This window comes from Pongo pygmaeus, chromosome 15 (genome assembly GCF_028885625.2).
Source record: "Pongo pygmaeus isolate AG05252 chromosome 15, NHGRI_mPonPyg2-v2.0_pri, whole genome shotgun sequence".
Lineage (NCBI taxonomy): Eukaryota > Metazoa > Chordata > Mammalia > Primates > Hominidae > Pongo > Pongo pygmaeus.
This window is the reverse complement of record NC_072388.2, coordinates 16368738-16657095: the sequence shown is the minus strand read 5'-3', so window position 1 is coordinate 16657095 and position 288358 is coordinate 16368738. Positions and strand designations below refer to the sequence as shown.

The following is a 288358-nucleotide window of genomic DNA, read 5'->3' as shown; positions in this document are numbered from 1 at the left end:
ATGCGCACTCCAAAACCTTATTGAACAGAACAATTACAAAAAGCACAAATAAGACGTTTCAGTTTTGTAAAGGGTAAAATGAAACTGCCCTTCAAGAAGAATCAGAAGACCGACGAGGGAGAGAGGAGCGATCGTGAAATCTAAGTGGGCTGCCCCCGGGTCTTCCAGGGTTTTATACCTCATGAAGGCCTCATGAAGGCGTGGCTTGGCCTGAGTTGATGTGCCCGTATTTTTAAACAGCCAAGTGCCCTGAGAGACAGCCTTTGCTATGGTACCTGCTAGAATTTGAAAGTGTGATTAGCTATTACTTACATTGAGTGGGGCAGACTGAGAGACAGCAGCAGTGAAGGATGCACTTTGGGAGGAAGACGTCGAGGCGCTGAGGCCAAAGGGTCCGCAAGGAAAGAGCGCGCAGCCCGCGCCCCTTGGCCTGCGGAAGGGAGGGCAAGGAGGGTCTTACGGTTCCTGGGAGGACGCGAAGAGCCAAGAGCTCTGACAGCTGGCGCCGGGGAAAAGGCCCCGAGGCGGGGTCCCCATCCCTGGAAAGGCAGCGTCCACACTTCTGCGAGGCACGGGGCGCCCAGGGCTCCGACGCTCAAAGCCCGCCGGCTCCTGCAGCTTCTGGGAGCCAAGAGTGTCAGCCGGGAGGATCCCGCACAGGGCGCTTAGTTCTGGAACTGGATACCCAGGGGAGGATGCGGGATCCCGAAGCCCGGGTGTGGGTCCCCATGGTCTTCGTGTTGGGGGTAGCTGCGGAACGCTAAGCCTGGGCCTATTGGGAGCCATAGTCTTCTTGATGGCTGGTGCTTATTGGGCTTTTTTCAGTCGAATTTCAAAATGCAGTTGAATTTCTTACTTTGGAAACAATAACAGAAATGGCTGATCTAAGATTTTCATGATTATATTTTGCGTTTTCCAGTGTATGTGCAGTTTCTGTAGTGTAGTGGTTATCATGTTTGCCTCACATGTGAAAGGCCTTTGGCTCGAGACTGGAGGGAAATGTGGTTTTTTGGTTTTTCTTTTTGTCCCTTAATTTAGTGAGTTTAATCGAGGTTGGGAAACAAACAGAAAAGTAGTTGAACCTGTGGCTACATTTTAGAACTCCTCGATCTAGACAGATTGTTGACCAGGCTACAATTTCCACTGGTCTGCCAGCAAGAGGCCTGCTTAATATTAGCTTTGCTTCCAGAAATTCCTTAAGGTTCTCTTCATTCTCTTCTATCGCCTGGAAGTGTCCTGCTTGGCTTCGCTTTACTCTGATAAGTTGCAGATCTGGCTGATTTGCGAGACAACAAAAACAAAATATTTTTTAAAAAGGTTCTAAATCTGCATCTGGAACTCATAGAGTCAATATTCTGAAACCACATGAATTATCTATCTACAAAAGATTTTGAATGCATACCCCTTCCCCAAATAATCCTCAGAAAACCGGTTAAGTTTTAGCATCTGTGACTCTGAGATTCATATGAGGCCTTTGTAAATTTAGAAGTTGAGAGTAGAAAGTACAGGTTTGTATTTTAGAAGGAGATTTGGGAATAAATGTAGCTCTGGTTGATATAGATCATACGTTAAGGTTTGTTGGCCAGAGCTGGTGTGTGTCTTGGGTGTTGGGTAAAGAACAGAGAACAGCCAAAGCTCTGCGAGGTCAATGTGAAGGGTAATTTCCTTGGTGGGCTCAAGTTTATGACTCAGCCTGGACCTAGCTTGGCTTCTCAGCTAGGGAAGAAGCATGATTCCATGTCACAGCTCCTGTCTTTGAAAAAGTCATAATGACTCCCAGACCCAACATGTGGGGAAAACTCTGGATTTGTCTCTTCAGTTGAATGTCTCCATTGAAAATTGAGGAAAGAAATCTCTTTACTATTTGAACTTCATCAAAAGACTAATATGTTAATATTTTGACCGTCAATATTTCCTTAAACTAGTCTACTCCTTTCATAGCTAATACATCAAAGCATATGTTTAGGATTCTCCCAAACAATGAAACATTGACAGCAAGGGTTCTTCATCTTTTCATATCACATTTCCTTCAAATGCTTTATACATCTTCCAGCAGACAAATAATAGTATTATAATGATTACGAGACTGATCATTACTGTTTTGCCAAAAAAACCAGTGACAAAAGACTAACTTAGTGGACCAACCTTTGTTTCTTCATTATCTGTACATTGATTCTGTCCTTTTATTTCCTCTTTCTTCTAATTCTGCTTCTGCTTCTTATTTATTCCCTGGATTTGAACTTTACTTACCTAAACCACCAGTTAGGTTACCTTCTCAGAACCTCTAAGGCAGCAGTTTGAGATTGACAATGGAAGATTTAGGATTAGAAAAAAGAAACATGAATGAATTTCTGATGTTTTATTATAGGGGTTTATAATGCAGGTAGAAAGACCTTTTTCAGAGTTAGGAGTTTGATCCGCCAAATGAGCTATTTTGATATTTATAACTTTGTCTAGTAAAAGTTTCCTATAAAAACATTTGGTTCAGATGTCTTTGTTAGCTTTTAGTCGACACTTGAAAAAGGCACTTGGAAGTTTGTAAGTCTTTCTGGATACTCTTTTCTATTATCCTCCAGAGGGTTGCTAAGGAGAGATTGGTGGTTCAGTGGTAGAATTCTCGCCTCCCACGCGGGAGACCCGGGTTCAATTCCCGGCCAATGCAAGAGGGTCTTTTTCACTTCATTATGGCTCTTTACCGTCTTTTACGCTGCAAAATTATACTGCATAACCTAATAGTGCATTTAGGGGCTTGGCCACCACAAGGTAAAGTGACAACAGTTACCAGAGTAGTGGCAAGAGACATTCAGGACACTAACCCAGGACCCATGCAATTGTTGGACTGCAACAGCTTAGCAAAGTGGGAAGCGTGAAGTGTTTCCGGTGAGTCACTGCAGTTTTGATATTGGTACCTGTTACTTTCATCTATTCACGGGGCGGATCCCTGCAAACCCGAAGAATCATCAGGTTCCTGATTCGCGTGCTGGACCTTAGGCTTACCGCTGAGCCACTGTGGAGAGGATCAAGAAAGGACGCTCTTGGAAGGAGAGAAGCTGAGGGCAGGACAGTCACCTCAGAGGTCCAAGAGGCTTCAGCGGCCCAAAGAAACGGAAGGTGTGTGGGGAAGAATCTGCGTGGAGATGAGGGGAGCGGCGGAGACTGGTCCTTGCGCAGAGGTGGCCAGTGGACCCTCAGGGCTGTACCCCAGACACCGTGAAGCGAATTTGCTAACGTCGTCAGCCAGGGCAGCCTCCGCGTGTTTTGTGGGCCCATCGGTGTTCTGCGAGGGATTCCGTGTGTCTGGCAATGTGTGTCGACAGGTGTTGGCCTGAAATTTGGCCGGGCACGTTGGCTCACGCCTGTAATCCCAGCACTTTGTGAGGCCGAGGCGGATGGATCGCTTGAGGTCAAGAGTTCAAGACCAGCCTGTCTGACATGGAAAAATCCCGTCTCTACTAAAAACACAAAAATTAGCCGAATGTGGTGGCATGCACCTGCTATTCCAGCTACTTGGGAGGCTGAGACAGGAGAATCTCTTGAACCCAGGAGGCAGAGGTTGCAGTGATCCGAGATTGCACCACCGCACTCCACCTGGACGACAGAGCGAGACTCCGTTAAAAAAAAAAAAAAAGAAAAAAGAAAAAAAGCAGCGAAAGAAGGCAGAGATGTCAATGGGACAAAGAGACCTCCCAGGAGGCTTGTTGTAGAGGCAGTGGCCGGATCCTGAGAGATGAGATTTTTTTTTTTTTTTTTTAAATTATGCAGCAGAATGGGGAGAGAAACGGAGAAGCGCATGAAAGAGAGAAAAGCACGAAAATCTGCGGAGGTCCAAGAATAAAGCAGATAAAAAAGTGTGAGTGTTTTTACATTAAAAAAATATAAGAAGTGCAATGGTTGTCAGCAGGCTTTGTGGTCGTGTAGTGGTTAATACTTGTAGCTGTGCTTGCCGCAACCTGGGTTCTAATGTGAGTCACAGCAGTGTTTTCTATCCTGCAATTGTGGCTAATAGACCCGTCGTTTGCTTTGCCTTTAATCCCAGCAGCCTCCAGAGAGCAGAGTAAACTTCTGGCCCGGAAGGGCACCAGCTTCTGGAGTTTAGCCCACAGTGCAGAAACTATGGGGCGGCCTGGCCAAAAGGAAAACCTGGACATGCTCTTTGTCTCACAATTGAGCAGAAAAAATTCCCATAGGTGAAGATGCCGCCTCTCAAGGGTCCTTTGTCTGTAGCTTCTACTGATGAAATAATGAGGTTATAGTTTTCTGGTAGAGAAAACGGCTGTATCAGTGGGATTTTTTAAGAACACAAAACGAGAACGAGTTTTTAATGAGTTTACAATGAAATCTAAACTAGTTGTCATGGTCTGCACTGGCTTGCCTCCATTCCCCATCCACTAATTTTTAGGAGAACAGTAAATTATTACTATTATTACTATTTTTGAGATGTAGTCTTGTTCTGTCACCCAGGCTGGAGTGCCATGGCTCAATCTCGGCTCACTGCAACCTGTGTCTCCCAGGTTCAAGCAATGAGAACAGTAAATAAACTACAGTTCACATAAAGTGCCCAGATCTTTAGTGCAATTTCTTTAGTTTTGATCAATGTTATCACCACCTAGCTCAAGTTATAGAAAATTGCCATGATCTGAAAAAGGCCTGTTAGAGGCCCTGTCCAGGGGATTCCCACCCTGTGTCCTCTTAGTTAATCACTATTCTGATGTCTATTCCCATAGGTTACAATTGCGTGTTCTTAAAGTTCACACAAGTGAATATATCTGGCCTTTTTTCTGCAGTTACGTTCATTATACCCATGAGATATATCCACGTAGTTTCATAGATCACTTCTCAATTTTGGGGTTATTGAATTCTTGTGATGAATATTCTTATAACAGTCTTTGTGTGCACTTGAGATTCATGGAAGTCCTTCAATTGCTGGGTCATGACCTGAGTATAAGTTTAACCTTAGTATAAATTGCCAGTCTTCTAGAATGCTTTTTTCACCAGTGATGACAGTTGAAGTGGCACCAAATTCTTGTCAGCATTTGGTGTACTAACTTTGTTAAATGTAGCTATGCTCTCAGACCAGTCTGGCCAACATGGCAAAACCCTGTCTGTACTCAAAATACAAAAATTAGCTGGGCATGGTGGCAGGCACCTGTAGTCCCAGCTACTCAGGAGTGGGAGGTTGCAGTGAGTCAAGATCGCACCATTGCACTCCAGCTTGGGTGACAGAATGAGACCCTGTCTCAGGGAAAAAAAAAAAAAAAAAAAAAAAAAAAGTAGCCATACACTGGTGAGTGGTTAGTGATATCTCAGTGTGGAATTAATTTGTACTTGCCTAATGAGCAATACTGTGAAGCATATTTTCTTATGTCTTCCAGCATATAAGAAATTCTTCTTTGCAAAAGCCTATTCAAATATTTTGCCCTATTTTATTTGGCTTAGCCCTATATTACTGATTTACAAAAGTTCTCTTATATATTCAGGAATTGAGTCTTTTTTTGACTTTTTTTATTATACTTTAAGTTTTAGGGTACATGTGCACAATGTGCAGGTTTGTTACATATGTATACATGTGCAATGTTTGTGTGCTGCACCCATTAACTCGTCATTTACATTAGATATATCTCCTAATGCTATCCCTCCCCCCTCCCCCCACCCCACAACAGGCCCCGGTGTGTGATGTTCCTCTTCCTATGTCCAAGTGTTCTCATTGTTCAATTCCCATCTATGAGTGAGAACGTGCGGTGTTTGGTTTTTTGTCCTTGCGATAGTTTGCTGAGAATGATGGTTTCCAGCTTCATCCATGTCCCTAGAAAGGACAGGAGCTCATCATTTTTTATGGCTGCATAGTATTCCATGGTGTATATGTGCCATATTTTCTTAATCTAGTCTATCATTGTTGGACATTTGGATAAGTTCTAAGTCTTTGCTATTGTGAATAGTGCCGCAATAAACATACGTGTGCATGTGTCTTTATAGCAGCATGATTTATAATCCTTTGGGTATATACCCAGTAATGGGATTCCTGGGTCAAATTGTATTTGTAGTTCTAGATCCCTGAGAAATCACCACACTGACTTCCACAATGGTTGAACTAGTTTACAGTCCCACCAACAGTGTAAAAGTGTTCCTATTTTTCCACATCCTCTCCAGCACCTGTTGTTTCCTGACTTTTTAATGATCATTATTCTAACTGGTGTGAGATGTTTTCTCATTGTGGTTTTGATTTGCATTTCTCTGATGGCCACTGATGATGAGCATTTTTTCATGTGTCTTTTGGCTGCATAAATGTCTTCTTTTGAGAAGTGTCTGTTCATATCCTTCACCCACTTGTTGATGGGGTTGTTTGTTTTTTTCTTGTAAATTTGTTTGAGTTCTTCATAGATTCTGGATATTAGCCCTTTGTCAGATGAGTAGATTGCAAAAATTTTCTCCCATTCTGTAGGTTGCCTGTTCACTCTGATGGTAGTTTCTTTTCCTGTGCAGAAGCTCTTTAGTTTAATTAGATCCCATTTGTCAATTTTGGCTTTTGTTGCCATTGCTTTTGGTGTTTTAGACATGAAGTCCTTGCCCATGCCTGTGTCCTGAACGGTATTGCCTAGGTTTTCTTCTAGGGTTTTTATGGTTTTAGGTCTCACATTTAAGTCTTTAATCCATCTTGAATTAGTTTTTGTATAAGGTGTAAGGAAGTGATCCATTTTCAGCTTTCTCCATATGGCTAGCCAGTTTTCCCAGCACCATTTATTAAATAGGGAATCCTTTCCCCGTTTCTTGTTTTTCTCAGGTTTGTCAAAGATCAGATAGTTGTAGATGTGTGGCATTATTTCTGAAGGCTCTGTTCTACTCCATTTGTCTATATCTCTGTTTTGGTACCAGTACCGTGCTCTTTTGGTTACTGTAGCCTTGTAGTATAGTTTGAAGTCAGGTAACGTGATGTCTCCAGCTTTGTTCTTTTGGGTTAGGATTGACTTGGCAATGCAGACTCTTTTTTGGTTCCATATGAACTTTAAAGTAGTTTTTTCCAATTCTGTGAAGAAAGTCATTGGTATCTTGATGGGGATGGCATTGAATCTATAAATTACCTTGGGCAGTATGGCCATTTTCATGATATTGATTCTTCCTACCCATGAGCGTGGAATGTTTCTTCCATTTATTTGTATCCTCTTTTATTTTGTTGAGCAGTGGTTTGTTGTTCTCCTTGAAGAGGTCCTTCACATCCATTGTAAGTTGAATTCCTAGGTAATTTGTTCTCTTTGAAGCAATTGTGAATGGCAGTTCACTCATGATTTGGCTCTCTGTTTGTCTGTTATTGGTGTATAAGAATGCTTGTGATTTTTGCACATTGATTTTGTATCCTGAGGAGTCATTTTTAAAATAAATATATTGCAAATGACTTTTCCCAGTCAGTGAAAAGTCTGACTGAAAGCTGTCAACTGAAAAATCACACAATTTATAAATTTAGAAGGGAAATTTTATTTTTTATAAAGGGTTATAGCCTGCAAGGTGGCCATTCCCACGGACTGGAAGGCATACCCTCCTGCTGAAACCCGAAAAGTAGGTTTTCAGGAAGGGAAGGGGGGAACAGGGATTTATGTTGATCTGGTGGGCCACATATGCGTATTCAACAGGGAATAGGAGGAGCTCTGAATATTCATGAAGGAATCCTGCTGCATGCATGCTGAGTAAACATGCCTGTTACATGGTACCCATGTTCACTTTGGGGTGGAGACAACATTTAAATACATTATAATTAGGCCCTATGCTTCAAAAGGTGAAGCAGGGACACAAAGGCAATCAAGCGCACAGCCTCTGTAAACTGTCCAGAACCAGTCCACAGCCAGTGGTCTCTTATTAAGAGAAAGTTACTGAAATCAGTCTCTTGTCCAATCAAAGCTGTAGTTATGGCTTGTGTAGGGAGGGCTCAGTCAGTTTATGGCAATGGGTGAGCTGCAAGTGCTTCAGCATTGCTTATCTCAAGGCCAGTGCTTGTTTAGCTAGAGAAAAAAAGGAAGAAGAAAAAAACCTGTGGCAATTAGAACATAGTTTATTCTTTAAGTTGAGGGGTGCATGACTTAACCTTGCCTGGCGTGGCCTTAGGTCTTGTTTATAATATGGCATCTTACTACTATAAGGAGTCTGTTCTGTCATTCTTGTGGTCTCTATTTTAACAATAATGCTGGTCAGTTGTGTCTAAACCACAAGAGGGAGAGAGTATAAGGAGAGGTGTCTGAGCTTCCAAATACTGGGCAGGAACTCAGTATTTAAGACTTCTCTGGGGTCTCCTTGGCCAAGAAGCAGTTTGTCCAGTTGGTTGGGTGGCTTCAGATTCTAACTTTAGTTCTGAAAGCATTTAATTTGATGAAATTTTGCCATATTTTTTCTTTATTTTTAAAGCCTGTTATGTTCTATAAGAAATCTTTCTACTCAGGATAGTGAATGTATTCTCTTAATTTTATCTCTCTATGAGTTCCAGAGTTTTAGTTTTAATTTTTAAATTGATGACATCTAAAATTCTACTAACCAAAACATTCTTGGGGGTTACCAAGGACAACTCCAAAAATCTTCCATAAATTGTCCTTAAAGAACTTTCTGGGATCCTGCGCTGCAGGGCACAGTGGCTTTGGTGCACCTCTGCTCTTAAGACTGTTCAGAAATTGTCTTTGTGAACCCATCAGGCTGTTTCAAAATCAGCAATTTAGGGCTTGCTTGCAACATGCAGTTATGCAGCAGCTGTTTTTTGGATCTCGTGAATGCCTGCACGCATACTTCCCCGGGAATTTTCTACATTTGAATTCTCATGGTATTTCAAGTGACCTAGTTGTCTCTTTCTATTGCCTACTGCCACACACATACCACCAAACCGTGCACTCCAAGCTTCTCCTTCTGCACCCTGAACTCCCAACCTCCAGTTAGACAATCCACATCTTCCCACACTTGCCTCAGGCTCCATCAGGCCACTGTGCCTCCCACAGCAACCAGGCCGGGGGGAATCTGGATTCCTATTACACTTCTGAGGAAGGTGGTCAGGGGGCATGGAGGATGTGGGTGGGAGGGGGTGAGGTTGAGGGCAGGAGTACACTGAGGTCTTCTGCCTTCTACCTCATTGGCCCAGGTGCTGCTCTCCCTCTGGTTGTCTGCTTTCAGCCCTGGGTGGGAAATCAGGTCTGCGCCCTGATCTTCCTGACTCTCATTTTGTGAGGAACCTGAACGGATGAGCCATCGCTCTTGTCCCACACGTTCTGTCCAAAAGGTGCCCTCCTCTCTGCTTGCTTGGGGGCCTGCCCTCTGAGCTCTGACACTCAGGCTGGGATGCTGCCCAGTATAGAGGCTCTGCAGCCCTGCAGGGGTCTGACTGTTCCACACCAGCAGGATAAAGGCCACAGGGCATGCTGTGGTGGAAAAGCATTCAGAGGTGTGATCTGAAGGCCTCTCTTTCCACAGTCCCTTTGAAGACCCCATGGAAGTAGGCACCCCTTTGAAGAACAAGGTGGCCCAAGGCCTGGCTTCATATGCAGGCTCTTGGGTCCCAGCAGGTCCTCTCTGTGCCTGGTATAGCCAACTGCTTCCTGCATCTTAGCTGGTTTCCTCTCCTCCACCACCCAAGCTCCTCCTCGACCCCCTTGCTCAGCTGTTCTCAGGACAGCAAGATCCCCAGCCCTTGGAAAAGCCCATCTCCAGTGCTTGGGGAGGGAGCTGCGTTCAGGTGGTCTAACCACAGAAGAACAGAGAACCTGAGGCAGGAGGAAATCCCTTCTCTTACTGGGTCTCTTGGTACAGCCCATCCAGTGGTCTGGGTCGAGGTCCAGGTATCCTCTATCCTCCTTGAGGACCTGGGTTTTCAGGCCCCTGGGGTTGGTCAACGTGGAGTCTTTCCTACTGTTCATCTGGGAACTGAAGGAGTATCCCGTGGGGCCCTCTCTTACTCATTAGAGACACCCAGAAAATACTCCAGTAGAAACTAGGTGCAGTGTACCAGACCACTATAATTATAATTGCAGGGTGTGGAGGTCAGATACGTTTTGTGGCTATTTTCTCTCTGTCTGTGGCTTGCTTGTCTTTTCACTTTCTTAGTGGTATCTTTTGATGAGAAGGTGTGGCTAATGTTGATGAAGTCTCATTTATCATGTCTTTCTTATATATATATTTTTTCTGTGTCCTGCTTGTTGGTAGGCTAATCTTTGCCTACCAACAAGTCACAAAGTATTCTTGAAATGCTTTATATCTTTGCCTTTTAAGTTTTGGTGTATAATGCACCTGAAATTACTTTTGTGTGTAGTGTGAGGGAGAATAACATTGTTGGTCTCCCCACTTCCATATAAAAGTCCATTAATTGAAATGATTTATTTTCTTTTATTGAACTGCTTTTATTGAAAACCCATTTATTGACTGTATAGCTGTGGATCAGTTTCAAGTCTCTTAACTCAGTCTGTTTATTTGTCACTCCTGATGCCTTGTCTATAATAGCTTGTAGTAAGCCTTAAAGTCAGATAGAACAAGTCCTTGTTCTTTTATATACATTGCAATAAATTTTGAAATAGGTAATAACTCATAAAACCATCACACACATCAGGATATGCTGTCACTTCATCCGTTTCTGATATGGTTTGGCCGTGCCCTCACCCAAATCTCAATTTGAATTGTATCTCCCAGAATTCCCATGTGTTGTGGGAGGGACCTAGGAGGAGGTAATTGAATCATAGGGGTGGGTCTTTCTTGTGCTATTTTCCTGAGAGTGAATAGGTCTCACTATCTGACGGGTTTATCAGGGGTTTCTGCTTTTGCTTCTTCCTCATTTTCTCTTGCTGCCGCCATGTAAGAAGTGCCTTTTGCCTCCTGCCATGATTCTGAGGCCTCCCCAGTCATATGGAAATGTAAGTCCAATTAAATCTCTTTTTCATCCCGGCCTCTGTTATGTATTTCTCAGCAGCGTGAAAACGGACTAATACACTCTCATTTCTGAGTGGGACACATGCTCTCACTCACATATGCTGGTTGCTGACTTGTGACGGAAGATTCTCTATTGCACCCTCTGGAGACAATACATCTCCAGTTGTCTGCGGAGAGGATGAACATGCAAAAAATCCACAACACTCAGCACAGTCTCTGGATTTAGCCCCATTAGTCTGAATGGGACTAATGCCCTTATAAAAGGGACCTCTCTCTTCTGCCTACCCAACAGGACAGGACTCACCGCCTTTCTTTCCCGGCAGAAAGAGGTCCCTTGTGGACAGGACCAAAGTGAGCAGCTGGTTTCCCCTACGTGTCCTTCCGGGACTGGGTGTCTCGGGAGCTCAGGCTGACCCGAGACCTAACTCCCGGCGAGTGGGACCAGCAGGAGCCTGGAAGAGCGCGCGCACAGTGATGGAGTTTGGGCGCCGGGGGTCGAGAACCACAGTCAAACTCTTCTTCCCGGGGCACTGCGCACCTGCCCCCGGGGATGCCGAAGGAAGTGGCCCATAAAGCTTCTCTGCAACCAAAAGAGGCCTGAAGCTCCAGGAGGGCCGAGAGGAGCCTCGTTGAGCGAACCCAGCCCTCTGCTTGGATGGCCCTGGTCGACAGGCTCGGAAGAGTCCGATTTGGAGGACAGAATGGAAGAAAAGACCTAAAGGTTTCGAATCTCATGATGTGGAGATGTTAAAAGCCTCCAATCCCAAGGTCCGACTGTGTGGGAGACCGAGGGGTCTCAAGCTGGATCGACCCGCGAGCCTTCATCTGGAGAGTCCTCTGCACAAGCTCAGAGCAGGACAACGCGCATCAGTCGTTCTCAAGAGGGGGCAACTTCGCCCTTACACGCCTCTCCCATCCCCGCTGGGACACTAGGTCACGACTAGGGGAAGCAGGGAGGGAGAATGTTAACCCCTTGGCATCTATCTAGTCAGCGGAGGCGACGGATGCTGCTAAACACCTTGCAATCCACCGGCCCTCCCCTACCCCAAAGTAGCCATTCCGCAGAGGTGGAGAGACTCGCGTGTAAATCAATGCTCACGCACTTAGCCGATGGGAAATCATGAATTGATGACCAGTTGGATCTTGGATCTGAGGAAAAAAGTCCAGCGTCAGAGGAAACTCTGGAAGTTTTGCCCGGAGCAAACGGAAGGGTGGCGTTGCCGTCGCCTAAGATGGGAAAATGGCAGGTGTCACGGCTGCAGGGGAAGGTCGGAGACCAGTTGAGGGTCCCGGAGCCTTCCAGGAAAGAGTTTCCCATCCAGCTGGTCTCGGTTTCCGCATCCGTCTGAATCCTTATGATGTTGAGGGTGCTGGCGTCTGGGTCCTTTAGGATGCAGAGGATGCCCCTGTCTTACCCCGCTCCCGCCTCCTCCTGGCAACCTGGTGCGCGGCTCCGGACCTGGCGACCCACGACCTGCTGGTCACTTGCTGCCGCCTCGCAAAGGCGCATCTCTAGTTCAGTGGTGAGCTGCGGCCGGGTCGCTGCAACTCGCTCCAGGACTCGGGACTCGAGGCCTCGGTGTCCCTCGCGGAGCCCTCGGTGTGTCGCTTGCAGGCTCTTTTTTTGAAGAAAGCAGGGAGGGAATGGCCTTGTGAGAGACTCCAGGAGCAAAGAGCGACCCTCACAAGGCCCAAGTCCTCCCAGAGCTCAGGGAAACTGTCGCTTCTGACGGAAGAAGAGAGAGAAGACATCCTCCCTGGTGGTCTAGTGGCTAGGATTCGGCGCTTTCACCGCCGCGGCCCGGGTTCGATTCCCGGTCAGGGAGTTGTTTTGCACTGCCGCCCTCCCGCAGGAATCTTCCTTCACTATGGCTGTCAGCCGGCCTGCTGCAAGGGCCAGAGGCAGAACAGTCTCCGCAGCGAGGGGCAAAGCCGGGCGAAGGAGGGCAAGTCCTGGTGGACCATCTCTCACGACACAGCGCTCCTATTTATCTCCGTGTCCCTCATCCGCGGAAGCAGCTTTAGAGAGCGACTGAGCGTCTCGCTCAGGTGTACACAGCCGTGCAGAGATGCCAGCCCCCGGGGGAGCTGCACCCAATAAGCCCACCCTCTTTCCCGTCGCCGCCCCGGAGGCGCCTATCGCACTGAGCTGCGAATAACTAAGAGAGAGGCCAAGCCGAGTCGTGGCGTTTGTGGCAGCCCCGGACACGGGCACCAGCCAGTCAGCGGAGCCTCCTCACCTCCCTTGGCAGCTAACGCGCTCGTTAGGCCTTCGGAAGAGGCGACCGGAGGCGAAGCCCGCGAATTTGTTAGGGGGGTGAGCGGCGGGTGAGGTCCTCGAGGGCGGTCCCGTTTGCTGATTGAACGGTAGAGGGAGGTGATGTTCGCTGAGGCAACAAGGACAGCAGGTGGAGTAGGCACAGATGGAAAACTGCTGCCGGTACCCTAAGCAGAAGGCAGGTGTAAAAATCAGCACTAGGACGTGGAAGCGATGGTACCACAGTCAAATCCCACGATGTCTATACTCCACCAAGCACTTGCACACGCTTCCCCTTTTCCATTCAGTACTCCCAAGAGGGGTTGGGAAGAACCCCGCGTGCACTGTAAGCTCGGGGGAGAGCGGGAGCCAGGGGGGTGCAGTGCACAGGCTCGGCAGAGGCGGCGGGCAGAACTGCGGGGGTGAGAGGGCGCGGTGGCTGCGGGGCGGGAGCCGCTGCTGAGAGGCGGCCTGGGTTGTCTTGTGGGGTGACTGTCGGTGGAATCTTTGGTGGAGAGTGGTTTGGAAGAATGGCAAGGGGCGGCAGTGGGGAGGGTGGTGACCCTGAGCGACCGGCCAGGGCGAGGAGGCTGCGCTGTCCCTGCAGGCCGTGTGCTCATTTCCACTTACCTGGCAGGGGACAGACCGTGGTCACGAAGGGGGTTCGCCCAGAGTGAAGCTTCTTCATCGCACTCTAGAGTTGCTGATCCCTTTGATTTCCTCAATGTGGGAAACGGTGTTTGTGCTAGAAGAGGCTGCGCTCTTTACCTGACATAACGGGGTTCAAGACTGACATCGCCTCAAGCCCACCCGAAAACGTTTACATGGCTCCCTCGTCTCTTTTTTTTTTCTGTCCTAAAGTCGCCTCATCTTCACATCCCCTCTGTTTTTTCTTCCACACTCTCTCTCTCATTAAAAGTTCCACCAAATATTTGAAGTATCTCAACCAGAAAGACTGCAATAAATACATTATTTCATTCGTGGAAGCTACAGACCAGCTAGATTGAGAGTTGCTTGATATTTTCTGCTAAACGGTGAGGCATAGAGCACTTGGAAGGTTTCTCTTTGGGCCGCTGTTTGTGTACTCTTGGGTTTCCTTCTTTTCCCCAGACAGTATGGTGCTATGGGACCAGCGGTAAACCCTGCTTTCTGGCTTTCTGGCTGCAGATAAAGGCCGCAGCTGGTGCAGGAATCAAAAGCAAACCAAAAGACACGTGGGTTCGCCCCAGTGGGTCTAAGATAGAGTCTGACTGTACCAGGATTCGGATTAGAACAGAGGTTGCTGCAGGCACAACGCAGACTACAAACCACTACAGAATCCCAACACGCCCCACACCTACTGCCCGTCGTTTGCTTCCCCACCCCTCTTTTATTTATTTGTATATTTTTTTGAGAGACAGAATTTTGCTTTGTCGCCCAGGCTGGAGGGCAGTGGCACGATTTCGGCTCACTGCTACCTCCGCCTCTCAGGTCCAAGCGATTCTCCTGCCTCAGCCTCCCAAGTAGCTGAGACTGCAAGCGTGCGCCACCACGCCCAGCTAATTTTTGTATTTGTAGTAGAGACCGGCTTTCCCCATGTTGGCCCAGCTGGTCTCGAACTCCTGACTTCAACTGATTGATCCACCCACCTCGGCCTGGCAAAGTGCTGGGATTACAGGCGTGAGCCACCGCGCCTGGTCCCCCGATTTTATTTTTATTAATGTAAAAACATTATGCAATTTTTACTTCTTTATTCTTGGGCAGCTACAGGTTCTTCTGATTTTCTCTCACGTCTTCTCCCCTTTTCCCCCTCTCCATTCTGATACATGTCCCATCTTCTCTGCATCCAGCCGGTGCCCACTGCACCGGCGTCCTGGGCTGTCCCATTGTCTCGTCCTGGTCTCCCCTGCTTCTCCCTCCTCCTTTACACGTTTTCCCTTTTGACTCCCCTGCCTCTTTCCCGCTCCCGCCCCAGGGACCCCATCTACTGAAGCCAAGTTGAGTGAGGGGAGAGCAAGCGCAGCAGATGATTGCCTGAAGGTGGCGCAAAAAAACAGAAAGAGCTACCATGAGAGCCGTCGGGGAGTTTAGCTTCCCTTGGGCCCTACTTGGCTCAGACTGGGGTCGCAGATCCAGGCATTTCCAGAGGCACTGGCTTCTGAAGCAGGCAACGGTCAACGCAGGGTGAAGGCCATTCGGCCGCCCTTCTGGCTTCAGAGTCACACGATGCACGCGTTTCTAACGTGCAACAGCACGGTTAGTCCACTCAGCCTCTCCGGTTTTCCAAAGCTTTGTAGTCTGCACAGTTGTCCTGCAGAAAGCGAATGGTAACCCCTAGAGTTTAGTGATTGCTTAATCTACATGGAGATGAAAGCAAGCAATTGAGGTTGTCTCTGTGGCGCAATTGGTTAGCGCGTTCGGCTGTTAACTGGAAGGTTGGTGGTTCAAACCCACCCAGGGACGTGATTTTAAATGGTGGTGGTTGTGGCCAGGTGCAGTGCCTCATGCCTATTAATCCCAACACTTTGAGAGGCCGACGTAGGGGAAGCCTCCACTGAGCTCGGAAGTTCAAGACCAGTGAGAATCCCATCTCATAAAAAAAAAAAAAAAAAAAAAAAATTGCAGTTGTTTCTCCTCAGGCCTATCACTGTATTGAAAAGTGAAAGACTGTTCCCTTGTGTCTTGTGCATCCCAGGAGAACACACAGCAGAAGGTCCCCCTCTGAGCCTCCTAGAAAATATGATCTCTGCAGAACAAACTAGCTTGTATGTACGGGAAACTGAAAGTATTTGAAGAAACAAACTTCAAAAATTCTGCCTTGCTTTCCACAAAAATTAACCCATCACAGTCTGCCTTCAAGTGGTATCATACCTCTTCACATAACTCCTCTCCCTGCCTTTATGCTATTGTCACGCATTTTACTTTACACGTGATATAAACCTTACAATCCATCTCTATTTTGTTTCAAGAGTCAGATGTGTTTTTGCTTGTTTGTTTTTGTTTTTTTGTTGTTGGTGGTGGTGTTTTTAAGACGAGTCTTACTCTATCGGACAGGCTGGAGTGCAGTGGCACAGTCTTGGCTTAATGCAACCTCTGCTTTCCGGGTTTGAGCGATTCTCCTGACTCAGACTCCTGAGTAGCAGAGATTACAGGCATGGGCTACCACATCTGACTAATTTTTGAATTTTTAGTAGAGAGGAAGTTTTACCATATTGGCCAGGCTGGTCTCAAACTCCGGACCTCAAGTGATCCACCTTCCTCGGCCTCCCAAAATGCTGGGATTCCAGGTGTGCGCCATCGTGCCTGGCTAAACAGTCAGATGTTAAAATTATATATTTGCCTATATAGATGTCATTTCTAGTGTCTTTTTTTTTTTTCATCCAGATTTTCATCTGGTGTCAGTTTCTTTCTGCCTGGAGGACTCCTTTAACTTGACTATTAGGTGTCTTAAACTTGCAGTATCATTTACTGATGCTCTGTTCATTAAAAAAAAGAAAAAAATTGTTGCCCGGGCACGGTGGCTCACGCCTGTAATCCCAACACTTTGGGAGGCCGAGGTGGGCAGATCACGTAGTCAGGAGATCGAGACCATCCTGGCTAACATGGTGAAGCCCCGTCTCTACTATAAATACAAAAAAAAAAAAATTAGCCGGGCGTGGTGGTGGTTGCCTGTAGTCTCAGCTACTTTGGAGGCTAAGGCAGGAGAATGGTGTGAACCCAGGAGGGTGGAGCTTGCAGTTAGCTGAGATCATGCCAATGCACCCAGCCTGGGCAGCAGAGCGAGACTCCGTCTTAAAAAAAAAAAAAAAACTGATCACAAGTATTGTATATTTCTCACTGCATCTTGTGGTCAGAAAAGTTTGAGAAACTGCTCTCCATAGGCAAATTCCAGGTTCAGTCTCTCCATCTACCTCTTTATCTCTTCTCCACTTTACATACTATGCTAACAAGACCATGGAGAGAGGAAGGCAGATTCCATCAATGGGTGGTGTTAAGTCTTTTCTATGAGGTAGCTGCACATTTGGGACACTTCAATGCTGGTGACTTGAGATTCTAGTAGACAGATTGTCCTTTTCATCTCTAGCCACATGGTAAAATCACTTGGGAGCTTTTTAAGACTACTAATGGCTTCCACCCACCTGGAAGCATTTAAATCAGAATCTCTATGTGTAGAGTCCAGGCACTTGTGTTAGTTAAAACCTCACCAGGCTTTATAATATGACAGAATGGTTTAAAGCTACTGAATAGGCGCACCCTATTTCCCACCATTCTCTTTGTTTCTCTTTCACCATCAGCTTCTTTCCCAGAGAAAGTAAAGATTTTAGTCTCTGTTTTCACAGTCTCAAGTAATTCACTCTCTTTCTCAACTGGACTTCCAAGGCAAAGATTTCTTCCTGTTTTATCTATCTGCATTTTTACAAAGTTGGCCTCTGGATTCCTTTTCCCAAAGCTAATTCACCGCAAAAGTTGCCCCTCAAGTCAAGGAGCTGGGCTTTCATACATGTGAACCTGTCACTCATGGGTAAATATTTTGCAGGCAGGGTTGCTGGGTGCTGTGGGATTGACATAAACTCCCAGGTGTTGCCAGCTCTGAGCCTCAGGCGAGCTTGTGACTAAGTGACTCCAGTAGTCTGAGGACAGTCCTTACTCAGAAGGGCCTTTGGAAGCAAAAGCAAACATAGGCATGAGAGGGTAAAAAAAAAAAAAAAAAAAAAAAACAAAAAAACTCATGTCATCTTGGCTTATACCTAACAGAACTTGTGCAAGAATGGATATTAAGGTGGGTATTGTACACAGCAGAACTTTGTAAATACCAAGTCTGGAGTTTAAGGGATAGGCTGAAGAGATTTTGCAGGTTTGTAAACATTTTTGCCAACTTGAACACACTTTTGTTTGGGTTTGGTTTTTCTCCTCAGTGGTAAGAGCTGCACACAATAGGGTAGCTAGGATATTACAATTTGAATTAGTACATTTGTATTTTCCCAAGGACCAAGAAGAACTATGATGATTTCAATTTTTTAGTACTTTATTTTCATCAGTTTGAAAAGTAGGACTTTTGCTCCTTTTTTTGGCTTCTGGCACCTTTTTGCTTTTCACACTTCCTCAAAGACCAGTTACTTGGAATCTAAATTGTGATTGCTTATTCTTTCAGTATTCTAGGGGAAAGTTGATTTAATCTTGACAAAATGTATTCAATTAAAATAATTGTTCTCTTAAATCTTTTCTTTCTTTCTTTTTTCTTTTTTTTTTTTTTTTTTTGAGATGGATTCTTCCTCTGTCACCCAGGCTAGAGTGCAGTGGCACAATCTTGGCTCACTGCAACCTCTGCCTTCTGGGTTTAAATGATTCTCCTGCCTCAGGCTCCCAAGTAGCTGGGCCTATAGGTGCATGTCATCAGGCCCGGCTAATTTTTGTATTTTTATTAGAGATGTGGTTTCACCATGTTGTTCTCTTAATCTTTTCACCTTTTAAGTTTGTCCTTCTTTTCTCCAATTTGCAATAGTGAGTGTGGCTTACAGCTAAATAGTATATTTCTCAGAGCTACTTATTCCTGGAGCTTGGCTGTCTGCAGGCCTGGAGGGGGAGCATCTAGAAAGCAGCCCTCTATAAGTTGAGAATAACTACGAGAATTGTGGGTTATAAGGCTTTGAGCAGCTCTGGCCTCCCTGTACTCTTTTGTTTCTACTGTGGAGTGTGACAAGAGAAGGGACTCATCTGAGAGTGACTTCATATTGTGGCCTTTCACCGTTTACCTCTAGAAATTTGATTCAGGCAAGCTCGGGAGATTCTTCTTCTCTGAGAAGAAGAATTCATTATACAGCTGGACAATGGAATCTGTGATCTGCCTGTAGAGGTTAGAGGTGCATCCTGTTCCAGGAAATAATTACAATTTAGGCAAGTTATACATGTTTGCTTAAGAGAATGCTTTCTGCACATTTCATGTTCTTCCTTTCTATCTTAGCCTAGGGAGAAAACCGTGGGGACTCAGGGCTGGAACTTTAGTGTGATGGGGCAGAAGCTTAATTTTCACATGATTCTCAACAAATGGCAGCACATCACACGTATTATCATGTCCAATGGCTGCAACATGAAGGAAGCTTTTCCGAAATGGTTGCCGCTTTGGTATGGGAAGGGATCTGGTTACTGTTCTTCTGGCCCAGCACAATGCTAGGAAATGATGGCCTCTGTGTGAGAACAATCTGAGAGGAGAGGGGTTGGAGAGAAACACCTTGCGGTGGTAGAATGAAGAGTAAACAAGACATAAGGGAAGCTGATGAGGATGGCAGCAGAGGAGACTCTCATTCTGCTACATGAGGTGCTCAGAACCTGCATTCTACTGAATGCCAATCACATAAAAAGCAGAGAGACAGCAGGCAGCGTACAGCCGCAGACAGAAGACAGCAGACAGCCGAGGAATCACAAGAATGATTTTAGAGATAGATACCTCCTCTAGGATGGAGGCAAATCTTTCAGCCTATAGATTAGATTTGTTAAAATACCTAGTCATACAAATACCTAATGCATGTGGGGCTTAAAACATAGATGACGCGTTGAAATCTGCAGCAAACCACCATGGCACATGTATACCTATGTAACAAACCTGCACATTCTGCACATGTATCCCAGAACTTAAAGTAAAAAAAAAAAAAAAACCAGCAAGCAAACAAACAAACAAAAACCCTAGTCATAGAACTGCCCTTGCTTTCTGACAGCGTCCAACTGGAGCAAACTACCACTTCCTTAGACCCTCCCCGAAATCACCCAACATAGCACAAATCCTAAAATAGGTTCTTTCTAACATCTTCATACTGAGACATCCCAGAGTTTCCCCATGAAATATGTTATCCCTTGCTATGCTGAGTGATAAACACAACTTGTTCATCAGGTATTCCTGAGATCTTTGACTCTAATCCCATGATTTTAGGATGATAGACTCTAATCCCATTATTTTAGGATGATAGACTCTAATCCCATCCAGGTTGCTGCGAATGCTATTAATTCATTCCTTTTTCTGGCTGAGTAGTATTCCATCATATATATACACCACATTTTTTTTATCCACTCGTTGCTTGATGGGCATTTGGGCTGGTTCCACATTTTTGAAATTGCGAATTGTGCTGCTATAAGCATGCATGTGCAAGTAGCTTTTCCGTATAATGACTTCTTTTCCTCTAGGTAGATACCCAGTAGTGGGATTGTTGGGTCAAACGGTAGTTCTATTTTTAGTTCTTTAAGTAATCTCCACACCATTTTCTGTGTGGTTGTACTAGTTTAAATTCCCACCAGCAGTGTAGAAGTGTTCCCATTTTACTGCATGCATGCCAACATCTATTATTTTTTGAATTTTTGATTATGACCATTCTTGTGGGAGTCAGGTGGTATTGCATTGTGGTTTTGAGTTGCATCTCCCTGATCATTAATGATGTTGAGCATTTTCTCATGTGTTTGTTGGCCATTTGGATATCTTCTTTTGAGAATTGTCTATTCATGGCCTTAGCCCACTTTTTGATGGGATTATTTTTTTTCTTGCTGATTTGTTTGAGTTTGTTTTCGATTCTGGATATTAGTCCTTTGTTGGATGTATAGATTGTGAAGATTTTCTTCCACTCTGTGTGTTGTCTGTTTACTCTGCTGACTTTTCCTTTTGCTGTGCAAAAGCTCTTTAGTTTAATTAAGTCCCATCTATTTGTTTGTACTGCATTTGCTTTTGGGTTCCTGGTCATGAAATCCTTGCCTAAGCCAATGTCTAGAAGGGCTTTTCTGATGTTATTTTCTAGAATTTTTATGGTTTTAGGTATTAGATTTAAGTCCTTGATCCATCTTGAGTTGATTTTGTATAAGGAGAGAGATGAGGATCCAGTTTCATTCTCCTACATGTGGCTAGCCAATTATACCAGCACCATTTGTTGAATAGGGTGTCTTTTCCCTACCTTATGTTTTTGTTGGCTTTGTCAAAGATCAGTTGGCTGTGAATATTTAGGTTTATTTCTGGGTTACCTATTCTGTCCCATTGGTCTATGTGCCTATTTTTATACCAGTGCCAAGCTGTTTTGGTGACTATGGCCTTATAGTGTAGTTTGAAATCAGGTAATGTGATGCCTCCAGGTTCTTCTTTTTGCTTAGTCTTGCTTTGGCTATGCAGGCTCTTTTTTGGTTTCATATGAATTTTGGGTTTTTTTTTTCTAGTTCTGTGAAGAATGTTGGTGGTATTTTGGTGGGAATTGCATTGACTTTGTAGAATGCTTTTGGCAGTATGATCATTTTCACAATATTGATTCTACTCATTCATTAACATGGAATGTGTTTCCATTTGTTTATGTCGTCTATGATTTCTTTCAGCAGTGTTTTGTAGTTTTTCTTGTAGAGGAATTCTGCTTTGTTTTCTACCTCCTTGGTTAGGTATATTCCTAAGTAGTGTGTGTGTGTGTGTGTGTGTGTGTGCGCAGCCATTGTAAAAGGGGTTGAGTTCTTGATTTGATTCTCGGCTTGGTCACAGTTTGTGTGTAGCAGGGCTACTGATCTGTGTACATTGATTTTGTATCCTGAAACTTTGCTGAATTCATTGATCAGTTCTAGGTGCTTTTTAGAGGAGTCTTTAGGGTTTCCAGGTATACAATCATATCATCAACAAAGAGTGGTTGACTTCCTCTTTAATGATTTGGATGCCCTTTACTTCTTTCTCTTGTCTGATTGCTCTGGCTAGGACTTCCAGTACTATGTTGAATAAAGTGGTGACAACGGGCATTCTTGTCTTGTTCCAGTTCTCAGAGGGAATGCTTTCAACTTTTCCCCATTCAGTATTATGTTGGCAGTGGGTTTGTCATAAATGGGTTTTACTACATTGAGGTATATCCCTTGTATGCTGATTTTGCTGAAAGTTTTGATCATAAAGGGATGCTGGATTTTTGTTGAATACTTTTTCTGAATCTATTGAGATGATCATGTGATTTTTGTTTTTAATTCTGTTTATGCGGTGTATCACATTTATTGACTTGTATATGTGAAATCATCCCTATATCCCTGGTATGAAACCTGCTTGAATGTGGTAGAATATCTTCTCGATATGCTGTTGTTTTCAGTTAGCTAGTTTTTTGTTAAGGATTTTTGCATCTATGTTCATCAGGGATGTTGATCTGCAGTTCTATTTTTTTGTTATGTCCTTTCCTGTTTTTGGTATTAGGGCAATACCCAGAATAGGTGAATACAGAGAGACAGAAAGTGAATTAGTGGTTTCCAGGGAGCGACTGCTAATGGGTTTGGAATATTTTTTGGTGGTAGGGAAAGTGGGGTTGTGAAATTATCCTAAAGTTTATTGTGGTAGTAGTTGCACAACTATGTAAATGAACTAAAAACACTGAATTGTACACTTTAAAAGGGTGAAGTGTATGGTATATGAATTATATTTCAATCAAACTGTTACTGAACAAGAAAGATTAAAAAAGTTTACTTCCATTACAGAATTGTGATCTCCCTGAGGGAAGGAAGGAAATTTTGATAATCTGGGATAATCCAAAAGCTAGTACAATGCAGAGATAGTTTTTCTCAGAAACATTTTAAAGGAATGACTGCATAAGTTGCCATACAAAATTTTCTTCATATTCTCAATCCTTTTTACTATGTGTAATCTTCCAAATATAAGTATGTAAAGAACATTCAGAAGAGACACCTATTTTGGGTACAACATTTTTTAAATTATACTTTAAGTTCTAGGGTACATGTGCAAAACGCGCAGGTTTGATACATAGGTATACATGTGCCATGTTGGTTTGCTGCACCCATCAACTCATCATTTACATTAGGAATTTCTCTTAATGCTATCCCTCCCCCAGCCGCCCATCCCCTGACAGGCCCCAGGGTGTGATGTTCCCCACCCTATGTCCAAGTGTTCTCATTGTTCAATTCCCACCTATGAGTGAGAACATGCGGTGTTTGGTTTTCTGTCTTTGCGATAGTTTGCTGAGAATGATGGTTTCCAGCTTCATCCATTTCCCTACAAAGGACAGGAACTCATCATTTTTATGGCTGCATAGTATTCCATGCTATATATGTGCCACATTTTCTTAATCCAGTCTATCATTGTTGGACATTTAGGTTGGTTCCAAATCTTTGCTATTGTGAATAGTGCTGCAATAAACATACGTGTGCATGTGTCTTTATAGCAGCATGATTTATAATCCTTTGGGTATATACCCAGTAATGGGATGGCTGGGTCAGATGGCATTCCTAGTTCTAGATCCCTGAGGAATTGCCACACCGACTTCCACAACGGTTGAACTAGCTTACAGTGCCACCAACAGTGTAAAAGTGTTCCTATTTCTCCACATCCTCTCCAACACCTGTTGTTCCCTGACTTTTTAATGATCACCATTCTAACTGGTGTGAGATGGTAGCTCATTGTGGTTTTGATTTGCACTTCTGTGATAGCCAGTGATAATGAGCATTTTTTCATGTGTCTTTTGGCTACATAAATGTCTTCTTTTGAGAAGTGTCTGTTCATATCCTTTGCCCACTTGTTGATGGGGTTGTTTGTTTTCTTGTAAATTTGTTGGAGTTCATTATAAATTCTGGATATTAGCCCTTTGTCAGATGAGTAGATTGCAAAAATTTTCTCCCATTCTGTAGGTTGTCTGTTCACTCTGATGGTAATTTCTTTTGCTGTTCAGAAGCTCTTTAGTTTAATTAGATCCCATTTGTCAATTTTGGCTTTTGTTGCCATTGCTTTTGGTGTTTTAGACATGAAGTCCTTGCCCATGCCTATGTCCAGAATGGAATTGCCTAGGTTTTCTTCTAGGATTTTTATGGTTTTAGGTCTAACATGTAAGTCTTTAATCCATCTTGAATTAATTTTTGTATAAGGTGTAAGAAAGGGATCCAGTTTCAGCTTTCTCCATATGGCTGGTCAGTTTTCCCAGCACCATTTATTAAATAGGGAATCATTTCCCCATTCCCTGTTTTTGTCAGGTTTGTCAAAGATCAGATAGTTGTAGATATGTGGCATTATTTCTGAGGGCTCTGTTCTGTTTCATTGGTCAATATCTCTGTTTTGGTACCAGCACCATGCTCTTTTGGTTACTGTAGCCTTGTAGCATAGTTTGAAGTCAGGTAGCATGATGCCTCCAGCTTTGTTCTTTTGGGTTAGGATTGACTTGGCATTGTGGGCTCTTATTTGGTTCCATGTGAACTTTAAAGTAGTTTTTTAAAACTCTGTGAAGAAAGTCATTGGTAGCTTGATGGGGATGGCATTGAATCCATAAATTACCTTGGGCAGTGTGGCCATTTTCACGATATTGATTCTTCCTACCCATGAGCATGGAATGTTCTTCCATTTGTTTGTATCCTATTTTATTTCTTTGAGCAGTGGTTTCTAGTTCTCCATGAAGAGGTCCTTCACATCCCTTGTGAGTTGGATTCCTAGGTATTTTATTCTCTTTGAAGCAATTGTGAATGGGAGCTCACTCATGATTTGGCTCTCTTTGTCTGTTATTGGTGTATAAAAATGCTTGTGATTTTTGCACATTGATCTTGTATCCTGAGACTTTGCTGAAGTTGCTTATCAGCTTAAGGTGATTTTGGGCTGAGACAATGGGGTTTTCTAGATATACAGTCATATCATCTGCAAATAGGGACAATATCCTTGTTAACTTTTTGTCTCATTGATCTGTCTAATGTTGACAGTGGGGTGCTAAAGTCTCCCGTTATTATTTTGTGGGAGTCTAAGTCTGTTTGTAGGTCTCTAAGGACTTGCTTTATGAATCTGGGTGCTCCTGTATTGGTTGCATATATATTTAGGATAGTTAGCTCTTCTTGTTGAATTGATCCCTTTACCATTATGTAATGGCCTTCTTTGTCTCTTTTGATCTTTGTTGGTTTAAAGTCTGTTTTATCAGAGACTACGATTGAAACCCCTGCCTTTTTTTGTTTTCCATTTGCTTGGTAGATCTTCCTCCATCCTTTTATTTTGAGCCTATGTGTGTCTCTGCACGTGAGATGGTTTTCCTGAATACAGCACACTGATGGGTCTTGATTCTTTATCCAATTTGCCAGTCTGTATCTTTTAATTGGAGCATTTAGCCCATTTACATTTAAGGTTAATATGGTTATGTGTGAATTTGATCCTGTCATTATGATGTTAGCTGGTTATTTTGCTCTTTAGTTGATGCAGTTTCTTCCTAGCCTCAATGCTCTTTACTATTTGGCATGTTTTTGAAGTGACTGGCACAGATTGCTCCTTTCATGTTTAGTGCTTCCTTCAGGAGCTCTTTTAGGGCAGGCCTGGTGGTGACAAAATCTCTCAGCATTTGCTTGTCTGTAAAGTATTTTATTTCTCCTGCACTTATGAAGTTTAGTTTGGCTGGATATGAAATTCTGGGTTGAAAATTCTTTTCTTTAAGAATGTTGAATATTGGCCCCCACTCTCTTCTGGCTTGTAGAGTTTCTGCCGAGAGATCCACTGTTAGTCTGATGGGCTTCCCTTTGTGGGTAACCTGACCTTTCTCTCTGGCTGCCCTTAACATTTTTTCCTTCATTTCAGCTTTGGTGAATCTAACAATTATGTGTGTTGGAGTTGCTCTTCTTGAGGAGTATCTTTGTGGCGTTCTCTGTATTTCTGGAATTTGAATGTTGGCCTGCCTTGCTAGATTGGGGAAGTTCTCCTGGATAATATCCTGCAGAGTGTTTTCCAACTTGCTTCCATTCTCCCTGACGCTTTCAGGTACACCAATCAGATGTAGATTTGGTCTTCTCACACAGTCCCATATTTCTTGGAGGTTTTGTTCATTTCTTTTTATTCTTTTTTCTCTAAACTTCTCTTCTTGATTCATTTCATTCATTTGATCTTCCATCACTGATAACCTTTCTTCCAGTTGATCGAATCGGCTACTGAAGCTTGTGTATTCATCACATAGTTCTCGTGCCATGGTTTTCAGCTCCATCAGGTCCTTTAAAGACTTCTCTGCATTGATTATTCTAGTTAGCCATTCATCTAATCTTTTTTCAAGATTTTTAACTTCTTTGCCGTGGGTTTGGACTTCCTCCTTTAACTCGGAGAAGTTTGATCATCTGAAGCTTTCTTCTCCCAACTCATCAAAGTCATTCCCCATCCAGCTTTGTTCCATTGCTTGTGAGGAGCTGCATTCCTTTGAAGGAGGAGAGGTGCTCTGATTTGTAGAATTTTCAGTTTTTCTGCTCTGTTTTTTCCCCATCTTTGTGGTTTTATCTACCTTTGGTCTTTGATGATGGTGACATACTGATGGGGTTTTGGTGTGGATGTCCTTTCTGTTTGTTAGTTTTCCTTCTAACAGTCAGGACCCTCAGCTGCAGGTCTGTTGGAATTTGTAGGAGGTCTACTCCAGACCCTGTTTGCCTGGCTTTCAGCAGTGGAGGCTGCAGAACAGTGGATATTGGTGAACAGCAAATGTTGCTGCCTGATCATTCCTCTGGAAATTTTGTCTCAGAGGGGTACCCAGCCATGTGAGATGTCAGTCTGCCCCTACTGGCAGATGCCTCCCAGTTAGGCTACTCAGGGGTCTGGGACCCACTTGAGGAGGCAGACTGTCTGTTCTCAGATCTCAAACTGCATGCTGGGAGAACCACTACTGTTTTCCAAGCTGTCAGAGAGGGACATTTAAGTCTGCAGAGATTTCTGCTGCCTTTTGTTTGGCTATGCCCTGTCCCCAGAGGTGGAGTCTACAGAGGCAGGCAGGACTCCTTGAGCTGCAGTGGGCTCCACCCAGTTCAAGCTTCCCGGCCCCTTTGTTTACCTACTCAAGCCTCAGCAATGGTGGGCGCCCCTCCCCCAGCCTCGCTGCCACCTTGCAGTTTGATCTCAGACTGCTGTGCTAGCAATGAGCGAGGTTCTGTGGGTGTGGGACCCTGTGAGCCAGGTGCGGGATATAATCTCTTGTGTGCCATTTGCTAAGACCATCAGAAAAGCACAGTATTAGGGTGGGAGTGACCCAATTCTCCAGGTGCCATCTGTCACCCCTTTCCTTGGCTAGGATAGGGAATTCCCTGACCCCTTGTGCTTCCTGGGTGGGGTGATGCCCTGCCTGCTTTGGCTCACACTTGGTGCACTGCACCCACTCTCCTGCACCCACTGTCTGACAATCCCCAGTGAGATGAACCTGGTACCTCAGTTGGAAATGCAGAAACCATTCGTCTTATGTGTCACTCATGCTGGGAGCTGTAGACTGGAGCTGTTCCTATTAGGCCATCTTGGAACTGCCCCAATCCAGTCCTCAGACCCTGCCTTCTAAAAAGCTCTCCAGTGACACCCAGCTGATGATCAAAGACCACACTTTCAGTAGCAAGGATTGTGGGACATATTTTAAAATATACAGGCGTGGAAGCATGGTTAGTAAGAAGAAAATGAAATAATGCAACTGACATCAGACAAAGGGATTGAGGAGGGGAAGGAAGGAGATGATTTCTTAGACATTCACTTTCATCTGGTAAAACTTTTCCATTGATTCGATTATCAGGTAATAGCTCGTCCTACCAGTCAAAGTTGACCTCATGTTCTTATATGAAAGTTCTTTTCATTTCATGTATAAAACATATAAAATATAGATTGTTACAGAGTTTGTGTGGTTTCTTTAGATATTGTCCTGACCATGAAAAATGATAGAAACTAATAAGGAAATATGAAGTAATATATTTATTTTATTTAAATTAATATTATTGACATATATGCTAGGTACCGTGTTGGGTTCTGGAATTAACAGAAATTAATAAAGCATAGTTCCTGCTCTCAAGGAACTTAAAATCTAATAAAGATGGGAGGCATGTGAAGACACATTTGTAAATAGCTGAGCATAATACAAGAAAGAATGAAAGACATGTTAAATAGAAGTGTAAGTAATGTGCTGTAGAAGAGGCAATTAATTCTGCCTGGGGAAAGGATTCATTGATAACATGGCATTTAGGATTTTGAAATGTCTCCTTTGAAAAGTTCACATCTACTTGCCAGTTTCTCAGCTCTTCACTGCTAGGGGGCTCACAGTCTGAACTTACTTGGGAATAACTCACTAACATCAGAGACCAATTTTAGGAGCCTCCTAGAACTTTCTTCAAGGCATCCTTCATTTCTTTATTCTGGAGGCTGTAGATCATGGGGTTGAACAAAGGGGTCAAAACTGAGTAGAACAAAGTTGTGAACTTCTGCATGCTTTCTGCTCGTCCTGACCCTGGGCTCACATATGTCATCATGACTGAGCTATAAAATAAAAACATGACAGCCAGGTGTGAGGAGCAGGTGGAGAAGGCCTTCTTCCGGCCAGCAGCAGAGGGTATCTGCATCACAGACCTCAGCACCAGGGTATAGGAGCCAATAATGTAGAAAATGGTCGCAAAGATGAGGAGTGAATTCATGGTGCCACATATGAGAACAGTCGCTGGGATTGGGACACAGGCTGATGCCAGGGCCAGCAGGGGACTGAGGTCACATAGAAAGTCATCAATCATGTTTCAGTCACAAAATCGCAGCTGGGTAATGTGTATAACTGGGACTAGAAACCAGAGGAAACCATAGATGCAGAAAAAGATGATCAGGCTGCTACAAAACTTAATAGTCATGACAGTAGGATAGTGTAGGGGGCAACAGATTGCCAGGAACCAGTCATAGGACATGACGGAGAGAAATAAGCATTCAGTTATGCCCAGTGAGAAGAAGAAGTATAACTGGAGGAGACATCGAGCTAAGGAAATGCTTTTGTTTTTGGAAAGGAAGTTTGCTAGCATGTTGGGCACATCAGAGTTGACATAACATATCTCCAGGAAGGAGAAGTTGGCCAGCAGAATGCACATGGTGGTGTGGAACCTGTGGTCCAAGCGCACTGCACACATGATAACCATGTTTCCAAGGAGAGTCAGTATGTAAGTCACAAAGAATGTGAAAAAGAGGAAGACCTGTATTTCCCAGAGGCAAGAGAAGCCCAAGAGGATTAAGTCTCTCACAGTGTCGGAGATATTTCTGGCCTCTGAGGTCATTTTCTGCCATCCTGTGAGGATTAGAGCACAAATTACATATCCAGAGGGAATTATTCCTCCCAATTCCTCCCCAGGAGAGCAAGCACACTTTCCTGGTCATAGGGAAGGGGGTATAGACTAGACCAGTGGTTTCTACTCCTTTATTGATCAGACTCCCCAACAATACAGTTATTGACTATACCCTTCTATATAAGACTATTCACTATAAATTATATATAAACTACTGTCCATCAACATAGTAAAAATTGGTAACGCTTTGAAAAAGTTTTATTGGAATCAAAATAAAAATATAAATTCAAAATTTCCTTTCTGCATTCTCATTGGGTTGCCTGGTGCAGCCAGCTTTGGAGAACATGATGGAAAATACATATAGGTGGCTGGCTAAAGCTAAACTGAGAGGTCAGTGTTGGTATGGGTAACTCACATAAAAAAATTAAAATTAACAGATTTACTAAATGAAACAGTAATATTATTCAAGCAGATTATAGGAGAGAACATGAGACTTAAGAAGCCAGATATGAAAATAACTGCATAGTGACAAAGTGATTTTAAGCAAGTTACAACTTAGCTACGTTAAGTGACCATTTCTAGGCCATTATCGTTATTTACTTTCTATCTGTAAGATGGTGTAGTCATGGGCGCTGGACTTTGTTATTATAATAATCATATGAAGAAGGCTTTGGAATGTATACAGTTCTGGGATCCAGATGGGGTTTGTACTCCACCAGTGTGTCTCAGCACGGGCTTTGGAGACATAACAGATCTGGACTTAAATCCTTGCTCTGTCACATAGTAAGCAGTGTTTCTTCAGCAAAGGGCTTAATCTCTGAGCTTACATTACTTTCTCTGTGAAATGTGAATAATAATACATACATACCAAGCTGACATGAGAATTGCATGAAACAATATGTATATGCAAAAGTAGTTTACAGATTATAAAATGCTACAGAAATATGAGCTATTATAAACTGTTCAGGTATTATTATGTTGGATATTACAGTCCCTTGTTAATCTTATGAATTAAAGTGGTTTCAAAATGCAAAAGAATGTTTTTTTGCCTATGAAATTTTAGCCTTTTGACAGGTTAAGTACAAGTGTGTAAGTCTTTCTCTCTCTCTGTGTGTGTGTGTGTGTATGATTAGGAGAGTGCTTTCCAGGCCCTTTAGACCACACCAAAGATGTAACTCCCTCATGATAAGGTTTCTTTTTAAGACTTTTTTTTTAAGAAATGGAAAGATTTAGGTAAAAAAAAAAAATACAAAATAGCAAATATGTAGGCTGAACAAGCCAAAAGATCTCATGTACAACATGAAGACAATTGTTCATATTAGTGTATTGTATTTAGGATATTTGCCAAATGAGTAGATTATAAGTATGCTTGCCACAAGTGGTGGGGGAATGGGCTCTGGACTTCATTATTATAAGACTGCTTTGTAACCTTGTGAGATGATGGGTGTATTAATTTCTTCCACTATAGTAATCATTTTCTTTATATATGTATCTGGTAACATCATGTTGTATACCTTAAATATACATAATACATTTTATTTTTTAAAAAACTTTTTTTTGTGCCAACCAGACACACCTGAATTCTCATTTTTTTCCTGATAGGCTATCTTCCCTGGCAGGGATATCACTGTAGCCTTAAACGATAGGATCCTTTCTTGATGGCTACACTGTGGTTTGTATTAAGGCTACTTAGGTTGCAATCTGAAAAACTTCCTGGTTGATCTCTTCCCACACTGCCCCCTCCTCACCCTGCTCTCTGGGGGACTCCTGTGGAAGTGAGGATCAGACTACACTCATAACCATAACAGAACAGCACTAAAAACCATCATCTCAAACCAGGCATCCTTGTGGAAGTCCAGTTTGCATGCAACCTATTTACTCTCTGGTATTTTTTGAATTAGTGTTTTATTAATCCCTGGAGAAACCTGGCTATGTTTTTTGAACATAGGGAAATAGAAATCTTTCCAATTTTTAGGCTTTGATTTAGGCCAAATTTAGCCTAGAAGTTTGGAATATGGACCTCTCATCCCTGCTTCACCTGTCTTTTTCCTTCTACATGCCTTCCAGTCTAGAAGCCCAGAGCTCAATGCTCTGTCCACATTTTCTTAACCACATCAGTTCTTTAGAAAAAAAAATCCAGTAAACTCCTGCATAAATGTAACCCCCAAGATGTGAGCAGTTTTTTGTCTTCTTTGAAGCCCCTAATTTATCATTACTTTCATTATTTCTAATGTTTTCATCAATTAGATATATTTTCCCCTTTCTCCCACTACCTCCTTGTGCCCCTGTTTTCTACTTGTTTTTATTGCATGAGGGACAACCGATTCAAGGTGTTATGTCCTAGGGACCCACTTAAGGAAATGGAACATTGTACCTTGTTCACCCATTTTCTCCTGTGTTCTGAAGGAAATACAGTCAAGTTTGTCCTTCTATTTTTTGGAATAATGTATTGCTCGCATTCACTGGCCTCAGATAAATTATGGATTAGAATGGAACCTTAAAGATCCCATTTTCTCCTTGATCTAAACTCACTGAATCTTGGAGCTGGAAGAGACTTTAAGGGTTCTCCAGCCTCACTTCCACCAGCTCTAAGAGTCCCTCTCTTTTACCTTCTTGTTAGTTGATTATCTAGCTTCTGCTGGAATAACCAATGACAAAGAGCTCATTACAAAGGAAGGTAGGGCATCTCTTTCAGAGAAGCTTTCAGTTTTAGAAGTTGCAATAAATTTTCTTGTTCTCTCTTGTATTCCTGAGTCACTTTCCCATTTTGATTTATTGTTTTGGTCTCACTTCTGCCTCAGAAAGGGGAAACTAACACTTATAACAAGCCCATCCTATGCACATACTCCTTTAGGATTTTGAACATGCATTACCCTTCTTCCTCTTCCAATAATTATGGCAGTAATAATTGAGCCATAGGAGGGCTGAGTAACCAGCCCAGATGCGCAGACAGTGAGTGGCAGCACTAGGCATAACTTGTTCTTTCTGCTATATCGTGCTCAGAATAAGTCTATAAAGCAGCATTGAAAAATATTTGAGGAAAGCACCCACGTCCTCTTTGAGTCTTTTCTATTTAGACCGAGCACTCTTGGTTTCTTCAATTGAATATGGTGTGATTTCCAGATGCTCATCATCCTGGTAGCCTTCGTTTGATTGATCATGTTTTTCTGAAAATATGATGTACTACAACTGAACATAATACCCCTTATACTGTGTGATTGACACAGAGCACAGAGGTGCTATAACATTTTTTGCTGTAGAAACTCATGCAGACTTAAGTGAACATTAGTTTTTGTGGTCAGTTACTTTATACTTTTGATTTTTATTGAGGTTTTTCATTTTACTAAAGCACTTAGAGTTTGCCTACAAGATAAACAGATTGATTTAAAATCAGATTGGCCCTGACACTTGTGTTGTTGAGTTTTTGAAGTGAGGGAGGTTAATGATTGAATTGCACCAACTGCTTCAGTCTATTAAGATATTTTTGGCTTTGCATTGACTTTCAAAGCATTAGCTTTCTTTTCTATTTTATTTTATTTGAGAAACATTTCTTGTATGTTTCATGTAAGTCTGATTAAAATATGTAGGACATGAAAAAACGCCTTTTCAGGTTAACATTTATTGTTAGCAGCAATTGTATACAGACAGCTAGGCTAAAAATAGATAAATGGTACAAAGATGTTGAAAATGACATTGTAGCTTTTCAGCCAGAACTGCCGTCTTCCAGTACTTCGCCAAAATGACGAACACAAAGGGAAAGAGGAGTGGCACCCGATATATGTTCTCTAGGCCTTTTGGAAGACATGGAATTGTTCCTTTGGCCACGTATATGCAAATCTATAAGAAAGGTGATATTGCAGACATCAAGGGAATGTGTACTGTTCAAAAAGGAGTGCCCCACAAGTGTCACCATGGTGAAACTGGAAGAGTCTACAGTGTCCCCCAGCATGCTGTTGGCATTGTTGTAAACAAACTAAGGGCAAGACTCTTGCCAAGAGAATTAATGTGCATATGGAACACATTAAGCACTCTAAGAGCCAAGATAGCTTCCTGAAACGCGAAAATGATCAGAAAAAAAAGAAGCCAAAGACAAAGGTACCTGGGTTCAACTCGCCACCCTGCACCACCCAGAAAAGCACACTTTGTGAGAACCAATGGGAAGGAGCCTGAGCTGCTGGAACCTATTCCCTATGAATTCATGGCATATTAGATGTTAAAAAAAAAATAAAAGACCTCTAGACTGTAAGAAAAAAAAGAAAATGACATTGTATCTCTGGAAAACATTCTGGCATACAGTATTAAATAGATTGTTTATAAAAAAGTTTTACAAGCAGCTTTTGTACTTTATGGCATTAAAAAACTTTTGCTCAATTTCAGTTTTTAAAAATTTTCTTCCATTCTCCAGGTTTCTTTAAGAAAACCAATAATGGCTTTGAAATCACTTCTGAAAATTCTCTCAGCACACTTAGATTTAATTTGCCTGTGTTTGGGGGAACTTACACTATTTAAAACAATTGAGATTTGCTGGATTTTCATGTCAATTGTCTTTGACACTTTTGTTCTTCTTTCTCTGGTATGGAGATAATCCTTTGGAATGTTCGTATTCTAGTTTATGATGGGTCCAGCACCTCTCTCTTCTGAGGGCAAGAGATGGCCCATTCTTTTTTGTTCACCTTTGTACATCTCATAAACCTTGCAAGCAGGAAGACCCTTTCACCACAATGCTCTCAGCTGAAGTTTGGAAGATCTTTTTGTTTAGGTCTTAGTCCAGGGACAATATCACCAAATTTCTTAGAGAAGGCCATTCTTTCTTTCTAACCACTTTATTTCACCATTCACTCTCTCTCTGTCTGTGTTTCTATCTCTGTCTCTCTCCAAATTTTTTTCCCCTTAGGGTTACTTCAAAGACGACATGATGACTTGGGTTTTCTGTTATTGGATAATTTAAGAACTGGCTGCATTATCGTTCATCTTATATAATTTCAGCAGTTGTATAATTAAAGAACAATATTTCTTAACATATTTTCAGTAAAATTGCTTTAAATAACAGCATTAACTTTTTGATTACTGTTCCATCATGAATTTTAGTTCATTTTAGGTAAAATGTCACCTTGTTACCATTTATTGAGCAGACATGTGATAGATACAATCTTTTCATGCTTGTCTTCTAAATTTTATTCCACTTTATAGCTGATTACTGGCCTAAACCACTTCAAAAACTCAACAAAAGTTTACTAAGTGAGTACTATGTTTTTATATGCTTTTCAATGCAATGGATATTTTGGAACATATATTTATATACCTGCATGCTGAAATGCCTTTAAAATTGGAAATAGCATTCTTTTCAATAAAATTAAGGGGCATTTAAAAATGTGAATATAAAATTTCAGTGTATATTGTGAGAGCTAAGTCAATAACTTTCACATTGCTAGATGAAGGTTGTTAATTTAAATATGAGATATATAATTTTGCTTTTGCAAAGATGAATAATTATAACACCAGTGTTGGTGGAGGTGCAATAAAAAGATGCTCAGAAAAACTACTGGAGGGATTATAAACTTGTAAACAAATTTTCTTGTGGGCCACTTAAAAATACTCAGAGCTTTTAAACATTTATACCCATTAAATAGAAATTGGAGATGTGGAAAAAATTAATAATAAAGAAGTTAATCATAGAAGTGCAGAAACATTTCCTGAGGAGCTTGTTAAAATGTAGATTCTGACTCAAAAGAAATGAATGGGGTTTGGGATTCCAAATTTCTAATAAGCAATAAGGTAATACTGACTTTGAGTAGCTAAGGTTTATATAGCTTCTTCTTATGCAATCTTTACAGAGTTCTTTGCATAGTGAGTTTATATAGTCTTTAAATACATTTTTGTAGAAAAAGTAAATAACACAGAAGAACAGAAAAATTCCTCTAAAGAAATAAAACTTAAAATTAATAGGGGCAAGTATTACAAGGTCAAATGACAGGTTCTGTAATTTTCTTCTTTATGCATACAGGTCTATGTTTCTCAAAATTCCTATGAGCAACATATATTACTTTTATAAGCTGAGAAAAACAGTCACTATAAAATATTGTTTTTGAAGGTACTCACTCTTCTGGATCTTGTACCTTCCCTAGGCAATTTTTGTGATCTTTGCTGTTCCTAGAGTATTCCCAGGTGCTAGTAAGTGCCCTGTTGTGCCATTTGACTTACCATGTAGGTTGTCGGATATCATCTTTCTTTCATTTGCTACTTGGATTTAAAGCCAATGAAGTCAGCCTCTGTGTCAGCCAGGGTTGAGGAGAAAGAAAATTCCCAACAGGGCATCCTAAAAGCTGTATTTTGCTTTTAGATGAATGATACCATTTCATAAACCTAGGCAGCGATTAGAAGTTAAGTTTAAAAAAAGAATGCAATGTTATGAGGAATAACTGTCAGCTTCTGGAAAAGACCTACACTGTTATTCTTCTCTCATTGGAAGAAGTCATATCTTCATTCTTAGTTTTTTTCTTAAAAGAAACAATAAAAAAATGGCATTGGTTTGCATTTTGAGTTTTACTTTAGTAAATTTTATTTAAAGGAGAATGCTGCAGTTTTGAGTAAAGATAAAAAATCATGATAATAGTAGAAAGGATTAAATGATGGCAACATAATTGTCTTTTAATTTTTCTTTTGCCTTTCCAGTTGATATCATTTGAAAGTAATGTTTGTGTTTTGTTTTTTTTTAAGCTAGAAATGGTAAGGTAGAAAGGTAGTTTCTTAAACTTGCATCTCCATACTCAAAATTCCTGTTTCTCTGTCCATATTAATGAAATATGAGCACCTGCCTTTGTTAAACGAGTGAATTCAGACACTGATTTGGAATAGGGAACAATGCAGATAAGCCTTTTCCCTGCTCTTCACTTCCCCTGGAGCTCAGAGTTCTGTCCCTTGTGCTTACACTTTGAGTGCATTTGGGGATTTTCTTTTTAAGTTAGAGAAAACATGACTTATTGCTTCTCAGCCTTTTGGCTAAGGTCAAATATGGAGAAAACAAAACTTCCTCCCCACTCCACCCCCTTGCACCCCCAGCAGTAATAAGAATGAATGCTGGGATTCCTCTGTCCCTGGTGAAACTATTTTGATGCCAAAACCAGCCCCTCTAAAGGGGAATCTTTTTGCTGAGATTCCTCACCTAGTTTAACATTACTCCAAAGACCCATCCTTCGAAGAGTTTATTTCAAACATCAGATACTCTTTTAAACAGTGTTAAACAGATGTAACACTTTTCCCATTTGGCATGTAATTCTGAGACCCTTTCTCTGTTTAAAGGGAAATCTATTTTGTTTACTCATTTTTGAATTCATTACATGGACCTAAAAGTCTAGCCACACCTGCAGTTGACCTTTCACTTTGCCATACAAATGTTATCAGTTAATATTTATTGAAGTTTGTTATATTTCAGGCACTGAGATAACTTTTATGAATAAGCTCATCTAATTCTCATAATAATACAATATGTTAGATATTAATATTATATTTATTTTATAGGTGAGATCATTGAAGCTTAGAAAAATAATTTGTTCAAGGTCTTACTTTGAAATAAATAAGAAATCCAATCTCTGAGTTCAATTCTCTCTGAGAAAAGAACTGGAGTTCTTAAATATTAAACTATTTGCCCTAAATCTTGACATGGCAGGGAAGGAAAACAATAATTATTGATAACTCTTCTCATGCCAGGCACTGTGACAAATTCTTATGTGTATATCATTTTGTTTAATTCTTGCCAGGTACCACTGTTGCAAATTTTCAAAATTGGGTTTTTTATTCTGATTATCAAAGCAATATATGTTTAAACAGGTAAACATTTAGAAGATTAAGAAAAGTGAAATGCGGTGAAACCCTGTCTCTACTAAAAATACAAAAAATTAGCCCGGCGTAGTGGCGGGCGCCTGTAGTCCCAGCTACTCGGGAGGCTGAGGCAGGAGAATGGCGTGAACCCGGGAGGCGGAGCTTGCAGTGAGCCGAGATCGCGCCACTGCACTCCAGCCTGGGCTACAGAGCCAGACTCCGTCTCAAAAAAAAAAAAAAAAAAAAAAAAAAAAAAAAGAAAAGTGAAATGAAACAAAAATTACCAGCAATTTTGCCAAGCAAACATAAGTTCAGGTAAAAACTTGGCGTATTTCCTTTTTTTTGTTGTTGTAACCATTTTTCTTCACATATACAAAATCATACATTTACATTTTAGTGTCCTGTTTACATAAGCATTTTTTCATGCAATTAAAACTCAAATATTTTTAAAGCTACAAAATGATGAATCTTACTTTCATTACATTCTCCTGATGTATGTAGGCTATTTTCAATGTTTTAATCTTAAAATAATGCAACAAAAATTTTGGGGTTAATTAATATTAGAATATTTCCCTAGAGTAGATTACTTCAAATTCTCAGGTAAAAAGGCATGTACAATTTAATATCCTCAATACATACTGCTAAATTCCTTTCCCTCCTTCCTTCCTTCCTTCTTCCCTACCTCCCTCCCTCCCTCCTTCCTTCTCAGAGTCTTGCTCTGTCACCAAGGCTGGAGTGCAGTGGTGGGTTTAAGCAATTCTTGTGCTGCAGCCTCCCAAGTAGCTGGGACTGCAGGTACAAGCCACCACGCCTTGCTAATTTTAGTATTTTTAGTAGAGGAAGGGCTTCACCATGTTGTCCAGGCTGATCTTGAACTCCTGTTCTCAGGGGATCTGCCTGCCTTGGCCTCCCAAAGTGCTGGGATTACAGGAGTGAGCCACCATGCCCAGCCTCATATTGCTAAATTTATTTTTAAAAGATATGGTTATTATTATTATTAATTATTATTAGTAGTAGTAGTAGTATTTTGAGACAGAGTTTTGCCCTGTCACCCAGACTTGAATGCAGTGGCACAATCAGCTCACTGCAAATTCTGCCTCCCAGTTCTAGGAATTCTCCTGCCTCAGCCTTCTGAGTAGCTGGGATTACAGGTGCAAGCCATCACGCCCAGCTAATTTTTGTATTTTTAGTAGAGATGGCATTTCATCATGTTGGCCAGGCTGGTCTCAAACTCCTGACCTCAGGTGATCCTCCCGCCTCAGTCTCCCAAAGTGCTGGGATTACAGGCATGAGCCACTATGCCTGGCCTCAAAATATATTCTTAATATATGTGTTGATGAGGATGCATCTTACAGTATTTGAAAACTTTATCTGTATATTCTATAAGAAAAACATTCATATCTCACTTTTAAGGTTGCGTTTTCTGGTCCCTAATTATATATATCTTTTATTTATTAGCCATTCATATTTCTTCTTTTTTTTAAGAGGTGAGGTCTTTCCATCTGAATAGGCCTATATCTATTAAAGAAATTGAGCCACAATTATTAATAACCTTCCAAAACAGAAAGGATCAGGCCCAGATGGATTCACTGGTGAGTTTTACCAAAAACTTAAGGGAGAGATTATACCAATTTTCTATACTCTCAGAGAATAGAAGCACAGGAAATACATCTAAGTCATTATGGGAAAAGGATTACCCTAACACTGAAACCAAATGAAGACATCATGAGAAAAGAAAACTCAGGCAAACATCTCTCCTGAACATGGATGTAAAAATCCTTAACCAAATATTAGCAAATCAAATTCAACAATATATAAAAAAGAATTATACAGCATGAGCATGTGGGATTTGTCTCAGGTATGCAAACCTAGTGTGATAAATGAAAATTAATGTAATCCACCACATAAATAGGCTAAAAAAGAAAAATCACATGATCATGTCAATAGATGCAGAAACGACACTTGAAAAACACTCATTCATGATAAAAACTCTCAGCAAATTAGGAATAGGCTAGAACATCCATAACTTGATAAAGAATAGCTACAAAAACCTGTAGCTAACATAATACTTGTATTAGTCCATTCTCACACTGTTGATAAAGATATACCCAAGACTGGGTAATTCATAAAGGAAAGAGGTTTAATTGACTCACAGGTCAGCATGGCTGGGGAGGCCTCAGGAAACTTACAATCATGGCAGAAGGGGAAGCACATGGCATCAGCAAGGAGAAGTGCAGAGCAAAAGGGGGAAAAGCCCCTTATAAAATCATCAGATCTCTTGAGAACTCACTCCCTATCATGAGAACAGCATGAGGGTAACCATCCCCATGATTAAATCACCTCCCACTTGGAACCTCCCATCATACATGGGGATTATGGGAACTACAATTCAAGATGAGATTTGGGTAGAGACACAGACAAACCATATAATTCCACCCCTGGCTCCTCTCAAATCTCATGTCCTCATATTTCAAACCATAATCATGCCTTCCATGATTCTTAACTCATTCCAGCTTTAACTAAAAAGTCCAAGTCCAAAGTCTCATCTGAGATGAGGCAAATCCCTTGCACCTATGAGCCTGTAAAATCACATGCAAGTTAGTTACTGTCTAGATACAATGGGAGTACAGGTATTGGGTAAATATACCAGTTCCAAATGGGTGAAATTGGCCCAAACAAAGGGGCTACAGGCCCCATGCAAGGACAATAAAGTAGTCATTAAACCTTAAAGTTCCAAAATGATCTCCTATGACTCCATGTCTCATGTCCAGGACAGACTGATGCAAGATGTGGGCTCCCATGGCCTTGGGCAGCTTGGCTCTGTGGCTTTGCAGGGTATAGCCCACCTCCCAGCTGCCTTCAGGGGCTGGAGTTGAGTGCCTGTAGCTTTTGCAGATGCAAGATGGAAGCCATTGGTGGATCTATCATTCTGGGATCTTAAGGATGGTGACCCTTTTCTCACAGGTCCACTAAGGGAGCTCTCTGAAAACTCCTGACCTCAGGTGATCCACCCAGAGTGTCCCACTGGGGACTCTTTGTGGAGGTTCTGACCCCACATTTCCCTTCTGCACTGCCCTAACACAGATTCTCTGTGAAGGCTCTGCCCCTGAAGCAAACTTCTGCCTGGACATCCAGGCATTTTCATACATCCTCTGAAATCTAGATGGAAGTTCTCAAACCTCAGTTCTTGACTTCTGTTCACCCACAGGCTCAACAACATGTGGAAGCCATCAAGGCTTGAAGCTTGTACCCTCTAAAGCAATGGTCTGAGCTGTACCTTTGTCCCTTTTAGCCACCACTGGAGTGGCTGGGATGCAGGGCACAAAGTTCTGAGGCTGAAAGGGGGCCCTAGGCCCATCCCAGGAAATCAATTTTCCCTCCTAGGCCTCTGGGACTGTGATGAGAGCAGCTGATGTGAAGGTTTCTGACATGCCCTGGAGACATTTTCCCTCTTGTCTTCATGATTGGAATTTGGCTCCTTGTTAGTTATGCAAATTTCTGCCACTTGAATTGCTCCCCAGAAAATGGGTTTTTCTTTTCTACTGCATCATCATCAGGCTGCACATTTTCCAAACTTTTATGCTCTGTCACTTCTTCTTAAGGGCAGCCAGAGAGAAAGGTCGGGTTACTCACAAAGGGAAGCCCATCAGACTAACAGCGGATCTCTCAGCAGAAACTCTACAAGCCAGAAGAGAATGGAGGCCAATATTCAACATTCTTAAAGAAAAGAATTTTCAACCCAGAATTTCATATCCAGCCAAACTAAGCTTCATAAGTGAAGGAGAAATACAATCCTTTACAGAGAAGCAAATGCTGAGAGATTTGGTCACCACCAGGCCTGCCTTACAAGAGCTCCTGAGGGAAGCACTAAACATGGAAAGGAATAACTGGTACCAGCCACTGCAAAAACATTCCAAATTGTAAAGACCATCAATGCTATGAAGAAACTGCATCAATTAATGGGCAAAATAACCAGCTAACATCATAATGACAGGATCAAATTCCCACATAACAATATTAACCTTAAATGTAAATGGGTTAAATCCTCCAACTAAAAGACACAGAATGGCAAATTGGATAAAGAGTCAAGACCCATTGTTGTGCTGTATTCAGGAGACCCATCTCACATGCAGAGACACACATAGGCTCAAAATAAAGGGATGGAGGAAGATCTACCAAGCAAATGGAAAACAAAAAAAAGTAGGGGTTGCAATCCTAGTCTCTGATAAAACAGACTTTAAACCAACAAAGATCAAAAGAGACAAAGAAGGCCATTACATAATGGTAAAGGGGATCAATTCAACAAAAAGAGCTAACTAACTATCCTAAATATATATGCACCCAATACAGGAGCACCCAGATTCATAAAGCAAGTCCTTAGAGACCTACAAACAGACTTAGGCTCCCACACAATAATAATGGGAGACTTTAACACCCCACTGTCAATATTAGACAGATCAATGAGACAGAAAGTTAACAAGGATATCCAGGACTTGAACTCAGCTCTGCACCAAGCATCCCTAATAGACATCTTTAGAACTCTCCACCCCAAATCAACAGAATATACATTCTTCTCAGCACCACATCACACTTATTCTAAAATTGACCATGTAATTGGAAGCAAAACACTCCTCAGCAAATGTAAAAGAACAGAAATCACAACAAACTGTCTTCACACCACAGTGCAATCAAACTAGAACTCAGGATTAAGAAACTCACTCAAAATTGCACAACTACATGGAAACTGAACAACCTGCTCCTTAATGACTACTGGGTAAATGATTAAATGAAGGCAGAAATAAAGATGTTCTTTGACTAAAATAATGGGAACAGCCCCAGTGGCATCATGTTTATTCTGCACTGACAATCAACAACTACATGACTGCCACCAAAAAACTGGGAAAAGGAAGAAAGAAGGAGGGGTGCCAGTTATAGAATATGTGAACCCTTTCTTTGTTTTTATCTTTATTACTTATCTGCTGTGGTAATTTAAAAGGCAATTACTTTGATGTTTGTGATACAAAGAGGGATACTGATCTGGCCAAATCACATCTGTTCTCATCTGAAAAAGTAGTTCTCAAAGAAGCATTCACAATGGACCCAGAAACTGTGCATCCAAGCTGCCTCTTTCTCACAACTCATTAAAAAAAAAAATCTGTTTGCCGTAGAGGGCAGTCAGAATGTCTCCCAGTGTTCCTTTTGCCAGAACCTTGGGAGAAAGCAAACACATTAAAGGAAAGGGAGTAACTATGACAAAGAAGATGTATTTTTCTTAAACAGTAAATACATCAAAGCCAGAAGTGAGTGAATGCTAGAAATTTATGATGTTTCCTGCAGTCAGGATCCTTGGATTCAGCTGGAGGTTGGCTATATCTCAGCAGGGTTAGTGTGAATGAGTCCCCCTCCCCCAATTTTAGTCTACCTTTCACACAATAGATGACAAATATATGCGTGTTGAATGAATGAGAAGTTTTCAGGTAATCACTTAAGAGCATTTCACCCTGCTTGGTATATTATCTGTGACAGGCCCAGTGAGTTTACTCTTTGATAAAATTACTGCAAGAATAGACAGTATTCTCTGAAAAGATCCTGACATACAAGGAAACCTATCTTGGCAAAAATCTTCACATGTCTCAAACTTTAGGTCTTATTCTCTCCTAATTTTTTTTTTTTTTTTTTTTTTTGAGACAAAGTCTTGCTCTGTCACACAGGCTGGAGTGCAGTGGTGTGATCTCGGCTCACTGCAAGCTCCACCTCCCAGGTTTATGTCATTCTTCTGCCTCAGCCTCCCGAGTATCTGGGACTACAGGTGCCTGCCACCATGCTGGGCTAATTTTTTTATTTTTAGTACAGACAGGGTTTCACCATGTTAGCCAGGATGGTCTCGATCTCCTGACCTCATGATCCACCTGCCTCAGCCTCCCAAAGTACTGGGATTACAGGCATCAGCCACGGCACCCGGCCCTCTCCTAAAAATTTTTAAGTGAGTTGTTAGTCATTTGCAGTATGAAAAACCCAGGCTTCATTGACATGTTACATAATTTTAATATCTCCTTTGGTCACATAATAGTTTTTCCAGTAACAGAACTTCCATATGGTAACTTTCTGTTTCATAGTTACCTTCCACAGTCACTTCAAATTGTTCCTTGCTCACTTCAATTCACCTTTCTGTTTTTATTTATAATCACACCTGGGCCACAATCATCTCAGGGATCAAGGTCTCATGTTGTGTGGTGCCATATCCTGTTTATTGTCAACTTTTCTTAAAGTGTGCTCATTCAGGTAATGTTGAAAAAGGTGCTAAGATGAAGGTAGGGGGTGGGAGGTGAGGAGCATGTTCCATGTTACTAACTGTTATTCATTTTAGGTTGGAAAGGAAGGGAAGACTTAAGAGGGAATGGCAATAGTATTCTATGGGAGGCAAAGCAGGGGACAGACTTCCGGAAAATTATTACTGCATCAAGCCCTCTCTACACTTCTTCAGTTAGCAATTTATTTGGATTAGATTGATTATAAACTTTGGAATCATGTAGACCTAGGTTCAAATCCTGGCTCTTCCATTTACCATTCTGTGACATGGGAAGATATGCTAAAGCATGGCATTCCAACAGCTTATTTGAAGCCTTTCTCTGAGTAAAAGAGGTGTTGCTAACTCAGACTGAAAGGACACAACCTCACCTCTACCATCCCAGCTTTAACATATGCAAGGCAGTGGAGAAGAGAACTGTGCCTGGAGTCCCAAGTTTTCATTAAAATTGATTTTTTTTTTTACAGAAAGGATTTTTCTATTGCAGTTAATTAAAACTGCACCCCCCACCCCCAAAAAGTCTAGGTAAAAAAATCTGTAGCTGTAACATTTTGTGGAAAGGACTGAAGAAAGCCAGCAATTTAGAAATTAGAGAAAGAGGAAAGTGATATAGAGTAATATTAAAAGGGACTTGGCTTAGAGATTAAAGAATAGTTAATGTAATTTCAATGATCAAATTAAGTCTCTGCAGGTTATTTGGGAATTTATATATAATGTTTTTTGTATTGAAATTTATTCTGAGTTCTATTCCATGCAATTTTAGAATATTTTCAGCTGTACGTTAGGATTCTTAATCTAAAAATCCATGAAAAGTGCATTAAACTCCTACCAATCATGAGATTGACTACCGAAATCTAAGAATGTGTCTGGAAGCTGAATATGCTCCCTTTGGGTTCAAACAAATAGTTTTTTGGGAATAACTAGATCATATTTTGCTTATGTTAATTATGGTGATAAAACTAGTAGATATGCACTAAGTATTTATGCTGAGTACTGTGCTAGGTGCTTTAAAAACATGATCATATTTAATGCTTCATTAACTTCACAGGTGGGTATTATTGTTACCTTGATTTGGAAGGTAGAGAAACTGAAACTGAGAGAGAGAGGGTCACTTGTCTCAGGTTATATAGCTGATATTTAACAGAGCTAAAATTTAATTCTAGCTCTCTGTGAATTCTTTTTGTGTGTGTGTGTGGGAGATCAGAATTTTATTATTACTGAAATCAGTCTCCCTGAGCATTCAGGGAGCAGAGTTTTTAAGGATAACTTGGTGAGTGGTGGGGAAGCCAGTGAGACAGGAGTGCTGATTGTTCAGAGATGAAATTACAGGGAGTCAGAGCTGTCTTTTTGTGCTGAGTTATTTCCTGGGTGGGGGCCACAAGATCAGATGAGTCAGTTTATTGATCTGGGTGGTGCCAGCTGATCCATCAAGTGCAGGGTCTGTAAAATATCTCAAGCACTGAACTTAGGAGCAGTTTAAGGAAGGTCAGAATCTTGTAGCCTCCAGCTGCATGACTCCTAAACCATAATTTCTAATCTTGTGGCTAATGTTAGTCCTACAAAGGCAATCTAGACCCCAGGCAAGAAGGAGGTCGGCTTTGGGAAAGGGCTGTTAACTATAAACTAAGTTTCTCCCAAAGTTAGTCCAGCCTACGCCCAGGAATGAACAAGGGCACCTTTAATTGGCTTTGATGGAACTGTGTTTCACAAGGAATCTCAGACAAGACTTTTTAAAATCTGAGCCCAGCCATGGGTCTGTACCCTCGATTACCTATGAGTTGGGTAAATTTCTCTCCTTTTGAGGTTCCAAGATGACTTGGGGCTCCTGGACCTGTTAGAAAGTGACATTCTTTACTTATCACAGGTCAGAAACCTTGTACAGGGACTCTGTGTGGACAAGGTATGAGGCCAGATTCCCCAAGAGGCTTTAATTGGCTCTGTAAGTCAACTTTGATTCTTTAAAACAAGCATGCCATTCCAGTCAAAGCCTTGGTAAAATAACCAATTTCTCCAGTTGTGTCCTGTTACAAAAGAAAACACATTCTTATTGCACTTATGCAATTAACTATACTGCCATAAATTGAGAATACTCATAGTTTCCGAATTCTGGAGAAATCAGGTAGAGAGAAACAAATATGCTCCAAAAATTTTTTTCACGGGAGTATATTTTACTCACTTGTTATGAGTTGCAAATAGCTCTAAAGAAATGTTATCTTGACTCTGAAAACAAAAGGATTAGCAATGTTTAACACATTAGCTCTCCATGAGAGTCCTAGAAGTTTTGTTTCTTCTCAATTCCAATAGCACAATTTTTAAAGTTGCTTGAGACCTATATTCAGAGTCCTATATCTGAGCATAAACTGCCTTCTGAAAAGGACAAAAGCAAGACAAAATATCTATGGATGACAAAAGTCTATGGCCACTATTAAAGCTACAATTGACTAGGAATTTTGGTTACTTCTTTGGCATATAATTTTACATAATAATTATAATTATTAATAATGTACACTAAATTATATCAGAATTATAGAAATTTCCCATAAGTTTTTGAACACATACTAACAACATATTTATACGTATATGGTCTAAAGAAAACCAAACGCCATTCACCCTTCTATTTGAAAGCTTTTCCTCTACTCTAATGTCACAATCTCTAGAGTTATTAATCAGAATCCTGCATTTAAGAACACCTGTTACATTTTATATCTCATTATAAAACTATCTTTTAAAGAGGACCAAAACCAGACAACAATTGTCTGTGGATGACAAAAGCATTTTAGGGCAGCCACAGTTAAAGACATGATTGACCAAGGAAATTTGTTTCCTCTGTGCCACACAGTTAGTCAACATAATAATTATAATTATTACTGATAACGTATACTAAGTCATATTAGAATTATAGGAGTTTTACATAATTTCAGAACATATGCCAATAATACATTTACACAAATACAGCCCAAAGAAAGCCAAACACCATTTCGTATCTGAAAATGTTTCCTGTATGATTTTTATATGAAAAAATCAAATGTCATTTTTGGACTTTAGAGGACCTAATATCTAAAAGATTGGGCTAGAAAGATACATAATTTATAATTTGATTTTGAAAAGTTTATCAAATATCAAAGGTTTAAAACACTGGATATCACAAAATAGGATCCCAAGTCACTGTAAGTCATTCATTTGGCCAAAATGATAACTTCAAAAATTTTAAAAAAGAACCTTTACTCTGATAGAGGAAATTTGGCTTTCTAAACAAGACCCAGTATAGATAGGATAAGGCTAACTGAATTTGTCTCTTCTCTCTCCTCCCTTTTTCCCCCTGCCATTTACCCAAAGGAGAAAACAAAACCCTTTCATTATCTTTTAACATCACATAAAAATTGTATTCAAAGGAGACAATCAAATTTCATGTTTGCATTAGTGCATCTTTAATATGGCTAGTTTTTAAAAAATAAAATTTTATATCTCTATCCAGTTTTAATTAGTTTGACCGTAAGGTAAGAGTTTCATAAACTTTTTTGAACCCTTTACAATTTTCTATCAAACAGCAGATCAATTTTCTAAGAAAACCTTGTTATTCGGACACCTGAGCCCAGATTCTGGCCCCACAGAAGTATGATTTTAATGTTTTAAACTATGGAAAAAACCTAAATAATTTCTTTTAAATATTAGTCACATTGTTTATACCCACATAATTTTTAAAAAATAAGATTAACCCTTTGCAAACCCTTTTTACTTTGTTTAAATCTTCAGTTTTGTCCTGTTACTCTTTTAGGTTAAGACAATCTTTAAAACCCTCTGAACTAGACAAAATTACATTTCCTTTAACAAAAGCCATATTCCTATGCCTTCTTATAATCTTTTACCAAAAACACATTTCCTACACACCTTGTGTGTAAAACTGTTTCTCCAGTAATCTCAATTTCATGTTACAATGTTAACTCTTAGCAACTTTTTTTTTTAAGTGTAAAACGTGGTAAGAGATTTTAATTACGTACCAGGGGTGGAGCCTAGAACATTAGACAGAAGTGAAGATAAGGTCTGACTGTTTTCAGCATAGCTATGGGCATGGCTCTCCACATGTCTCCAGGCCTCATCTATAATCTAATGCTCCAAAGTAGGTAAACTGAGCAATTTTCAAAAGTCAAGGATACAGTTTGACCTTAAAGCATTTAGCAAATCTGATATCTGACCTTAATTTAGACAAAATGTCTACGTTTTCAAGACATTTTATTTTACCAATAATTTTTAAACTCTTTATTTCCAAAAGATTACTAAAGTCGTGAACAAAAAGGCATTACAGTTTCTATTTTTCTGACAAAATATTTGATTTAAGTGCTTATTTTTCTAAGCCAATTAATCAGAGCTCTTTTATATATAAACATCACTCATACACACAGCACTTATAAACACAGAGAGACAGATGATTCAGCACTTGTAAGATTTTTCATCTGCTAGTTTCTTAACTGGATTACTGGCTCATCCAGGATTGCCCTTGTGGATACCTGCCCATGGATCAGTGGCCCCCCTTCAGCAATGGATCCAGAAGCCAGCCCAAGTGGCCGCCTAGTTCTCTTGAACTGGAGGCTGACTCTGGTACTCTCTCTACTGGCAGAGCACTGTGACCAATTGTGCATGGATTTAATTGCAATGGAGAAATAGTCACAGGGAGATGTCCCTTAACTGCAGCCCTATCACAGGGTGTCTGTCTGTAGCACCATTGTGGAGTGTCTGGGTTGGTGAGTATCCTAGGTGCCAATGCCTCCTTCCTTCTCCCAACTGATTCTGTAGCCCTATGGTGTGGTGTTGTATCCCCATTGTGGGGTGTCTGTTTGGCTCCTAGAGGGGATCAGTTGGCTCTTTCTAACTATTAGGAAGAATCTTGGTTTGGGAGTCTTCTCATTCAGGAAGATTTTGAGGAGGTTTCTCAGATGGAGAATAGGAGTACAGTTTGGAAGGGATACTCTTGGAGTTCTTGGTTAGAGATATGATTTGGAATGCCTTCTGTCTGTCTTGTCTTTGTGTGTGTTTGTATATGCAGAAGGGACCTCAGAAGGGGTTGTTGATGGAAGTTCAGCAGGCCTAACTCAGAGAACCCTCCTTATTTGTCTGGTCACATTCGATGAGCCCTAAAGAAGGCTCAACAGGCCTGTCTCTCGGGGTGACTATCTGCTCTTCACTTTGCCCAGAGACCCCATTGTGAATTACCATTCAGAGGTCATCCCTCCCGACCTGTAGTAGATCAAAGACAACAGAGACCAATGAGAACAAGTTGGAGCTTTGCCAGGTTGATATTGAGTGCTGAACGAGTTGACTAATGTTTGCTTTGTTATGTGTATTTTGCTATTGAGTTGTAATGACTCTTCATTCTTAAAAAGTCACTTTGGCCGGGTGCAGTGGCTCACACCTATAATCCCAACACTTTGGGTGGCTGAGGCGGGTGGATCACGAGGTCAGGAGATCGAGACCGTCCTGGCTAACATGATGAAACCCCGTCTCTACTAAAAATACAAAAAAAATATTAGCTGGATGTGGTGGTGGGCGCCTGTAGTCCCAGCTACTCGGGAGACTGAGTTAGGAGAATGGCATGTACCCGGGAGGCAGAGCTTGCAGTGAGCCAAGATCATGCCACTGCACTCCAGCCTGGGCAACAAGAGCGAGACTCCCTCTCAAAAAAAAAATGTCACTTTGACTTTCCACTCAGAAATCATTAAGATGTCAAGCCCTCTGTTTTTTTTCACTAAGATCTATATGTTTAATTAATAAAAATTGAGGGGTATTTAAAATAATGTAAAATACTTAGAAAAAAATAGATGAGTGAAGAACCTGTTCTAACAAATAAAGTAGGTGATATAATTCTGAAAATAGTAAACTGGCAAATTTTGCAAATAGGACTAAACGGCTGAGTGAATGTGAACAAATAAATTTCTAAACATATTTCTAATGCACATGCTACATTTCCCAAATTAGGCTGTGAATTGATGAATTGATGTCCAGTTAGTTATTAGCTGTCTTTTATTTTATAGACTTATGCTTCTAATTCAATAATATAGCCTGCATATTTCAATAATGAATAAACATTATTGTTGATTTAAAGCTTCTGAAACAACCATCATTGTGTTCAAACTTCTCTGTCATCCATACAGCATAACAGTAATTCTCTAATGCCAGGAGTTGTCTTTCTTACCAGAATCATCTGGGGGTGTGAGTTTTTAATGGAGATTGATTAATTTATGGATTAACTGATATAATTAGAAAGGTGCATTATTATTGTGACTGACCTAGTAATTGTCTATACTGATGTAGCTAAATAGGGAGAATTTATTGACCTTGTGATTCAGACTCAAATGATAATGTAGGTAATGAAACATTTCAAGCCCACCTCAAGGACAGAAATACCTTTCTCAAGCTTATTAGCTGTACTCAAGTTAAATAAAGATGGTCAGTTAAGGTGTGATAATGAATTAGGTCTCTTTTATTTTTCAGGCTGAAATAGAAAAAAAAATTACTCAGGAGGAAATGTTTAAAATAAAATGCCCAACACCAATGATGTTTTCCTGTTTGCCTTCCAATTGTGCTATTTTGATAAACATTTTCTATGTTGACTAAGTATTAACATTCAATTTTATTTTCTACTTACAATACCAACTACTTCCAATTAAAATAGGAGACTTAATATGTAGTTCTGATTATGTCTATACATATCACAGGTTAGAGAGAAATGCATACTTCACATATTAGTAATGTCACTGCTACTATTCATGAATTCATCCTCCTGGGTTTCCTGTATAGCCAAGAAGTAGGAATTCCCCTTTGTGTTTTGTTCTCCATCATCTACAACTTGGCTTTTTTGGGCAATGGTGCTATTATCTTTGCTGTGTGGTGGGACCAGCACCTCCATATCCATGTATACCTTATGTGCTAACTTCCCTTTCCTGGAGATCTGCTCCATCAATTCTAATGTGCCAAACATGTTGTTCAATTTCCTCTGCAAGACCAAGACCATCTCCTATAATGGCTGCATCTTACAGTTCTACATCTTCCTCTCCATTTGTGCCACAGATTTCTTTTTCCTGGCCCTCGTGGCATTTGATAGATATGTCACCATCTGTCGTCCACTACACTATCCCACTATAACGACTAGGAAAGTCTGCAGAACTCTTGTGTCTGCCTGCTGGTTGGGGGTTTCCTCTGGCTACCCTTGTCGCTCAAGTTCCATTTGGTGGTTGAAATGTCATTGATCATTTCCTGTGTGAACTAGGGGCAATGCTGGCCATATCATGTGTCCGTGTCCCCAAGACAACCCTGACTTGTAGCACTTTCAGTGCTGTGATGCTCCTCATCACTTTGCTCTACATCATTGCATCCTACTCCCTGGTTCTTCAAGCTGTGTTTCATGCTCCCAAAGGTTCAGGTAGGAAAAAGGCTTTTCCACATTTGCCTCCTACCTGGTGGTGGTGTCCCTATTCTAAGTCTCAGTCATGGTTGTGAATGTCATCCCAGGGGCAGCCAATCAGCCTGGGCTTCAGAAATTTGTGACCATGTTCTACTCAATTGTGACACCACTTTTAAACCCTCTGATTTATAGCCTCAGAAATAAGGAGATGAAAGTTGACCCGAGGAAAGTTATGTGTACAGTTTAACATCTATACATGAATGGGAGACATCTTGGTGGGATAAATTTTCTTTTAAGTCCTGTTGTAAAGAATAAATTAAAAAAATGCTTAAAAGAAAAGATACACCTGAAATGTGTCTCTTGCAGACAGCAGAAGGATGAGTCTTGTTTATTTATTTTTAAGTGTGAAGTAATCACAGAAAGGAGAATTTAATTTTCCCTGGAATCAGAGCAAAGTAATTGTAACTAACATTTGTATTGGGCTCTCAAATTTATGAAAACTGATGTTACACAAGGAGGAGCATATAGAACCATCCTAATGTATGACGGAGTGTAGAGTGAATGCGGGAATCCTGAAAGGAGATGAAGTTAGAAATGCAGGAACTTAAATAAGCTAAATAGGATGACCTTGACCTCATAGGTGAGAAATAATATTTAAAGATTGAATCCATGGAAGTGACATGATAAGATTTTCATTTTTGAAAATTTGCCATTTTTCACATGTATGTTCATTGCAGCACTATTCACAATAGCAAAGACATGGAATCAACCTAAATGTCCATCAGTGATAGACTGGATAAAGAAAATGTGGCACATATATACCATGGAATACTAGGTAGCCATACAAAAAGAATGAGATCATGTCCTTTGCAGGGACAGGGATGAAGCTGGAGGCCATCATCCTTAGCAAACTAACAAAGGAACAGAAAACAAAATACCACATGTTCTCACCTATAAGCGGGAGCTAAATGATGAGACATGGACACAAAGATGGAAACAATGCACTCTGGGGTCTTTCAGAGGGTGAAGAATGGGAGGAGGGAGAGGATCAGGAAAATTAGCTAATACTAGGCTTAATACCTGAGTCATGAAACAATATGTACAACAAACCCTCATGACACAAGTTTACCTATGTGACAAACCTCACTTGTACCCCTGAACTTCACATAAAAGTTAAAAAAAAGAAAATTTGGCATTTTAAAGTTGAGATTCTGTGCTGTTTCATTGTTTGAGATCACGATTTAGCTCCTTCTCAACTGTGTTGTAAGCTATCCAATTAACTTTAAGGAGAAGGTGAATTCAAATTAATCCCATTGTTGAAATCTTTTGAGAATTTCACAACTCCCCCTTGAAACCATTGCCAACATCTCAAAGTATGAAAAAATCATGGTGAGAAATCTGTTTACATTAATGTGGTCAGAATTTAAATTGATTAATGGCTTGGTATTTCAGTTGGGTAGGCATTCAATTAAAATCATATCATTTCTAATTGTGCATGCTCAAACTAACATTTTAGAACTTTAATTCACCTTAGAACCAAACAGAAGAATAATCCCTGAGGTCTCTGTCACATATTTGGCATCTGAACATTAGGGGTACTATAGTTAATAATGGGGTACTATAGTTAATAATAAGGTACTAAATATTTCAAAATAGCTAGGAGAGAGGATTTTGAATGTTCTCACAGCAAAAATTATAAATGTTTGAGGTGATGGATACGCTAATTACCTTGATTTGATCATTACACAATGTATACACGTACTGAAGCATCATATTTTATCCGATAAATATGTATAATTAGTATGTCAATTAAAATTAAAAAAAATAATGATAGCAACAACTACTACTCCCTTATATTACACTACTACAAGCGCTTTGTTTATAGCTTGTATCCTTGGGAACCTTTTTTCTATTGCATATAGAATGTATGATACAGTCTGTGCTAAATGTCATAGAGCTTTTACAAGCCAGATAAAATTTGAGTGTACAGTTAAGAGGTCAAAAAGCCATCTGCCGCAATGTAGAGCCCATCTCAAGAAATTAGGACATAAAAATTCTCCAGCAAATGATTTGTAAGAAGTCATGAGTTTTATGGGGAATAACGGGTTAACCTGGCAACAGATCTAATGAGTTCTGAAGAATCATGTATCCATCTATGCCCATATTGAAATAGTGGCAGTGCTAGGTTTGTTCTATAATGGATTGTGGGTAGTTGGTGCAGCCTTCTCCTACTCCATATCTTTATTTCATGTGGTCATTAACCTTATATTATTAAGTGTGTACAATATAGATTTAAAGGGTAGACATTGGGTCACCTTTGATGAAAGAGTCTTACTTCAAGAATATGTACCATATTCTCTCAACTGACAGTAATTAATGTCACTGATGTGGACAGTATTCATATCACCATAATGAAGCCATAAAACATTGTGGCTAAAATAATTTGTGAAGCTCATTTTGAAGAACTTGTGAAAAGCTAGGCCTTGGTGCCAAGGTTAGAGAGAAAAGCAATAGTAATGAGGAAAGCACTGACACCTCTTTGGAGGGAAATGCGGCCATATTGACCAAAATTTAAAGTGTGCACACTTAGGCCAGGTGCGGTGGCTCATGCCTATAATCCCCACACTTTGGGAGGCCGAGGAGGATGGATCACTTGAGGTCAGGAGTTTGAGGCCAGCCTGGCCAACATGGTGAAATCTCTTCTCAACTAAAAACACAAAAATGAGCTGGGTGTGATGGCAGGTGCCTGTAGTCCCAGCTATTCAGGAGACTGAGGCAGGAGAATCGCTTGAACCTGGGGGGTGGAGGTTGCAGTGAGCCGAGATCGCACCACTGTACTCCAGCCTGGGCGACAGAGAGAGACTCCATTTAAAAAAAAAAAGTGCACACTTTATGACTCAGCATTTTCACTTTCCAGAATATTTCTTTAAGATATTGTATATTTTGCAAATTTCTACACATATTAATAAGCTTTCAGCATTGTTTGTCATAGCTGAATCCTGGAAACAAATACATGTCTATTAATAGGTGACTGAATCAATAAATCATGTTACATTTAGAGAATGAAAAACTACGCAGCCATTAAGAATTCAGATACAAGTATACATTTTGATGAGAAGCAATATGTCCAAGAAGTAGTTCTAAGTGAAATAATTAAAGTACAGAAAAGTGTGATTAGTACACTATAATTTATTTAAAAACATGTGCTTACAAAGTAATGATAAATGATTGAGGTGACAGATATCCCAATTACCTAGATTTGGTCATTACATAATATATACCTGTATCAAAATAACACATGTACCTTGTAAATATGTAAAACTATTGCATGTTAATATTATACATTATGTAAATTAAAAATTAAATGCCCAAAACAATGTGTTTATACATATATTTGTAAATGCGCTGATTATCTATATGTGACTTAGGAACAGCAGTTTTCTTTCAGAAGAACTGAGGGTGTTGGGTGGGAGAGCTATCTTATTGTCTAACAATACTATTCAATATTTATTTATTTATTTTTTCTATGTGGATGGATTACTTAAGTAAAAGAAAGCTTTGGAGGCAAAGCTAGTGTACTGTGTTTCACTTAGGACATCACTTAAGACAAACCAGTAGTATGACGCAGGAAGATTGTTATTGATGATTGGAACATACTAAAGTGAAAGAATCTGTCCTCACATTCTTTTCATTTCTTCCTAAAACAATAAAAGAGATTCTTACCCTTTTGTTCAAATTGAAATCTCCCCCTTCACATTCTGTATTCCATCCTCCACCACAGTTACAGGGAGCAAGTACCTTTGCTTACCACCTTTCTCTCCTTTTCCTGCTCAACCTTACCTTACAAAACAAAACAAAATTCTTCCTTGATCTAACATCCCCCTTCAGTTTTCATTTCTCTCCTCTCCTTTAGCCAAGCCCCATGTCTACACCGGTTCTCTCTGTCTCTCATTGTCACTTCATTCCTCAGCCTACAGCAATCTGGCTTCCTTCTCCACAATGTCTCTGAAATTTTGCCAAAGTCGTCAGTGATTTTTATGTACCTAAATCAAACGGTCACTTGTAAGTTCGTGAATCATTTGACTTTTTAGCAGTGTTTGACCAGACTGACTGCTCTCTAAAGGAAAATTCAAAGAAAATCCAATTTTCTTTGCTTATTTTCTTCTGTTTTTTCCCCCCCTCTACTTACTCTTCCTGTTTCTTTTTTGGTATTTTGCTTCTCCACCTATCCACTATATATTTTTTTGTGCTTATTATGGCATTACTGGTGGCTTGACATTAGACTCTCTGCTCTTTTCTCATGAATATTTCTTAGGCAGTATTTCTTAGGAAGTATATACCCACTTCAGGTCCAAATGCCCTTTCTGCACTAACAGCTTCTAATGTCTAATATATATATTACCCTCTCCTGAGCTTGAGACTTTTCTGTCCAATCGCTGACTGGTTGTCTTTACTTGGATATCTCAGTGACACATAGTTGACCATGTGTACAAGTGAACTCATCGTGTTACCTCAAATTTTCCCTTCTGGGGTTTGCTATGTCACAAATTAATTACCTTTTGGAGGCAGATTTCCTTACTATGATATCAAGAGTGAGTGAAAAAAGTGTCTGGTGAATAGTAGTTATTTCACAAATATTTATTGACTCAAGGATTGAATCAATTAATGATATCATGTATGATAAATATCATCAAATGTATAGTACAGAGCATTTTGAAACATTAAGATATTGAAAGACAAGATACTGAAAGTGCAGATTATCCTAATGTGGTAAAATTATGCTACCTCTCTAAGGATGACTATGAATAACAAGAAAAAAGAGTTAATCAAGCATTAATTCCCTGTTAAATTTCTTTCTGCTTAAAATATTTGGAGTTGTTTTTCTATCCTGTACTGAACTCTGATATGTATAGCAATGTATGTGTGAAATGCTGTGATTCAAGGGTAGAAACTAAATAAAAAAAGGGAAGAATCAAAATTTAACAAACTAGCTAATAAATCTTTCTGAGGGCAAGTTGTCAAAATTTTGGCAATGGTGTTGAGTGTATGCATGACCAATATCCAGAAAGGGGTATCCTGGAAGAGGTTGTATATAGTACTCATCTTCACTCAGTGAATTTTTGACTGAAGGAAAATTTTTAAAAAATTTATTATATACAAAGTAAGAACCCATGGTCCTGAGGGCTTTCTAAGGTAAAAAGACAAAAGGCAAGAAAAGACCTTTGCATCAAAGAGCTTAAAGTATTATAGTCAATTTAAACATATAGTTGTTTTACATCCTTTTAATAAAGGTTTAATTATATGCTTACATGAAGAACAAAGGAAGCTTAAATGTTGTGGTGGTTGTTACTGTGTTCACCAATATTTTGTTTTTCCTCCTGAGTGCATGATAGGATTGTACCTCCCTGACACTTGGAAATTAGGTGTGACCAAAAGACTACCCTGATTTGCCTATCGATTTCTGAATAGATGTAATCGCATGCAATTTTCAGAATGAAGTTTTAAGAGCTAGTGTGTGATTTGCCTAAGAAGGATGGTGACATTTTACTGCAGAGATAGAAAGTGAGGGCGTATGGGCAGAAAGACCAGCATTAGCAAACCCATGGGAGACAGGAATTGAATTTATAGACATAGAGATACCTGAAACAGGGCAGCAAAATAATATTTTCAAGAACATGTTATCAATATTTCTAATTTAATTTTATAGCATCTAAGAAAGTGATATACCACTCACATAAAGTCTTAAACCCTCTACATTTTAATTAAACTTTAATTATAACTTTTAATTTTCATGGCTGGCTTTAAATAAAATTTAATTCTACTTACCAGGATTTTAAGAGCTTCTGAATTTGTCCTATCCTCAACTTTCTGCAACTGGGTTTACAGCTGTATTTTCTCACTACTGTTAATTGAACGCTGATGGTATGGATAGTTCTTACTATTTTTTTCCCCCTGTAACTATGTTCACTTAATTCAAGGTCCTCAGGTCTCTGTAAACCTTTGCATTCAAAAAACTGAAAAACTCCACACTGCTTCCTACTGCTTAAGGTGTTTCTTATTTCTGCACCACAGGTTTTGGCTTAAACTAAAGGAAGGATTGTGCTTGCTGTGAATGTAGATAGGCACAAGATCATATATTTCAAAGGAAATCATATTCAAATTCAAATACAACCTAATGGTGATCTTGTAGTAAATGTATTCACTAACACTCACTTTCTATTCCTTCCTAGTAATTGTTCAGTCTCCAAAAATTATTTCCTTAATTTATTCCTGTTATTTCAGAATTGAATCTTTGAAAGGAATAAGCCCCTGAATTATATGTTGATACAGCCATTCACAAATTCTTTTTTTAATACATTCTTCAAAATGTAAAAATATTGGTTTCAATTGGTCAAGTCCTTCTCCAAACAATTTTTTTAAAAGTGGATCAAACATGAAATAAGTTTATTTCTTTATTTATTTTTTGAGATGGAGTCTCGCTGTCACCCAGGTTGGAGTGCAGTGGTGCAATCTTGGCTCACCGCAACCTCTACCTCCTGGGTCCAAGTGATTCTCCTGCCTTGGCCTCCCAAGTAGATGGGATTACAGGTGTGTGCCACCACACCCAGCTAATTTTTGTATTTTTTAGTAGAGACAGGGTTTTGCCATGTTGGCCAGGCTGGTCTCGAACTCCTGACCTTAAGTGATCCACACACCTAGGCCTCACAGAGTGCTGGGATTACAGGCATGAGCCAAAAGAAGTTTATTGCTCACTTAAAAACCGAATGGGTGCTCCTGATTGGCAGGTTCTTCAAGTGCTGATTCTGAAATTCAGGACTTCTCTTTGACTTCATCATCTTCATAAATGTCTTTCAATGTCATTGTGCTCAACGGTATCAAAAATCATCAAGGTCCTTGTATGGGTAGGGCCTGAAGTGTTGCATAGCAGTTTTAATTGTTTTCTATGAACTAGAACTCAGTCACATGACCACACCTAACTCTAAAGGAGACTTAGAAATATGATCTACACTTGAAAAAGAGGAAATGGATTTGTCTTTTTCACCCAATTGATGTCTTAACTTCTGGGTTAACTGACATCTATCTTGTTCGATCTATATGTGAAGAAAAAGAGTTTATAAGAAATAAAGATGGGTAGCTCTGTGGATTTCTGGGAATAAGATCCTTCTGGATTTAGTGGGCAAGATCTTCAAACTGCCAATTGGGCAACGTGGATGAAAAATTGTGGGTCTTGTGAATAATTTAAAAAGCAAAGAAAAAAAAAGAAACTTTACATTTTGGAGACAAACCTGTGTGAGTTTTTTATTGGTACAAACATATTTAACACTAGGGGTTTTGTACAATTTTTTGCCTTTTCTACTAGAAAACAATGTAAAGTGATTTCACAATGTGAAGAGAAAAAAAAAATTGCCGCTATGACCAAACGCACAGTCTGTTCTGCAGCAACAACGGGCTTCGATCAACTCAGTCATGATTCAGCCGTAGAAATGCTTTTCCTTCACCTTGTTTGAGCTTTTCCTTTCTTTCCTGTTTTGATTTGCAAAAGAAAATGTCTTTTTTGTGTGAACTTGTGTTGTACTCTGTAGAAAATTATGGATTTTACTTTAATGGTTTAAGAAAAAAGGCAAGAAGAGCCCTCGTCACTTTTCTTACCTCATCACAGAGTTCATGTAGTGAATTTAAAAAGAAAAAAAAAATTGTTACAAATTTGGAGCAAGGGAGTATGTTTTTCAAAGGAACCTCCTTCCTTTTTTGGTGTGTTTTTCTTTTTGTCCCAATGGGGAACCTAAATCTGTTTTAATTGCAGAGACACATGGACAAAATGTCATTTTTTATCTGCCAAGTGTGGTACCTTCATTTGTTTATTTGTTATTAAACTGTTTGAGAAGAAAAAAAAATTCTGGGTCTAGTTTCTGAGATTAACAAAATTTGAAGGTAATGGTGCCTCTCATGGCAGAAAAAGTTTGTTGGCACAAAGATAATTTATTAAGATTAGGAGAGGAAACTCTGGAAGGAATACTGCTATGTTAACAGCCTGATCTGTGTGTGTGTAAGTGTGTGCGTGACTGCACGTGAGCCTGTATGCATATTATGTAGTTTTTGTCTACTATATGATTATCTCTGAAGATGAAACATACTCAAGCCTGTATAATGCACGTTAATTGCCCCCACTAGTCCCAGGATTGAGATCTCCAGAGACAGAGCCTCAGAGTCTGGAAGGGATAAGTAATGAGGAATGGGGAGATTTGTGGCATGTTCTACATCTGAGTAAAGCCTGAAAGGGGCCTTTGTAAAGAAAAGAATCAAAAGGTGCTTTGCTTAGAGGCTGTTTGACTCCTGGGCTACATTTAGGATACGGAATTATAGGCAGGTGGAGCAGTAACTTTTCTGTATCTCGAAGTCCACTTTGTTTTAGATGTTGGTATAAAAAGGAGCATAAATTTTCATAACTATTTTCCTTCACAAACAGCTTTCTTATTATTAGGCTTATTAGACATGGAATTAAGAATTTTTTTTGTCAAATTGTAATTTTGTCTTTGCAGATTATCTTCAAAAGGATTATATTCTTAGAAGACAGGAAAATCGGAGTCATTGCTGCTGGTCTAACTAGTTTAGGCTTAATTTGCTAGTCAATGAAAAACAAGATGTACTAGAAGAATGAAATGTTCAAAGCTTTATGGAAACAGCATTTTGCAAGACCATTTGGTGCAGGTTTGGGCAATAATTTGGACTAACTCTCTTGTTTATTGTTCTCTTTCACACAGATACAGCATAGCATATCTTCACTCATTGTGTGTGACTTGGAGAGAAAACTTTGTAAGTGGTAGCTAATTTATTTCATGAAATGTAACATTCTGATTCAAAAGAGTCAAAAGAAAAAAGGACTGGGGAATCTAAGAGATATCCAACATGACCCTTCAGTAGGCTAATCTTTTGGAACAGAAAGGTCCTCAGTGCACAACTACTGTGTTGGAAGTGGCTCTCGCCTGTGAGATACCCCATGCAGAGGACTATCTGTGGCAAATGGAAAGTGAAACCTTGCTTTTTTTTTTTTTTCTTGTTCTCATCCTCTGCCTCTTGGGCAGGATTTAATTACCTCTGTCCCTTCCCTGGTATTTGTTTGTATGTACATTGCCCCAGGTCAAACTTTTTATACTTTTTCCTTGGGCTATTGAAATAATTACCAATTTTTTTTGCTAATTTTATTAACCTGCACCAAATGGTCTTGGAAAATGTTGTTTTCATAAAGCTTCAATTATTTCATTCTTCTACTAGTACATCTTGTTTTTCTTTGACTAGCAAATTAAACTTGAACTAGTTAGACTGGCAGCAAGTCCTCTGCCATGTGATTACCATATATTTATACCTTATATCTCACAACTTTTTTGCAAGTACACTTGTACTATTTTAGACTCTTCTCTGGTTGTAATTTTTTATATCCAAATCTTTTGACATTTCTATTATATGCAAATAATATTCTCCCTCCATCATTATGGAAAATTCTATATTTTCTCAAGGTTCGTTTTCTTCTCAAAAGCCTTTTGTTATTATTTCCAAATGAATATTGTCTGTGTGTCTCAGACAACCATGAAAAGTTTTGTTTTTGTCACATTCTATTGCTACCGTGTCAATGGCAGCATTTTGATATAGGTGGAGGGATGCTCACATCAACCCCATAATTTGTATCAGCTTCTCCTGAAGTTATCAGAAGCATACAATTGAAGTAAAAAGAGTATCTTTGCTATGCAAATTATGTTCCCAGGTAAATCTCCTCAGATCTCTTCCAGTACATGTATGCTCCAAGGCCTGCTCTATATAGAACTTTTGGAGCCATCAACGTACTGCTTGAAGTTGCTTTGAACAACAGGTATTTGGCATAAGCTCTATAACAGGGACTCTTTTTATTTTATTCATTGTTATTTATCTTCTAGAACAATAATTTGCAAAATGACTACTTATTGGATAAACTAGGATGGGAGATGAAAAGGAAAGAACAGCTTATCCTTCCAAGGGGAAGACAGCAGTGTCACAAACCCAAATTGAAGAGAATAAATATGTATCTATTCACCAGAAGAAGAGATAGAAGAGAGACAGGGCAGAATTTCTGTGGTTCTTACTATCTCTGTCACCTCTACAGGCCAGACCAATGAGGACCTTGGAGACCACTAATATCTCCGGATTTGTGAATGAGATCATCCTCTTGGGCTTCCCCTGCCGCAGGGAGATGCAGATCCTCCTTTTTGTGGTCTTCTCTCTCATCTACCTTCTGACCCTCCTGGGTAACACATCCATCATCTGTGCTGTGTGTTCAAGCCAGAAACTCCACACACCTATGTGTATCCTACTGGCCAATTTCTCCTTCCTGGAGATCTGCTATGTCAGTTCTGATGTGCCCATAATGGTGACCAATCTCATCTCCCAGACACAGAGCATCTCCTATGCTGGCTGCCTGCTCCAGTTCTACTTCTTCTTCTCCATGTGTGCTGCAGAGTGCTTATTTCTGTCAGTGATGTCTTTTGATAGATTTCTTGCCATTTGTAGCCCTTTGCACTATCCCACCTTAATGACCTATCATGTTTGGGCTCATTTTGTGATCTTCTGCTGGGTGGGTGGCTGTCTCTGGTTATTGACCCCTTTGACATTAATATCTCAGACGCCCTTTTGTGGTCCAAACACTATCGACCATTTTTTCTGTGATCTGGCACCTTTGCTGGTGCTGTCTTGTGCTCCAATACCTGGAATTACCTGACTTGTGGTATCATTAGCTCTCTCATCATCTTTCCTACCTTCTTGTATACCCTTGGGACTTATTTCTGTGTCCTAAGCACAGTGCTACAGGAGCCTTCAGATTTAGGAAGGCATAAGGCTTTCTCAACTTGTGGCTCTCACCTTGCTGTAGTGTCTCTCTTCTATGGTTGCCTTATGGTGATGTATGTTAGCCCAGGTTCTGGGGACTATCATGGGATACAGAAGTTTGTGACCTTGTTCTATGCTTTGGCGACTCCATTCTTTAATTCCCTGATCTACAGTTTCCAGAACAAGGATATGAAAGAGGCACTAAAGAAATTTCTGAGGAATCAGTACACTGTTGGTTAAACCAGTGTGGCGATTCCTCAGGGATCTAGAACTAGAAGTACCATTTGACCCAGGAATCCCATTACTGGGTATATATCCAAAGGATTATAAATCATGCTGCTATAAAGACATATGCACACGTATGTTTATTGTGGCACTATTCACAATAGCAAAGACCTGGAACCAACCCAAATGTCCAACAATGATAGACTGGATTAAGAAAATGTGGCACATATACACCATGGAATACTATGCAGCCATAAAAACTGATGAGTCCATGTCCTTTGTAGGGACATGGAAGAAGCTGGAAACCATCATTCTCAGCAAACTATCGCAAGGACAAAAACCAAACATCACATGTTCTCACTCATAGGTGAGAATTGAACATTGGGAATACTTGGACACAGGAAGGGGGACATCACACACTGGGGCCTTGTTGTGGGGTGGGGGGAGGGGGAGGGATAGCAAAAAAAATGAAATTTCTGTGTGTGTTATAGTAGGAAATTTCTAAAGGATCCAAGAGTCAAATTTAATACAATGCATCATTAATGTTTAGGAGGATGAAAGATCATAAGACCAATGAGATCATGCTTTTTTTCATTTTATTCTACTTTTATATATTGGGAAGATAATTTGAAAGAATTAATTGGACCCATGGTTGCAGTCTTAGGAAGTTATTACTATTATGGTCCAGATATGTTTGTACCTTAAATAGATTTTTTAATTTTGCAATTCTACATAATAATATTTTCATCTATTTCTCTAAAACTGAGCTCTGCTTACTCTTTTGGTTTTCAATACATACTGCTTGGTACGTTTCAACATCCTGAGATTCTGCCTTCATTGAAGCAAATTTTTTTTTTTTTTGAGAGCATAGCAATGATTGAATGTATTGCAACTATACAAATAGTTTTCCACCGATCCTTCAAATTACCAGATTAAAACACACACACACACAGACACACACACCCGAAACTCTCAACAATTCAGGGACAATTTTAAGCTCTGCCTTTGTATTCTTTATAATTTGAAGTATAACTTCTGGGACCAACAAGGGCTTTCAATAATATTATGTTGACTTCATTGACACCTCACATTTTGCCAATGCTAACACTTTAGCATAGGTAGACACAAAAAGGTCAGTTAATGCCCAGTGCAAACCGAAGTGCTATAGAATCTGTGAGATTGCTGACAATCTAGGCCTATTAAGCACATTTTTTTTGTGTGGTTCTTCATAAAACTCTGGAAAAGTGTTCCTCAGGGGTAATTTCTACCCTCTAATTTCTTTCTTTTTTTTGAGTAGCAATTTATTAATAATTTGCAGTACTACCCTCCATGAGGAAATCTTGTGCTAAATCTTGATTCTAGGGTAACTCCAGCACTGACTTTACTACCAAAGTATTGTTAAATATTTGCAGCATCCTGCTGGATATTTTCAAATTCAAATGTCTAATCCTAAATTTGTTAATCTCCTTTTAAATTAGCTCTAGCCATCCTTATTTTCTAATGGATCTATTGATTTATAGCGTGAACTTGAAATCTTGACAATAGAATTCCTTACCATCTCATTCCCACTTCTAATCTGTCATTAAACAGATTAGGCATCTTTCCTGGGATCATTTGTCATCTTTATGCTCATCTTTTTTGTGCAGGTTCCGAGCACTCCATATCTGTGATGGCATAATCACTTCATAAATGGTCTGTCTCTGTTATCTCCCTTGTCAAATTCCAGAATTATATTCTTAAACCTCCATCAGTCACTTATTTTCTCTCTACCTAAACACAGGAAAAATCCCAAATTCTTTAGCTTGTATAAGTTTTTAGGTTCTCAATTTCTTCTTAAACTTTATTTTTACCTTAATATATGTCTCATCACTCCCATTTGACTCACTCCATCTAATTTACAGGGTATAATCTTAGTTTTACAACCTGAGCTTAAGATTGTTCTATTCACACCTTGCCCATGTTTAGATACCTCTTACAAAACTTTCCTTGCCCACTGCAGCATATCATAATGTTATTTTCTAAATTCATTGCCTTTTGAGTTTTGCCAAATATTTACTCAAAATTAGTCTGCCTTTTGGGTATCTATTACAGCATTGTTTGTGCTATTTTTTTAACTTTCCTACCAGTTAGAATATAAGTTTCTTTAGGGCAGGAAATATGAGTTATACTCTCTTTTTACTGCTCCTGAATGGCTTCTGCAATAGTAATAACTCAATTATTGAGTTAGTTAACAAGGTTATTCAACAAACATTTATTGAGCTCCTATGATGTATTAGGCATTATTTGAGCACTGAAGCTATAGCAGTGATATCTATTCTCATGCAGTTTATATTACAGTATGGGAAGACAGGGATCAAGAAATAGAGAAATAAATATGTCAGATACAATATTCCCTGTAGGGATACATTCTTTGAAGACGGGCAAAGCAGATGATGGGAATAGATACTAGTGAGAGTGGGGATGCTCTTTTAAATAGAATAGTCTGGGAAGGCTTCATTTAAGCTAAGTTTTGAGGAGACCTGCAGGAAGTGCGGGAGTTCTGTCCTTCCATTTCAAGTTTAAGGTGAGCAAGAAAGCAAGGCAATCATCAAAATGAGTGTGGAAATGCTCTAACCAGTGCACTTAGAGATCCAAATCCAAATGGTGGCTATTAAGAAAGGTGAGAAGATTCGTTTAAAAATGTGCCTGAAGATGCACCATTGAAAAATGCGCCAGATTCAAGACTGGTTTGAATCTCCATGGGCTGTTTGGGTGGAAGATGTCTGATATCCCAGAATTCTTATACATGAATGTTGACAGGATTAAAGACATAACCTGGGGAAGGACAAGCCCAGAGAGCACTTTGGGAATCTCAGGAAGTGTGTCCTTGGAACAAAAATTATTTTTCTCAGCTTTAAGAAGAAGGTAAAAAGAACAAATTTAATATCTCAAAAAATAACTAACCTTAAGTAATTATTGCCTACTGACTTTTTGTTAAAATATGGAAATGTCTATTATAATTTTAAAATTATATGTACTATATTTAAATTCATTTTATACACAAAGTTAGATTTGGTTAGCAGTATCCAAGTTTTCAATTAAGGTGGTTGTTTCCACTTGGAAAAGGGAAAAGAATGAAAATGTAAGTACTTATATATGTAGTTATATAAATATTATCAGGTTACATAAATATACTAGGGTAATCTACTTTGTCTAATGACAGAACAAGACTAACCCATACTTGAACTATGCACATTAGCCAGGGTTTGTCATCCTATGCCAAGATCATGGCTGAAGCAGGTACACTGAAATAAAGGATAGGAAGTACATTTAGAAACTAATAAACATCAAAGTGGAAATTTAAGTAGGCAATTGGATATGCAAGTCTTGAGGTATGATACAAGATTGGGAGTGGAGATAAAAACTCGAGACTTGTCAACATAGTAATGGTATTTAGAGCTATTGAAATCTTTGAGATCAGTCCAAATCAGCGCTGTTCAATAAAAATATAATGTGACCCACATAAATCATTTTAAATATTCTAGAAGCCACATTAATAAAGGTAAAGAAAAACTGGTTAAATTTATTTCATTATTAATTAATTAATTAATTAGAGACGGAGTCTCACTCTGTCGCCCAGGCTGGAGTGCAGTGGCGTGATCTAGGCTCACTGCAAGCTCCGCCTCCCGGGTTCACGCCATTCTCCTGCCTCAGCCTCCTGAGTAGCTGGGACTACAGGCGCCCGCCACCACGCCCGGCTAATTTTTTTGTATTTTTAGTAGAGATGGGGTTTCATCATATTGGCCAGCCTGATCTCGAACTCCTGACGTTGTGATCCGCCTGCCTCGGCCTCCCAAAGTGCTAGGATTACAGGCTTGAGCCACCGTGCCCGGCCGAAATTTATTTTTTATTTTTTGGTAGGAAATGTCTTTATTATTGGCCTTGATTGAGTCATCACGTATTGTCTGAGGTAGATTACGTGTCCTGAGGATCTGCCTGGCATATGCTAGCAACTCCTGCCTGCTGGAGCGGCCCTCCGGTCTAGACGCCAGGCCTTTGTCCATCATGCCAGGGAAGCCAACCCCACCGTCCCACAAGTTCATGCCTGAGGTGCTGAGGGACAAGGCTGTCCCAGGATTGGACCCTCCATCCCTTACCTCCATCCTGGCCAGGATCCTGGGGAGGAGGAGGCTGAGGCCTGGATGATCAGTCTTTTTTTGGTTTCATGATCATTTAAAAAACAGAAAAGACAAACATTTCACAGTCATTAAAAAATAGAAGTCTGAGGAGAGAAGCCAGGGTCCTGAGTCCCGGGAGGCCCCTGGAGGCCTCAGCATTCCCTGTCCCTTGAGGTCCGTCTGCAGGCCCGGCCACAGCGCACGCGGCCCCGTCGTGGTCACCGGCCCGAAATGTGGGCCAGTTGAAGGTACTCCCTGACAGCAGCATGTCTGGCGTCTGGATGGGCGTCTTCCCCAACAGGCGTTGAAGAACAGCTGGGAGATGAGGGAGCCAGGGACCACACATAGGGCGGGGAGCCGCAGCAGCTGGCGCCCGAAGCCCTGGGGCTGGGACCGGTACTGCGCCCGCACGTACTCGGTGAGAGCCACCTGCGCCTTCTCCTGCAGGTTCTCCACGTGGGCCACAGGCGTCGCCCGTGAAGAGCGCGAAGGCCTTGAGGCAGCCATACTCGGCCGAGTCGACCTGCAGAGGCCCAGCTTGTCTATCTGCTCCTGAAAGGCGCGCACCTGGTCCATGAAGGCCAGGGCGTGCTCAGCGGCCATGGGCTCTGCGTGGAGGCTGCGGCGGCCAGCAGCGGCGCAGTGTGCAGGGACAATGCCCCCTAACCCGCGTTCAGAGCGAAGCGCTCGCTCCAGTTCAGGCGCAGCAGCGCCACCTGGCCGGCTACCGGCAGCTCAGGGAAGAAGGGCGCGCTGTGCGCCCACTCCGCCTTGCTGAAGAGCAGCCGTGAAATTTTTAATAATATTTTTATTTAAGCCAACTCACCCAAAATAGTATTGCAACATGTAATTAGTATAAACACTATTAATGAGATGTTTACATTCTTTCATCCCACCAAGTGTTCAAAACTGGTATTTGATTTTATACTTGGAGCACATCTTAATTAGGACTAGTCACATTGCAGGTGCTCAGTAACCACATGTGGGTCGTGGCTATTGTATTGGACAGTACTGTCTAATTGTATTGGACAGTACAGGTTAAAAAGAGGTCTAACGACTAAATACAGACCTCAAATAATATTGAGGTTAAACAAATAGTGAATTGACTTTATTTTTCAGAGTAAAGTTTCTTTGCCTGGAGAGAACAAGCATGCTCTTATTTCACGTATTTTCCTAATTGAAATCCTGATTTTGGCAGGGGAAAGAACCCACTGAGTGTGCTACATGGTGGAACTAGTGGCCTTACACATCCATGCTCCATCTCCTGGGAAAGTCTTTCCTGAAGAATTGTATCTTCAGCTTCTTTGTCCTGATTTGTCCCAAACTGACAGAAGTACCTGCAGAGCTGGCTAGAATTTCCCTTTCAGACACTGCTGTTTAGGTGAGAGTACAGAGTGGTTGGGAGGGTCAATCAGTTGTAGAACAATACTTAGGTATAATCCAATTTATATACCCACTCAAAACCCAGAGATTTTGCTTTTATATGTACAGAAAGAGGACTTAGAAATACATCCACCAAACTAAACACATTGCTGAGGAGGCAAGTGTGTGTGTAGAGGTGTGGAGATGTGAAAATTTTCATTATTTTGTCGTTTTCTTCTTTACAATGACTATTTACTATAAAATATATGATTTGTATAATTAAAAAGTAGACAAAATGGAATACAATTCATTTCAGTGTAGCTAAGCAAGCCCCAGTTATTAAAACTTTTATGCTTTTATGTACACATTTAGACTAAAACAAAACATACTTTAATTTAAAATATTTCAATTTTATATATGAACATCTTTTTCAAGCACAATGAGAGCTTAGATACAAGTGAGGATTTTAGTTATTCAGTTAATTATGGTTCAGTGGCCCCCTCCCCCAAGTCTAAGAATTTTTGGCTTAAAGAGAAACAGTAAGTGAAGAATCCTCTATATCCATTCTTCACTAGTTCTAAGAAGGATGAAAGGCAAGTGCACAACACTAAATTTCACTGCAGCTTACAGAGATTTTCCAGATGATAATTTATTTACCTCTAGCTTAACTTTTTCTCTCAGAACTCCAGATAATGCAGTAGTAACTTATAAGCAGCACAGTATCTTCTAACAGCATTCATGATGAGATAGACAAGTCCTCAACTACCCAAGACAGTGTTTTACCGCTTACTCATCCTGCTCCCATTTCACTGCTGTTGCATAGGTGGATAATTTAACTCCCACCCTGTGTAACCTCTAGAGGAAACATAGCTCAGAGATATGGGATAGTCAAAATGAATGGATTGTTTGAGTTGATATTTTCTCTCTCTCTCTCTCTCTCTCTCTCTGTGTGTGTGTGTGTGTGTGTTTGCTGTCCAGTATCTCCATCCCTTTTTATGTTTGAGGTAATCCCAATATTATCAGGCTTGGAGCTTCTATTTATGTAATTGTTGTTTATATTGCCAGATATTAGCTCTCCCAGCTTCCCTTACACTTGAAGGTGTAGGAATGTACTCTTGGCTCCACCAGATACAGGTATACCAGGCTTTGAATCAAGAAGCAGAAGCAGGAAGAGCAACAATGTTGAAATATTGGCATAAGAAATGACAATAAAGAGGACGGGCGTGGTGGCTCGTGCCTGTAACCCCAGCACTTTGGGAGGCCGAGGTGGGCAGATCACGAAGTCAGGAGATCAAGACCGTTCTGGCTAACACGGTGAAACCCCGTCTCTACTAAAAATACAAAAAAAAATCAGCCATCCTGGTGGCAGGTGACTGTAGTCCCAGCTACTCAGGAGGCTGAGGCAGGAGAACGGCGTGAACTGGGAGGCGGAGCTTGCAGTGAGCCAAGATCGCACTGCTGCACTCCAGCCTGAGAGGGAGCAAGACTCCGTTTCAATTAAAAAAAAAAAAAAAAAAAATGAAGAAGGTAGCACACTTATTGCAGAAAAGACAAGTTGCCAGAACAGAATGACAGTGGTGCTCATGTAGCATTTTGGTGGCCGATAGCACAGCCATGGCTGCAGTCATGTTGATTTTTCATCTTCAGTTCTGCACGATGGTTTGCATATGTATCTTTGAATTTGAGCCTCAACTCTGGCTTCAGCTTTCATTGGTTCTGTGAGATTCCTACTACTCCATCAATAAATCCTTTTTCATTTACATAATCAACTACAGTTAGCTTTTATTGGCTGTAAGTAAGAACACTGGCAGAATTATACTCTAATAGGGTTATCTCGGGCAAAGTCTCTACAATCTGCAGAGGGCAAGAAGAACTAACGCTTTGGGATTGCAGGTTGCTCTGAATTCTCCCTTAGCTCCACAGTGGTCTATGAAGCTTTATCCCTTAACATATTTTATTGTAGAAAATATTCCAAAAGTCAAAATAACTTGGAAGAGGATTTTAAGATGTCTGTGTGTGTCTGGCTTTTTTTAACTCAGCATAATGTTCTACAGGTTCATCCACATTGTCACTAACGGCAGAATTTCTCTATTTTTTAAGGGCCAAATAGTATTCCACTGTGTGTATATATCACATTTTGTGTATCTACCCATCTCATGACAAATACCTAGGTTGCTTCCATGTCTTGGTTATTGAGAATAATGCTGCAATGAATTTAGGAGTACTGATATCTCTTTGACATGCTCATTTCAATTTCTTTGGATATGTGCCCAGAAGTGAAATTGCTTAATCATATGGTAGTTCTATTTTTGTGTTTTGTGGAACTTCTATACTGTTTTCCATGGTTATATTAATTTACATTTCCACCAACAGTGCACAAATGTTTACTTTTCTCTGCACCCTCAGCAATACTTATCTTTCATCTTTTTGATGATAGCCATTCTACAGATATGAGGTGATACCTCATTCAGTTGAACTCTTAGAAGTAGAGAGTAGAATGGTGGTTAACTAAGGCTGGATGGAAGAGGTGGCTGAGGGGAGGAGAGATGTCGATCAAAGGATCAACATCTAACAATTCAGTTAGATGGAAGGAATAAGATTTAGTGATCTCTTTCATAGAATGGTGACTATAATAAATAATAATGCACCATATATTTAGAAACTACTAAAAGAGTGGATTTCAAATGTTTTAACCACAAAAAATAAGTACAGGAGATGATGAATTTATTAATTAGCTTGATTTAATCATTTCACAATGTAAATGATTATCAAAACATCACATTGTATCCCATAAATATATAATTATCATGTGTTCATTAGAAATAAAATTTAACAAATAAAATAATAAAAGAGGTATATGTTCACAGGAAAAACTTGAATATGAAGTCTAACCTAGACTGGATGTTTTTAGTCAAATCATTAACTTTCTCTTCAACGTATTGGAGACAACATCACAAACACCTCTCTTTCCTTTCCCCCTAATTTTTGTGCCTTAGTTAAAAATATGAGAATTTCAGAGTGTTGGCAGATGATCAGGTTAAGTAAAGAAGTTTATGTTAAGTGGTGACTGCTTTTTTTATTTTTTATTTATAAATAAATAAAGTTCTAGGGTACATGTGCACAATGTGCAGGTTTGTTACATATGTATACATGTGCCATGTTGGTGTGCTGCACCCATTAACTCGTCATTTACATTAGGTATATCTCCTAATGCTATTCCTCCCCCCTCCCCCAACCCCACAACTGTCCCCGGTGTGTGATGTGCCCCTTCCTGTGTCCATGTGTTCTCATTGTTCAATTCCCACCTATGAGTGAGACCATGCGGTGTTTGGTTTTTTGTCCTTGCAATAGTTTGCTGAGAATGATGGTTTCCAGTTTCATCCATGTCCCTACAAAGGACATGAACTCATCATTTTTTATGGCTGCATAGTATTCCATGGTGTATATGTACCACACTTTCTTAATCCAGTCTATCATTGTTGGACATTTAGGTTGGTTTCAAGTCTTTGCTATTGTGAATAGTGCCGCAATAAACATACATATGCATGTGTCTTTATAGCAGCATGAGTTATAATCCTTTGGGTATATACCCAGTAATGGGATGGCTGGATCAAATAGTATTTCTAGTTCTAGATCCCTGAGGAATCGCCACACTGACTTCCACAATGGTTGAACTAGTTTACAGTCACCAACAGTGTAAAAGTGTTCCTATTTCTCCACATCCTCTCCAGCACCTGTTGTTTCCTGACTTTTTAATGATCGCCATTCTAACTGGTGTGAGATGGTATCTAATTGTGGTTTTGATTTTCATTTCTCTGATGGCCAGTGATGATGAGCATTTTTTCATGTGTTTTTTGGCTGCATAAATGTCTTCTTTTGAGAAGTGTCTGTTCATATCCTTCACCCACTTTTTAATGAGGTTGGTTGTTTTTTTCTTGTAAATTCTTTGAGTTCATTGTAGATTCTTGGTATTAGCCCTTTTTCAAATGAGCAGATTGCAAAAATTTTCTCCCATTTTGTAGGTTGCCTGTTCACTCTGATGGTAGTTTCTTTTGCTGTGCAGAAGCTCTTGAGTTTAATTAGTTCCCATTTGTCAATTTTGGCTTTTGTCGCCATTGCTTTTGGTGTTTTAGACATGAAGTCCTTGCCCATGCCTAAGTCCTGAATGGTACTGCCTAGGTTTTCATTGATTCTTTGTCACTTTGATGATGACTGCCTGACCTCTTTTGTACAATTCCTTATGCACACACATGCACAGGCATACATGTAAAATTAATATTTATGTTGAGATTGCATTAGTACATGACCCCCCAAATCAGATATTACTATTTGTAACTTCAGAAAAAAGTAACAATCTTCTCTGACATATCATCTGCCTCAAGAAGACAGTCATTCTGGAAAAACAACATAATTTTTCTCAGTGTTTCAATTTCAGATAAATTATTCAAATTAAGTTTGAATCCCATATGTTTTTCTCTCTTCATAATTCTTACATTTTTCTCTCTTTTTGCCTTCTCTGCTTCCCTTTTTCTGTGTTCTCTTCCTGGAATCACTGCCGTGGTTACCAACTGAGGTTCAGTGACATCTCTAGTTAACTCATTGCCTCTCATCTCACTCATCAGTGGATAGCTGAGCTCAGACTGTAAAGTTCTGGGGGTGCCCAAACTATGTCATTCTGGATGTCCCAGGACAAGGCTAAACTCAGGCCAAATAGGATATTTCATAGCTGAAGAGAAAACATCCATGGGGCCTGGAAGTCACTGATTAAGTTAGGAGTACCCAAGGGAAACCAAGTCCTGATTAAGTTTCTGGCTTGAAACTCTGGGAAGAAACTGGATGTGGAAGCCACTGACAGGAAATGGTGCATCTGGGGTAAACCTGATCATCGCAGCTCCTTTGTTTGTCAATCAGGGTGTTTTGGAAGGTGTACTGCAGCTGACGCAGCATGATCCAGGAAATCTGGGCCCCTCTCTTTTCATTACCTTCCCCAGGCTATATGTAAAGGCTCTCAGGGTTACTAAGAGCCCTGTGGAATTCAAGCAGGAGAGAGACAAGTGGCGCAATATACAACTTGTCATGCCATAACAGATTTTATGGCAATGATCCAAATCTAGAGTTGGTGCAGGTAGTGCTTACTTTCAACACACTCTGTCTATTGTTCTCCCCGAGCACGCTCTATATATTATATAATAAATTCCCAAATATAAGTGGATTTAATTTAATTTTGATAATTTTCTGAGATTTTGAGAGTATCATGTCTTTCTTCATTTACATATTTTTAATTGACTCAATAATTATGTTTACAGTGTACATGGTATAGTTTGATGCATGCATACAATGTATAATGATGAAATCAGGGTAACTAGGACACCTGTCACCTCAAATACATCATTTATTTGTGTCTGGAACATTTGAAATGTTCTCTTCTACCTATTATGAAATATACAATAAATTGTTGTTAACTATATTCACCCAATATGCTGTCAAACACTATAACTTATTCCTTCTATCTAACTGTATGTTGGTACCCATTAACGAACCTCTCTTAATCCCCTACCCCTTTTCCAGTATCTGGTAACCATCATTCTATCTCTACCTCCATGAGATCAACTTCTTTAGCCTCCACATATGAGTGAGAATTTGTGATGTTTGTCTGCCTGTGACTGGCTTATTTCACTTAATGTAATGACCCCCAGTTCCATCCATGTTACTGTGAGTGACAAGATTTCATTCTTTTTTTGTGGTTGAATAGTACTCCACATTTTCTTTTTTTCTTTCTTTCTTTCTTCTTATTATTATACTTTAGGTTTTAGGGTACATTTGCACAATGTGCAGGTTAGTTACATATGTATACATGTGCCATGCTGGTGCGTGGCACCCACTAACTCGTCATCTAGCATTAGGTATATCTCCTAATGCTATCCCTCCCCCCTCCCCCACCCCACAACAGTCCCCAGAGTGTGATGTTCCCCTTCCTGTGTCCATGTGTTCTCATTGTTCAATTCCCACCTATGAGTGAGAATATGCAGTGTTTGGTTTTTCGTTCTTGTGATAGTTTACTGAGAATGATGATTTCCAATTTCATCCATGTCCCTACAAAGGACATGAACTCATCCTTTTTTGTGGCTGCATAGTATTCCATGGTGTATATGTGCCATATTTTCTTAATCCAGTCTATCATTGTTGGACATTTGGGTTGGTTCCAAGTCTTTGCTATTGTGAATAATGCCACAATAAACAAACGTGTGCATGTGTCTTTATAGCAGCATGATTTATAGTCCTTTGGGTATATACCCAGTAATGGGATGGCTGGGTCAAATGCTATTTCTAGTTCTAGATCCCTGAGGAATTGCCACACTGACTTCCACAATGGTTGAAATAGTTTACAGTCCCACCAACAGTGTAAAAGTGTTCCTATTTCTCCACATCTTCTCCAGCACCCATTGTTTCCTGACTTTTTAATGATTGCCATTCTAACTGGTATGAGATGGTATCTCATTGTGGTTTTGATTTGCATTTCTCTGATGGCCAGTGATGGTGAGCATTTTTTCATGTGTTTTTTGGCTGCATAAATGTCTTCTTTTGAGATGTGTCTGTTCATGTACTTCACCCACTTTTTGATGGGGTTGTTTGTCTTTTTCTCATAAATTTGTTTGAGTTCATTGTAGATTCTGGATATTAGCCCTTTGTCAGATGAGTAGGTTGCGAAAATGTTCTCCCATTTTGTAGGTTGCCTGTTCACACTGATGGCAGTTTCTTTTGCTGTGCAGAGGCTGTTAAGTTTAATTAGATCCCATTTGTCAATTTTGGCTTTTTTTGCCATTGCTTTTGGTGTTTTAGACATGAAGTCCTTGCCCATGCCTATGTCCTTAATGGTAATGCCTAGGTTTTCTTCTAGGATTTTTATGGTTTTAGGTCTAACATTTAAGTCTTTAATCCATCTTGAATTGATTTTTGTATAAGGTGTAAGGAAGGAATCCGGTTTCAGCTTTCTACATATGGCTAGCCAGTTTTCCCAGCACCATTTATTAAATAGGGAATCCTTTCCCCATTGCTTCTTTTTCTCAGGTTTGTCAAAGATCAGATAGTTGTAGATATGCGGCATTATTTCTGAGGGCTCTGTTCTGTTCCATTGATCTATATCTCTGTTTTGGTACAAGTACCATGCTGTTTTGGTTACCGTAGCCTTGTAGTATAGTTTGAAGTCAGGTAGTGTGATGCCTCCAGCTTTGTCCCTTTGGCTTAGGATTGACTTGGTGATACAGGCTCTTTTTTGGTTCCATATGAACTTTAAAGTAGTTTTTTCCAATTCTGTGAAGAAAGTCATTGGTAGCTTGATGGGGATGGCACTGAATCTGTAAATTACCTTGGGCAGTATGGCCATTTTCACGACATTGATTCTTCCTACCCATGAGCATGGAATGTTCTTCCATTTCTTTGTATCCTCTTTTATTTCCTTGAGCAGTGGTTTGTAGTTCTCCTTGAAGAGGTCCTTCACATCCCTTGTAACTTGGATTCTTAAGTATTTTATTCTTTTTGAAGCAATTGTGAATGGGAGTTCACTCATGATTTGGCTCTCTGTTTGTCTGTTATTGGTGTATAAGAATGCTTGTGATTTTTGTACATTGATTCTGTATCCTGAAACTTTGCTGAAGTTGCTTATCAGCTTAAGGAGATTTTGGGCTGAGACAATGGGGTTTTCTAGATATACCATCATGTCATCTGCAAACAGGGACAATTTGACTTCCTCTTTTCCTAATTGAATACCCTTTATTTCCTTCTCCTGCCTGATTGCCCTGGCCAGAACTTCCAACACTATGTTGAATAGGAGTGGTGAGTGAAGGCATCCCTGTCTTGTGCCCATTTTCAAAGGGAATGCTTCCAGTTTTTGCCCATTCAGTATGATATTGGCTGTGGGTTTGTCATAGATAGCTCTTATTATTTTGAGATGCCTAATTTATTGAGTTTTTAGCATGAAGGGTTGTTGAATTTTGTCAAAGTCCTTTTCTGCATCTATCGAGATAATCATGTGGTTTTTGTCTTTGGTTCTGTTTATATGCTGGATTACATTTATTGATTTGCGTATATTGAACCAGCCTTGCATCCCAGGGATGAAGCCCACTTGATCATGATGGATAAGCTTTTTGATGTGCTGCTGGATTCTGTTTGCCAGTATTTTATTGAGGATTTTTGCATCAATGTTCATCAAGGATATTGGTCTAAAATTCTCTTTTTTGGTTGTGTCTCTGCCCAGCTTTGGTATCAGGATGATGCTGGCCTCATAAAATGAGTTAGGGAGGATTCCCTCTTTTTCTATTGATTGGAATAGTTTCAGAAGGAATGGTACCAGTTCCTCCTTGTACCTCTGGTAGAATTCCGCTGTGAATCCATCTGGTCCTGGACTTTTTGGTTGGTAAGCTATTGATTATTGCCACAATTTCAGAGCCTGTTATTGGTCTATTCAGAGATTCAACTTCTTCCTGGTTTAGTCTTGGGAGAGTGTATGTGTCGAGGACTTTATCCATTTCTTCTAGATTTTCTAGTTTATTTACGTAGAGGTGTTTGTAGTATTCTCTGATGGTAGTTTGTATTTCTGTGGGATCGGTGGTGATATCCCCTTTATCATTTTTTATTGCATCTATTTGATTCTTCTCTCTTTTTTTCTTTATTAGTCTTGCTAGCGGTCTATCAATTTTGTTGATCCTTTCAAAATACCAGTTCCTGGATTCATTAATTTTTTGAAGGGTTTTTTGTGTCTCTATTTCCTTCAGTTCTGCTCTGATTTTAGTTATTTCTTGCCTTCTCCTAGCTTTTGAATGTGTTTGCTCTTGCATTTCTAGTTCTTTTAATTGTGATGTTAGGGTGTCAATTTTGGATCTTTCCTGCTTTCTCTTGTGGGCATTTACTGCTAGAAATTTCCCTCTACACACTGCTTTGAATGCATCCCAGAGATTCTCGTATGTTGTGTCTTGGTTCTCATTGGTTTCAAAGAACATCTTTATTTCTGCCTTCATTTCGTTATGTACCCAGTAGTCATTCAGGAGCAGGTTGTTCAGTTTCCATGCAGTTGAGCAGTTTTGAGTGAGATTCTTAATCCTGAGTTCTAGGTTGATTGCACTGTGATCTGAGAGACAGTTTGTTATAATTTCTGTTCTTTTACATTTGCTGAGGAGAGCTCTACTTCCAAGTATGTCGTCAATTTTGGAATAGGTGTGGTGTGGTGCTGAAAAAAATGTATATTCTGTTGATTTGGGGTGGAGAGTTCTGTAGATGTCTATTAGGTCTGCTTGGTGCAGAGCTGAGTTCAATTCCTGGGTATCCTTGTTGACTTTTTGTCTCTTTGATCTGTCTAATGTTGACAGTGGGGTGTTAAAGTCTCCCATTATTAATGTGTGGGAGTCTAAGTCTCTTTGTAGGTCACTCAGGACTTGCCTTATGAATCTGGGTGCTCCTGTATTGGGTGCATATACATTTAGGATAGTTAGCTCTTCTTGTTGAATTGATCCCTTTACCATTATGTAACGGCCTTCTTTGTCTCTTTTGATCTTTGTTGGTTTAATGTCTGTTTTATCAGAGACTAGGATTGCAACCCCTGCCTTTTTTTGTTTTCCATTTGCTTGGTAGATCTTCCTCTATCCTTTTATTTTGAGCCTATGTGTGTCTCTGCACATGAGATGGGTTTCCTGAATACAGCACACTGATGGGTCTTGACTCTTTATTCAATTTGCCAGTCTGTGTCTTTTAATTAGAACATTTAGTCCATTTACATTTAAAGTTAATATTGTTATGTGTGAATTTGATGCTGTCATTATGATGTTAGCTGGTTATTTTGCTCATTAGTTGACGCAGTCTCTTCCTAGTCTCGATGGTCTTTACATTTTGGTATGATTTTGCAGTGGCTGGTACTGGTTGTTCCTTTCCATGTTTAGCGCTTCCTTCAGGAGCTCTTTTAGGGCAGGCCTGGTGGTGACAAAATCTCTAAGCATTTGCTTGTCTGTAAAGTATTTTATTTCTCCTTCACTTATGAAGCTTAGTTTGGCTGGATATGAAATTCTGGGTTGAAAATTCTTTTCTTTAAGAATGTTGAATATTGGTCCCCACTCTCTTCTGGCTTGTAGAGGTTCTGCTGAGAGATCCGCTGTTAGTCTGATGGGCTTCCCTTTGAGGGTAACCTGACCTTTCTCTCTGGCTGCCCTTAACATTTTTTCCTTCATTTCAACGTTGGTGAATCTGACAATTATGTGTGTTGGAGTTGCTCTTCTTGCGGAGAATCTTTGTTGTGTTCTCTGTATTTCCTGGATCTGAATGTTGGCCTGCCTTGCTAGATTGGGGAAGTTCTCCTGGATAATATCCTGCAGAGTGTTTTCCAACTTGATTCCATTCTCCCCATCACTTTCAGGTACACCAATCAGACGTAGATTTGGTCTTTTCACATAGTCCCATATTTCTTGGAGGCTTTGCTCGTTTCTTTTTATTCTTTTTTCTCTAAACTTCCCTTCTTGCTTCATTTCATTCATTTCATCTTCCATCACTGATACCCTTTCTTCCAGTTGATCGCATTGGCTCCTGAGGCTCCTTCATTCTTCACGTAGTTCTCGAGCCTTGGTTTTCAGCTCCATCAGCTCCTTTAAGCACTTCTCTGTATTGGTTATTCTAGTTATACATTCTTCTAAATTTTTTTCAAGGTTTTCAACTTCTTTGCCTTTGGTTTGAATATCCTCCCGTAGCTTGGAGTAACTTGATCATCTGAAGCCTTCTTCTCTCAGCCCGTAAAAGTCATTCTCCGTCAGCTTTGTTCTCTTGCTGGTGAGGAACTGCGTTCCTTTAGAGGAGGAGAGGTGCTCTGCTTTTTAGAGTTTCCAGTTTTTCTGCTCTGTTTTTTCCCCATCTTTGTGGTTTTATCTACTTTTGGTCTTTGATGATGGTGATGTACAGATGGGTTTTGGGTGTGGATGTCCTTTCTGTTTGTTAGTTTTCCTTCTAACACACAGGACCCTCAAGTGCAGGTTTGTTGGAGTACCCGGCCGTGTGAGGCATCAGTCTGCCCCTGCTGGGGTGTGCCTCCCAGTTAGGCTGCTCAGGGGTCAGGGGTCAGGGACCCACTTGAGAAGGCAGTCTGCCCATTCTCAGATCTCCAGCTGCGTGCTGGGAGAACCACTGCTCTCTTCAAATATGTCAGACAGGGACATTTAAGTCTGCAGAGGTTACTGCTGTGTTTTGGTTTGTCCATGCCCTGCCCCCAGAAGTGGAGCCTACAGAGGCAGGCAGGCCTCCTTGAGCTGTGGTGGACTCCACCCAGTTCGATCTTCCAGACTGCTTTGTTTACCTAATCAAGCCTGGGCAATGGCGGGTGCCCCTCCCTCAGCCTCGCTGCCACCTTGCAGTTTGATCTCAGACTGCTGTGCTAGCAATCAGTGAGACTCCATGGGCATAGGACCCTCTGAGCCAGATGCAGGATATAATCTCCTGGTGCACCATTTTTTAAGCCCGTCAGAAAAGTGCAGTATTCGGGTGGGAGTGACCTTATTTTCCAGGTGCCCTCTGTCACCAACTTTTCTTTGACTAGGAAAGGGAACTCCCTGACCCCTTGCACTTCCCGAGTGAGGCAATGCCTCACCCTTCTTCAGCTCACGCACGGTGCGTGCACCCACTGACCTGCACCCACTGTCTGGCACTCCCTAGTGAGATGAACCGGTTACCTCAGATGGAAATGTAGAAATTACCCATCTTCTGTGTCGTTCATGCTGGGAGCTGTAGACCAGAGCTGTTCCTATTCGGCCATCTTGGCTCCTCCTCCACATTTTCTTTATCCATTCATAGACACTTGACTCCATATCTTGGCTATGGTGAATAGCACTATTGCTGTTGTGAATAGTGCAATAAACATGAATGTGCAGATATATTTTTTATATATTGGTTTCGTTTCTTTTTGCTATATATCAAGCAGTGCAATTGTAGGATTATGTGTTAGATTTCTTTTTCTTTTTCTTTTTTTTGAGGAACCTACATATTTCCCATAGTGGCTGTACTCATTTGCATGCCTACTAGTAGTATAGTAGTGTTCCCCTTTCTTCATATAAGCTACCAAGACTGATTCATGAAGAAATTGTAAAGGTGAACGGAACAAATGGACAAGAAGATTTAATCAAATTAAGTCTTCCATGAAAGAAAAGGCCAGGACCAGATGGCTTCATGCCTGAATTCTTACTCTGAAAGAACTAATGTCAATTATTCTCAAACTCTTGCCAAAAATTACAGATGAAGGAATACTTTCAATCTCATTTTACAATGCCAGCACTACCATAATATCAAAGCCAGACAAATATGCTACAAGAAAAGAAAGCTATAGGCCAATCTCACTAATGAATATAGGTGCAAAAATCTTCGACAGAATATCAGCTTCAACAGAATATTAGCAAACCATATTCAACAGTACATTAAAAGAATCATTCACAGAAGATGGCAGATAGGAGACAGGGATAAGATTCAGCTCCCACTTGGACAGACAGAACAGCATGTGGAGACTCACACTGTGGACTTTTGCTCCAAGAATCACCACAGGAATGTGCCGGGAAAACTAAAAGAGTTCACGGATCTTTTGAAAGAAGGACCATGCCACTGCAAATTCCATGAGCTAGCAAAAATCCCTGGTGCTCTTTTGAAAGCACCACCTCCTGGCTAGAGGCCACCAACTCACGACATTACAGCAACTCATGACAGAATAACCCTGCTCCCAGGAAGGAGAAAACAACAGCTAATTCCACTGCCTGCAACATCCAGGCTAACCAGAGGCCCTGAGTATATCCACAAGACAACCTCACTGCTAGCATAACCAGCATTTAAGAAAGCCCATACACTAAACATGTCTATCACCAAGGACTCTTAGAGAGTCTACTTCACTCCCCTGTGACCTCCAAAAGAGCAGGTGCTGGTATCCACAGCTGGAAGACCTGAGGTTGGATCACATCACTGAACTCTTTGCTGACATACTCCAGTACCAGCCTGGAGCCTGGTAGCTAGACATTGGGTGGCTAGACCCAGAAAAGCAATAATCACTGCAGTCTGGCTCTCAGGAAGCTCCATCCCTAGGGAAAGAGGGAGAGCACCACATCAAGGGATCAACTGTGGGACAAAAGAATCTGAAGAGCAGTCCTTGAGTTCCAGATTTTTCCACTGAAATAGTCTGCCCAAATGAGAAGGAATCAGAAAAGTAATTCTGGTAATATGAAAAAACAAGATTCTATAACACCCCCAAAAGACCACACTAGCTTTCCAGCAATGTATCCAAACAAATAAGAAATCTCAGAATTTCCAGATAAAGGATTCAGAAGGTTGATCACTAAGCTACTCAAGGAGATACCAGAGAAAGGTGAAAACCAACTTAAAGAAATTTAAAAAATACAGGATATGGATGAAAAATTCTACAGATAAATAGATGTCATACAGAAAAAACAGCCACAACTTCTGGAAATGAAAGACACACTTAGAGAAATACAAAATGCACTGGAAACTTTCAACAATAGACTAGAACAAGTAGAAGAAAGAACTTTAGAGTTCAAAGACAAGGCTTTCAAATCAACCCAAACATACAAAGACAAAGAAAAAAGAATTTTAAAATGAACAAAGCAGACAAGAAATTTGGGCTTATGTTAAATAGTCATACCCAAGAATAATTGGTGTTCCCAAGGAAGAAGAGAAATTTAACAGTTTGAAAAACATATTTGAGAAATTAATAAAAAAATTCTCTGGTCTTACTAGAGATCTAGATATTCAAATAAAAGAAACTCAAAGAACACCTGGGAAATTTATCACAAAAATATTACCTAGGCACATAGCCATCAGGTTATCTAAAATCAAGATGAAGGAAAGAATCTTAAGAGCCATGAAGCAAAACCATCAAGTAACCTATAAAAGAAATCCTATCAGATTAACAGCAGATTTCTCAGCAGAAATCCTACAAGCCAGGAGGGATTGAGGTCCTACCCTTAGCCTCCTCAAACTAGTTAATTGCTAGCCAAGAATCTTGTCTCCAGAAGAACTAAGTTTCGTAAATGAAGGAGAGATACAGTCTTTTTCACACAAACAAATGCTGAGAGAATTTGCCACTCCCAAGCCAGCACTATAAGAAAGGTTAAAAGGATCTCTAAATCTTGAAACAAAACCTCACAATATACCAAAATAGAACTTCCTTAAAGCATAAATCTCACAGGGCCTATAAAACTCACACACATATGCACACACACACACCCACACCCCAAAACCAAGGTATTCAGGCAACAACTAGCATGATAAATAAAACAGTACCTCACATCTCAGTACTAATGTTGAATGTAAATGGCCTAAGTGCTTCATTTAAAAGACACACAATTGCAGAATGGATAAAAATTTACCAACCAAGTATCTTCTGTGTTTAGGAGACCCACCTAATACATAAGGACTCACATAAATTTAAGGTTAAGGAGTAGAAAAAGATATTCCATGCAAATGGAAGTTAAAAATGAGCAGGAGTGGCTATTCTTGTAGACAAAACAGAAACAGATTTTAAAACAACAGTTAAAAATGACAAAGAGGGACATTATATAATGATAAGGGGATTGGTTCAACAGAAAAATATCACAATCTTAAATATATATGCACCTAACACTGGAGCTCCTCAATTTTTAATACAGTTCTTACTAGACCTAAGAAATGATATCGATGGCAACACAATATAATGGGGGACTTCAATATTCCACTGACAGCACTAGACAGGTCATCAAGACAGAGAGTCAACAAGGAAACAATGAACTTAAACTATATCCTAGAACAAATGGACTTAACAGATATTTACAGAATATTCTACCCAACAACTGCAGAATATACATTCTATTCATCAGTACATGGAACATTCTCGAAGATAAACCATGTGATAAACCACCAAACTGGTCTCAATAAATTTAAGAAAATTGAAATTATATCAAGTACGCTCTCAGACCACAGTGGAATAAAACTGGAAATTAACTCCAAAAGGAAACTTCAAAACTATAAAAATATATGGAAATTAAATAGTCTGCTCCTGAAGGATCTTTGGGTCAACAATGAAATCAAGATGGAAATTTTAAATCTTTTTGAAATGAACGACAAGAGTGACACAACTATTCCAAACTTCTGTGATACAGCAAAGGTGGTGCTAAGAGGAAAGTTCATAGCCTTAAATACATACATCGTAAAGTCTGAAAGAGTACAAATAGACAATCTAGGGTCACACCTCAAGGAACTAGAGATATAGGGACAAATCAAACCCAAACCAATCAGAAGAAAAGAAATAACAAAGATCAGAGCAGAACTAAATGAAATTGAAACAAAAACATACAAAAGATAACTAAAACATAAAGCTGATTCTTTGAGAAGATAAGCAAAATTGATAGACCATTAGTGATATTAACCAAGAAAAGAAGAGAGAAGATCCAAATAAGCTCCTTTAGAAATGAAATGGTAGATATTACAACTGATACCACAGAAATACAAAAGATCATTCAAGGCTGCTATGAACACCTCACATGCACAAACTAGAAAATCTAGAGGAGATGGATAAAGTCCTGGAAATATGCAGGCCTCCTAGATTAAATTAGGAAGAAATAGAAACTCTAAGCAGACCACTAACAAGTGGCAAGATTGAAACAGTAATTTAAAAATTGCCAGCAAAATAAAGTCCAGGACCAGATGGACTCACAGCTGAATTTAATCAAACATTCAAACAAGAATTGGTACCAGTCTTACTGAAACTATTTGAAAAGACAGAGAAAGAGGAAATTCTCTCTAAATCATTCTATGAAGCCAGTATCACTCTAATACCAAAACCTGGTAAGGACATACCAAAAAAAGAAAACTACAGACCAGTATCAATGATGAACATAGATACAAAATCCTCAACAAAACACTAGCTGATTCCAACAGTATATCAAAAAGATAATCATGATCAATTAAATTTTATACCAAGGATGCAGGTATGGTTTAGCATACACAAGTCAACAAATGTGATATATCACATAAACAGAATTGAAAATCATATGATAATCTCATTAGATACAGAGAAAGCATTCGACAAAATCCAGCATCTCTTTATGATCAAAACCCTTAGCAAAATTGTCATAAAAAGGATATATCTTAAGGTAATAAAAGCCATCTATGACAAACCCACAGCCAGCATTATACTGAACAGGGAAAAGTTGAAAGCATTCCCCCTGAGAACTGGAAAAAAACAAGAATGGCCACTTGCACCACTGCTATTTAACATAGTATTGGAAGTCCTGGCCAGTGCAATCAGAAAAGAGAAAAATAAAGGGTATCCAAACCAGTAAAAAGGAAGTCAAACTCTTGCTGTTCGCCGATAATATGATTATATACCTAGAAAGCCCTAAAGACTTATCCAAAAGTGTCTAGATCTGATAAATGAATTCGGTAAAGTTTCAGGATACAAAATCAATGTACACAAATCAGTAGCATGGCTATACACCACCACCAACAATGATCAAGCTGAGAATCAAATCAAGAATTCAATCCCTTTTTACAATAACGACAAATAAATAAGTAAATAAATAAAAATACTTAGGAATATACCTAACCAAGGAGGTGCAAGTGCTATTGACATTATTCACAGAATCAGAAGAAACTATTTTAAAATTCATATGGAACCAGAACAAAAGTTTGTATAGCCAAGACAATCCTAAGCAAAGGAACAAAGGTGGAGGCATCATGCTACTGAATTTCAGACTGCACCACAAGGCTACAGTAACCAAAACAACACGGTACTGGTAGAAAAACAGACGCATAGATCAATGGAACAGCACAGAGAACTCAGAAAAAAGACTGCACATCTACAACCATCTATTCTTCAAAAAACCTGTTAGCTAGTATTTTGTTTAGGATTTTTGTATCTATGTTCACCATGGATATTGGTCTGTAGTTTTCTTCTTCTTTTTTTTTTTTTTTGGTATGTCCCTTCCTGGTTTTGGTATTAGGGTGATACTGGCTTTATAGAATGATTTAGGGAGGATTCCCTCTTTCTCTACCTTTTTGAATCATTTCAGTAAGATTGCTACCAATTCTTCTTTGAATGTCTGATAGAATTCCGCTGTGAATCTGTCTGCTATAGAACTTTCTTTTTAATTGGCATTTTAAAAATTACTGTTTCAATCTTGCTGCTTGTTATTGGTCTGTTCAGATTTCTATTTCTTCCTAATTTAAACTAGGAGGGTTGTATATTTCCAGGAATTTATCCATCTCCTCTAGGTTTTCTAGTTTATGCACGTAAATGTGTTCACAATAGCCTTGAATGATCTTTTGTACTTCTGTGGTTATTGGTTGTAATATCTCCTGTTTTATTTCTCATTGAGTTTATTCAGATCTTCTCTCTTCTTTTCTTGGTTAATCTCACTAATGGTCTTCAATTTTATCTTTTCCAAGAGCCAGCTTTTTGTTTCAGTTATCTTTTGTATGTTTTTGGTTTAAATTTCATTTAGTTCTGTTCTGATCTTTGTTATTTATTTTCTTTTGCTTGTTTTGGGTTTGGTTTGTTCTTGTTTCTCTAGTTCCTTGAGGTGTGACCTTAGATTGTCTATTTGTGCTCTTTCAGACTTTTTGATATAGGCATTTAATGCTATGAATTTTCCTTTGAGCACCGCCTTTGCTTTATCCCAGAGCAAAGTTGATAAGTTGTGTCACTATTATCATTCACTTCACAAAAATTTTTGCATTTTGATTTCATTGTTGACCCAAGAGTTATTCAAGAGCAGGTTATTTAATTTCCACCTATTTGCATGGTTTTGTGGGTTCCTTTTGACATTGATTTCCAATTTTATTCCACTGTGTTCTGAGAGAGTACTTGATGTTATTTTGATTTTCTTAAATTTACTGAGACTTGTTTTGTGGCCTATTGTGTGGTCTATCTAGGAAAATGTTCTATGTGTCGATGAATAGAATGTATATTCTGCCGTTGTTGGGTAGAATGTTCTGTAAATATCTGTTAAGTCTATTTGTTCTAGGATACAGTCCATTTTTTCTTTGTTGACTTTCTTTCTTGATGACCTCTCTAGTGCTGTCTGTGGAGTATTGAAGTCCCTCACTATTATTGTGTTGCTATCTACCACATTTCTTAGGTTTGTTAGTAATTGTTTTATAAATTTGGGACCTCCAGTGTTAGGTGCATATATATTTAGATTTGTGATATTTTCCTGTGGGACAAGGCTTTTTATCATTATATAATGTCTCTCTTTTTCTTTTTTAACTGCTCTTGCTTTAATGTTCGTTTTGTCTGATGTAAGAATAGCTACTCCTGCTTGCTTTTGATGTCCATTTGCATAGAATATCTTTCTTTTCACCCCTTTACCTTATGCTTTTGTGAGTCCTTATGTGTTAGGTAAGCCTCTTGAAGGCAGCAGATCCTTGGTTGGTGAATTCTTATCCATTCTGCCATTCTGTATCTTTTAAGTGGAGCATTAGGCCATTTACATTCAGTGTTAATATTGAGATATGAGGTATGATTCAACTCATTATGCTATATGTTGCCTGAATACCTTTTTTATTGTGTTTTTGTTTTATACATCCTGTGAGATTTTGATTTTATTTTTGTATATGCCAAGAGATAGGGTCAAATTTCATTCTTCTGCATATGGATATCCAGTTTTCCCAGCACCATTTACTGAAGAGACATTTCCCCAGTGTATGTTCTTGGCACCTTTGTCAAAAATGAATTCACTATAGGTCTGTGGATTTCTTTCTGGGTTCTCTATTCTTTTCCATTGGTCTATGTGTCAGGTTTTATGGCAGTGCCATGCTGTTTTGGTTAGTATAGTTCTGTAGTATAACTTGAAGTCAGGTAATGTGATTCCTCCAGTTTTGTTCTTTTTCCTTATGATAGCTTTGGCTACTCTGGGTCTTTTGTGGTTCCATATAAGTTTTAGAATAGTTTTTTTCTATTTCTGTGAAGAATGTCATTAGTATTTTGATAAGGATTGCATTGAATTGATAGATTGCTTTGTGTAGTGTGGACATTTAAACATTATTGATTCTTCTAATCCATGATCATAAAATATCTTTCCATTTTTTGTTGTCATCTTTAGTTTCTTTCATCAGTGTTTTATAGTCTTCATTTTAGAGATCTTTCACTTTTGTAATTAATTCCTAGGTATTTAGTCTTATTTGTGGCTATGATTAATGGGAATTCTTTTTTATTTCTTTTTCAGATTGTTCACTGTTGGCATATACAAATGCTACTGATTTCTGTATGCTGATTTTTTTATCCTGTAACTTTGGTGAATTTGTTTTTCACTTCTAATAAACTGGACTCTTTGGGTTTTTCCAAATGTAAGATCATATCATCTTCAAACAAGAAAAATTTGAATTTGTCCTTTCCAATTTGGATGCCCTTTATTTCTTTCTCATGTCTGATTGCTATAGCTAGAACTTCCAGTGCTGTGTTGAATAACAGTGGTGACAGCAGGCATCCTTGTCATGTTCCCAATCTTAGAAGAAAGGCCTTCAATTTTTCTCCATTCATTCTGATACTAGCTCTGGGTCTATCATATATGGCTTTTGCTGTGTTGAGACATGTTCCTTCTACAGCCAGTTTTTTAAAAATCATGAAGGGATACTGAATTTTATAAAATGCTTTTTCAGCATCAATTGAAATGATCATATGGTTTTTTTTCTTCATTCTGTTAATATAAATGTATCACACTGATTGATTTGCATATGTTGAGCCATTCTTGCATCCCAGGGATAAATCCTGCTTGGTTATGATGAATGATTATGCATTCAAAGGCACCCAAGCTCAGTAATGCTGTGGTCTTTCCAGACTCACAGAGGTTCTATCTTGGTGGTCTTGGATAAAATCCAGAAGATTCTCCAGATTTCCAGGCAAAGACTTTTGTTCTCTTCTCTTACTTTCTTTTAAACATATGGAGTTTCTCTCTCCCTATACTGAGAAGCCTGAGGCTGGTGGTGGAGTGGCAGAAGCACCCCTGTGACCACCACTACTGGGATCATGCTGGGTCAGACCTAAAGGCAGAACAACACTCAGTCTCACCCAAGGCCTGCTGTGCCTACTTCCTGGATACTGCCTATGTTCACTGAAGGCCTTAGGGCTCTATGATCAGCAGGTGGTGAAGCCAGCCAGGTTTGTGTCCTTCCCTTCCATGCAGTGAGTCCTCCAGGCCCCAGGTAGGTCTAGAGGTGCTGTCTGGTACCCAGGGACTGGAGTCAAAAACTTTAGAAGTCTACCTGGTGTTCTATTATACTGCAGCTGAACTGGTCCTCAAGCCACAAGACACAGTCCCTCCCACTCTTCCCTCTTCTTTCCAGAGGCAGAGGAGAATGACCCTGTGGCCACCACCATCACAGGCCCACGGTAAGTAACTGCCACACTCCCACCTGCGTGTACTTAAGGCCCAGAGGCTCTTCAGTCAACTTCTGGTGAATGCTGCTATGCCTGGGAATCACCTTTCATGGACATGGGCTCCCTTCTGGCCCAGAGAAGCTCCAGAAATGCCATAAAAGAGCCATGGGCTAGAATAGGGAACCTCAAGAGCCCCCTTGATGCACTATGCCCACTTGACTGTGCTGGTACTTAAGGTACAAGACAAAGTCCCCTTGACCTTTCTCTTTGCTTTTCTCAAGCAGGAGTCTCTCACTGTAGTCACCACAGCTGGGAATGTGCTAGGTCTCACCTGAAGTTGGTATGTCTCAAGTCTCACCCAAGGCATATGGCATACTACTTGGGTGTTGCTTCTCATTATTCAGGGCCCAAGGGCTCTTAGTCAATAGGTGATGGGTCCTGCCAGGACTGGTTCTTTACTTCAAGGCAGCAGGTTCCCTTCTAGCCCAGGGTGTGTCTAGAAATGTCATCTGGGAGCTAGGGCCTGGAACAGTGCCTCATGACTGACCAATATTCTTTCTTACTGTAATGAGCTGGTATCTAAGATGCAAGACAAACATCTTCTTTACTCTTCCCTTTCTTTTCTTCAAGCAGAAGTAAAGGATCTCTTTTGGAGCCACGAGCTGTGCTGCTGGGGTTAGGGGAGGTGTGGGCAAGCACTCTCTTAGCTGCTCCAGCTGTTGTTTCAGTAAGTCATGTGCTCCCAAGTCCATTGGCTCCAAGCCCAGCTCAGCACCAGGACTTGCTGTCCTTGTGGCCTAGACTGCCTGTCAAATTTATTTAGGACCCTAGAGTACTCCAGCTCATGGTGGCAAGGCTTGCCAGGACTCAAGCTCCATCTGCTGGAGTGGGCAAACTGCCCTCTGGCTGGAGCTTGTCTAAAAGCTCCCTCTGTGGGTGGGTGTCAGCTGAGTTCAACACAGTTTTGCTTTCCACTGTGATAGGGCAGCACTGAGTTAAATGCAAAGTCTCACAGTTGCTGCACTTTCCCTCTCCCAAACTCATATTTCTCTGTGCCATGTGGCTGCTGCAGTGGGGATGAGGGAGAGTTGGCATCAACAATTCACGACTCTCTTTCTGACTCTCTTCAGTGCCTCTTTCAATTATATGAAGATAAAACCAAGTATTGTGAGTGCTCATATTATTTTTGGTTCTTATGAAGGTGCTGTGTTTGTGTAGACAGTTGGTACATTTGGTGTTCCTGTGGGAGGATAATTGATGGAGACTTCTATTCCACCATTTTGCTCCACCCACTTCCAAATGCTTTTTCTTTTTCTTATTTATTTATTTCTTTGTTTCTTTATTTATCTCTGAGATGGAGTCTCACTCTGTCACCAGGCTGGAGTGCAGTGGTGCAATCTTGGCTCACTGCAACCTCCACCTCCCAGGTTCAAGCAATTCTCCTGCCTTAGCCTCCTGAGTAGCTGGGGTTACAGGCACGCACCACCACACCCAGCCAACTTTTGTATTTTTATTAGACATGGCATTTCACCATGTTGGCCATGATGGTCTCGATCTCTTGACATCGTGATCTGCCCACTTTGGTCTCCCAAAGTGCTGAGATTACAGGCGTGAACCACTGCACCCAGCCCCAAATGCTTTTTCTGCATCTATGGAGATTATATGTTTTTTGTATTTTTGTTAATGTGGTGTACTACATTTATTGATTTGCATATATTGAATCATCCCTGCATATCAGGGATAAATCCCTCTTGATCATGAGGTATGATACTTTTAATGTGCTGTTGAATTCTGTTTTTGAGTATTTCAGTTTGTTGAGAATGTCTGCATCTTTATTCATCAAGAATATTCACCTGTAATTTTCTTATCTTATAAAGTCTTTGTCTTTGATATCACAGAAATACTAGCCTCATTTAATGAGTTTGGAAATGTGGTTTTTCTTCAATAATTTGGAAGAGTATATAAAGAACTGGTATTTTTAAAAAATGTTTGGTGGCATTTATTAACAAAGCCATCTCTTCCTGAGCTTCTTTGCTGAGAGGTTTTTAATCAGTTTTTTATTGCTGATTCAATCTTATTCATTATCGGCCTGTTTAAATTTTCTATTTCTTCATGATTCAGTCATAGTAAGGTGTACATTTCCAGAAATTTATCATTTCTTCTTGGCCTTCCAATTTATTGTCAAATAATTGTTTATAGTAATCCCTTATGATCATTTGTATTTTTATGGCATGAGTTGTACTGTTTCTTCTTTCATTTCTGATTTTATTTATTTGAGTCTTCTCTATTTTTTCTTGATTAGTCTAGCTAAGATTTGTCAATATTATTTTATATTTCATCGATTTTTTCTATTGTTTTCCTATTCTGTATTTGATTTATTTAATTTCTGCTCTAATCTCTGTTATTTAATTCCTCTGGTTAATTTGTTCCTTTTTACTTCCTTGAAGTTTAAAGTAAGGTGGGTTTGTTTTGAGACATTTTTCTTATGTTTAGAGTAGATGTTTATTGCTATACTGCCTCAATACCATTTTAGCTGCATCCATAAGTTTTGTTATTTGGTGTTTTTGGTCTTTTTTTATATGTAGATACATTCTAATTTCCCTCGATATCTTTTTGACATAATGATTTTTCAAGAGTGTATTGATTTCCATATATTTGTGAATTTTCTAGTTTTGCTTGTTATTGATTTTAGTTTTGTATCACTATAGATAGAAAAGATACTTTTCCTACTTACATAATTTCTATATTCTTAAATTTACTTGTGCTTGTTATGTGGCCTAACAGATGACCTATCCTGAAAAATGTTATATGGTCACTTGAGAAGAATGTGTATTCTGCTGTTGCTGGATAGTTCTGTACATGTCTATGAGGTCCTTTTGTTTTACAGGATGTTTAAGATTGCTATTTCCCTACTGATTTTCTGCTAGAGATTCATTCCCATTATTGAAAGTGGCGTAATGATGTGCCTCACTGTTATTTTATTGCTGTCTATTTCTCCCTTCAAATCTGTCAATGTTTGCCTTATATATAGTTAGGTACTCTGATCTTGGGTGCCTATACATTTAGAGTTGTTCTAACATCCTGATAATTGACCTTTTTATCATTATATAATGACCTTTTTTATTTCGTGTGACAGTTTTTAACCTAAAGTCTATTTGGCCTGGTATAAATTTAGCCATTCCTGCTGTCTTTTGATTATGATTTGCATGGAGTATTTTTTTCCCTCCCTTCACTTTCAGCCTTTGGGCATCCTTGAATCTATAGTCTCTTGTTGACAGCCTATAGTTTGATTTTATTTTTTAATGTATTTAGACGTTCTTTGTCTTTTGACTGGGGAATTTAATCCATTTACAGTCAGCTGGATGTACATTCCACATCCACAGAGTCAATCAACCATGCATAAAAAAAATCACACACCCCCATAAAAATAACAATGATAACAATGGAATAATAAAAGTAATGCAAACCAGATGGTGTAACAGGTATTTATATACTGTTTACATTCTATTAGATATGATAAGTAATATAGAGATGGTTTAAAGTATAGAGGATGGTGTGCATGGGTCATATTCAAATACTATATCACTTAATATAAGGGACTTGAGCATCCATAAATTTTGGTATCTACAGGGGATCTTGAAACCCATCTTTCAGGGATACTGTGGGACAACTGTATTTACAAAGTTGTATTGATAAGTAAGAACTTGCTATGGCACTTCATTTTATTTTTTCTTTCTGTGTTATAATTCTTTTGTCTTTCTTTTTTCTCTTGCTGTTTTCTTTTGTGTTTATTGATATTTTTGTATTGATATGTATTTATTTCCTTTTCTTTTTCTTTTGTATATTTTCTGTAGTATTTTATTTTTTGGTTACCTTGGGGCTTATGTAAAACATCATATATATGGAGGCAAAGTTTATTCTAAGCTAATAACAACTCAACTTTAATCACATAAAAATTCTACACTTTTACTTCTCCCACTTTGTTATTGATGTCACAGTTACATCTTTTATATGTGTATATCTACTATTATACTTCTGTAGTTACAATAATTTCTACTTTGTTGTCTTTTGACTTTCATATTAGAAAAAGGTGCACCACCATTACAATGTTGCACAATTTTGTATTTGTTTAAATAATTAGCTTTTCCAGTAAGTTTTATATTTTAATATGCTTACTTTTGCTATTTAGTTTCTTTTTGTTTGAGTCAAAGAGCTTGCCTGTCATTTATTTTATGACAAATCTAGTGGTGATGAAGTTTTCTCTCTCAGCTTTTGTTTGGGAAAGTCTTCATCTATTCTTCATTTTTGAAGAAAATTTTTTTCCAGAAATTGCGTTCTTGGTTGAGAATTTTTCTCTTTCAGCATTGTCTTACTTCTTCAAAATTCACTCTTTTTGACTTTTGACATTTAATTATAACATGTCTTTGTGTGGACTTCCCTTGAATTTGTTTTATTTGAGTTCCATTTGGCCTCATGTATCTGTATGTCCTTTTCCTTCTACAGATTTGGCAAGCTTTTAGCCAGGACTGTACTTTCCTTCTTATTTTTCTCTCCTCCATCTGGAACTTTTGTGATCAGTATACTATTTCACTTTATGATGTCCCTTAAGTCCATAGATTCATTTGCTCTTTTTCATTCTTTTTTCTTTTGCTCCTTTGTCTATATAATTTGAAATGACTGGTGTCTGGATTAGCTGATTCCTTCTTCTGTTTGGTCAAGTCTACTTTTGAACACCCACTAGTGATTTTTTTTTATTTCAGTCATAGAATTCTTAGCTCCAGAATTTCTAATTGTTTCTTCTTGTAAAATTTCTATATCTTTACTTCAATATTTTTATCTTGCTCATCTACACTGTTGTGATTTCATTTAATTGCGTCTCAGTGTTCTATTGTGGCATGCTGAATTATCATGGAGCCCTGGAGCTCTCCTTTCCTCATGTGTGCTTCTTCTTTCATATGTGATAACTAAAATGAACTTTAACAAATCTCAAATTCGAGTACATTCCCAATTACCTTCTAAAAGTAACCTCCCAACCTCCACTTATTCCTGACGTGGTAGTTTGAAATTTGTTCCCATAGATTACAACTACAGGCCAACCAGAGGGGACCCATGGTCACTAGAATGGTCCAGTGACCTTTATACTTCAGTGTGTGTAAGAATCACCCGGGATCCTATTTAACATTCAAGTTTCTGAGCCTTCCCCTAGCCAGGCTCTGTGCTAGTAGATTTTTTATACAAAATGTGAGGGAACCATTACCCTTTTCAAGTGATTAAAAAAAATCAGAGGTGAAGCAATTAGATTTGGCTACATTTAATTTGATGTTTTATCTTTCAAGAGATTGGGATGGTTCTAGTGAAAATTATAGCTAATCTGAATATGGCTTCTAACTGTTATTGGGTGTTTATGTCTTTTCTTTACTCTGGTCAACAATATTGGGCAGGTGTAGTGCCTCACGCCCACAATCTCAGCACTTTGAGAAGCCAAGGCAGGAGGTTCACTTGAGCCCAGGAGTTTGAGACCAGCCTGGACAACCTAGAGAGACATCCATCTCTGCAAAATAAAACAAACAAACAAACAGACAGACAGACATAAAAATACCTAGCTGGGCATGTTGGTATACACCTGTGGTCCCAGCTACTTGGGAAGCTGAGGTAGGAGGATTGTTTGAGCCACAAGATCAATGCTCCAGTGAGCCGTGATTGTGTCACTGCACTCTAGCCTGGATAACAGAGCAAGACCCTGTTTCAAAAAACAAACAGCACATGTCTTATTGTTTTGTTTGCTTATTTCTGAAATAATCTCATTAGTAAAGCACTATACTTGATAAACAGCCTGATTTAATGAATAAGGATTTAAACTTTAGATTTTGGAGAGACAAGATTAACTAACCTTTGATCACAAGGAGCACACTGTGCAACAAGAAACTCTGATAGGACAAAAGTCCTGGGAAGGCTATATAAGCAAAATCTCACTCAAGGACTGAACTTTAAGCCCTATTCACTTTTAGCTAATCAAGTGTTGGGCAAGTTGACTTCTATAGGGAAGAGAGAAGAGGATGTGTTTCTGAGCTTTCCTTCTTCAGTCAGGCAACTCTGTGATTCATTAATTTCCTCCCTTCCTTCTCCACACCCTGGCATGTTGGCCCATAGCCACAAGGTGGCAGGATAACCAGTATCATTTTATTCAAGCCAACTGAAGCCCTGCAGGGGCTCTGAAGTTCACACACTCTGTCCACCTTCCACATACTGATGCTGGGAGCAATTTAGAGCAAACATCATCCAGAGTCATATTACCAGATGACTAGATTCCTTCTTTCATCCCTCAATCCTGCTCTCCTTTCAGTGCTAACTCAAGGAAACACTAAGTTTACACTTTGGAGGAGCCCCTGGAATAGCTAAAGCTTTAAACCATTTCACATCCAACTCAATGATCTGTTACAAAAAACACCTGTTGATTTTCTGTCATTTTAATGGATGCCTAGCTTCCTTTTATACATTGGTATTACAATAGTCTGGTATTAGTATTGATCTGGAATATATGTTCTTCCAGATCAGTCCCATTCCTTTTACTTTTAGAATAAGACAAAATGTAGCTCAGAAACCATTCTTCCATGAAACCACATCTCTCCAAGAAGATGCTGGAAAGTCAGTCTTTCTCAAAAAGTAATTTTCCCCTCAAGTTTCAACACATTACTCCACTGTAAGTTTAGACAGTGTATATATATACGTTATATATATATATAAAACATATATATGTTATATATATATAAAACATATATATACATTATATATATAAAAAATATATAATATATATAACATATATAAAATATATATATAACATATACATAAAATATATATAACATATATATAAAATATATATAACATATATATAAAATATATATAACATATATATAAAATATATATATAACATATATATATATATAAAATATATATAACATATATAAAATATATATATAACATATATAAAATATATATATAACATATATATAATACATATATATATTTTGCTATAATATTATGCTTCAGCTTTTGCTGTATGTTTTTCTTTCTTTTCTCTTACACCCTTCTCTGTGATCTCATCTGTCAATCACTACCATGGCAACCAAACCTCTGTGACATTCCAGCAAACTCATTGTCTTCACTAAACTTTAGTTAGTAGCTGGTCTCAGTCAGTAACACTCTGGGAGGGCTCAGGCCACATCACCAAATGTGCCAGGATAGCCTTGAACTCATCAATTGCTGGGTAAGACAAAGAATTTTAATGCAATGGCAAACAGCCAATCAAACAAGCAAACAAAAACAACAAACCCTTCCTTGAGGACCAAGAAGCCATTAATTAGATAACCTAAGAGCTCCAGGTGGAGACCTAGGTCCTGATGGGGTTTCTGAATTTGACCACTGGGCAGAAAACTAGCACCCAAAACCAGTTAGAATAAAATTGCCTACCTTCAGTGGAGCCAAGGCCCCCAGATCCTTTTTGTCAGGTAAAAATAGGTTGAAATAACCTGGCTGGTTGTGGGACAGGCCCCCTCTCTGAGTGGTGTAGTTCAGGATACCTGGACTGCCCTTTCACTCTGCTTTCCCTGGGGTAATGTGTATGGCTCCTAGTCTTTCACGTTCTCTTCTGTAATTTGGGAGGAGGAAGAGAAGATACTCACTGTACATATTGTGTCAGTTAATACTAATCTGAGAGCAATAATTTATGATCTTTTGAGGTGAGGTTTGATTTTTACCACTGTGCTGTTCCTGTCTCCTAATATGTTGTATCAGATTGTAACTAAGTTGAAGTGAGAATTAATTGAGGACTACATATTTGAGCCTCCTTAGAATCTCACACACCTTTGAGATAACTTCATATTTTAGGTTTTGTCAAGTCAGAGTGTTGAGTCCTTAAATCAGTATATGCTGGGCAGTGAGAAAACACTGGTACACTTTGATTGCCTAAGCTTAGTGAACAGCAGGGGCGGTGGGAGACAGGCCGTTTTAACAACTGTCTTTGCTGAGTTTCATGCTGAAAAAGCCTTGAGGCTCAGACTCAGCCCACAGGTCTCTGCACTCTCTCCACCTCCCTTCTGCCCTTTCCATGCGTAGCCTTCACAGCAATTATTTGTGAATTATTTATTTTTTTGAGCTCTGTCTTAAGGTTAATTTTTCTTAAGAAATATTTACTGTCAATATTATAAAAGTGTAGAAGTTTATTGTAGAGAAATGTGGGAAATCATATTGGCAAAAAGAATATAAGGATAAAACCATTTAAGTTTTCCCCTTCCATCTATACTTATATTTATAGTTGGGCTCTAATGGCATTTAAATGCAAAAGTTAATATACATGTTTATATTATTTATATTTTTAAAATATTAATAATTGATTAGTTAATTCAACAATAATAATTGTTAACATTCCAGACACTACTCTAAATACTCATGAATACAGCAGTGAACAAAATGGATAAAAATTCCTGAGTTGTGGAAGTGATATTCTAATGGGGGAAGACAGGGGTAAATAAACTATGTGGCATGCTGGGGGGCGATGAGTAAAGATGGAGAGAAATTAGAAGGATCAGGTCAATAGGAAGTGTGTGTTGGAGGTGGCAGGTGGCAGGTGTACATTTTTCCCTCAGCTTAATTAAGGTTTAATTGCAAAACATTGTATATATTTATGGTATACAAGGTGATATTTTGATATACATATACATTGCAAAGTGATTAAATCAAACTAATTAACATATCTGTCACCTCACATGCTTGCCATTTTATTGTTGTGAGAACATTTAAGATCAACTCTGTTAGCAATTTTCAAGTATTCTTTTGGCCCTTAGTATCTCTGGTTCCGCATCTGCAGATTCAATCAATCACAGATGGAAAATATTTAGAAAAAAATAAAAATAACAATATGACAAAAATAATTCAAATATAATATAGTATAACAACTATTTACGTAGCATTTACACTGTCTTAGCTACTATAAGAAATGTAGAGATTACTTAAACTACATGGAAGGATGTGTGTAAGTTATATGCAAATACTGCGCCATTTTACATGAGGCGGTGGAGCATCTGCTGATTTTGTTGTTTCCACGGTGACCTGGAACTAGTCTCCCCTAGATATAAAGAGACAACTGAACAATATGTTATTATTAATTACAGTCACCATGCTATACAGTACATCTCCAGATCTTATTGATCTTGTTTAGCTGAGACTTTGAACTCTTTAACCAATATCTCTCCATCCCCACTGGGTATAATTTTCAATAGCTAGTCAGGGAAGGCCTCACTGAAAAGGTGATATTTGAGAAAAGATCTGAAGGAAGTGTTGGGGCAAGAAATATAAATATCTAGCAAAAGAGCGTTGCAGGCAGAGGAGATGGTATGTATAGGTGCCACAAGACAGGGGGATGGCTGGCATGCTTAACACACAGCAAGAAAGCCACATCTTTTCCTCATGCCCGCCTCACATTCAATATACTTAAATATGCTTCCCTCCCCATCATAACTCCGCAAAGGCCATTGCAGAAATCACCAATAACATTCATGTCTCTTAGTCTTATGGACATTTTTTTTTCAAGCTATATCTCTTCTCAGCAGAATTCAGCACTGCTGTTCCAACACGTTTTTTCCCTTGGCTTCAGTGTCAACTCTGTTCTACTTTCCCTCCTGATTGCCCAGAAAATTCCCACCTTTCTGGCTACAACTCCTCTATTTAATTTGTGGGCTTCTTTTCCTTTATTTGGCCATTAAATTCTGAAGCTCTGTGAGGCTGAGTTCCAGGCCTTCACAACTTTCAATGCTATACTATCCTCTAGGTCATTTTCTTCTCCAAAGCTTTGGTTATTACTTATTTGCCAATGAGTATATCAAACTGTTAATACAAATTGCATCCTCAGGATTCCAGATGACAACTGCTACATGGTATAATATTTGACTTCTGGATGATAGTTTTACTTGAATGTTTCAGGGGCACCTCAAACTCAACTCCAAAATTGATCTAATGAATTTTCCCAACCACATTCCCTTCTTGCATTTCTAAGAGAATGGATTCCCATTCATCTGACTACAGTGCTATCCTGAAAGGAGATCCGGAGACTAAGATTCACCTGAGATCCGGAGACTAAGATTCACCTGCAGGTGATTCATTTGGTAGGTACCAGAATCCCTGGTAGGAGAACTGGAAAGTGGGGCAAAGACCCTTATAGTGAACAATGAAGCAGTTTCCAGAATGGACAACTGTGGATTAAACTTGGAATAAATCTGAGAGCCAGTGTAGAAAACTCATCTCAGAAACATGCTGAGGGGTAAAGGGTATTTTTACAACAGTTTCTGATAGTCATTAGTTATGGACTGTCTCCTAGCGGCATTTATTCCTCAGCATGCCCAACCTGCAGCAGGGACAGCAAAAGCGGCTTCTGTGATCAGAGAAAGCCCTCAGGTAAGGAAATGCAGAGGTGAATTCTGGAAGTCAGGCTGGCATGCACTGAAGTATTAGGGTGAGGCGCCATGGCAAGGTATCTGTGACCATCTTCCTAAACTTCCACCTCCATTTCAAATCTTTAAACACATTTTACTTCCCAAATATGTAATAATATGCATTTCCTTCCATTTCTACCACCACCTCTACCTGCAGAGGTTGACCGCCACCATCTTTTTCAAATATACTTGCCTCATTTAGCACATTCACAGTGTTGTGCAACCACCACCTCTTTCGAGCTCCAAAACACTGTCATCACCCCACAGAAAACCCCGGACCCTCTTCCCCTCCACCCATGGCCACCACCTGGAGTGTGTTTGGCCCTTGGAGGACACTGCACATTTTTGGTGGGCATGATTAAATAGTCGCTGCTTTTCTGCACTTATCACTGTATTTTGAGTGAAAGTTTCATAATTATCAGTGTTTTATCTGGGTTGATTGGATCCAATTTTAGTTTTTGAGTTTCTTTTTTGAGCAACTATAACAATTTTAAGGATTAATATGTCATGACTTTTATTCTTTACTAGAGGTCTTCCAAAGAACAAAGATAAATTTATTTATTTTAAAAATAGAACAAAATTCATCCTGTCTTGCAAAAATACACACACAAAAAACAAAAACAAATATACTTGCCTCATAATTAGTTTCACATTTGCCGTGGTCCTTCTCTAAACTCTTCAATACCGTGGCCAGAGTTACTGTTTCAAAAAGGGGGACGAAATCATGTAATATTCTATTCTCTGTGCCTGAAATCTACATTTCACCCTCATCTCCCTTTACCTAAAGTATGTTATTCATTTTTCTGGGGTCTCAACTCGAGCACTCCTCTCTCAAGAAGCCTTTCATGGTATGAAGAGTGAGAAAGAGTTCCCTGCGCCATCTCCATTGAATCATGTTAGGCCTTAATGTACCTTTCCTTTATAACACTTACTGAATGATTAATTTGGCATTTACTTACCTGGCTATTTTTTTCAGGGTTTAGGATTTATACTAGATTGTAAACTCCAGAAGAGTGTTCCAGGTCTAGTTTAGGTCACCATGTATCCCTGATTAGTACCACACATCCCAGTGCACCATGGTTCTCAACAAATACATGTTGTATAAATGGATAAATGACAGGAATAAAGATGGTTTTCAATTTGTATTACAATGTTTTCTACTATCTGGCAGAATCTTAGTAGGATTTAATAGAAATCAGGGAATGTCTACTCCTTAACCTGACTTTGAGAGAGAAACATTGATTTTTAAGAATTGTTCCCAATTCTTAAATGGGAACATGGATGAAGCTGGAGACCATCATTCTCAGCAAACTATCACAAGGACAAAAAACCAAACACCACATGTTCTCACTCATAGGTGGGAATTGAGCAATGAGAACACATGGACACAGGAGGGGGAACATCACACACCAGGGCCTGTTGTGGGGTTGGGGTAGAGGGGAGAGATAGCATTAGGAGATACTAATGCTAAATGACGAGTTAACGGGTGCAGTACACAAACATGGCACATGTATATATATGTAACAAACCTGCATGTTGTGCACATGTACCCTAAAACTTAAAGTATAATAAAAAAAAAGGTAGGTATCCAAAACATAGCAATTCAAGCTCTCTTTTAATTAAAGTTGGTTCTTGTATTAGTAATAAGCAGGGAGCTCGGGGGGAGAGATGTGTACAACTGTAGATGGGAGGTCCCCGGGTAAAGTTCTTGTTTGCAAAGATTCATTTGATTGTATGACATGTTCCTCCACTCTCTCTCTCTCTGTCTCTGTCTTTTGTTGTTGTTGTTGTTGTTGTTCTAAGCATCTAGAATGAAAACCACAAGGCCAGGGTTTGCTACCAAGGACCACTCTCTCCTTTGCAGAAGGAGCTGGTTCTGAGTGAAATAGAAGGACTAGGGTGCCAAATTAACTCCTCTCCACAATGTGACCCCACGTGGAAAAGTACTTGAGAAGCTCTGTAAAGACATGGTAAAAGCTTACCAAAGACAGTAGCATTATCCTTTCCTTACACACAAAGTAGAAGGGAAGCGTGGGTAAGTGGTGTGTCTAAAAGCATTGCTTTAAATTATACATCCATTTGTAAACACTAATTTTTTCTTAACTCCGTGTCATTTTTAAATTGGATGAAAAATGCATATTTGCCATGGGAAAATTAGGAAATAAAAATATTAGCATAAAAGAGGAAACAACGAATCTTAGTTACACATAATCCGATGACTACATGTTTGCGTAAGATTATATAATAATATTGTTTCATGATCTGCCATTTTCACTCAGTGACATATTTTGCATGTGAAATATGTTTTACATAAATATTTGTATAATTTGAGTAGTTCTTACCTTAAGACTACTGGAAAGAAATCCCTTAGTTCTTCTACTTCACTCATTTCTTCTCTACAGTATTTATTTCTGGGGTAAATCCAGCTCTTTGGCTTGCATGGCCATGTAGTTCTGAAGTTAGCTACACAGGACGTAGCCACATTTCCCAGAATAGGATGTACTGTACAGGAGAATTCTTATTGAACTTGAAGTCAGAAGAACTGGCCCCTTCACTTACTATGGGTGACCTTGGACAGTATACTTGATTTCTTTGAATCTCATCGATGAAATGAGTATGGGAATGTCTACCTTAACTGTGTGACAGAATTTGTGAAGATGAACTGAACAACTACGTAAAAGTGTTTGGGAAATGCTGAAGAGCTCTACAAATGAAAGACATTAATAATATTAAGAGAAATAGATTCCATGAATACTATGTGTAAGATCCTACTTTGGTTTACCTCATTTATTCATCAAATCCACTGTCTGACAAAAGGATTATCATTAGATCTATTTTATAGTCTAAACAAATCTAGGCAGAAAGGTCAAATAATTTGCATAAGCTCACACAATCAGTGACTTAGATTTGATCCAATCTATTTCATTCTATAGTGTTGGTCCTTTCCCCAGGTAGTAGTAAAAACTGTGGGCTCCATTGTTAGCCTGCCTGAGATCAGATGCCACCTCCAACTAGGCAAGTTACCTTTTCTGCCTGTTTCATTCTTCAAAAATTAGAGATACAATAATACCAACCTGATTTCTTTGGGTTTCATAAGTAGGAAATAAAATAATACATAGAAAAGACTTGGAATATTGCCTGACACAAAATAGGTGCCTTAAAATGTTAATTATTATTATTTTCAATGTTGCCAAGAGAACAAACCCTGTGGTGGTGAATTTGCATATGTAAACCTGTTAAACTAATACACACTCTTTTCTCATAATATTGTCACACTTGCACCTTATGTCCTAAGTTTTCTAGTAATCTTGAATGTACATAATGCTTGGTTGTACAAATAAATTTTGCTTTGTGAGGGAATTAGTTGGAATTGAGGGTAGAGTCAAAGTTTGTTCAGCTTAACGAGCATTTAAAGGCAGCTAATAAACACCATGACTTGTATTTGAAAGTAGAAAATACCGACTTTCAATTGTCATTTCCCCCAAGGAAACCATTAACCAGCACAATTATTTTTAAATATCAACCTGAAATAACACTGTAATTTTACTGCTATTCTTTCTCTCTCCTTCTCTCTCTTTGGGATACAGTTTGGCTTTGAAAAAATATAGTATATATGCAGTGTTTTGTAAAATAATTTAGCACTATGGAAAAGGTTGTGAACCAGTCATAGCATTTGAGGTTGTAAGAAGAAACCTTTGCAAAGGTAGTGGCTGCACAAATGTATTAACTTAGTAATACAAAGTAGGGAGTTCTGAAACTGTGGTGGAAATATTGCCTGCCTTGACTACCTGTTCTTGAGTCCGTTTGCTGGTCAGAACTCAGGTTACTTAAAAGTCATATACCCTGGAAAGGAGTAAAGAAACAGGAAAGATCCTCAGTGGCTATACAAGTGAGAGACACTGCAGAGTTCTAATAAGATTGAGTAAAAGCTTGATACTGTCTTACATCAAAGGAGCAAATAATTGTTCTACTTGGAATGTACAGGCCCCCATTCACAAATGCATTCTTACCTTTTGAACTGAATAATGATCTCTTTCCCAATAAACTGTTCTAAGACAAAAAATCTGTAAGGAAAATTGTCGCACACACATCATATTCTTATAATCTCTATTTTCTGGGACAGTCTGTTTTGGATTGGATGATGAGTCCTAATTTAGGTTTGCAAAATATTATCAAGGCAAATCTTTATGGAGATTTTATTGAGATATTATTTTATAACAAAAAATGGGATATCTGTAATATTCAACAGAAAGATTGGTGGTAGAAGGAAGGAAGATGTTGGAGTGTTCAGTAACCTTACCCCAGAATGCCGCAGTACAAATTCTGTGAGAAGTCATTGTTGTGTAGTAGAGGCATTCATTTTTCTCCTAATATCCCTTCTGAAAATTCCCTTTTACTAGTCAGCTCTTAGCTTCTTGGAAGGAAGGCCCTTCCTCTAGGACAATGTTCATCTCACCACATAAAAATTCACAATTCACGGCATGTTAGTTCAATAAAATATTATGCTTTCTATGAATGATAATTATAAAACTTGCTATAAATGGGAGTGAGTTCAACATTAAATCACATGAAACAGACATATTAACAAAAATAGATACATTAGAGCAATTGAATTATAAATGCTTTTTTCCTTTAAAAATTTTCCTTCATGTTATTTTCACATTCTTTTAGCAACAAATGACAATCAACTGCCATTGATTTTATTTTATTTTTTGAACTTAAATAGTGTATCCACAAATACACCATTGCCCTGTCCAATTTTTAGGGGAGATATTCCATTACCTAAAACTCAATAAATTGACCCATCATGTTTTTGGTGATACCTTATTTAGGGTAAAAATGTTAGGCATTTAGAACAATGCATTTCTGAATATTTTGACTGATATTATTACAGACAGAATTAGAATCTGCCCCTTAGGGGCTCAGAAGGAGGTAATATTTGGATGTCATTAGGCTAGAATATTTTATTATCCTACAAAAATGTTGATAAATTGCTTATAAGGGCTTATGTATTAGTAATGACCATGTCACCAAAATAATAAAGCCAAATATGATAAGAATCACAATCAGAAAATATATTTTTTCTTCTTTTATTTACAACCAACCAAACAAAATAACATAGCTATAATTTTGTCAATCTCAGAACAATAAATTTAAGTCAAATAGAACATAAAGAATTTTTATCACAAATGAATCAGATGGAAACTATCCAGAAAACACCCAAATATGTGTATTCCTCAGTTAATACTCAGTCTAGGTGCCAAAGGGAAACCACACGCTTCCATTTATCTATATAATTTGGCAACTTTAATTTGTAAGGGGCCCAACAGGTGTTTAATTTCATAGTCTGATATAGTCAATATCACTAGGTCCATATTTTTTAGATTTAAATAACTATATAATTCTGATTTCTTTTTGTTAGACTGTACAGATCTGATCATGGAGGAATAATCTAATATGCCTTAGATTATGTTGGAACTCCCCAGAACTTTCCTCAGGGCTGCCTTTATCTCCTTATTGCGGAGGCTATAGATAAGGGGATTGAAGAGTGGGCTCACCACAGCATAGAACAAAGTTTCGATTTTCTGCATCCCCGTAGAATGTCCGAGTCCTGGGCTCACATACATGACCATAAGAGAGTCATAGAACAGTGATACTGCAGCCAAGTGAGACCCACAGGTAGAGAAGGCCTTATGTCTCCCAGTGCTTGAAGGCATGCCTAACACAGCTTTCAGGAGAAGAGTATAGGATCCAATAATAAAGAGGAAGTTACCAAAAATAACTAATGAGCTTAGAGTGTAGCAAAACAGTTGGATTCTTGGGGCAGAGACACAAGCCAATGCAAATAGTGGCCCTGGGTCACACACAACATGGTCAATAATGTTTGGACCACAGAAGGGCATCTGAGAGATGAGGACAATGGGGATCAGGAACCACAGAAATCCACAAACCCAGCACAGTATGAACAATTTGGCACACAGATGCCCAGTCATGATATTAGGATAGTGCAAGGGACGGCAGATAGTAAGGTACAGATCAAAGGCCATCACAGTCAAAAGCAAGCATTCAGATGTACCCAAAGAGAAGAAGAAATAAAATTGGAGAAAACATCCAGCAAAGGAGATGGTTTTTTTCTCTGAAAGGAAGTTGACCGACATCTTGGGAACTGTAGAAGAGACATACCATATCTCCAAAAAGGAGAAATTTCCCAGGAACATGTACATGGAAGTGTGAAGTCGCCAGTCACACCACAGGGCACAAGCAATGGCTCCATTCCCTGTTATGGTCAGTGCATATGTTGTAGTGAAGAGTGAGAAGAGGAAGATCTGAATTGTCCACTCACAAGAGAAACCTTGGAGTATACATTCATTTACAAAAGCAAAGCTGGAATTTGGCTCAGAGACATTCATTGGGCCAGAGACCTGCAAGGTCGAGAGACACATTATCCATCAGGACTCTTTCACAAAATGAGTTGCTTTTTTAAGAATGAAGAGAAGACAATGAACATGAAGTCATTTTTCAAAAGAATAATTAGGAAGAGAACGTAGTTTACTTTTTCTTGGCTATACAGTATATGAGTTTTGGGCTTAGTAGGTAGCTGATTGAACAAAAACAAACTTCCGCCAGCTTCTAAATCTCTCCTTAATATGCAATCATGATAGAACTAGGTAAGGTTAAATTCCCTTTGTAAGGTCATTATTTTGGGACAGAAATGATTTAATATAGTTTCTGGACAGCATACAACTCAAAGTTAGTACTTTGAGAAGACACAAATGTGTTAGTTTCTTACTGCAAACCCAACTTATAGTGCAATAGACTCAGTAAAGAAAGTTTTGACCATTTACATTTCAGCTAAACATATTACTTAACATTAATTACATATGCAAAAGAAATGTACATATTTTAAAATAAATTGGTAGCAATCACGTTAAAGCCATTATCTCTGAATTTCTATTGCTGCTGTTGTTAGCTTACGTGATTATGTAATGTTACTTACCAATATCGACTTTTAATATTAATATTGTAAAGCTGCAATGTTTTCTGTAGAAAGCGAAGGCTTTAAGTTTCTGATTAATCTTTTACCTTAATTTCAGAAACGGATATAGTGATTATTATATTGATAAAATCAATATAATATTGATTTAGTCATTATGTACAGAAGTTTGCAAAGATCTAGACATTAAACTTTATTTTTGAAGGTATTTCATAAAATTTTGAGATTGATTTTCCTTATATGCTTTTTGTAAAATGGAAAATTTTTACCAAATGACAGAAATCAAACACTTCATTTTGTTATAGGTAAACTTCCTTCCTCCTACACTCTTATAAAAATATATTAGGGATTTGAGTTACCTGAAAAAAAACTTTTCTTTTCCTCAGAAATATGGAGGGATGTGAGTCCTAGATGTCAAGAGGACATTTTGAGCAGAAACACAAATTTTCAAAAGTTTTTCTTCCAACTTGCTCTCTACACCAGTGCTCTGGGAAGTCTTTTGGTATGACTAGTTAGAACTTATGTTTGTGCTTCTTTTAGTAATATATGTCTCTTTAATAGGCTTCCAACCAGAATCATTAACCAACATTAAGAAATTATGGAATGAAAAGGGATTGACACATGAGTGTCATGATTCTCAGCAGTGCTCAAAATGTGAAGCCATCATCGTTTTGACATGAACCAAAACTCTAAATGATTTATTTTATAAACCATATTCTGCCTCCAGCTAGATGGAGTTTTATTGTAGCCCCAAAATTAAAAATGCATTTTATAAAACTCACATTCTCCTGGGAGGTAGCCTCCGTAGCATTAGGAAAGTTATCTTCCAAGATGAATCTTTAAAAAGTTAATGATTACATATTCTCTGAAGAATCAGTAAAGACTAATGACAACTATTCTAAGGCATCATTATTTACAAAGAGCTTGCCCACCAGACAGATTCCAAAAAATCTTCTGGAAGACAGTCTGAGGAGAAATAAGACACAAAATGTTACCAAAAGTTCTGACATAATGTTTAGGAACATTTCAAGTGTTACTGTGCATATGTTGGAGGATATACAGCCCAGTGAGGAAAATACTGAGGTTCCAACATTGTCACTCATTGAATAAAAACTTACAGAATTTAGAAATAACTTTTAGAAGGATGGCACTTTTTTGCCAGAATCCTTTAGATATGAGAAAAAAGTATAAGAAGTAGCAACATTTAAGTTAATTAACAAAAATACTTCAGAGGAACGTGTGACTTCCCAATTAATATGAGAGAAGTATTTACTTTTATTTATTAGTGTCCCTTCTATTTTTACTTTATGGCATTTAGGGGCCAACATAGTGTAACTAAACACTCATATGTGAGTGAATGCTCATACCAAGTGCTGTGAAGTAGTTGAGGACATCAGGGATATATGCCCTAGGACCACACGCATCTGTCTAAAAGCAAACTTCCACTTTGAGAGACTATGGAGGAAAATGTTTATTCAGACCTTTATTATCACTGAGTCATAATACTTAGAAACTCCTAAAACATAGCTTTGATCTTGTCTGCTCAAAAGCCGTCAATGATTTCAAGTTCCCAAGTTCTCCACAAATTGACTTCAAATGACATTCCTGGTGTTATCTTTCCCTACTCTCTTTTACGGACAAATTAGACAGTAGGCAGCATTTCATTCTCCGAATAGCTTCAGTTTCCCATGTTCTCTTCTTTGTGATCATTTTCTGTATTTGGAATTCTATTTATCTCCATCTACACTTGTACAAATCCTCTTTCAAGGTCCAGTTCAAAAGACATTTTTTTCCCAGAATGTTTTCCCCTCTTCCCCTAACCAAAGCACCTTTTCCATCCTTGCATTTTTTTTTTTTTTTTTTGAAGATGGAGTCTCCCTCTGTCACCAGGCTGGATGCAGTGGTGTGATCTCAGCTCACTGCAACCTCCACCTCCTGGGTTCAAACAATTCTCCTGCTTCAGCCTCCTGAGTAGCTGGGAATACAGGCATGCACCACCATGCCCAGCTAATTTTTGTATTTTTAGTAGAAACGGGGTTTCACATTGACCAGGATGGTCTCTATCTCTTGACCTTGTCATCCACCTGCCTTAGCCTCCCAAAGTGCTGGGATTACAGGTGTGAGCCACTGCTCCCGGCCCCATCCTTGCATTTTTATTTTGCCATCTTTGTGTCTTTGTCATGATATTAATCACAAGCTGCCTTATATCAATATTCATGCATGATATTGGCTTGAAGTTTTTTTTGTTTTGTTTTTGTGTCTTTACCAGGTTTTGGTACCAGGATGATGCTGGCCTCATAGAATGAGTTGGACAGGGTTCCCTCCTCCTCAGTTTTTTGGAATAATTTCAGCAAAAATGGTACTGGCTCTTCTTTGCGTATCTGGTAGAATTCAGCTGTGAATCCATCTAGTCTTGAGCTTTTTAAAATATACATTTTTTTGGTTGGTAGGCTATTTATTACTGATGCAATTTTGGAGCACATTATTGGTGTGTCCAGGAATTTACCCATCTCTTATAGGTTTTCTAGTTTGTGTGCATAGAGGTGTTTGTAGTAGTTTCTGATGGTTATTTTTTATTTCTGTGGGGTCAGTGATAACATGGCCTTTTTCATTTCTAACTGTGATGTTTCTTTCAAAAGATTAGAATAACTAGTAAAAATTATACCTATTCTGAGTATGGCTTCTAGGTATTATTAAATGTTTACACCTTTAATTTACTCTGGTCAGCAATATAAGTTATCTTTGGGGCTTTTTTCTTAAATAATCTTGTCACTAAACCACTATACTTCATAAACAGCCTGGTTAAATGAACATGCATTTGAATAGACTCCAGAGAGATAAGATTAATTAACCTTTGACACAAGAAGCTCACAGTGCAACAGGCCACTCTGCTAGGAAAAAAGTCCTATGAAGTCTATGTCGGCAAAATCCCACCTGAGGGCTAAACTTTAAGCTCTATTCACTTTTAGCTATGAAGTAAATATAGTACCATCCCATGCTGATAGTGATGGGCAGTCTAGGGGGAGGTTGACTTCTATAGGGAGGAGGGAGGAAGATGTGTTTCTGCACTTTGCTTCTTCAATCAGGCACTCTGTGACTTCTTCATTTCCTTCCTCTCCTCTTTAAGCCCTGGCATGTTGGCTCAGAAGCACAAGAGGGCAGGATAATCCTCATTGTCTCATTCACACTGACCAAAGCCCTGGGCTTTGAAATACACACTCACTCCCCCCAAGCTCTACTCACTGATGCTGGGAGCAGTTTAGAGCAAATGTTATCCAAAGTGACATTACCTAGATCACTAGGTTCTTTCTTTCTCCTACCTCCAATCCTGCTGTTCTTTCAGTTCTAAGTCAAGGATACTCCAAGTTTACACATTGCAGGAGCCCCTGGAATATTTGGGGTTTCATACTGCACATCAAAACTATTTCTCACTGACACAATCATCTACTAAAAATTTTGTTGAATTTCTGCCGTTTTAATGGCTATCTGCCTTCATACGAACTTCTTGGTATTATAATAGTTAGTGTGCTTCCAAATTAATCTCGATTCGTCTACTTTTATTTTAAGATGAAATGTAGGCTGAGCACGGTGGCTCAGACCTGTAATCCCAGCACTTTGGCAGGCCAAGGCGGGTGGATCATGAGGTCAGGAGTTCGAGACCTGCCTGGCCAACATAGTGAAACCTGTTCTCTACTAAAAATACAAAACAAACTAGCCAGGCATGGTGGTGGGTGCCTGTAATCCCAGCTACTTGGGAGGCTGAGGCAAGGAGAATCGTTTGAACCTGGGAGGCAGAGGTTGCAGTGAGCCGAAGTCGCGCCACTGCACTCCAGCCTGGTGACAGTGCAAGACTCCGTCTAAAAAAAAAAAAAAAAAAAAAAAAAGTTGAAATGTAGCTTAGAACCCATTATTCCATAAAACCAAAACCATATCTCTTTAAGAGGATGTTGGAAAATCAGCCTTTCTCATAAAGTAGTTTTCTCCCCAAGTTTAAACACATTACTCCATTATAAGTTTAGAGACTGTTTTGAAAATCTATTATGCTTCAGCTTTTCCTGCACCTTTCTCTTTCTTGTCTCTTACTTCCTTTTCTGTGATCTGGTCCAACAATTATTGCCATGGTAACAAAGGCTCTGTGACATTTCTAGCAAGCTCATTGTCTTCTGCCTTGTTAAATTTTAATGGGTAGCTAGTAGACAGTAACACTCTGGAAGGGCTCAAACCACATAACCAAATGTGCCAAGATAATCCTGAGATCGCTCATGTCAGGTAAGACAAAGTATTTTAGTGCAACAGTAAACAATTAATTAACCAAACAAAAACAAGAAGACTTTTTTGGGCCAGAAAGCCATTAATTAGCTAAGCTCAGAGCCACTCATTGAAACTAGGTCCTGACTGGGTTTCTGGGTTTGACCACTGGGCAGAAAGTAGGACCCAAAACCAACTGAAATGAAATTGTGTCCGGAATTGGTGGGTTCTTGGTCTCACTGACTTCAAGAATGAAGCCGCGGACCCTCACGGTGACTGTTACAGCTCTTAAGGTGGCGCGTCTGGAGTTTGTTCCTTCTGATGTTCAGATGTGTTCGGAGTTTCTTCCTTCTGGTGGGTTCGTGGTCTCGCTGGCTTCAGGAGTGAAGCTGCAAATCTTCACAGTGAGTGTTACAGCTCATAAAAGCAGTGTGGACCCAAAGAGTGAGCAGTAGCCAGATTTATTGCAAAGAGCGAAAGAACAAAGCTTCCACAGTGTGGAAGGGGACCTGAGCGGGTTGCCACTGCTGGCTCGGGCAGCCTGCTTTTATTCTCTTATCTGGCCCCACTCACGTCCTGCTGATTGGTAGAGCCCAGTGGTCTGTTTTGACAGGGTGCTGATTGGTGCTATTACAATCCCTGAGCTAGATACAAATGTTCTCCACGTCCCCATCAGATTAGTTAGATACAGAGTGTCCACACAAAGGTTCTCCAAGGCCCCACCAGAGCAGCTAGATACAGAGTGTCGATTGGTGCACTCACAAACCCTCAGCTAAACACGGGGGCTGATTGGTGTGTTTATAAACCTTGAGCTAGATACAGAGTGCCGATTGGTGTATTTACAATCCCTGAGCTAGACATAAAGATTCTCCAAGGCCCCACCAGAGTAGCTAGATACGGAGTGTCGATTGGTGCACTCACAAACCCTGAGCTAGACACAGGGTGCTGATTGGTGCGTTTACAATCCCTGAGCTAGACATAAAGACTCTCCACCTCCCCACCAGAATCAGGAGCCCAGCTGGCTTCACCCAGTGGATCCCGCACAGGGGCTGCAGGTGGATCTGCCTGCCAGCCCTGCGCGGTGTGCCCGCACTCCTCAGCCCTTGGGCGGTGGATGGGACTAGGCACCGGGGAGCAGGGGGCGGCGCTCGTCAGGTAGGCTCGGGCTGCACAGGAACCCACGGAGGCAGGGGGAAGGCTCAGGCATAGCGGGCTGCAGTCCAGAGGCCTGCCCCACGGGAAGGCAGCTAAGGCCCGGCGAGAAATAGCAGCGCCGGTGGGCTGGCATGCTGGGGGACCCACTACACCCTCCGCAGCCGCTGGCCCGGGTGCTAAGTCCCTCACTGCCCGGGGCCAGCAGGGCCGGCGGCTGCTCCTAGCGCGGGGCCCGCCAAGCCCACGCCCACCCGGAACTCCGGCTGGCCCGCAAGTGCGGCAGGCAGCCCCAGTTCCCGCTTGCGCCTCTCCCTCCACACAAGCTGAGGGAGTGGGCTCCGGCCTTGGCCAGCCCAGAAAGGGGTTCCCACAGTGCAGCGGTGAGCTGAAGGGCTCCTCAAGTGCCGCCAAAGTGCGAGCCCAGGGAGAGGAGGCGCCGAGAGCGAGCGAGGGCTGTGAGGACTGCCAGCATGCTGTCACCTCTCAAAATGGTCCCCAGATATAGTTTTCATCTAAGGATAGGTTTGGAAGTATCCAGATTTAGTGGTGGGCCAGGCCTCCCCTGTGAGCAGTACAGTTCAGGACACCTGGACTGCCCTTTCCCTCTGCCTTCCCTGGGGTAATGTGAATGGCTTAGTCTTTCGTGTTTCCATCTGTAACATGGAGGAGGAAGAGAAGAGCCTCATTGCACATATTGGGTCATTGAGAATGATCTTAGAGCCAAAATTTACAATATTTTGAGGTTAGGTTTGATTTTTACCATTCCACTACTCCTCTCTCCCAATATGTCGTGCCAAATTGTAAGTAATTTGCAATTAGAACACATTGAAGACATATATTTGAGCTCCTTAGAGAGTCTCACTCACCTTTGAGGTAACTTTTTGTACTTTAGATTTTCTCAAGTCAGAGTGTTGAGTCCTTAAATCAGTGTTGGGTAGTGATAAAAGTTTTGATATATAAAGTGAATTGCCTAAGCTTAGTAAATGGGGCACAGGGTTGCTTGTCAACAGTCTTTGTGGTGTCATGCTGAAAAAGCCTTGAGGCTCAGACTCAGCCCACAGCTCTCTGCACTCCCTCCACCTCCCTTCTGCGCCTTTCATGTGTATCCTTTACAGCAATTTTTTTTGTGAGTTCTTTTCCTTTTTGAGATCTCTCTTAAGGTTAATGGTGTACAGTAGATATCCAGAACTTATTCATCCTTTTTAGCTGAAACATTGTACCCTTTGACAAATGTCTCCCCATATCCCCTGGGCGCAATTTTCAATAGGTAGTTAGGGAAAGCCTCAATGAAAAGGTTGGGATTTTGGGATGCTGATAACATTCAGTTTCTTGAACTAGGTACCTTTACACAGGAGTATCAGTTGATAACAATTCATTGAGCAATGTACTTATGAACAGAGATATATTTGACTGTTTGGTGAGACATTCTGGAGTTTAAGCTGTCATTTAAACCAGTTACAATTTTCCATAGGGAGCTACTCTGTCACTTGGGTCTTTTCCCAATTAAGCAAGGCTACTTTCCATGGAATCATTATCCAGTATATGAGGTTAACTTGACACTTGTTCAATATGTGCTTGCTTTATAATAGGTGATTGAATATTTTTTATTTTATATTTAAAAAACTGTATATATTTGTGGCATACAAGATGATTTTTTGATATGTATACATGGTGAAATGATTAATTCAAACTAATTAACATATTTATCACTTCCACATACTTTCATTTTATTGTGTGAGAATATTTAAAATCTCTTCTACAATTTCAAGTATACTTTTGGCCCTATGTTTCCATGAGTTCCACATTCAGGCATTCAACCAACTGGATAGAAAATATTAGGACAAAAAACCCACAAAAAATACAATAAAAGCAATAAAAATAAAAAATACAGTATAACAACTATTTATAAAACATTTATATTTAATTAGTATTATAAGTAATCTATATATGATTTAAAGTGTATGGAAGAATATGCATAGGTTACATGCAAATATAAAATGATATCATTTTATATAAGGGGCTTGAACATCCCAGGATTTTGGTGTCCTTGGGGAGTCCTGGAACCAATTGCCCCCCAGATATTGCAGATATTTAGGGACAATGGTATAACACATGACTATTAACTACAGTCACTGTGCTGTACAGAAGATCTCCAGAACTTATTCATCCTGTTTAGCTGAAACATTGTAGCTTATGACCAATATCTCTCAATTCCCCTGGGTGGAATTTTCAATAGCTAGTCAGGAAAGGCCTCACTGAAAAGGTGATATTTGGTCAAAGATTTGAAGGGAGTGTGGGGGAAAGAAATATAAATATCTAGGAAAAGAGCATTCCAGGCAGAGGAGATGGCATGTGTAGGGGCCACAAGGCAGGAGCATGCCTGCCATACTTGAGAGACAGTAAGGAATCTGCATCTTTTCCTCATGTCTTTCTAACCTCCAATCTATTTAAATATGGCTTCCCCCCACCACACCCTTAAAATGGCCATTGCATAAATCACCAATAACATTTATGTTAGTCCATTTTACATTGCTATAAAGGGACACCTGAGACCGAGTAATTTATAAACAAAAGAGGTTTATTTGGCTCATGGTCCTTCAGTCAGTACAAGCATGGCATCAGCATCTGCTTAGCTTCTGAACTCTAAGGAAGCTTTTACTCATTGAAGAAAGCAAAGGGGGAGCTGGTCTGTCACATGGCAAGAGAGGGAGCAAGGTGGAGAGGAGGTTGTCCCATACTCTTTTTAACCATCAGATCTGATGGTAACTCTACTATGGGTAAAATACAAACCCATTCCTGAGGGTTGGGTTGGATACCATCACCATCCCATGAGGGATTCACCTCCATAACACAGACACCTCCCACCAGGCACCCCCTCTGACATTGGGGATCACAATTCAGCCTGAGATTTGGAGGGTACATTGAGTATAGTGTGAGCTGTAGGCTTGTAATACATGGTCTTTATTGTGTTGAAGTATATTTCTTCTAAACCAACTCTGTTGAGAATATTTTCATGAAGCAATGTTGAATTTCTCAAATGCTATTTCTGCATCTAATTAGATGATTATATAATTTTTGGGCTTCGTTTTGTTAATGTTTTATATCACATTTATAGATTTATGTATGTTGATCCACCTTGTATCCTTGGGGTAAATCCACTTGAGCATGGTAAGTTATCTTTTTAATATGCTGTTGAATTCAGTGTGCTAGTATTTGATTGAGGATTCTTGCATCTATGTTCATCAGGGATATTGGCCTGTAATTTTTCTTTTCTTTTCTTTTTCTTGTTCTTGTCTGGCTTTGGTATCAGAGTAACGTTGGCCATGTAAAAAAAGTTTGGAAGTGAAGTATTGCTTCCTCTTAGATTTTTTTTGGAAGAGTTTGAGGATTGCTAATTATTTAAATGTTTGGTAGAATACAACAGTAAAGCTATTCTGGGCTTTTCTTTGATGGGAGACTTTATTACAATTCAGTCTTCTTACTCATTTTTGGTCTGTTCATACTTACTTTTTCTTCATGATTCAGTCTTGGTATCTTGCATGTATCTTCAAATTTATTTATTTCTTCTACTTCATTCAATTTGTTACTGTACAATTGTTCATAGTACTCTTTTATGAGCTTTTTTCCTTATGAGCTTTTATATTTCTATGGTATCAGTTGTAATGCCTCCCTTTCACTTTTGATTGTATTAATATTTGAGTCCTTTCTCTTTTTTCCTTGGTCTGGCTAAAGGTTTCTTGGTTTGTTTATCCTTCTGAAAAAACACTCTTTACTACATTGAGTTCTTTTCTATTGTAGTTTTAGTCTCTATTTTGTTTATTTCTATTCTGATCCTTGTTATCTCTTTCCTTCTGCTGACTTTGGGTTTAGTTTGTTCTTTTATTAGTCACTTGAGTTTTAATATCAGGTTGTTTATCTTATGTTTTCTGTTTTAAATTTTTATGGGTACACAGTGACTGTATATGTTTATGGGGTACATGAGATATTTTGCTACAGGCATACGATGTATAATAATGACATCACGGTAAATAGGATATCCATCACTTCAAACATTTACCCTTTCTTTGTGTTACAAACAATGCAATTATGCTCTTTTAGTTATTTTTAAATGTACTATAAATTATGTTTGGCTATAGTCACCTTGTTGTGCTATCAAATACTAGATCTTATTTATTCTATCTAACTGTATTTTTATACCCATTATCCATTCCTCCCCTTAACCCTACTGTTATTCCCAGTCTCTGGTAACCATTATTCTATTCTCTATCTCCATGAATCCACTTATTTTTAGTTTTAGCTCCCACAAATAAGTGAGAACGTGGAAAATTTGTCTTTCTGTCCCTGGCTTATTTTATTTAACATAATAACCTCCAGTTCTATCCATGTTGTTGCAAATAACAGGATCTCATTCGTTTTCATGGCTGTATATTACTCCATTGTGTATATGAACCACATTTTCTTTATTTATTCATCTGTTCATGGACACACAGGTTGCTTCCAAATCACGGCTGTTGTGAATAGTGCTGCAATATGCATGGGAGTGCAGGTATTTCTCAGATATCCTGATTTCCTTTCTTTTGTGTATATACCTACCAATGGCATTGCTGGGTCATATGGTACCTCTATTTTTGTTTTTTTTGAGAAACCTCCAAACTGTTCTCCATAGTGATTGTACTAATTTACATTTCCACCAACAGTGGGTTCCCTTTTCTCCATATCCTAGCCAGTATTTCTTACTGCCTGTCTTTTGGATATAAGCCAACTTAACTAGGGTTAGATGATTCATCTTGTAGTTTTGGTTTGCATTTCTCTAATGATCAATGATGTTGAGCACTTTTTCACATGCCTGTTTGCCATTTATATGTCTTCCTTTGAGCAAGATCTTTTGCCCATTTTTAAATTGGATGATCAGATTTTTCCTATAGAGTTGTTTGAGCTCCTTATATATTCTCGTTATTAATCCCTTGTCAGATGGATAGTTTACAAATATTTTCTCCTATTTTATGATTGTCTTTTCAACATCAATTGAAATGATCCTATGGTTTTTGTTTTTAACTTTAAGTGATGAACCACATTTATTGATTTGCATATGTTGAATCATCCTAGCATTTCTCGAATAAAACTCACTTGATCATGGTGAATTAAATTTTTAATGTGCTGTTGGATTTAGTTTGTTAGTATTTTGTTGAGGATTTTTGCATGAGTGTTCATCAGGGATATTGGTCTGTATCTTTCTTCTGTTGATACGTCTCTTTCTGGTTTTGCATCAGAGTAATACTGGCCTAATAGAATGAATTTGGATGAATTCTGTGTTCCTATATTTTTTGGAATAGTTTGAGTAGTGTTGGTATTAATTCTTCTATAGATATTTGGTAAAAATCAGCAGAGAAGCCACCACGTCCTGGGATTTTCTTTGCTGGGAGACTTTTTATTAGGGCTTTGATCTCATCACTTATTATTGGTTTGTTTGGGTTTTGGACTTCTTCACGGCTCAAACTTGGTAGGTTGTATGTATCTAAGAATTTATCTATTTTCTCTGGATTTTCCGGTTTATTGGCATATGATTGCAAGCGATCCTTTTAATTTCTGCAGAATTGGTTTTATGTCTTAATTTTATTTATTTGGGTCTTTTCCCTTTTTCTCTTAGGTAAAGTTTTGTTGATTTTGTTTATCTTTTCAAAAAACAAACTTTTCACTTTGTTGATCTTCTGTATTGTATGCTTTGTTTCCATTTCATTTATTACTACTCTGATCTTTATTATTTATTTTCTTCTAATAATTTGGGTTTGCTTGCTTTTGCTTTTTTAGTTTTTAAAGATACATCGCTAGGTTATTTGAAATTTTTCTACTTTTTTGGTGTAGGCACTTGTAGCTATAAACTTTCACTTGCCAGGTTTTGGTATCAAAGAGATGCTGGTTTCACAGAATGAGTTAGGGAGGAGTCCATTCTCCTCATTTTTGGGAATAGTTTCGGTAGAATTGGTACTAGCTCTTCTTTGTATGTCTGGTAGAATTTGGCTGTGAAACCATCTGGTCTAGGACTTTTTTGGTTGGTAGATTTTTATTGCTGCTTCTATTTTGGACCTTAATATTGGTCTTTTAGGGTTTTAATTTCTCCCAGATTCAGACTTGGGAGGTTGTTTCCAGAAATTTATCCATTTCCTCTAGATTTAGTAGTTTGTGTTCATAGAGTTGTTCCTAATAGTCTTGGAGGATATTCTGTATTTCTCGGATCATTTGTAATGTCACCTTTGTCATTTCTTAATGTGATTATTTGAATCTTCTCTCTCTCTCTTTTACTGTAGCTGGCATCCCATCAATCTTTTTTATCCTTTTAAGGAATCAACTTTTGGTTTGATTGATTCTTGGTATTAATTTTCTTGTCTGTTTCATTCAGGTCTGCTCTGGTTTTAGTTATTTTTTTTCTGCTAGCTTTGTTTTAGTTTTTCTAGCTATCTTGTTGGATGCTAGGTCATTAATTTCAGATATATCTAACTTTTTGAGGTAATCGTTAAGTGCTATAAACTTTTCTCTTAACACTGCTTTTGCTGCATCCCAAGCAACTGATCCAAGAACAACTTATTCCCAGTCTATAGCAAAGGTTTTCAAACTCAAACATGTAGAATTACAAAATGTAGAGTTCACATCTTCTCTGGCTAAGATAATGTTGACTAATGAAAATAATGGTAGATTGGAAAATCTATTTGAGTTACTATACTTTCTTGTACCTAAGATAAAATACCCTTATGATGATTATTGTTAATCCTCTACAGAAACATGATGAAAAGAAGTTTTAGTCGAGCAGAGGAGATAGAAAGCAAGATCACAGGGGGTTGGGGAGTGAATATGAAATGAAGAAGTAGAGATTGACTATACTCCTTCATGTCACTTTGCACCCTCCAAAGTAAAAGGAATTTGATGTAATCAATTTTTCACCCATTGCTGGCTGGTTTTCTCAAAGATTGGTGCCATATTGAGGGCTTAGCGTTGGTTTCTCATCGAGGCTGCATCTTCAGTGGCTCAGTGATTTGTCACCAACCTTGGTAAGATAATGCCTGTATTTTTTGGCTCGTGCATATTTTCCATTTATACAACTTTCCTTATATTCCCTTTTATAAGCTCTGAGGTGAATGAAATCAGAGCTGACTGACATTTTTAGATGACTCATTCTTTTCACCTAGCTGTTGAGTGTCTCCACTCTGGAGGGTACTCTCTAATGGGCACAGAGTTGAGAAACAAAGATCTGCATACTTTGTGCTTATTCTCATAGGCCCATACATAGGTCTCCACCTCAAATTTCATTAAATCTAATTTTTCTGTATTTTGGGGGGCTTTGCTTAGTGAAGCTTTTTTACAACAATCATTATTCCACACATATCCTTATCTATTTTGCATAGCAAGCTATTTCTGCCAACATTCAAAGTGGACAACTAAGTATATTGCCACCAAATCATCAGTTTATGAGGATTTCCTCACCACTGCATTCTATGGCTACCCTGGAGAGGTTTTAAGCTGCAGCATTAGTCAGTTTTTATCTTGTCTAAGTGTAGATTCAGACAATCCATTTGTGAGCCAAGCCTGAGGCTCTTTCTTCCTTTATTAGCTGGTTGTGTGAAATACCGTAAAGCCATAGGTATGAACTGAGGAAGAGATATTGTCACAATGAAGGCATGTTTGTATCTTATGGAAATGCTTTTTACTGTATCAAATAGTTTTCAATTCTTTCTATCAAGTGCCAGCAAGCTCAATATGAGATAGAATTTAATATTGGTAAGATAAGATTGGTTAATGATCAACTTGAAGATAATTACAAATATGGGCACTGTGCATATTTATAACAGTTGAGATTCTATTTTATTAAGAATTTCTATGATTTCTTCTCATATAATTAAGAAAGGTAAACAAAACTGGCATGGACAGGTGAAACTCAGTGTTAAATTTATCAGCACTTTAAAGAGAGCCCACCGTTGAAGCCAGTTTGAATGAAGTTCTAAATTGTATTTTCTTCCTATATAAAAGAGTTTTTCAGGCAAGTATTTAGCTACTTAATTTACATTTCACATGTGAAGTATAATAAAACAACCCCTCTTTTCCCCAGAACTCACATAAATCCTGCCTTTCAAACCCAGAAAATATTCTCAACTCAGCTTCTTTATGACACAAAAACTAATTACAGTTGCACCTCATTTTGTGGAGCAAATAGCTATGAAGGCTTACAAATTAAAATTCTGTAAATTGCATTTCATATTGTGATTCCTTTTCATGAAGTTTTTGAGAGTTGTATTTGAAAAAATGGCCATAGAACAAAACAAAAGTCAAAATTAAAGCAAGATATTAGTCAAATATTTTATAAAATGGATTTTAAGAATTTTATTTTAGTACTGCCCAGCAGTACTCAAATAAGTCACACAGTATTAATACTAAATTAATTATGATACCAAATCCTGTGTTTAAACCGGGTTTACAACAAAGCAAGCTATATCCTGAGTAATGCTCGCCTTTTTGTTTAGGTCTTTGCTGCACTATATTCCAGGTAATGAATCCGCTTTAAATTCCTAATTCTTGGTTGTGTACTCTCTGAAAAAACACTGAATATCAAACTAAGGCTATTGGCCTATTTACATAATGTAAAGACCACTTGCTACATTTTGACAAGCTGGACTTCTTAAAACTTGGCTATTTTTCAGCCAGTATCTCCTAGTGGATAATGACTGGATTATAGTGTTAATTGTGAGAGCAGTCTACGATATCTGTCACATGTGTTATCAATTGCTTTAGCTCAGTAATACAAAACAGACATCTTTATTCTTTTTAAAAAGTGGAATTACATGTAAAGGTTCTGATTAGCATAGACATAGAATTTTACACACCTATTATTCACTTCAATGCAAAATCTAATTCACTGTTGAAACATTCTTAAATAAGACCACAGTAATGCAGATTGTGGTGAGTGGTGTTTAAGATGTTAATGGCTCATTATTATAGCAGTCCTTAAATAAAATAATAAATCTGTAGACAAATATTCATGTCTAATTAAGTCTTTTTTATATTTTATTTTATTATATTTTATTAACATCTTTTCCAGTCCTGAAGATTTTCCTCAGAGAATTTTTCATCTCTTTGTTCCTGAGACTATATATTAGAGGATTGCAGAGAGGTGTTATCACAGAATAGAAAAAGGTAATGATTTTTTGCATTTTTACTGGGTGTCCTGATCCAGGACTAACATACGTCACCACGATGGAGCCATACAACAAGGTGACAACTGCCAAATGAGAAGCACAAGTGGAGAAAGCCTTTTGTTTGCCAGCCTCTGAGGGCATCCATATTACAGCCAGAATCACCAGAGCATAGGAACAAAGGATAAAGTGAAAGGTGCCAATCATGAAGATATAATTGAATGTGGAGTAAACGAGCTGAGTGATGATGTCTTCAGAACAGGACAGCATCATCAATGGGACAGCATCACAAACAAAATGGTTGATAATATTTGGGCCACAGTAGGATAGCTGTGAAATGAGAATAACTGAAGTTAGGAAGATTACAAAACCACATGACCATGCAAAGATGATGAGGCCAGTGCATACTTGTTTCGTCATGATGCATGGATAATGTAGAGGGTGGCAGATGGCAAGATACCTGTCAAAGGCCATGATGCAAAGGAAGAAGCCCTCATCATACCCCAAAGAGAAGACGAAGTAGAACTGTGCAAAACAACTCATGAATGAGATGGACTTGCTTGTGGAGAGGAAGTTGGCCAGCATTTTAGGAACAGTTGTAGTAACATAACATATTTCCAGGAGAGAGAAATTTCCCAAGAGGGTGCACGTGGGAGTGTGAAGGTGCTGGTCCCACCACACAGCACAGACAATGGCTGCATTTCCCATCAGGGTGAGAGTACAGGTTACTGAGAAGAGACCGAAGTAGAGGAGTTGCATTTCTGGGCTTGAGGGAAAGCCCATGAGGATAAAGTAGCTAACAAAATTGATAGTTTCCATGCTGGACACATTCATTAGTCTGGAAGACATGGAGATGGCAGAGGTAATTGAAACATGAAATGGAGCATGCTGTTTCTTCTTGGAAACAACCAAAATTCTTTATCATGTATATTATAAAGTAGTAAACCATTAGATTTTGTTTAACCAACAAAACTGTGACTTTCATGACTCAATTCCTAGACGTATTTATTTTAATAAATCACAACAATAGAAAGGAGGGAAAATATGAATTATGGAGAGGTTTTTTTCTTGCTAAGAACACTAGACTTGAAACTGGGAGTGCAAAGTTTTGTGATTCCAATAAATTACCTATATACAATGAGTCTACTCTTTCTTCTGTTTACCTGCATTATTGATACTATATTTATCTGGGTATGAAGTTCTTTCAACAGTACTATAAATACCTGATTCATTATTATTTATTAGTGATATAAAAATAAAATACAAAACCAAGATATTTAAAAATACTCTTTCTCAGTATAGTGCCATGCCAAAGCACAAATTAATACATTCAATTTCAGCTACTCCAGGTTACTTGTAGTGTTTTAAAGTGGTAATAAGAAAGAACTCTTTCATTAGAGGATATATGGTCTTTTATGCTGTTTCATGTATCTGTACCAATGTTTAGCATAAAAAATACATTCTTTTATTTTTAGGCAGCTGGATACATTATATGCTGTGAGGAAGTGTGCCATACTTTGGCCCTTAAATTGCTCTGACTAAATATTTTTATACGCTTCCAGGTGAAGATATGAACTTCATATGCCCATTTTGACATTGACCTTAGGGAGAACAGCTGGTCTGCATGACAGTGGCCAAGTTCAACTTGCTTGTTATTTGTTAACCATGGTCAAGTCAGCTGCAGGAAAATAAGAAAGGCAGATAAAGTTTATATTATGAAAGTTTCCGTGTTTTTTTATTCACCGCTTTCTTCCACATGTTCCTTTTTCTTCCTTTGACCTTTGGTGTTATTTTGCATCTCACTGTGGTGGTTCTCTGAGGCCTTTCCTAACTAGGCAAATCTGAAACATGAAACTTTTCCCCTGATTACTCTCCGGTTAACTTCTAGCCCAAATAACAACAAAAACAAGAAAAAGTCATATGAGCTGAAGATTTTTATTTCTTAAATAATAACTAATTTGTGTAATACCAAGTCTTATTAATGTAATGGAACTGAAAATCAGTATTTGGGCTTGAGAAAGAAAATATTGCTGGAAAGAGAAATATGCCATATTTCTTCTGCTCATCAAGTAACAAATATTACCAAAATATACCCTTCTCCAGCAATTCATCAGTTAATATACATCTTCACTTGAAATACTATTCTTTTTGTATATATGGCTATTCCTATTTTAAAGGGATAAGAACCATAATTGAAAAATATCTTCCAGAATTCAGGGAAACAAGAAGAAAAACTTATATTTTTCAGCTTCATTCTTTTTTTTAATTCAAGTATTTATTAAAATATCCCCCCACCTATACTAACATTCCCAAATCAACATTTAAAATATTGTGTTGCTGATGATACACAAGTTTTGCTTCATTCTTTGCCAGCATTTCATTCTGAGATATATTCTTAGTTTTCTCAAAGACAAGAAGAAAACATTTTCTATGATTTTTGCAAAAAAACTGGGTGACTCACATGTTATATACTTCCCAGTCGCTCTTTGAGTGAATGCTGAGAAGGTCAGGTACAGGAGACAAAATATTATTCCACAGAGCCAAAGACATGTGAAGAACTTCCAAGAAATTGCATGATCCTGTTTGTAATCTCTCATGGGTTGCAAAAAGTAAACCCTAAAAGATTTTCCCCACCTTCAAAGGATATATTAATGGTCGAAATGCTAGCTCAAGTGAGTCTGTTATATATCTATTTACTTGCATCATAGCCTTTTGGGACTTGGCGCTCTGTCTCTCTTGTGATATTTTGATAGTGTTTGTTTAAAAGAGGATATCATTTTGAATTTTCACAATCAAAAGCCAGTTCTTACTATGCCCTAAAGAATAGTGAAAATGTAGCAGCAGATCTTTTCTTTTTTCTTTCATGTCCATGTATTGTCAAAGCTTCCTGAGGAATAATTAAGTAGTAAAAGGGATTGTCATTATAGCTACAGTGGTAAGCTTTACCATAATACTCCCTATATCTATTTTGAAGAAAAAGAAATCATTCTCTGGTCATCAAATATTTGTACCTGCAGAGTTATTAGAGATATTTGAGTTGAATTTTATGTAGAGCACAAGAAATTTAATTGGCATTTAGTTATTCCACAAATATTTACTGAATGCCTACTGTATACTTAAACATACACTATATATATTTTTAATTTTTTGAGGAACCTCCATATGGTTTTTCATAATGACTGTACTAATTTACGTTACCACCAACAGTGTATAAACGTTCCCTTTTCTCTGCATTCTCACCAACTATTGCCATCTTTTGTCTGTTTGACCATGAACATTCTGATTGGGCTGAGGTGCTATCTCACTGTGGTTTTGATTTACATTTACCTGATGATCAGTGATGCTGAGGACTTTTTCATAGGCTTTTTGGTCATTTGCATGTCATATTTTAAAAAATGTCTAGTCAGGTTTTTTTTGCCTGACTTTTAAATTGAATTATTGGTGGTGGTGGTGTTTTTTGCTATTGAGTTGCTTGAGTTCCTCATATATTTTGAATATTTACCCCTTATCATATGTATAGTTTGCAAAAATTTTCTCCCATTCTGTAGGTCATTTTTTGGTTCTGTTGTTTCTTTTGAGCAGAAGCTTTTTATTTTGATGTACCCTCATTTGTATATTTCTACTTTTCTTGCCTTAGCTTTTGCCTACATCACTGTTGTGTAGTATTTCTCTTATGTTTTCCGTTCCAGTAGTTTTGCAGCTTTGGGTCTTATGTTTCAGTGTTTAAACTATTTTTAGTTGATTTTTTGTATATGGTATGAAATAAGGGTATAAGTTCATTCTTCTCCATATAGATACCCAGTTTTCTCAATACCATTTATTGAAAAGACTCTTCTTTCCCCATTGTGTGTTCTTGGCAGCTTTGTCAAAATATTAGGTGACTGTGTATCACCTGTGGATTAATTTCTGGGCTCTGTATTCTATTCCATTGGTTTATGCATCTGTTTTTATGCCAGTATCATGCTGTTTTGGTTACTATAGCTTTACATATACTTTGAGGTCAGGTAGTAGGATGCCTCCAACTTTGTTCTTTTGGGTCAAGACTGCTTTGGCTATTCAAGGTCTTTTTTAGGTTCCATACAAATTTTAGGATTGTTGTTTCTATTTCTGTGAAGGATGTCATTGGTATTTTGATAAATCCATAGATTGTTTTGGGTAGTGTGAACATTTTAACAGTATTAATTATTTGAATCCATGAATGCAGGATTATCTTTCCATTTATTTCTGTCTTCAAAATTTTTCATAAATGTTTTATGGCTTTATTGTAGATATCTTTCACATCCTTGGTTAAATTGATTCCTAAGAATTATATTTTTTTATTTTGGAGCTATTGTAAATAAGATTGTTGTCTTGAATTCTTTTCAGACAGTTGATTATTACCACATAAAAGTGCTACTGATTTTTGTATGTTGATTTTGTATTCTGCAACCTTACTGTATTCATTTATCACTTCTAAGAGTTGTCTTGATAATGTTTTTATGTTTGTCTCTATATAAGGTCATGTCATCTGCAATGAGAAACAATTTGACTACTTCTTTTCCAATTCGAATGCCTTTTATTTCTTTCTCTTGCTGATTCTCTGGCCAAAACTTCCAGTACTATATTAAATAGGTGTTGTGAAAGTGAGCATCCTTGTCTTTTTTCAGTTCTTAGAAGAAGGACTTTGTTTTTCCTACGTCAGTATGATTTCCACTGTGAGTTTCTGATATGTGGCCTTTATTATGTTGAGGTATGCTCCTTCTATGCCTAAAGTAGTTTAATTTTTATCATGAAGCAATGATAAATTTTATCAGATGATTTTTTTTGCATCTATTGAAATGATCATACAGTTTTTGTCTTTTATTCTATTGGTGTAATGTATCAAAGTTTTTGATCATTTATACTGAATCACCCTTGCATTCCTGGAATAAAACCCACTTGGTTGTGGTGAACTGTTTTTTTAATGTGTTGTTGGATTCAGTTTGCTAGTATTTTGTTGAGAATTTTTGCATCTATGGTCAAGTTATTGCCTTGTAGTTTCTCTCTTTCATTCTTTCTTTCCTCCTTTCTTCCTTTTTCTCTCTCTCTCTTTCCCTTCCCCTTCCTTCCTTCCTTCCTTCCTTCCTTCCTTCCTTCCTTCCTTCCTTCCTTTTCTTTCTTTCTTTTGAGTTTCGCTCTTGTTGCTCAGGCTGGAGTGCAATGGTGCCATCTCGGCTCATTGCAACCTCCGCCTCCTTGGTCCAAGTGATTCTTCTGCCTCAGCCTCCTGAGTAGCTGGGATTACAGATGCCCACCACCATGCCCAGCTATTTTTTTTTTTTGTATTTTTAGTAGAGATGGGGTTTCATCATGTTGGCTAGGCTGGTCTTGAATTCCTGACTTCAGTTGATCCACCTGGCTCGGCCTCCCAAAGTGCTGGGATTACAGGTGTGAGCCACCATGCCTGGCCTTTTCTTTTTTTTTTTTTATTTATTTTAAACTTTGGTATGTACGTGGTAGGTGTATATATTTATTGAGTACATGAGATACTTAGATACAGGCATGCAGTGCATAATAATCACATAATGGTAAATGGGGTATCCATTCCCCTCAAGCATTTTTATCCTTTGGGTTACAAACAATTCAGTTATATTCTTTTAGTTACTTTAAAATGTACAATTAAATTGTGATTGACAATAGTCACCCTCTTGTGCTATTAAATACTAGATTTTATTCATTCTTTCTAACTACTTTTTGTGCCCATTAACCATCCTTACCTGTCCTCCCATCCCCCCAACCAGTATCTTTCTCACTTTCTGGTAACTTTCCTTCTACTCTATATCTCCATGAGTTCAATTGTTTTAATTTTTAGCTCCCATAAATAAATGACAACAAACAAAGTAGGATTTATCACAGGGATGCAAGAATGGTTCAATATGTGCACATCAATCAATATGATAAACAATCAACAGTATGAAGGAGAATAACATATGATCATTTCAACTGATGCTGAAAAACTTGATAAAGTTCAACATTCATTCATCATAACAATTCTAAAAAACTCGGTATAGAAGGAACAAACTGCAACATAATAAAAGCCATATATGACAGACCCACAGATAGAATTTTGCTGAATGGAGAGAAACTGAAAACCTTTAATATCTGGAGCACAAGAAGAATGCCAACTTTTACCGCTTTATTTACTATAGTACTAGAAGTCCTAGCTAAAGCAGTCAGACAAGAGAAAGAAATGAAAGGCATCCAAATTAGAAAGGAAGAAGTCAAATTATCCTTGTTTGCAGACGATGTGATCTTATATTTGGAAAGACCTAAAAACTCCACAAAAACACTATTAGAACTGATAAACAAATTTAGTAAAGTTGCAGGATACAAAATCAACATAAATGTCAGTAGCATTTCCATATGTCAACAGTGAACTGTCTGAAAAACAAGTCAAGAGAGTAATCCCATTTACAATAGCTACAAATAAAATTAAATACCTAGGTATTAACCAAAAAAGTGAAAATTTCTACAATGAAAACTATAAAACATTGTAAAACATTGATGAAAGAATCTAAAGAAGACACATAGAAATGGAAAGATATTCCAAAACAGTCATTGTTAAAATGTTATACTACCAAAAGCAATCTACAGATTCAACCTCTATCAAAATACCAATGCCATTCTTCACAGAAATAGAAAAAAACAATCCTAAAATTGATATGGAAGCCCAAATGACCTAGAATACCCAGAGCTATCCTGAACAAATAAACCAAAACTGGATGAATCACATTACCTGACTTTAAACTACACTATAGAGCTATGGTAACTAAAACAGCATGATACTGGCATAAAAAACAGACCCACATGTCAATGGAACAGAATAGAGAACCAAGAAGCAAATCTGTACATCAACAGTGAACTCATTTTCTACAAAAGTGCCAAGAACATACATTGAGGAAAGAACAGTCTCTTCAATAAATGGTGCTGGGAAAACTGGATATCCATATGCAGAAGAATGAAACAAGACCCCTATCTCTTGGCATATACAAAAATCAAATTAAAATGGATTAAAGGCTTAAATCTAAGACCTCAAAAAATTAAACTACTAAAAGAAAACATTGGGGGAAACTCTCTTAGATATTGGTCTGGGCAAAGATTTATTGAGCAATACTACATGAACACAGGCCACCAAAGCAAAAACGGAAAAGTGGGACCACATCCAGTTAAAAAGCTTCTGCACATCCAAGGAAAAATAATCAACAATGTGAATATTCAATCCACAGAATGGGAGAAAATATTTGCAAACTACCCATCTGACAAGGGATTAATAACCAGGAAACAACTCTATAGGAAAGAAACCTAATAATTTAATTTAAAAATGGGCAAAGGATCTGAATAGAGATTTCTCAAAAGACAATACAAATAGCAAACAGATATATAAAAAGGTGCTCAACACCACTGATCATCAGAGAAATGTACTTCAAAGCTACAATGAGATATCATCTCACCCCATTTAAAATGGCTTTTATCCAAAGACAGGCAGAAATAAATGCTGGTGAGGAAGAGGAGAAAAGGGAACTCTCATACTCTGTCAGTGGGAATGTGAATTAGTACAACCACTATGGAAAACAGTTTGGAAATTCCCCCAAAAATTAAATATAGAGCTACTTTATGATCTTGCAACCTCATTGCTAGATGTAGACCCAAAAGAAAAAATAACAGTATATCAAAGAGTTATCTGCATTCTCATGTTTGTTTTAGCTTTGTTCACAATAGCCAAGATCTGGAAACAACCTAAGTTTCCATCAATAGATGAATGAATAAAGAAAATGTGGTACATACATATACAATAGAGTACTATTCAGCCATAAAAAGAATGAGATCATTTGCAACAACATGGATGGAAATGGGGATTATTGTGTTAGGTGAAATAAGCCAGGCACAGATAGACAAACTTCCCATATTCTCACTTATTTGTCAGAACTAAAAATTAAAACAATTGAATCATGCAGATAAAAAGTACAATGATGGTTACCAAAAACTGAGAAGGATGGTGAAGGTGTGGGACGGGGAAAAATGGGGATAGTTATGGGTACAAAAAATATAAAGAATAAATAATATCTAGTATTTGATAGCACAAAAGGGTGATTATAGTCAATAATGATTTAATTGTCATTTAAAAATAACCAAAAGAATATAATTGGATTGTTTGTAACACAAAGGATAAATGCTTGAGGGGATGAATACCCCATTTACCACGATGTGATTATTATGTATTATATGCCTGTACCCAAATATCTCATACTCTATAAATATATACACATACTATGTACCCAAAGAAATAAAAAATAACAGAACAAAACAAAAACACTGTTTAGCAAGCCCAGCTAAGGGTCATCTGACTCTAGCAAATGTGATTTTATTTAACTTACTATATACAAATTATGGAATCTCAGACATTGTATAATTACATATAGCTAGATGTTATAGAAAACTGCTAAATTGTATCTTTTTAGTGTGGTAGAAAAGATAACCCCAAAGATTAAGGTCATATTGCTCCTTTTTAGAGCTGTATGAAAGAATATTAATATTTTTGTCATTTTGATATTTTTTAACTTTTAAGTTCAGAGGTACGCGTGAAGGTTTGTTACATGGGTAAATCTGTGTCATGAGACATTAACTGGATTACATCTAATTTAACAATTTTATTTTAGTGTTCATTTTTTGCTCTAATTATGTAAAATTACACTTTTCGTATTCTTTTTTGAATATGGGCTTTTTTGAATACGGGTTTTGAATATGGGCTTTGTTATCCTGCTATCCCTCATTAATTAGTTAAATACAGTTTTTGATGTGTTCAATATGTATTTGAGAATTATGTTTCATGATATTTAAAAATTAGACTTTGACAGTCAGTCTATAAAAAATTAAATTACTAATGACAACAGCTGTGTTTTCTGGATACGATCCATGAATAAATGCCAGTAGGTAAGCTGCTTGAGGTTTTAAGAGATCAGGTGTTGTGTCAAGACTCTATATTACTTTAAAGGATAAATACCAAGCTACCCCTGGAATTATCCCAGAGATAAATACCTTAGGTTGGTATTTATCCTTCAGCTTCTGCTACTTCAAGGAGCATGGTTGAGATAAAAACCAGTGAGAATCTTCTTCAGATACAGACTGAGGCATGGAAAATGGATGGCATATACAAACAGATCAATGACAAAGTACAAATCAATCAATCCAAAGTAAGTAAAATAAGTGGGTTCTGTTATGCAACAGGTCTAATTGCTTCAGAGCCTGCAGGTCCCAAGGTCAACTTCCTAGCAAGAACTAAATTTAATACAACTCAAACAGCAGCAGCCTAGGGAATCCCAGGGCTCATTAAGCTAAGCAGTGTTGTAAGAACCATAAAAACCTCAGATACAGCTAGAGTCCTAGGGATAGCAGATATTTCCAGTTCATACAGCCAGCCCTCAACTAGGGCTTGGCTTATAAGGAAGCAGTTAAGACATGTGCTGGGCAGCTGCGATGGTCATCTGAGGATTGCCCATTTTGCTGGCCTGAGGCTGAAGAGAGGGTTGGTAGGATGAATGGCAGGATAAAATCTTCCTTCCTTGAAACCACATAGCTTCTGACAAGCAAAGACGTAGGTTTCTCAGATATGTTTATTCAAATCTCCCCTCCCCTTCCTGCTCCTCTGTTTGACTCTGATGCTATTTTTATGTTTACTGTTGTCCTCACTCTTTTTCTCTATATACTCTGGCATTGATCATTTTTAAATTTAAGAGATCATTTGAGTTTTGTTGTTTTAAATTTACTCTTAGAAACATTCACAGAACAGTGAAATTCCTATAGCATCAAGGAATTCTAGGGCTAGTGGCATCTTAGAAGATAGTTGCAGTATTTGGATAAGATAGGACTAAATTCACATAACTGAAGGCACGGGTTTCATGGCAATGTTGTCTTAAGACTACCTAATTCTGCTGTAGTCCCTTCTAGATTCTGTTTTCCATTTCTTTAATTATTAAAGTTTCTTTTTACTAAAATCCTCTTTATGTTCCACAGGTACCATATAGAATGCAATGTTCCAAACAAGGCCAAAGAAGTTTAGAGCAGAAAGATTGTTTCTTTCTCAATAGAGAATACCACTCTAGGTACCATCTTCAACTAATGGTGTGTCCACTTCCTGGTTTTCAGGAGAAATTTTAAAATGCATCAAATGTGTTTAAAAGGAATTCATATGCAATTGAAACTCCAGCTAGCCAATCATTTTCTATTGTTGAGATAGTCAAATTTCCTCCTCTAATAATGCATTTAGCTCCACACAGACCAAAATAAATACAAGACAAACATAATAGCAAAATATGGTATACTGTTATGCTTAAAACACACACATGCACAAGTACCAGGAGAAAAATTTTACTCCTTTTCTTCATATTTTCCTCATAAACATCTCTGGTTCCCTGTTTAGAAAGAAGAGAGACCAGCTGCTCAGCTGTACACAAGTAGCCTTTGATTATTTAAGGTGCTTTAGTTTGTCCTCTTCTCTCCAAGCAGGACCCTTCCATAAAGACTTTCATTTTGCATTAAGCATTCTCAAATTTTTTGGCTCATTTTGTGTACTTAAAATATTTTTATTGACTTTTTCAAATTCTTAGGTTATTTTTAGGATATGAAACATGAAATGCTTGATAGGGTCTGATCTTACTGCTAATGGGATAATGGAGCTGATATTTTTGAATGTGGCTTTCCAAGCTCTGCAGGGCTTTGGCAAGGGAAATTATGTTGTGACTGGGGTTAGTTTTGGGATGTAGACATTCCTTCATGTTGATGAGTGTATTGTTCTTTTCATTGTTCACAGAACAGTCACAGGCTTAATTTCTTACTGTGATCAGACTTCAGAAACACAGAAGCTGGGAGATGACTCTGCCAAATGTGGAAATGTTATTAAACCTAAAAGGGAGCTTTCTATATTGTTTAGTATTATGTTTCATATTGTCTGAAGATTGCAAATTTATTGTCATTAAAAAAAATCCAAGAATAACCAGAATCCAGCCCTTACCTTGATTAAAACTCAAATAACTAACATACAGGGCTGCCTATTTTTATCTTATGTAATTGTGAAGATTTTTATATCATTATTAATCAAAATCTTATCAGAGTAATCACCTAGGAACTGTCCAGAATATTTATAGTACTGAAATTTCCTAATATTAAATCTTACTTTAAGCAAGTAGGCCATAAACTCAGGCTTATAAATTGTAGTAATTTGGGTTATAACATATTTGACATATTCTTCTCTTATTTAATCTATCCTTCTGATTTATTTAATTTTAATATTGTCTGTTTTAATATAATCTTTTCTTTCTCAGCATATGTTGAGTGGAAAAAACAAGTGTACCATACACCCTTGGTATACTATGCCTTCAGGTTAGGAAATAATCACATTGTTTCTCAGCCATATTCTGAGACTAAATTATAACAGTGTGTAGGGTTATGTGTTCTCATTGTTTTCTGGTTTCTAGAAACCTTTTTTAATTAAAAAAAAACTTTGGTTTCTCTTTCTCAGATTTTTCCAGTTTCCCCAAGATTATTTTAAAAATTAGATCCATAATTTTAATGAGACTTGACCCCTGTTAATTATACATTTTAGATAACTGGAAAGAACATCAAAATGATGTTTTCTTATGGAAATTTACAATCTTTGGTGCATCCAAAAAAGATTAGAGAATTTTCAATTTAGCAGAGCTGAAGTAAGGCTGTACATATAGCAGCAAATCGTTCCCTAACTTGTATTTCTTGCTTTGTTTTATTTTCCAATTGATTCTAGAAAGTGAGGTGATTCCTTCTATCAGTTATGAGATTATAGATTTAGATGCAGCTGTGCACTTGAATATATAGGCAGATGAAGAGGATGGTCACAAACATGGTATGACAGAGGCATCCAAAGGTGGCTTGAGCCCCAAATCTCTCTCTCACTGGCTTATTTTGGAATAACATCCTAGAGAAAGTTTTCTTGTCATTAGAGGTTTTCATTTTTAGAATTTAAGTACTTTCCTGCATCGTCTGTGTAAATACCTGATATCTAGTATGAAGGATTTTATTGGATAACATTCTCTGAATGACTTGATAGAACCAAGTGCAACATGGATTACAAAGCTTGGGACACAAAATAAAATCTTGTCTTATTTCATATTTTGCCTATAGCTGGTTCTAGATAAAAAAAATTCTAGACAGAGAGGCATCTACTAATTTTTAACTACTTCAATGGAAGAAATGTATCAATGTTCTCTGATTTTCTGTTTGTAATCCAAGGTACTGTCACCAAACGTTGGGGATGAATATGAGTGTAGAGCAGGGGAAAATAGATCTAACAATATCTTAGCAAATCTTTTATTTTCTTAAGTATCTATGGTTGTTGAAAAGTCCAGAAGCAACACAACTCTGGTTTCTCTTATTACTCTGTCCTGTAAAAGGGTGATGGTGGGCTTTTGTGCATGCCTCCATGATATGGGTCATGGCTCTTGGTGTCTTCTCTTGGGGATTAGTGTCTTTTAATCATTGACCTACTCATCCCGAGTCTGATGCTTCCCTAAATCTTAAAGATTGAGACTATTTCTTCTCACCTCATTTTTACAAACTTCCCAATTTCTGTGACCTGGGATAGTAAAGACAAAAAATATGAGCTCTTTTTCAATCCTTCCTAAATGATTTATTTCCTAATGTATTTATTCATAGTAACTACTAACCTTTGTACAACATAGCAATTTGTTGTTTACAAAACATTCTTCCTTTGATTTGATAAATTATTGAGCTTCTGCTATGCAGTAAGTATTGTGTTGTGGATAAGATGAGTAAGATATTTCCTCATCTTGAGAGACCTAGTTTTTTTTTAATGGTGCACATAGGCATTACATTTGATTCTCAAAACAATCTTGGGAGATATCATTAACTCTGCATTAAATTGAATAACCAAAGAATAAAATTCAGAGAGGTTTATTTCCTTGCCTGATAGTACTCCATTGATAATGGTGGAGCTAGGCATTCGATCTAGATACTCCATTCCAGAACTTTTGTCCTTAGAGGACATTATTCTGTCTATTAAAAGAAATGGAAAGATTAGAACTTATCACCTCATGTCCAAGTCATTGTGTTTCTTTCTAGTTTATTGTGAATGCAATTTAAAAGTACTACAGGAATAAAGAGTTGGAAGAAATGAACAAAATTCCTCGTTCTATCAATATGAGTGTACTGCCTATACTACCTCATAGAACTTGCTAAAATAATTTTTATGTAATTTATAAATATATATATCTACCTTAAATCTCCCTTGTTCTGATTTAATTCTTCTTTCTCTAGGTCACTTGATATTCTTGGCTTGATGAAAAAAGAACAAGATTCTAACGTGACAGAATTTGTTCTTCTGGGCCTATCATCTTCTTGGGAGCTGCAGCTATTTCTCTTCTTACTATTTTTGTTTTTTTACATTGCTATCATCCTGGGAAACCTCTTGATAGTGGTAACAGTGCAAGCCCATGCTCACCTGCTCCAACTTCCTATGTATTATTTTTTAGGTCATCTCTCTTTCATTGACCTAAGCCTGAGCTGTGTTACTGTGCCAAAGATGTTAGGGGATTTCCTACAGCAGGGCAAGAGCATCTCTTTTTCAGGATGCCTGGCCCAGATCTACTTCCTCCACTTTTTAGGAGCCAGTGAGATGTTTCTGCTGACAGTCATGGCCTATGACAGGTAAGTTGCCATCTGTAACCCTTTGCGTTACCTTACAGTCATGAACCCCCAGCTATGCCTTTGGTTGGTTCTTGCCTGCTGGTGTGGGGGTTTTATCCACTCTATCATGCAGGTCATACGAGTCATCCAGCTGCCTTTCTGTGGCCCCAACGAAGTGGACAACTTCTACTGTGATGTCCCACAGGTCATCAAGCTGGCCTGCATGGACACCTATGTGGTAGAGGTGCTGATGATAGCCAACAGTAGTCTGCTGTCTCTTGTCTGCTTCTTGGTCTTACTATTCTCTTATGCTATCATCCTGATCACCCTGAGAACACACTTCTTCCAGGGCCAGAACAAGGCCCTCTCTACCTGTGCTTTTCATCTGACAGTGGTCAGCCTTATCTTCGTGCCATGCGTATTCATCTATCTGAGGCCTTTCTGCAGCTTCTCTGTGGATAAGATATTCTCCTTGTTTTACACGGTGATTACGCCTATGTTGAACCCCCTCATCTACACACTCAGAAATACTGATATGAAGACAGCTATGAAGAAGCTGACAATAAAACCATGTGGCATTCCATTGCCTTGTTAAAGAATGAGCAGAAGAGGTGATTTGAAAAACATACTCTTTCTTGCAAGACTCTCAACTTATCTTGTACATGTGTAAAAACCATTTTGATGTCTTTGGTATAAAAGAGAAGATAGCATAAAGATTATAATGGATCACTCTTGATTACAATTTAAAAGCATAGGTGGCACTCTAGAAAGCCACCTATGCCTTTTGACCATAATCAAGAGAACTCAAGAACTCAGTAGAATTTACTGGCCACAAATGATAACAAGAATTAATTGAAAGATCAACTTTTCTATCTTTATGCCTCTAAGTGCTCTTAATTTATTCAATTTTTTCCACTTTTTAATCTATTCAAATGAAAGAAGATATATCTCTTTGTGTTCCGTTCCTCCAGCATTTAATGATTCCTAGTGTTAGGAAGTTCCTTCTGATGTCTCATCAGATCCTCTTCTGAAGTAGTGTGAATTTCTTTGTTCTGTTATAACAAAGCCTTAGAACAGTAACAACTACCTATGTAGTAGTATTTACCTCAGAACTGTGTTCCACAGTGTCCCAAGTTTTAGAAATGTAGTCAGGCATCACTCTAACGAACATATGCTCTTAACAAAGTTTATGTGTGAGAGAAAGGAAGTCCAGGAGTGCCGGGGTGATGAAAGCTGTTAGTATTCTGTTGTAGAGGCTTCCCAAGAAGAGGTACCCAGTTTCACACTGAGTTTTTCTTTGAGTGGAGTTACAGTGGGGGTGAATAGATAAGCTGGCTCTTCAGCTGACCATAATGTTTAAGAGTTTTAACCTCTAAAGGAACGGAGGAAGAAATGAACTGTGGTTGAAAGCACTCATTTTTGAGATACTCACAGTTATTACCTCTGAGTCTCAAACATGCTTTGAGGAATAAATTTACCTAACTTCATTTTTGAGAATGAACTCAGAGTTAAGTGACTTACCCATGACCACTTAGAAAAAATGCAGTCAATCAAGAAAGCTATTTATAATCCCAGCACTTTGGGAGGCCAGGGTGGGCAGATCATCTGAAGTCAGGAGTTTGAGACCAGCTTGACCAACATGGAGAAACCCCATCTCTACTGAAAATACAAAATTAGCCGGGCGTGGTGGTGCATGTCTGTAATCCCAGCTACTCAGGAAGGCTGAGGCAGGAGAATCACTTGAACCCAGGAGGCAAAGGTTGCAGCGAGCTGAGATCACACCACTGCACTCCAGCCTGGGCAACAAGAGCAAAACTCGGTCTCAAAAAAAAAGAAAAGAAAGCTAGTAATTATATAATTAAGTTAATATTTTATTTCTCCCCAGAAAGAGTATTTATGCCAATTATACAGATTGCTTCGTTCTTTCTTTCTTTCTTTCCTTCTTTCTTTCTTTCTTTCTTTCTTTCTTTCTTTCTTTCTTTCTTTCTTTCTTTCTTTCTTTCTTTCTCTCTCTTTCTTCCTATCTAATTTCTTTTTCTCTTTCTCTCTTTCTTTCTTAGGAAATTTCTGTATAATTTATCTCAATTATACAGATTGCTTCTTTCTTTCTCTCTCTCTTTCTTTCTTCTTTCTTTTTATCTTTTTCTTTCTCTCTCTTACTTTCTTTCTCTCTCTCTTTCTTAGAGTATTTATCTCAATTATACAGATTGCTTCTTTCTCTCTCTCTCTCTTCTTTCTTTCTATCTTTCTCCTTTCTCTCTTTCTTCTTTATTTTTCTCTTTCTCTCTCTTTCTCTCTTTCTTTCTTTCTTCTTTCTTACTTTCTTTCTTCTTTTTTTTTTTTGAGACAGAGTCTCACTCTTGTCTCCCAGGCTGGAGTGAAGTGGCATGATCTTGGCTCACTGAAACCTCCGCCTCCCAGGTTCAAGTGATCCTCTTGCCTCAGCCTCCCAAGTAGCTGGGATTGCAGGTGCTGGCCACCATGCCTGGCTAATTTTTGTATTTTTAGTAAAGACGGGGTTTTTCCATGTTGGCCAGGCTGGTCTTGAACTCCTGACCTCAGGTCATCTGCCTGCCTCAGCCTCTCAAACTGCTGGGATTACAGGCATGAGCCATGACACCTGGCCAGATTATTTAATTTCTATGATACCTGTATAGGAGCTTCAGAGCTGGAAGATCCCTAAAAAGGTTAACTTAAGCATTTATATTTAAGATTATCGATCTATGACATAGGATCCTTGCAATATTTTATGGCTATGAAAATGTCTTTATTCTATTTACTATATAATGAGATAATGACAAACTTTTACAATGTTTTTTATATTTTGTCACTTTATCTCCTAATGAATTGCCACAGAGAGGCTTTTATGATTACTTAGCTGAAAAATATACCTTTGAATAAAATGTCTGAAACTCCATCTAATACTAGGATATACTGGAAAATTGCAATAACCCTGGTCATGTAAGAGCTTTCTTGATATAGGGACAAAAGATGAATTTTTATTTTTGTGTTGGAAGTTAATGACTTTATATTTAAGAAGCCATATGTATGTATGTGTATATGTATATATTGCTACAGAAGGACTCCTCACAGACTAGGGACTAGGCTGCCATTTGGGAGATTTCTAAATAGTATGGGTGAGGGTGAGAATGGCATACCTGGAACATCATGTTCTTCTCTTTAGCTTCAGTCTACTCAACATTTTCAGAGTTTTTTGCATACGATGAATACCCTGAAGAGCAGTATGATATCCCAAAGATAATATTTTGAATATCCTGAAGTGCAGGAAACTGCCCAAGATTACTGTGTGAGTTACAGAAAGATTTGAGTGGTGCTAGGGGTTAGCAGGCATGTTTCAAGGACATAGAGCTCCAGGCTTTCTCTTAGTATAATCTGGCTGTAACATCCCCTTTTTCTGATGTTCTCTTTCATAGCAAAATGTATAGTCTTGGCAAATCATTTTAAATGTCCAGTTGACAGCTGGAATTGGTAGCATTATTTTAAGAAAAGCAATAGCTTTTTGTATTCCCTTTTGCATTTTCAAGTCTCTCTTTGTTTCCAGGAAAAAAGCCTACTTGATCGTGGTGAATTAACTTATTGATGTGCCGCTGAATTTGGTTTGCTAGTATTGTGTTGAGGATTTTTGCATCTATGTTCATCAGGATATTGGCCTGATGTTTTCTTTCTTTGTTTTGCCTCTGCCAGATTTTGGTATTAGGCTGATGCTAGCTTCATAGAATGAGTTAGGGAGGAGCCCTTCCTTTTCGAGTTTTTTGGGAATAGTTTCAGTAGGATTGGTACCATTTCTTCTTTACATGTCTGGTACAATTCAACTGTGAATCCCTCTGGTCCTGGGCTTTTTTTGGTTAGTAGAGTTTTCTTATTTAATTACTGATTCAATTTCAGAGCTTGATATTGACTTATTAAGGATTACAATCTCTTTCTAATTCAATTTTAGGAGATTGTGTTGTTCCAGGAATTTATCAGTTTCTTCCAGATTTTCTAATTTGTGTGCATAGAGTTGTTCATAGTATTCTCTGAGGATCTTTTGTATTTCTGTGGGATCAGTTTTAATGTCATTATTGTCCTTTTTGACTGTACTCATTTGGATCTTCTTTTTTATTATTATTATTTAATCTAACTAGCAGTCTAACAATCTTATTTTTTCAAAGGACTAACTCTTGGTTTCATTGACCTTTTGTATAGATTTTTGCACCTCAATTTCATTCAGTTGTTCTCTAATTTTTGTTATTTCTTTTCTTCTGCTAGCTCTGGAGTTGGTTTGTCCTTTGTTTTCTAATTCCTTGAGGTGCAAAGTGCAGGAAGATGAAGCTAGACCCTTGCTTTTCAGCATATAAGAAAATTAACAGGATAGATTGAAGATTTAAATATAAGACCACAAACTATGAAAATCCTAGACCAAAATCTAGGAGTTACTTTTCTTGACATTGGCCTTGGGAAAAAAATTAGCTAAGTCCCCCAAAGAAATTGCAACAAAACCAAAAATTGACAAGTGGGACCTAGGTAAACGAAAGTGCCTCTGTACAGAAAAAGAAACTATCAAGAAGGGAAACAGACAACTTACTGAATGGGAGAAAATATTTGCAAACTATGCATCTGACAAAGGTCTAATATCCCAAATGTAAATAGAACTTAAATAATACAACACACAAAAAACAAACAGCCCTATTAATAATGGGAAAAGGACATGAATAGATCCTTTTCAATAAAAAGACATACAAGCAGCCAACAAATATATGAAAAAATGCTTATCATCACTAATCATCAGAGAAATTCATACCAAAACCACAATAAGATACCATCTTATGCCAATCAGAGTGGCTACTATGAAAAAGTCCAAAAACAACAGATACTGGAGAGCCTGTAGAAAAAAGGGAGTGCTTGCACAGAGTTGTTCGGAATGTATATTAGTTCAACCCCTGTGGGCAGAATTTTGGAGACTTCTCAAATCACTTAGAACAAAGCTACTATTTGATCCAGCAGTCCTCTTTCTCTCTCTCTCTCTGTCACTGTATATATATATTTAATATATTTTATATGTATATAAAATCTATAAATAAAATATATATTATATAATATATTAATAGATATATATATAAAATATATTTTATATATATAATAGATTATTCCAAATAGATTATGCCAAAAAGACCAAAAAGGCACATACACTTGTATGTTCTTCTCAGCACTATTCAGCAAAGACAGAACCATACTATCAGAATCATGCTATCAGAATCATACTATCAGAATCATACTATCAGACACTATGCAACCAAAAAAAAAATTATGAAATCACGTCTTTTGCAGCAACATGAATGAAGCTTCAGGCAATAATCCTAAGAAAATTAATGCAAGAACAGAAATCCAAATACTACATGTTCTCACTTACCAGTGAGAGCTAAACATTAAGCACACATGGACATGTACATGGGAACAATAGACACTGGGGACTACAAGAGGTGTGAGGAAGGGTGGGGGGGATGGGTTGGGAAACTACCTGTTGGGTACTATACTTACTACCTTGGTGAAATAAACCCACGTAGCAAACCTGCACATGTACCCTCTGTATCTAAAATAAAAGTTGAAATTAAAAAAAGAATGAAAGGGAGCGAATAAAGCTGATGTTTATAGGCCCTCCCAAAATTTCTGGCTTATCACATGCTTTCAAAGATTTTATAAAATCATTTTTAAATTTAATAATTTTTAAAATTTGGAATGGTTATAGATTTACAGAAATGTTGAATATCGCAGAGTATAATTATACCTCATGCTATTTTCCTTATTGTTATATTACTATGGTACATTTGTCAAACAAATAAACTAATATTGATGCATTATTACTAACTACCTTGCAACTTTAATTCAGATTTCATTAGTTCTTCCTTAATGAAATGGCTTACTCAAGTTGTCTATTTTTTTCATGGCAGTTATTTAATTTATTGCCATTATGTTCTTTATGTTCCCAAAAAGCTCTTTGTACTTATTCTGTAAATAAATACTTGAAAATACCTGGTGAGCTTCCATTACTTAGAGGAAGTGGTGAAATCTATAACATAAATACAGTGCAGTTCTTGTTTTTATCTCTTTAAGTGAATATTGACTCCCCCCCACTCTGTTCACATCTGTGAATGATTTCTTATTTATTTATTTGACATGTAAAACTTGTAAATATTTGTCATGTACAACATGATATTTTGAAATAAATATGTCTACATAGTAAAATGGCTCAGTTGAGTTGATTAGCATATACATCCGAACCCTACCAGCCTCTCCCTCTTATTTCATTAAACCTATACTTTCTTGTTTGCATGTTCTATCCTACCTCAGATTCTGGTACACATATGAGATTCTGTAGGGGTACAGGGTCTGCATGGTGATAAGAAAATCTAGGATAATAACCAAGATTTCTCATACTACAACCCCACTCTACACCTTGGACCTTGTTCTACTAGAAAAACTTGTTCCAAGATCAATTATCAATCCTAATTCCAATTTTTACCCAGTCCTGTTCCACTGTTTGAACCTCTGAACCATGTGCAGCTTCCTCATATTTCTATGTCTCTGAACATGCTGCTACTTCTGCTGGAATTATTGACCAACTTTTCACCTTCAATACTCTAATTAAAAGTCTTGTTTTCAGCCAGCTTTCAGCATGGTTTTACAAGGAGTTATTTAGTAGAGACTACACTTGCACTTTCTCTGCCTAATCATATTCTCCAACTGCTTACTCAATCACTTGTCCAGCATTTCCCTCAGGGTTTTGATGATGCATAAAGATTGCTGAGAGTTTCTTCCCTTTGGCAGCCAGGAATGTAGAAATCTTTGCATACCAAGGTTAGAAGCTATGGCGTGGTTGTAAACTCATAAAATACTATCTTTCTGAGGGAGAGAGAGAGAGAGAAAGAGAAAACAAACTCAAGACTGCTTTTTAGGCTGTACAAGAGGAAATGTGGCATGTAAATAAAAGAAGTATCATTATATAAATCTCAGTCTTTTAGTGTGCGTATCTTGTTATCAATCACATTTTTATTTCAAAGGATTTTCTGATCCAACATCTCGGGTTGTTCAAATCCATGCGGTGGGACCACACTCAAGAAAAAGTCCAGGGTAAGCTTTCCATCTGGAATGATACCTTAACCACCAGTGAAAGAGGCAAGGTCAATTTTCATTGATTCAAATTATATTCAAAGGTAAATTATTTACTTCTGTAAATTCTTCACCTGCTTTACAACATCTGTTCTAGTAATTAATTTAAGAAATAGTATATTACAATTTAAAGTGTGTATCAATATAATTTCAATTGGAATTTAGTCCTAGGTTTACTAGGTTTACCACCATCAGTAAACTTAGATAATTTAATTCCCTCTCTGGACCTTATTTGTTTCCCAATGGTTAGATAAGTGTGAAAAAATCAAACAATCTCTAAAATCCTTTATACATAGATAAGTATAGGACTTAACATCAATTATGCTTCAGTCTAAGATGATTTAGGGAGGTCATTTAAAACTACTGCTGTAAAATAAATGGTTTTATGTCAGGAATTGGGTCGTACTCCTCTTTTTATATTCACAGTGCAGTACCAGACACAGATAATATGTTTAGTAAGTATTAAGTGAAAGGATAAATTAATAGTGGTACTTATGAAATATAAATCAAATAGATGATACCTTAAGCAATCTATACATTGTGCTATGCTAACCCATTTGCAGATATTTTTCAATATTTTTCTTTATCTTTCAGCTCCACAAAGATTAGTAATTATTTCCCCAATTGGGGCCAATTAGAGGAACAAGAGGGGATTAATAAGTAATAAAATAATGTCAGGTAACAAGAGACATAAAAACATGCACATGTGTTATAATGTCTCTACGAGGGATATTGAAGTCAAGAACACTATTGCACGAAAAGTTTTCCATGAGATAGAACTTGCTGTTAGGAAAGAGATCCAGAATAGTATATGGCTGCCCTTTGTAAATCCCTCATGAGAGGAACTAAGACAATCTCTTTCCCAGAAGATTCCAAGAGTTGCATTCTTTGAAATTGTTCTATTGGAAATAATTTATGTAGGCTCATGGAGTTAAACAAAGGAGGAAACATTTTTCTTTAACTACGCAAATCTTATTTCAACCAATATATATTCTTCAGTATTGTCTTAGAGAGATCAAGTTTAACCTAAGAACCTGGGTAGACCAGTAGAAACAATCCACCCCATAGAGGCTCTGGTTCAGAGTTGAGATGTCTGATACTGGAGTTCTTGAAATTCTACCCCAAAAATGATCAAGAGTTAGCTTGGCAGATTGTTTATTGCTTTTTTTGTCCATTATCTAATTTTAGTTTTACCATGGGTAGCATTATCTCACAGAGGAGGTTAATAGATGTTAGAAAAATTATGTTAATGTTACACAGCCTGAAGAGGCAGAGCTGTGAGTTGTTCTATCTTTAAATCCTGTGCTGTTTCTCCCAGCAAAGATAGCAAAAAGATCTTGGGTCCTAGACTATGATTAATTTGATGAAATCCTCAGGAGAAGGCTAGATAAAGTTGAGTTGTCACCACTCAGGGTGAATAGAGCAGCTGCTCAAACATCTTTGGGCATCCATGCTTGAACTCTTTAATACATCTATGCAAGGATATAGAATGTACTCTGTTGCTGCTCCAGTCAAAGACTCCTTTTGAGAGGGTAGGTGTGAGCAGTAGACACAGTCTAAGATTTGGACAAGCATGAGCATGCATATAGGTGAGAATCAGGAGATTGACATAGTAAGGAGGTCAGTGTTCTAAGACGACTCCTATCCAGGCTTCTGTCTCTCCTTCCAATCAACATTTTCTCTGATAGCTAAGATGCATAATGATAATTATATATTCACTTAAAGTACATTATGCACATAAGTCCTTTACATGTAATATATATTTAATATGTATAACACTCTATATAAAGGTACTATTCTTATCCACATTTTACACTTGAGAAAACTGAGGCAAAGGGAAGTGAAGTAACTGCCTAAAGTCATAAAGTTAGTAAATGGTGAAGCCGAAATTTGAACGTAGACAAGTTGGGGTTCCAGGCGTCTTCTTTTTCACAACTTCTCTCCCCCACCTTCCATCGCAGCTACTCTCCTCCTGTGACTGGATCTTTCTTTATGGCACCCCAGTTAATTCAATTGCTAACTTTTAAGCTTAACACGCAAGACTTGGTAATCTAGACTTGCCTTCTTTTCAGCCTCATCTCCTGACACTTTCCTATGTAAGTTCTGTGTTGAAACATGTTCAAATTGCTGACACTCCCCAAAGAGGATGGTGTAATGATTTTTACCTTCACATATTCTATTTGCTAGGCCTGGAAAGTTCTTCCCGCCCTGTCTATTCTTCTGTGCCCACACCCTGCAATCCTCATCATCATCAGGTTAACTCTAACTCATCTGTCAGAATTCCACTCAGTGACAGAGTTTGAAAAGGCAATCCTGTCTGTCCTGGGCTTCCTTCCTGAGCCCTTTCATGGAGAACTGTCACAGTTTACATGTGGACCTCCTCCACTTGATTGACAGTACTTGTCAAATCAAATAATGACTGAATTAATGATCAGTATCGCATCACTTATTACATCCCCACTGTAAATTTAATTTGAGAAAAGTTGGGTACAGACTGTATGCTGTGATGATCTTGCCAGTTGTAGCTATAGTCTTTGTCTCTAAATAGTGTATATAATTAAAAAAACTTTTCATGATTAGAAGAAAAGGAGTCTTTTGATTAATGTAGAAAGTTTAAAGCTTTCAAATGAAAAAGATATTTGGTGGCTTTGATGCCATCAGACCCAGGATATGCATAGTAGTTAGGAAAATAGATCCTGAAGACCCATTGCGTAGGTTCAAATACCGACTCTGCCAATCACTAGATCTATAACCTTGGGCAAGTTACTTACTCTTTCTGTGCTTCAGTTTCCTCATTTCTGAAGTGGTAATAGTAGTGATAGACTACTTTATAAGATCATTATGGGAGTTAAATGAGCTAAATTTAAAACATCTAGAATCAAACTTGGCATACAGTAAGTACAATATGTGTTTTCTGTTTACCTAAACATTTTTTCAGCCCTTATGATTTTGCCAACTGGTGATGACTGAGCACAATTTGGCTTTGCTGGTATAGGGCACAGACTATTAAAAGATTTTAGGAATGTGAAACATATTCTCCAATTGAAGGACTTTGCACGATAAGAAAGCAATTGTTTAAATTCAGTTCTTTTTGTGGTGGCAGGTTCCTGTAATTCCAACTACTTGGGGGGCTGAGGCAGCAGAATCACTTGAACCCAGGAGGCGGAGATTGCAGTGGGCCGAGATCGCGCTGTTTTACTCCAGCCTGGGTGACAGAGTGAGACTTCCTCTCCAAAAAATAATATTAATTAAAAAATAATAATAAATTCAGTTTTTTATTGGAAATTTATCTATCTATCTATGTAATCTTTCTATCTACCTATAATTTATTTAAGGATATGTAAGTTATGCGTGTTCTGCAAAAAGAATACCAGAATTATACCAGTCCTTTCGCTGAAAATTATATTGGGCAATTTGCCTCTTTAATCTTTAGTGCTCTGCTCCATAAAATGGAGATAATAAAAATTATGATAGTGTTGTGAAGATGGAATTAAGTAACATATGCAGAGTTTAGCACACGATTCTGTGCATGGTAAAATACTCAGTAAATGTTAGCTACTATTAATGATATTTCTTTCATGGAGATTGGCACATATTTTTATAGCTATTATCTCAGAAATAAAATGGTATATGTTTTTAATATTTTCTAGTAGTTACATTATATAGCTTTTATATAATAACTAAATGCACCAAATTACAAATTGTGCTTACTAGAGAGATTCCACTTGATAGATTCAAATTAAAAGGAAACACCTCATAAATTCAAAACATGTTCTATAGATCTCATTTGAATTCTGAAACAGCTTTGTGAGGTAAAAAATTTTATCATTCATCTTCTATAGATGAGAAAACTGAGATCCAGGGAAGATAAATAGATTTACCCAAAGTTATAAAGCTGATGAGGGCACTCAAACTTACACCACTCAGCTTCTGGGCAGTGCTCTTTCTGCTATCCATGCAGAAAAGAGGTATTCTGAGTAAAGACGGAAAATAGCTAGTAATTTTCATATTTCAGAAAAGCCATTTTTATTTCAAGAAACTTCAGATCTTGTCTAATATTAATCTCCTTTAAGAATTTTTTCCTGATTATTTCTATCCTTTATTTTTCTCTGTATGATGCAAGCATTCCTATTACAGTTTATAAAATGGCTTCAGACACTTATTTTTAAACTATCATTTCTAACATTATCTGTATGATAAATTTCATTCCTAATTTTTCCTGTGATCACAAGGACAGAGAGTTATCTGTGTCTTTTTCAAGGCAAAGGGATTGAGGATGACAGGGACCTACAAAGGGATTGAGGATGATAGGGAACTCAATGAGAAGTTTTAAATGTTTCAACTCTTCAGAGCAACATAGAAAAAAGTATTTCTCTGTATAAATTGATCACTTCTCATGTATTCCTTATTGGCAAGCAAAATGGAATTTTCAACCAGCAGGTCCAGGCGTATGATTCAAACTTCCTCAACGTTGATATATAAGCACTAAAAATGACTTAATTTTTACTTGAATTGAGACTTTTTTTTTCTAACTGAGAAATTGGAAACTGAGTCTTCCTTTCTTGATTAAACAAAATGTTACTTTTCCATAAGTGAGTAGTATATATTATACTTGAAGGATTCTGAAATTTTATACATCAGATCATATACTCTGACTTCATGCTTTTATTTACAGCCTCAAAAAATTAATTAATTAAATAAACAAAGTTTTCACTCCAAAGTAAATTTCTGACAAGAGAAGTTGGAGGTGGGGGGAGGGAGAGCACTGATTAGGTAAAAACATTAAATTCAATAAAAAAGACTCAGATTCTCTAGGTTCTTGTATGGAAGAAAGGAACTATAAGACTAATTATGAAAGAAATTCAAATGTGAGTCAATAATGTGGAAATCAAGCTAATAACAAGAAAAATACTCATGAACTATGTTCAAGAAATATGAAGAACTTTCTCTACCATATTTAACATCATGTAGGTATTTTCACAAGACTCTTACTGATAGGCTTTACCTTGCTTACAATGGTTTATAACATGTGTTTATTTTTGCAGAGAACCAGAGTCACTCCACCAGTCCTGCCTGGGGCCCCATGAAAGTGGCCAACAATGTCACTGAGTTTATATTCCTGGGACTTTCCCAAGATTCTGGAACGCAATTTATGTTCTTTGTCTTATTTCTCCTCTTCTATGTCGTGATCGTGGTGGGAAATTTGCTCATTTTGCTTATGGTCTTTTCTGACCCCCGACTACACACGCCCATGTATTTCTTCGTCAGTAACCTGTCTTTTGTGGACATTGCCTATTCCTCGGCCACAGCACCCAAGATGATTGCAGACTTTGTTTCTGAGAAAAAGACTATTTCCTACTGGGGCTGTATAACTCAGATGTTTACCTTCCACTTTTTAGGTTGTGCTGAGATTTTTGTTTTGACTGTCATGGCTTTTGATAGCTATGCTGCTATCTGCCAACCACTCTGTTACACTGTCATAATGAGTGCTAATGCTTGTACTGTGCTGGCATCACTGTCCTGGTTGGGGGCCCTGGGTCATTCCTTTGTTCAGACTCTCCTGACCTTCCAGCTGCCCTTCTGTAATGCTCAGGTTATAGACCATTACTTTTGTGATGTCCACCCAGTCCTAAAACTTCCCTGTGCTGATACAACTCTGGTAAACATGCTGGTAGTTGCCAACAGTGGTCTCATCTCCCTAGGGTGTTTCCTCATTCTTTTGGCCTCCTACACAGTCATTCTGTTTAGTCTTCGAAAACAGTCTGCAGAGAGCCGATGCAAAGCTCTCTACCTGTGGATCTCATCTGACTGTAGTAACTTTCTTCTTTGTTGCGTGTATCTTTATTTATCTCCATCCATCCACTACTTTCCCATTGGATAAAGCTGTGTCTGTGTTCTATACCACCATCACCCCAATGTTGAACCCACTCATCTATACTCTGAGGAATGAGGATGTAAAGAATGCCATGAGGCAGCTATGGAGTAGCAAGATCTCCTTGAAGGAAAAGCAGAGAGGATAGTTTGTCAGAATTGCAAAATCAGAGAATTAGTGGATACCTTCAATCATCCCTAATTTATTAATAGTTAAAAAAAAGTTCCTAAAATGCAGCTTTTATATTTTGTCTAAGAGGAAATAATTTGAGGCTATTTTAGACAGGCTAAACTTAAACCTTTCCATACTTGGCAAGGTTTATCTTCTCTTCTAGAGTAAAAAAGTTAACACTCCTACTCAATATCTCATTTAACCTCGTTAGATCCCTTCTATTCACATCAAACTCTCTTAAGCTACCATTCAATAATTTAGAGTGGGGTTATAAGAGAAAGATATCCCTGATCATATCTTCTCACCATATCATGTCTCTTCAAAAAAGAAGTCTAATTTACCAGAAGCTGCACCTTGTTCCCTCCTTCTTTCCTTCCTTCTTTTATTTTCTTTTTCTTCCTTCTCTAGTCTTTTCCTATAAATATTGCAAAATCTAGTCACGGAAACAGATTTGCAAGGAGATAATTATAATGCAATACAACAAATGCAGACATAGAAATATATATTTCCTACAATGAAGTGGGTTAGTATAAATCAACAAATTGCCCAAAGGATGGTTTCTGTGCAGGAGAAAAAATAGAACTTTACATATTTTGAGGTGGATAGCAATTTCTTTAAAAACTCTCTTGGAGAATTTGAATACTCTTCTACCCATTACTATAATACTATCTTTACTGAAAGAAATCTTACTTTTTTTGGCAATAAAATTACAGACTAGATTAAAGCAACTAAAATGAGTTGATATTTGTACCACTGAAATGACTAAGGAGATGTAATTCTATTATAAATTTTTAGTTGAACTTGTCTTCAGTTCCTTAAAACAACAAAATGGAATAAGCACATTTTCTTTTTGTGGTATTCTTAGTAAAGTTGAAAAATAGATAAGTATTCTCAGTATTCTGGGAAACGCATTTTTCTTCTGAGAAATTTTCTTAGATCTTGTCTCATGACTCATATTGTTCAAGAATTCTGCCCTGATAATTTTTATTCAACATTTATTTTCCATATGCCTTAAACAATCCTGTATGCAATTTATAAAATATCACTTACCTTTTTCTCTTTTTTAATGGATTTTTATCTGAGATCTACAACTTAGGAGGAATATAAGTGATGTATATTCTTTTCTACTCTTCATGTATGGAATAGAGGTGCTTGCACAGTAGGTACTTGTCAAAATCTGTTGATTGTAACTCCAATTTCTATTTTTCTTCCTTAGTAATGGGGAACTGACATTATTTATGGTGGCCCAACTAAAATATTGCATTGACTTGCCTCAGGCTCTTTTAAATTTCAATTCAATAATTTAGAATGACCTTATAAGAAAAAGATATTCCTTTTGAAGCCAAGTGGACAATCTGATGTTAATAGTAGTTTGTTGGTGGGGCTTTTGAAAAGTCTTTAAAATGGTTTGTCTACTCAAGCCCTCTCATACATGATCACCATTAACATTTTGATGATTAAAATTTCCTTATAGTTATTGCATGTCCTTATAGTTATTTTCATATTACTTTCCCTTTGCAACAGGGTCATTCTATCTTTTAACTCCTGATTTTTTAAGATAAACAACAAACACACAAATTATATTAAAAATGATAGAATACATTAGGTTTCCCTTTCCCTCCTAAGAGCAAAGTATTAACAATAACAACAACACTTGCTGTAGGAAAAAAATGGCTTAGACCCACAGGAACAAAGAAACAGGACAGCAGTTAGATGCAGAGAAGAGATTTCAACAAAAGTTTGGAAAAGGTAAGATAAAAAAGTAGCAACTGATTTGGCAGGGTTGGGAAGGCTAAGTCTGAATTACCAACAAGAGGAATAGTGAGGAAAAGGGGAGAGATTCACTTCCTGGAATCCCTACAATGACTGGGATGCAGGATGCCAGGTCAGGGGGAGGTGAGGTTCAGGGCTGCTAATGAAGATTAAGAGAATGGAGCAGTTCAGTCTTCCATCCTCTTTCTGCTCCCAGATGCTAATGGTAGCCGATGAGTCACAGACAGAATATTGGCACCTTTGTTTAAGAAACTGAATGTTAATGTCACATCTGCCTTCAGAGATTACAAGTGAAATGGCTACTTTTCTACTGCAACCCTGACCAGAAGCCTGCCAATTAGTAAGCTGGCTGAAGAGATCAACCTAAAATTTACATAAGGCTTTTGAAAAAAAGAGAAAAGTAAGCCTTTAAAAAAGCCAAAAGGAAACTGGTGGAATTATAGGTAATTCGGGGGAAAAAAAAAAAAAAAACAACTGTAAAAAACTGTATCTTATCATGAATGAAAGAAAATATTTGTAATCTTTAAATAAGAATATGATGCATTAAAAAATATAGAAAAATTATTTTTGGAAGGTAAATAAAATCAAAAAGAACAATAAAAATTAAAACTAATACGACATTAAAAGAAATCAAGTAGTCAAAGAAGTCATAAAAGTACTGTCTCTATGAAAGTAGAATGAAAATGTCAAAGAAACAGAAAATATGAAAGATGAAAACAAGAAACACAAGGAATCAAGTTAGGGGCAAACCATTCAACTCACACATATTCCAGGAGGACAAATTAAACAGAAGGATGGATTTAAAAGAAACAATGAAATTAAATTTCTTAGAACAGAAAAGCTTAATTTTCTCGATATGAAAGATTTACTGAACGCCCAGCACAAGATTTTTAAAAAATCCCAAGGCAAGTTATTATGAAATTTTATCACCTCAACAATTGAAAATATTGTAAAATCATTAAGAAAAAACCACATAGCTCATAAATGAACAGAAATTCAAATGGCATGAGTATGCTCTGTAGCAAACTCATCCTTAGAATACAGTGGAAAAGTTTCTCACGCTGATTTTCAGCCTAGAATTCTATACAGAACAAATCTATCAGGAAGATAGAATAAAGCATGTTTAATCAGGCAAAAATTTATAAAGTTTACATCATAAGTACTCTTTTTTTTTGAAAGTGTGGGATAATGTATCCCAGCAAAACAAGAGGAAGAAATGAGATCAATAAATTAATATATGCAATGCAGGGTGGCTAAAGCCACTTTACAAAAATCCCAATCTCTTTTTTCTTTTTTCATGTGAGTCAGGTAATATGTGTATGTCATAAGATTTGAGGGAGCTACGTCTCACACAGGAGTGCAAAAACTCAGTCATCATGCTTATGAACCACAAAGGGATCAAAAGGCACTTTTAAGATGACAGATGTATAGTAGGCATAGGAGACAACAGAAATGGATGAAAGCAGAAGATGGAAGCCCTCCAGGTTCATAAAACAGAAAGGAGAGGGTGAAAATTTATATTATCTAATATATTGAAGCATCTTAGTTGTAAAGCTACAGTCAATAGGATGAAACAAGTTGATACACTCAAGGAAGGATGCATTTATAGAAAATTATATCATTTAGATTTCCAACAGGAAGTTAATGACACACTTAATACAGGATAATTTGATAAAGATTTATTTAAAGAGATGCTGTCTATGAGTTTATAGGTATAGAGTACCACACAGGCCAGTGCTATAATCAGGGGTAAGATGCGGTGGAGATGTTTACACCATTGTGCCTGAAGGGACTGAGAGAGGGAGGAAATACAGAAAACCCAAAAAGAGCTATTTATCATAGCCATTTGAAAGGAGGAATGACCTTCAGTGGGAGGTCAACCAGCATGTGGCCACAAGTTCTAGCTTATTCTCCTTCATTCCCCTTTTCCAGTTTTATTGAAGTATAATTGACAAATAAGAATCATACATATTTAAGTGTGCAACTTGATGTTTTGAAATATGTATACACTGTGAAATGATCATCACATTTAAGATAATTAACATATCCATTACCTCACAGGGTTGTTTTTGTGTGTGTGGTGTGAACCCTTAAGATCTACTCCCTTAGTACATTTCAGTTGTCCAATACAGTATTGCATTGTAATACAGACACCATGTTGTGCATTAACTCTCCAGAACTCATTCATTTTTGCATAACTGAAACTTTGTAACCTTTAGTCCATATCTCCTCATTTCTCCCTTTCCTTTCCACTTCTGGCAACCACCATTCTACCTTCAGTTTGAGTATTTTAGATTCCACATATAAGTGAGATCATGCAGTATTTGTCCTTCTGTATCTTGCTTTTTAAAGGCTGAATAATACTCCATTGCATATATATACTACAATTTTTTTCAGGCTTTATTGAGGTATGATTTACAAATAAAATTTGCATATATTTAGGGTATATGCCTACTTATGAAATGATTACCACAACCAAGCTAATTAACACATTCATCATGTTACATCATTACCATTTGTGTATAATGTATGTATATGTGTGTGTTAACACTTGAGATCTACTTTCTTAGCAAATTTGAAGCTACTGTACATTTGGTCTCCAGTACTTATCTTGCAGCTGAAGGTTTGTACCCTTTGACCAACATCTTCTTTTTCCTGGAATTTCCCAGCCCCTGCTAACCACCACTCTACTGTCCATTGCTATGAGTTTGATTTTTTTAAATATTCCACCTGTATGGGATATCATGTAGTATTTGTCGTTATGTGTCTGGCTAATTGTACTTAGCATAATGTCCTCCAGGTTTATCCATGTTGCGGCAAATGGCAGGATTTCCTTCTTTTAAAGGCTGCATAATCCATTGTGTGTGTTTGTACCACATTTAAAAAATCTATGCATCTGTAGATGAACACTTAAGTTGTTTCTGTATCTTGGCTAGTGTTACAATGCTGCAGTAAATTTGAGAGTGCAGATGTGTCTTTAAGATAGTGGTTTTATTTCTTTTGTATACATACCTAGAAGTAGGATTGCTGTATTATATGAGAGATTTATTTATTTATTTATTTTTTGAGGAGGCTACATACTGCCTTCAATAATGGTTGCACTAATTTATATCTCTACCAAAAGTTTACAAGGGTTTTGTATTAGTCCGTTCTCACACTGCTAATAGAGACATATCTGAGACTGGGTCATTTATAAAGGAAAGAGGTTTAACTGACCCACATTTCAGCATGGCTGGGAAGGCCTCAGGAAACATACAGTCACAGTCATGGTGGAAGAGGAAGCAAACATGTCTTTCTTCACATGGCGGCAAGAGAGAGAAGACTGAGAACTGAGTAAAGGATAAAGCCCCATGTAAAGTCATCAGATCTTGTGAGAACTTACTCACTATCACAAGAATAGCATGAGAAAACTGCCCCCATGATTCAATTACCTTTCACTCGGTCTCTCCCATGACATGTGAGGACTACGGGAACTAGAATTCAAGATGGGATTGGGGTGGGGACACAGCCAAACCATATCAGGTTTCCTTTACATCCTTGCCAACACATGTTATCACTGGACTTTTTGATAAAAGGCAATCTAACAGGTCGTTGGTGATATCTCAGTGAGGTTTTGATTTGTCTTGAAGATTTCTGATTTTGAGCATTTTTTCCATATACCTGTTGGCCATTTGTGTGTCTTCTTTGGAAAAATATCTATTCAGATCCTTTGCCCATTTTATGAAATCATTTTTAAAATATCTTTTGCCCATTTAGAAGCTTGTTTGTTTGCCATTTGGTAGTATGAGTTCTGTATATATTTTGGATATTAACTCCTTATTGGATGTATGGTATACACATATTTTCTCCCTTTCTGTAGATTTCCCGTTCATCAAACAAATAAGGATGAGACCAATGTCCAGGAACTTTTCCCCATGTTTCCTTCTAGGAGTTTATGGAGCCAGGTCTTAATGTTAAGTTTATAATCCACTTTGAATTAACTTTTGTGATTGGAATTAAGAGAAGCATGGATTCTTTGCATGTGGATATCCAATTTCCCAACATCATTTATAGAAGAGTCTGTCCTTTACAGTGTATATTCTTGGTACCTTAGTTGAAAAAATTAGCTGACTGTATGTATGTGAGTTTAATTCTGAGCTTTCAATTCTGTTTTATTGGTCTGTATGTTTTTATGCCAGCAACATCTGTTTTATTACAGTTTTGTAATGGAGTTGAAATCAGGAAGTTTAATACCTCCAGCTTTGTACTTATACTTAAGATTGCTTAAGATTTTCATGCTCTTTTGTGGTTGCATATGAATTTCAGAATTATTTTTTCCATTGCTGTGAAAAATATTCATTGCCATTTTGATAGGGATTGCATTGAATCTACAGATCATTTTCAGTAGTATGGACTTTTTAACAACATTAATTCTTCCAGTTCATGAATATGGGATATGTTTCACTTATTTGTGTCTTCCACAATTTATTTCATTAATGTTTTATACTTTTCAGTGTACAGATATTCTACCTCTTTAGTTAAATTTATTTGTAAGTATTTTATTGTTTTTGATGTGCTCATAATAAGTTTTTCTTGATTTTTTCTTTCTATAAATCATTATTGGTGTAAAGAAATGCAACTGAATTTTTCTGATTTTGTAGTCTGCAAAATTACTGAATTTGCTTATTAGTTCTGACAGTTTTTAGTGGAGTCTTCAGGATTCTTTCTACATAGAATCACGCCGTCTTCTAACAGAGACACTAACTTTTTTATTTGGATGCACTTTATTTCTTTTTCCTAATTACTTTGGTTATGACGTCCAGTACTATGTTGAATGGAAGTGGGGAGAGTGGTTTTGTTCTTGATCTTTGAGGGAAACATTTCAATTTCTCATCATTGAGTATAATGTTTATCATAGGCTTCTGATATACAGGCTTTATTGTGTTGAGGTACATTCCTATAATTAATTTGTTGAAAATTTTGTATTGTGAAAGAATGTTGAATTTTGTCTAATGATTTTTCTGCATTTGTTTTGATTATCTCATGGTTTTTATTTCTTATTCCGTTAATGTGGTGTAGCACATTTGTTGATTGTGTATCTTGGATAATTCTTACATCACAGGAATAAATCCTACTTTGTCATGATGCAAAATCTTTTTAATGTCCTGGTATGTTTGGTTTGCCAGTAGTTTGTTGAGGATTTTTGGACCTTCGTTCACAAGGGATATTGACCTATAATCTATTTTTCTTGTTGGTGTCCTTATCTGGGTTTGGTATGAAGGCAATGTTGGCTTTGTAAAATGAGTTTTAAAATATCCCCTCCTCTTCAACTTTTTGGAAGGATTTCAGAAGGATAGGTATTAGTTCTTTTCAAAATATTTGGTAGAATTCAACTATGAAGCCATCGGGTCCTAGGATTTTCTTTGATAGGAGATTTTATTATTGATTCAATCTCCTTACTCGTTACTGTTAAGATTTTCTATCTCTTCATGATTCAGTCTTGTAGGCTGTATGTGTCTAGGAATTTATCCATTTCTTCTAGGCTATCCAGTTATTGATATTATCTTATGATTCTTTATATTTTTTGTAGTATGAGTTGTAATGTCTCCTTTTTCATTTTGGCTTTTATTTATTTAAGTCTTCTATTTTTTCTCAGTGTAGATCAAGTATTGTTGATTTTATTTATATTTCCAAAAATCAGTCTTAGTTTCATGATCTTTTCTACTGTTTTTCTAGTCCCACTTTCATTGATTTCTTTTCTAATCTTTCTTATTTCCTTTTTTTCTAACTTTGGGCTTAGTTTGTTCCTTTTTTAGTTCATTCAGCTGTAATGTTAGGTTGTTAATTTGAGACCTTTCCTCTTTTTTTTTGTAAACATTTATTACTATACATTTCTCCCTTAAAACTGCTTTTGCTGCATCCCATACCTTTTTGTATGTCATGTCCATTTTCATTTGTCTCAAGATATTTTTACATTTACCTTTTGATTTCTTTTTTTGGCCCATTGGTTGTTGTTTAATTTCCATATGTACATGAATTTTCCAGTTTTCCTGTTATTATTGATTTTAGTTTCATACCATTATGGTCAGAAAATATATTTGATATGATTTCAGTCTTCTGAAATTTCTTTTTTTTTTTTTTTTTTTTTTTTCTTTTTTTTTTTTTTCTTTTATTATTATTATTATTATTATCATCATTATCATACTTTAGGTTTTATGGTACATGTGTGCAATGTGCAGGTAAGTTACATATGTATACATGTGCCATGCTGGTGCGCTGCACCCACCAACTTGTCATCTAGCATTAGGTATATCTCCCAATGCTATCCCTCCAACCTCCCCCCACCCCACAACAGTCCCCGAAGTGTGATGTTCCCCTTCCTGTGTCCATGTGTTCTCATTGTTCAATTCCCACCTATGAGTGAGAATATGCGGTGTTTGGTTTTTTGTTCTTGCGATAGTTTACTGAGAATGATGATTTCCAATTTCATCCATGTCCCTACAAAGGACGTGAACTCATCATTTTTTATGGCTGCATAGTATTCCATGGTGTATATGTGCCACATTTTCTTAATCCAGTCTATCATTGTTGGACATTTGGGTTGGTTCCAAGTCTTTGCTATTGTGAATAATGCGGCAATAAACATACGTGTGCATGTGTCTTTATAGCAGCATGATTTATAGTCCTTTGGGTATATACCCAGTAATGGGATGGCTGGGTCGAATGGAATTTCTAGTTCTAGATCCCTGAGGAATCGCCACACTGACTTCCACAAGGGTTGAACTAGTTTACAGTCCCACCAACAGTGTAAAAGTTCTTAAGACTTGTTTGTGGCTTAACACACAATCTGTCCAGGAGAATATTCTGTGTAAGCTTGAGAAGAATGTGTTTTCTGCTGTTGGATCGAAGATTTTGTGTATGTCTATTAGATTCATTTAGTCTGAAGTAGTTCAAGACAATGTTTTCTTAATAATATACTTTCTGGATGATTTAGCCATTGTTGAAAATCAGATATTTAAGTTCTCTATTAATATTGCATTGCAGTCTATCTCTTGCTTTAGATTTGTTAATATTTGCTTTATATATTTAGGTGCTCTGATGTTGGGTATATTCATATTTATAACTGTTCTATTATCTTGATGAATTGACTTTCTTATCAATATCTGGTGACCTTCTTTGTCTCTTGTGACAGTATTTAAAGTCTATTTTGTCTGATACACATGTACCTGCTACTGCTCTTTTTGGTTTTCATTTTCACGGCATATTTTTGTTTTTTCTCCCTTTACTTTTAGTCTATGTGTGTTATTAAAGGTGAAGTGAGTTTCTTGCAGGCAGCGTTTACTTGGATTTTATGTTCATAAATCAATTCAGCCACTCTTTGTCTTTTGATTGACAAAATTTGCTTATTTATAGTTGGTAAGTAAAGATTTATTATTGTCAGTTTATTAATTGTTTTCTGGTTGCTTTGTAGATCCTTTATTCCTTTATCACTCCTTTGTTGTTTTCCTTTGTGATTTGATCATTTTCTTCAGTAGTATGCTTTGATTCTTTTCTGTTTATCTTTTGTGTATTTACTATAGGTTTTTAATTTGTGGTTGCCATGAAGCTTACATAAATATTCTTATTGTTTAACCAATTCATTTAAAAACAATGACATCTTAACTTTGATTGCTAAAGAAGCTCTGTACTTTTACTTCCCTTCTCTTACATTGTGCTTTTGATGCTACAGTTTACATTTTTTGTATGTCTTAAGAATTTATTATAGCTAGTCATTTTTCATACATTCTTCTTATAACTTTATAATGATGGTGTGATTTACACCACCACCATTATAGTGTTTGAATATTCTAAATTTAACCATATATATACTTTACCAGTTTTATATTTTTATATGTTTTAGTGTTACTAATTAGCTGCCTTTTATTTAATCTTAAAAATCTCCCTTTAGCATTTCTTGTAAGGCAAGCAATAGTGAAGACTCACTCAACTTTTTTTTTTTTTTTTTCGAAAAAAGTCTTTATCTTCTTCATTTCTGAAGGACAGCTTTGCTGGCAAAATATTGCTGGTTGGCAGTTTTATTTTTCTTCCATCGCTTTGAATATATTATTTCATTCTCTCCTGATCCTCAAGGTTCCTGTTGAGAAATCCACTGATAGCTTTATTTGGGTCCTTTTTTATATGACATGATTCTTTTCTCTTGCTGCTTACAAGCTTCTCTCTTTGTTTTTGATTTTTGCCAGGTGGATGATAATGTATGTTTGTGGATTCTTTTTTTGGTTGAATTGACTGGAGAACTTTAGGCTTCATCCATCTGGATGCTCATTTCTTTCCTGATATTTGCTAAGTTTCCCATGGTTATTTCCTTAAATAAGCTTTCTATCTAATGCTCTCTATTTTTCTTCTGAACCTACTATAATTTTAACGTTAGCTCTCTTGATAGTATTCCATGGCTTCTGTAGGTTTCATTCATTTTTTTTTCTTTTATCTCCACTTACTGGATGATTTAAAATGCTCGGTCTTTGAGTTCACTTATTTTTTTATCCTGCTTCATTTAGTCTGATGTTCAAGCCTCTATTACATTTTTTTAGTTTAGCTATTGTATTTTTCAGCTCCAACATTTCTGTTTGGTTCTTTTTAAAATATTTTCTGTCTCTATATTGAGCTTCTCATTTTGTTCTTGGATTGTCTTCCTGATTTCATTCAACTATTTATTTGTGTTCTCTTGTAGTTCCCCGATTCCTTAGGTAATGATTTTGATTTTTTCCAGGCAATTTATAGATCTCCAATTCTTTGGGGTTGGTCACTAGAAATTAATTTTTTTCCTTTGGTGGTGTCATGTTTTCCTGCTTCTTTGTGATCTTTGGGTGTTGATTTTGTCAGTGACTAAACCTGCTGGAGTCCTCTGTGGAGTTAAGTACTATAGTTTGTGCAGTGATCATTGTGGGTTCCTTGGTAGTGAAAGCAGTGTGGTATGTGCAGCTGATAATGGCAGGAGACAGACAGATTCCTAGGCAGACAGGGATAAGTCCCTGGTGAATCTCAACCTTCAAGCCAAAGACAACCTGAAGCCTGAAAACCAAGCCACCAGTTCCAGGTGGAGTCCATGACCCAAGTGAGAACTTCCTCAGTGCCTTTTAGTCAATTAAACGGTGCTTTTTCCAGGCCTGCCCATGAACCAATCAGCACAGATTCCTCCACTCTGAGCCCATAAAAAGCCCAGACTCAGCCTCACAGATGGCTCTCTGCTTTCAGCCCCACTCTTACACAGAGGGCTACCCACTTTGGCTACTCTCTCGTTGTCAAGAGCTTTTCTGCCACTCAATAAAAATCTCATCAGCCTTGCTCACTCTGCGGTGTCTGCATGCTTCATTCCTGTTGGTTGCGGGACAAGAATCCAGAATCCACTGAATAGTGGGTGTGAAAAGAGCTGTTAAGACACACTCCTGTTCACCAAGCTACAGAAGTGAAAAAAAAAATGCTGGGTGCCACACATCCCCAATTGCTGAGCTGTGGGCAGCAGGACTGAATGAGCTGTGACACATCCCCGTTTGCTGAAGCGGCCAGCAGTGAGAATGAACAAGAGCTGTAACACTTCCTGGGGGCTCAGACCTTGACTCCCAGAGCAAAAGCTGTAACACCTCTTCGGGCTCCACAGTTGCTGGCATCTCCGAGTTTTTGGGCACTGCTGCAACCCCCTTATCCAGATGTCAGCACTCAAGGCAGAAGTCAGTCATAGCATGCCCAAACCAACCATGGGTGAGCACTGAGCTACGGTGGGTGTCATGGGATCTGGGCAAGTGAGCATGAGTGGAGCATAACCTGCCAGGCCAAATGAGCAGAACGAGCTCAGAGGGCCTGAGTGAAGCCTCAGCAGAGGCTCTGCTGGCCATCGAGATTTCCACTTGGCAAAGTGGCCCTCAAAGAATCCTGTGTTACATCCATGAGGGCTGTTGAGGTCCTCGGTATAGAAGGCTACTGGAATTCTGCTCAGATCAGGCTTTTGGGGACTGCATTGATTCCTACCAAATGACTGATACTGATAGACCTCATCATTTCTCTTTGTTACCAGCAGTTTACAGATTTCTCAGCTATGTTGGTCTCCCTAGCAATCTGGGATGGGTGAAACTTAAACTGGTTTTTTGGGCAGTGCTCCAGTAGGCTGGGTAAAATGGTTCACTCCACTCTCCTTTTCTCTGCAAGGGGAACTTGCAAGCTGAGCAGTGACCTCTCCATACTGAGCACTGCCAGCCTGAAGGCAAAATGAAACTTTTTTCTACCATTTTTTGTGGTTATTCGTGAAGTTTTTCTGTCTGCTCTATTGTTTTAACTTCTGAACTAGATTCCTGATCTCTGCTAGTTATTTTTATTGGTGGATATTTGCCCAATTGTTGTTCCTTGTGGGAGGAATAAAGACTGAGATCACCTACTTTGCCATTCTAGCTGATGTCTAACACATTTTCTTTGTTCATCTGTCTATGGACTTTTAGGCTGTTTCCATATCTTGGCTTTTGTGAATAATGTTGTAGTAAACATGGGTGTGAAGGTATCTCTTTGAGGTTCTGATTTCAATTCTTTTGGACATATTCCTAAAAGTGGGATTGCTGAATCATATAATAATTTTGTTTTTAATGTTTTGAGGAACTGACACATTATTTTTCATAGTGACTGCACCATTTTCTATTTCCACCAACAGTGTATAGGAGTTTCAATTCCCTAAATTCTAGCCAACACTTCTTTTGTTTTTTGATAATAGCCGTGCTATTAGGCATGAGGCAATGTCTCATTGGTGTTTGGATATGCATTTCCTTGACAACTAGTGATGCTGAACATATTTGCATATACCTGTTGGCCATTTGTATATTTTCTTTAGAGAAATGTCTTCAAGTTTTTCACCCACTTTGAAATTGCATTATTGTCATTATTATTTTTGCCATAGTATGACTGATTTTTAAGTGCTTCTTATATAATGGAGTTATTTAAATTTATTTTTTTCTGTTTATTATTTTCCTGTTAAATTTGTCTTTATTTTCTAGTAATTTTAAATTGTTTTAATTTCTAACATTTTCCCCTATATTTGTGTTTGCCATTGATAAGTTTTAAATTTCATTATCAAATATGCTATAACTCTTTTCTTATTGTTTTTCCTTCATGGGGCAAGATATACCTAAAAGTTTTTATTTATTCCAAAATAATTTAAATAGTCTCTCTATATTTCTAGTAATTAAAAAAATTACTCCTTTGCAATTTATGTTAAGTATAAGTTATAAAATATAATTCTTTTTAAAAATCTGGTTAACCATTTGTTCCAGCACAACTTATTGTGTCCTCTGGGACAATAGAATTGAAAATGCATGTCATACTCTAGAGAACACATATTGTACATCGTAGCATTTTCCACCCCTAATCCTGGGAAATTCACCATTTTTCTTATTTCTTCTGTGAAATTCAAAAGTTGTGTTTCTATGCTCTTTGGATGAAGTGCAAATCGACTTTTAAATTATTCCCTCAGAGCTTATGTTCCTACCTGGCTTCCCCTTGCCTCCAGAGGATTGATTTTTGCAGTTACAGCCCATGCTGCTAGTTAGTTTACTGTTACATCAGGGCAGAAACTGATATATACCAACATGTAGAGGATGAAGTCCTCCACTGTGGGTGGTGGAAGAGGCTTCTTCTACCTCCTCCCCATAGTTCCTGAAGGCACCAAGACTGTCACAGTAATTGGTAGGTGGAATGTTGTTATAACATTTACATAAACCATCCTATTTTTGAGACAGTAGGATAGATATAATGATGGGAATAACTATGTAAAATGCTCAGAGATCAGTGGTAAGAAACAGAAAGCAGCATGTAAGGAAATGTCTTAGGGAACTGTGATGATAGTGTAGAGCAGGTCTTACTTAGCTGTGGAGTGGGTGAACAAATTGTTCTCAGCCTTGATCTCAATAATTACAGCATTTTTATTATTATTATTATTATACTTTAGGTTTTATGGTACATGTGCGCAATGTGCAGGTAAGTTACATATGTATACATGTGCCATGCTGGTGCGCTGCACCCACCAACTTGTCATCTAGCATTAGGTATATCTCCCAATGCTATCCCTCCCCCCTCCCCCCACCCCACAACAGTCCCTGAAGTGTGATGTTCCCCTTCCTGTGTCCATGTGTTCTCATTGTAAAGTCAGGGTTGAACAGGGCATTGAAGAGATAGCTTGGTCATTTTGTACTCATAGGATGAACCATTTGTAAACAAGCTCAGAGAAGGCTTTTTCGATCTATGGGTCTTCAGAGCGTGACAGATTATTAAAATAAACTTCCAAAATTTTGAATCCCTTTACTCCTGGAAGAAAGTCAGGAAAACCCCAAAATCTTTAGTTACTTCTTCTTATAGTTATTCAGCATGATCTCTGTGAAGAGGATGGGAAAGGTGAGGCTTGAAATATTTCATTTCAAAGGGATTAGTGTTAGTAGTAGTAAAAATTTTGAAAATAAATAGAAAAGCAAAAAAGAAACTTAAAAGCAAAGAGACTCTTACTTGAAATAAATGTGGGTGAAATATGTATTTTAACAAAAAGGATTCCAAGAAGCAAAATTAGGAATTATGTAGCAGATTAGGGAAAGACTAAATGAATTAATAAAAACAATTCGATGTTGTGGTGTTTAATTTTTGTCAAAGTCTATTGATTTATCTATTCAATAAAAAATCCATGTAATCATCCCATCCATCCATCCATCTATCCATCCATTTAACAAACACATATTGAAGACCATAGCATGCTAGGAACTACTTTAGGCAGTAGATATATAAATGAGACATACTCCATGACCTCAAGGAGCTCAGAGTTTCTGTTATATTTTGCAAAATACAAACTGAAAAATTACAATGTAATGAGTTAAAATTTGTACTGGAGGTGTAAACAGAGTACTATTATGGGAGCCATAGAAATATGACATTTTTATAGAACTTATATATACAAAATTCATACAAAATTTCAGGCATTTTAGAAAACAAGCTTCTGAGAATAGCTGAAGGATTTAAAAATAGTGATACATCAACAATGTAACAGGACTGTGGGTCTGGGAAAAATGTGGGGAGCATTATATGCATTAATCACTACAATACCTATGAAGTAGGTACTGTTACTATTTCCATTGCACTGATGAGGCACACTGAGGCAGAGGTAAGTGAGTTGCCCAGGGTTACATAGCTAGTAAGTGTTCAGCTGTGGTTAGGATGAAGGCACTGAGAAATAAAAATGAAACCCTTAGCTCCCCAACCTACTGAATGGAGCCTCTCTTGGCCAAGGGCACCCCAGAATAACCTTAAAAGCTGAGTTTTCATCCATGACAAGATAGGCGGTCAGACGTGCCTGCTTACATCCCCACCCTCACTTAACTGCCATTAGACTTTCCTACCTAAGTGCTAAATAGAAACCAGCTCTTTTGAAAGACTCCACTGCTGATATCAACCAACCACTGAAGCTGTCCCTCTTTTTCTGTGGTTTTAACTCAGCAATTAACCAGCATTCCTTCCTGATAAGAGACCAACTATATGCTACTCATGAAGGTGCATGAAGCACAATTGTGCATGTGCATGGTTGTCCTTTCATAAATATTCATAATTCCTCCTATAGCTTATTGAGCATATGTATTTCGCCACCTTACTCAGTACATACTCCTTTTGACACTGTCTTGAAATATTTGTTTCTGGCTCCTGGCCAGAGGCTATATTTCCCAGCCTGTCATAATAGCCACCTTCAGGCTGCAACTCTATGAGAAATAAACGTCTTCCTTTCCAAATTTATGAACCTCATCATTCTTCAGTTGACAGCACTAACACCCCATATCTAAGTATATTAAAAGAGAAATAAGCAGCAAATATATATAATATAATATATATTATAATATAGAAATATGTAATATATGTAAATATATAATTATAATTTATAAATAGATATATAATTTATATTATATATAAAATATATTTTTAATATACTTTAATATATTCAAGTAAATTAAAAGAATATATTAAAATATATATTAGTTGTATATGAAATATTTTCATATACTTTAATAATATATTAATATATATTACTATATATTAATTTTAATATACTTTAACATATTAGTGTATTATTAAATACAATAAAATAATAATAAAGCATATTAAAAGAGAAATAAGCGGCAGTGATCTTCAAAATAGTCTAATACTGATATCAGCTCTTCTCTGATCCTAATGGTTTCTTCTTGCCTTGTTTACTGTGGGCAACAACGCATACAGAAAATCAATGTAATAACTACATCTTGATATTTTCTGCTACTCGTTTATTTATGACACTCGAGGTCCCCGGGTTTCCTATACCCATCTATATGGTGAAGATGCTTCTGTATACTCCTTCCTCACCATCCCACAGAATAAGTGAGCTCAATATCCTAAAAATAGGAAAATTAATTCGCATTATTTCTAAGAAGTCTTGTATATATCCACAGTGGTGATTACATCACTGTTTCTCCCTATTGCTACCCAAATCTTTCTTAATATACCTTTCTGAGAATTTTACTCTCAACCTACTTTTACTTTAATGGAATCAGGATTTTAGAGGTAGAACAATTCTTAAAATTCTAGTTAAAATCCCTCCTTTTGCTATGAAGAAACTGTCATAGAGGAAGATTTCACAACCTCAACATCACGCAGATTCTTGTTTTCCCCCAAAGCATTGCTTCTCTTGAGGAGATTTCACAGTTCACTCTCCTACAGCGAATGCACCTGTGCTCCTGGGTATTTCCATAGTCATCCTCTAGGTACTACGTCCCTGTAGATTAAGAGTGGGAATTTTCTAGATGTTGTTAAAAGAGGAGCAGAAGCTTAGGAAGAGTAGGTGGGTGGATGTAAGATGAAGTAAATCTTCTTAGGCAACTTATCCAACCACTGCTCTAAGAGTAAGCACTGATTTGAAATAGGCATCCCCTCCTCAATGGCAACCTTAGAAAAAAATGCCCTAAGTCAATCTTCATGAGTGGCTTATCTCCCCCAAGAATTTCCCATAAACATAATTGCTTTGGGTTTTCTTGGCACAATTCCCAGCCTTTCTTGGGGTGTTACAGAGCATACCCAAGTATGTATAGTTTATTTAGCCCAATTTTATTAAGGACGTGTTATGTGCTGGATGAACCTCATTTTAGACACAGAAGATAGGAAAACAATATTTTTAAATTGCCATTGTGGAGTTCAAATTCCAGCTGCCTTTGGTAGTATGACAATAGCAACCTATGATCCATTGATAAATCCTGCCAGTTACATCTCCTGAATATTTTCTAAACAAATTATTATTCTCTCCAAATAGTTATTGCTGTATTGTTAGTTTAAGCCATATATATACATATATATATTTTTATTTTTCCTGTAATGTTGTCTTACTCCAATTTATTCACATAGCAGCCAGGGTGATATTTCTAAATTGCAAATTGTACAATAAAACTCTCCTGAGTTTTATTGTAAAACATATTGAAAGAAAATTGGAAATCCAATTTTATTATTGTGGGCTACATTACTTGGTCTTTGACTAAATCTTTATTTTGTTCTTATGCTTCTACTAGTTTTGGGTCTTCTACAGTTCTTAGAAACTCTTTCATGACACAAGGCCTTTTCATTTACTATTCTCTATTCCTAAAATGCTTTTCTTCAAACTTTCAAAGTTAGAAAAATGTCACCAACTCAGAAGCTTTTCTAAAATACTCCGTCACACACATACCACCCCCATCATCATTTACTCTACCATTGCCTTGTTTTTATATCCTGCTTGTCTTTTAGCACTAGTAGCAATTATTTTATTTTACTTATTTATATTTTATTTTATTTTTATTTGCTTGTTTACTTATTTATTGTCTGTCTTTATTTTCAGAATGGAAGTTTGATGAGGCAGAGATTGATTCTTCCTTGTTCATTTTTGCGTCTCAGCAGGTAGCATATAGTAGATACTCTAAATATTTGTGGGATAAACAAATGAATAGTTTATAGAAGTGACACAGAAGCTGTACATTTAGGAATAGACTTTTAATATCACATGTAGATAGCTTTGTTTTGACATGCTTTAAATGCAAGTGCTGGACAGAATAAGAATTGTTGCATCATTTATGGTGTTTTAGGTAATGGTTATGTTAATGTAGGGAAACTAGGTGTTTGTTCTTCCTTGAGGAAGTGACATGGTGTAGTGGCGTGTGTGTGTGTGTGTGTGTGTGTGTTATGAGTAGTGGCTGAGCATTACTAGCTTTGGGAGTAGGGGGTTTGATTGGCTGCCTGACTATTGGATTGAGATGCTCCAGCAAAATATTTCTTTTCCACTTGACACTTGTGAAGGGAGGAGGACAGAGACACTCATCAAGGAGTGTGGAGGGATGAATCCTTTGTATTTTTGTCCTAAGGAATAAATGTGGTTGATTTTGGTTCTTAATGAAAAGTATACATCATTAGTTTCTAATTTTATGACATATCTTGAACACTGAGGTACAAAAGAAAATCTCTTTGACACTTTTTTCTGGTAAAATCACCCTTTCAAGATTCCATAATACCTGATGTATGTTTGTCTTTTCAAGACATCAACACTAATTCACCTAAATTCTTTCTAGATTAGTGCCATTTTCTACTTCTGTTTTCGTGGAATGGGTATGGAGTAGAGCAGAGGAGGCAGGGGTGTTTTGTGTGACGACACTCAGAATCATTGCATCATGTCCCCATAATAATAAAAAAAAGCATATGGTCTTGTAATGGTATTTACCGCTTTAAAATATTCATTTCCTTTCAATAATAAAGGGACAATTATTTACTTAGGAACAAATAATCACTTCCATCTCGTCAAAAACTACATAGCATAATAGCAAAATATATAAATGAGGTGAGTAATCATAATATTTCAGATGTTTTTGGTAGAAATTTATTTGATTGTTGGAACCTCATAGTTGACTTATCAGTGAATGTAAATGAGTTAGTACACAACTAGCTCATAGCCCTCATAACTAATAACATAGCAAGTATATAATTATAAGCTATACTTGTTGTGTTATTAGTTATGGGGGCTATGAGCTGCCTCCTCCAGGTAAGTACAATAAGATCATTGTTTTTTGGAATCTTAGGAAATGTGTCATTCTGGATAACCTTATTATCTTTCTTTTGATTAAAATCTTCCTAAACCAAATTTTAAATTTTTCAATCTTATTAAATATGCTTAATTAACTCACTGAGGTCCACACTGGGCAATTTATGGACATGGGGAAATTGATCCCTTTTCTAAATAGTCCCACACTACTCAATTTCTGAGTATTTTTACCTTTCTTCTGCTTGCTACCAGATTCCTGGAAAACACTGTTTTTTTGTGTGTGTGTCTGCTTGTAGTAAGCCATCCCTTCTTCAAAATACAATGCTTCTATAAGATACTGAAAGTCATTTATCTATGTTTGTTAAGTTATGTATAAATTGAGTCAGTAGGTTCCAAAAATGGTGCATTTAATTTCTTTTCTCAGTAGTATACAAAGTGCCCATAAGTGTTTGGACACAGCCACATCTATTTGGTTTTACAGAACCTTAACTTTTTAAAAATTCCTTTTCATATGTAATTTTTTTAAGTAATAGGAGAGGCAATATCATAAAATATCACATCAACAGAAAAGAAACAACCCTTTTGTATTTGATGTTGGTTACAACAAAACTTACTTTGGTGTGGCAGTTTTTAACCTTACTTAAAGAAAAGCATATTTGGTAACGTGAACTCTAATTTCATTTTTATTTGACAAGTTTTGTTCTACTTAGTGGTGTCAGGTTCAATACAGAGCAGTAAGCAAAATTTTAAAAATAATATTATTCCCATTGTCACCTTGAAACAGCAGAGCAGATCAGCTCAGAATCAAATTGGGTAGCAAGCATACTCATTTCTCAGATCACTACACCTACTTATGTTCCTGCAATGGTGAGCAAATTTTATACTCAATGTAGTATCAGGTATTGATGAATCTGGTCACAGCTAGAAGAATTTTTTATATAGGGCCTTGCATAGCTGTATATTGTGGCTGGTTACCTGTTACCAAGGATTAAGCTGTACAGGTTTTGGTTACGGTTATGGAAAAATATGTCCATTCACTACTTATGAAGCCTTGGGATCTCTTTTCTGTATCACAACTAAAATACTGCTAGATCTGTATGTGTGCTATTAGAATGCAAGCCTAAGTTTCCAGGTTGGCAAGATTTTGCAACAAAAAAAAGATCTAGAAAAAAGAGGCCACACCTCTGATTGCCAGTCTAAAATTTGGCTACACTAAGAAGTACTTTCACATATTGCTTACTAATGTAGATGTTTGGGGGAAGAAGTAGTGCATTGCCGAATTTCAGAAAAAGTAAGATTTTTAACATTAACAAGCTGAGATTTGAGTTTCAAATATATGCCACACTTCATATAGTTTTAATGTTTCCAATTTATAAGTTCATCACATACTCTCTCCCTCTTGGTTTATCAAATATAAAATGGGCAACCAAATGTATCCTCGTGTAACCTGTTAGTGACAGGGAACGTATGACAATTTTGAAAGCAGTGATATAACTCTAGGTAAATGCTATGTGGACTAATTATAGTTTCTTTAATTTTCATAGCTATATTATGAAAAGAGTAAATTGAAGAAATGGAAACTGCAAATTACACCAAGGTGACAGAATTTGTTCTCACTGGCCTGTCCCAGACTCGGGAGGTCCAACTAGTCCTATTTGTTATATTTCTATCCTTCTATTTGTTCATCCTACCAGGAAATATCCTTATCATTTGCACCATCAGGCTAGACCCTCATCTGACTTCTATGTATTTCCTGTTGGCTAATCTGGCCTTCCTTGATATTTGGTACTCTTCCATTACAGCCCCTAAAATGCTCATAGACTTCTTTGTGGAGAGGAAGATAATTTCCTTTGGTGGATGCATTGCACAGCTCTTCTTCTTACACTTTGTTGGGGCTTCGGAGATGTTCTTGCTCACAGTGATGGCCTTTGACCGCTATGCTGCTATCTGCCGACCCCTCCACTATGCTACCATCATGAATCCACGTCTCTGCTGTATCCTGGTGGCTCTCTCCTGGATGGGGGGCTTCATTCATTCTATAATACAGGTGGCTCTCATTGTTCGACTTCCTTTCTGTGGGCCCAATGAGTTAGACAGTTACTTCTGTGACATCACACAGGTTGTCCGGATTGCCTGTGCCAACACCTTCCCAGAGGAGTTAGTGATGATCTGTAGTAGTGGTCTGATCTCTGTGGTGTGTTTTATTGCTCTGTTAATGTCCTATGCCTTCCTTCTGGCCTTGCTCAAGAAACATTCAGGCTCAGGTGAGGATACCAACAGGGCCATGTCCACCTGCTATTCCCACATTACCATTGTGGTGCTAATGTTTGGGCCATCCATCTACATTTATGCTCGCCCATTTGACTCATTTTCCCTAGATAAAGTGGTGTCTGTGTTTCATACTATAATATTCCCTTTACTTAATCCCATTATTTACACATTGAGAAACAAGGAAGTAAAGGCAGCCATGAGGAAGTTGGTCACCAAATATATTTTGTGTAAAGAGAAGTGAAAGATAGATTATACATTTTATAGTCCTCCTGAGGATCATTGTCCTAAAGCAGGAAGTATTTGCAGTAATAATGCTGCATTCACTTCTTCCTTTCATTTGTGTTCTTAAAATTTTACTATAATTTTTCTCTATTAATTCCTCTTTATATTGAAAAATAGAGGCATTAAGATGAAAATAAATTTACTCACACCTACCCTGAAATTCCTGACAGATCATTATTAGAATTTGAGATATAATAATAATCTGCTAAAGTACATTTTAACTAATTGTTTATTGAGTAACTGCTCTGCAGAGGCTCTGGCTTTGAGGGGAACATGTTGAGAAAAATAAATAAGACATGGAGACGTGTCCATTACAAATATGAAGTAAATGGCAAGCATATGGATGCAGCTAGCTTCAAGTTGGCAAATAAATATTGTTGTCATGTTTCAGTGTTGGCTCAGTGGAATGGTATCTGGTAAACATCTTGCTGGGTCTGAAAACAGATTATTTGTCCTTTATCTCCTCTTATTTCCAGAGTTGATGGAAAATGAGGATTCATTTATACAAGGTATTTCAGTTTATATTTCAGGTGATGTCCATTCAACAGTTTGGAGACAGAACTCAAAATTTTATCACATTATGAAAACAATTTTTATGAATTCAAAGCAGAGTATAATTTGGCTGATACATGAGATTCATGTCATTCCAGATGAAGCCTCCAGGCAACTAGCAATTTTTATAGCCAGCCCCTACTTACAACATCCTTCAGAGTGAAAGCAGGCTTGGGGAGAAATCTTCTAGGTTGACTGGGATTGGTAGACATCTAGCCGTGTAATTTTTTTCTAAACTATCATCTGCTTTGCCACTTTTGTATGTTTTCCATAATTGCTAATTCTGCCTCTCATGTTAGACTTAAATTGGCAGGGTGCTGTTTTTGTTAGTACTTAATTCAGAGTTCTTTCCCACTGAGACACCTAGATGTATTCGTTCCCATGATCCCTTAGAGAATTATTAGGGACTGATTTCCTGTTCTCAAGCACTAAAAACTCACTCTCCAAGCTTCAGAATGTAAGAGGTAGATTAGAACATTTGATTTTATATGTTTTTTTTAACTTAAATTTATTAGTTTTTTATTTCAAAACTAGGGAATCTTTTCATTGAAAGGCAAGAATGCATTGGGTGTATTAAGCTTTAGTCTTATTTTTTAAATTTGATAATGTAATATGGACTAAATTTTAAGTGAATTAGATCCTTGTCAACATTGGGAATGAATACATAAAAATAAATGGTATAACTATTCCTAGAGTTACTATTTATTTACAGAGATTTTATTTATTAATTGAGGAGGTAATTTGTGCCAGACCCAGTTTACCTCGGATGCACAGGATGGAATGGTGGTACACAAAGCTTGCTTTTCGCTTTGGGAATTTTTCCTTATGGTGACCCTCTTCGATCTTCAATGCTGTGTTACTTCTTTTCTAGGAACCCAAAGGCACGGATTGATGTTATGAGTCCTGATTTTTGAGTTGACTTCTCATCACCTGGAAGTGAATAAAACAGTAGACTTCTCTAACATTTTGTAACACAGCATGAAAAAATATAAAGTAAAAAAGATTTATATATATAAAATATAAAATGATGAGTTATGTTTCTAAATCTTTTATCATCTTACTGTCATTTCTCTGTATTTGATCTAGCTAGACTTCTATTCATTTTGTCACTTGTCTTTCATCAAACTAGGACTGATGTTCTTGGGAAAGAGACCACTGATTTGATATGCTCTTCAAACACCAGCACACTGTACTATAGAAGGATATTTACTGAAAATATTGAAGCTAGTAATACAAAGGAAAAAGGCATAAAAATAGTAGTGTGATAACTAATTGCTTACTTAGGAATATTATCTGAAATTAGAAACTAATATCAATAAAGAAAAAGGGGAACTTTTGGCAAACTCTAGTAAGTAATAACTGAGCCTGATTCATGGAGGACATAATTGGAATAAGGACTGAGAGCAATTTCACCCCTTGGAGGACATTTGGAAGTGCCCAGAGACATTTGTGGTGGTCACAACTGAGGACGTATATTGCATCTGGTACTATTTAGACATCTTACAATGCACAGGACAGCCCCCAGCCCCTGACTCCCACATGAATTATCTGGCCCAAAATGTCAATAGTGCCGAGAATAAAGAACTCCATCAGGCTGAGAAACCCTGACTTAAATAATGGGCAGGGATAAGGCAGGTTAGTGTAGAAGAAATAGGTGCTAACCTCATATGCAACGCTGTCTCATTGAATATTGTTTCCAAATAGCTCAGTATCCTCAGCAGTCAAATAGAAAATATGTCTCAGGACTCCTTTTCCCTATATAACTCCTACATTTTTTTTCAGTTACTTTAAATGTCTTTAAATCTCTTTTTTTTTCCCTTCAGTCTCTCCTACTCCTCCTCCTTTCAAAACTGCCGCTGAGCTACTATGTTTAAAATCAGCAATATCCCGATTGAGTAAATTATCTTTAGTTCAGTATTGTGACTATACTTTCAATTATACACTGACTTGTGTGAGATTTCAGAACCCAAATCCCATTCATCTTCTGGCTTTTTGCTAATCTCAATATTAACCAGAATTTTATTATTACATCTGGTTAAAAAAGAGCTTTATTGCTCAAACAAAATTAAAGATTTTTGTTTTTTTAATGACTAAAATAATATATATGCATTAAAAGTTGAAAACATATGAATATATAAAGAACAAAACAAGTATCACTGGTAATCTTTTTTCTCAGGGATTTTCTTTAACAAGGTTTATAAAGTCTCACCCCTCCAGCTCCATTGTAAGCAGGCCAGTTGGCCTATCATGCATTGTTCCAAAATATAATTACCACAAAATAGAGGTCCACGTGAAGACAAGCTACAACATGCTTTACATAAATAAGTGTAACCATCAGATTTTATATCCCACAAAACTGGCATTTAAATAAAAAGGCCACGAAGTTTTAAATATGCAACAAAAATCTGAGAATGTTGTTTTTAAGAACTCTTTTGATGAAATTACCAGAGAACAAATTACATTCAAACATGTGACTAGGACAAAAGGCTGGGTATACACACACACACACACACACACACACACACATATATATACACACAGTAGTCCTCTTTTATCCATAGGAGATATGTTCCAAGACACCTGTGGATGCCTGAAACCATGGATAGTACCAAACCCTATATATACTCTGTTTTTCTTATACATACATGCCTATGATAAAGTTTAATTTATAAATTAGGCACAGTAACAGATTTATAACAACTAATAATAAAATAGGACAATTATAACAATATGCCAACATTACTACTATTGCACTTTGGGGCCATTATTAAATAGAATAAGGATTACTTGAACACAAGCACTGTGATGCTGTGTCTTACTGATAACCAAGGTGGCTACTAAGTTACTAACATGCAGGTGGCATGTATAACATGGATACACTGGACAAAGGGATGACTCATGTCCCTAGAAGAATGGAGAAGGAAAGCTTGATATTTCATCATGCTACTTAGAATGGGGCATAATTTAAAACTTACGAATTGTTTGCTGCTGGAATGTTCCATTTAACATTTTTTGGACTGAAGTTGACCATGGACAACAGAAACTACAGAAAGTAGACACTGTGGATAGGAGGGGGCTACTGTATTTAATCTAATATTAGGCTTATTAAACTATAAACCTAAGACTAAAACTAAGGTAAGCAAGGTAGAACTGTACAAAATGCTATCTGCTCTGACAATGCAGAAACCATAGAACTGTACTCCATTTCCATCCTGTGGATCTCTCACTAAAAAAAGAAGAAAAAATATAGGTTTTGGATAAACATCTTTAAAAATATAAAACTCGGAAGCCAGAGAAATAAATGAAGAGAAATCAGCTTTTACTGTGAAGACTTACATTCTGTTTTCAAGCCTGGTGGTGGGGCTGCAGATGGATAGCAGACAGAGCCCAGGATTCACACCATGGTATATTCACCCAATGATATATTCCAAAACTACCTAAGGTCCCAAAGGATATATATTCTTAGGGTAGTATAAAATAACTTTTAAAAAAATCCCACCACCTCAAAAACGCAAAAGAAAGAAAACAAAAATTAATGAAACACAAGTGGGATCACACATTTTTTGAGTTTGAAATTCATTGCAAGTTGATAATTTTGTTCACTGCATGCTAATAATTTTGTTCAAAGTTTGTGGTTCCAGACTTGTAACGCCTCTTTACAGAAAGAAACACCAGTATCTTCTGGAGGTTCTTACATTTATTCCAGGACTCAAAATATTCTGTAGATAGACTTTCAAGAAGTAAGAGGTGGCCGGGCGCGGTGGCCCACGCCTGTAATCCCAGCACTTTTGGGAGGCCGAGGCCGGCGGATCACGAGGTCAGAGATAGAGACCGTCCTGGCTAACACGATGAAACCCCGTCTCCACTAAAAATTACGAAAAATTAGCAGGGAGTGGTGGCGGGCACCTGTAGTCCCAGCTACCCGGGAGGCTGAGGCAGGAGAAGGCCGTGAACCCGGGCGGCGGCAGAGGTTGCAGTGAACAGAGATGGTGCCACTGCACTCCAGCCTGGGCGACAGAGCGAGACACTGTCTCAAAAAAAAATAATAATAAAAAAATAAAAAAAGAAGAGCTTACAGTCAGACATGAGTGAATACGCAATAAAGCAAGGCTCTGTGAGGGAGAATCAGAAGAACAACACAGAGAAAGACCAAAACCACAAAAGAGATATAGAATGTAAATTAAGTAGATTTGGTATGTTTAAAAAAACAAAGAAGGGAATGAAAATATGAAGAGGGACAAAGACGCTGTAAAAATAAACAGAAAATCTTAAGAAAAAGAGAAATTCAGATTCAGATTAAAAATTCAACAAATGTATTTAGTTGTAAATTAGTATCAGTAACTTAGCATATACAGCTAAGGAACTGAATTATGCAGGGAAGAGACATACTGGTATGAAGAGACCAAGACATTGAAAATAGAACACAACGATCTAAATATATCTCATTAATTTCAAAGGAAAGGGTAGATAAAATGTAGTGGAGGCTATATTGAAGAAATATTGCTGACATTTTTCCAAACCTAATAAAAGCCACAAAACTTCGTAATCAGGAATCCCACCAAAATATTAATAGGATAAATGTTTTAAAATACACATTTAGGGGGCAGGTGTGGTGACTCATACCTGTAATCCCAACACTTTGGGAGGCCAAGGCAGGCAGATCGCTTGAGCCCAGATGTTTGAGAGCAACTGAACAACACGGTGAAACCCGGTCTCTACAAAAAAACGAAAAAAATTAGCCAGGGTGGTGATGCCTAATTGTAGTCCCAGCTACTCTGGAGGCTGAGGTGAGAGATCAATGGAGTCTGGGAGTTTGAGGCTGCAGTGAGCTATGATCCCAACAGTGCACTGTGTGTCAGCCTAAGCGACGGAACCAGACCCTGCGACAAGAAAAAAACAAAAAACAAAACAAAACAAAACAAAAAAAAGATGCACATTTGGGCACATAATAGTAGAACTGCAGATCAATAAAGACAAGCAGATGTTGAAAGTAGAGATCATCTTCAAGGGAAAGGCAGTCAGGATAGTATCTCACTGGTTTCCTTCCTTCCTTCCTTCCTTTTCTTTCTTCTTCTTTTTCATTTTTCTTTTTTTTTTTTTTTTTTTTTGTAGTAGAGTCTCACTCTCTGTATCTCATGCTCCAGGGCAGTGGCTCGATCTCGGTTCACTAAAGCCTTCACCTCCCAGGTTCAAGCGGTTCTCCTGCCTCAGCCTCTTGAGTAGCTGGGATTACAGGCCCATGCCTCCATGCTTGAGTAATTTTTGTATTTTTAGTAGAGAAGGGGTTTCGCTATGTTGGCCAGGCTGGTCTTGAACTCCTGGCCTCAAGTGATCCACCCGCCCCGGCCTCCCAAAGTGCTGGGACAGGCAGGAGCCACCACACCCGAGTGATCTCACTTCTTTAACAACAAAAATGTAAACCAGTGAAGAGTTATATTATGACAAGGGAAAATAGTTTTTATCTCAGTGAAACTATAATCAAATAAAAGCATCTTCAGAGCTGAATTATACTCCTAAATGTAGTAACTAGAAATATAAAGTATCTAGAAGAAAACATAGAATATATTTGCTTACAAAATTGGAATAAGTAATGATTTATTAAGCAGCATAAAAGCAGCTATAATCATAAAAAGTGATCAAGTGAACCTCAAAAAATTAAAAATTACTGCTCGTCAAAGATACACTATCATCAAATTAATAAGGAAATCATACACTGGGAGGAAAATTTTGTCTCTCTTAACCTCCCTGTTTCTCTCTGTCTTCAAGTAAAGAAAAATCAGCAAAAAATGTGAACAGACATTCCAGAAAAGAAGATACAGAAGTGATTAGCAAGTTCACGAAAAGATGCACATCATTACTCAGCAGGGAATGGTCCAAAACACACGATCAAGTGTTCAGGCAGAGCACGCTCCCACTACTCTGAGAAACAGGACAAAATAGAAGAGAAGGAAAAGAGGAAGGGGTTTATCAAGTGCCCCAAGAACATATAACATATTGGAGACTAGACACGTCCATAAAAATGACTGTTTCCCCATTGCCTGTTATTGCTGCCTGGTCAGTGGACCAGATTCATCCAAGGCACTAGGAAGGCAGTCAGTTCTCATCCCCATCAGAGGAATCTTTCTAGAAGCTTATATAGCCAATTACCAATACATCCTCACCATCACGTGCTCTCTCCTGGACCCCGGATGCTCTACCAACATGGAGAAATATATTGAGTGCCTCCAGGTGCTCAGTCCCAGGCACTTGACACTCTAGACTATACAGCAGCGCTGGGAGGACTCAGCTTTCCGAGCTCCACAATTTTATGTTGGGAGTCTGTGGCAACTACTGACAAAAACAATGTAGCTGCCATCAAGATGTAGGCCTTGTCTGCTGCACCAATTGTTTTAAAGGTGCCTGGTATTTATTTTAATCGGGAATGGTAAGACACACAGCCATGGAAATGACTGTCACGAAGGAAAAAGTTTTTAGACTCACAAATCCCTACAAATAGGAGGTTGGTTAGGTGAGTGGGGAAATGGGAAAAATGCAGGTAAGAACCTTTATCATGGTTTCTGTGGAAATAAATGGATGGGGCACGATCAGCATGTTCAGAATTGGCTAGACTGAATAATTCCAGTGGGCTCCGGAGGTTAGGGGCTGTCTCTAAGTGTCTGGTACTTGGCCCTGGGGTGATTAGGGAAGGGAAATAGTGGCCTGGAGTGTAATAGCTCTATAGGTGCCTGATAAAAGAAGTGGCTGGAGTATAGGTTCTGGATCGGTTGCAAGTGAGGCTTTTACCATCTCTAGGAATTGGCTAGCCATAGGAGGGACAGTTCCTCCAGTGTTAGGAAGGCACAAGACATCAAAGCGTTAGAAATGCAGAAAATATAATGGCATAAGTAAAACACAACAGCAAATGCTGGTGAATTAATTGTTGGAGTAACTTGAACTCTCATACATTGATGTTGGGAATTTACAATGGCTAACCACTCTGAAAAACTTAATAGAAACTTCAGGTAATTTCAGGTAGATGTAAACAAACAGCTACCTTATGACCTGATAATCCCACTCGTGTTTAGCCAAGACATGTCTATGAAATGATTTAAATTAGCATGTTAATGAAAACCTTATGGGTGGCATAAGATTTGAGACAACCCAAATGTCCATAAAAGGATAAAATGATAATAAACAAACTTAGGGTTAAGTATATAATGAAACATTAGTCCACAGTAAAAAGAGACAACTACAGAAAATGCAACAACGCACATGAATCTCTAAATCACAATGCTGAGTTTAAAACCAGATACAAAATAACACATGTCATATACTTCTGTTTTTATAAAATCCAAGAAAAGGCAAAACTAATCTATGCTATTAGGAATTAGAAGATGAAAGCTCATTAAGATGATAGATGGGTGGGGTGGATGGCAAAGATCACAAAAAACCTTTCTGGAGGGATGGAAATATTCTTCATCTTGTTTGGAATACTAGTTTCTAAAGTGCATCTATTTAACAGAAGTTACCAAGTTGAACACTTAAATATGTGTATTTTAATGTATATACATTATATTCTAAGAAATACAACCAAGAATTTATTTTCATGCTTGCTTGTAAATACACATAAATTTCTTGAAGGATACAAAAATTAATATTAGCTTCCAATTTTGAGGTATGGGGTGAAATGGGCAGGTAGGGGACAGATATAAGAAGGAAATTTCTCACTGTATGAATTATTTTTTATTTAAAAATGTGAATATGTTAGGTATTCAAAAATTAAATACATTTTTAAAGTCAAGTATGTTTAAAGCACACTGCCTAATTTCCAACCTTATGGTTATGCCATTAAAATTTCTGAGTTACTCTCGCTTCCATACCTCTCATATGCAGTCCTTCAATAAGTCCCATTCATCATCTCTCCAAAGTTTATCTTTGGTATAAATTCTTTCTTCTGTCTTCTTTTTTACCTTTTATCCTAACCTACCATCATCTCTTATTTATATTAATAGTACTTCAAATGCTCCCTACTGTTCCCCTTGCCTCCACTTCTTGCATTCTATAGCCCGTTTTTCACTCAGTAGCCAGCGCAACATTTTAAACATGTAAATCAGATAGGAACACTCCTCTGTCTGTTACCTCGCACACATAGTATGTTGACCGATTGCCATTTGGCCTATATCAGCTCTACCTCTCTATCTTCCCTAACAATTTTTTCCATTTGCTCACTACTGTCTTGCCACGCTAGCCTCCTTTCTGCTTCTCAATGCACCAGTCTCTCCCTTCATGAGCTTTCAACAAATCTATCTTCAGATCTTCCCAGAGACGGTGTAGTTCTGTCATTCAGATCTTAACTGAAATGTTGTCACCTTGTCAGAAAGGCCTTCTCTGGCCAGCTCACTTGGAATAGTAGTCTATTCTGCTATCTCTTATATTTTTATCATAGCACTCATTACAATCAGTTGTTTTCTCTCTGGTATGTTTGTTCGTTGTCTGTTTCCATGCTTTAGGATGTAAAATCCCCAGGAACAGGGATATTTTCTGTCTTGTTCGGTGCTGCATTGTAGACACTACAATACAGCCTGGTTCATGGTTTTAGCTTCTAAGATAGTCTAGGGAGACAAATCTTTCCTAGCAGGAATAACAAGCCTTCATTCTAAGGATTAATTTAGATCATCAGACTATCTGCATTTTAAGTATTGTGGAAAACATTAGGAAGCAAAGTCCCTAATTATGTCTATAATTATGAAAAAATCATATTTCAAAAAGTCTTCGGTAGCAAGAAAGACTGTAATATACTCAAAGACGGGAATGTTTTTCCATGTGTTTCTTTACTTATATCACTTGTTTTCTGTTTCTTTTAAGAAAGTAAACACTGCATTTATTAGTTTATTTGGTATATAGTTTTGCAAAATATGCATTTTTGTGCCTCTCTGTCTTTTTTTATTTCCTGTTATTCCATTACTGTCTTTGCATATGTTCCTGTTCTTGCATTTCTCCCGCCCATTTTTTTTTTTACCTTTATGATTTTGTGTATCTCTTTCTCCCTTTTTCTTTTTTCCCCATGTTCCATTTTTCCCACTTATTATTTTCTGAATTGGACATAAATTAGAACAAAATATTTTTGATTATGCATTATGTTTGTTGAAAAATTGTTTAGTATTTTAATTTTTAGAATAAAAATCTTTTGAAATAAAAATAAATCTACTGAAATGTAATTATATTGTGTTCTACTCTAGGATTATTAATTACTTTTCTTCTGTTTAGTAATATTTAGCTTAAAAAACATAGTTGTCATTGCTTTAGTGGAACATAGGAAACATTTATTCCTAAAATGAAAACAACAAATGCCAAGACCACAATAAGATGTATTTAAGAATACATCTCTTTGTGAGGAATTAGTCCTTCAACATGCAGTTCTCCTCTCCAAGAAGGATTATGCCAAAGAGTCTTTGTGAACATCGTTTATTTTTCTTTGACTGTTTCTTTGTCACCAGAAAGATACTGAATTTAACATACTACTTACCTGACCACATTACTTCCTTTCTTGATCTATCAATGATTTCCTATTATATACTTTTAAAAAAAAATAGTAACATAAGAAATAAAATAACCTCTTTCGGCTTTCTGCCCACATGGACCTAATAAACATGTTGGCTATTCTGTAATCTCTGTCACTGACAGAATGTTGATTTTAAAACTTAGAAGTGACATAGTGACTTTTAAATCATATATACTTCACTATTTATATATAACATGTTTCTAATCTCATTCTCTGACTATATTTTGTTGGCATTTCCACAATTCCCATTGAAAGTGTTTTGCAGCTTTTTTAGCCTTCAAATTCCCAAAGTGTATTATTCTCCATTGCATCACAAATTGATTGCATATTTCAAAGTGTAAGATATTCCTCTTTGAGAAGAGATATTTAAGAATGAAATCAGGAAAAATCAGTTATTGTTCCTTCTATTAGAAGGAGGTTATATCTGCTGTCTGAGAAGAACATTAGATTACTAGAGAGGTAAATGTTTTTGCCATTCTCTGTACTTATAAGGAACATAAAGAAGGAAGAAATGGAAACAGATATTGTAACACCTCAGGTGGGACATCTGCTGCCTTGAAATGCAAAGATCAAAATTATAACAGAAATAGATTAATATGTTGAATCTGAATTCAATAACACAGTGGCACCTTTTACCTGTTCTTAATAATATAGCTTCAGTTTCTCCTAATATTTAGAATTAATTTATTAGGAATATATAAAGCCTTTATTAACATTGCCTAGGGAATGTTTATACTTGGTCCTAAACCTATATCTGTTAACTGAAAGACATGCAGGAACAGAAATCATATCCAATGCAAAAATGCCAGAGTGCAGAGAAAATCTTCACCAACTTCATGATTTTGCAGGAGACTAGCTCTGTCTAGTTCCCACACCTGCTGGGATGAGAGGTTCTTCTACAAATAGTCTTACCATATAACAATCTGGCTGAAGTGAAGCCTCCATAAATTCTTTTCTTGTAATCTCTTAAATTTACATAGCTACCATTACCCTAGTAACTCATTTCAAAGGCAGTGACAGAGGATCTATATTATATATTTACTTGTTAGAAAGTAAAGGCCCTCTTAATATCTACATTTTTTCCTTGTTTATTTTTGGTTTAGTTGGACTTCAATATGCTAATTATTGCTATCATTCTCATCTTATTATATTCATAAATCAACGCAGTGAGATAAAATAACTCAGGCTAGGGAGATGACCTTCCCAAGATCTCAGGGTTAAAAAAATTGCAGAATGAATTTAAAACCAGATAGACCGATGCCCAAATGAGGGCTTTTTAAATGACATCCATTACTTTGCCTAGAAATCATGGCATTATAAACATTGGTATCAGTTAATGATTTCATGATACTCTTTAACTTTATCCACATTTCTCAGAACACACAAAAAATTAGTGATTATATAGGTTATGAGTAACAAATTAGATAGCACATATTAATAGGCATCACATTCTTATTCTTATTTTGGGAACATTTATAAAATGTGTTTTTGCTGGTAGGGTGGATTAATGAGAAATTTCTTGCAAGCATAAAGGTGAATAGTGCCACTTTTATTAAGATCAGTTATAAACAGACAAAATATTTGAGGTAATGGGAAATAATTTAAAAGTATTTACAGAGTATATTTTAAGGAGGATACTATTCAAGGAAAGTAATTTAGTACTGAAAGGTGGGTTAGTTATTTTTAACTCTTAGAAAAATTGGAGTGAAGAAACTTCATGTGCTGTCCTTACTATTGTTTCAAAAGAAAACAATAGTGATGCTTCTCAGAATTAATGGGAAGGCAAATATGAGATCTAATAAAGGAGAAGTAAATAGAGGAGACAAGAAGAGAGAGTGGAGAAATATTAGAAACTGCAAGAACATTGAGAAATAAAAGCAACAAAGGAGAAAAATAGAAGAGAGATAAGAGGAAAGCAAGGGGAATAATTAGAGAACAAATATGAGAGAGAAAAAGCGAGAAGATAAAAATAGAGAAAAAGGAATCAACTTAAGTAAAAGTGTAACTTAAAAAATGACGTGTAGAAATATTTAGTGAGATGGGAGTGGAAGGCCATAAAATAAATATTTTAAAAGGAGGTATGAGGAAGTATAAAGAAAAATGAGTGAATTAGTGCCTGTGGATGGGAATCAAGTCCCCAAATACCTGCTCCATGAATTTTCTAACAAGAGCCTAGACTCTAAGCATGAGTACAGGGCAGTGTACAGGGCAGCCTTTAGCTGGAATGCATGTGTGCCCTCACCCACTACTCTTTCCTCTTCTGTGCTGCTCCAGCATTGTCAGGAACAGATGAAAGTTTGTTTCTGTTGAAATTGAAATACAGGATAGAGAAAATGGCAGTCATTCAGATTTCTCTTTCAGCTTCCACTGACAGTGATCCTTCTAATATATTTATGTTCTTCTAATATAGACAAGACCAAGCTTGTCTTTGCAGGAATTTCTGTGCTTTTATTTTGCTAGGACTTAATTCATTTTACCTAGAGAAATGTCCACCTTATGAATATATATATTTGGTCTCTGGATCCATAATGAGCATGATGTGAGCACTGTTGGTATAACAAAAGAGCTTAGAGGGAAGTACACAAAGGGAACACAGTGAATCAAAGATATTTGGTAGTAGTGGGTTCCAGATGTTACAGAGTCAGTAGGAGAACAGAAGTGGATGATAGAGAATAAAATGCAAGGTACAGTGCAAGAACCTGAAACTCCCAATCTCAGAGATACTTGAAAGTTTCTCCTATGACCCAAATACATCCTCAGTTTTTGGAAGAGTGTGAAATAAACAACTGCATAATAACATGCAAGACGCACACAACTTAAGAGTAAGCAGAGATGGATTCCTGACTTTTCTATTAGCAGGTTTTATATGCACAGAAGGAATGATAAATATTAAGGTCAATAAGTGGCCAAGTGCCAAAAATGTCCATCTTATGAATGTCCATCTTATGAATACTTATATTTGGTCTCTGGATCCATAATGAGCATGATGTGAGCACTATCAGTATAACAAAAGATCTGAGAGGGAAGTACACAAAGGGAACACAGTGAATCAAAGATATTTGATGGTAGCAGGTTCCAGATACTACAGTCAATGGGAGAGCAGAAGTGGATGACAGGGAATAAAATGCAAGGTACAGTGCAAGAACCTATAATTCCCAATCTCAGAGATACTTAAAAGTGGCTCCTATGACCCCAAATACATCCTCAAATTTTGAAAGTGTGAAATAACAAACTGCATAATAACGTGCAAGATGCACACAACTTAAGAGTAAGCAGAGAGCGATTCCTGACTTTTCTATTAGCAGGTTTTATATGCACAGAAAGACTGATAAATATGAAGGTCAATAAATGGCCAAGTGCCAAAAAAAAAAAAAAAAAAAAGAAATAAGAAAAGAAGAAGAGTATCATATGTAAAATTTTATGCTTCTGTTTTGGTTAGGATACAATACATGTGTTTGTGTGTATTTATGTGTGTCTATGTGATGTACATACATGTGATGTAAGATACTTTTTTTTTGAGACAGAGTCTTGCTCTGTCACCCAGGCTGGAGTGCAGTGGTGCGATATGGGCTCACTGCAACTGCCACCTCCCGGATTCAAGCGACTCTCATGCTTCAGCCTGGGAAGTGTCTGGGACTACAGGCTCCTGCCACCACACCTAGCTAATTTTTATATTTTTAGTAGAGACAGAGTTTCGCCAGGCTGGTCTCGAACTCTTGGCCTCAAGTGACCCACCTGCCTTGGCCTCCCAAAAGGGTGGGATTACAGGTGTGAGCCACAGTGCCTGGCCTAAGTACTTCTTTCATAATTCCCAATTTTGACCATACCTGAAAACCTCTGCTATTAATTAATACATTAGGGTTAGATATATTTTAAAAAGCATATCTTTTGATGTTTCAAATAGATGTGCCATTATAAATATTTTCTTTGATTTCTTAATTTTGGACTTCATTGTTTTTGTTTCTTTCCCTCTCCTCTTACACACTGTCTCCTCATTCAGTTAGTTAATGAACCTCTTTCCCTCTACTCTGCACTTCATATTCCACATTATTTTAAAACAAATGTGCCATGTAACAGAAGCATATGAAATATTTTTCTGTATCACATTGTAGTGTTTTGTTCTAGCTCAAGATCTTTAGCTTTTAAATTTTTTTTACTTCAACCACAAACCATTTTTTGAGCATGCATCAAAAACATATGTATCTTCTTTATGCATTTCATATTTAATTATACCATGATTCTATATAAACTGTAAAATGTTCAAAAATAAAACTTCAAAGAATAGGATACAATAATGTAATTGTAGAAATTCTCCTATTATTGCTTTCATAGCAATAAATTATCATGCACATCCCCAAGCGTGAGCACAGTCTCAATTTGGAGGCCACTGTACAGAGAAGCCTCAGATCTTGTTTTCTCCAGAGTGACCAAGAGTCTTTTTATTTAGACGAGTTCATTTGGTTGATATTCTATAGAGAAAAGGGAATTAATTACTTCTGGTAAGTACAGTTGCCTTTATAAAAGTTTTTAGATAAACATTCCTAAGGTAGCATTTATATAAAATAAATTTTACTAATTGCTGTATAGTTTAATACTCAATAAGTTTTGACAAAAATAGATACATATAACAATTATAATTAAAAATGGAACATTTCTGTCCCCTTGAAAAGCTCTGTCATTCTTCTTTGCTCTCAATCCCAGCTCATCTTCCATTCAAAGTAAAACATGAAGACCTCAATAACTAGGGTTAAGTTTTTTCTCAGTCAGAAAAATTTTCATATGCCTCATACAAATCAGGACCAAATTCAGAGCAGAAGCATCCAAGTCTCACATGAGTGAGCACTGGAACAGAAGCACAGGACTGAAACGGAAGGAAGAGTGTGGCTTCAGGACCCGGGAGCTGGCCATCACGAAATGAGGAAGCATAAACAGTAGAAGTGATTTCTTAGGTTGCTGAGATAGAATGATATAAATGTGGCACACCTTGTGTTTAGTTCAAGAACTATAATCTAGATGTAACGCCTGAAAATAAACTCTTTTATTGATATTCTACAGGCAGAAGAAATGAAGATAGCAAACAACACAGTAGTGACAGAATTTATCCTCCTTGGTCTGACTCAGTCTCGAGATATTCGGCTCTTGGTCTTTGTGCTGATCTTAATTTTCTACCTTATCATCCTCCCCGGAAATTTCCTCATCATTTTCACCATAAAGTCAGACCCTGGCCTCACAGCCCCCCTCTATTTCTTTCTGGGCAACTTGGCCTTCCTGGATGCATCCTACTCCGTCATTGCGGCTCCCCGGATGTTGGTGGACTTCCTCTCTGCGAAGAAGGTAATCTCCTACAGAGGCTGCATCACTCAGCTCTTTTTCTTGCACTTCCTTGGAGGAGGGGAGGGATTACTCCTTGTTGTGATGGCCTTTGACCGCTACATCGCCATCTGCCGGCCTCTGCACTATTCGACTGTCATGAACCCTAGAGCCTGCTATGCAATGATGTTGGCTCTGTGGCTCGGGGGTTTTGTCCACTCCATTATCCAGGTGGTCCTCCATCCTCCGCTTGCCTTTTTGTGGCCCAAACCAGCTGGACAACTTCTTCTGTGATGTCCCACAGGTCATCAAGCTGGCTTGCACCGACACATTTGTGGTGGAGCTTCTGATGGTCTTCAACAGTGGCCTGATGACACTCCTGTGCTTTCTGGGGCTTCTGGCTTCCTATGCAGTCATCCTCTGCCATGTTCGTAGGGCAACTTCTGAAGCGAGGAACAAGGCCATGTCCACGTGCACCACTCATGTCATTATTATACTTCTTATGTTTGGACCTGCTATCTTCATCTACACGCGCCCCTTCAGGGCCTTACCAGCTGACAAGGTGGTTTCTTTCTTTCACACAGTGATCTTTCCATTGATGAATCCTATGATTTATACCCTTGGCAACCAGGAAGTGAAAACTTCCATGAAGAGGTTATTGAGTCAACATGTAGTCTGTCAAGCGGACTTTATAATAAGAAACTGAGAAGGAGGAATTCTGGCTGGAATTCATATCATTCATTTAACAAGTCCTGTTTTTCACTGAGTACCTCCCATTTGCCAGGTACCATTGTAGGCAATGGAGGAGAGTTACGCATAATGAGAGAATAAACTTATTAAATTTAAAGAATATAAAGGAAACCCCAGAGTGGTTGAAGTATAATGAGTAAGTGTGAGAAATTTAGGGGTTAAGTCTTATGTGACTGCAAGGGTCTTTTAGTCTGAGGTAAGAATTTTTCATATTTTAATTGTGGTAAGAACCCATTTTAATGTTTTAAGCAAAGGAGCAGTTCATCTACAATGCTTTCCTCTATTGGTTAGAGCAACATCAGCAAGATTTTAGGCAGATTAATAAGTTGTAAAATATCAAAAACCAAATGTATGTTGCAAGTATGTTGTGAAAAAGACTATAGTCTTTTATATAAATATATTAAAAATTATACATATTTTAATGTTTTTATATATTTTATAAATATGTATATTTACATATACATATAAGTAACATTTTTATATATTTATAAATATATATTTTATATATATTTAATCAATATATAAATAAATATATATTCCCCCCCCAAATTTGGTGGAGAGATAAGAAAGAAAGCCAATTTGTTTCATGGTAAAATGTCATGAAATTATTTCACTTATTTTTTCTTCAGAGCTTCACGATGATTATTAGACATTATTATTTAGTACTACAGATTGTATTATAGATTACATAAATCATTCCAGTTATTTTCAACATAGTGTAGCAGCTTCGTTGTCTGGGGAAATACCTGCGGTTCGTTGTCTCATGTTGTGCAGATTAATGACACGGACTCACACACGGAGTGGGTTAAGGAGCAGAAAGTTTATTAGGCAAGAGGGAAGAGAAGAGCTTCCCCATACAGAGGGAGAAGGGCTCTGAATGGAGTATCCCCACTTGTGGGGAAAGCAGTCAGTTATATTGGGAGGTTCTAGGAGGTAGTGTCTGATTTGCATAGGGCCCAGGGGATTCCTTTGACCAGGTGTGTCATTCACACAACCCATGAAAAGACTGGTCCTCCCACCCTAATCTTTTATTCTGCAAATGCAGCTTCTATCTGGCTGTCGCCATGATGCCTGCACATGTGGCTTTGCTTGGCTGGTGCCATGACATCTGCACATGTGGCAATAAAGGGAAGTGAGCGGGAACAGTCATATTGAGTGGACCTGGCTGTTAGCCACCTGCATTTACTTCTGCAAGCCTGTAATTTACATACCTATGCTTCCAGCATGGCTTTTCAGGCTGCTTTCTGTTAGAAAAGAAATGGTTTGGGGCTGCTTTTTTATTAAAAGGAAAAGCCTTTCTTAGGACTATTTTACCCTTTCTAGCTGCCTAAAAATAATTTCTTAATAACTCCTGTATTAATAGTGGGGTCTAATGTGAGAAATTAGGTACTTATAAAATTTTTCAAGTATAGAAGACCATTATTTATGCTGGGCATCTATTATAGAAATTGTTGCCAGAAAAACATTGTAAAACTAACCTGCTAAGTGACCTATCCCTGCAATAACCAGGAGACCGAAAGGGCAAGAAGCCACTTTCCCAGCTCTTGGCTCAAGGAACACATCAATCACCCACGGTCTGGCATGAAGAGAATTGTAGAGAGCACCTCTCATGTTATTGTCTCTCTAATTATTTTTTCTCATGTTATTGTCTCTCTAATTATTTTTTCTAAGTTAAATTTTGTATGAGTATATTTGATAGAATCTGTAATGCTAGTGGCAAAAGTCTTCAACAAACCTGTCTATATGTTGACAGCTTCTTCAGAAAACAAACAAAAATGGTGGTAAAATATAGGATAAAAAGTTTGCAATCTTGGAGGTGAGAAAGGCCATTGAAGTTTGACAAAGAAAATGAAAATAAAAAGATATATTAAATCTTGATATCTTCTACATATTTTGATATGTAAAAATGAAAAAAGTTTATATGGGCAAAAGGCAGAAAAACGCTGAAAATATTTCTATGGCAAATAGATGTGGAGATTATTTTCTGCACGATTATAAGGTTTGCATGTAAATTGAATATTTTCTCCCTACTCCAAGATTGTATAAGAGGGCATCCATGCATAAAAATTAAAATAAAAATTATTAAAAATTGATATAAACGATAAAAATTTATTTAATACATAAAAAATTTGCTTAAATGAGTCTGGGCAGAGCTGCAGCTAGGCTCACCTGAAGCCCCGTGAGCCTTGGGGCCCTGAGCACCTTGGTGCCAGCTGCCATAGCCCCACCAACAAGGGAGGTCAGCTCTCTTGCATGCGCCTAGAATAGGGGCTGCATCCACAGTGCTGAGGAGCAGACTGACTGCAGGCCCCGCTTGCTTCATCAAGCCAGGCAAAACCCACTAGCCTGGGTCGCCCACGCAGCCACCCCACTCCCACCTGAGCACTCAGGCCAGTCAGGGCTCTCCATTTCTTTGGGAAGGAACACCCAGAGGTAACCAATAGGCCTGAGATTTCTGGTACTGTGGTCTCCCACATGCTGCCCTCAGGCTGGGGAGGGATCAAAGAGCACGGGAACTATCCTAGACCTTCAGCAAGGCAGCTGTCATACGAACAGCTGTCATACGGAAAAGCGGCCAGATTATTTTCCATGTGGGTCCTTGTCCCAGCTACTCCTCACTGGACAGGGCCTCCCGACCTGGGGTCCAGCACAACTGCCCCACCCCCACCTGATGTTTCATTTGGCGGTGGCCCTGAGTTTTTCTGGGGTAGAGCTCCCAGAGACAACCGGCAGGCCCTGTGCCATCACCAGCTGAGTGTAAGACCCTTCCTTGCTCCCCGCAGGCTAGGTAGGGAACAAAGAGCCTGACTGCAGCTGTCCTAGGGAGAGGCGGCCAGATTGTCTTCCTTGCGAGCCCCTGACCCCCGCTACTCTTCAGCTGACATGGCCCGGCTTGGGCCCACAGCACAGCCGCCCCACCCCTGGATCCTTACCCTTGGCAGTAGCTCTGGGTGGAGTTGCCAGAGGCAGCTGACAGGCCCTCTGCCACTGCTGCCACCCCCAGGCTAGGGAGGGAACAAAGAGCCTGCTTGCTGTGCTTGCACATCCAGCATGCCACAGCTGCACTATGGAGAGGAGGCCAGACAGTCCCCCCAACAAGCCCCGGATCTCTCTCCTCTTCACCAGGGAGGGCCCTCGGCTTGGGCCCACAGCACAAACGTCTCATCCTGGGCTGATCATTCTGATTGGCAGCGGCTCTGAATTTCTCTGGGGTGGAGTTCCCAGAGACAACTGACAAGCCCTCTGCCATTGACACTGCCAAGGTCCCGTCCCCTGCTCCCCCAAGCTGGGGAAGGAATAAAAAGCCCGAGCTCGCCCCAGGTCCAACGCTAGAGCGGGAAGAGAAACCCGCACTCTCAGAGCACTGAGATGGGTAACCGCATGAGTTCCTGGGCTGCTGTGGGAGCGAGGCATGCCTCCCTCTGCAGGAGGAGCCTGGAAAAGGTGTGGCCTGTCTCCCTGCGGTGGCCTCTGCCCGAGGGAGCCCCGCAGCCTGGAACACCTAGCAAAAGAAATGATGGTGCAGTGCTAGTGATCGGAGGGGCTTCCACCAAGGCTCAGGAGCGGACCTGGTGAGGTGGTCACTTCTTTCCCTGCTGTACCGGAGACCAGGCTGTAGATGTGAGGAAGTACATGGGAATCACAGGTCCGAGCAACAGCCTATCCACTGTGCATTACTCTTAAGCGACATCTACTGGATTGCAGCCAAAACTGCTACAACACCAAAAATATTTTGCTAATATCCCCCAGTGAAATCAAAGGCAAGAATCCAGCCACAAATAAAGACCCTGCACAAAGCCTTGGCTATCTGGAAACATTCAGAAACAAAGCCAACTGACTATACTCAAATTACATGACAGGTAAAGGGACGCGAAAGAACCAGTGCAAGAACTCTGACAATTCAAAAAGCCAGTTTCCCCTTACCTCCAAGTGAGTCCACTAGACCCCAAACAATGATATTTTTTTATTTGATTTCCTTATTTGTTTGCTTGTTTTGGGATAACATTTACTTTTTTAATTTTTTTTTTTTTAACTTTTAGGTTCAGTTATACATGTGCAGATTTGTTATATCGGTAAATTGCTTGTCATTGGGGTTTGGTGAACAGATTTATCACCCAGGTAACAAGCATAGTACCTGATAGGCAGTTTTCTGATCCTCACCCTTTTCCCACCATCCAATCTCAACTATGCCCAAGTATGTGTTGTTCCCTTCTTTGTGTTCATGTGTATTCAACGTTTTCTCCAATTTATAAGTAAGAACATGTAGTATTTAGTTTTTTGTTCCTATGTTAGTTCACTCAGGAAAATAGCCTCCAGCTCCATGCATGTTGCTGCAAAGGATATGATCTCATTCTTTTTTATGACTGCATAGTATTCCCTAGTATATTTGTACCACATTTTCTTTATCAAGTTCACCATCGATGGGCATCTAGGTTGATGCCATGACGTTGCTATTGTGAATATTGCTATGATGAACATACTTGTGCATGTGTTTTTATGGTAGAATGATTTATATTTCTTTGGGTATATACCCAATAATGGGATTGCTGGGTTGAATGCTACTTTGGTTTTAAGTACTGTGTGAAATCGCCACACTGCTTTCCGTAATTGTTGAACCATTTATATTCCCGCAAGCAATGCATAAGCATTCCCTTTTCTCTGCAACCTCGCCAGCAAGATCTATTATTTTTTGACTTTTTAATACTAGCCCATCTGACTGGTGTGAGATGGTATCTCATTGTGGTTTTGATGTGCATTTCTCTAATGATTAGTGATGTTCAGCATTTTTTTCATATGCTTCTTGGCCAAGTGTATGTCTTATTTTATTTTTTTTTTTTTGAGATGGAGTTTCACTCTTGTCACCCAGGCTGGAGTGCAGTGGTGTGATCTCGGCTCACTGCAACCACCTCCTAGGTTCAAGAGATTTGCCTGCTTCAGCCTCCCCAGTAGCTGGGGTTACAGGCACCTGCCACCATGCCTGGCTAATTTTTGTGTTTTTAGTAGAGACGGGGTTTTGCCATGTTGGCCAAGCTGGTCTCGAACTCCTGACCTCAGGTGATCCACCCGCCTTGGCTTCCCAAAGTGCTGGGATTACAGGCGTGAGCTACTGCGCCCAGCCTTGACTACTTTTTTTTTTTTTTTTTTTTTTTGATGGAGCCTCGCTCTGTCACCAGGCTGGAGGGCAGTGGTGTGGCCTCGGCTCACTGCAACCGTGGCCTCCTGGGTTCAAGCAATTCTCCTGCCTCAGCGTCCCGAGTAGCTGGGACTACAGGCCTGCCTTTGCAAATATTTTATCCTATTCTATAGGTTATCTGTTTACTCTCTTGATAGTTTATTTTGCTGTGCAGAAGCTTTTTAGGTTAATTAGGTCACATTTATTAATTTTTGCTTTTGTCATCTTTGTCATGAAATCTTTGTCAGGGGTTATGCTGAGAATGGAATTTCCTAGGTTATCTTCCAGGGTTTTTATAGTTTTGGGTTTCACATTTAAGTCTTTAATCCATGTTGGATTGATTTTCATATATGGTATAAGGGAGGGGTTCAGTTTCCATTTTTTGCATATGGCTATCTAGTTATCTCAGCACCATTTATTGAACAGGGAGTGCTTTTCCCATTGCTTGTTTTTGTCAGCCTTTTTGAAGATTAGACGGTTTTTGTTTTTAGTTCTGCTGATGTGGTGAATCACATTTACTAATTTGCATATGTTGAGCCAACCTTGTGTTCCAGGGATAAAGCCTACTTGATTGTGGTGGATTAGAGTTTTAATATGCTGCTAGATTCAGTTTGCTAGTATTTTCTTTTTCTTTTGCTAGTTTTCTTTTTTTGTTTTATCTCTGCCAGGTTTTGGTATCAGAATGATGTTGGCCTCATAGAATAAATTAGGGAGGAGTCCTTCCTCCTCAAATTTTCAGAATAGTTTCAGAGGAAAGGTACTAGCTCTCTTCTTTATGCATCTGGTAGAACTCAGCTGTGAATTCCTGTGATCCTGGGCTTTTTCTGGTTGGTAGGCTTTTTATTACTAACACAATCTTGGAACTTGTTACTAGTCTGTTCAGGGTTTCAAATTTTTCCTAGTTCAATCTTAGGAGATTGTATGTTTCCAATAATTAATTAATTTCTTCTAGTTTGTGTGCATAGAGTTGTTCATAGTAATCTCTGAGGGTTTTTAAAAAATATTTCTTTGGGGTTGGTGGTAATGTTCCCTTTGTCATTTCTGACTGTGTTTATTTTTATCTCTTCTCTTTTTTGCTTTATTAGTCTAGCTAGTGCTCTGTCAATCTGATGTGTTATTCTGAAGAAACAAAACCTGGATTTGTTAATCTTTCGTATGGGTTTTTGCATCTCAATTTCTTTCAGTTCGGCTCTGATTTCAGTTATTTCCTTTCTCTTGCTAGCCTTGGGACTGATTTGCTCTTGTTTCTCTAGTTCCTCTCGGTGTGATGTTAGGATGTTAATTTGAAATCTTTCCAATCTTTGATGTAGTTTTTTTAAGTGATATAAACTTTCCTCTTAATACTGCTTTATCTGTGCCCCAGGGATTTTGATATGTAGTATGTTTGTTCTCATTAGTTTCAAAGAATTTCTTGACTTCTGCCTGAATTTCGTTGTTTACCCAAAATTCATTCAGGAGAAGGTTGGTTAATTTTCACGTATGCTTTTGATGTATTTTATTGTATTGATTTCAATGTTTATTGCATTGTAGTCTGAGAAAGTGTGGTTTGTATGATTTTGGATTTTTTGAATTTGCTGAAAATTGTTTTATGATTGATAGTGTGGTTGATTTTAGAGTATGTGCCATGTGCAGATGAGAAGAATGTATATTCTAATGTTTTTGGGTGGCGAGTACTGTAGACGTCTGTTAGGACCATTTTGTCAAATGTTGAGCTCCGTCCTGAATCTCTTTGTTCATTCTCTGTCTCAATGCTCTAATACTGTCGGTGGGGTGTTGAAGTCTCCTAGTAGTATTGTGTGGTTATTAAAGTCTCTTCAAAGGTCTCTAAGAACTTCCTTTATAAGTCTGGGTACTTCTGTGTTGGACGTATATATTCTTAGGATTGTCAGGTATTCTTGTTGAGTTTAACCCTTTACCTTCATGTAATACCCTTCTTTGTCTTTTTCGATTGTTATTGGTTTATAGTCTATTTTGTCTGAAATTAGAATCAGACCATTTGCTTTTTTCCATTTTCTTTTTGTTTGGTCTATTTTTTCTCCATCCCTTTATTTTGAGCCCCTGGATGTCATTGCATGTGAGATGGGTCTTTTGTAGAGAGAATACAGTTGGGTCTTGCTTCTTTATCCGACTTGCCACTCTATGCCTTTTAATTGAAGCATTTAACTCATTTATATTCAAGGTCACTCAAGGTTAGATTGTGTGTTTCCCAGCAATGATTCCTAACCCATAAGAAATTACTGAAATGACAGACATAGAATTCAGGATCTGGATGTCATGGAAGCTCATTGAGATTTAGGACAAATTTGAAATCCAATCTATGGAATCCAGTAAAATGAGAGAAGAGCTGGAAGACAAAATAACCACTTTAAGAAAGAACCAATGTGAAACTCTAGAGTTAAAAATTCACTAGAAGAACTTCATAATACAGTTGGAAGTATTAACAGCAAAATAGACCAAGCTAAGGAAAATATCTCTGAGCTCAAAGACTGGTTCTTTGAATTAACACTGTGAGACAAAAATAAAGAAAAAACAATTTTAAAAGCGAACAAAACTTCTCAGAAAGATTACATAAAGAGACCAAATCTACAACTCATTACCATTACTGAGAGAGAAGGACAGAGAATAAACAACTTGGAAAATAAATTCGAATATATAGTCCATGAAAATCTTCCTAATCTTACTAGAGAGGATGATATACAAATCCAAGAAATACAGAGAACCCTGGCTAGTTATTGTACAAGATGTACAAGGCACATAATCTTCAGATTCACCACAGTTAATGCAAAAGAAAAGGGATCTAGGAAGAAAGGTCAGGTTATGTATGAAGGGAACCCCATCAGGCTAGCAGCAGACCTTTCAGCAGAAACTTTATAAGCCAGAAAAAATTGGGGGCCTATTTTTAATATTCTTAAAGAAAATAAATTCCAACCAAGAATTTCATATCCCACCCAAACTTAGCTTCGTAAGTGAAGGAAAAATAAAATCCTTCTCAGAAAATAAAATGCTAAGGTAATACATTTCAACTTAGCTAGCCTTACAACAGGTCCTTAAGGGAGTTCTAAACACGTGAACAAAAGACCAACATCTGCTGCCACAAAAACACACTTAAGCACATAGCCCATAGACACTATAAAGCACTACACAGTCAAGTCTATAAAACATCCAGCTAACAACATGATGACAGGATCAAAATCTGACATATCAATATTAATCTTAAATGTAAGTTATCTAAATGCCCTACTTAAAAGGCATAGAGTGGTAAGTTGGATAAAAAGGCAAGACACCACTGTCTGCTGTCTTGAAGAGACTAATCTCATATGTAATGAAACCCACAGGGTCAAAGTAAAGGGATGCAGAAAGATTTGTCATGTAAACAAAAAAAAAAATAGTAGGGGTCACTATTCTTATAGCATATGAAACAAGCCAGCAACAATTACCAAGGACAAAGAAGGGCATTACATAATGATAAAGGGTTCAATTCAACAAGAAGACTTTATGCTAAGTGTACACACACTGAATATTTAAGTGTACACACACTGAATATTGGAGCACCCAGACTCATAAAACAAGTTTTTCTTGGTCTACCAAAAGACTTAAGACAATCATACAATAATACTCGGAGACTTCAATGCTCCACTGATGGTATTAGATAGATCATTAAGGCAGAACACTAACAAAGAAATTCTGGACTTAAATTTGACACTTGACTAATTGGACCTAATAAACATCTATAGAACACTCCACCCAACAACCATAGAATATTCATTCTCATCTGCACATGGAACACATTGTAACATCAACCACATGCTTGCTCAGAAAGCAAATCTCAAAACATTCAAAAACACTGAAATCATCCCAGGCATATTCTTGAACCACAGTGCAATAAAATTAGAAATAAACATCAAGAAGGTCTCTCGAAAGTACACAAATTCATGGAAAGTAAACAACTTGCTCCTGAATAACTCATGGGTGCACACTGAAATTAGGCAAAAATCAAAAAAATTATTTGAAATTAAAACAGGGACACAACTAACCAAAATCTCTGAAACGAAGCTAAAGCAGGAAATAAATATTTTTTATATAAATAAGTCAATAAAATAATAAGAGGAAAGATTATAGCACTAAATACCTTCATCAAGAAGTTAGAAAAATCTGAATTTAATAATCCAACTTTGTACGTAAAGGAACTAGAAAAAAAAAACAAAGCTCAAAGCTAGCAGAATAACAGATATAACTACAAATAGAGAGAAACTTGATGAAATTGAGATGCAAAAATACATACAAAAGGTAAATAAAACCAATAATTGGTCCTTCAAAATAAAAATAAACAAAACTGGTAGATTGCTAACTAGATTAACATAGAAAAAAAGCAGAAGACCTAAATGAGTACAAGCAGAAATAACAAAAATGATGTTGCAACTGATCCCACAGAAATACAAAAGATACTCAAAGAATACTATAAGCACCTCTATGCACACAAATTAGAAAATCTAGAAGAAATGGATAAATTCATGGAAACACACAATCTCCCAAGATTGAATCCCTGGAAGAGATTCAAACCCTGATTAGACCAACATCAAGCTGTGAAATAGAATCAATAATAAAAAAGCTACTGGAGAAGGAGCTCTCCCTTCTGGAAGCTGCTGTACCTCAGCAATCAGTGGCAGAGATGTGGGCACTGAGGTCTGTTCAGGGGCACTGGCTGGGCAGGGTGCTGGATCTCTGGCCTTGGAAAAGATACCGATGAGTACAAGGTGGATCCAGTCAGGATCTGACAGCCAGCTGATCAGTGGTAAGACTACACTGCATATGATGAGTTCAACCACTACATGGCATCCAGTATGAGTCTCCAAGTGGGACTTGAGCACCAGCCCTTGAAGCAGCAAATTCACAATACCACGTGTGTAGGTGACTTCAGCATTGGGGCTGTGCACAGTAGGGTGTGGGGCAGTAGCCCGGCAGTAAGCCTCCCAGAGGTGGGAAGGCTCAACTGGACCAGTCTTCCTTGTAGTGGCCTCCTTTGCCTGAATGCAGCTCTGCAGGTGAAAAACGACAGAGTCAGAACACTCTGGGCAAGAGCATGATGTTCCATCATGCTCATCCTCCTCTGAAGCTCTTGGACCAACTCTTTCATGGCTGCCTCCATTTCCTCCGCAAAGGCTGGCTCCTGGCTCACAGAACGGTACCAGGATAATACAAAATCTCAAATAATCACATCTGGATGGTGCGGTTGATCTTCTGTTCCAGCTGTCTTTCTGCCTCAGAGCATAGAGGACAGGTGGCCAATAGGATGAAGCCTTCCAGGAGCAGTGGACTTGAAGCCACTCCAGAGACACCAGAGCCCAGCCATCCTCCCAGCACCACTAGCAATGCAGATAGAAGGCACAGCAGCCACACGCTGACCAGAAGGTGTATGACCAGGAGCCAGCAAACAAGACCCCCACAGCCATCACCTTCCGCCTACTCAACAGGTTATTGAGGTGACAGCTGGATCTAGCTGGAGTCTCCTGGAGCGATGGCACAGTTTCTGTCTTCATGGCCGAACGGACAAGGTGGCTTCCCCAGATGACAGCCTCAAGATTTTACTCCAGAGTTAGGGAAGGGGGGAATGAACTGTGTTCCCCGATACAGGGTGATCTGGGTGCTGTTCAGGGAACCGAGGCTCCAGGCCCTCTAAGTCCTACAGGCACTGCAAAGTGAGAATGGCAGCTCTGCATCTGCCCATGGCTACCACTCACAGGGTCCTCGAACTCGCCCCTTCCAGTCGAGGTGTGGCTTTGGAGGAAAGCTCTGCGGCCTTGATACTGCCCCAGGCAGAAGGCCTCTTGGCGGCCCTGGGGCCCACGGAAAATTACACATGCAGAGGGTGGCGGCTGGCCAGGACTGGGTCACACGCTGCCGGGAACCATGCACCCACACTCAGCCCCGACCTGAAGTGGGCTCATCGGGGTCATCTCCACTGGCCTCGGCCTGCTGCTGCTGCAGACCTGGGCGACTGCACTCACAGCCCTGCCTGTGTTAGGGTTGCCAGCCTGCCGGCCACAGGCGACCAGCAGTAGCTTTTTATAACTTAAATTTTCTATATTTTCCTTGCATATATTTTTGACTTTGATCATGTATTTTATTTAACCTGCTAACAGAATGTACCTACAGTAAGATTACAATAAAAATTACCATGGTCCATGACAAATTTATTTGTAAGTGCAGTGGGAAAAAAAGTTTAATAAAAACAATAGAGATATACAATACGTGGCTTTTCACACAGTCTTTTGTCTCCCATATTATTCCTATCATTTATTCTATATTTCTAAGGTTAAGTAATATTAAGATCAGGTACAAGTGTTGTAATGTGCTTTTAATTATTATATATAAATGTATCCCAAGACAATTATATTCAACATATTATTTCAAGCTATGTACAATTTTAATAATAAGTTCATACACGTTGCTTTGAAAATGAGAGCGAATTTGAATATAACCAATAATCACAAAAATATTTACAGTGCAAATATTCTCAGCAAGATTTGAATTGGTAAATTCAAAACAAATAGATAACAAGCAAAATTTTGTATAATCTTAATTTAGTTTATGTTAAAATGTTTTGAATTCAGATTAATCACATACCTTGTTATAATGTTTTTGGTTTTGTTTTTTTGAGACAGAGTATTGCTCTGTTGCCCAGGCTGGAGTCAGTAGCATGATCTCAGCTCACTGCAACTCCTGCCTCCCAGGTTCAAATGATTCTGGTGCCTCAACATCCCAAGTATAACTGGTATTACAGGGGTGTGCCACCATGCCTAGTTTTTTTTTTTTGTTTGTTTGTTTGTTTTTTTAGTCAAGACAGGTGTTTGCCATGTTGGCCAGGCTGGCCTGGAACTCCTGGCCTCAAGTAATCCACCCACGTCAATTTCCCAAAGTGCTGAGATTACAGGCATGAGCCACAGTGCCTGGCCCTGATATAATGTTTGAAAGTAATGGGTAAATAGTACATTTGAGATACTAGAGACTTATTTGGAACATTAAGTGAATATGTCTTACTCTCTTCTTTCTTTTAAGAATGTATTCTTTACCATTCTATGCAATAGCTGACATATGTGCATATTTTCTTGGGCTGTCTACATGATATACAAATATTTGGATACATACAGAAACATAAACCATTCATCTAAAAGCTTTTCAGCCTGACACACAAACTCAGGTTATTTGAAAATGGAATGATAAATGTTACTGAACAGCTTTTACTATGGTTCATGTTTGGTAGTATATGCTAATATCCTAAAAACAAAACAAACACCAAAAATACCTTGATTTTATAACCTAACTTCTTATGTCTAAATAAGATAATTTTTGTGTTTTAACTGACTGTATTATATTTTATTTTGATGCTGTGTAATTTCACAATGCATTAAATACTAGCTGATGCTCATCAGAGGTAAACTAGTGAATTATCATCCCATTAAGATAAATTTTGTTTCTGCTAAAGTAACATCTTATTTTAAATGGAGGAATTTACTAAATCAAGTGCTAAGATTTTATTTCTGCTACTAAATGAAAGATATATGTAAAATTCAAATACATTCCATTACTCAATCTATTCTTTACTATCATGAGAATATAGACAGCATATTTTACACAGAGCATACATACAAAGCCTTATCTTCATTGAATTACAAGTAAAATATACATATGTAAATATATATACACATAATTTAGATATTAAATGACAGAATTTACTTATTTACCTGTGCGTGACAGAATTTGATTCTATTAATTATTCCAGGTACAGTAACTGGTTGAAAATGGGACATGAAGTAAACTGATATGCTTAAAAGTAACTACATCCAGTGAATTCATTTTAACTTCTCCAAGCGAGGCAAGACCACCTTCTTGAGATAAGGAATGAGGGGTTACTTATTTTGGCCAAGTTGGCTCAATGATCTGGGGAACCAAAAACTGTATGTACATGGATAGTTGTTTTGTTCCCCCCCAAAAAAATTGGGGAACTCATTATTTCCCAATTCATGCTTTTATTTTCATATAAGAGAACAGCTGAAGCTCCAGAATCTTAAATTTTAGTTGACCAAATACAATGTTCCTAAAGACAAACATTTCTTTAGAATTAAGCTGGCCAGGCAGGGTGGCTCATGCCTGTAATTCCACCACTTTGGGAGGCCAAGGCCGGCGGATTGCCTGAGGTCGGGAGTTTGAGACCAGCCTTGTCAACACGGTGAAACCCTGTCTCTACTAAAAATACAAAAATTATCTAGGCCTGGTGGCATGCGCTTGTAATCCCAGTTACTAGGGAGACTGAGGCAGAAGAATCGCTTGAACCAGGGAGTCGGAGGTCGCAGTGAGCCAAGATCGCGCCACTACACTCCAGCCTGGTGACAGAGCCAGATTCTGTCTCAAAAAAAAAAAAGAAAAGAAAAAAGAAAAAAAAAAGAAGAGGGGAAAATAGAGTTAGGATAACAGAAAGATAGGGAATACGAAACAGAGAAAATCAACAAACCAAAATTAAATGTTTGGAAAGATAAAAAAAATTGGCAAATATTTACTTAGGCCAAGCAAGAAAAAAACAGAAGAGACTCAAATTACTAAAATTGGTAATAAAAGAGAACACATCACTGCCAGTATTCCAAAATAAATATGATTAAAAGAGAAAGCAATGTAAATCTTATGCCAAAAAAGTAAGATAGCCTAGATAGAATAAAGTCCTAGAACGACAGAAACTAAAATAGTCTAAAGGAGAAATAAAAAATATAAATAGATCTATGGAAGGTTAAAACATGGGGTTGTCATTTTAAAACCTTACAATAAAAATCTCATCTCACCTAGCTTCCCAGGTGAATCAAACACTCTGAGAAATTAATATCAATTGTTCACCAACTCTTACAGAAAATAAAAGGGGAGAGAACACTTCCCAATTCATTTTACAAACAGGATTACTGTCCCCAAAACTGAATCACAAAACAATATAGACCAGTATCTTTAATTGTTTTATAAAATCAAAAATCCTCAACAAAATACTGCCAAGCTGAATCCAGCAACATATAAAACAGATTATGCACTGTGTGCAGATGTGATTGACCCCAGGAATGCACCATTGATTTAATATTTGAAAAATCAATGAATGCAAACACCATATTAATAGAATAAAAGACCAAAATATATGAGCATCTCAATAGACAAAGCATTTGAGAAAATATTACACATTTTCATCATGAAAACACTCCAGTTATGGACAGTAAGATAACTTCCTGAAACTAGTGGTAGTTATCTATGAAACCCACAGCTATCATTACACTCTGCAATGAAAGGGTGAATCCTTTCCTGGTAGGATTAGTTACAAGAATGTCCACTCTTGCAAATTCTACTCAACGTTATACTACGGATTCTAGTGAGGTGTAGTTAGTAAAGAATAGAAAATTAAAAACATCCTGATTGAAAAGAAAATAATAAAATTATTTATATTTACAGATGGCATGATCTCTTATATATACATAATTCTAATAAATTTGTAAAATAGTATTCAAAATAATAAATTTGGCATGGTTTCCAGATATAGATGCAATACTAAAAATTAATTTTATTTCTATATACTGTCAATGAACTGCCTTAAAATGATATTAAAGAAACAATCCCATTTATAATAGCAACAAAACAAGTAATAAATTTAGAAATTAACAAGAGCAGTTCAAAACTCATACTCTGAAACCTCCAAAATATTATTGAAATAAATTGAAGAAGAACTAAATAAATGAGAAGAGGTGGAGCGAGATGGAGGATAGAATCTCTGTGATTGTGTCTCTGCGGGAACATTAAACTGAACCACCGTCCAACAATCCAAGCAAGATAATACCTTCACAAGAGCTAAAGAACGCAGGGGACAGATCACAGAACCTGGTTTCAGCTTAAAAACAAGAGAAGACACATTAAAGAAGGGGAAAAGACAGTCTTTCAGTGCCTTCACTGCCCCTCCCTCAACCCCAGGCAGTGCAGTGCGGAGAATGTGTCCACCTCTTGCAGGAGGGACAAGGAAGGGTCCATGGGACTTTACCTTGGAGCCCAGTGCCAGCTCTGTTATAGTAAAGGACAGCACTGGGCAGAACCCCATGGCCTTTGATTCCAGGCCAGTGCCCATAGAGCATTTAGACATGACCTAGTCTAAAAGGCAATCCACTAACCCGGTGGGACAAACCTGAGTCCTGACTTGCTTCATCACTAGCTGATTCAAGTGGCCTCAGGCCCCAAGTAAATGTCAGTGGCAGGCAGGCCAGAGTCACTTTGGTCCTTGGGTGAGCTCCAACCACCAACGATGTGCTGGTCTGGGAGGCTGTGGGCTTCCTATGTGACATCAGCTGCGGTGGCCACAGGGCTGCCTGTGTTACCCCAATCCCAACTCCAGGCAGTGCAGTGCAGAGAGAATTCCTTCCCTATGCAAGAAAGAGGAGAACCCAGTATCAGCCCTACCACAGTGGACACAGTGGATGCATCAGGCAGAACACTGTGGCCCTGATTCCAGGCAGGAGCTCCCAGACACCTACAGAGCCCCCTGCAGGGAGAAGGAATTCTGCCACCCTGGCGGGATGGACCCAAACCCAGGCCAGCTTCATCACCAGCAGACTAACCTGGCTTAGAAACCTAAATAAGTCAGCAGCAGTCAGGCAAAATAGTGGCCACAGGACTCAGACAAGTCCCAGTGCTGCTCTGGTCTGGGAGGCTGTGGGCTTCAGGTGTGCTGCGCCAGCTGCAGTGGCCATGAGAGTGCCCAAATCACACTTCTCCCAGATCCACAAAGCTTGGTGCCCAGATTCATTGCAAGGGGAAGAAGAGGGACGTGAATGAAGAACTTTGCCTGGGAACCCAGGGAATCCTCCCTTATCTTCTCCAAGTGTGTCACGGCCACCAGGGACCTCAGTCTGCAAAAGTCACAGTGAACCTGAGCTTAAGGTGCCCTCTGGTGCTGTAACAGCTGCAGTGACCACAGGCTTGGGGAACTCAACAGTCTTGAATTTCTTGGAATTTCTGGAAGACTGAAAAAGGACAAGCACAAACAAGAACAGACGGCAAAAACTGGAATAAATACACACTTATTCAACTCCCAGACATGAACATATGCTCAAAAGCATTAAGAACATTCAAGGAAATATGACCTCACCCAAAAATAAATGAGTCACCAGTGACCAGAGCTAAAGATGTGAGACTCGGCTGGGTGTGTTGGCTCACACCTGTAATCCCAGAACTTTGGGAGGCTGAGGTGGGTGGATTACCTGAGTTCAAGAGTTCGAAACCAGCCTGACCAACATTGTGAAACCCCGTCTTTACTAAAAATACAAAAATTAGCTGGGTGTGGTGGCAGGTGCCTGTAGTCCCAGCTATTTGGGAGGCTGAGACAGGATAATTTCTTGAATGCGGGAGGCGGAGGTTGCAGTGAGCCAAGATTGTGCCACTGTACTCCAGGCTGGGTGATGGAATAAGACTCCATCTCACAAAAAACATAAAAATAAAAATAAAAAGATGTTAGACTCTCCAGACAGGGAAGTAAAAACGGCTGTTTTGAGGATACTCGATGAAATTCAAATACAGAGAAGTAATTCAGAAACTTATCAAAGAAATTTAACAAAGAGATAGAAGTAATTCAAAAAGGTGACAGAAACCTCAAAGCTGAAAAATGCAACTGATGAACTGAAAAATGCATGAAAGGGCCTCAACAGTAGAACTAATCTCAGCACAATGAAGTCCATATATGACAAATCCACAGCTAACATCATAATCAATGGGGAAAAGTTAAAAGCTCTTCTTCTAAGATCTGGAACAAGTGTGGCTACTTTTACCACTTTTATTCATCACAGTACTAGAAGTCCTAGCTAGAGGAATTAGATAGAAGAATGCAATAAAAGGCATCCAAATTGGAAATAAAAGGAAGTCAAATTGTCTCTGTTTGCAGGTGACATAATCATATACATATGCAGAACCCTAAAGATTCCACAAAAAAACCTACTAGAAATAATAAATTTCATAAAGTTGCAAGATACAATATCAATATATAAAAATGAGTAGCACACCCATGCACCAATAGTGAAACACCTAAGAAAGAAATCAAGAAAGCTATTTCATTGCAATAGTTACCCAATGCCCCCCAAAAAAGATACCTAGAGATAAGCTTAACAAAAAGGCGAAAGATCCCACAATTAAAACTATAAAACATAGACGAAAGATATTAAAGCAGACACAAGTAAATGTAAAGATATCCCATGTCCAAGCACTAGAAGAATATCGTTAAAATATCTGTATCACCCTATGTGATCTACAGAATCAATGGAATCCATGTCAAATTAGGAAAGAGATTCTTCATAGATATAGGAAAAAAAAAAACCGCCGGGCACGGTGGCTCACGCTTGTAATCCCAGCACTTTGGGAGGCCAAAGCGCCTGGATCACGAGGTCAGGAATTAGAGACCAGCCTGAACAACATGGTGCAACCCCGTCTCTACTACATATACAAAAATTAGCCAGGCATGGTGGCGCACGCCTGTAATCCCAGCTACTCAGGAGGCTGAGGCAGGAGAATCGCTTGAACTCAGGAAGCAGTGCTTTTGGTGAGCCGAGATCACGCCAGTGCACTCCAGCCTGGGCGACAGAACGAGACTCCGTCTCAAAAAAAAAAAAAAAAAATCCTAAAATTCACATGGAAATGCAAAATACCTCAGATAGACAAAAGAATCTTGAATAAAAAGAAAAAAGCTGGAGGCATCACACTACCTGATTTCAAAATATACCACAAATCTAGTAACCAAAACAGCATGGTAGTGGCAAAAGAAAAAAAATAGGTAGGGGACAGACAGAGAGAGAGAGACAGAGACACATAGACGAATGACAGACAGACATAGACAAATGAAACAGAATAGAGAACTCAAAAATAAATTCAAGCTTTTACAGTCAACTCTTTTAACAAAGGCACCAAAAGCACACATTCGGGAAGGACAATCTCTTCAATAAACTGTGCTAGGAAAACCTAACACCCACATGTACAAGAATACATCTAGGCTGTTATCTTACCATCTACTGAAAATAAAGATTTAAATGTAGGACATGAAACTATGAAACTACTAGAGAAGAAAACATAGGAAAATGTTAGCTATGGTTAGTTAACTAACCACTATTGGTTAGTTAACCAATCGTGAAATTGGTTAGGACAAGGGATTTTCAAATACACATTAAAAACACAAGCAACAAAAGGCAAAAACAGACAAAATGCAATTGCACTAAACTTAAACGCTTCTGCAAAGTAGAGAAAGCAATCAATAGAATGAAGAAGCAATCCAGAGAATGGAAGAAAGTATTTGCAAACTATGCATCAGGCAAGGGGTTAATATAACACAAAATATATAAAGAACTCAAACTACTCAAAGCAAAAATACAAATAATCTGATTTAAAACTCAGAAAAAGATCTACCCAAAAGCTTTGTCCCCCACCTTCTTTTCTCAACCACCTTTGGCCCTCTCCCTCTCGCCACCCTTTTTCTTCCTCCATCTACCCCAAAACACTTTTCCCAGTCTTTTTCCCCACTGTCATTTCGCAAAGCCTTCTCTACTCTCCTGCTTACCACCCTTTTCGCCATCCATCTACCCAAAAACTTTTCCCCCCTCACTGGACACCCTCTTTTTCTCCCTTCTGCTTTCATTCCCCTTTTGTTCCTCCATCTACCCAAAAATTTTCCCTCATATTTTCCCAAAGCCTTCTGCCCATTCCTGCCGCTCACCGCCCGCTTTTCCAACCTCCATCTACCCCAAAACTGTTTTCCCCATCGTTTCCCCCACTCCTCCTTGCCACCCTCTTTCTCTTCTCCATCTACGCAAAAACATCTCCCCACCGTCTTTTCACAAAGCCTTCTCCCCACTCCTGCTCACCACCCTCTTTCTTCCTCCATCTACCCCCAAAAATTTCCCTACCGTCTTTTAACTAAGCCTTCCCCCTTCCCACTCGCCCTCTTCTTTCCTCTATCCTTACCATCCTCCTTTTGCCTTCCATCTACCCCAAAACTATTTTCCCCATCGTCTTTTTCCCAACTCTTTCCCTCCTCCCTCTCGCCACCCTCTTTTCTCCCACTTGCCACCCTCTTTTCCCGCTGCATCTACCCACATTTTACCCACCATCTGTCTTTCCTTTCCCCACCATCTGTCTCTTCTGCCCACCATCTTTTCACAAAACCTTGTCTCCCACCCACTCGCCTCCTCTTTTTCCTTCTCCCGCTTACCACCCTCTTTTCCCCTCTCCCACTTGCCACCCTCTTTTCCCCCTCCATGTACCGAAAAACTTTTTTCTCCCCACTGTCTTTTCCTCATGGTCTTTTGGCAAAACCTTGTCTCCCTCTGCTTGCCACCCTCTTTTGTCCCTCCTGCTCACCACCCTCTTTACCCCATCTACCCAAAAACTTTCTTCCTCACTGCCTTTCCCCCTCACCATCTCTTCGCAAAGCCTTCTCCTGCTCCTGCTCACCACCCTCTTTTCCCCATTCCTGCCCTCCTCTTACATGCCACCTTCCTGTCGCCTTCCATCTACCCCAAAACTATTTTTCCATCGTCGTTTTCCCAATCCTCCTTCCACTCTCCCGCTTGCCAGCCTTTGTCTCCTCCATCTACCCAAAAACTTCTCCCCCACTGTTTTTTCTCCCCAGTCTTTTCTTCCCACCCTTTTTGAAAAACCCAGTTTTTTTTTCTCCCCACTGTCTTTTCTTCCCACCCTTTTTGAAAAACCCTCTTCTTCCTCCTACTCGCCACCCTTTTTTCTTCTCCTGATCACCACCCTCTTTTTCCTCCATCTACTGAAAAAAATATTTCGCCACCATCTTGTCCCCACCGACTTTTCACAAAATCTTCTCTCCCTCCTGCTCACCACCTTCTCTCTCTTCCCCCTCCCTCTCTGCACCCTCTCCTCCTTCCTCAGACGTGCCACCCTTTTCCACCTCCATCTACCCAAGATCTTTTTACACATCTTTTCTTTCCCCACTGTCTTTCTGTTCTCCTCACCGTGTTTCTCCCCATTGTCTTTTTGCAAACCTTCTCTCCTTCCTACTTGTCCCCGTCTCCCCCACCACCACCCTCTCTTTCCTCCTCCTACATGCCACCCTTTTTTACCCCCCAGATACCCAAAAACGTTTTCAACCATCTTTTCCCCACTCTCCTGCTCGCCATCCTCTTTTCCCTTTGCCGCTAACCACTCTCTTTATCCCTCCATCTACCCAAAAACTATTTACCCTCTCCTACCACTCCAGCCAAGCTGCCGTCTCTGTCGCCAGCACCCACCACAGCGAGGCGAGCCGTGGTACCACACGCTCCAGCTTCCAGCTGTGGCAAGTGACTACCCCTTCTCCTTGTCCTCTAAGCCTGGCACAGAGTAGCTGGGAGCAGCCGCGCAGGCAGCCACACAAGAGCCTGGAATGGCCTGAGGCCCCCTCTGCATGCTTTATATATGAGGTTATGCAAATGAGGTTCCTGGACTAGATATTCTGATTGGATGAGAGAAACCTCTAGTCCTATTCTGATTGGACTTTATTTTCATGCTATGATTGGTTGGCCTAAGATTTGCTCTCATCCAATCAGAATCGAAGCTGGGAGCTCAGCTTAGAGAACAGGAAGTGGGAGCCACATACCCCGAGCTGGAGGCTTGAGCCTGTGGGACCTAGGCTCGCCTCACTGCAGTTGGTGGAGGTGACGGAGGTTGCATCTTGGCCAGCATGGTGAAAAGGTGGCAGGGTAGGTGAGCTATCCAGGGATGCACTACCCTGAATAGGAGCACTATCAAGGTCACATTATCGGTGGGGGTATCGGGGACGTGGGTTGGTGGAGTTGGCGGGGGCTATACTGCCTGGTGGTGGGGGTGGTTGTGTGTGCTACAGGGGGCTGACCGCCAGCTGGGGGGAGGGTTGGGGTGCTTCAGCTCCTGCACTGTCATGGCAGGGGGGCGGGTTGGGGGCACTATCTGGGCTGTCACTACCACAGTGCTGGGGGCAATGGGGCAGTTTGGGGGCACTATCAGGTTTACGTGCCCTGTGGCATGCCGGTGGGGGGGCACTATTGGGGGTTGCACTGTACTGCTGCTTCTGGCAGTGGGCTACGGACGTGGCAGAGATAGCTGTGGCCTCCAAGGAAGGAGCCGTCCTCCTCTTACGAGACTCTAGATTCTAGAGGGCAACCTCTGTTTGCTCGTGCTGGAGCATGGCAGGCGCACAATGTTTCCTTGGGAATCCTGAGCACAGTAAGGCCCCCACACCCGCCATGCTTCCCCGGCCTGCACTCTCTCACTGTGTTGCAGAGACAGTCTGGGACCCCTGGGCACGGAGTAGCGGGCACCACGGGGCAACAGGGCCCTGTGGGTGGAGGCATCAGAAACAGGAACTGGCGCTTGGTTGGAGAGAGCTGGCTGGGTCTGAATTTCTGCTGCTTCTGCTCACCAAGGAGTGCAGCCAGGGTGGGCCCAGCAGTTCCTGGCCAGCTGGACCTAGCCAGGGGCCGGTTTCGGCAAAGGCAGTCACACCCGCCCCAGTTCCCAGTTGTGCGTTTGCTGAAACCAGCCCCTGCCACCCAGTGGCCAGCATGACAAGGTGAGCCTCTAACATTACCACTCTCTGCATCCTGTTCTAGGTACGTCTGGCTTTTACCACCCAGATGCTTCGAGCTAGGAGATGGAAGAGTCATCTGTTGCACGTTGGAGGCTGGAGCCTGCAGATGGCATGGTTCTGTGGCTCGCCTCACTCCAGTTGGTGGCAGAGACAGAGACTGCAACTTGACCGGAGTGGTGGAGAGGTAGGAGAGTGTCTGCGGGGGCCAGGTGGTAGGAGGCTTGTAGGGTGGGCCAGTGCATTGAGGGCAACAGCAGCGGTGGTCGTGTTGGCATTGGCGTTAGTGGTGGCAGCAGCAGCAAGTCTTGGATCCGAGAAGTGAGAGTGGGAATGCTGTGGAGCCCGCCGGGCCCAGCCCGGCCTGAAGTGGGGAGGCAGCTGCGGGTGCTGTACCGCGGGCCTAGGTGGCAGCAGTGGAGGCCCAGCCAGGGCAAGGAGGAGTCCTGCTCCTTCTCCTGCAGAATCTGGAGGTGCCCTCCTCCTGCTGGTGCCTGGGCCAGGTGTGAGTGGCAACATTGTCTTATTCTTAACAAAATTTAGGGGGTGACTTGGTGTATCTTTTAGCTTGGTTTTGTTGTGAAAAGCCTTGAAATATTTTCAAATTTCATAAATTGGGAGGGGAAATAAGGTATCATAATAAGCTTTCTAATTCCCGCACCTGTTCTTCTTCCTTTCTTTCAGTCTGTTTTTTCTTCTTCTAATCATCATCATCTTGTTCCTCTTCATTTTCTTATGCTGCTGCTTCTATTTGTTGTTTATATTCTTGTTTCTCCTCTTCTTGTTTTCATTATCCTAAGCAATGGCCTTAACAAACAACAAACCAAAACTGAGTTAAACACAAACTACTTGTCACCGAGTTGTATTCTTAAAATAATCAGTCCATTACTATGCTTTAGAGATGAGGAAAAACATTGATTTCGTAATTATTTGGTTACTTGAATAGCTATGCTTTCATGATCCTGTTAGTATGTTGTAAGTAGTTATTCAAGGAATCAAAAATGAAGCATCAAATAAAATATTGCTAGCAAACAGCCACTACATCTCTCTCACATAGTCTGGAGCTATGCAAGAGTCAGGGGGGTAACTAGTTCCAATTTATGAGATCAATAAGTGAACTGTATTCCTTTCATTTTATTTCTCTGCCACTATTTTCAAGAGTATTGTCATCTGCATGAGCAAATCTGGTTCATCACATTTTTGCAACAGGAAAAGGAAGGGAGGATCATGTGGATAATGTTTTAAGGCCAAGATTCACAACCAAAACAAAGTCTTCATTGACTTTTGCCTTCAAGAACCTGTAGTGTTGAGCCCTTTTTTATTTCTGGCATTACTACCTTTGGTATGAAATCTTTTTTTTAGTGATTACTCTAGAAGTTTCTGCATTTTAATGACTACTTGAAAGAAACAATCTATATTGTATCATTTTTCAAGCCCACAGAAATGCATAAGGTCTGTAATTTTGACACTTTTTATTTTTAAGGTTATGAGCATGTAAAATACTGTTGATATGTGTAAGGATATGTAAAAATGCCACTAGATAGCTTATATTGAAGATATAGTGTCTAAATTTTTGTCCAGAGTGGATTGGTTGCAGTTTCTTAGGTGTGTTTCTCAATACATTGCCTCAATGTTTTAAAGCATATAGAAATATTAATACTATTTAACCTCATATAGTCCTTTGTAGGTTGTTTAATATTTCTACAGACTAAAGATATCACAGCCTCCATTAATATTCAGTAATATTAATAAAATTTGGGATATATACCGTTAGAATCCAACAAATCCAGAGAAAAAATGTTAAATTATATAGCTGTAGAGCAGGAAATGAAACCCAGGTTCCAAGCTGTAAGGGGCCCACGAGCTACCACACAAGTGAATCAGTGACAGGCATAGAGTCAGCAGAATTACAGGATGGTTAAAAGAGAGAGCTATGGAGTCTTACACTAGGTGAACATAAAATTTTAAACTGCATGGTGCCTCAGTTTATCTGTCTTTACAATAAAGATAGTACTAAGTTTTTCTTTTTCTTCTTAGTTGTCTGAATTACTTTCCTAGTCTGTCTTGTTGCCACTCTCGATGCCCACATGAGAGGACCTGAGATAATTTCTAACAGCCTGAGACTCCATGGGAAAAACAGAAGGTGCCACAGACCCTCTTTTAAGAGAAACCTCTTTTCCTCATGGAATCCCAAGAACTGTAAGCAGACAGGTCCCTCTCAAAATCTAAGGCTCTGCTGTTTGGCCTTGTATTACCTGATCTTTTTCGATTTGTGTGGGCATAAGAAATTAGTAGGGAGGAGGAGAGATACAAAGAAAATTGTGGATATGAAGATGTGTTTATGTTAGAAATGTTATGAAGAAATGTTACATGAGAAAGGATCTTGTATGGCAAATTCTTGTCCTAAAGTAGAATGACTAATTATTTAGGAAATAGGGAAAGATAGGACAAGTCAGAAAGTTCAAGCATGTCATAGAGAGTCTCCCTCTGTCATCCAGGTTGGTGTGCAGTGGCATGATCTTGACTCACTGCAACTTCCACCTGCTGGGTTCAAGCCATTCTCTTCCCTCAGCCTCCTCAGTAGCTGGATTACAGGTACCTGCCACTACGCCCAGGTAATTTTTTGTGTTTTTAGTAGAGAGAGTTCAGCATGTTGGCCAGGCTCGTTTCGAACTCCTGACCTCAAGTAATCCAAACAGCCTCAGCCTCTCAAAGTGCTAGGATCCCAGGTGTGAGCCACCATGCCGAGCCTTATCTATGATTTTATTTTGTCTTTCTTTCTCCTTAGTCTAGTTAAAGCCTGTCAATTTTGATTTTTTTTTCAAAACCCCCCAGCTCTTTGTTCCATTGACTGTTTGTATTTTTTTGTATTTTGTATTTTGTATTTCTATTTGTAAAATTTCTGTTCTAATCTTTCTGATATTCTTTCTACTAATTTTAACATTTGATTTTTTTGTTTTTCTCATTACTTGAGGTGTACTGTCAGGTTGGCTATTTGAGATCTTTTTACTTTTCTGATGTAGGCGTTTATAGCTATGCACTTTTCCTCTTAACAACTGCTTTTGCTGCATCCCACAGGTTTTGTTATGTTGTGTTTCTATTTTTATTTATTTCAATAAATTTTTAATTTCTTTTTTATTGCTTTATTCATTGTTCATGAACATGTATTTTAATTTCCATATGTTTGTACAGTTTTTAAAGTTCCTCCTGTTACTGATTTCTCGTACTATTCCACTGTGATCAGAAAAAGATGCTTGATATGAATTCAGTTTTTAAAAAGGGCTGTGACTTGTTATTTGGCCTAACACATAGTCTGTCCTGGAAAATAATCCATGTGCTACTCAGTAGAATGTGCATTTTGCAGTTGCAGAGTGGAAAGCTGTGTAAATGTTAGGTCCGTTCAGTAGAGATTACAGTTTAACTGATGATTTTTTGTCGTCTGGATGATCTGTTCATTGATGATAGTGGAGTGTTGATTATAGTTGAGTTTTGAGGTACTCTATTATTGTATTGCAGTCCATCTGTCCTTTAAGGTCTGTTAATATTTGCTTCTGTGTTTAGGTGCTTGAGTGTTGGTTGCATTTGCACTTATAATTGTGATACTGCTGTATTGATTTCTTTCTCATTATATAATTATCTTTCTATTTTATCTAACGTAAGTATAGCTACTCTTGCTTTTTTGTTTCCATTGGTATGGGATATCTTTTACCATCCCTTCATTTTCAGTCTATGTATGTCTTTATAGGTGAACTGAGTTTCTTGTAGGCAGTATATAGTTGGATCTTGTCTTTAAATCCATTCAGCTACTCTGTCATAATTGGAGAATTTAATTCATTTATATTCAAGGTTATTACTAACAGGTAAAAACATACTACTGCCACTTTTACTTGTTTTCTGGTCGTTTTGCTACTCCCTTTTTTCTTTTGTTATTTCTCTCTTCATTTCTTCCTCTTTCTCTTCTCTCCTTCGTTCTTTCTTCCTTTCCTTTCCTCCCTCCTTCCCTTTCTTCCTGTCTGTATTTATAGTGAGGTAATTTTCTCTGGGAGTGTGATTTAATTCCTTGCTTTTTACGTGTCTATTATTTTTAGGGTGTCTGTTACTGAATTTTGTTTTCTGATTACCATGAGGCTAAAGAATATCATTGTAACAAGTGATTTTAAACTGAAGAAAACTTAAGTTTGATTGCAAAGAACAAAAAAGAGAGAAACAAAGATCTATAAACATTTATTACCCCATAACTCTATCTCCCCCAACACACGCACACACATTTTGACGTTTGGATCTCTTCAATACCTTTTTATATTGCCTCCCAATTTAAAAATTGTTGGGTTATGATTATTTTAATAATTTTGTATTTTAGCCTTTTGTTATTGTTAATTGCTATGTGCACCATTGTTCAATAATGTCTTAATTTGTTCTAATAAATACATATGATGTGTGTGTATATGTATATATACACACACACACACATATACACACACAAATTTCTTAATGGCCTGGGCATTTTTTCACCATTGTTTTTCCAGCCTCTAGTTCCTATTGCCTAGCGAATAGAACACTTAAACTAAATGCTTGTCAGATGAGTAAAAGAGCTCTTTAAAGTGAGTAGATCTTAACACATTGCCATATGTAATTTGATTGGAAAGAATTTTCCAATGATTTAACTCATTTTTTTCCTTTTTAAACTTCTATTTTTAGATTGGGGTACATGTGTAAGATATGCAGATTTGTTACATAAGTAAACGTGCATTTTTGGGGTTGATTGTACAGATTATTTTATCACCCAGGTATTAAGCCTAGTATCCATTAGTTATGTTTCCTCCTTCTCTCCCTCCCCCAGCCCTCCACTCTCTGATAGGCCCCAGTGTGTATTGTTTCTCTCTATTGTGTCCGTATCCTCATCATTTAGCTTCCACTTAAAAGTGAGAACATGCAGTATTTGGTTTTCTGTTCCTGCTTTAGTTTGCTTAGACTAATGACCTCCAACTCCATCCATGTCCCTGCAAAGGACATTATCTCATTTTTTTTTTTTTTTTTTTTGTGGCTGCATGGTATTCCATGGTGTATATGTACCACCACATTTTCTTTATCCAGTCTATCATTGATGGACATATGGATTAATTCCATGTATTTGCTATTGTGAATAGTGCTGTGAGGAACATATGCATGCATGTGTCTTCGCAATAGAACAATTTATAATCCTTTAGGCATATACCCATTAATGGGATTGCTGTGTCGAATGGTAATTCTGTCTTTAGGTCTTTGAGGAATTACTACACTGTCTTCCACAATGGTTGAATTAATTTACACTCCCACCAACCGTGTAAAGTGTTCCCTTTTCCCCACAATCTCACCAGCATCTGCTTTTTAACTTTTTAGTAATAGCCATTCTTACTGGCATGAGTTGGCATCTTACTGTGGTTTTGATTTACATTTCTCTAATGATCAGCGATGTTGAACTTTTTTAATATGCTTGTTGACCACATGTATGTCATCTTTTGAGAAGTGTCTCTTCATGTCCTTTGCCCACTTTTTAATGGCCTTGTTTTTTTCTTGTAAATTTGGTTAAGTTACTTGTAGATGCTGGATGTTAGACTTTTGTCAGATGCATATTTTGCCAAAATTTTATCTATCTGTAGGTATCTGTTTGTTCTGGTGATAGTTTATTTTTCTTTTTGCTGTGCAGAAGCTCTTTAATTTAATTAGATCCCATTTGTCAGCTTTTGCTTTTGTCACAATTGCTTTTGGTGTTTTTATTGTGAAATCTTTGCCCATGCCTATGTTCTGAGTAGTATAGCCTAGGTGGTCTTCCAAAGTTTTTACAGTCCACAAACCACTGCCCAAGGAAATCAGAGATGACACAAACAAATATGAAAAACGTTCCATGTTCATGGATAAGAAGAATCAATATTGTTAAAATGGCCATACTGCCCAAAACAATTTATAGACTCAATGCTATTCCCATTATACTACTACTGACCACCTTCACAGAACTAGAAAAATCTGCTTTAAAATTCATATGGAACCATAAAAAAGCCCAAATAGCCAAGGCAATCCTAAGCAAAAAGAACAAAGCTGCAGGCATCACACTACTCAACTTCAAACTATATTACAGGACTACAGTAAGCCAGACAGCATGGTTTTTGTACAAGAACAGACACATAAACCAGAGGAACAGAATAGAGAACTCGGAAATAAGACCATACATCTACAAACATGTGATCTTTGACAAACCAGATGAAACCAAGTAATGGGGAAAGGTCTCCCTATTAAATAATCGATGCTGGGATATGAGGCTAGCCACATAGAAAATTGAAACTGACCCCTTCTTTACATCATATACAAAAAATTGACTCAAGATGAATTAAAGATTTAAATGTAAATTTATCTCATTTTGATAGTTTCTTGTGCATAAAAAATTTAGTATCTCTTCAATGTGCTATATCCATCTGCTTGTATTTGTGATTATACTTCTATTGACCCAATCTCAGAAAAATTGTTCTGTGTCCAACAAAGGCAGTAAAATGGATGGATGATTTAGTTCATACCTTCGTTTTCCCTGTCTCGAGGTCACTGTCCTATACTATCTGATGTTCACTGTCTGAAGACCATTGATATGTATATTTTATCAAAAATTTCTTAGTTTATTTAAGGCAAGAGTACAAACCTAGTCCTTATTATGCCATGTGTCTGCAATAAGTTCCAGTGTTATAAAAACATATGAATTCTAATGTGAATACCAGCCAAAGTAGACTTCACAGGAAAAACAGTACAAAAGAGAAAGACAAACATTTTATAATGATAAAATAATTGATTCATTTAAAAGACAAGTTGAAATGCATATGCTCTTAATAATATAACTTCAAATTATATAAAGTAACATTTTACATAGCTAAAAAAGAACAGCCAAATTCATAATCTAAAGATTTCAAGTGGGGTTTATACCAGGGATGCAGGGATGGTTTAACATACACAAGTCATCAATGTGATACATCACATAAACATAATTAAAAACAAAAATTATGTGATCATCTCAGACACAGAAAAAGCATTTGGCAAAATTCAGAATCCCTTTATGGTTAAAATTCTCAGCAAAGTTGGCATAGAAGGGGCATACCTCAAGGTGATACAAGCCATCTATAACAAACCCACAACCAACATCATACTGAACAGGGCAATTTTAAAAGCATTCCCCGTGAGAATATGATGCCCACTTACCACATCTATTAACCATAGTTCTGGAAGTCCTAGCCAGAGCAATCAGACAAAAGAAAGAAATAAAGGGCATCCAAGTCAGTAAAGAGGAGGTCAAACTGTCACTGATTTTCAGTGATGTAATTGTGTATCTATATAACTCTAAAAACTCATCTAAAGAGCTCCTAGATCTGATAAATTCAGTTAAGTTTCAGGACACAAAAAATCAATATATACAAATCATTAGCATTGCTATACACCAACAACAACCAACCCGAGAATCAAATCAAGAACTTAATCCCTTTTACAACAACTGCAAACTGCAACTGTATCTCTTAGGAACATACAAAGCCAAGGAGGTGAAAGATCTCTTCAAGGAAAACTGCAAAACACTGCTGAGATATCACTGACGAAAGAAACAAATAGATAACACATCTCATGCTAATGGATGGGTGGAATCATTATTGTGAAAATGACCATATTGTCCAAAGCAATATACAGATTCAATGTAATTCTCATCAAAATACCATCATCAGTCTTCACAAAACTAGAAAAAAAATCCCAAAATTCGTATAGAACCAAAAAAAGAGCCTGCCTAGCCAAAGCAAGACCAAACAAAAATAATAAATCTGGATGTATCACGTTACCCAACTTCAAACTATTTTACAAGACTATCCTTACCAAAACAACATCGTACTGGTATAAAAATAGGTACATAGACCTATGAAACAGAATGGAGAACCCAGAAATGAAACCAAACACTCAGCTGCCAATGGATCTTCAACAAAGCAAACAAAAACATAAAGTTTGGAAAAGACATATTCCATATGGTAATGGAATATTTGGAAAGCCACATGAAGAAGATTGAAACTGAATTCTCATCTCTCATCTTATACAAAAATCCACTCAAGATGGATCGAAGACTTAAATCTAAGATCATAAACCATAAAAATTCTACAAGCTAACATTGGAAAAAACAGTGAAAACATCGGCTTGGTTCTTCATGACCAGGAAACCAAAATCAAACACAACAAAAACAAAGATAAATAGATTGAACATAATTAGACTAAAAAGCTTCTGCACACCAAAAGAAATAATCATCAGACAACATGTACAGTAGGAGAAAATCTTTGCAATCTATACATCTGACAAAAACTCACATCCAGAATCCACAAGGAAATCAAACAAATCAGCAAGACAAAAAAAAAAAAAATTCCATCAAAAAGTGGGCTAAAGACATGAATAGAAAATTCTTGAAATAAAATACTTCACAGACAAGCAAATGCTGAGAGATTTTGTCACCACCAGGCCTGCCCTAAAAGAGCTCCTGAAGGAAGCGCTAAACATGGAAAGGCACAACCGGTACCAGCCACTGCAAAATCATACCGAAATGTAAAGAACATCGAGACTAGGAAGAGACTGCATCAACTAACGAGCAAAATATCCAGCTAACATCATAATGACAGGATCAAATTCACACATAACAATATTAACTTTAAATGTAAATGGACTAAATGCTCCAATTAAAAGACACAGACTGGCAAACTGGATAAAGACTCAAGACCCATCAGTGTGCTGTATTCAGGAAACCCATCTCACGTGCAGTGACACACATAGGCTCAAAATAAAAGGATGGAGGAAGATCTACCAAGCAAATGGAAAACAAAAAAAGGCAGGGGTTGCAATCCTAGTCTCTGATAAAACAGACTTTAAACCAACAAAGATCAAAAGAGACAAAGAAGGCCATTACATAATGGTAAAGGGATTAATTCAACAAGAAGAGCTAACTATCCTAAATATATATGCACCCAATACAGGAGCACCCAGATTCATAAAGCAAGTCCTGAGTGACCTACAAAGAGACTTAGACTCCCACACATTAATAATGGGAGACTTTAACACCCCACTATCAACATTAGACAGATCAACGAGACAGAAAGTCAACAAGGATACCCAGGAATTGAACTCAGCTCTGCACCAAGCGGACCTAATAGACATCTACAGAACTCTCCACCCCAAATCAACAGAATATACATTTTTTTCAGCACCACACCACACCTATTCCAAAATTGACCATATACTTGGAAGTAAAGCTCTCCTCAATAAATGTAAAAGAACAGAAATTATAACAAACTGTCTCTCAGATCACAGTGCAATCAAGCTAGAACTCAGGATTAAGAATCTCACTCAAAACCGCTCAACTACGTGGAAACTGAACAACCTGCTCCTGAATGACTACTGGGTACATAGCGAAATGAAGGCAGAAATAAAGATGTTCTTTGAAACCAACGAGAACCAAGACACAACATACCAGAATCTCTGGGATGCATTCAAAGCAGTGTGTAGAGGGAAATTTATAGCACTAAATGCCCACAAGAGAAAGCAGGAAAGATCCAAAATTGACACCCCAACATCACAATTAAAAGAACTAGAAAAGCAAGAGCAAACACATTCAAAAGCTAGCAGAAGGCAAGAAATAACTAAAATCAGAGCAGAACTGAAGGAAATAGAGACACAAAAAACCCTTCAAAAAATAAATGAATCCAGGAGCTGGTTTTTTGAAAGGATCAACAAAATTGATAGACCGCTAGCAAGATTAATAAAGAAAAAAAGAGAGAAGAATCAAATAGATGCAATAAAAAATGATAAAGGGGATATCACCACCGATCCCACAGAAATACAAACTACCATCAGAGAATATTACAAACACCTCTATGCAAATAAACTAGAAAATCTAGAAGAAATGGATAAATTCCTCAACACATACACCCTCCCAAGACTAAACCAGGAAGAAGTTGAATCTCTGAATAGACCAATAACAGGAGCTGAAATTGTGGCAATAATCAATAGCTTACCAACCAAAAAAAGTCCAGGTCCAGATGGATTCACAGCCGAATTCTACCAGAGGTACAAGGAGGAGCTGGTACCATTCCTTCTGAAACTATTCCAATCAATAGAAAAAGAGGGAATCCTCCCTAACTCATTTTATGAGGCCAGCATCATCCTGATACCAAAGCCTGGCAGAGACACAACAAAAAAAGAGAATTTTAGACCAATATCCTTGATGAACATTGATGCAAAAATCCTCAATAAAATACTGGCAAACAGAATCCAGCAGCACATCAAAAAGCTTATCCACCATGATCAAGTGGGCTTCATCCCTGGGATGCAAGGCTGGTTCAATATACGCAAATCAATAAATGTAATCCAGCATATAAACAGAACCAAAGACAAAAACCACATGATTATCTCAATAGATGCAGAAAAGGCCTTTGACAAAATTCAACAACCCTTCATGCTAAAAACTCTCAATAAATTAGGAATTGATGGGACATATCTCAAAATAATAAGAGCTATTTATGACAAACCCACAGCCAATATCATACTGAATGGCCAAAAACTGGAAGCATTCCCTTTGAAAACTGGCACAAGACAGGGATGCCCTCTCTCACCACTTCTATTCAACATAGTGTTGGAAGTTCTGGCCAGGGCAATTAGGCAGGAGAAGGAAATCAAGGGTATTCAATTAGGAAAAGAGGAAGTCAAATTGTCCCTGTTTGCAGATGACATGATAGTATATCTAGAAAACCCCATTGTCTCAGCCCAAAATCTCCTTAAGCTGATAAGCAACTTCAGCAAAGTCTCAGGATACAAAATCAATGTGCAAAAATCACAAGCATTCTTATACATCAATAACAGACAAACAGAGAGCCAAATCATGAGTGAACTCCCATTCACAATTGCTTCAAAGAGAATAAAATACCTAGGAATCCAACTTACAAGGGATGTGAAAGACCTCTTCAAGGAGAACTACAAACCACTGCTCAAGGAAATAAAAGAGGATACAAACAAATGGAAGAACATTCCATGCTCATGGGTAGGAAGAATCAATATCATGAAAATGGCCATCCTTCCCAAGGTAATTTACAGATTCAATGCCATCCCCATCAAGCTACCAATGACTTTCTTCAAAGAATTGGAAAAAACTACTTTAAAGTTCATATGGAACCAAAAAAGAGCCCGCATCGCCAAGTCAATCCTAAGCCAAAAGAACAAAGCTGGAGGCATCACACTACCTGACTTCAAACTATACTACAAGGCTACAGTAACCAAAACAGCATGGTACTGGTACCAAAACAGAGATATAGATCAATGGAACAGAACAGAGCCGTCAGAAATAATGCCACATATCTACAACTATCTGATCTTTGACAAGCCTGACAAAAACAAGAAATGGGGAAAGGATTCCCTATTTAATAAATGGTGCTGGGAAAACTGGTTAGCCATATGTAGAAAGCTGAAACTGGATCCCTTCCTTACACCTTATACAAAAATCAATTCAAGATGGATTAAAGACTTAAATGTTAGACCTAAAACCATAAAAACCCTAGAAGAAAACCTAGGCATTACCATTCAGGACATAGGCATGGGCAAGGACTTCATGTCTAAAACACCAAAAGCAATGGCAACAAAAGCCAAAATTGACAAATGGGATCTAATTAAACTCAAGAGCTTCTGCACAGCAAAAGAAACTACCATCAGAGTGAACAGGCAACCTACAAAATGGGAGAAAATTTTCGCAACCTACTCATCTGACAAAGGGCTAATATCCAGAATCTACAATGAACTCCAACAAATTTACAAGAAAAAAACAAACAACCCCATCAAAAAGTGGGCGAAGGACATGAACAGACACTTCTCAAAAGAAGACATTTATGCAGCCAAAAAACACATGAAAAAATGCTCACCATCACTGGCCATCAGAGAAATGCAAATCAAAACCACAATGAGATACCATCTCACACCAGTTAGAATGGCAATCATTAAAAAGTCAGGAAACAACAGGTGCTGGAGAGGATGTGGAGAAATAGGAACACTTTTACACTGTTGGTGGGACTGTAAACTAGTTCAACCCTTGTGGAAGTCAGTGTGGCGATTCCTCAGGGATTTAGAACTAGAAATTCCATTCGACCCAGCCATCCCATTACTGGGTATATACCCAAAGGACTATAAATCATGCTGCTATAAAGACACATGCACACGTATGTTTATTGCGGCATTATTCACAATAGCAAAGACTTGGAACCAACCCAAATGTCCAACAATGATAGACTGGATTAAGAAAATGTGGCACATATACACCATGGAATACTATGCAGCCATAAAAAATGATGAGTTCACGTCCTTTGTAGGGACATCGATGAAATTGGAAATCATCATTCTCAGTAAACTATCGCAAGAACAAAAAACCAAACACCGCATATTCTCACTCATAGGTGGGAATTGAACAATGAGAACACATGGACACAGGAAGGGGAACATCACATTCTGGGGACTGTTGTGGGGTGGGGGGAGGGGGGAGGGATAGCATTGGGAGATATACCTAATGCTAGATGACGAGTTGGTGGGTGCAGCGCACCAGCATGGCACATGTATACATATGTAACTTACCTGCACATTGCACACATGTACCATAAAACCTAAAGTATAATAATAATAATAATAATAAAAAAAATTAAAAAAAAAAAAAAAAAAAGAAAATTCTTAAGATATACAAATGGTCAACAAATATATGAAAAAACACTCAGCATCACTAATTATCAGGGAAATGCAAGTTAAAAACACAATGAGATACCACCTTATTCTTGCAAGAATGGCCATACTTTGAAAATCAAAATATAATAGATATTGACATGGATGTGGTGAAAAGGGAACACTTTTGCATTAATGGTGGGAATGTAAACTAGTATAACCACTGTGGAAAACAGTATGGAGGTTCCTTAGAGAACTAAAAGTAGAACCTCCATTTGATCCAGCAATCCCACTACTGGGTATCTACGTAGAGGAAAAGATGTCATATGAAGAAGACACGCACGTGCATGTTTATAACAGCACAGTTTGCAATTGTAAAAATATGGAACCAATCGAAATGCCCATCAACCAATGAATAGGTAAAATGTGGCATGGAATACTACCCAGCCATAAAAAGAAATAAAATAATAGGCTGGGCACAGTAGCTCATGCCTGTAATCCCAGCACTTTGGGAGACCGAAGCAGGAGGATCATCTGAGGTCAGGAGTTCAAGACCAGCCCGGTCAACATGGTGAAACCCCGTCTCTACTAAATATACAAAAATTAGCTGGGCGTGGCAGCAGACACCTGTAAGACCAGCTACTCAGGAGGCTGAGGCAGGAGAATCACTTGAAACTGGGAGGCAGAGGTTGCAGTGAGCCGAGATCGTGCCATTGTGCTCCAGCTTGGGCAACAAGAGTGAAACTTTGTCTCCAAAAAAGAAAAGAAAATAAAAGAAAAGAAAAAAATATGAAATAATGGCATTTGCAGCAACCTGCATTATTCTAAGTGAAGTAACTCGGGAGTGGAAAATCATACAATTGCATGTTCTTACTTATAAATGGGAGCTAAGCTATGAGGACACAAAATCCTAAGAATGATGTAATGGACTTTGGGGACTTGAAGGGAAGGGTGGTAGGAGGGTGAAGGAGACTGCACATTGTGTACAGTGTACACTGCTTGGGTGATGGGTGCATCAAAATCTCAGAAACCATTACTAAATAACTTAATCATGTAACCAAAAACCACCTCTTCCCTTTAAAAACTATTAAAATAAAATAAAGACAATTTAACATCTTTCCATCACCACTTGATCAAATGAATAAGATATGAGTATGAAAAAAGAAGAGTTAAAAAATAAAACAGAAATAAATATTTGACATTTATAACCAATTAACAAAATATATATATTTTTCAATTGGTAAATATTACCAAACATTTAACAAGATAGAATATATGATGAGTTTTACATCGTCTCAATATATTTGAACTTTTTATATCATAGAAAAGTACATTCTCTGATCATGAAGCGCATATTAAGTTAGAAATAAATAAAAATGAGACACTTAGAAAAACACAAGCTATCTAGGAAATAAACCATACACCTCTGTACATTCTGTAACTAATGCTGTTTTAAAAATTCCTTATATTGGTGTGTGTATATGTGTTTTATTAGATTTACCATGTGTCAAACAAATATATTAATCTTTCACAGAAAAATTTTTCTTTGTATTTTTCTCTGTCCTTAATTTCTACTTTTATATTTGCTCTTGCCATTCTTCTTCTTCCTTTAGTTTTAATGTAATCTGTTTTTGTAGCTTATTGTGGATGTTTAGATAATTGATTTTGCATTATCTTTTTTAGGATCAATACACCAGACTGTAAATATTTTTAAATACTACTATGCTTGCATCCCACAAATTGTGATATATAGTAGTATCATTATTTTTCAGTATGAAGGGTTTTCCAACTTCCCTGTGAATTTTTTATTTGATTGAAGTACAACTTTAAGAGACTGCCTTGAAGGAACACAACGTCTGAGTCTTTTAAGGAAAAAGACAATGATAAACAATTATAGTATAATGCTACAGTTGGGGACTTTTGATACATACTAATTATTGGTATTATGAAGTCACCTTTTCTGTAAGTTGGAAATTATGCCAAAATGAAAATTTTAAATTCAGTAAGGCTTTTACTCTATTACAAAAACACTTACATCAGGAACTCAAGGATAATACAACTTTAAAAAACTTATGTAAACATGTCATATTAAAAGATTAAGGAAGAAGGATTATACAGTTACCTCCACAGTTTTAGAAAAATACACTAAAAAATAAATATTTACTCCAAATTTTAATAATAATTCTTAGAAACCATAAGATTGAAAGTTCTTGTTTGGGTAGAGCACATCTATGAGAAATATATTGTATATTATGTTTAAAGCAAAAATTAGAAAGATATCTTTTATTTTGGAAACTAGGATGCCTGTTATAATTAATTTTAAATGCAAAATTTGAGATGATTTTCAATAAAATAAGAGCAATAAAACTAGAAAATACATGAAAGAGTGAATATCAAGCAGAAAGAATCTAGATTCTTATGTATTGAAGAAGTCATAATGATATGGTTAAGATAAAAAGAACTAGGCCGGGCATAGTGGCTCAAGCCTGTAATCTCAGCACTTTGGGAGGCCGAGGCAGGTGGATCATGAGGTCATGAGTTCAAGACTAGCTTGGCCAAGATAGTGAAACCTTGTCTTTACTAAAAATACAAAAATTAGCCAGGCATGATGGTGGGTGCTTGTAATCCCATCTACTCTGGATGCTGAGGCAGAGAACTGCTTGGACCCGGGAGGCAGAGGTTGCAGTGAGCTGAGATCACGCCACTGCACTCCACCTGGGGCAACAGAGCCAGGCTCTGTCTCAAAAAAAAAAAAAAAAAAGAACTAATAAGAATGTATATAACATGGTTAATTGTAAGGTCAGCATAAAACAAATAACATCTTTCTTATACATTATCAAAAGAAAAATGAAAATTATATAAGAAATTCATTTTACAGAGGATATTTATGTCTACATGCAAATGGCCTAGGAATAAATTAGGAATAAATATATTGGAATATGGAATATAATCTATTAAAATTTGCTGAACTATGTAAAAGAAAAAAATTAGAGAATTGCTTTTAATGTGTGGCATAAGTCAATATTTAAAGACCTCAATTTTTTCCAGTCTCTCTCTTTTTTTTTTTTTTCTCGCCAGGCTAGCCTGCAGTGGCACCATCTCAGCTCACTGCTACCTCTGCCTCCCGGGTTCAAGCGATTCTCCTGCCTCATCCTCCCGAGTAGCTAGGACTACAGGCACGTGCCACCACACCCAGCTAATTTTTGTATTTTTAGTAGATCCACCATTTGGCCAGGATTGTTTCAAACTTCTGACTTCAAGTGATCCTCCTGTCTCAGCCTCCCAAATTGCTGGGATCATAGGCATGAGCCTCCATGCCTGGCCTTTACTATTAATTCACATCAATATCAGTCTGTTCCATCTAGGATACTTTTGGAAACCTAGTAATTTCTTTCTAAAGTTTATATGGAAGACTAGATGGGTGGAAGTGGGAATTACAAAGAAACATTTAAAAAGAGTAAAATGTTTTACCGATTTAAGGATCCGTGCCTATACTTATAGAAATATGATATTTATCTAAACATATGATAACCATGTTAATTCAAACCAGACAATAATGATGGAATACCAAAATTAAATAATGAAAGAGGAGGACTAATTATATGCACTATAGTTCAGATTTTGTTAAATTTGGTCTTCTTTTTTTTTTTTTTTTTTTTTGAGACAGAGTCTCGCTCTGTCACCCAGGCTAGGGTGCAGTGGTGCCATCTCGGCTCACTGTAAGCGCCACCCCCCGGGTTCACACCATTCTCCTGCCTTAGCCTCCCGAGCAGCTGGGACTACAGGTGCCCGCCACACGCCTGGCTAATTTTTTGTATTTTTAGTAGAGATGGGGTTTCATGGTGTTAGCCGGGATGGTCTCGAACTCCTGACCTTGTGATCCACCCGTCTCGGCCTCCCAAAGTGCTGGGATTACAGGCGTGAGCCACTGCTTCCAGCCAAATTTGGTCTTTCAAATCAATGATATTATTCAATATTATTTATACCACACAGATGTAAGTGCTGTATTATGCTGAAATATTTAAGCATTTGTTTTTGTGCCCCCAGTCAAATGATCACAGATCACAGATCACATACATCTATGATATGTATATAGTAATGAGAATCTTACATCCCTGAGATAATTACTTGTTGATTTAATTTCTGCTATTTTCTGTTACTAGATATACTGCATTTATGTTTTTAAATAGAATTCACCTTGTGTGTGTAGTGCATACACATGTGAGGTGTGCACACACACACATACACATATGACCTCATATGTGTGCATAAGCATACTCAGGTACACTTATTTTTGAGGTTATGCTAGTTTTGTATGAGTAATTTCTAGGATTTTTGTGTTTTTGTTTTGAATCAATTTATATATTAAGGAAATTATGCATTCTTTCTTTTCCTTTCTGAACTATGAATTCTGGGCCCAGGGACTTTATTAGAGGAATTCTTTGATGAAATTCTTTGATAATCTTCTCATTAATTATTTGTATGACAAATATTTTAGTATTGATTTCTTCTAGAGTCAGTTTTGAATATCTCAGACCACACATTTTAAAAAATGATTTGAGATTGGCACTTCATTTTTGGTGTATATTATGTCATTAATTATAATTCCTGTTTTTCTCCTGAGTTTTCCATATTCTGTTTATATCATTGTACTTTTTGAGTAGCTAAATATATTTTAAAAAATATTCTCATGCCATAGAAGAAAGAGCCTAAACACCTTTTGTGTGATCCATATCACTAGTTAGAATAAAGATCAAATAAAGACAATTTTAAATGCTATTAAGTTTTGATCAAATATTATTTCTCCACACCAAAATACCAAGTGAATGATGTGAAGTGTAAACCAACCATCTGCTATGTTTCATGTTATTGTAATACACTTGTTTCCTTCAGCATAATGTTAGCAAAAATTGTGTGTGCAGTCATCAGATAAATTTTCTGGGCTTGATTTCCTTCCAGATGTAATTTTATGATCATCCATATTCCAGTTTCCTATGAAATTCACTCATTTAGTAAGAATTTAGTGAATATCTTCTGTGTACACTGCTTTGTACTGAAATTGGTGATTTAAAAAGAGGTTAAAATGTGTTCTTTATTAATACTTTCTGGGAACATTCATTGTACATGTGCATCAAAGACATGCACATAGGAAGAATCTGCAACAATTTAATTGACATACAATATGAACTATAAAAATGTGTGATACAGAAAATGGGTCTAAAATAACAAACTAGCCCTACAGGAAATAAATTAGAAAGACAATGAGAATCTGTACTTGAACTGGCCATTGAATAATAAGTAAATTTTAAGAGCCAACAGGAATAGAAAGACAATTGGAAAACTAGGTATATGAAAATAATATTTTTTGAAAACCTCTTTTGTGTTTTTATTCCGTTAAAATTTTAGTATGTTGGTGCGAGATAAATCTAAGAGATTACCATAGAATAGTAAATATGTGCTATAGACCTTAATGGTTTTCTAAAAGCAGAAGTTTATTATATGGTTTAAGTCTGTATTGATTCAGAAAAAAAATGCATTATTTTTATATTTAATTTCCCTGCTGAGTCATTTGGCCTTCTTTTTAGAAATATATATGGGTTATTCACATTATATCAACCACATGTATAAACAATTGAAGAAAACTGTAAACAAAAAAAATTGCTCTGATCCTCACATAATTTATATTCTAGAAACAAAAGATACAATTTAATAAACAAGTCAGATAATATGCATTTTATGACAGGAGACATTATCTATGTCAGAGGTTCATAAACAATCCCCTGGATATGACCACGGCATGCCAATATATGTATTGTGGAAATATCATAATGTCGTAACCGAGCGAGTTGTAGAGAAACGCCACGCTGTGAGACGATTTCAGGAGTCCTTTATTATCCGGCAACCGAGAGACCGCTAGTGCTCAAAATTCTCTTGGCCCCAGAGAAGGGGCTAGATTTTCTTTCATACTTTGGTTTAGAAAGGGGAGGGGGAGCTTAGCGGAAGCAATCTTACAGAAGTAAAACAGGCAAAAAAGTCAAAAGGACAAATGGTTACGGGAAAACAAACAGTTCCAGGTGCAGGGGCTTTAAATCCATCACAAGGTGATAGATGTGGGGGCTTTGGGTTCTATCAACCGGGCGAATTCCTGGGAACTGCAGATATAGCGTGCCACAGTATCTTATCAGTTAATTGAGTTCTTTGATGTTCTGGGAGTCAGTTTGCACAAGTTAAGTCCTTGAGGAAGGGGGGTGGGTAAGAGGCTGCAAGTGAAGGAGCCAAAATGGAGTTTGTCTGGCTGTCTCAGCTAAGGGAGAGTCAATTCAGGTTAAAACAAGGTAGGATAGCACAATAAGACCTTCCGTGTGAAAAATTGAAAGGAATCCTGGACTCAAACGAATATGTAAAAAGTTTTTATAGAATGTTAAGCAGGAAATGATTGTGATTTGAAATAACAGGTTATAGGTGGGAATGGAAAGAGTAAATAGACCAAGGAAACATTTGAGAGAAACATACTTCCTGATGTTGAATTTATGCTGCACGGGAACAGAGAAAAGGTACAAATGATTAGTTTTCAAATTTTTGGCTTAAAAATTTGTTAACCCAGTGCCTGATACAGGGGGTATTAGTTAACACTAACTGCTTTGGTTGCCAGGTAAAGAAACTCTACTTTGTCAGGAAAAGGCAGGAGTCAATGAGCTATGATCCATGGCCAAATTGATCTTGCCATCTGTTTCTGTAAATCAAGTTTCATTGCAACACAGCCATATCCATCACTGGAGCTTAATAGTTGCACCCAAACCTTACGTTCCATAAAACCTAAAATATTTGCAATCTAGCCCTTTACAGAAGATGCTTACTGACCTTGGGCTAAAACAGAACAGTAAAATTCATGAGTGTTCAACGTCTTTTCAGGTGTTCAGACAGTGTTATCCGGACTCTGCCTCTGCATCTTTCAGTTCTGCCTCAACATCGGCTTCTGCTTCAGTAGGCTCAGAAGGTGCTTCATGAGACAGCAACATTACCCTATCCATTTAGAATCCAGAAGGAGTAAACTTGGTCCAAAAATTTTAGCTAAGTTCATGGAAGTCACTGTCTGTACTGAGGTCTGGATTTCATGGCATCTGTGGAGTTAGAGGTGGAATAAAGTCATTTGGACTGAGGATTTGGAGTCTCCAAAGGAAAAGCATGGTACTATTATTACCCACACCTGATGTCCAGCATACTGGAAACATAGGAGAAGCACAAGGTCTTGAAAGAGAAAAAAATACTTAATTTTAGTCATAATGAGTTAAAAAGATACAGTAATTAAAAAAATGAATACTCATGCAAAACATATGAGCTAGATAAAGTTTTGGTCTTTGGAGAATTTTATCTATATTGACTCTATTGTCTCTCACAATGCTGCTGTGAAATATGTATCTCCATTTATCAGATGAGAAAATTGAGGGAAACTGAAGATATTCAGAAATAATAGCAACCAACTAATACTATTTATTTACTATTTGCTAAATAATTTCCTAAATAATTTTTTTTTTTCCAATCAAGAAATATTTATTGAGCCCCAGCTATGTGCCAAATAGTATTCCAGGACAAAATAGCAGTGAAGAAGAAAAAAAAGATCCTGCCTTCATGGATCAGAGTTCATGATCAATAAATACTTCATAAATTTAAAAAAAAAAATGTTTTTAGATATCCTTGAAAAAAAAAAAAAAACATGTCATAGTGTCTCATCTTAAAAACAAACAACAAAATCCTTTTTAGTCACTCTTTTTCCCATTGGTATGTCCATTTCTTCAAAACACTATTACCTCTTACGTATGTATTTGTTTGTTTATTGTTTGCCTTCCTGCTGTAGGAACCCTAAATAAATTTTTAAAGTAATTATCTTTCCTGGCAATGCATAATTATTGAGAAGTCACTGTTACAAGCATCAAATGCCTAGCTATCTACAAAAAGGCAAAGTTTCTGCCATCTGGGAAATCGTGCTGCTATGACATAATAGTAAGCAGGCAGAAAAAGTTGGCTTTCAATACTTAAATACCATCAGCAAAGTATGACGGGAGGCCTTCATTTTAAATGAATGCTGTATGTTTAGCCCAACTCCCTCTAAACATAACTGGTATATGAATTGATATCATACTAGATATTTCTGTTTTTGAGTCTCAGCATAATTTTGAGTGGAGAAAAAATATACATACATCTTTATCTGCGGTGAGATCCTCCCTCTATGTAAAGAAAATTGAAATAGAATTGTGTTGTTTCAGAAAAGCAAGATTAAATTTATTTTGTTTAATAAATGTAAATTATTTACTTATTGAAAGTAGGTAAGGGGAAGATCATGATCACAGTTAGTGATTATTGAGTCCTTGAAAAATACCAAATAGTCTTCACTTAAATCATCTTTAGATTAACTGGCGTTATTATAAACCTGTTTTACCAGCATAGAAATTCTTGCGGTCAGCTGGCTGTTAATGCACCATATGCCGTTTAGTCAGGATTTGAACCCAGTGAGATACAGCTAGAGCAGCATGCTTCTACTCACTACACCATGATGCCTCCATAGAACCCCGTGGTTTTCATTGGTGCTGCTTGTTCTCTTGTCTCAACTGTGAAAACATCTGAGACTTTGCAGTTGACTCAGAGAAGTAGAAAGGAAATTGCAGCCCCTTTCCTGATAATATCAGGGATAGGAAAGTAACTGCAAACATTGAACACAATTTTAAGAGTAAGAAATGCTTGGACTCACTGTTTCCTGAATCGCATAGTGCAGAATATGAATTCAGGCAGTGGCTGACTTTGTCCTCCAACTGTATAAACAAGGCAGTAGACTCCAGGAGGGAATCTGAGGTACGTTTTTAAATTTTTTTTAGTTATTAGTTTTGTAACCTGTGACACCTGGAGGTGCAGTTTCTGTGGTCCTCTTTAACTCCAAACGGATTATGGAGCAAGTCGATAAATAGTCCATCACCTAGAAAACAGTTACGAAGAACAGGCCTCAGAAAACAACTTCATTAATATCTATGTTTTTGGAAAGGAAATTCTCCCTTATGCTTTTCACAGTTATAGAAATCTCAGGCACAAAAAAGCCTTTTCATAAGTATTAGCATATACATTTCTTTAAAATAATGAGAATGTTTTAAATGTTACAAAGAAAATATAAGGAGACATAATAGTTACATTTCAATAATACACTTATGTACAAAGTAGTAAAGATCGTATGTTGTAATACATGGGAATCATATGTTGTAATAGATGGGAAATAGTAATTTGGTTCAAAGTATTTGGAGCATGTTCATTAATCTAGATTAATACATTGTATATTTAATTTAGATAGAAATAACATTTTTATTTTATAATTATATAAGAACATAGCTATTTTTCAAATTTATACATTATTTACTTAGAATCTGAAACTAAAATTTGGTTTTAACTGTATCGTCACCTTAGTTTTTCTTTTCGGAGATATGTAGTTTAGGTCAGCTTAGTAATACCCAGAATTTACACGTGTGAAATTTAGGAGGATTTTAAGATATATCGATATTGTCAAGAAAGTATTCAATAAATGATAAATTAATGAAAATTAATGATAAAATAATACTAACAATAATCATGGAAAACATTGATCTTATTATCCTTGAAATAGCAAAGAATTGGCACAATGATGGGTTTTTTTAGATTAAATTATCTAAATAATTGCTTCAGTCTTCTATTGTACTTTCCCAAACTAGATTCTTAGGACTTTATGATGTGTGGTAGTTAAGAGTACACAGAATGGAAGAAATAACATCCAGTAAGTTGTTTGCTTAACATACTTACCACAGTTCTCACTTATAAGCTAATTTAAGCAGTCTTTTTTAGGTATGCATGTTCTAAGCTAAATCTAACATGGTTTTATTTTCTGATCTCAAAGAAGATAAATCTTAATTCTACTGAAGATATTGTTATCAATATCACTGTCTCATAAGCTTGCTAATATTTAGATATTGTGATACATACATACATACATACATATTTGATAAAATATAGGAGTAGAGATACCTAGAAATAGATCTACCTTTTTAAACAAGGCTTTAGCTCATGGCAACTTGAGCACAAAGAAAGCATGACTGTGGTATCCATAGTAATAATATACAGGAGTAATCCTACTTAATTGAAGTACATTTATGAAAGGATAGCATTGTACCACAATAAAGGTCATAAATTTTAATGATACTGGTGAGTGGATTTGTTGGAGAAAAGAAGTAAAATGATATTCAATATGTGAGAATCATTTAACACTCAAAATTTTATTTTTTTCGCTAACTTCTATGAAACTTTCTATTGTTTTTTTCTGGGATTTGACTTCTCCTTTTGGCGAGCTGTCATTTTGACAGGGGTTAACACCAAAGGTCATCTTTCTGGAGGGCCATTTTACTAGAAAGCTTGAAGACAGCTGTGGTGGGATTTCCTTTATATTAAACCCAGTTTAGAGGAGAATGCAGAGTCCCCAGGTATACTGTTAAAGCAGGGCATTTCAAGGTAACATCTTGCTTGGTTGCCACTTTGAACTGCTATATCTTTATATTGTTGAAGCAGTATTTTTTCCCTCCACCATTAAAGGTATTAATTGTAAGTGCTTGAGAAGCACTTGTAACACAAAGCACTTCTGCTCCTACTATCATTTATTTACTTTTAGCTTTCAAAACATAGAGAAATAACTGTTGTTTTATCTTTATATAACAGCACTTTAAAATGTTTATTTTTATGCTGTTCCTAAACAATGTCATAAAGTCATCTCTATTAGAGATCTTTCTGCTTATTTCAAACATCAAAAATTATCCATATGTGCTGAATAATTTTCACACTATATGAAAGCTTCAGGTTTTCCTTACAATTTTTCCCAATCTAGAATTTTGAATCTACACGGTTTAAGTAGCCCAGACCTTTGGTACCCGGATATAGATGAATTAATCATCAACAACTAATACATATTTTATATAGTTTGAATTTTATTAATTTGTATAATGAAGGGAACTTCAGCCTGTTGTATTCCAGGGGAAATCAATCATCTTATGTACAGTGTTTACTTCCCAGCTTTGCAACTATGGTGACTGGAAATGATAAAGTAGTTCCCAGAATTTCAGTGTTAATTACGGTATAGTACATCATTGGGACCCTTGTTTTAGAAAAGAAAAACTTTTCAAGATTTGTATCACATTGCCATCTACTTCAAATGCAGTTGAATTGTATAAGAAACACATTGTTTTTACAATTTTGATTTTGAGTATTTTCCTACTAAACTATATCAAAGATATTTAATGTTTTCAAAACACGTTTTTGTAAACGTGTTTTGAAAGAATAAATGATCTATTATATTCTAATAAATGCTTTAAAATTGTTTTAGATCCTAGGATATTGTAGCTGTTATTGTGATACTCTGTCAGTTTTCCTCTTCGGGGCCTCCAAGAAAACCATTTCCCAGTTTATGAGGAAAACCATTTACAGCTTCATCACTCAATTAGGAATTGCCCTAAACCACAGGAAACTGCATAGTCAAGAGTATGCCCATTGTGTGGATGCATCCTGAGGTCCATTGTTGTCCTATGGTGGGAATATCAAAGTTGAACTCTTATAACTCAATTTGGAACAATGTGAAGGCTCATTTTAAGTCCAGAGCTGTTTATAGAAGCAGCAGAATCCTCCATTGTCACCTTATTGTTTGGCAGCTTCCCCCTCTGTCTAATCCTGCATTTCTCTTCTTTACAGGTGTGTATCTCAAGAGCACTCCACAACAAAGATTCTGCCTGCAGTCCTCCACTTCAAGGTCTGTTCCAGGAAACCTGTGTAACACAGTTATGCATAGAGTGGTCTTAGGAAGCTGACTTTAACATGAAAATTTAGAGTTGGATCTTTTGCCGACATATTGAATATTCATAAGAGCATATGATACATTTGTCTACCACAAACATGTCATTTCAAAAAACCCTTAAAGTTGCTTGTAGGACATCATTTTAAAACTAGTGTGTAGGAATATTTCATATCAGTTATTCAGTCTTCTTAATATCTGAATCCAAATTAATCTTCCATTTTGCTTTTATTTATAAATAATATGATTTATTGTCAGATTCAATAATTTATATTTTCATTTATTCTAAAGTAGGAAATGCCAGCATAAAAATAAATTATTTGAAACAAATCACATTGTTGTCCCATTTTCCCATTACTCACGTGTAGAAGATATTGTTTTTAACAAAAACAGTAAGAGAAACAGAAACTACCCTTTATTAACTGATGCTTACTGGAAGCTTTAGAAGGATTTTATTTAACTTTCAGTCAAGTTTTTCATGGACATTTTTGTTATTGACAAATAATTTTAATTTATCAAATCCTTACAGCAAATTATAGGTGCCATTATTAACAGATTTTTTTTTAAAACCTGATTCACAGAAAAGGTTAATGATATGGTTTGGATCTTTGACCCCATCAAATCTCATGTCGAATTGTAATCCCCAGTACTGGAAGTGGGGCCTGGTGGGAGGTGATTAAATTCTGGAAGTGGAATTCTCATAAATGGAATAGCACCATTCCCTTGGTGCTGTCTTGTGATTGAGTTTTCATGACGTTTGGTTGTTTAAAAGTTTGTGGCACTTTTCTCATCTCTCTCTCTTGCTCTTTCTGCAGCCAGGTGAAGGGCTGTTCCCCCTTTGCCTTCTGCCATGATTGTAAATTACCTGAGGCCTCCCCAAAAGCTGAGCAGATGTCAGCATCATGCTTCCTTAACAGCCAATGGAATTACGAGTCAATTAAATCTATTTTCCTTATAAATTACCAGTCTTCAGTTTTTCTTCATAGCAGTGAGGAAATGAACTAATTCAGCTAGTAAATGACAAATGCCATAAAAATAGCAAATAGCACAAGAAGATATCCAGCCAAGACTAGGGGACTCCAGAACCTAAGGATTTCTGAAAGCGTGGGTTTTTAAGAGTGTGAAGAAACTAAGCCTGGGACACATTTAGGAACTCAATTACATAAGAAATAAAAATCATATATAGACTATTTAAATTTAGAAGAGGAGGAGGAGAGGAGAAAGATGAGGAAGAGGAGGAGGAGGAAGAAGACATTCTGGCTTAGCACATTTACTCCAGTCTATAGGGAAAGCTCAGTTATACCCGTTCCCCACTAACCCTAAGAGGAGCTCTAATGTTCATAAGGGGCTTTCTCAAGGACTCAAATAAATCCTCAGGGATACAAAATAGGGTGGGATACCAAGCAATAGAGGTGTGTGTGTCTTTGTGTGTGCGCGTGTGTGTGTGTTAGACAAATAGATGAAAATTTTTTTCTTTTGAGACATAATCATTTTGTTTGGAGTCTCTCTCTTTTTCTCTCAATTTTCTCTTTCTCTCCCTCTCTCTGTCTTTCTTTTTCTTTCTCACTTTCCCTTTGCAATACTAGTGAAGTAAGGCAAAATGAAATGGGATCTTTCTCTAGCTTGATAGATCATTTGTTATTATTTGTTTCTTCATTACAAACTGTCCTGTTAAACTTTCATGGCTAAAAACAAAATAATTTATCTTGTTCCTGAAACTGAACTTTGGGCAGGGCCCAGTGTGAAAATCTCATCTCTGTCTATGTCAATCAGGTCAGCTGAGGAAATTCAACTGGGGCTACAGGTATAATTTTCAAGACAGCTCGCAGATGTGGTTGATGGATGCTGTCAGTTGGTAACTCAGCCATAACAGTCATTCAGGAGCCTCACTTCCTCTCCAAATGAGAATCTCTAGAGAACATCTTATGTTCTCCATGGCATAGTGGCAGTATCCTAAAAGCAAGTCTTCCAAGGGACAGGAAATTTCCTTCCAAGGGACAGGAAATACTCTCTCTCTCTCTTTATTACACTTTAAGTTCTGGGGTACATGTGCAGAATGTGCAGGTCTGTTAATAGGTATACATGTGCCATAGTGGTTTGCTGCACCCATCAACCCATCACCTACATTAGGTATTTCTCCTAATGCTGTCTCTCCCCCAGCCCCCAATCCCACGAAAGGCCCTGGTGTGTGATGTTCCCCTCCCTGTGTCCATGTGTTCTTTGTTCAACTCCCACTTATGAGTGAGAACATGCAGTGTTTGGTTTTCTGTTCTTGTGTTAGTTTGCTGAGAATGATGTTTCCAGCTTCATCCATGTCCCTGCAAAGGACATGAAATCATCCTTTTTTTACAGCTGCAGAGTATGCCATAGTGTATATGTGTCACATTTTCTTTATCCAGTCTATCATTGATGGATATTTTGGTTGGTTCCAAGTCTTTGCTATTGTGAATAGTGCCTCAATAAACATATGTGTGCATGTGTGTTTACAGTAGAATAATTTATCATCCTTTGGGTATACAGCCAATAATGGGATTGCTGGGTCAAATGGTGTTTCTAGTTCTAGATCTTTGAGGAATCGCCAAACTGTCTTCCACAATGGTTGAACTAATTTACACTCCCACCAACAGTGTAAAAGCATTCATATTTCTCCACATCCTCTCTAGCATCTGTTATTTCCTAACATTTTAATGATCGCAATTCTAACTGGCGTGAGATGGTATCTCATTGTGGTTTTGATTTGCATTTCTCTAATGACCAGTGATGATGAGCTTTTTTTCATATGTTTATTGGTTCCATAAATGTCTTCTTTTGAGAAGTGTCTGTTCATATCCTTTGTCCACTTTTTGATGGGATTATTTGTATTTTTCTTGTAAATTTGTTTAAGTTCTTTGTAGATTCTGGATATTAGCCCTTTGTCAGATGGATAGATTGCAAAAATTTTCTCACATTCTGTGCATTGCCTGTTCACTCTGGTGATGGTTTCTTTTGCTGCACAGAAGCTCTTTAGTTTAATTAGATCCCATTTGTCAATTCTGGCTTTTGTTGCCATTGCTTTTGGTGTTTTAGACATAAAGTCTTTGCCCATGCCTATGTCCTAAATGGTATTGCCCAGGTTTTCTTCTTGGATTTTTATGGTTTTAGGTCTTACATTTAAGTCTTTAATCCATGTTGAGATGATTTGTGTATAAGGTGTAAGGAAGGGGCCCAGTTTTAGTTTTCTGCATATGGCTAGCCAGTTTTCCCAACACCATTTAAATAGAGAATCTTTTCCTCATTGCTCGTTTTTGTCAGGTTCATCAACAATCAGATGGTTGTAGATGTGTAGTGTAATTTCTGAGGCCTCTGTTCTGTTCCATTGGTCTATATATCTGTTTTGGAACCAGTACCATGCTGTTTTGGTTACTGTAGCATTGCCGTATAGTTTGAAGTCAGGTAGTGTGATGCCTCCAGCTTTGTTCTTTTTGCTTAGGATTGTCTTGGCTGTGCAGGCTCTTTTTTGGTTCCATATGAAGTTTAAAATAGTTTTTTCCAATTCTGTGAAGAAAGTCAGTAGTAGCTTGATGGGGATAGCATTAAATCTATAAATTACTTTGGGCAGTATGGCTATTTTCATGATATTGATTCATCCTATCCATGAGCATGGAATGTTTTTCCATTTATTTGTGTCCTCTCTTATTTCTTTGAGCAGTGGTTTGCAGTTCTCCTTGAAGAGGTCCTTCACATCCCTTGTAAGTTGTATTCTTAGGTATTTTATTCTCCTTGTAGCAATTGTGAATGGAAGTTCACTCATAATTTGGCTCTCTGCTTGTCTGTTATTGATGTATAGGAATGCTTGTGATTTTTTCACGTTGATTTTGTATCCTGAGACTTTGCAGAAGTTCCTTATCAGCTTAAGGAAATTTGGGGCTGAGACGATGGGGTTTTTAAAATATGCAGTCATGTCATCTGCAAACAGAAACAACTTGACTTCCTCTTTTCCTATTTGAATACCGTTTATTTCTTTCTTTTGCCTGACTGCCCTGACCAGAACTTCCCATACTATGTTGAATAGGAGTGGTGAGAGAGGACATCCCTGTCTTGTGCCGGTTTTCGAAGGGCATGCTTCCAGTTTTTTCCCACTCAGTATGATGTTGGCTGTGGGTTTGTCATAAATAGCTGTTATTATTTTGAGATATGCTTCACCAATACCTAGTTTATTGAGTTTTTAGCATGAAAGCCTGTTGAATTCTGTTGAAGGCCTTTTCTGCATCTATTGAGATAATCATGTGGTTTTTGTCATTGGTTCTGTTTATGTGATGGATTACATTTATTGATTTGTGTATGTTGAACCAGCCTTGCATCCCAGGTATGAAGCCAAGTTGATCTTGTGGGTAAGCTTTTTAATGTACTGCTGGATTTGGTTTGCCAGTATTTAATTGAGGATTTTCACACAGATGTTCATCAGGGATATTGGCCTCAAATTTTCTTTTTTTGTTGTGTCTCTTCCAGGTTTTGGTATCAGGATGAGGCTGGCCTCATAAAATGAGTTAGGGAGGATTCCCTCTTTTTCTATTGCTGGGAATAGTTTCAGAAGAAATGGTGCTGGCTCTTCTTTGTAACTGGTAGAATTCGGCTGTGAATCCGTCTGGTCCTGAACTTTTTTTGGGTGGTAGCCTATTAATTATTGCCTCAATTTCAAAACTAGTTATTGGTGTATTCAGGGATTCTACTTCTTTCTGGTTTAGTCTTCAGAGGGTGTATATGTCTAGGAATTTATCCATTTCTTCTAGATTTTCTAGTTTATTTGTGGAGAGGTGTTTATAGTATTCTCTGATGGTAGTTTGTATTTCTGTGGGATCAGTGGTGATATCTTCTATATCATTTTTATTGTGTCTATTTGATTCTTCTCTCTTTTCTTCTTTATTAGTGTGGCTAGCGGTCTATTTTGTTGATCTTTTTAAAAAACCAGCTCCTGATTTTTTGAAGGGTTTTTTCGTGTCTCTATCTCCTTCAGTTCTGCTCTGATCTTAGTTATTTCTGGTCTTCTGCTTGATTTTGAATTGATTTGCTGTTGCTTCTCTAGTTCTTTTAATTTAGATATTAGGCTGTCCATTTTAGATCTTTCCTGCTTTCTCTTGTAGGCATTTAGTGCTATAAATTTCCCTCTACACACTGCTTTAAATGTGTCCCAGAGACTCTGGTACATTGTGTCTTCGTTCTTACTGGTTTCAAAGAACAGCTTTTTTTCTGCCTTCTTTTCATTATTTGCCCAGTAGTCATTCTGGAGCAGGTTGTTCAGTTTCCATGTAGTTGTGTGGTTTTGAGTAAGTTTCTTAATCCTGAGTTTTATTTTGATTGCACTGTGGTCTGAGAGACTGTTTGTCATGATTTCTGTTCTTTTGCATTTGCTGAGGAGTGTTTTACTTCCAATTATGTGGTCAATTTTAGAATAAGTGAGCTGAGGTGCTGAAAAGAATCTGTATTCTGTCAATTTGGGGTGGGGAGTTCTGTACATGTCTATTAGGTCTGCTTGGTCCAGAGCTGAGTTCAAGTCCTGCATATCCTTGTTAATTTTCTGTCTCTTTGATATGTCTAATATTGACAATGGGGTGTTAAAGTCTCCCGCTATTATTGTGGGAGAGTCTAAGTCCCTTTGTAGGTCTCTAAGAACTTGCTTTATGAATTGGGGTGCTCCTGTATTGGGTGCATATATATTTAGGATAGTTAACTCTTCCTGCTGCATTGATCCCTTTACCATTATGTAATGCCCTTCTCTGTCTCTTGATCCTTGTTGGTTTAAAGTCTGTTTTATGAGATTAGGATTGCAACTCCTGCTTTTTTTTTTTTTTTTTTTTGCTATCCATTTGTTTGCTAAATATTCCTCCATTCTTTTATTTTGAGCCTACGTGTGTCTTTGCTTGTGAGATGGGTCTCCTGAATTCAGCACACTGATGGGTCTTGAATCTTTACCCAATTTGCCAGTCTGTGTCTTTTAATCGGGGCATTTAGCCCATTTACATTTAAGGTTAATATTGTTACATGTGAATTTGATCCTGTCATTATAATGCTAGTTGATTGTTTTGCCCATTAGTAGATGCAGTTTCTTCATATTGTCGATGTTCTTTACAACTTGGTATGTTTTTGGTGTGTTTTGCAGTGGTTGGTACCGACTGTTCCTTTCCATGTTTAGTGCTTCTTCAGGAGCTCTTGTAAGGCAGGCTTGGTGGTGACAAAATCTCTCAGCATTTGCTTGTCTGTAAAGGATTTTGTTTCTACTTTGCTTATGAAGCTTAATTTGGCTGGATATGAAATTCTGGGTTGAAAATTATTTTAGAATGTTGAATATTGGCCTCCACTCTCATCTGGCTTGCAGGGTTTCTGCCAAGAGATCCGCTGTTAGTTCTGATGGGCTTCCCTTTGTGGGTAACCCGACCTTTCTCTTTGGCTGCCCTTAATATTTTTTCTTTTATTTCAACCTTGGTGAATTTGATGATTATGTGTCTTGGGGTTGCTCTTCTCAAGGAATATCTTCATGATGTTCTCTGTATTTCCTGAATTTGAATGTTGGCCTGTCTTGCTAAGTTGGGGAAGTTCTCCTGGATAATATCCTGCAGTGTTTTCCAACTTGCCTCCATTCTCCTCATCACTTTCAGGTACACCAATCAGACGTAAATTTGGTCTTTTTGCATAGTCCCGTATTTCTTGGAGGCTTTGTTCGTTTCTTTTTATTCTTTTTTCTTTAAACTTCTCTTCTCACTTCTTTTCATTCATTTGACCTTCCATCACTGATACCCTTTCTTTCAGTTGATCAAATCGGCTACTGAGGCTTGTGCATTCATCACGTAGTTCTCGTGCCTTGGTTTTCAGCTCCATCAGGTCCTTTAAGGACTTCTCTGTATTGGTTATTCTAGTTAGCCATTCATTTAATCTTTTTTCAAGGTTTTTAACTTCTTTGCCATGGGTTCGAATTTCCTCCTTTAGCTCAGAGTAGTTTGATCGTCTGGAAGCCTTCTTCTCTCAACTCATCAAAGTCATTCTCTCTCCAGCTTTGTTCCATTGCTGGTGAGGAGCTGCATTCCTTTGGAGGAGGAGAGGCATTCTGATTTTTAGAATTTTCCGTTTTTCTGCTCTATTTTTTCCCCATCTTTGTTGTTTTATCTACCTTTGGTCTTTGATGATGGTGACGTACAGATGGGGTTTTGGTGTGGATGTCCTTTTCTGTTTGTTAGTTTTCCTTCTAACAGTCAGGATCCTCAGCTGCAGGTCTGTTGGAGTTTGCCGGAGGTCCACTGCAGACCCTTGTTTGCCTGGGTATCAGCAGCGGAGGCTGCAGAGCAGCAGACATTGGTGAACAGCAAATGTTACTGCCTGATTATTCCTCTGGAAGTTTTGTCTCAGAGGAGTAACCAGCCCTGTGAGGTGTCAGTCTGCCCCTACTGGGGGGTGCCTCCCAGTTAGGCTACTCGGGGGTCAGGGACCCACTTGAGGAGGCAGTCTCTCCGTTCTCAGATCTCAAGCTGCATGCTCAGAGAACCACTACTCTCTTCAAAGCTCAGTTGGAAATGCAGAAATCATTCGTCTTCTTCATTGCTCAGACTGGGAGCTGTAGGCTGGAGCTGTTCCTATTCAGCCATCTTGGTTCCACCACCTTATAAAATCATTAATAAACCAAAGACTTTAGTAAAATGGAAATTTTATTTTAACTTGCAACCTGAGAAATAACTGTCAACAAAATTAGAGAAATTACCACATTAAAGTTTTAAAATCTTGACCCTAACAATGAAAACTCAGGTGTACCTAAGAACCATCAGCCCACGGGTCAAGGAGAATGAAACTAAATAAAAAGCAAAATAAAACCAAGAAAACCAAATTCAGGATTATTCGGTATTCTGTAATGCTATTTTATCTTCAGAGTCACAGGAAATGGTTATTATTATTATTATTATTATTGTTTTGATATGGAATCTGTCACCCAGGCTGGAGTGCAGTGGCGCGATCTTGGCTCACTGCACCCTCTGCCTCTCGGGTTCAAGTGATTCTCCTGCCTCAGCTTCCAGAGTAGTTGGGATTACAGACATGCTCCACCATGCCTGGCTAACTTTTGTATTTTTATTAGAGACAGGGTTTCACCATGTTGGCCAGGCTGGTCTCAAACTCCTGACCTCAAGCAATCCACCTGCCTCGGCCTCCCAAAGTGCTGGAATTACAGGCATAGGCCACTGCACTCAGCTGAAAATAATTTTATGCACATTCCAAGTCAAAATACATTCTATTTTTGAATATTTGATGACTTTAGGATATTATATTAACTCTTAATTGAATTAATACAAGTTTAGATGTAAAGGTTATGTTTATGTTGACTAAAAATTATTAATGTTTCACATATATGAAAGTAATAATGTCATAGTTTTTATACTTGTAGAATACTTTGAAATATATATTAGCTAATATTTTATGTTCATTTTGGGTTTTCACATTATTGTTAGAGAGATCCACAGAAAACTAATACTTTGTGAATATCCAAATCATAAGCATTTTGCTGGATGCATTCATAAATATTTTATTTAAAAAGAACATTAATTGAAGTTTTACACTATTTTATGATTCAACAAACACAGCAACTGAATACTGGCATATAGCAACATTACAGAGGTTAGTCTAAGATAAAACTCATAAAAGGGTAAAAGGAAGGAAAGGAAAAAGGATACCAGGCTGTATAAAGATTTTAAATATAGGCAGGGTCCGGTGGCTCACGCCTCTAATTTCAACACCTTGGGAGGCCGAGGTGGGCAGATCACGAGTTCAGGAGAACAAGACTCATCCTGGCTAACATGCTGAAACCCTGTCTCTACTAAAAGTAGAAAAATTAGCTGGGCGTGGTGGTGCACACCTGTAGTTCCAGCTACTCAGGAGGCTGAGGCAGGAGAATCGCTTGAACCTGAGAGGCAGAGCTTGCAGTGAGCCGAGATTGCGCCACTGCACGCTAGCCTGGGTGACAGAGTGAGACTCCGTCTCAAAAAAAAAAAAAAAAAAAAAAAAAAAGATTTTAAAAGCAAACACATGTCTGAACCTTTGCCTGCAGTTTCATATTTTGTGAAAAGCATTTTGTAAGTAGAGGACTCCTAAGTGCTGTAAGGCACCTAGTACACTACAATGGCACAGACGTGGCAGATACTCATTGAAATGATTTTAACTTCTGATATATGTTATCTTTGTTGTTCATTTATTAGTCTAGTGAAAATCAGCCAATAGATGGAGTGACATTGACCTGTAAAACTTCCAAGATCCCATCCAAGCTTACTGTCCTCTGAAGTTCTCCATAATTGATTGTCTGTTCCCACCAACATTTAGCATAAGCTAGAAGCTTACATTGTTAATCATCCTTCTCTGTTTATGTGCTGACTTGCAGATAAATGGGCCTATGTAGCCTTTATCTTCACAGCCCTAATAAAATCTACGTAATTTAATAACTTTGTCATAAACCCAATGTTTCATAAAATTATGTCTTATCAACTATGTTCTTGTAAAAGAATTGCTCATTTTTGCTTAAGCTTTTCTGACTCTCCATTGCCTGCTGAATACAGTAAGTTCTTAACTCAGTGTGAAGATTTAATATGTTCTTGAAAACTGTGACCTGTAATTAAACCAATTTTACCATAGCCTAATTGATAGAAATAGTTAAGTTTCTATGGCGTATTTCTGGTCACAAAAACATCACCAAACTTAGAAAGGCCCAAAACACTTACAGTATTAAACACTGAAATAAATGTGAGCACTACATACATTTAAGAAAAATTAGGTTGGACGCAGTGGCTTGTGACTGTAATCCCAACACTTTGGGAGGCCGAGGTAGGAGGATCACTTGAGGTCAGTAAATCGAGAGCAGCCTGGCCAACATGGCAAAACCCTGTCTCTACTAAAAATACAAAAAATTAGCCGGGTGTGAGGCTGAGGCAGGAGAATCGCCTGAACGTGGGGGGAAGTGGAGGTTGCAGTGAGTTGAGATCGAGCCACTGCACTCCAGCCTGGGTGACAGAGCAAGACATCATTTCAAAAAATGAATAAATAAATAAATGAAAAATTAATAAAAATATTATGAGGGCCACCCTGATGAAATAACTGGGAAAGTTATTTTTCTTACTGTGTTTCCTTAGTTTCTTTATTTGTAGGCACAGCTGCATAAAGAAACCAGATGGCCCAACAGCACCAGAGCTTATCCACCCCTGACCAGATATCAGAAGGAGGTAAGATCCCCAACCAGCCCAAACTTGAACAGGTGACCCCTAGTTGCTTTTAGATCAATTTTTTTTTTTTTTTTAAGACAGAGTCTTACTCTGTCACCCAGGCTTGAGTGCAGGGGCACCATCTCGGCTCACTGCAACCTCCAGCTCCCAGGTTCAAGCGAGTCTCCTCCTCAGCCTCCCAAGTAGCTTGGATTACAGGTGTGTACCACCTTGCCCAGCTAATTTTTTTTTTTTTTTGGTATTTTTTTTAGTAGAGACCAGGTTTCACCATGTTGGCCAGGCTGGTCTCGAACTCCTCACCTTAGGTAATCCACCCTCCTTGGCCTCCTGTAGATGTATGTTTATGCACTGAACCTATGCACGTAGAGTCCCACCCTGCACAGTTCTTAAAAACCCCCGATAAAATTGTGTATTAATTCTAGTGATATTTTAGCGAATCTTTTTTATTTTACAGAAAATTATTTCATTTGCAATAATGACAGTTCTACTTTTATTTTATAATCTGGACAATTTTTTTTCTGTTGTAGAATTTCCCTGGCTAATACCTCCAGTACAATGCTGAATAGAGTGGTTAAAGTGGAAATTCTTGTCTTCTCAAACTTTCAGGTAAAGAAGCACAAGTCTGTCGCCATTAAGTATGATGGATGTTAGCTGTAGGTTTTTTATAGATACCTCTTAGTGGGTCTCAAAATCTTTTTCTATTAGTAGTTTGCTGGGGGTTTTGTCAGGAATGATGCTTGATATTTGTAACTTTCTCTGTACCTATTTAAAGGATCACTTTTTGTTCTTTACTAATATTGGGTATTATCTTGATTGAATTTTAGATACTAAGTCACAACGACATTTACAAAACAATCACATTTGTTCTTGGTGTATATTCATATTTTATGTGCCTCGATTTAGCATGCTAAAGTTTTCTGAGGCTGTATGTGTCTACATGAATATGGCATATTTGCCCACAGACCTTCTGTTTATACTTGTGTCTGGCCTTAGTATTACAGTAATACTGGCCTCTAGAGTGAATTGGAAAATGTTCCCTCTTCTTCATTTTTTGGAAGTATTTTCTGCTGAAGAATTAGTATTAATTATTTATTGAATATTGGTAGAATGTTTTATATAGGTTATTTTGCCCTGGATTTTCTTTGTGAAAGTATTTTAAATAAATGCTTTTGCTTTACTTGAGTAACAATTCATAATATATAAATATTTATTTTATACTTTTCAGTTCACATTTGTAATTTGTACATCCAAGATATTAATTTCTAATTTATAACATTCTATGTGTAATAGATTTTCTAGGCTGTTAACATGAAAATATCAGAAATAATAGAGAGTAAGACTTCAGCCCAATCAGTGAATGACCCAAAGTCTGTCTATTGTAGGATGGATCATTTAAATATGATGCTATCCTTAATGTTTACATTTTTGTGTGAGGAAAATAAGGTACTGAATCTAAAGGAAATTATTAAAACTACCATTTAACTTTGAATTTTCTCAAGAGGGCAAACCAAGTAGACCTTCCAATTTTTGTTGCTACTTAACATAAGACAGAAACATAGTTTTTAATTAGAACAAACAATATGCCATTTGAAGAATGGTATGAAGATGATTATTTGATGAATAATTTTGCTAGTACTTGCTTAGTGCAGACAATATGTTAGGCAAGATTCTAAGCCAGTACACACACACACATACACACACACACATATACAGACCTTATATATAATTGTTTAAAATAAGGAACCCACAGATTCATGAGTGGTGAAAAATTGACATATTCTCAATCTTAGTAACTTTAAAACTATCATAAAAATTTACTGTTTTGATTTACAATAACTAAATATATATAAAACTATTAATTTCATTAGAAAATTTGACTTGGCTTGGAGATAAATGTGTTGCACAATTGAAAAGTAACCATAGACACATTATTATCAAATACCAAACAAAAGCATTTAAAAAAAGATTAGGACTAAAAGATGCTATAGAATTTGTCACAGCAAAAATACAACAGAGCACACTTTTAGGCACTGTGATATGTTAATAAAAACGATCAATTAATGTGTAAACACAGGCCAGTGTGCTCATCATTACATGAAAAAATTTTAGAACTAGTAAACAAAGTCAGTAAGTTTGCAGGATACTATATCAATGTACAAAAAATCCATTGCATCTTTATACTCCAACAACAAATATCTGGGAAAAATCAAGAAGACAGTTACATATACTATAATATCTAAAATAATAAAGTATTAGGTTGGTAATGGCAAAAACCACAATTACATTTGCACCAATCTAATACTTAGAAATAAATATAATAAAGAAGGTAAAAGATTTGTACAACAAAAACTGTAAAATATTAGTGGAGGCAATTATAGAAAAGACAAATTTAAAAATACTTAGTGTTCATGGATTAGAAAAATTAGTATTAAAACATTCATACTGGCCAGGCACGGTGGCTCACGCCTGTAATCCCAGGACTTTGGGAGGCCGAGGTGGGTGGATCATGAGGTCAGGAGATCGAGACCATCGTGGCCAAAATGATGAAACCTTGTCTCTGCTAAAAGTACAAGAATTAGCTGGGTGTGGTGGCACATGCCTGTAATACCAGCTACTCGGGAGGCTGAGGCATGAGAATCACTTGAGCCCAGGTGGTGGAGGTTGCAGTGAGCTGAGATTGCGCCACTGCACTCCAGCCTGGTGAGAGAGTGAGACTCCATCTCAAAAAAACAAAACCAGAAAAAAAACCATTCATACTACTGAAATTGGTGTATATATTTAAAGCAATTTCTATCAGAATTTCAATAGCATTTTCAACAAAAATTTTAAAAAATTCCACAGTTTGTATGGAATTACAAAAGACCTCAAATAAAGCAATTTTGAGAAAGAGGGACAAAGCTAGAAGCAGTATGCTGCCTAATTTCAAACTGTATAGCAAAGCTGTGGTCATCAAAACTGCGAAATATTGGCATAAACACAAACACATAAGCCAATGGAACAGAATAGAGAGCTCAGATATATATAAAATATATCCACCTGTATACAGTCAACAAATTTTCAACAAAGGCATATAAACACACAATGGTGAAAGAATAAACTCTTCAATAAATGGTGATGGGAAAATGGGATATCCCTATGCAAAAACAAATTGCACCCAAGCTTTACGACATACATAAAATTAATTTAAAATATATTAAAGACTTAAACATTGGACTTGAAACCATAAATCTTCTAGAAGACAACACTGAGCAAAATTCTTTGGCATTGATCCTAGCAGTAGTTTTTTTGTGTGTTTGACACCAAAAGCACAGGAAAAAAAAGTGGGACTACATCAAACTAAAAAGTTTCTACTGCATAGCAAAAGACCATCAGTGACATTAAAACGCTATCTAAAGAATTGGAGAAAAATACCTGTATGCCAAATATCAGATAAAGGGTTAATGTTCAAAATGTGCAAGAAACTCATAAAACTTAAGCCCCCAAAATAAAAATGACAACGAAAAGTAACGCATTCTTTTAAAAAGTGGCCAAAAAACTAGTTTTTTTAAAGAAGCCATTAGTAATTTTGAGAAAAATGCAAATCAAAACCACAATGAGTTAGCATTCAAACACATACTAAGGTGATATTTATCAAAAATTCAAAAGAAAGCAAGTGTTATCAAGAATATACAGAAAAGGGACCCACGTACACTATCACTGCGAATGTAAATTGGTAAAGCCATTATGGAAGACGGCATGGAGGTTCATCGAATAATTAAAAACAAAACTATCATATGATTCAACAATCTCACGTCTAAGTAAATATCCAAAGAATATGAATTCACTATCTTGAAGAGATATTTTCATTCCTATGTTTATTGAAGCATTATTAACTGTAGATAAGGGGCCGGGTGCAGTGGCTCACACCTGTAATCCCAGCACTTTCGGAGGCCAAGGTGTGTGGATCACGAGGTCAGGAGTTTGAGACCAGCCTGGCCAATATGGTGAAACCCTGTCTCTACTAAAAATACAAAAATTAGCTGGGTGATAGTGGGCACCTGTAGCCCCAGCTACTCGGGAGGCTGAGGTAGGAGAATTGCTTGAACCTGGGAGGCGGAGGTTGCAGTCAGCCTAGATCGTGCCACTGCACTCCAGCCTGAGCAACAGAGTGAAACTCCGTAGGCTGGGTAACATAGCAAGACCATGTCCCTACAAATTAGCTAGGCATGGTGATGTATTGCTGTGGTCCTTGCTACTTTGGAGGCTGAGGTGGGAGAATAATTTATACCCAAAATTTAGAGGTTACAGTGAGCTATAATCATGCCACTGCACACCAGCCCGCTGTTATATCTAACAACAACAATAAAAAGGAAATTTTACATATATGTATTGTGTGTGTGTGTGTGTGTGTGTGTGTGTGTGTGTGTGTGTGTGAGTGAGACACAATTCAGGCCTTGAAAAAATCTCGACATTTGCAGCCACACGGATCATCTTGAGGGCGTTATGCTAAGTGAAATAAGCCAGACACGGAAAGATGAACACTGCATTATCTCAATTACATGTGGAATCTAAAAAAGGGCTTGAATTATAGTTACGGAGAGTAGAATGGTAGTGACCAAGGGCTGTGGCTTGGGGGAATGAGATATTGGTCAAATGGTACAAACGTGTTTTATAAGATGAATAAGTACTGGAGACCTAATGTACGGCATGGAGGCTACAGTTAATGTACAGGTAAATTTTATTAATAAAGAAGATCTCAAATATTCTTATCATACCAACAGTAACTCTGGGAAGTGATGAATATGTTATTTAGCTTGATCGTAGTAATTTTATTGTATATATTTACATATATATAAACATCACATTGTATACCTTAAATATATACAATTTTTACTTGTCAATTATAGCACATGTGGGAAAATATTGTGTAACCATATAGTATCTAATTACATGTAAATTTCATTTAAAACCCTTTAAAATAAATTCTAAGCTAAATGTAAAATCCAAATTGACATATTTCCAGTCAGGGAGTTTCTAACGAACAAGCGTAGTATAAAAGCTAAAATTGGATATTTAGCTAAAGTACCTTTCATAAATAAGAGTAAATTAAAATATTTTCAAAAGTAAAAACATTGAGAAATTTGATTACCAATAGAAGATTGTTAAGAGTATACTTCAAGGCAGGGTGTGGTGGCTCACGTCTGTAATCCCAGCACTTTGGGAGGCTGAGGCAGGTGGATCATGAGGTCAGGAGTTCGAGACCAGCCTGACGAACATGGTGAAATCCCGTCTCTACTAAAAATACAAAAATTAGCTGGGCGTGGTGGTGCGTGCCTGTAATCCCAGCTGCTCAGGAAGCTGAGGCATGAGAATGGCTTGAACCCTGGAGGTGGAGGTTGCAGTGAGCTGAGATTACACCACTGCCCTCCAGCCTCAGCTACAGAGCGAAACTGTCTCAAAAAAAGAGAAGAGTATATTTTGAGAGAAACATTTCCTGCTACCAAGATAAAATGAAAATAAAAATGTAAGAAACTTGATACGGAAATGTCAACCCATGGTAGACATTGGAATTAAAGAAATTACATGGTCCTTGGATGCATCAGTTTTGAAAGCATGTAAATAAAAAAGTGTGATTCCGTGCATTTTATTAAATAAGATAAAAAGAACACCAGGGCTACTTGAACAATTTAACTATAGGAGAAGACTGTTTTTTAGAAATGTTTTCCATCGCCAACTTGTTAAAGCATTATAGCACTTCGCATAGTTTGGAGAATGTCAACTATATTTTTATCAGAGCTGATTTGTTCCAGTGGAACAACAGTGGCATAGATATTGCCCACAAGGTTCCGCACCCTCAGGAAGACTGGGTTACGCGTCCACAGCAGGGTTGAAGAAGATGAGATGATGAGGTCCACCCAGCACATGACCAGAAAGTAGCTCACTAATAGCGGGATGGTCTGAGCGGCCCTTTTTTCTGGGAAGGCTCGTGGAGAGATGCTGATGCTGTGAAGGTGCTGAGATTGCCTCTCATGCCTGGACAAAATGATCACCATGTGTGCAATTGAATGCAGTGTAATTCCTATAATGAAGACATCCCTGGATAATGTCAGAGTAAAAAATAACTCTTCTCATGAAGGACTTTATGGGAGAAGGTGAACAGTATTTGCTGCCCTTAAGTAGGCTGGTCTAGGTCACATTAGAAGAAGCCACAGTGAAGAATATTATGTTATGACTGAAAGACAGATTGATGGACCAAAAAAAAAAGATGACACTGATAATGTTATCTGTGAATTTCTGTTTAAGCCTTGCCAAACAGCAGTTGCTGGGGCTGATGGTGCTGGCCCAGTGTGCACTCAGGAGACAGGTGTTACAGATACATAGGCCCATCCTCACTCTGTTTATGTAGGACAAGGACTTACATTTGAACTCATTCCCTGAGTGCAGTGATTCAAGCATATCTGGAGGCCAAGCATCCACCACAGTGAGGAACATCACTACATGAATGAAGGCCGAGTTACAGCTGATGAGGTCATGGGGCTTTGATTTCTGATCCTGAAGGAATGTGAAAATGTTGAAGAAAACGAAAAAGGTGTTGGCTAAAAGTCCAATGGCAGCTTGGGAAAAAAGGTTTTTTGTTTTTTGTTTTTGAGATGGAGTCTCACTCTGTTGCCCAGGCTGGAGTGCAGTGGTGCAATCTCAGCTCACTGCAAGCTCTGCCTCCGGGGGTCATGCCATTCTCCTGCCTCAGCCTCCCAAGTAGCTGGGACTACAGGCACCTGCCACCACACCCGGCTAAGTTTTTGTATTTTTAGTAGAGACAAGGTTTCACCTTGTTAGCCAGGATAGCCTCAATCTCCTGACCTCGTGATCCGCCCGCCTCGGCCTCCCAAAGTGCTGGGATTACAGGCGTGAGCCACTGCGCCTGGCTGAAAAAAATGTATTTTTAAGCATAACAGAAGCATTATGCTTAAAATATATTCATCTTAATAACAAAGAAATGTATTTCATGTATCTGGGAAAAAACAACAGATCTCACATTATCAATGTTTGTTCTTTAGTGATCCAAATAATTACCATGATCATTTTAATTTTACCTACTCCTTGGTTAAATCTGATTATCTCATATACATTCTGGATAATCTAGCCCCATTCACTCATTTCCACATCAAATAATATAAAACATCAACACATCCACAGAGTATACAATTTCTAAACTTTTATTGTACCATCTGGGTTCCAAACTTTTTAATGTGAAAGCTCATTTTTCTATGTAGCTTCTGCCTAATGGATTGTATGTTCTCAGAACTTGACAACAAAACATACCTCCCAATAATCCAGCCTTCAAAATGTGCACAACACAATATCACATTTCCTAATGTGTTTCTATGGGTTCCCTACAGGTGATTTGTAGTGTTCTTCAAATATGTTCCTTAGCAGATTTTAGTTTTCTGAATTGAACTAGAGCAAAAGTATTTTGGAAATCAGAAAAATGTTACTTCTTTCAGAGTTACATAGGAGAAGTGCTCTGTCCTCCAGAGGACATGTCTATGACACAGAGCATGAGATACAGGGAGGAAAACCTAGGTTGCTTATTACTTCCGCTCCCATCAATTTGTCCTGATGCATTTATTGAGAACAGAACGGTATCTCCATTCCAGCCCCTGAGTTTTGTGTCTTGTAGTGAGTCTGTGCCTCTGTCTTGTCATCTTAAAAAATGCTTCACATTTCCCACCCCCTTAGGTTTAACAGGAAGGCTAGAGGGAATGGGAGTTGCATGTTTTTTCTCTCACATGAAGGGCTCAAGTGGTCTGAAGTTGAATATTTCTCTTCTTCCCCCGCTGAAGACTACAGCAGTCTGGTGATGGGTGTTTCCCTTAACTTAGGTCATATAAACTCTAACAAAACCCCAGTAGGTTAGGCTTTGCTCAAATAGTTTTCTGATGGCAGAGCTTGGTAAGAAAAATAGAATGTTCTAGGTGGTTTTTAGAATGGGTACATTTCCTTTCCCTATGCCAGAAACATGAGATTTTTCTACCTCTACTGTAAGAATCTGGTAAAGTTTCTGAAGATAAAACTCAAAAGTGAGAAGGAGGAACTAAGACTGGCCTCCCTGGAGACTTTAACTCACACTTGTCTACTCTCAGGCTTCAGCAATTCCTCAATTACAGTGTAGGTTTCCTACCATAGTAGTAATTGCTACTGAAGTTTTTTCTTACAGGTTTCTCTTCTGGTAAGTCTTGATGATCTTTATTCATATACCTTTCCATACAATTTGGGGGCAGATGTTTAGCTCATGACCTCATTTTTCCTTTTTTAATTCTTTTCTTTTGAGACAGAGTCTCACTCTGTTGCCCAGATTGGAATGCAGTGGCGTGATCATGGCTCACTGCAACTTCCACCTCCTGGGTTCAAGCAGTTCTCATGCCTCAGCCTCCTGGGTAGCTGGGATTACAGGCGCCCTCCACCATGCTCAGTCTTGAAGTCTTTGCCAGGGCCAATGTACAGCATGGTATTTTCTAGGTTTTCTCCTAGGGTTTTTACACTTTTAGGTTTTATATTTAAGTCTTTAATCCATCTTGAGTTAATTTTGTGTATGGTATAAATGAAGTGGTCCAGCTTCAGTCTTCTGCATATGACTAGCCAGTTATCCCAGAACTATTTATTGAATCAGGAGTCTTTTCCTTCCTCCCTTTTTTTTTTTTTTTTTTTTTTGAGATGGAGTTTTACTCTTATTGCCCAGGCTGGAGTGCAATGGTACCATCTCAGCTCACTGCAACCTCTGCCTCCCAGGCTCAAGTGATTCTTCTGCCTCAGCCTCCAGAGTAGCTGAGATTACAGGCGCCCTCCACCACGCCCAGCTAATTTCTGTTATTTTAGTATAGATGGGGTTTTACCATATTGGCCAGGCTAGTCTCAAACTCCTGACCTCAGGTGATGCGCCTGCCTTGGCCTCCCAAAGTGCTGGGATTACAGGCATGAGCCACCATGCCTGGTGGGGAATCCTTTCCTTATTGTTTGTTATTGTTGGCTTTGTGAAAAATCAGATGGTTTTAGATGTGTGGCTTTATTTCTGCGTTCTCTAGCCTTTTCCATTGGTGTGTGTGTCTATTTTTGTACCAGTACCCGTGCTCTTTTAGGTATTGTAGTCTTTTAGTGTAGTTTGAAGTTGGGTAGTATGATGACTCCAGCTTGGTTCCTTTGCATAGAATAGCTTTGAGTATTCAGGCTCTTTTTTTGTTTCAAATAAGTTTTTTCATTTTTAAAAAATTCTGTCAAAAAGTGTTGTTGGCAGTTTGATAAGAATAACATTGAATTCAAAAGTAAATTTCTTTTGGTAGTGTATGGCCATTTTAGCAATATTGATTCTTCATATCCATGAGCATGGAATGTTTTTCTGTTTGTTTTTGTCATCTCTAATTTTTTTTTTAACAATGGTTCGTAATTCCCATTGTAGAGATCATTTGCCTTCCTGGTTATGTGTGTTTCTAGGTATTTTATTATTTTGTGGCTATTGTTAATAGAATTTTATTTTCAATTGGATGTTATTGGTGTATAGAAATGTTACTGATTTTCATACATTTATTTTGTATGCTGAAACTGTACTGAAGTTCTTTATCAGATCTAGGAGCCTTTGGGCAGAGACTGTGGGCTTTTCTAAGTATAGAATTTTATCATTTGTGAAATGAAATCATTTGACTTCCACTCTTCCTATTCAGATGCCTTTTATTTCTTTCCCCTGCCTGATTGCTTTGTCTGGGACTTCCAGTGTTTTATTTAATAGGAATAGTGAGAGTGGGTATTCTTGTTTTGTTCTGGTTCTCAAAAGGAATGTTTGAAGCTTTTGCCCTTTCAGTATGATGCTGACTGTGGGTTTGTTATAGATGGCTGTTACTGTCTTGAGGTACGTACCTTTGATGCCTAGTTTTTGAGGGAGTTTAACCATGCATCCCAGGAATAAAGCCTACCTGATCATGGTGGATTAGCTTTTCTGATGTGACGCTGGATTCAGTTTGGTAGATATATTTATACTTACATAAATATATATATATTTAAATTTATATATTTATATATAATTTATATATATTATACATATATAATTTATATAAATATATATATATATATATTTTTTGAGACGGAGTTTCACTCTTGTTTCCCAGGCTGGCATGCAATGGCGTGATCTCAGCTCACTGTAACCTCTGCCTACCATGTTCAAGGGATTCTCCTATCTCAGCCTCCCGAGTAGCTGGGACTACAGCCCTGTGCCACCAAGCCCAGGTAATTTTTTGTATTTGAGTTTCACCATGTTAGCTGGGCTGGTCTCGAACTCCTGACCTCAGGTGATCTGCCTGCCTCTGCCTCCCAAAGTGCTGGGATTATAGGTGTGAGCCACTGCGCCCAGCCCAATTTGCTTTTTTTTTTTCCCCATGTCTGCTAGGTTTTGGTGTCAGAATGATGCTGGCCTCATAGAATGAGTTAGGAAGAAGTTTCTCCTCCTCGTTTTTTTGGAATAGTTTCAGTAAAACTGGTACCAGCTCTTCTTTATATGAGTGCTAGAATTTGGCTGTGAATCCATCTGTTGCAGAGTTTTTACTGGTAAGCTTTTTATTATTGATTCAATTTCAGAAGTCAGTACTGGTCTGTTCAGGATTTTAATTTCTTCCTGATTCAGTCTTGGGAGTTTATATGTTTCCAGGTATTTATCCATTTCTTCTGTGTTTTCTAGTTTGTGTGCATAAAGGTGTTCATAATAGTCTCTAATGGTTTTGTGTATTTCTGTGGCATCAGTGACAATATTTACTTTGTCACTTTTTATCATGTTTAGGTAGATCATCTTTTTTTTCTTTAGCAGTCTATCAATCTTATTTATTCTTTCAGAAATAAGTTTCACTGGATTTTTATATAGTTTTTTTTTTATCTCCATTTCATTCAATTCAGCTTTGATATTTCTTGTCTTCTAGCTTTGGGGTTGATTTGCTGTTACATTTCTGTTTCCCCTAGATATCCCCTGGCACAGTGGCTCATGCCTGTAATCCCAGCACTTTGAGAGGCCGAGGCAGATGGATCACCTGAGGTCAGGAGTTTGAGACGAGCCTGACCAATATGGTGAAACCCCATCTCTACTAAAAATAAAATAATTATCTGGGCATGGTGGCACACGCCTGTAGTCTCAGCTAGGCTGAGACAGGAGAGTTACTTGAACCCGGGAGATGGAGGTTGCAGTGAGCTGAGATTACTCCACTGCACTCCGGCCTGTGTGACAGGGCAAGACTCTGTCTCAAAAATAAAATAAAAAGATACAATGTTAAGTTCTTAATTTGATATCTTTCTGACTTTTTAATGCGGGTGTTTAGTGCTACAAACTTTCTCTTTAACACTTTTTTTAACAGTTTCTCAGTGATATAGGTATGTTACATCTTTGTTTCTATTAGTTTCACATAATTTATTGATTCCAGCCTTAATTTTATTCTTTACCCAAAAGCCATCCAGCAGCTGCTTATTTAATATTTTATTAAATTGTATGGTTTTGAGAGATCTTCTTGGTAATGAAATCTATTTTTATTGCACTGTGGTCCAATAGATAGTGTGGTTGGTACAATTTTGATTCTTCAGGATATGTTGCGAGTCGCCTTATGGCCAGGTGTGTGGTGGTCAGCTGTAGAGTATGTGTCGTGTGCAGGTGAGAAGAACGCCTACTCTGGTTTTGCTGGCTGGAGTGTTCTGTAGGTGACTGTAAGGTCCAATGGCTGGAGCGTTCTGTAGATGACTGTTAGGTCCAATGGCTGGAGCGTTCTGTAGGTGACTGTTAGGTCCAATGGCTGGAGCGTTCTGTAGGTGACTGTTAGGTCCAATGGCTGGAGCGTTCTGTAGGTGACTGTTAGGTCCAATGGCTGGAGCGTTCTGTAGGTGACTGTTAGGTCCAATGGCTGGAGCGTTCTGTAGGTGACTGTTAGGTCCAATGGCTGGAGCGTTCTGTAGGTGACTGTTAGGTCCAATGGCTGGAGCGTTCTGTAGGTGACTGTTAGGTCCAATGGCTGGAGCGTTCTGTAGCTGACTGTTAGGTCCAATGGCTGGAGCGTTCTGTAGGTGACTGTTAGGTCCAATGGCTGGAGCGTTCTGTAGGTGACTGTTAGGTCCAATGGCTGGAGCGTTCTGTAGGTGACTGTTAGGTCCAATGGCTGGAGCGTTCTGTAGGTGACTGTTAGGTCCAATGGCTGGAGCGTTCTGTAGGTGACTGTTAGGTCCAATGGCTGGAGCGTTCTGTAGGTGACTGTTAGGTCCAATGGCTGGAGCGTTCTGTAGGTGATTGTTATGTCCATTTGGCTAAGTGTCAAGTTTAGGTCCTAAATATCTTTGTAAGTATGCTGCCTGGGTGATCTGTGCAGTACTTTCAGTGGGGTTTTAAAGTCTCCCAGTATTATTGTGTGGTTATCTAAGTCTCTTCATAAGTCTCTAGGAACTTGATTTATGAATCTGGGTGCTCCAGTGTTGGGTGCATATAATTAACACTTAGGATAGTTAAGTCTTCTTACTGAATTGAACCTGTTATCATGAAATGCCCTTCTTTGTCTTTTTTGATCATTGTTAAAGTCTGTTTTGTCTGAAAAAAAGAATAGTAACTTCTGCTCTTTTTTGTTTTCTATTTGCTTGGTAGATCTTTTTCCATCTGTTTTCTTTGAGCCTGTGGATGTCCTTGCATGTGAGATGGGTCTCTTGAAGACAGCATACCACTGGGTCTTGGTTCTTTATTTAACTTGTCACTCTGTGCCTTTTCAGTGGGGTATTTAGCACATTCTTTATCAAGGTTAATATTCATATGTGCAGATTTGATCCTGACATTGTGTTGTTACCTGTTTGTTATGTAAACTTGTGAAGGGGTGGCCTGCCCCTCCACACCTGTGGGTATTTCTAGTCGGGTGGGACGAGAGACTGAGAAAAGAAATAAGACACAGAGACAAAGTATAAAGAAACAATAGTGGGCCCAGGGGACTGGCACTCAGCATACCAAGGACCTGCAATGGCACCGGTCTCTGAGTTCCCTCAGTTTTTATTGATTATTATTTTCATTATTTCAGCAAAAAGGAATGTAGTAGGAGGGCAGGGTAATAATAAGGAGAACATCAGCAAAAAACATGTGAGCAAAAGAATCTATGTCATAATTAAGTTCAAGGGAAGGTACTATGCCTGGATGTGCACGTAGGCCAGATTTACGTTTCTCTCCACCGAAACATCTCAGCAGAGTAAAGAATAACAAGGCAGCATTGCTGCAAACATTTCTCACCTCCCGCCATAGGGTGGTTTTTCTCCTATCTCAGAATTGAACAAATGTACAATCGGGTTTTATACCGAGACATTTAGTTCCCAGGGTCAGGCAGGAGACAGTGGCCTTCCTCTATCTCAACTGCAAGAGGCTTTCCTCTTTTAGTAATCCACCTCAGCACAGACCCTTTACGGGTGTTGGGCTGAGGGATGGTCAGGTCTTTCTCATCCCACGAGGCCATATTTCAGACTATCACATGGGGAGAAACCTTGGACAATACCCAGCTTTCAAGGGCAGAGGTCCCTGTGGCTTTCTCCAGTGCATTGTGCCCCTGGTTTATTGAGACTAGAGAATGGCAATGACTTTTACCAAGTATACTGCTTGAAAACATTTTGTTAACAAGGCATGTCCTGCGCAGTCCTAGATCCCTTAAACCTTGATTTCATACAACACATGTTTTTGTGAGCTCCAGGTTGGGTCAAAGTGGTTGGGTCAAAGTGGCTTGGGCAAAGCTACAAATTAACAACATCTCAGAAAAGCAATTATTTTAAAGTGCAGGTCTTTTTCAAAATGGAGTCTCTTATGTCTTCCCTTTCTACATAGACACAGTAACAGTCTGATCTCTCTTTCTTTTCCCTACAAACTTGATCGTGTATTTATGTTATAGTGTAAATAGCCCATGTACTTCAGTGTGTTTTTTTGTGGTGGCCAGTAATAGTCTCTCTTCTCCATGTTTAACATACCCTTAAGAATCTCTTTCAAGGCAGGTTTGGTGGTAATGAATTCCCTTAGCATTTGCTTGTCTGAAAGGATATCTTTTATTTTTTGTTTATGAAGCTTAGTTTGGCATGATTAGATTTTTAAAGTACAGGTCTTTTTCAAAATGGAGTCTCTTATGTCTTCCCTTTCTACATAGACACAGTAACAGTCTGATCTCTCTTTCTTTTCCCTACAAACTTGATTGTGTATTTATGTTATAGTGTAAATAGCCCATGTACTTCAGTGTGTTTTTTGTGGTGGCCAGTAATAGTCTCTCTTTTCCATGTTTAACATACCCTTAAGAATCTCTTTCAAGGCAGGTTTGGTGGTAATGAATTCCCTTAGCATTTGCTTGTCTGAAAGGATATCTTTTATCTTTTGTTTATGAAGCTTAGTTTGGCATGATTAGATTCTTGGTTAGAGTTTGTTTTCTTTGAGAATGCTGAATATAGGCCCCCCAATTGCTTTTGTCTTGTACCGTTTCTGCTGTAAGGTCTGCGGAGAGCCTAATGGAGTTCCCTTTATAAGTGACCTGCCCCTTGTCTCTAGCTGCCTTTAATATTTTTTCTTTCACACAGACCTTGGAGAATCTGATGACTACATGTCTTGGGGATGGTTTTCTTGTGTACTATCTCCCAGGGGTCCCCTGAATTTTCTGAATTTGAATTTTAACCTCTCTGGGAAAGTTAAGAAATTCTCCTGGACGGTATCCTAAAAAATGTTTTCCAAGTTACTTGTTCTGTCTTCCTTTGTTTTAGAGATGCCAATGAGTTGTAGATTTGGTGTCTTCACATAATCCCATATTTATCAAAGGTTTTGTTCATGAAAAACAATCTTTTTCAGTTATTTTTGTCTGACTGAATCAATTCAAAGTACTGGTCTTTGAGCTCTAAGATTCTTCCCTCAGCTTGGTCTCGTCTGGTGTTAATATTTCTGATTGTATTACAAAATTCTTTTTGTGAGTTTTTCAGCTTTATCAGATCAGTTTTATTCCTTTTTAAGAAGGCTATGTCATCTCTCACCTCTTGAATAGTTTCACTGAATTTTTTAGATTCCTTGAGATGGGTTTCAACTTTCTCCTGAATCTTGAAGATCTTCATTGGCATCCAGGTTCTGAATTCTCTGTCATTTCAGCGATTTTATGCTGGTCCTCCACTTGAGTACTAGCCATAGGTCTTGGCTTGGCACTCCCATCCCATAGCCCTGTGCATTGTAGCTCTGGGGTGAACTCAGGCTTTTCATTTTCTCCCCAGCTTGGGAGCAGCAGGGTTGGGGACCTTGGCAATGGCAGTGGCAGAAAGCCTTTCACTTGTCTCTTGGGGTACCACCTCAGAGACGTGCAGAGCTGCTGCCAATCAGAATGATCAGTCAGGAATGGAGCAGCTGCATTGTGGGCCCAAGCTGGGACCCCTGAGTGGTAAAGAGCAGGAGATTTGGGGCCAACAGGGAGGAGAGACTGGGCTTCCCTCCATATGGTGGCTGTGGCCTGCTGGAGGTGTGAGCAAAGCACTCAGGCAGTTTGTTTCTTCCCCAGCCTGATGGCAGCAAGGGCAGTATCACTGCAGCAGTAATGGCAGAAGGGCTGTCAGTTGCTTCTGGGAACTCCACCCCGGAGAGACACAGAGCCACTGCCAATGAGAATGTTCAGCCAAGGCTGAGGTGGCCGAACTGTGGGCTTAAACCTGGGGCTCTGTCTGGTGAAGAGCAGGGAGCCAGAAGCTCACAGAGAAGAGAAACTGGACTTCTCGCCATCTGGTGGCTGCGGCAGGCTGGAGGTGCTGGCAAAGCAATCAGGGTCTTTATTCTTTCTCCAGACCAAGGGCAGCAATGTTGGTACTGCTGCAGTGGCAATGGCAGAGAGTCTGTGGTTTACCCCTGAAAGCTTCATCTCAGAGAGATGCAGAGATGCCACTGACTGAAGTAATCTGTCAGGATGTTGGGGCAGGATGGCTGTGCTGGGGGCCCAGGTCAGGAGACCTTACCCAGTGAGGCATAGTAGGGAAGGGGACCCACATGGAAACAGTTTGCCCACTTTCTGTAGGGCAGCTGTGGTGTGCTAAGAAGCCTATGATAGTTCTTGGGGTCTTCAGTACCTCCCCGGCCTAAGAGAGGTAGAGGTGCAGGGGCCATGGCAATTACAGAAACAGCAGGCCTGACAGTTACCTCTGGGAGGTCTGTTTGCAGCGTTGCAATTAGCCTGAGTGCTCAGGCAGAGGGTAAGTGGCTGCAGTAGGACCCAGGCCAGTGGGCGTTACCAGGTGAGGTGTAGTGGAGGTGAGGCCTCTGCAGGAGGTAGAGTAGAGACAGGAGGTGAGTCTGTCTGCTCCTCAGCACTGTAGATATGGCCCCTCTCCTGGGGGCATGTGAGAGAGTCTGGCCTCTTCTGGTGGCAGAGCTATAGCAGCTGGCACTGTGGTGCTCAGCGGTCCAAAGCCCTTAGGGTTCCATGTGGGTCTAACTGGATGCTCTCTCCAGACTCCATGCAGCTCTCTGTGTCAGTTGGGGAGCCCTGCAGGGAGGGTGTCGGGGGATTTTCTGTGCCTAGGATTTCAAAAGTCGGTGGCAGAAGGGTGAGTCACCAGTGGCTCTTGCTTACTCACTATTTTCCTGCCATGGGGAACCCCCCTGGACTCCACACCAAGTCTGGGTGGGTGGCTTTTCTGTCTCACTCTTTGTTCTCTGTGGGTCACATTTCTTCCTTGATGAATTCCCCATTTTAAAACAACTTTACATACATTTATAGAGTATAAGTGCAATTTTGTTACATGTATAGATTGCATAGTGCTATCAAGGTCCATCTATAGTGTTAACAGAATTTTCTTTAAAAAAAAACTTACAGAGATGAGGTCTTGCTATTTTTCCCAGGCTGGTCTGGAACTCCTGGGCTCAAGTGATCTGCCTGCCTCAGCCTCCCAAAGTGCTGAGATTACAGGGGTAAGTCACTGAACCTGGCTAGAATTGGTTTTTCTTTATACAGCTGAATAATATTCCATGTATGTGTGTATATCACATTTTGCTTCTCCATTTACCTATTGATGGGCATTAGGGTTGGTTGTACCTTTTGGCCATCATGAATAATGTTGCTATGAACATGAATGTACAAATACCTGTTTGAGTCCTTGCTCTCAGTTCCTTTGGGTATATACCGAAAGGGAGTTGTTGGATTATGTGATAATTCTTTGCTTAATATTTTAAGGAGCTGCCAAACCATTTTCCACAGGGGCTGCACCAGTTTACATTCCAAAAAGCAGTGCATAAAGGGTCCAGTTTTTTGATATCCTTGCTGACATATAATACTTTCTGTTTATGTATTATTTAAAGTGTTTGAAATTCATTTGAGGGTCTTTGTTGTTACCAAAATATTACAAAAAGTTTTTCAAATGGAGCAATATGCTGTAATATAAATCATCTTACTTGTTTCTTGATGCCTGTGATCTATTTTCTCAGTAAGAAGAGAAACTTTTGTCCACCCAGCCTCAGTCCACTGCACTCAGTCCCTTCGCTGTGTCAGGATGTGTAGGGGAGAGAGGGAGCTTGGCAGCTCTGTCCTGCACTGGTCTGTGGTAGTCCATCACTGGGTTGTAAAGCACCTCTCTTCCTCCTCCTCCTTGGGAGAAATTTTACTGATTCTGAGTGCCATCTGCATTTATTTTGGGTGAGATATTAACCCAATTTTATTGAAATGACACTAGATGGAAGGTTGGGGGATAGATTCTCTATCTGATGAGAGTTCCGGGCAAATCACATACTTAGTTTTTGAGTCGTGTTTTTTCTCTTAGGCAGGAAAACAGTAAATTAGGCAGCCAGTGGGAGATCCCCAGAGCTCTGAATATGGGTTTGGAACACCAGATTTCTACTACTCACTTTCGAGACCATCTCCTAACTAACACAGTGAAACCCCGTCTCTACTAAAAATACAAAAAAAATTAGCCGGGTGTGGTGGCGGATGCTTGTAGTCCCAGCTACTTGGGAGGCTGAGGCAGGAGAATGGCGTGAACCCGGGAGGTGGAGCTTGCACCGAGCCGAGATCACACCACTGCACTCCAGTCTGGGCGACAGAGTGAGACTGTGTCTCAGGAAAAAAAAAAAAAAAAAAGTATCAGGCTTAGGTATTTTCTTCTTTTTTTACCTTTTTTTTTTTTTTTGAGAAAGGGTCTTACTCTGTTGTCCAGATTGGAATGCAGTGGTGTAATCATGGCTCACTGCAGCCTGGACATCCTGGGTTAAAGTGGTCTTCCCACCGCAGCCTCGGAGTAGCTGGGACTGTAGGCATGTGCTACCACATCTGGCTACTTTGTTTTGCTTTTTAGTGGAGATGAGGTCTTGATATATTGCCCAGGCTGGTCTCTAACTCAAGCTCAATCAATTCTGCCTCTGCCGTTCAAAGTCCTGAGATTACAGGCATGAGCCACTGTTCCTGGCCTAGCTAATTTTTAAGCTTTTTTGTAGAGACAGGGTTTCTTTATGTTGCCAAGGTTTGTCTCAAACTCCTGCGCTCAAGCAATTGTCCTGTCTTGGCTTCCCAAAGTGTTAGGATTATAGGTATGAGCCACCATGCATGGCTTTAGGTATTTTCTGACATATTAAATGTAAATGTTTTAAGCAGGAGGAGCTATGCATTTTCCTCCTAAGTGGTTGAAAAGTATTAGGTAATGCTTAACCTCACAGAGCTCTGTGTGACATAGTTTGTGGATGCTTTTTATTTTTCATTTATTTGAGACGGGATCTGACTCTTTTAGAATGGAGGGCAGTGGCATGATCATAGCTCAGTGCAGCCTTGACCTCTTGGGTTCAAGTGACCTTCCTGCTTCAGCCTCCCAAAGTGCTCAGATTATAGGCTCGAGCAACTGTGCTTGGCCATCTTTTTTGTTTTCTTATTAGGGCATTTAAAAAAATGTTTTAACAACTTTATAAAATTATCTCCTTAAAGAAATTTTAGAATGGTTGGTGATTATATATTGTTATTTTATGGATGACTTGTTTCTGCCTTGTGATCATAAAACCAGCCAAAATTTGTGACTGTTAATGTTAAATAAAAATTTAGAGATGAAATGCTGTTCTGTTGATAATAAAATAATTTTTTAAAATATTGATCTTTGCAAAGAGTACCATCAGGCCACGTAAGACCCATTGACTTCTTTAGAATTTCTTTACAGTTCCCTCATCTTTGGCATAGTCATTTCACTGTCCTCAGCCTTTATGTCTTCCTCCCCAGTATTAATAAAACCATTTCTCCTCCTATTCCTAGTTGTGTATTCCACAGTATAATTAAAGGTGTAGAAACTGCTGAGTTCTTCACTGGCTTGTCAGAGTGCTAAGCGGATCCAGGCTGACTTTATCCCTTCCTTGGCTGGTAGACTTCTTTTATCTAATCTATGGATGGTACATGAATCTTGCTTACTCTTTCATAAACATTGCCTTTGTTGACAGGATTGTTTTAGAGTGTGGATACTGAAGCAAGAATGTACCCTCATTTACCACAAGGTAAGTAAATAATAGTTCTTTACAGGAGAGTAGCCACAGCACATGTCATGTACGTGCAATGGAAGGAAATTACCGAGGCCCATCATTCTTCACGCTGAGGCAGCTGTCGGCCCACCTCCAGCTCAGAAGTTCTCTACCATGGATTTATTATAGCTCAAAAGATTTATGATCACCTCACTAGCTGCTAAATTAGTTACTGAAGGTAACATTTTAAAGCAATATCATGCAGAAATAATCTCCATTTGAGAAATTAGAGGGCATTTATTGTACAAATCAAAAACAAATAGTGGAAAGCTTATAGTTTTCAACAAATGATACTGAGAAAATAGGCTATTTGGTAAAAAGTAAAAATTTTGGTAAAAACAAGCTTCAACATATAGTCTTCATCATGTGATGAGTTAAATTCTAGATGAACAAAAATAGTTATACTGAGACAAATTTTAAAACCAAAACAAAATATACGTAATTATTATATAATTATTTAATTCCATAAGTGGCTTTTCTATGCCTAAAATAAGTGATGTACTTTTATGGGTCAGTTGGAGATACGCTAACACATTTGATAAATAGACAAAGGATATGGTAATGTGCAGAAAATTATGCTACAATACTCTTTAATTTTAACACCAATCAGTGGAGTATGTTTATGATACTAAGATACCCTTTTTCAAGGTTTCTGGAAAAGTCACATGGTAACATTTGCTAGGATATTATGAACTTTATTAGAAAGCAAATTTTAGTAGAGTTTGAGTATTTGGAGTATTGACTCTCAATGGTTGTTTTTCTTGACTCTCATCTTTTTTGAGAAAGTCATTGAAGATGTACATAAATATTTTCTTCCAAGGTTATTACAGTAGTGTTATTTTTAGGAGGGAAAATTGGAATCACTGGCCTTGGAAATGATGTTAGCACTAAATGAATTATGGTGTATCCATAAAATGGAATACTATCTACTCTATAACGTTTTTAAATAATTTGACTCTCATAGAAATATACTCAGTGAAATTCAGTAAGTAATCACCGAAATGTGATTCTGGCTATGTGTAGATGGGGGAATACTTCTGGAGGAGGGGATTATGTACTGAATGCTGTAGTGTGGGTTTCAGTCCCTTCTTTCAATATTGATGACACTGATTTCCCCAGCTGCTGTGAGTGTTTGAGTCACCTTGTCCACCTTTTCCCTGGGGAGGGCCACACTGGCTTCTGAGCTCTTGGTGTAGCTGCATCCCTGTTCAGCACTTTGCCTGTTCAGCCATGCCTGTCTCCCACCTCCTGGGTGCTGTTATTGACAGTGCTCCCCAGCAAGCCTGTGTGTGAAATCTCAGTCTCTTTCTTGGAGAATCTGGCCTATAATAGATTACAAGGGATTTCTGCATTTTTTCTTATAAATTTTGTTTTGTCTTTTGCTTAAAATCAGGCAAAAATCTATTTAGAAAGAGTAGTAACTTTAAAAAATGGTGTTAGATTTTTTTTTTTTTTTTTTTTTGAGACAGAGTCTTGTGCTGTTGCCCAGTCTGGAGTGCATTGCCACAACCTTGACTCACTGCAACCCTGCCTCCCAGGTTCAAGCGATTCTTCTGCCTCAGCCTCCCAAGTAGCTGGGATTACAGGTGCGAGCCACCACACCCAGCCTTTTATTTATGTATGTGTTATCATTATTATTATTATTTTTTGCATTTTTAGTAGAGACGGGGTTTCACTATACTGGCCACTATACTGGCCAGCCTGGTCTCAAACTCCTGACTTCGCGATCCACCTGCCTCCGCCTCCCAAAGTGCTGGAACTACAGGCCTGAGGCACTGTGCTCAGCCTTGTGTTAGATTTTTTAATTCATCTAGCAGAAATAGTGCTTTTAAATGTCTGCCTTTAACATAATATTTGCTGTTTTTATTATAGTTTAAAGAACTGGCCAAGTTTAAGGCCAAAGTGGCTTGTATCAGAGTATAAAGCAGATCTCTTTGCCTTCAGAACTGAAGGACAGATGACACAATTTTTTCAATACCAGGAAGGATTTTCAAACAGATTTTGTAAAATAAATATTGTAACCATTGTATTGTTATCATTTTTATTTCATTTTTTTAAACCTAAATATTTATAGATAACACTAGTCATATTTTCTTATAAAGCAGAATGAGTTAGAGTCTCATTCTGTTGTCTAGGCTGGAGTGCAGTGGTGAGGTCTCGGCTCACTGCAACCTTTGCTTCCTGAGTTCAAGCAAATCCCCTGCCTCAGCCTCCTGAGTAGCTGGGATTACAGGCACGTGGTACCACACCCAGCTATTTTGCGTGTGTGTGTATTTTTAGTAAAGATGGGGTTTCACCATGTTGGTCAAGCTAGTACTGAACTCCTGACTTCAAATGATCCACTCACCTCGGCCTTTCAAAGTGCTGGGATTACAGGTGTGAGCCACTGTGCATGGCCTAAACTATGAATGATTTTCTGAAATGTTTATGAAGACATTTCAAAATGCTCAAAAGGAATCACCAAAGTCGTAATATGTCAGGGTAGGTACTGAAGAGTTAAGAACAATGGCAAGTGTTGATTGTACGGAGCTCCTTGTTTGGCTTCACTGTGGATTAATGAGACGCATTCGAGAGAAGGTAATGAAGGGAGAGAAATTTTGAATAGATTAAAAGTTCTTACTCAGATAAGGAGTTCTAGATAAAGACGGTGAAATGAAAACAAGAAATTCACTGTGCAGAGGAGTTTGTTTAAGCATGATGTAGGATTAAACAGTTCTCCTCAACTCGCTCAGTGGAATCACCTTATCTGAATCTTCAGTGGGTTTTGTAATCCTCGTTTAGAGCAGTGAGCTTATTTGACATTGGAATACAGTATTAAAATTTACTGTAGGGTGTTAATACTTACGACCTTTCACAGTATGACAATTTCCATATCTGTGTGTAACCTAACACTATCAATAGGTTTCATGTTGACTGAGTGAAACACTGAAAGGGAACAAAAAAAGGCAGGGCGTCTACAGGCACAGAATACATACAGGCATAACTCATTTTTTTGAGCCCTGCAGATACTGCAGTTTTTACAAATTGAAGATTTGTGGCAATCTTGGGTCAAGCAAGTCTGTTGTGCCATTTTCCAACAGCACGTGCTCTCTTTGGTTCTCTGTGTCACATTTGGTTACTCTTAGAATATTTCAAACTTTTTCATGATTGTTATATGTGCTGTGGTGACCTGCAATCAGGGAGTTTGATGTTACTGTTGTAATTGTTTTGGACTCCATTAACGCACCCGTATAAGATGGCAAACCTCATTGGGAAATGTTGTGTGCTCTGACTGATGCACCAATCAGGTGGTTTCCCATTGCTTCCTCTCCTAAGGCCTCCCTAGTCCCTGAGACACAATATTGAAATGAGGCCAGTTAATAGCCCTCCGGTGGCCCTAAGTGTTCATGTAAAAGAAAGGGTTGCAGCCTGCTCACTTTAAATCAAAAGTTAAAAATGATGAAGCTTAGTGAGGAAGACAGGTTGGCAGCTGAAAGCTAGGCCAAACAGTTTGCCAGGTGGTGCATGCACAGGAAAAGTTATCGAAGGAAATGAGAAGTGCTGCTCCAGTGAACCCACAAATGATAAAAAAGCAAAACAGCCCTATTGCTGATACAGAGAAACTTTGAGTGGTCTGGATAGAAGATCAAACTGTCCACAACATTCCTGTAAGTCAAAGCTTAATCCAGAAGACAGAAGAAGGCCCTAACGCTCTTCAATTCTGTGTTGGCTGAGAGGAGGTGAGTAAGCTGCAGAAGAAAAGCTGGAAGCTAGCAGAGGTTGGCTCATGAGGTTTAAAGAAGGACACAGTCTCTATAATATAAAAGTACAAGGTGAAGCAGCAAGTGCTTAATGTAAGACTGCGAGTTCTTCAGAAGATCTCGCTGAGATAATTCATGAAGATGGTTACACTCAAAAAACAGATTTTTAATGTAGACAAAACAGCCTTATATTGGAAGATGCCATCTAGGACTTTGCTAGCTAGAGAGAATTCCATTACTGGCTTCAAAGCTTCAAAGGACAGGCTGAGACTCTTGTTAGGGGCTAATGCAGCTGGTGACTTTAATTGAAGCCAGTGCTCATTTACCATTCCAAATATTCTAGGGCCCTTAAGAGCTATGCTAAATCTGCTCTGCATATGCTCTATCAATGGAACAATAAAGCCTGGATGACAGCATATCTCTTTATAGCATTGTTCATTGAATATTTTAAGCCTACTTGTGAGACCGACTGCCCAGAAAAAAAAGTTCTTTCAAAATATTACTGCTCATTAACACTGCACCCAGTCACTCTGAGAGCCCTGATGGAGGTGTACAAATAGATGAATGTCATTTTCATGCCTGCTAATGCAACATCCATTCTGCAGCCCATGGATCTAGGAGTAATTTCAAGTGTTATGATTATTATTATTTTCTTTTTCGAGAAGGTCATCTCGCTGTTGCTCAGGCTGGAGTGTAATGGCACAATCACATCTCACTGCAGCCTCAGTCTTCTCAGGCTCAGGTGATCCTCCCACTTCAGCCTGCTGAATAGCTGGGACCACAGGTGGTACACCAGCATGCCTGGCTAATTTTGTGGGGTTTTTTGTAGAGATGTTTTGTTTCCATGTTGCCTAGGCTGGTTTCAAACTTCTGGGCTCAAGCAATCTGCCCACCTCAGCCTTCTTCAGTGCTTGGGATTACAGGTGTGAGCCACTGCACTCAGCCTTCAAGTTTTATTGTTTTGTAGGCCGGGTGCAGTGTCTCATGCCTGTAATCCCAGCAATTTGGGAGGCCGAGGCAGGCAGATCATGAGGTCAGGAGATCGAGACCAGCTTGATCAACATGGTGAAACCCCATCTCTACTAAAAACAAAAATTTGCTGGGCATGGTGGTGTGTGCCTGTAATCCCAGCTACTCAGGTGTCTGAGGCAGGAGAACCGGTTGAATCAGGAAGTCAGAGGTTCCAGTGAGCTGAGATGGCACCACTGCACTCAGCCTGGCAACAGAGCAACACTTCGTCTCAAAAAAAGAAAGAAATACATTTTGTAAGGCCATAGCTGCCAGATATAGTGATTCCTCTGATGGATCTGGGCAAAGTAAATTAAAAACCTTCTGGGAAAGATTTACTGTTCTAGGTGCCATTAAGAACATTTGTGATACATGGGAAGAGAGCAAAATTAACATTAACAGGACTGTGGAAGAAGCTGATTCCATCTCTCATAGGTGACTTTAAGGGGTTCAAGATTTTAGTGGACGAAGGAACTGCAGATGTGGTGGAACTAGCAAGTTAACTAGAATTAGAAGTGGAGCTTGCTGGCTGGGCACAGTGGCTCATGCCTATAATCCCAGCACTTTGGAAGGTTGAGGTGGGATCACCTGAGGTCGGGAGTTTGAGACCAGCCTGACCAACACGGAGAAAGTTCATCTCTACTAAAAATACAAAATCAGCCGGGCATGGTGGTGCACACCTGTAATCCCAGCTACCTGTGAGGCTGGGGCAGGAGAATCTCTTGAACCCAGAGGGCAGAGGTTGCGGTGAGCCGAGATCCTGTCATTGCACTCCAGCCTGGGCAATAAGAGGGAAACTCTGTCTCAAAAAAAAAAAAAAAAAACAAAAAAAAGAAGTGGAACCTGCAGATGGGAATGAATTACTGCAATTTCGTGATCAAACGTGAACGGATAAGGAGTTGCTTCTTCCAATGAGCAAAGAAAGGCGTCTCTGGAATGGAATCTATTCCTGGTGAAGATGTCGTGAATATTGTTGAAATGACAAAAGATTTAGAATATTCCATAAATTTACTTCATAAAGCGATGGCAGGCTTTCGGAGGATTGACTCCGATTTGGAAAGAAGTTCCACTGTGTGTAAAATGCTATCCAATATCATCATACCTCCCAGAGATCTCTTGTGAAAGAAAGACTCAACATAACTTTTAAACGCATTGGGAAACGAAGACATTTGTGTAACTTCACTTTACACTTCCATGATTGTGGTGGTCTGGAATTGAACCTACAGTATCTCCCATGGATGTCTGTATGCCACTAAGGTTTAAACTTAAATTTGTGTTGTTAGATTAGATTCAACTCATTATAAATTGAGCAGATTACTAGTGAATTAAAAATTTTGCTAATTCACTAATTCCTATTCCAAGTAGTATTTTTAGTTTCTCAGAAAAACTGTCCTCGCCACTGTATCCCTCCCCTCACCACCTGTGTTATAATCTCCCAAGCTTTATGGTAGTAACCTATTTTTAAAATTTTGCCAATATTATAATTTTGAGAAATGTTAAGTCCTTGATTGTATGTTTCTTTATACTAATAATGCTGTTTTGATTGTGTGTGTATCACCTGCCCTCTGACCCACAAATACCACAATCTCATGGGCAGCTGTGTTTATTCTCCCCTTCCTGTGCTCCATGGCTTACATGGTTCTCCACTGATTCGAACTAAGCATTAGGGGAGCTGTCCTCATTGCGAGTTGTAGTCCCCGCCTATTGGTATTTGTAGTTTGTTTGCATTGCTACTAATTTGATACCATGGAGAATGGTTTTTGTACCTAATTCTCAAGTACCTTTTATTTGTTTGTAATAGTGTTCTTCTGAAACTTAATCAATAGTTTCATGAGGAAGTTGTAGAAATTCTTCAGGAGAATTCTGAGCCCTTTTCTGGGATTTAGTGAAGTGTTATTAAATAGAACTAAATATAAAGCGAGTCATTCACGTGATTTAAAACTTTCTAGTTATAACATTAAAAAATACAGGGAAACAAGTGAAAATCATTTTAGTGGCAGTACTTTAAAATATTTCAATGTGTGATCAATACAGAAATTATTAATGGGATGTTTGGAATAGTTTTTGTGCTGAGTTTTCAAAAGTCAATGTGTATTGTTCACCTACAGAGCATCTGAATTTGGACTGGCCACATTGCAAGTGGCACATGTGTCTAGACTTGTGCTGGACTTTGTAAGCCTAGAATTTGTTTCCTGATGATGATCTTCCCATATTTAAATTTATAGCCAATAAATTACTCTTATTTTAGATTTTTATTTTAAAACCTCCCTTTAAAATCTTCCCTCTGCCTTTTTTTTTTTAAAGATGGGGTATCTTTCTGTGACCCAGACTGGAGTGTAGTGATATAATTATAGCTCATCATAACCTTAAATTCCTGGACTCAAGCAATCCTCTTGCTTCGGCCTCCAGAGTAGCTAGGACTACAGATATGCACCACCACACGTAATTTTATCTTTTTTTTGTAGGGATGGGTTGTTTCTGTGTTGCTCAAACTGGTCTTGAAATGCTGGGCTCAAGCAATTCTGCCTCAGCCTCCCAAAGTGGTGGGATTAAAGTGTGAGCCACCTCACTTGACCCATTTTTTGTTTGTATAACAAATCACAAATATTGGAATACGGGAAAAACTATTTTTACTAAAAGCCAAATATTAAGATAATAGATATGCACCTTTTTATTATTTTTTACAGGTGTTGAAGAAGAAGAAAAGGTTGCAGAGATGCATAAAATAAAGTCTACAACCCAGGTGAATCAGATGAGTGTAGATGCTGTAGAAATGGCAACACTCAGAAAAACAGTTGAGGACTATTTCTGCTTTTGCTATCTTAAAAGCAATACACTTAAATTTTATAAAAGATAGATGACATAATAGAGTTTTCTAAAGGGTAGACTATGTTATGCCATTTACTTAACAGTCATATGACACATTTTCACAAACTGAATGGATGAGGAATAACCTTACTTTCCACTTCCTTTTAGGAGAAACCCAAGAAATACGCCAGGGTAGGACCATCTTAAAGACAATAATGCAAGAAATCAGACATTTCTCTGTCCTTTTGTGTAGTTTTTAAAGTCATATATTTAATATACTCTTCATTTTGGCCCTTTGGATTGGTGTCAGGTTTAGAACTTCTTACATGTGAATAGGGTGCTGTAGTATTAAGTAATTTTAAAATCACATATTACAAAAGATCATGTATGCCTTTATTAAGCCACAATAAGGTAGTGATGATTTTGTTTTTTAATCTTACAATTTAATGACATGTATCTGCTTTTCACCTCCCCCAGGGAAAGCTTTACAAACACCCACAGAGGTACCTGTACCATGTGAGAAGATGCTACAAGACAAGTCCGCTTTGATAGTACAGGGGCTTCCAGAAGGTGTTGCCTTTAAACACCCTGAGTATTATGATCTTGCAACCCTGAAATGGATTTTGGAGAACACAGCTGGGATTTAATTTATTATTAAGAGGTGAGGTGTTTTCTCCCTTCGTACCCATCAATGGTTTATTCATATAAATTTCAATATTCAGCTTATGTTAATATATTTTTAAAATTCTTGGTTAACACAATTCATTTAAATTTATGCTGTCATTTATTTTGTGTATTCATGTGTCGTTTTATTAGTTTTGTTTTATTGCAGATCTTTCTTAGAGCCAAAGAAGCATCTAGATTAGTGATTGCTTTGCTTCCTTGATAGCTGGCTGGCTTCCTAATCCTGTTTTCCTAGATTTTAATACACTTTAATGGTTTCTCTTTTATTTTCTTTGAGAATATGATGTAAGACATTTTCAGATGGGCTGCTTAGATATTTATATAATCCAAGAAAAGTTCATTGAGCAGAAAAAGTAGAGGCTTATTTTTTGTTTTCAGATCAGCTACTTGTTTTCTGTGTAAGATCATAGATCTGCCCCCATTTCCAAGCATCATGAGTAGAATTAATTGACCTAATGTCACTGAATAGGCCGGCATTTTTGGGCATAGCATTGGGTGGGGAGGGGATACACAACTGTGTATAAGCATTATGGCTTTGGAGTGCTCAGAGTCTCATGGAAGGGAGAAAAGTTTGTAAAATGACCATGGCAAGAGCCTCACATCCCTACTCTAAAAATGGTTCAGAGAAAGTGCTGCGAATGTTCATTAGGGGTTGGATTCCTTTATAGTTCAGGAAGAATTTCATGAGGGAGAGGGCATTTACATGAGCCCTTGGAGAATGAGAGGGATTTCAACTTCCTTTAGGGAAGTTTAGCCATCTCATTTGAAGAGAAAAAATGATAAAGAATAGTACCCTTTGAAGCCAATTTTTTTTTAGACTTTTGAAAGGAAATAAATATCATTGGAATACTCTTCACAATGTAAGGATAAAAGGGAAAATAATACGTACATGAACACACACATTTTGTTTTCTGTTAACCTTTGTTTTATTCTCATTGTAGTGAAAAGATTTTTAGCAGCTTTATTGAGGTATAATTGATGCACCATAAAATTCACCTGTCTGAAGTATTTAATTCACTGATAGTAAATTTACAGTCTTAAAATTTTTTTAAATGATTTTACAACCGTCATCACAATCTAATTTTAAGATGCTTTTATTTTATTACCCTTATCTCTGAATTATGATATAGAAATTGAATATATAGTGTGTTTCCTATTGAAATTAGTTTTTTTTCACTGAGCATAATTCCCCTCAGGCTCATTGGGCTTGTTGCATGTATCAGTAGCTCCTTTTTATTTCTAAGCATTAAGTATTCTATGAACATACCACCTGTTTTATCATCACTTGATGATTCTGTTGTTTTCATTTTTTGCTGTTAAGAATAATGCTACAGTGACCATACTTGAGCAAGTTTTTGTCTGGACATATACCTTAATATCTCATACATTGTATATATACCTAGGAGTATAATTACTAGGAATAGGGTACATTTACACTGAAATTTTAAGAAACTGACCAGTTGTTTTCCCAAGTAGCTATACCACTTTATATTCCAGCAACATCTCCACATTGCTGCCAACTTACTGTCTTCTTGATGTTAGCCATCGTAATAGGTGTGAAGTGGTATCTCATTTTGGTATTTTTTTGTTTTGTTTTATATTTCTCTAGTGACTATTGATGTTGTCTTACCTTACACTTGTTTTTTTTGAGACAGAGCCTCACTCTGTCACTCAGGTTAGAGTCCAGTGGCACAATCTGGGCTCAGTGCAGCCTCACCCTTCCCGGCTCAGGTGATCCTCCTGCCTCAGGTCTTGAGTAGCTGGGACTACATCATACCTGGCTAATTTTTGAATTTTTTTTTTTTTTTTTTTTGTAGAGATGGGGTTTCCTCACATTGCCCAGGCTGGTGTCAAACTCCTGGGCTCAAGCAATCCACCTGCCTAGGCTTTCCAAAGTGCTTGGATTACAGGTTTGTGTTATCTTTCAATGTGCTTATTGGTCATTTACATATGTTTTTTGGAGTAATGTCTATTTAGATCCTCTTCCCTTTCTAAAATTGGGTTTGTCTCTTTATTATTGAGTCATAAGAGTTTTTTACATAGTCTCAATATAAGTCCCTAATTGATTGATGATTTTAAAAAATTTGCATGTGAGACAGGATGTCACCCTTTCATGCAGGCTGTGGTGTAGGATTTGGAAATATTTTCTCCAATTCTAATAATTCTACATTATTCTTAATATCTAAGTTGTCTTCTCCCTTGCTTGGTAGTATCATTTTGAGGCAGAAAAGTTTTTAATTTTTATAGAAACCATATTATTCTCTTGGCACTTGTGCCTTTGACTTCATATATATTTTTTTTCTTTTTTTTTTTTTTTTTTTTGAGACAGAGTCTTGCTCTGTTGCCCAGGTTGGAGTACAGTGGCGTGATCTTGTCTCATTGCAACCTCCGCCTCCTAGGTTCAAGTGATTCTCCTGCCTCAGCCTCCTGAGTAGCTGGGACTACAGGTGCGTGCCACCACGCATGGCTAAGTTTTTGTATTTTTAGTAGAGACGGGGTTTCACTGTATTAACCAGGATGGTCTCTATCTCCTGATATCGTGATCCACCTGCCTCGGCCTCCCAAAGTGCTGGGATTACAGGCGTGAGCCACTGCATCCGGCCTTGACTTCATATTTAAGAAACCATTGCCTAATGCAAAGGCATGAAGATTCTATTTTGTTTTACTTATTTTCTTTTTGATGACATGTCTATGTAAGTGTCTGCCCATTTAAAAATTGTGTTTTTCTTCTTTTACGAGTTTCAGGAGTTCTCGATATGTTCTGGATGCAAGTCTTTTATCAGAAATAAGATTTTGCACATATTGTTTCTGTCTGGCTAGTTGTTTCATTTTCTTGGTGGTGTCCCTTATAGCTCAAAAGCTTTTGCTTTGGAGAAATTCAGTTTTTCAAGTTTTCCTTTTATTACTACGCTCTTAGTGTTGTATCTAGAGAATCTTTGTCCAATCTAAGGTCACAAAGGTTTAGACTTAGATTTTCTCCCTGAAATTTATAGTTTTCTCTCTTATGTTTAGGGGTAAGATCCATTGTGAGTTATTTTTTGCATATATTGTGAGGTAAGAGTTTAAAGTCATCATTTTGCATGTGATGTACCAGCAGCATCTGTCGAAAAGACCTTTCCTTCTCCGCTTACTTGCCATAAAACCTTCTTCAAAAATCAACTCATGGGCTCAAGTAATGCACTCAACTTGGCCTCTCAAAATGCTAGGATTACAAGCATGCAGCACCGTGCCTGGCACTAGTTTATATATTAAGGCATTTATAGCTTATATGTTCTTTTAAGCTATATAACCTGTCTTTAGGTTATATATGGGGTCCAAAAATTTTAATCATATGAGACACAATTTTACATTGTTGAAAAATAGTCGATGTCTCTGGGCTTAACTTCTTACGGAGGATGGGAGCCAGCTGTCAGTTGTGTTCTATCTGAATTCTCACTGTTGCAGATCCTGGCATTGTGGGGCTTTTAACTGTGCTTTCACATGAGTTCAAAAAATATCTCATGGTTCAGTGTGATGACTCATGTCTATAGTCTCAGCACTTTGGCAGGCTGTGGCAAGTGGATTGCTGGAGCCAAGGAGTTAAAGAGTAGCCTGGGTAGCATGGCAAAACCCCACCTCTATAAAAAATACAAAAATTAGACAGGTGTGGTGGTGCATGTCTGTAGTCTCAGCTACTTAGGAGGCTGAGGCAAGAGGGTTGCTTGGGTCCAGGAATTGGAGGCTGAAGTGAGCTAGGATTATACCATTGCTCTCCAGCCTGGGCAACAGAGCAAGATCCTATCTCTAAAATATAAAAATTTATATTCTACAGTGAATTTCAGATTTAGGATTTATCCAGAAACACAGGATAATTTTATAAAAAATCTTAATTCATTTTCTCATATTATTAAATTAACTAGAAATAATGTATCATCTGGGTATCTCATGAAAAAGCAGCAGAAATCCTTAATATAATTGGTTGGAATATTATTGCAAATGCCAACCCATTATTGTCTAATAGTAAACCACTAGAAGCACGCTTCATAGGAAAAAGATACACACTCCCACCGGCTGCTCATCAGTTTCCTAGATGTATAAACCAGTACAGATTAGTTGCAAATAATTAGAAAGTAAAGGGCACATCTTCTTTTGCAGGTCATATGATTATATATGTAGGAAACCAGTCAGAATCATTTAGAAAATGAATAAAATCCAAACATTTATAATCTGACATTACTTTTAAGAAATGTTAAAATCCAGATATAATAAGATTTTAGATTAAAAGCAGGTGAAAAAAGAAACACTTCAGTTTCTTGACATGTTTTCTAAGCCTACATTTAACTAAAAATCGAAAGGTTCTGTATGGCAAAGCCAGCTAAAATGTGTCAAAGGACATGTAAGAGAAAGGGTAGGCTATTTGCAAGAAAATGACAAAGAGTTTGATTTACGAAGAATGAATCCAGGTTGGGCACGGTCGCTTACACCAGTAATCCCAGCCGTTGAGGGGCCAAGATGGGAGGATTGCATGCACTCAGGAGTTTGAACCCAGCCTGGGCAACAAAGGGGAAGACCCCATCTATATGTTGTTTTAAAAGAAGCAAGCCACAAAATAAATGAGCAGAGACTCAAGAAATTCTCAATCTCGTTAAAGAAGTGAGGATAACAATCTGAGAATGAAAATGTTTGACACCTAGCAGGTTGGCAGACAGTAAATTTTGTTTATGCTTAGTCTTAGGAAAGGGTTTGGAAAAACAGGCAGGTTAAGACATTGTTTATTGGCATATAAACTGTAGCTATTTTGTGCATGGTACTTTGACAATATCTATTATTTTAAGATGCATGTATTCTTTAACCCATTGCTGCCTTATAAAAAAGATAATTAACCAACTGTTCCATTCTGGAAATTCCATCCATGTTGCCAGTAAACACAAAGTGATAGATCTGTTTATATTCATATGGAAGTACCTGTAAGATAGACTACAAGAGAAAAGCTTGATGTAGAAGAGATAAATAATATTGCAATTCTTTAAAATTTTTGTTGTAAAATCAGTTACAGTTGGAAGCAATTTCAAGCTAACGGAAAGACCCCAGAAAACATCCATGTAGATGGTGCAATAAACTTTTTCCTGTACTATTTGACAGTAAGTTGCCAGCACAATGCCCTATCTCTCAGCTACTTCCATGTGTAATTTTTACAAACAAGGACATTGGCCTGTGTAACCACAATACAGTCAGCACAATAAGGAAAATCATTGTGTGCATGCACACATTTACATCTGTATTTATCTGTGTACTTACACATGTTGAAGGCCAAAGGCTTATACCTGTATCTTCACTTCTGTTCTTAACATCCAGGGCTTGGGTTGGTTGGTTTGTTTCTTTTCCTATTTATAATTCTTTCATAGAACCATGCCACCCAGATATTCTCAGCCTATTGATTTATTTCATCATTTACCCAGTATTTATCTTGTGTACTAGTGCCACCATTGAGCCTCCCACTGCTCAACCCATGTCCTTTACTCACATGGGACACTCCTTGGTGGGCTGTTATCACCTTGCCTGCCCCTCATCTGCCTCTGTCTGCCCAGGCCCTTGGCAACTTCTCCTGCTCCTCCTAAACCTTCTCATCTTGCTGTGCTTCCCGGGGCAATCACCTGCCACACTTAGCACCATCTAATGGCATCTGGAATGAATTGTTGGGGAGAGGGGAAGAGCTGTGATCATGTGTGTGTGTGCATGTATGTAAATGAGCTTTTATGTATGTGAATGAGCTTCTACGTGTGTCAATGAGCTTCTACGTGTGTGAATGAGCTTCTACGTGTGTGAATGAGCTTCTGCGTGTGTGAATGAGCTTCTGCGGGTGTGAATGAGCTTCTGCGGGTGTGAATGAGCTTCTGCGGGTGTGAATGAGCTTCTGCGGGTGTGAATGAGCTTCTGCGTAGGTGAATGAGCTTCTGCGTAGGTGAATGAGCTTCTGCGTAGGTGAATGAGCTTTTATGTATGTAAATGAGCTTTTATGTATGTAAATGTATTTTGGGAGAGCTGCAAGAAACCATGGAAGTATTATTATTTTTTGTTTTGTTTGGAAACGAAGTCTCACTTTGTTGCCCAGGCTAGAGTGCAGCGGTTCGATCTCAGCTCACTGCAACCTTCGTCTCCCAGGTTCAAGTGATTCTCCTGCCTCAGCCTCCTGAGTAGCCGGGATTACAGGTGAGTGCCACCATGCCCAGATAAGTTTTGTATTTTTAGTAGAGACTGGGTTTCACCATGTTGGCCAGGCTGCTCTCGTACTTCTGACCTCAAATGATCCACCTGCCTTGGCCTTCCCCCAAAAATTAGAACACTAAGGTGTCTAAGGAACAAATCTAGGTCATGGCTGCCACTGCAGCCACTCTCATTTTGACTTTGGAGGTGGGATGCCGTGTGGTTGGCACTGGCGGCTTTGGGGCATAGTGAAGCTGTCGGTAGTGTCAGAGGCCTTGTCAACCAGACACATATCTTGTTATTGGAGGGCCTTCATTCACCAGGCTGAATGAAGGTACCAAGGAGTGACCTTGATGGGATTACGGTGCAGACAAGGAGACAAAAAGAAGGCACAGATCCCTTCCCCTTCTCTAGCCTATTGTCTCCACATAGTGTGTTCTTGTGGCAGAGACTCACACAAAGCCAGTTGCTGTGCAGAGCTCAAGCTTCACCAGAAACCCAGAGGATGGGTTTGCAACTAAGAGACAGCGGCTTTAATGGCTAGCCCTGGCTACCCTCTTTGGCTACGCAGGAAATATACACACCCTTCCCTGCACATTTGACTTTCTGTACAACAACACAACTGTTCCATCCAACAGAGTGCAACTTCCTACAAAGAAATCAATTTTTACCATCTGCTCAAAATGAGGAGATGTAGTGTTCCAACAGCCACACCCATCTCTGGGAGACTGACTATCTAGTCATGAGGCATATCACTTACTCTTCAAATTCAATCCTAACCTATTTGAGTAATCTCTAGTCTAATGGACAAATGGAAAAGAAACCTCCAATAAAACTTCTGTAAAATACTGCTGCATAGAAGAAGGGAATAGTTAATATATGCAAATGCATAATCTGCATACAAACACATTCATAGCAGGAAAGGAAGAAAATACGTACAGTTGCTACAGTCTACTTTTCTGCAACTTACAAGACTTTTTTTGGATTTAACCTTTTTAATTCATACATTTGTAGGTTTTTTTAGGGTAACTGATATTTGTTATATGTATCATCTGTGTCATGATCAAGTCAGAGTAGTTGGGGTGTCCATCACCTTGAGTATTTATGATTTCAAGTCTTCTCTTCTAACTAATTTGGAATGTACAATGCATTGTTGTTAACTATAGTCATTCTAATCTGCTGTCAATTGTCACAAAAATTTATTCCTTACTTAGTTTACTACCCTTACATTAATGTTTTTAGGTTTTTTTTTTTTTTTTTTTTGAGACAGTCTTGTTCTGTCGCCCCAACTGGAGTGCAGTGGTGCGATATCGGCTCACCGCAAGCTCTGCCTTGGGGGTTCACGCCATTATCCTGCCTCAGCCTCCCGAGTAGCTGGAACTACAGTGCCCACCACCACACCCAGCTACATTTTTGTATTTTTAGTAGAGATGGGGTTTCACTATGTTGGCCACGCTGGTCTTGAACTCCTGACCTCAGGTGATTTGCTTGCCTTGGCCTCCCAAAGTACTAGAATTTCAGGCATGAGCCACCACACCCAGCCTTACATATTCAATAACAAAGATTTCATTTGCCTATTTTGACCTTCAAATGAGAGGAATTACCCAATATGCACTCTTTTGTATCTGGCCACAAAGGTGGCTTCAAATTACCTGTCCTAATTGTAGGCAAACCTTTATGCAGAAAGGTGTGCTTTGTCCTCTTGTTAATAAAAGGGATTTATGAGGAGGAAAAAAAAAATCAATGTATCTCATTATTGAAATTGCCAAAAATTATACCATCTCTACTCTGGAATATTGAGTTATTAAAACTGATGTATATAACAGTGGTTTATAATAGTAGTTTTAATATTCAGTGAACATGGATTGTGATTAAATTTTCTTTAATTCTAAAGATAAGAATTTGCTGGAGAAAAAAATTGGTAGCAAATAATTGCAGAATATTAATAAATGGTTAAAACTTTGTCTCGGTTGGGACTATAGGTGATTCCTACACTCTGCTACCTAGCGAACTTTTGTCCTTGCAAAGACTTTTAAAGTCTTTATTTAAAATGGGTATTCATTGTTGTATTTATAGGGAGCATGGAGAGGATTTCCCTACACAGTTTAGCTGAAAGCCCTGACATGCAATCATACAATTTCATTTGCTTTTACAGTCATTCCCCTGGAAGTGGCAGCTGTGACAGTAAAGGAAGAATCAGAAGATCCTGATTATGATTATATCACATTAAAGGTAATAAGGGTGAATGCAGTTTTTTAATAAAAAAAAATTGTGGTTAAAATTAAAGTTTATCAGTTGCTTTAACTTCTTAAATAGTATTTTATTGATTAGTTCTTGATGGACATCTATATTTGTAAATGAGTCAATGGGATAAAACATTTTAAAAATGTGGATATAAGGTCAACTCACACAATTCAGGAGATATGTAAAATAATCATTCATGTTTGTAAAAGTATAAGCAGAAGTTGTGGCACAATTTAGAATTCAATCCCAGTTTCTAGTGTTGCAAAATAAACCTATTAGGCAAATGCAGATATAGTCAGCTTAATTTTTTATCAATGTGTAATTATAGTAAATTAAACATTTAAAGTATAAAATCCAGTTTTGACATGTACATACCTAATAAACCACCTTCATTGCAACCGAGATAATGAAATATCCATACCCCCCCAAAAGTTTTCTCGTGTCCCCTTGTAATTCATGACCCTGCCCAGTATTCAGGAAACATGCTGATTTTCTGTTTTAGCTTAATTTGCATTTACTAGAAAGTCATACATATGATATCATATGATATGATAAAATGTGGATTATTTTCATGGGGTAGGGACTATTGTGGCTTCTTTACTTCACATGATTGTCTTGAAATTCATCCACAATGTTGCATGTATCAGTAGGAGATTCCATTTTGTTGTTGATTAATACGCTGGTGTATACATGGGTCAAAATTTGCTCATCCCTTTGTCTGTTGATTGCCATTTGGGTTCTTCCAGTTTGCGGCTACTGCAAATAGAGCTACTATGAATGTTTGTGTACAAGTTTTTGTGTGGACATAGGCCTTCATTTCTCTTGAGTAGATATCTGGGAATGGAATAGCTGGGATCTATAACTTTTGAAGGAAATGCCAAACTGTTTTCCAAGGCACCTGCATTATTTTACATTTCCATCAGCAGGGTATGAGAGTTTTTGTTGACGTTCTTGTGAACACTTGTATGGTCAACCTTAAGTTGATATGCAGTGATTCCTCATTGTGGTTTTAATTTGCAATTGCCTAACAGGTTTATTTTCTCTCAAAGGATAGCTTTATTAGGTCTAGAGAACTCTGAAAGTGTTTTGAGTAAACCTTCTGGCTCGTAATTATGTGAATATGTGTATACACATATTAGGCCATGTCCAAATGAATTTCATGTTTTTAGCAGTCAGTTTTCAGTAATTGACTGCTTGTGACATGAGGAATTAGTTACATTCTTTTTTTTAGTAAGTTGGTAAAATATGCCAGTGAAACCATCTGGGCCTTGAGGTTTCTCTGATAGAAAGTTTCCTAACTCCCTTTGTTACAAAAATTAACCCTCATCTGGGTGTGCACCCTGTTGTCCCAGCCACTCTCAAACCTGAGGTGGGAGAATCACTTGAGCCTGGGAGTTGTAGGCCAACCTGGGCAACATAGTGAGATTCCATCTCTTGGGAGGCTGAGGTGGGTGGATCATCTGAGGTCAGGAGTTAAGACCAGCCTGGCCAACATGGTGAAACCCCATCTCTACTAAAAATACAAAAACAAAACAAAACAAAACAAAAAAAACCAGCATGGTGGCAGACACCTGTAATCCCAGCTACTCGGGAGACTGAGGCAGGAGAATCACTTGAACCTGGGAGGCGGAGGTTACAGTGAGCCAAGATCTTGTCATGTCACTCCAGCCCAGGCAACAAGAGCAAAACTGTCTTAAAAAAATGCTTTTAATCGATACAGGGCTATCAGTTTTCTCTTCTGTGAATCTTGTAATGAATCTCAAAATGGATACACAACACATTTTCCTATTTAAGGTAAAGTACACATTTATACCTTAGAATAGTCAGAAGTCAGGTTTTTATTGTATGATTAGTAATGAAAATATTGATAAGATCATGTTCATGCTTAGTACTGATAAGAATTCTGAAATATTCATTTGTTAATCTGTAAGTTTTATGAATTGATTACCTTTTTTGGAATTTTTCATAGTGTTCCCAAACTTGATACTCATAGGCTGTTTGTAACAGCTTTTACTTTGATCTACTCTGGTTTTTAGCACATGAAATGGATTTTCTTTAGGTTTAGCATAAAACATACATTCAATTGTTTCAGATTTTAAAACAACAAAAAGGACCTATAGAATCATTGCTTAATTTGAAACTAGCCGGGTAGTCCCATAAATGATAAACGTAGAAATTTAATCCTGCTGTTAAAGCTTGAAACTTACATTTATCTGCCTTCCCTCCTCAAAAAAGGATCTTCAGAAAGTATCAAAGATCTGAAACTCACCAGATCACAGTACCAGATGCTTCCTTGCTCCTCCCTAATTCCTGTTTTCTTATACATTGTTACATTTCTTCCTGCCAAATAGACTCCTAGTTTTAGTCAGTGAAGGAGATGGATTTGAGACTGAGCTTCCCTCTCCTTGGCTGCAGCACCGGGTTACAGCCTTCTTCCTCAGCAATACTTGGCATTGGGTTTCTGTGCAGTGAGCAGCAGGACCCAGACCAAACCTCTTTTGTTTCAATAACAACATGAACAACCATCTTAACTGTTATTCTTTACTGAAAAATTTTACTTTTTAACTCCTGGCACATTTGTCAGTATCTCTCCTTCCTTTGACCTCACATCTCTTTTTTCTTTTTGATTTTACAGTCAAGAACTTAATGCTCCATAAATTCAAATTTTAAGGTTAAAAAAAGAGGAATAACTAATTTACACTCCCAGAAAATGTGGCGCATGTACACCATGGAATACTATGCAGCCATAAAAAGGATGAGTTCATGTCCTTTGCAGGATGAAGCTGGAAACCATCATTCTCAGCAAATTAACACAAGAACAGGAAACCAAACGCTGCATGTTCTCACACATAGGTGGGAGTTGAACAGTGAGAACACATGGACACAGGGAGGGAAACATCACACACTGGGGCCTGTGTGAGGTGGGGGGCTAGGGGAGGGATAACGTTAGGAGAAATACCTAATGTAGATGACAGGTTGATGGGTGCAGCAAACCACCATGGCACGTGTATACCTGTATAACCTGCATGTTTTGCACATGTATCCCTTAAAAAAAAATCTAACTCAGAGGATTGCTTTGAGGATTAAATAAGATAATGCACATAAAAAAGAGAAAGAAACTGTGTGTAGAGAAAGTGTATTTTTTATTGAATTAAAGGTTGATTCATAGGTATAGGTTTATAGATTTACCTAGAGTTTTGAGTTCAGGTGCATTTTTACAATATAAATGGAAAAGAATCTGAAGGTAACTGTGACATGATAAAGCTAGATATTGAAAACCAAAAAGATTTGGCCTCAGTATGGCACTTTCAATACTAGTCGCTAAATGACAGTTTTTCAGACTACAATCATTGCTCTTTAAAAATTAAGAGAAAATATATTTATAACATTTGTATTACTTTTATTACAATTTCTGAATTAAGTTATCAGCAGATAAGACAAAATAGATAAGCATCTGCTGCCCTTGCCCCTAAGTGATGCATTCTCACTGAGATGTAATATATGTTTATTCATACCTGAAGGCAGTGTTTTTCAAGCTTTTCCATGTTAGTAGCTCAGGTCTTTAAGGACAGAGGATGCATATTGGTGGCAGCTTGCATTCTTAATCCTAAGTGGCTCTATGATGTCTTAGGTTCTTTCTTTCCTATTTGTGAGGATTAAGGAGATAATGTATGCAAAAGGCATGTTGCTATTATTATTGGTTTTATTAGTAATCTGCTTTCTAATGTGAAAATCTCCTTTGTATTAAATAACCCTGGCAGATGATCCTTGACCCTTATGTAGAAAACTACCCATTGTTTAGTGAAAAAATTTGCTGCCCGTTCCTAGCTGTGAGACTTTGAGAAATATACTTGGCCATGAATGACTCACAGACATTAATGAAGCTCAGTAACATAATGGCTATAATGTATCCAGCACAGCATTTGATAGGTAATATATGCCATTCCATTTCTCTTTGGTTTTTAGAAAGGATTGATTTAAAATGTGTAAAATTCAGTGACATTTAATTACATTCACAAGGTTTACAACCATCATGACTATGTATTTCCAGAATTTTCCATCATCCCAAACAAATTCTGTACCAAATAAGCAATAACTTTCCATTCTCTCCTCCCTGATACCCTGGTAACTTCTTAATCTAATTTTGGTTTCTATGAATTTCCTTATTTGGGTACCTCATATAAAAAGAATTATGCAATACTTGCCCTTTTATGTGTGGCATATTTCACTTAGCCTAATGTTTTCAAGGTTCAGCCAGGTTGTAACAATATATCTGATAGCATTGATCAGAACTTCATTCTTTTTCGTGGTTGAATAATATTCCATTGCATGTATATGTCACATTTTGTTTACCCCTTCATCTATGGATGGACACCTGGGGTGTGTCAACCTTTTGGTTATTGTGATTAATGCTGCAGTAAATACTGTCCTTGGACTTCCCTTTCTTCTCTTGTCCCCAGTCAACATCAACACTTGCACATCAGCACTCGGCATGTTTCTGAGTTCATTTTTTCAATTCCTTTGGGTATACACCTGGGAGTGGAATTGCTTAGTCATACGATAATTCTGTGTTTAACTTTTTGAGGAACTTACAGACTTTTTCACAGTGACTGTACCATTTTACATTCCTACCGAGAATATTCAAGCGTTCTAATTTCTCCGCTTCTTCACCAGCGCTTGTTATCTTTTCATTATTATTATAGCCATTCTAGTAGGTGTGATGTGATATCTCATTTTAGGACTGATTTTCTTTCCCTAATAACTAGTGATTTTGAACATCTTATGTGCTTATTGGCCATTTGTATATCTTTGGTGGAATTACTATTCAAGTCTTTTTTTTTTTTTTTTTTTGACAGAGTCTTGCTCTGCCACCTGGCTGGAGTGCAGTGGTGTGATCTCTGCTCACTGCAGCCTCTGCCTCCTGGGTTCAAGTGATTCTCATGCCTCAGTCTCCTGAAGAGCTGGGACTACAGGTGCGTGCCACCATGCCCAGCTAATTTTTGTATTTTTCGTAGAGACAGGGTTTCACCATGTTGGCCAGGATGGCCTCGATCTCTTGACCTCGTGATCCGCCTGCCTCGGCCTCCCAAAGTGCTGGAATTACAGGTGTGAGCCACCGTGCCTGGCCTACTATTCAAGTCTTTTGCCTATTTTAAAGTTTAAATAATAAACTCTGGTCAGCTATATGAATTCTAAATATTTTATCCCATTCTGCAAAGTGTCTGTTCTCTTTCTTTTTAGAGACAGACTCTTGCTGTGCTGTTCAGGTTGGAAGTGCAGTGGCACAATCATAGCTTACTGTAATCTCAAGCTCCTGAGCTCAAACAGTCCTCCCATCTCAGCCTCCTGAGTCACTGGACTTACAGGCGCACACTACCCTTCATGGCTTAATTTTGTTTGTCTGTTTTTGTAGAGACAGAACTTAGTCATACGATAATTCTTCATAGGTAGGAGAGTGTTCCATAGTAAAGATGCCCCTGGTGATGGATGGATCCAGCTCCCTATTGAGTCCAGCAAATATTTGAGAGCAGTTGTCATATTGTGTTCTTTCTTCCAGTCCAAAGTCCTCCCAGTTCCTTTAGTCCAAGGGTCAACAAATTAAAGGGCCAGATGCTAAATATTTTAGGCTTCAAAGACTAAGAGACAAAACCAAGAATAGCATGTAGGTATAACAAGAGAGAAAACAAATTTCCACAAAATTTTAATGAATGAAATTCAAAATATAAATGAGTACAAGTTTTTGTAATATAGCTCCATTAAGGAGAAGAATTGGGTTGTTTTGTAGGGGATGGGGTAGGAAGTAGGGGGTAGGGTGATCTACAAGAGGATCTTGTGCTAGAAACCTAGGACAAAGACCAAATATTAAAACAAAAGATGCTCCTATCATTGAGGACTTTATAAGAGCTTTAGAAGCTCTGTGCCAGGACCAGGGGCGGAGACCAAATGTGTCTTTCTCTTCTTTTGTTTTCTATTTTTGAGACAGCGTCTCACTCTATCACCCAGGCTGGAGTGCAGTGATGTGATCATAGCTCACTGCAGCCTCAACCTGGGCTCAAGCAATCCTCCTGCCTTAGCCTCCTGAGTAGCCAGGACTACAGGTGCATGCCACCTATGCCCAGATAATTTTTGTATTCTTTATAAAAATGCAGTCTCGTTATGTTGCCTAGACTGGTCTCAAACTCCTGGGCTAAAGCAATTCTCTCATCTCAGCCTCTCATGTAGCTTCGACTACTGGTGTGCATCACAATGACTGGCTAATATTCATCATTACTATTATGTCTGTAGAGGTGGAGTCTCACTATGTTGCCCAGGCTGGTCTTGAACCCCAGGCCTCAAGCATTCCTCCTGCCTTGGCATCCCAGGGTGTTGGGATTACAGGTGTGAGCTACCATGCCAAGCAATCACAAGGGTCTTTATAACAGCAAGAGGGAGGTAGAAGAGTCAGAATTGGACGAGATGTGATGATGGAAGCAGAGGTGAGAGAGGCATATTTGAAGATGCTCCACTTCTTGCTTTGGAGACGGAGTTAGGAGCCATGAGCCAATGAATGTGGGTGGCTTCATGGAGCTGGAAAAGGCAAGGGAACACATTCTCTCTAGGCCCTCCAGGAGGAATGCAGCCCTGCTGACACCTTGACTTTAGCCTTGATATGCCTATTTTGGATTTCTGAGCTTCAGAACTGTCAGATAGTGTTTTAAGCCACTCAATGTAGGGTAGTGTGTAAAAGAAGCAAGAAGAAATGAACACGAAGCCAGATGCAGTGGCTTATGCCTGCGATCCCAGTATTTTAGGAGGTTGAGGTGGGATGATCAGTTGAGCCCAGGAGTTCAAAACCAGTCTGCACAACATAGTGAGAACCTGTCTACAAAAAACCAGTCATGGTAGCACATACCTGTAGTTTAGCTAGTAAGGAGACTGAGGTGGGAGGATTGCTTGAGCATATGAGTTCAAAGTTGCAGTGAGCTGTGATTGTGCCACTACACTCTAGCCTTGGTGACAGAGGGAGGTCTTGTCTCAAAAAAAAAAAAAAAAGAAAGAAAGAAAAAATGAGTGAGCATGATGGGAATGGGGACAGTTGGCAATATTAAATAGAGTGTTCAGGGTTGTCGTCATAAGTGAAAATTGAGCAAAGGCTTCAAGGAGGGAGAGGAGCTGGCCAAGGTGCTTAGGGAAGAGCATTGCAGGCAGAAGCAACAGAGTGAAGATGCTAGGAGGGAACTCCTTGGTGTGTCTAAGGCTCAGGATGGAGTCCGGTGCAGCAGAGAGAGGGAGGAAGAGAAGCAGGGGAGGAGACCAGGGAGTAGCTGGGCTGAGATCAGTACAGATTGTGTAAGCCCTGGGAGGTTATTGCTGGGGCTTTGACTTTTACTCTGACTGAGATGGGAACTGCAGGAAGGTTCTGAGCAGAGAGGTGACATCATCTGTCACCCTATTTAAAAGCACCCCAGGCTGCTGAGTTGGGAAAGACTATAGGAAGATTTTGGTAGAAGCAGGGAGGCCGAGCTGTCACAACATCCAAGGGGGAGATGATAGTGGTCCTGACCAGGGTCATGGTGGTGGTGAGAGAGAGAGCCTGGTGACATGTTGAAGACTGTCAACAGGATCCTGACAGACTGGACGTGGGTGTGAGAGAAGGCAGGGGTCAAGGTTGAGTTTGATTCAAATTGAATTACTAAGTAATTAAAAAAAAAAAAAACACTGCTACCTTTCCCAATCCTACTAAGTAAAGGATGCTAGATTAAAGAAATCTCAGGTCAGGCCAGGTGCAGTGGCTCACATCTGTAGTTCTAACAGTTTGAGAGGCAGAGATGGGAGTATCTTTTAAGGCCAAGAGTTAGAGAGCAGCCTGGGCAATATAGCAAGACCTCCTCTCTACAAAAATAGAAGAAAGAAATTTAGGAAAATAAATATAGCCAGGCATGGTGGTGTATGCCTGTGGTCCCAGTTACTCCGGAGGCTGAGGTGGGCAGTTTTCTTGAGGCTAGGAGTTTGAGGCCAACTTGGGCAACATAGCAAGACTTCTTTCTCAACAAAAATTTTAAAAAAATAGCCTGGCATGGTGGAACCTGCCTGCATTCCCAGGTATTAGGGAGGCTGAGGCAGAAGGATCTCTTGAGGCCAGTTGGTCAAGGCTGCGGTGAGCTATGATTACACCACTGCACTCCAGCCTGGGTGACAGAGCGGAACCCTGTCTCAAAATACAAATACAAATAAAATGAAATCTCAAGTCGGACCAGTCCCATCTAGGCTGTGCAGGCCTTTCAACTGCATAGCCGCATGATCGGGTTTGTGTGGCTGTGGATGAGGAGACCCCTGCCCAATTGTTGTTGACTATATAATCAGTTTATTTTTAAATACAGTAATTAAATATATTTCATCATACTTGATGGTCTCAGATATGTGTGGGTTTTGGAATTCTCCTTGGAACAAGTTTTAACGTCTTATTGGTTCCATCATTTTATAATTTTTTTATCTGATCTTTTTTTTTTTTTTTTTTTTGAGACAGAGTCTCACTTTGTCACCCAGGCTGGAGTACAATGGCACAATCTCGGCTCACTGCAACCTCCACCTCCCAGGTTCATGCGATTCACCTGCATCAGCCTCCTGAGTAGCTGGGATTATAAGCATATGCCACCACTCCTGGCTACTACTTTGTGTTTTTGGGAGAGGTGGGGTTTTACCATGTTGGCCAGGCTAGTGTGGATTTACAAGTAGATTTACAAGAATCCGCCACCATGCCTGGCTAATTTTTGTAATTTTTAGTAGAGAAAGGGTTTCACCATGTTGGCCAGGCTGTTCTCGAACTCCTGACCTCAGATGATTCACCCACCTCGGCGTCCCAAAATGCTGAGATTACAAGCATGAGCCACCGCACCCAGCCCTTTTCTTTCCTTTTTACAGACAGAATCTTGCTCTGTCGCCCAGGCTGCAGTATAGTGACATGATCATGGCTTATTGCAGCCTCAAACTCCTGGGCTCAAGCAATCCTCCCACCTCAGTCTCCCAAATAGCTGGGAATACAGACGTGTGCCACCATGCCCAGATAATTTTTTTTTTAATTTTTTATTGTAGAGGCAAGATTTTGCTAGGTTGCTCAGGCTGGTCGCAAACTCCTGACCTCAAGCGATCCTCCTGCCTCACCCTCCCATCGTGCTGGGATTACAGGCAGGCATGACTACCTGTGCCCAGCCCCTTATTATTATTTTAAATAACAGCTTTATTAAAATATAATTCACATATCATTCAATTTATTTGCTGAAATCTGCAATTCAGTGGTTTTAGAATATTCACAGAGCTGTGCACTGATCACCACAGTCACTCTTAGAACCTTTCCTTACCCTGTAGAGAAATCCGCACCCCTTAGCCACTGCCTCCTATTCCCCCCACCTGCCTTTGTGCCCAGCCTCAGGCAACCATTGATTGATTTTTCTGGCATTGTAGATTTGCCTAATCTGGACAGGTAGAATTGTACAAGATGTGATCTTTTGTGGCTAGCTTGCTTTCCTTCTTAGTACAATGTTTTCAAAGTTCCTGTACGTTGTAGCGTGTATCAGTATTTCATTCCTTCTATGGCTGAATAATATTCCATGGTAGAAACACACTGCGTTTTGTTTATCCATCCATCAGTTGGTGGACATTTGGGTTGTTTTCATATATTGGCCATTATGAATAATGCTGCTATGATGATTCCTATACAAGTTTTTGTATGGACATATATATTTTTTTCCTCTGGGATATATGCCTAGGAGTTAAATTGTTGCATTATGTGATGACTGCACATTTAGGCTCGTGAGAAACTGCCAGACATTTTCTAAAGTGGTTAGACCAGTTGGGTGTGATGGTTCACACCTGTAATCCCAGCTACTTAGGAGGCTCAGTAGCTTGGGAGGATGACTTGAGCCCACAAGTTCAAGACTAGCCTAGGCAAGATAGTGAGACCCTGTCTTGATTTAAAAAAAAATGCAATTAAAATGACAAGAAAAGAAATTCCTAAAGTGGTTATGCCATTTTATGGTCCCACCAGTAATGTGTGTGGGTCCAATTCCTCTGCATCTTCACTGATATTATTATTATTATTTTTTCTAGACAGGGGCCTGCTGTGTCTCTCAGGCTGGAGGGCGGTGATGTCATTACAGTTCACTGCAGCCTTGACCTCCCAGGCACAAGTGATCCTCTCATCTCAGCCTCCCGAGTAGCTGGGAATTACAGGTACACAGCACCATGCCTGGCTAATTTTTATATATTTTTTGTAGTGATGGGGTTTGACCATGTTGCCCAGGCTGGTCTCATACTCATGGCCTCAATGATCTGGTCACCTTAGCCTCCCAAAGTTCTGGAATTACAAGCTGAGTCCCCATGCCTGGCCTTCACCAACATTTGTTATTATCTGCATTTTTTTCCTTTTATACCTTAAAGCAGTATAAGAACAAGTGTCTTCAATGATAGTAAACAAAAAATATAATCCCAGGGCATTGGAAGCTGACGTAGGAGGATCTCTTGATGCCAGGAGTTTTAGACCAGCCTAGGCAACCTATCGAAACCTCATCTCTACAGAATATTTAAAAATTAGCTGCATGTGCTGGTGCCTGCCTATAGTTTCTCTCTCTCTCTCTCTCTAACTTTTTGAGGCATGGTCTGGCTCTGTCACACAGGCCAGAGTTCAGTGGTGCGATCATGGCTCACTGCACCCTGAAACTCCTGGGTTGATCAAGTGATCAGTCCTTTCACCTCATCCTACGAAGTAGTGGGGACTACAGGTGCGTGCCACCCAGGTCTTGCTGTGTTTCCCAGGCTGGTCTTGAACTCTCGGCCTCACGTGATCCTCTCCCCTAGGCCTTCCAAAGTGCAAGGATTACAAGTATGAGCCACCATGCCTGGCCTCCACACTGCCTATTGAGAACCAAAAGAAGGAACCAAATTCTCCTTAGCTCAACTCGAGCCATTTCCTGATTTCTTCATCAGGAAGGAGCTAGTTATTGGGCTGTCCAGGCCTCTCAAGCAGCACAGAAATGAGGTGAGTGTGTTTTCCTGCTGCTCCACTCTGTGGAGAATTGGAGGATGTTTACTCATTTGCAGAGAGAGATGCCTTGTAGGCACCTTAGGATGGAGGAAGCCCTGATTCCAATGTCCTTTTTTTTTTTCTTCAGAAACAGGATCTTGCTCTGTCACCCTGGATGGAGTTCAGTGGTGCAATCACGGCTCACTGTAGCCTCAACCCCCCAGGCTAGCAATCCTACCTCCACCTTTTGAGTAGCTGTGACTACAGGTGAGCACCATGACACTCAGTGAATTTTGAATTTTTCGGTAGAGATGAGGCCTGGCTGTGTTTCCAGGGCTGGCCTTGAAGTCCTGCACTCAAGGGATTTTCCTGCCTGGGGCTTCCAAAGTATTGATATTACAAGCATGAGCCACTGTGCCCACCCTGTCTGGTTCTTAACTTCCTGCCTCCCTCTTCCATATTTAAAGAACCCTTGTAATTACATG

General features: G+C 38.3%; 5 protein-coding genes, 1 long non-coding RNA gene, 4 other non-coding genes and 3 pseudogenes across 10 annotated transcripts; 7 read left to right on the top strand and 6 right to left on the bottom strand.

Moving 5' to 3' along the window:
- The first annotated feature begins 2591 nt into the window (after nt 1-2591).
- Nucleotides 2592-2662, top strand: TRNAG-CCC (transfer RNA glycine (anticodon CCC)). The gene has a single exon. It is a non-coding gene; the product is annotated as a tRNA-Gly (tRNA).
- Nucleotides 2663-8943: 6281 nt separating this feature from the next.
- Nucleotides 8944-9453, bottom strand: LOC129012659 (FAM231A/C-like protein). The gene has a single exon (XM_054448581.2). The coding sequence runs from the start codon at nt 9451-9453 to the stop codon at nt 8944-8946; it is 510 nt and encodes a 169-aa protein (XP_054304556.2).
- A 3182-nt stretch (nt 9454-12635) lies between these two features.
- TRNAE-UUC (transfer RNA glutamic acid (anticodon UUC)) lies at nt 12636-12707 on the top strand. Its single transcript has one exon. It is a non-coding gene; the product is annotated as a tRNA-Glu (tRNA).
- Nucleotides 12708-13384: 677 nt separating this feature from the next.
- LOC129012662 (uncharacterized) lies at nt 13385-13758 on the bottom strand (annotated as a pseudogene).
- A 1748-nt stretch (nt 13759-15506) lies between these two features.
- Nucleotides 15507-15580, top strand: TRNAN-GUU (transfer RNA asparagine (anticodon GUU)). Its single transcript has one exon. It is a non-coding gene; the product is annotated as a tRNA-Asn (tRNA).
- A 12582-nt stretch (nt 15581-28162) lies between these two features.
- LOC129013192 (olfactory receptor 11H4-like) lies at nt 28163-29104 on the bottom strand (annotated as a pseudogene).
- Nucleotides 29105-94793: 65689 nt separating this feature from the next.
- On the top strand, nt 94794-184229 carry LOC129012643 (olfactory receptor 4N4C-like). Its single transcript, XM_063651325.1, is given in 6 exon segments — nt 94794-94870; nt 119573-119667; nt 166957-167009; nt 169389-169510; nt 183114-183608; nt 183610-184229. Coding segments are annotated over 3 exon segments (975 nt in total). The 5' UTR covers nt 94794-94870; nt 119573-119667; nt 166957-167009; nt 169389-169495; the 3' UTR covers nt 184075-184229.
- Nucleotides 94831-133953, top strand: LOC129012664 (olfactory receptor 4Q3-like; annotated as a pseudogene).
- LOC129012646 (olfactory receptor 11H12) lies at nt 103553-104533 on the bottom strand. The gene has a single exon (XM_054448557.2). The coding sequence runs from the start codon at nt 104531-104533 to the stop codon at nt 103553-103555; it is 981 nt and encodes a 326-aa protein (XP_054304532.1).
- Nucleotides 109270-167924, top strand: LOC129012649 (olfactory receptor 4M1). The gene is made up of 3 exons (XM_054448560.2): nt 109270-109353; nt 119573-119667; nt 166957-167924. Exon 3 carries the CDS (start codon nt 166986-166988, stop codon nt 167922-167924), a length of 939 nt encoding a protein of 312 aa, XP_054304535.2. The 5' UTR covers nt 109270-109353; nt 119573-119667; nt 166957-166985.
- LOC134738184 (olfactory receptor 4S2-like) lies at nt 140453-146545 on the top strand. Its single transcript, XM_063652116.1, is given in 3 exon segments — nt 140453-140486; nt 145571-146306; nt 146308-146545. Coding segments are annotated over 3 exon segments (1008 nt in total).
- On the bottom strand, nt 149640-149740 carry LOC129013469 (small nucleolar RNA U13). The gene has a single exon (XR_008493941.1). It is a non-coding gene; the product is annotated as a small nucleolar RNA U13 (small nucleolar RNA).
- On the bottom strand, nt 169161-204732 carry LOC129012671 (uncharacterized). The gene is made up of 4 exons (XR_008493671.2): nt 204558-204732; nt 173141-173232; nt 171854-171954; nt 169161-169447 (listed from the first exon to the last, which is right to left on the bottom strand). It is a non-coding gene; the product is annotated as an uncharacterized LOC129012671 (long non-coding RNA).
- Nucleotides 204733-288358: the final 83626 nt, after the last annotated feature.

Coding starts and splice junctions, on each gene's coding strand:
- LOC129012659 (XM_054448581.2), bottom strand. CDS start 9,453: ATGGGGTCTTCAAAGGGACTGTGGAAAGAGAGGCCTTCAGATCACACC.
- LOC129012646 (XM_054448557.2), bottom strand. CDS start 104,533: ATGTGTCTCTCGACCTTGCAGGTCTCTGGCCCAATGAATGTCTCTGAG.
- LOC129012649 (XM_054448560.2), top strand. CDS start 166,986: ATGGAAACTGCAAATTACACCAAGGTGACAGAATTTGTTCTCACTGGC.